The following is a 288,358-nucleotide window of genomic DNA, read 5'->3' on the forward strand; positions in this document are numbered from 1 at the left end:
GAGCATTCCCTTAGTGTAAATTTTGAACTAGTGATATTTCTACCTAATTGCCAAGTTATCTAGCCACTTCTTAACTAGCTTGCTAATGAGCCTATCAGTGAATACTGTTTCAACTGTTTGAACTCAAGATATATATATATACTATAATTGCAGCATCCCCCAATTCTGCTAAGAAACTTACCCAGGCAAAATATATTAATCTGAAAAGATTTGTTCTTGACCAACCCCATGCTGATTTCACATTGTTTTCAAATACTTACAGACTGATCTATTTATGACCTTCTCTAGAATCTTCCCAGGTACTAATGTCAGATGGACAATTCTCATCTCTGATGACAAGATGTTCCAGAGGGTAGAGGTCATAGCAGAAAAAGCTCTTCTCCTTGACCTCCACTTGACATTCCTTTGAAAATGAGGTCCATAGAAGGCCCTTTCTGCTGGTATGATATGAGTGGAGCAGACCAATCCCATTGGAGCTATTTCTTTTTGTTATTATTGTCTTTTGGCATTTAGTCTACTAAATAGTGTTTTCAATTTAAACACTACCAAAAGAAAAACTTTTATTATTCCTAGCATCCTTTCATAATCTAAGTTCATTATCAACATTTATTTTCTTGACATTAGCCCCACAATTCTGGGCTGCTTGTATTTTTCTTCTTTGTGACTTGTTCTTCTTCCCATTGCCTCTATATGTGTCCTTTTTTGTTTCAGATCTTCATTAATATTTTTTTTGTAGCTATACTGGTTTCTTTTGTTCCTCATTGCAATCATTTGCATTTGTGCTTTTAATACCTCTTTCCTTAGGAACTGTCACTCTTCTTTAACTTTTCACATTAGCTTCTTTTACAATAGGATCCTATGTCTAATTTTTCTGAGTTTATTAAAAATCCACTTTCCTATAGTCCAAGATAAATGTTTGACTATACACAGTTTTAATTTTTTCTTAAAATCTAAACATCCAGTATCAGATGGACAGTTTCTTTCATTGTTTCTGCTACTTCCACTTCCTTAAATAAATATTCACTATTAGGAAAGGCACCTGGTTCCCTAAACAGAGCACCAGCTTCCACCATTAGCTCTACTTCCAGTATGCTTTTCACTGCTTACTGATAATTGCAGGTGTATTTAACCATTATAAAAATGTTAAAATCAATAGAATTAGATAACTATAGTCACAATGTTCCCACAATCACATGATCACAATTACATCATTGCAGTGTCCTATGGACACATCAAGCAAAGTCAGCAGAAAAACCAGCAGTAGGTTGCAAATAGTGATGTGACATTGCACTTAACAATGGTATGCGATTCACTCAACAATGGCAACTGAAAGAAAAATGTGGAATTTCTGTTGCTAAATGGAGTGGTGACATGACATCTCATTCAACAACTACATCATTTACTGTTGGAAACTACATTCCCAATTACTGTCATTAAGTGAGAATTATCTTGTATAGCCTTTTTAAAGTATTATGAAACATTGTATTCCAACTTAATATTGGGAGCTGCAGTTTTAGTGTCCTTTCAGTTATCACCTTTTAAATCACCATACATGTGGAGCTGATATTTTCATAGATGCTCTCAGAAGACACAAGCTGGGAGCATCATATGGTTGTCTTGATTTTCTTTTGTTCCTTATTGCAATCATTTGCATTTGTGCTTTTAATACCTCTTTGGTATTTGGTAATACAAACCAAATACAAACTCTTTGGTAATACAAAACCTTGGTCAGTTTTCAACTCATTGTTCAGCAACTGATCAGAAACACGAAGCAAGGATTTTTTACCCCACCTATTAAGGTCCACTGGAGATATCCTTCTGAAGATCTTCACTGTTCTTTTTTTTCCATCCTGAACATTATAAGTTCTAGACAAACCTCAGTAATTCACTGCTCCCCTCTTATCTAATAAAGTGTCATTCCTGTCCACCATGAAGGCTAATTCACAAACATTATAGTCATACAATCCTATTCTCATAGATTACAGTACAGTATAGCATCTTTAGATTTTTTAGGCTGGTGCCTTAACCACAATACCAAACTGGCTCTCTTATAACTCCTCATATACAAAAACACTTCACTCCAGCTTCCCACGGCAGATTCTCTACTCTTATAGACATTGTAGGAAGAGAGCCGGCGTTCATTTATACTAGGAAAACATCAAAAGGAATCGGATAGTACCTTTTCCCTCCAACACATTTTATTCAAAGGCATCCATTCCCCCCCCCCCCAAAAAAGAAAAACCTTCATAAAATCTTTAGCCTTTGAATAAAATGTGCCAGTAGGAAAAAGAGCTATCGCTGTCCTGGTTTTTCTTCTTCTTCTATCCTTGTGCATCTCTGTTACTACGAATTGAATTTAAGAGCGAAAACTATTAGCCCAGGATTGCTGATGGAGCTCTCAATACCTATTTTTTATCTCTCTGCAACGGTCCGAATAGGAGAGAAGAAAGGTGTGTGTGTGTGTGATGTCTGTGTGTCTGTCTCCTTTTCTCTTCCCGTTTACAGAATTCAGGGTGATTAGCAGGAAGAAGGAAGAATAATAATATAACACTCTGCCCTAGTCCTAATACGAACGCTTTCTGACAGGAAACGAAGGGTGGAGCGGATTCCGTTTTATCTTTAAGCCTTGCTCCGCCCCTCTCCCCTCGGTTACCATGGCAATCCCCAAAGTGGAAAGGGAGGCGGAGAGTTGCGATCGCGGTTCTCCTTCTCGAGGCTCCGTCGCGGTGGTTTGGAACCCAGCTCCTTTCGGGTAGAGCGCGGTCCCTGCCTTCCCCCAAGGTCGGGTCCGTAATGACCACCTGCAGCTGGAAAGGGAGCTGCTTGGGTTTGTGTGCGGGAAAGAATAAGTCAGTTAAATGCAGTAGAGTATAGCCTTTATTATTGTCATTGTACATCATATATGTACAATCTGAGGACCCAGATTGTTGGGGGTAATATGCTGACTCTGTAAACTGCTTGAGAGGGCTGGAAAACACTGTGAAGTGGTATATAAGTGCTATTGCTAAATATATACAATGAAATTGGTTACCAGTACCTGGGCCAGGGGAGACCCATAGTAGGAATAGTGGATTAATGGAATAAGCCATGGTTTGAATAATCATGATTAAGCATGTAGTGAGAACTTAGCCCCAGTCGTCTTCTGAACCTGTTCCAATTCCAGTGTGTATTCCTTTAAGTTCATGGTCCTGAAATTCTAATTAAAGTCAGACTTCTGGGATAAATGGAATAAGGGCTCCATTAAAGCAGAATGAAACCACTTTTGTTTCTGCTCACCTTCATTGATTTTAATATCTCATCTATCTGCCTTGGATCAAAAAGGTAAATGCTATAACATTTCTTCTACAAAAACTCTGTAAGATCACTTAGGGAAAAAGATAGTGACCATCCCCGGGGCACTAAGTGAGTTTCCATGACTGGGTTATGTGATCAATTTTTGCAACCTTCTGACAAGCAAAGTCAATGGGGAAGCCAGGTTCACTTAATAACCATGTTACTAACTTAATAACTGCAGTGATTCACTTAACCAATATGGCAAGAAAGGTCGTAAAATGAGGCAGAACTCACTTAACAACTGTCTCATTTAGCAACATACATTTTAGGCTCAGTTGTCATAATTCAAGAATTCCCGTATTGCAGATCATAGTTTGCAGATCATAGTTTGATTTGGTGTGTTGTATGGACATAACTTTAGTCAAACAGGGAACCTAGAGCTCATGGGAAATTGCTCTTTAAGACTTTTAGCTATATGTAATAATTGAACTACCTTTCTATTCTATTTTAAAACTAAATTATAGGCCATGAGTTCCTTGTAATGGCTTCATTTTTCTCTCATTACCAAAATTAGTTGTGTGTGAGTCAATGTCTTTGGCTATTTCCAGTTCTGAAACCAGTTCCAACCAATTCTAGATTGTGCAGTTTACTAATGTTTAAATTCTTTTTATAGTTCCGTCTTTTTCCTGAAATAATCTTTTTCTGTTTTTGATCAGCTTTGTTTCAGCACTTCACTATGATCTTAGTTTTCAGCCCAGTTCTATACAATATTTTTTATTTCTGTTCTTTGGTGATACCCTTGCTTCTATGTTCAACTTTTAAATCTTTAAAAGCTATGTTTATTCAAAATGCTTTGTGACCTTTTTTAGGGCAGAAATAGGCAATATTTTTGGTTTCCAGGCTTATTTGGAAGTTTGAGAGTAAGTTATGATGTCTTATGGCTGCTGGGGATTCTTTTTTTCATAAACAATGAAAAGGGCAGTTACAAAACAACAGTTTGCTAGATGTTGTTTCCTGGTTTCTTTTTGTTTTTTTGATATTTTTTACATTTCCCACCCTCCCATTGGCAGTCAGGTTGGCACAATTTCAAACAAAGCAATAAACTGAAACTATTGATAGTTTTATTTCCTAAAACTACTTGTGGGACTTCTGTAAGAGTCAGAGGCATTGTTGTATAAATACTGTAAGGTTTGCTTTGCAGCATGCCAGCTTCTCATTTAGGAAATAATCGTATACAATAACTAAAGTAATGAACAGCAGCTTGATGGGATAATAGAAATGTCATAGGTATTACATTGATCGCTTGCATAAAGGTAACAACCATTTTTTTCCTCTGCAAGAGGAAGAAATGTATAATCTGTACTGTTTCTAAATATGTGAAATAAATTTATCTGCTTTTTGAGCCTGAGTTTTTGCATGAGCAAGTTATTGTTAGTTATTTATGAGTCTAAATAATTATTCTCTATTTTGCTGAAAAACTGTATGTATGTACGTATGTATGTATGTATGTATGTATGTATGTATGTATGTATGTATGAATGTATGTCTCTTTAGCCAGGTTCTACCTACGTAAACCAAGATATTATGCAGCCCTAGTTCAGTGAAATCACAATTCACTAGTTTCTGGGCTTTTTTTTCTTTTTCTGGCAGCCGGCAGACCCTTTGCTGCCCATTGGGAGACTAAGATAGATCTATTTCAGCCTTATAAGGCCTCATCAGTTAGCCACACCCTCATATCATGTATAGATCTATCTGTGGCTAACTGATGAGGCCTTATAAGGCCGAAATAGATCTATCTTAGTCTCCCAATGGGCAGCAAAGGGTCTGCTGGCTGCCAGAAAAAGAAAAAAAGCCCAGAAACTAGTGAATTGTGATTTCACTGAACTAGGGCTGCATAATATCTTGGTTTACATAGGTAGAACCTGGCTAAAGAGACATACACATAAAACCTGCGAAAAAGAAACACACGCGCACACACACACACACACACACACACATATATGAAAGACCATGAGTTCAGATCCATCCTTAGCTAAAAAAGTCAGCTGGGTGACTTTGGGCCAATCATACTCTTTCAGCCCAACCCATCTCACAGGGTTATGGGGAAAATAGGAGGAGGAGATATTAGATATGTCCACCACCTTGAGTTATTTGAAAAAATGATAAAGTTGGGATACAAATAAATAACAAAGAAAGAAATATGTAAATAAAATTAGCTAATCGCTTCCCAAGTTAGCATTGTAGTAGCTATTTCTCAAATCAGTTGAACAATGCATAAATTGAGCTATATTTATGAAAAGCATCCCTTGTTCCATTAGCTGTCCTTACAGATATATACATTTGTATATGTAGGGAATATTCACTAGCAACTTGTATCAGTAGAGCCTTGATAGTACAGTGGTCTAAGCACCCTGTTATTAACACAGCTGCCTGCAATTTACTGCTGGTTCGAATCTCTCCAAGGCTCAAAGTTGACTCAGCCTTCCATCCTTTCTAAGGTAGGTGAAATGAGGACCCAGTTTGTGTGGGCAATAAGCTGGCTTTGTATAAATATACAAAATATGAAGGGTATTGCTTAATGCATTGTAAGCCGCCCTGAGTCTCTGGAGAAGGGCAGCATATAAATCAAATTTAAAAAAAAATCAGTATTGATTTCCCCCTAAGATTAAAATATAGCTTGAGAGGTGAAATTTGAATCTGAACAGAATTGTGCAGTATAAACTCTCCCTAGCATGAAAGCTACAGACCAAATTGAGCCCTTTCTCATTTCAAAAACCTGCATTGCTTGTTAAAAAAAAAATCCACAAGGACTTTGGATATGCTTAAAATTTCCATCTATAAACCAGTATCCTTGTGGCTCCATATAAGTATATATTTTATCACTATATAAGTAGGATGATAAATTGAATCCTATGGGCTATATCTCTACTTTTTTAAATATTTTCCATAGCTTTTCTTTATGTAATGATCATAACTTTTACATTTTTAAAAGCCAGAATTTAATCATCTAAAAAGTACACCATTAAGAGTTATCACTAGTTTCTTGGAAGTACCACAACAACAGACTTACCAGTTTGCTTGAATCTAAGGATTTAGACTCAAGGCTTTGAGAAATGCATACGGATTAAACTGTTAAAACACTTTTAAGGAGAAAGAAAGAATGAAAGCTGACTGTGATTATATAAACATATTTTTCTTCATAAGCAAGGAAAGTTAACCTTTCCACACTTTCAAAAATTATTTACATATTTTTTAATAACCCAAATGCTCATTAGTGTTGTCGGTTGTTGGTTGAGATGATGAGATCTGTCTTTTTAAGAGTAATTATATGCCAGAATTCTGAGGCCAAATGAAATAATTATAGCTGCTCATTGCTTTTGAGATAAGAGGTCAAAAACAAAGTCAGCAATAAAAAAACGGGTGAGATGTTTGTTACTATCTATTGCAGGCATCATTTATAACTTAATTTGGAAAAACAGTGAGCCAGGTGAACATTAATGACAGCTATTGAGTTACTAAGCTGCATAAATACTGTTAGATATTGAAATATATTTCTATTAGCACCTAGAAATAAATGACTATTGATCCAGATTCCAGGTTGAAAATAACTGTCTGAATTGTGCTACTCAACATCTACTGGCTTTTGTTAAGAGTTAAAGCAAGATATAGGGCCCTGAGAGGGGCACACTCATAAGAGGTAAGAAGATCTCATCTCTGTCCCATCTGTCTCTTGGCTCCTGTAGGCCTGGTTTTTAGCACAGTTTTAGTAATATTTTAATCCTGGTTCATTTTAACCTTTTAATTATTTTTTACTTATTTCTATAATTTGTAAGCTGCCAGAATCACTTTGTAGGTGGCATAAAATTTAATAAATAAGTAAAATTAAAAATATGGCATTTCTAAAACAGCCTCTAATGTCTACACTGTAATCCAGTGTTTTACAACTTTGGTAACTCTTAAGATACATGGACTTCCAACTGCTAGCTGGGGAATTCTGGGAGTTGAGGTCCATGTATTTTAAAGTTGCCAAGTTGAGAAACACTGATCTAATCAAAAATTTGAAAAAATTCTGCCATGTTTTGATAATTAGTACTACATTACAAACACTAGACTTCAATTTTCTGTTTGGAAAGGCCAATGTTACTTTTAATATTTCTTGGATGAAGTTTCCAGATATTAATATAGTATCAATATGAACCAAATTGTGGAATCTTCTGAAAATTCTACAAAAAATATTTTAGTATTTGATGCCATAACCGCTTATTTATTAGTTCTGTTTATTTAATGCCAAATAGTTTATTACCTAAAAAGCCTTTCTTATGTAATACCCATCACCTTGGTTCACTTGTGGTTGGTTGCCTTCCAGGACCTCTGCAGGTTAGCACAACTAATTTGTATGGTCTTGTATGATCTTTAATTCCAGTACATGGGAAAAGCTTCAGAAAACAAATATTGACAAATATCTTTGTTCCCTTATTTAGAAAAGGCATTTGGATACTTTAAAGCAGGGGTGTCAGACTCATGTCATGGTGGCATCATATGATGTATCGGGATTCTAAATTTTTTTACTACCTGTTCTGTGGGCGTGGCTTATTTTGTGGGCGTGGTTTGATGGTCATGTGGCAATTCTTTAGGATTTAGCAGAGGTACTGGTCTACCAGGCTTTTAACTGCTTGCAGAGCTGTACCGGTCTACCCATTTGTTCTTGGAGTGTTCCGGTCTACACATTTGTTTTTGGAGGCACCGGTCTACCCATTTGTTTTTCGAGTGCACTGGTCTACCACCACACTGCCTTTTAATACTGATCAGCTGTAGGGTGGCCCTTTGAAGCCCCGCAGCAAGAGTTTAAACAGTTTTTTTCCTTCTAGCCGATCAGCTGGGACTCGGGAGGCAGCAAATAGATTGGGGGCGGGGCCAAATAAAAGGGAAGAATAACGTGGGGGAAGGGCTGGAGGGCCGAGCTCCCGAACAAAGAGAACCAGTTAGGTGACGTCATATCGTCACTGCTACCGGCTCGGCCAAACCGGGAGGAACCCACCACTGATCGGGACTTTTTTCCTCTTTGCTAAACCAGCCGTGGGCGTGGCAGCACGTGACACATAATAATTTTTATATTAGCTTCATGTTGTTTCCTTAAATCATACTGATTTTTATGTTTCTAAAATTTCTGACACAGAATCCCTCTTTTTCTCTATGTAGACAATGCAGCAGGCATCTTCCATACTCCCATTGGACTTAGAAGGGACATAAAGGAAAAGAAATAAGCTGACTCTAATTTACCAAAAATCTAAAATTTTTGTATTCACAAGAAAGCCAGAGCAATACAGATAGATAATAAATGAAATAAAAATGAACAGGTGTGTACTGTTAAATATTTGGGAGTGTACATTTTCATATACAGATTTGAAAAGGCTCCCAGGAATACATATCCCTAACAGATTCAAAATTATCAGTGTTTTTAAGAGATTCCTTTACATCAAAGTAAGAGAATTAATATTTCAGCATTAAAATTGAAGCTAAAACACTTGCTCAGAGTCTATTCAGAGCCCAGGTAAGGTCTACTGGCTGAAGATTGCATCCTCATGATATTAGAAATAGAGGATTTTGTTTGAGACTGTCTTTTATTTACCTTTCAAGTTCTGTAAAAAGGAAGCAATAATGCTAAAAAAAAAAAGCTAGATTGGACATATATTTAGTGCAGATCTAAGAACCCCCATGTAGACAATTCAGCATCTGTCAGGGGGTTCAGTCTTGGTAAGCATGTTTTATGGGGTAACTCTTGGAACCAGTGAAGTTTGAAATGCTATGCATTCTACTTCTTAATCCTTGGTGTGTCATGAAAATAACAAGACACATCTCCAAGCTTGTTTAAACCCTCTTCACAAATTCAGTTCATAAATTCACTTAAAATGATACCGTAATTTACTTTTCTAAATGCAGTTCATTTTGTGAATTTATATGATTCAAAGCATAGGAATTTGTGATTTAAATGTTACCAAAATAAAGCAACGTGAACGTAATATTCGAACAAACAATTATGGAACACAAAACATTTTGTTCCACAGGGAAAGGTCATCTTCTGGGCACATTACCAAGCAAATGACAGCTTTATCATTTCACACTAGTTGCAACGCTTTACAATTAAATAACTTCACTCTCTAAAAATGCATCAAGAAAATATGCTAAAACAATATGGCTTTTTCCCCCCTGGAAGTTTTATAAAAATTCAATATGCATTTAAGCAGAAACTGATGCCATAAGTATAGGCAGCTCTACCCATGAATTATAAGAGATTATAAAAAGTAACACACCATTAACATTTCTAACAATACTCTTAATTATTGTATGGTCAGTAATTACAATGGTTAAAGGAGGATAACTGTACTATTAACAAGAGAGCTTATTTATATTGGGAATGAATCTTATTTCTCCATGGCTCAGGGAGGGTAGATGGCCATTCAAGCAAGACATGAACATCACAAATGCCTATGAGGTTGGATTGGAATGGCTAGTATATTTTGTTCTTAAGTTATATCTGTTTTTAAAATATACACTGCTCTGAAAGTTAGTTTGATTGAAGAGATAATTAGCCTGGATGAATGTAAAATACTTAGGCAGTTGACTATATATTCACTGTTGGTTGTAGATTGTTTTTTTCTCTAAGTAAAGACCATAGAGCTTGATTTCTCAGTAATCATATTAAGGATCACATTGGTAAATATATCTACAAATATGAAATCAGAGGAAAAAAAATAAATTTGCTAGATTTTAGTATGAAACTCTTAAATACATTTATTGTAGAAATTGACTTCTCAATGTGAGTTCAATATTCTAGGCATCATTTCATTTGGTGCACAGCAAGCTCCAGACTTCAACTAATATTTTTAGATTCAATTTAAAGAGGCTTCTATATAAATGCTAACATATACCGGTTTATAACCTTATTAATAGCAACAGTACTTAGACTTGTATATCGCTCCATAGTGCTTTACATCACTCTCTTGAGCGGTGTAAGCATATTGCTCCTGACAATCTGGGTCCTTCTTTTAGTAACTTCAGATGGATGGAAGGGTGAGTCAACCTTGAGCTGTCAGGATCAAACTCCTGGCTGTGGGCAGAGTTAGCCTGCAATACTGCATTCTAACCACTGTGCTACAATCAGAACTCCAATCTTGAGTGCAATTTCAATATACTTTTCTTCCATATAATCCAAGCAGTGTGTTGAGCTTAGACTAATTTTGTTACAAATTGAGATCACATCTGAGATTTTGGAATGCTCTAATGAATAGCAGACTTATAATAGAAAAAATGTAGAGAACAGCATTAGATCTTGTCTACAAATGCTTGTAGTAAAGGCACAAAGGTTACTGTGACATGGAAATGTAGACAATATCTGGTACTGTTTAAACTTCAAGTCTTGGTTCTTAAGAGTTTCAGCTCCTAAATATATATAGACACACAACTAATTAACTAATATATATTCTCATATCAATTGATTTTAAATTATAATCTTGTCTGTTAGAAATAGCAAATTTTCTATTTTTTTATACTCCAGTATTTGGAAAAATTATTTAGAACATATTAAAACAATTTTAAGGCACAGGCCCATCTTTTATTTAATATTTGATAGTACATAAAACATCCATCTGTGCAATCAGTGCAATGACACAGGACAATATGATACTCCATTTATATTCCTCCCATGCTGCTAAAGAAATTCTTCTATCTAATTCAAAGAAACAAGGTGTAACACACATACACACACACACAAACCCATATACAAAATGTTTGCATTTCAAGGATATTTTAGATAACATACATTTTAAAATACTTGAGCTTAATTTTCTAGAATTTAAAAAAGGGAATCAAATTTCTAAAGTGTACAGGGATAGAAGAGATTGTAGGCTAAGTTAAACATTTAATTTTCATGGCAATACAGTTGTTGAACTATGATCTATAAGGATGTAGTTCCAGCCACAGAACAAATTGACTCCATGTATTAAAAGGCCACATATATTTCCTAAAATAACTGATAAATCTTATAGTATCCTGCTTTGAGAGGGAAAGGAGTTTTCCATTTTTTAAAATTTGAAATTAGTAACATAAAGCACTTTACATGAACACAAGTGTTCATGATTACAATGAAGATATAACCAGTGTCCTATTCGGAACAAGTCCAGAAGCACATAGATGGTGACTAGAGAAAGCAACATCTTACAAGAAGTACAGTGAAAATTAATCAGAAGGGTTTCTCTTTTTTTCGCAGAACAACTCAGAAGATTAAGGTTCTATCAAATGAAGTGAGTATATAAATAAATTTCCATCAAAATCATTAAAAATACTCATTTCTACAGCAAAATGGGTATTATGAGGTCAGCAGATAAAATCTTAAAACAAATTCGCACACAGAAGAGGACAAATGAAGAAAAAGGAATCAAATCTGGAATAGCATTTTGCATGAAAATTTTTAAGTGATATAAAAAAATATCCTCCCATTTCACAAAATAAAAGAACAATTTCATCTCATATAGTAATATCTAAATACATGTGACTGAATTGATTGAATGGTACTGAGAAATTTTAAAAAATGTAAGCCACTTGTTTCTCACAGGAACTTGGTCAGGAGGCAAGGCGAGGTAATTTTACAATGGACTATGAGGCAACTATCTTGACTTCCAAATCAATTATAAACATTTTTGTCAGAACCAGAGAACCACTTTTAATTCATTAGTACTTTAAGTGTCAAATATTATTAACAAGTATGTCAAATCTTAAAAAACAATAGCGTTATAATTAAGGTATTATTTAGAATGGGGAATGTAACAGACATTCAGTCTGTGTCCATATAAAACACATCTTTGGCACCTCTGCTATTTGTGCTCCCAGTGAGGAATCTATTAATATTATATTGTTAAATGTTTATGGTACATATAGTTATCTAAAAAACCAAAAAACCAAATCTCATGCCTAGAATACCCCGATTGCAATGTTAAGGCAATTCATTTTCTCTATGGCAATGTAACCGTGCTGGCTTTAGTTAGCAATCCAAAAATCTGAAAGTGCTAGGAAAAAGAAAACCACTCTACATATAGCATGAGCTGGAAATATGCAAGTCATCATATTTTTGAATTGCAGCCCCCAAAATCTTTCCCTTCCCTTCCTATCCCTAATTTAACTGAGTAGAATTTACATTACAGCAATGCCTGCCAAGATGAATATCAGATTAATACGATATATAACGAGTATTTCAGTAGTACATAGACTGAACTGCTACATCAGCCTTCTCTGATCTGATGACCTACAAATATTTAAGACTATATTCCCTCACATCCCCAGTTGATAGGGATGCTGAGAGTACTCCCAAAGATTCTAGTCTGTTGGTGAAGATTTCTCTATGATCTTTACAGCAGCCTTTCCACAAAAGGCATCTGTCAGGTATTTTGGAACTATAACGCTCAAGATATCCCAGCTACCATAATAATAATAAATAAATAAAGTTGGTAGAAATTCTGGGAACCAGTCTTAGCTCATAGGGATAATGCCAGGTTAATAATAGCCACTTGTAGAATTCATTTAGGTTTAAGCAACTATCAGAGTTTTAAGAAATTCAAACAAGGATAGAAAAATAATCTACATGGCCTTTATTCTTTGATTGAGGGCTGGTGCTACAAGATTTACAAACAGACAAGGTTCTAATTGTTTAATTGTGAATTATAAAATAGCCATGGAGTTTGAACTCTAGTTTCAGAATTGCAGACTAATCCACATTAACTAAATAAAGACTACTACTCCAGTTTTGAACAGATAATCTGAGAAAGCAGAAGAGAAAATCCTTAAATAGACATTTGAAAAAGTATGACTTTTAGATCTAGAAGTCTATATTCATAATACAAAAAATCGTGAACTCAATTCTATGAATCCAGTAGAACTTCAAACATTATTTTCTAACAGTAGGTCCAGTAAATCATGTGACATGACATATAGGTATTTAAAAAATCCACTTTGAATAGTTTCCATGTCAGATTGCAAAGTCTACAGGAGTAATAAAAGCAATTTCAAAAAACCTGTATAGTTTTGAATTCCAACCAATTGTTTATCTCAAGTACAAATCATTTTTCCAAAAGAAGGAAGAAAACCTGGTTTGCTTCAGATGTTCTGGACTTTAACTACTGTCACCCTCAACTAGCATGGTTAGTTCTGGAAGGCACCAGTTGGCCTACCCTTTTGAAAGAATTATAACAGGAGATTTTGGCACAGTCAAAAATGTCCTGTTACTTAGTAAGTATGTACACTTAAACTATTACAATAAGCATTCAAGGAAAGCTATTATTCGGTAATAAAAGCTTTTGGTATGATGCAGGATCAGACCAAATGGCAAAATTATATTGCAGGGCCTGGTCTTTTTAACATTGTTTTCTGACAAAAATGCAGGATTCATGAATGTCTTTTTAGTATCTAATGCTACAACCTGACATCATTTCACACTAGGAAAATAATTTCAAAATGTTTTTCTGTTCAGCATATTAAAGATTAATTATATAACAGTTTCATGGATCTCTAAATAAACCAGCACTTTTTAGCACCATATTGAAGAAGCATGTAGTTTCAAATCTTTTTTTTACAAATACTTCAGAATCCACTAATATAAAACCAGCTTTTGGAATTAAAAAGGGTTCCATTCTTCACAATTAAGCATTAAATTACTACATGATGGGAATTGTTTGAAAGCACATCATTGGATAGGTTAAATTGACAATTTTTCAAATTACAGTATTAACTGATGTTCTAATGATAATTCAAACATTACCTTTAACCAAGTGGAGGGGTAATAAAAAAATAATTTGCCTTCTAACCTAAAAAGGAATTGCAAGCACTTTAATAAGGTGTATAGGAAATTTAGAAAAAAAATTGCAAAATAAATCTAACTTTAATTCTAAAACTACATTTTATAAAATGAAAAAAGTTCCAAATAAAAGACAACTCTGGTTTATTAGATTCCCCCATGCTGCTCTATTAATATTGCAGCATTGTAATTAGAGGTCAGACTATAATAAAATATTCTATTTTCAAGATGATTGTATTAAATAAATGATTTTAAAATAATATTTTCATCATAAGTTTGTTTTGATGAACATATACTTAAAAAATATATTATTTTAACCAATGTCCTTTAGCCCAAATAGAGTTGTTCTATGGTCAGTGTAATGCAGAATTTCTATTTAAGGTGAGAAAGTCTTCAATTAAATCAGTGTCCTTTTTATCTGTGCTTTTCACAAAAATTTTGATCTTCTTTTCCGAGGTGATACGCCATCTTCAGATTTTATTGTTCCATTTATGAAGTTAGCTATAATATGAAAAAAAGAGAGATAAACAGTACATTAGGATTTGGGATGGGTGGCATTAATAGTTATACATGTAATAAACAATTTTTAATTTCAGAAGTATTTAGCAAATTGAACATATTTAACACCTACAACATATTTTACGTTAGGAATGCTAATACATTTTGTGAATTATATCAATGTTTTTGTAGAGAGAATTGCTTCTACTTCATCTTGCTTCTATAACCTACTGCACACAAGGAGTAAAGTGAAGTCAGTCTTTTTATGTAATATTGGATAAGGTGTGGGCAATAATTAACAGGATGCGGGCTACACATTTCTCTTACCTGAGATAACAGAAAACATAACTAATGGAAATGGAGATCATTTGCAGAACTGGGTTGTTTTGCAATGACAAAATAAGACCTTATAGTGGGAAAAGTTGTGTGGAGTTGGAGAGGCTCAATGATAGTCTTAGATGAGGGGTTAGGCAAGATTAGTAAATTAGTTTGTATTTTAAAAAGTTTATCTTTTTAAAACTGTGTGTTATGTGTTGAACTTAATTTCATTTTAGCACCTTTAGTAACATTTTTTTTAAAAATTCTGGAGTTAACCAATTTTTAAATTTTATTTTATTTATTTATTAAATTTATTCAATGTCAATCTTGCTATCATGCAATTCTGATGAGATGAGATCTTCTAGTTAATCCAGTAACCCCTCCAGGATGACCAATGGTCTTTTAGCACCTATTTCCACTTGGCTGAAATACTGACTCCCGAAGTTTTTGTTTGGCTTCACTTTCTGTATTTAGCCCGTAGTGAGATGAGGACTTCCTCTTCCATTCTCTAATGGTTTCCCAAAGGGCTAGTGCAGATTTGGGTGCTTGGCAGCTGGTGGGTGCTCATAAGTGTTGCAGCATTCCATGCTGCATGATCATCATTTGTGTGCTTTACAATCATCTTGTGACTAGCAGAGTCAATTGAGAAGGCAGCAGTAAAGTTGCAAGTCACAATTAGGTCTTGCTTAATGACCGCGGATGAGTAGCTTGACAAGTGTGGTGAAAGTGAGGTCATAAACCTGTTGCAGCCATATGATATCTTACTATTACATTACTTAGTAGCAGATCTGTCAGTCCCAAATGTGGTAGTTAAACAATGACTATCTGTAAATAAATGTTTTTTTTTGTATTATATAAAAATCATGTCAGCTTTTTGTCATTTAGAGGTAACAGTAACATTCTATGCCATAAGTCTCCATCCAATGTTAAACAAGAAAATCAAGTGGTGTTATTTAACTAGCAACTGTCACTCTAGTAATGTACATTTGTGGTTTTGATACTGGTATAAATGTGAGGGCTATACTTACATCTGCAGGACTCTTTTTTTGTAGACTTAATTTTTGTGTTTGTTTTTTTCTTAGGAATTTGATTCTGTGCATGTTCTCTCCATTTCTTTAACTGGAAATTGATGAATTTCCACATCATCCAAGCCTGAGTCAAACAAATTGCAGCCAGACAGCTAATTCTAATTAGTTTAATATAAAACAGAGTTTTGTAGTTAGAATAATAGTGTTATGATGATTTTTGAGATCCTCTCTAAAGATGGACCATTCAAAAAATAAAAGTTACACATACAATCCAAATGCTTTCTTATCAGTAGGCTAGCACATACCATATGTCTTTAAATAGTAGACATTCCTAAATAATATATGTTTAACATCATGACTATTAGATATAATAGTTGAAAACTGAATTTCTGCATCAATATTGTTCCAATTTGCATGTGCTGTATCCAGTAGCTGAAAATTTCTTTTCCAATAAGCATTTTGACAATTAGATTATTTTATTTATAAAACTCTATTGAACAGCTGGCATATGAATGGTATTTGAATGCATTTGAAAAACAATTTGGTCTAGAGATTAAAGTACCAGGTTAAAAACCAAGGAGGCTTTGAATTTTAATTCTGACTTAGGCATAAAGCCAGTTAGATGATTTTGAATCAGCCACTCTCTCTCAGCCTTAGGAGGAAGGCAATGGCAAACTACTTCTGAAAATGTTGCCAAGAAAACCGTAGAGACTGCAGTTAGACTGCTCTCAGGAATCAACACTGATTGGAAGGCATCCTTCCTGCCCTCAAAAATGGTATGTATTGGAAAAATAGAAGCTAGCTATTAACTTTACAGAGGTACCTTGCTTGTTATTAGGGCAGACAAAGGGTTGATGTTTCATATGTTACAAAGAATACAGTAATTTGTTTAATATGACTAACATTATAAGGATAGATTGCAGAAAAGTTTCTGAGTTAGGTTTACATGTTATCTACCAAAATAAATGGTAGTTTAAATAGTAATAAGAATAAAGAAAAACTATTTTTCCTAGCCATAATTTTCTATTTTTGGATCTGTGGACGTAAAGAATATTCTAAAATAGCGATTCCAGAAAAACATATACCTAATTGTGAGTATATTGAAGTTTCCTTCTGCTACAGAAAAGCCAGGATTTTCTGCTTTTGTGAGGCCAAATCCAAAGGTGAGAACTGACAAAGTCAGGGTCAAAAGACGAGCCATTACAAATAAAAGTGCCCAAAGGGTAAATCTGAAAAGAAAAATGATAATTATTTCACTATCAGTTGCTTTATGTCACTAAATATGAGCACAGCTGTCTCATGGGCTATGACCAATAAAAAAAAACTTAAGACTTTTGCTAGATATTGTAAGAGCATATCCATGACATCCTAGATCAGGATTCCTTGTGCACAGTCACTCATGCCCTCGTCACCTCTCGCCTGGACTACGGCAATGCTCTCTACATGGGGCTCCCCTTGAAGAGCACCTGGAGACTTCAGCTGGTCCAGAATGCGGCCGCGCAGGTAGTGACGGGAGCTGCATGGCGCTCCCACATAACACCTCTCCTGCGTGAGCTGCACTGGCTCCCAGTGGTCTTCCGGGTGCGCTTCAAGGTGTTGGTTATCGCTTTTAAAGCACTCCATGGCATAGGACCTGGATACCTTCGAGACCATCTGCTGCCACCACCGACCTCCCACAGACCAGTGCACTCCCACAGAGAGGGCGTCCTCAGGTAGCCATCGGCCAAGCAATGTAGACTGGTGGCCCCCAGGGGGAGGGCCTTCTCTGTGAGGGCACCTGCCCTCTAGAATCAACTGCCCCCAGAGATATGAAGAATTCAAGACCTCGGTGCCTTCCGCCGTGCCCTGAAGACCTTACTTTTTCAGCAAGCCGGGCTGGCTTAATGCTTCTTAAATGTTTTTGATATGTTTTGTTATTGTTTTTTAACTTGGGGCCAAACTTATATATATCTTTTTGAATTGTTTTTAATGTTTGTATTTATGTTTTTTACTCTGGCTGTACACCGCCCTGAGTCCTCTGGGAGAAGGGCGGGCTATAAATTTGATAATAAATAAATAAATAAAATCAGGCATTATAACGGAAAACATTACTTTTGAAAATAGTAACTATCTCATAGAATAAAAATCAAAGAGGAAAGAAAATCACTTTAAAGGCATAAGACAAATAGTGATTCAAATCTTAATTTTAATCGAACATGTTTTTAGCTAATGAGAAATCTAGGTCGGTGAAGAATTTCTGCAAAATCAGTATGCTTGTATGAAGTTTTCAGGAAGGCCAAGTGCTTTTTAAACAAAATTTTAAAAATCAAAAGGAAAAGGAAAATCTCTTCATTTTTGTTATTCTATGTTTTGAATTTTGGGATTGCGTATTATACTGGAAGCTACAACCTTTTTTTAAAAAAATCCCACTGGCATAGGAATATGCGCACTGAAAAGGTCTTACATTAGCAAAACAATGCTTATTAGTGAAATAATAAAAATGATTAAGTAGTTAATACATAATTGTTCAACAGGGAATTAAGCTAAGTTTGGAGAAAAAAACTAGAAATTCCACTGAAAGGGAAGTGTGGATGATAGGTAGAGATCAGTTTTAGTTATTTGTGGAAAGTCATGATCTTTCTTGGTGATATACGAAAAGCAAGACCTTTAAGATCAATGTTAAACAAGACAAGTTTTTCAAGTAACCTGATTCTAAAATGTTTTTCATTTTTGCAAAAATAGTAAAAGAAATAATAACGCACAGGCAGACAAGAACTAAGAAAACTGTAAAAAAGGAAACTAAATTAATTATCTGACAGTAACAGGAAAATTTAAAAAACAAGATTACCCTTTCTGTTTATTCTCATCACTGAAGTAGAAAAGACGTGAAGCGTGAAAAATGAGCTCTACAAGATAATGAGGTACCAGCAAAATTAGACCCAAGCGCTGAAGGCTGAAACGGTAAAAATAAATATTTCATTCTGAATATTATTCATTCATTAACAAAGTTCAACAACAATGAATTAGGTTTAATGTATCTTACATATCAGACAGAGGATTAGTTGTGTTATTAGGATGAGCATTCTATGGTTTTTAAAGCCATGATCAAATCTGATAGCAGATTAACTATGACACAAAAATATTAAATGTTTTTTCTTAATAGAATATAATATTGACAAATAGCTAGTTTTCAAGTTACGACCACAATTGAAACCAGAATTTTGGTTGCTAAGTAAGGTGATTGTTAAGTGAGTCACACCCAATTTTACAACCTTTTTTGCCATTGTTGTTAAGCAAATCTGATTGCCAATTGCCCAAATTTTGATCACATGATTGTGGGGTTGCTGTGACAGTCATAAGTGTGAGGAACAGTTATCAGTCACTGTTTTGAACATTGTTGTAACTCTGAATGTTCACTAAGCTAATGGTCATTAAGCTTATGGTTGTAAGTTGAGAACTACCGGTAATATATTGAACAGTATTTTGGACATTATAAAAGACAATCCTTGATGGAGGTCTAGAAACATGATAAATAATAAATAAATGCTTACTTCAAGATATAGGCACCAGATATATGGGCAGTATAAAGACAAATATAGTGCAACTGTCTTGGAATATCTTCCTAGAAATATGAAATGGAAAAGACATGTTACAAAAATAAAAGCAAACATTTTAATATGAATTGTGTTAGTTTTCCTTTTCTCTATGGTTTGCATTATAATAATTTGTTTTTCAAAAGCACTATTAACAAGGACATGCATAAATTGAAAGCCACAATAATTTATTGCATTACATTCCCTTCCCAACAATATTTTCCTGTATAGTATGAATCTCTTACCAAGTTGAGGGAAGTACTTTTCTCTCCATTATTATTTCTTCTCCTTATTTAGAATATCATCCTATATTGTTATAAATGAAAGTAAATAAAAGAAATATAATGCCTGAATTAAAGTTACAATTTATACCTTTCTAATCTTTTGGAAGTACAGTTCTGGAAGTGCATGGAGCCAATAGGCAATTTGGCAAATATAGAAGAATTTAACCTGAAAACTAAAAAGAAAAGTATATATATAAAAGATGTATACATAGCATTCAATAATTATCCTTGCCGTTCAAATCATGAGAATTAGAAGTCATGAACCCACTTTTGTTTAGGTAGGCCAAAATTGTTGGCTGTAGTTGAAACTTACACATAAATTTTAATACATAAATATACATGCCAAAGGGGCCTATGCTGGATATTATCAATGAAGATCTTGGTTTAAAGGAAGGCTGACTGAAAATTAAATCAAGTCAAGTATATGATTAATAATTTAATCAAATTTTAAATGAATACATATTACATTATTATATAAAACTATAATGAATCTAAATTCAGATAATCTTAAATGTTTTAAGATTAAAGCAAGGAATTCATATTAAAGGAAGTGAAACTAAAATAATTTAAATTATTGGAACCCTAAACCTTACCCTTTTGAAGAGTTGTCTAAACTGAAAGAAAATATGATTGAGGAAGATGACAATGAAAAGGCAAGATTAAATGGTAATGTAAGGAAGAAGTGGACGTTGGCTTACCTGAACGTCCTTTTTCGTTGCGCTGCGTGTCAATTCATGCGTGGGCTTTCGTCGTCTGCCTGCCAGGGACTAAGCGTAGTATCTCTTTAAATATGCTGAGACCATGCCTCCTCTGACCCTTGGGTCCTCAGTTGTTTCGCGAAGGCGTCATCTACCAACTTGTCCTGGGAAGGAAGCACAAAAAACCTCTCCCCTGACCCAAGTCCAGGCAGCCTGAAGGGCGGGATGAATTGACACGCAGCGCAACGAAAAAGAACGTTCAGGTAAGCCAACGTCCATTTTCCATTGCGCTGCTCAGTCAATTCATGCGTGGGATATACCCAAGCCAGAGATCTCAATGGGGGGGGAGGCTGACTGGGCCCACCACCGGAATCAGAATGGACCTTCTGCAAGACTCGATGCCCAAAGGACGCCTCTGCCGCGGCATAGCTGTCCAGCCTATAATGTCTGACAAACGGCATCAAAGAGGTCCAAGTAGCTGCCCTACATATGTCCAGCACCGATGCCTGGCTGGACCAGGCTGCCGATGTAGCCGCATTCCTTGTAGAGTGAGCCCACACTCTACCTGGAACTGTCTTGCCTTTGGAACTATAAATCAGAGATACATGCTTTAATCCAACAGGCCACCGTCCTAGAAGAGACCTTCTTACCCAGTGAAGAAGGGTGAAAAGAAACTAATAGCGCCTCCGTTTTATGGAATGAGGCCGTTCTTGCGATACACCTCCGGAGCGCTCTTACATCCAACATATGCCATTGAACCTCCAACCTATGCCTGGGGGAAGGACAAAAGTCCGGCAAAACTATCTCCTGGGCCCTATGGAAGCTGGAATTCACTTTTGGCATGAACGAAGGACAACCGTATTAGGCTTAAAGATACACAAGTCCTGTCTGATTGACAAAGCAGCCAGCTCTGACACCCTCCTGGCCGATGTAACCGCCAGGAGAAAGGCCACCTTAAGGGATAGAAGTCTGAGGCTGACTGACGCTAGAGGTTCAAACGGGGAAGTTGTAAGGGCCTGAAGGACCAACGACAAATTCCAAGTGGGATATCTATGGATAGTTGGTGGTCTGATATTAGTGCCCCCCCGCAAAAAACCCTTAATCCTCAGGTCGTGCGCTAAAGGGTGAGAAACTTCCTTGGTTAAAACAGTCGACAAGGCTGCAACCTGTCTTCGCAAAGTTGAAGGAGCTAATCCCTTGTCAAGGCCATCCTGCAGAAAGGTCAAAACGTCTGAAATGGAAGCTGACGTTGGGTCCACATGGTGGAGCGAGCACCAAATACAAAAGATCCTCCATGATGCCTCGTAAATTCTTGTAGTGGACAGCCGCCTGGCAGCCTGGATGGTGAGAATCACCTTCCCCGGAACATTATCTTTCCTCAGGAGGATCCTCTCAAGTGCCACATGGTTAATTGCAGCCATCGGGGGTCTGGATGTAATACGGCCCCCTGGCTGAGAGAGATCCAGTCCTGAGGAATCCTCCAGGGGTGTGACACACCCCTTGGAAGACACACCCATTCCTGATGGCCCCCGAGGTCCAACATCTGAGGGAAGCCCGTACCTTGTGCGGCAACATTACCATGGAATGCGACGTGATGCGGCCTGCCCATTGTGCCGCTAGAAGGAACCACTGGAGCTGGCGTGAATGTCTGCGTGCCCAGGGCACTATTGAGATACAGGAAATAAATTTGCCGAGCAGTTGCGACAAGTCGAGCAATGTTACCTGTCTCTGTGCTAAGACTCGGTGCACCAGAGCCCTGATGTCCTGCTGTCTCTCGTGTAACAGGAAGACTTGTCCCTTTACAGAATCGATCAACGCCCCGAGATGAGTAATGCACGTCGTTGGCTGCAGATGATTCTTTATCCGATTGATGGAGAAGCCATGAAGAGTGATGATGTTGCACACAGTCTGGAGCTCTTGCTGAGCCTGGTGATGAGACTGAGATAGGAGCAATATATTGTCTAGGTAACATAAAACCCTTATCGGAACTAGTCGAATCATGGCTGCCACCGCTGCAAGCAGCTTGGTGAAGGTCCGTGGGGCCGATGAGAGGACGAACAGCATGGCCCGATATTGATAATGCCTGCCAGCATAGGCAAACCTCAGGAATCTGCGGTGATCCGGGTGTATGGGCACATGTAAGTATGCCTCTTGCAGATCTAGTGACGTCATAACATTTCCCTTTCTCACACAACCTAAAATGGTCCTGAGGGACTGCATCTTGAACCTTTTGTATTGTATGTATTTGTTGACAAATTTGAGGTTCAAGATGCCCTCCAGCCCCCTGAGGATTTGGGTACTAGAAACAGTATTGAATAAACCTCTTCTGTCCTGCAGGAACAGGTTCTATTGCCCCTATATCCAACAAATGTTGTATCTCCCTGGACAACTGCTGACGTTTCTCTAACTGTCTGGATATTGGACAGGGAATGAAACAGTCAGGGGGTCTGGTCCTGAATTCTAAGGTGAGCCCCAGCCTCACCGTCCGAAGAATCCAATCCTCGGACATAGATGCCTCCCATTGCTGGACGAAGTGACTGAGACGTCTGCCAATGGGAGGCGGAGGAAGTGAGTCACTTGCCTCGCTTGACGGGTCTGGAACCTGCACCCCTATAAGGTCTCCTGGAAGAGGGTTGATATCTACCTCTGTCCCGAAATGGTTGTCTATCAGAGGGTCTGTCAAATCCGTGGGTGTAAGGCCTATTAAAGTAGGACCCACTGGGTCCTGAGTCCTGGCGAAAGGGCTGCCTCTGAGGGTATGGAGTGAACCTGCGGTCCGGTCTCCGATAAGTTCCAAAGGCAGGGCAGTTCCAGGTAGAGTGTGGGCTCACTCTATAAGGAGTGCGGCTACATCGACAGCCTGGTCCACCCAGGCATCGGTGCTGGACATATGTAGGGCAGCTACTTGGACCTGTCTTTCTAGGGCATTATGCCTTCTCTGGGCATCCCTGTCCTCAGTGGTAGGCCTGGGTGTAATAACCCCTGGCTCCTTTCTAGCTGAAGGTGCAGAGGTCTTAGACCTTGATTTCGAGGTCTTTTTAGCCCTGGGAGGGGTCTGAGGCTGGTCAATGTCTGAAGAAAATTCCTGGTCAGCCATAGTAGAGCAAATCAGAATTACAGAAATCCTCTGGCAATAGTCAGTGCACCAGTGGAACTAAGGTCCAGAAAAATTTTGGTGGCAAAACTAACGTCCAATAATGTCCTCAGAAGCATAAAAACTCCAGTTACAAAATCTCGCTCAGCCAGACACCCGCTCCAATACAAAGGGTCTCTGATCTTTGCCTTCCTCTGCAACCTTTAATAAGTGGCCAAGATTTGTAATCCCCTCATGCCGCTCTGTGCCTCAAACCTGCCGTTGAAAATGGCACGAAACCGATTCTCGGCTTTTCGCGCTCTTCTGCGGCTCCTCAAACGACAGCCGAAGTTCTTGCTCGTTACGGCCACTCCAATTGAGTTCAAAGGCTCTGGAGCCAAAGGCTCTCCTAGCACCGACAGGGAGGTAAGCAACTCCTCGGAGTTTGTCTCGGTATTCGAGCAGGGACTCCGGGGCCGCCTTGAACTAAATGGAGCCCAAAATGGCAGCCGCAGTTATTCCGGCGTACTGGTAACCAACGCACTCGTCGGCGGCCAAATAAGCGGCTCAAGGCCATCTGGAGCTGCCCAGCTGGGTCAGACTCCGATTACTGCAAAGATTAGAGGAGCGGGAGTAGTGTTCTGGGGCCCCAGTATCACTCACCCATCACTAGCAGTGAGGAACAGCTGCAGCCGCAGGCTGTTCCAACACGAATCTTCGGCTCCAACTAATAAATTTTCAAAAACCAAACAAAAATAAAAAAACCTGAAATCTAACTAATTTCACTCACTAACTGCTAGAGCAGTGAAAAACAAGTCCCTACAGTAAGACTGAGCGAAATAACTGAGGACCCAAGGGTCAGAGGAGGCATGGTCTCAGCATATTTAAAGATACTACACTCAGTCCCTGGCAGGCAGACGACGAAAGCCCACGCATGAATTGACTGAGCAGCGCAATGGAAAATACTACTAATTAACACTTTGTAGAATTCACTGTCTAAAAACATTCATATCCTAATATAAATGTTTTAAAAATAGTTCCTTGACAATGGGTTCATAGATCTGTCCATGTTCCATCTTTAATACTCAGATGCCTGGGAATTAATAACCTAAATATGTTTGTTAATTTGAACAAGGAAGCAAAATGCCTAGCACAAATAAAAGAACAAAATAAAAAAAAGCTTACAACATATGAGAATGAGGGTAATCCTTCCATAACAAAGTTGGATTTGTTGTAAATTCTTCCTAAGGAGAAAAATATAAGGTTAAAAGTTTTGATATATTTTAGGCAAATATTCATTTAAATTAATTTCCAAAAAGATAATTTGACTTACTTACTGCAGACAAAATACTTGCTCCCCACACAAACGAAAACAAGTAGAAAAAGGCTAGTTGTCCTGACTCATTGAATTTGCTATGTTTTGTTTTTGACAAGTGGAGACGTCTATTAATTTTCTAGGGAAGAAAATAACACCGGAAGTATTAATTTAATCATGTTCAATTTTTTTCTAGTGAATCTGTTAGCCTCCCCAAGAAGAATGTTAGATTATCTCTAGTCCAGCATCTATATTCCAATACTACAAAATGCTAACCTAGACTTTTCCCTTCATTTCTCTTATTAGATAAGTGAACATTAAAGTGTGACCCACATATTTTAATAGTTAACAGACCAGGTCTTTGATAGTTACTGCTTAAGTGTTAGAAAAACAATCTACGTATAAAGCAAATCACCATTCTTTGTGCCACACGGGCATTTGAGTTTCACAGTCCAATCTAGAACCCCAGACTATATTCAGTGACCCAAATGAATATGTCTTGGATCTTAACTGAGACATCTGTTTTGTATCTCTATACTATGCTTTCACATCATCTTTCTTAGTGGATCACATTTTGCATGCTGGAACACACCAGTCTCTGAAGCACAATCTGAAATTAGTTTTAATCTTAGTTTGTGTGTGTTCGTATAAGCATATTTTCTACTCCCGAATATTTTCAGCTGGGATGTGGCAAAGGAAGGGAAGGAGATGATAGTGCAAGTTTGGAATGCAATATTACTATATATCTGCATATCATAAATTGAGATATATATCTCTAAACCAAATCTACTGACCAATACAAAACAAATGTAAGGCAACTGTTGCTTTTGTTCTAGAGTAGAGGATAGAAAGACAAGACAGAAAGTGAAGTTTCTAAGGAGTCTTTCAGTGGTTTATTTATGACTAAGTTTCTGATTGTATACTGCAATGCAGCGTCACAGAATAAACACTGTAATTTTATCCTAGGTAGAAAGATATGAATCATGTCCAAATTTTAATATTAAACTCATTGCTTGAGGTTTTATTTTCCATAATTGGACAATGGCTGTTTTTCAGCCATGCCATGTTTTAATAACAATGATTAAATAACAAATACAATGTTAACACTTTAACATATAGGACTCACACTTTTTATATTTAAAATAACTTATTTTATACTTAAAATAAAAACAGCAACAAAAAAGAAAAAAGAAACAAAGCAGAGTTTAAGATTTTAAAATAATATTTAATAGAGAAATAATGATATTACATTTATCAACAGACTGCCAAGTTAAACTTAAATATTGACTTACTGAAGAAATAAAGAATCTATTCATTGATGGATATTATTTGTATTCATTTCACAAGAAATTCATAATGTGGTTTATAATTTTTTAATGAAGTTGTCACAGAAATCGTATTATTCCATAATCCAGTATAATTTGATTAGGGATTCAACATGTTGAAAGCTGCCCATCTTGCCCATATGTCCATTTTCAAAGAGGAACCACTTATTAAGTTCTGGTCCAAAATTTGGGAAAGGTTCAAATTCTCAATTACTATCCAAAATATAAACTGACATGGACTATGTGATATATTTAGACTACTGTGTTTTTTGGACTATAAGACGCACTGGTGTATAAGAAGCACCAAGATTTTGAAGTGGTAAGCAAAAAAATAAAGGTTTTTGCCCTCCCTGGCCCCCAGAAACACTCTGCAGGCCTCCCAAACCCTCTTCACACCCCATTTTTGTGAAAAAACGGGTCCATTTTTCGCAAAAATGAGACGAGCGGGGCAGGGCTTCAGGCAGCCAAAAATGGCTGTATTCGGTGTATAAGACGCACCAACATTTCCACCCTCTTTTAAGGCGGAAAAAAGTGTGTCTTATACTCCAAAAAATACGATAATTATAAAGCCATGATATTCAACGCTATAAATATAGTAAAAAACTGGCCAAATAAAATACCAGGTAACAATATTGTAATACGTGTAGCCCAGGGGTGAAATGTAAAATTGGTTACTACCGGTTCTGTGGGTGTGGCTTGGTGGTGGTGGGGTAATGTGATTGGGTGGACGTGGCCAACTTTTTTTTTAAAAAAAAAAACTTTTCAAAGCATTTTTTCTAATGCTTTGAAAAGCCTCTGCCGATCAGGCAACTCAGCTGGGATCGTCAGAGAGGCTTTTTAAAAAATGCTTTGAAAAGCCTCTGATGATCCCAGCTGAGCCGCGCGATCATCAGAGGCTTTTTTTTTTTTAAATCATTTTTTCGTTAGAAGTGGTTGTAGGAAAAATGCTTTTAAAAGTATATTAAAAAAAAAAGCCTCTGATGATCGTGCAGCTCAGCTGGGCATGGTGGGGAGGGGCACGCAGGGATTTTTGCTACTGGTTCTCCGAACCACCCGCCGCTATCGCTACCGGATCGAGTGATCCGGTTCGAACTGGAAGCATTTCACCCGATGTAGCCATAACAGATACAATTTCATTATGTTCAAAGGCATACCTCTTGGTTCTTGTATTTTCTTACTTTTTAAACATTTTAGGTTTTATTTTAAAAAATATAGGAAGCTAGCAGTATTTAAAGTAGAGAATCAAGATCATGTAGGTCTCTTAGCCACTATCAGCAAATAAAACGAGGAAAGTATGTCTATTGGTTCCAAAAAGCGAAAGTGGCATTCAAAATTTACCAGAAGACAAAAAAGTAGAGATGTTGCCCTTTATATTTACTTATTTACTTATTTACTTATTTACTTATTTATTTATTTATTCGATTTATATGCCGCCCTTTTCCGGAGACTCAGGGCAGCTTACAATGCGTTAAGCAATATTGCCTGCCATTAATACTATCTGTTCCCAAAACAAAAGCTAAAGTAATAATGGCAGGCAATATTCTTGATAGGTAAATATAAAGGGCAACATCTTTACTTTTTTACCTTCTGGTAAATTTTGAATGCCACTTTGTAAAAATTTACATAACATGCTTTCAAAATTCACACCAGCCATTTACTTTTATGAAAAAAAAAACATAATCCAGTCCAATTAATTAATAATCTGCAGGTAAACTGTTCATTCTAAAGAAATACTCTTCCGTAATGTAGATACATGGTTGATAATGAAAAAAACATGGGAGATGTTTATTAGATATTACTAAACTTCTACAAATATAAATTATGAAATTTATGTCCTACCTTTATTTTATATAATTCAAGGCACCGTTACATAATGCTCACACTTCTATTTTTTTCTACAACCATTACCTGTGTGCCGAGTTTAACTGAAGGTAAGGGATTTGTCCAAAGTTACTCAGCCAGCTTTCATGCCTAAGAGAGGACTAGATCTTATGATATCTCAATTTTCAGTCCAGTACTGTAACTACTGTACCAAAAGGAATCTTATATCTTTCATATCCAATAGTAGAGCATATTATTTAATAAATGTATCTTGAAGAACTTGGAATTGAATTGATTTCACATATTCCCATTTATCTAATAATTTAAAACTTACATCTAGTATATATTCCTGAATCACTGCGTGCAGAATAATGGCTATAAGCATGTAGAAGAAGATGGTGGCCATGTCTTTTGGACCATACTCATAGAAATGAACTGGGTCAGATCCATCATCTGAAATGCACAATATCTTACTATTAATAGCAGTAAAGGCTATATTTAGAATCTTATTATACATCAGGAGAACATGCAGAAAACAAATTTTCAACAGTGTTACTTACATCTTGCAATAAATTCTGCTTTAAAATCTATAAGGTCATCTTGTATGTCCTTTAATATGTTTTTATGATGTATTCATTATTTGGAAAAAAACAGCACAACAGAATTTTGTAATAATAATGCAGAGAATCAGGCTATACAGCATTTAGAAAAAAATATATAAGACTGCAACCCTACGGGTAACCTGGCACATCTACACATGCACATATGTACACATTTGGAGGTGAATAATCTAAGAGAGTATCTGAGTAAACATGTAGAAGACTGTATTGAAAAATATTTTTAAAAATGAAAACCATAGAACAAATTATATTTTATATTTACCTATGTTGTATGTAACATTGTATTGTACAGTTATAAACATGATGGCATATTTGGATGTAACCTAAAATTTAAAACAGAGAAAAATACGTTACCAAGTTCCATGCTGTACACTTTTTCTGAAGTTGCTATTAAAATTTATATTTATTATGATTGTTGCAACTATTTAATTTTCATTGTTGTAGAATTCCTCCCAGTAGTGACATTTTTATAGCCTAACAAAACTGCCAATTTAAGAACTGAGTAAGACTGGAGAGATGACCCTATTGACTACTGAAGTATCAGATCTGAGACACAGGTTTTGAAAACTTTGAAAAGTATAGTTATCAAGACTAATAATACAAATTGTTGCATTTTGTCCCTTGTTTATTGATTAATCAAGCAATCATACTGAATCACAATATAGTATTTATATAATAAAATATAATATAAAAGAAATAAGTATCAGGAAACACATACAACATATCAGGACACACAAAAGCTGTTCAGTAAAATATTCAAATAAGATAATCACCTTGACAATTAACTTCAAACTGATCTAGGTAAGAAGTTCTCTGATGAATGACTTTAGCTATAAATCTGGCAGTCTTTCTGACTGCCAATCCATGTGTATCTTGAAAGAAGTAAGGCAGCCTGTGGATGGGATCTGAGTAAGCTATCCTGTTGATTAGTGGTTCTAAATGCTGCCCCTTGGCTGAGGTATATAGCTGGCAATCAAATACAGTATGTGTGATATTTTAATATACTTAATGGAATTGCCTAGGTTTTACAATAGAATTCAGGAGCTCAAATCTCTTTGGTTGAGGCTGTTCTTTGGCCTTATGTCAGGAATACTTTTGGGTATTTGTCCAGTTGGAATGCCTTTTATTCTAGGCTAATCATTTTAAAGGATTTGATGTTAGAAGTGTCTCTATGTCAACCTAAGCACCATATACAAGACCTCTGTTTGAAAGTGTCCTTGGTTTGATGGCTGCCCATTTGTTCAGTGACCAAAGTTAGAACAGTGCTGAACAAAATGGTACTTATAGCGGGTCTTTGAAATTATGGCCATTGCAATGCCGCCCCTCTCTCTGCCCTTTTGCTGACCTGCACTCTGCCACCCTATACCCCTGCTGCACCCATCAACTTTCAACTTCTCCACTGAGCTTCACACACATTCTGATTTGGAATTAATGAGAAATATTTAAGTCTTTTGTTGAATTATCTGGAAGTCACTTATCCTTAATCTCGACTGTTTCATTTTAGAGCCTTATATCCAGTTAATTCACAGGTATCAAAAGGATCCCTTATTTCTTTTCAGAATAACATTTGGTGTGCCCATATGTACATGCAAATCAATCATGTAACACAATACTATTGGCTAATAAGTAGAAAAAAGAACTGAAAGATCAAACAACACATTGTGTGTATATACATAGAGTAAATAAAAATGCAAAGGTTGTGAGCCACCCAGAGTTCTGGTTCTAAGATGAGTTCTAAGATACATCCATCATCTTATAAATGAGTAAAATTAAAAATTAAAATATAAAACAAGATTTTCTCATTCCCAAATGGTAGTAATGGGAAAAAGAACCAATTAAGGCAGTTATTTGCAATCCTTCTACCTGAATGGTTTTTGCTACTATTGTTCACATTATTTTTCTGCACAGCTTGCAGAATGCTTTGAGGTATAGATCCTTCAGTGATATTTTGAAATAAATGGCCCAGAAGCATTAGTGGCAATAAAGTTTCAACCAGTCTTTGTGATATGCCGATTATTCTTTTAATTAAAATAATTTTTTGATCACCTAGAAGGGCCAAGGTGATCAATGAGCAACAAAGGCGATGTCAATTGATACACTGTACTAAGTTCCATTTTAGGTAACCTAATTTTTATTGTGATGGAAACCAATACAGCAGGTATTAGAAGGTAATCATAAAGTAACTTTGGGTCAATCATTCTCTTTACCCATGTTTATTATTGTGGGAATAAAGTAGTTCTCAAAATGTAGTCTTGAGAGTTCTGTAGATCTTCAGAGTCGAATAAATATTTTAAAATGCCTAACTCTTAATTCCCAGTAGCGTAAACATGAATAGATATCACACACATAAGCCAAAGCTCCTCAATAATTTTTAAGAACATAAAGGGTCCTGAAACCAAAATGTTTTAAGAACTGCTTATCTAGATCAACCTCTTGTCAAATGTAGGAATTTATACCTTAGTGTTTCCTAACATAAATAAATGCAGGTTAATTTCCTGAATTCCTCAGCCAACATAGCCACTGCTGAGAATTCTGGAAAGTTCATACAATTAATTAACTATGTCTGGATTGGGAAAGACTATTTTAGTTTCCGCTTATAAATGTCTAACAAAAGAAATTCTAACTAGCAAGCCAAGGCCACCTGTTTCACTGTTGGAAGAACTTAGGTCAGGAAATTCTTTCTAAAGTATATCATAATCCTTTTCTTTTTATCAGAATCTTGCTTTACCTTCTATGTACCAGCCAAGAGCCAGCATCTGAAAAGACTGCCAATCCCTGTGATAACTCTTCAAATATTTTACTAGGTTCTTCAATTGTATATTTATTTCGGTTCTTCCTAAACTAAGCTTAATTCCTTCAACAGAATGATCTCTGGATTTCTTAGCACCAATTTTACTTTAATACAGATACGGCCCAGTTTGCATTTTAAAGAAGAATATCAACAATATTACATAACTTAAAACCATGCAGTGAGTTTCAAATTTGTAGTGTAGGAAAGGGGAAACACGATTCAGGGAAAGCCTCAAAGAGACATGGTTACATATATAAACCAAATTTATTGTATATTTATCTTCCTGTTAAGTTTTCTACAAATCCTAGCATTGTTCAAGGTTTCACTTTTAATTAATCACTTATAACAGCCTTTTATTTAAAGAAACAAATTTATCACACTTGTGGCAGTCAGCCCATGTTTAATATTCAGACTTCTTCCGATTCCATTCTGTGGCTTGGTGACTCAGGAAGTGAATATCATTATGTAAATTTAGACACCCCTGAGACTTGACTGTTTATAAGCTTATTATCAGCAAGACAAGAGACTGGGATTGTCATAGGGGATGCAACTGGATAAGTACCCTGCATCTTGTATCTTGGTGTCAAAATTAGTCTCTGCCAATGAAATGCGTAAGCAAAAAATTCTTAATATCAGCATTAACTCTCCTATACACCGTTGGGTGTAAGAGATTTATCTTGTTCCAAATAAATATGGTCAAACCCACCAAACGCAAAAGCTCTCCTGTGGAATTATCTACTACTACAGGTAATATACTGGTAGCTATCAAAGCTACTAAGATCAGCAGTATGCCTAACGCTACTGTTTACTCATAAGGACCAAACCCCCAAAGCATCATCACTTAGTCCAGTAGGAGCAACATCACACTCTCTAGCCCGTTTTATGATACTTAACTTACAATCTACAAACTCCTCCTAAACCACCCACCCACCCCGTTTTGGGAAGTCATTCTTGCATCTTCTCCGGACGCTTCAATTTTTATATGAAATTCAGAATCGTACTCTCCAGGGTTGAAAATCAGTACCGGGACCGAATCTTAAACACCGTCACCAGTTCCAAAGGGCAAGAAGTAGCAAGAAGAGGAAAGGGGGTTGGGGTGGGGAGAGACCACTTGTACATCCCATTTCGTGTGATTTAGTACGCTATTAAAACGAGATCCACTTCCTTCTCTCTGGAATAATGAAAGACGTAACTTTTTTTTTTAATAGATCTCGCTAATTGGTCCACGATATGTTATCCCCCGCCCCCCCCCCCACTTTGAAAGCGACTTGGCTGGCTTGCACGAGTTCTCTCTTCTTCCGTGAGGAGCCTGCCACTTGAATTCCCCTGCCCTTCGGTGGCGGAGGAGCGAGAGAACCCAGCCAGGATGCCTAGTGGCTATAGCTTAAAGAGACGTCGAGCAACAAGCATCACAATATACGTTCGCTCCTGCCTAGGTACGTCAGCACGTAAGAGGGGAGCGCGACCGTGAGAATGAGCAGCCTAAGGGGGGAAAAGAGTTAACAGGAGAGGAGGAAGCGCCAGAGCTCGAGAGAAGGGCGGGGCCGCACTTGAACCGGTGAAGGGAGGGGGGAGGAAAGGGGGCGTGCCTCGAGCCCTCGCGCTGCCGCTTCCTCCCCGGGCCCTGTATAGTAAGGATACCTCGAACATGAGCCCCAACAGGAGGCCCATGGCCAGGCAGGATACAGCATCCGCGTGGTTCTGGATAACGAACTCATGGCTCAAGACTGGCGGACTCTTGTTTTTCTTCCGCAGTCCCATAGCGGCAGAGGTTTCCGAGAGTGGGAAACTCCAAGGACCCAAGTTGAGGGCGAAGTACGGATGAAGAGCTGCAACTCCTCTACTCTCTCAACAATCCCTCGCTCTTCACCTCACGCCCAGTAAACACCAACGACTCTTGTCCCTTCCCAACCCCCCGCCCCGCCCCGGCGGTCTTATCCGCCCTGTTTTCCCACTCTTGGCCAATCAACGCGCGGGATAAAAGTGAGTGATAGGTTCAGCAGCTAATCGCCAGCCTTAAACCGGAGGCAAGCTTTCTAAGGGGCGGAGTTCCAAAGAGACTCTGAGGCTGGTCAACGGTCGAAACGGCGGCGGGGGAGGGGGGGGAAGAGAGGGTGCGTGTGAGTGGCGTAGATGACGGCCATTCAGAAGCCCCTAGAGGTGGGACCTACCGGGTTCCCAGAGCTTGCAGTTAATTTCTCTATGGCTGTAGTGGAAACAAGATCGTGCAAGTTCTGCCCTGGAGGAGAAAGAGTATCTCAGGTATTGAATTTTTATTTTTTGGTGAGGGGACTCCGTAGGTTTCTCGGATGTGCTATGTTGGCGTTACAAGAGGGAGAACTTCTTTCAAGAAAGATTTCTGGCCCCACTGGTGGGGTTAAGAGATGCTTTCTCAAAAGAACACTTTAGTGGGTGTGTTTGCACGATATCCTGAACTCTAAACAAGTCAATCCCATTTTAGTCTGATATATCGGATTAATCCTGCCCGTGTGGTTCCTTTATGGTTCAGCAGCGTCTGAATCTAAATGAATGAGGCTATGTAAGAGGAGGTGAAGTTAAATGCGATTGAATGCGCCTCCTGGTTCGAAGCAAATGCGTGTCTGGGGGGAAACTCATTTATTTTTTGAAAAAATTCACCCGACTCCATTTAAAAAAGCGAATCCTTCACGTAAGTAGCAAAGCATGGCCTTTGCTCTTGGGAAGGGGAGAGAATAAGCATATCCAACGACAGAGAAAGGGAAAAAAATACACTCGCTGACAAGATTGGAAAGACAAACTTGCAACCTAAGGAAATCACTGCTAGTGGGAGCAAGCTTAAGGTCCTATGTATATTTAAGATCACATGCTATTTTTATTTAAGTCTGGATTTCCCCCCCCCCATACACTTATAATTTGAAATAAAGTTTCTAATTGCTTTATTCATAAACATCCAAGAAAATTGTTAGTCATTTATTGAAACTTTCAGCCAATCTGAAGCTATGACCTGTTTGAGGAAACTCCAGTGCAACCATTCTCAATTTCAGAAATCAATGGAAATTGTTGGTCAGCATTTGTAACTTATTTTAGTACTATTTACAAACAAACCATATCCCCAGGTTTAGAACACTGAACTACATTCTAAACAAAAGAGCACTAAAACCAAATTTCAGCTTTGGTTATACTAGGAGGGGCCATCTTAGAGTAGAATAGAACAGAATAGAATTCTTTATTGGCCAAGTGTGATTGGACACACAAGGAATTTGTCTTGGTGCATATGCTCTCGATGTACATAAAAGAAAAGATGCATTCATCAAGAATCATAAGGTACAACACTTAATGGTAGTCATAGGGAACAAATAAGCAATCAAATCACATTAGGAAACAGTCAATATAAATCTTAAGGATACCAGCAACAAGGTTACAGTCATATAGTCATAAGTGGGAAGAGATGGGTGATAGGAACGATGAGAAGATTAATAGTAATGCAGACTTAGTAATTAGTTTGATAGTGTGGAGGGAATTATTTGTTTAGCGGAATGATGGCATTAGGGAAAAAAAACTGTTCTTGTGTCTAGTTGTTCTTAGGCTGGCCTTCCAGACACATTTATGACAGTACCTACTTTTTTTGCAGTTAAAAATATTTCTGTTCTGGCCTGATGGCAGGTAGGGTAGCGGAAAACTTTGCTCCATCCCTTTTCTGTTTCTATAACAGTGGGGTTGGAGAAATTCCATTTTGTAGCAGCCCTAGCCTCCCATTTTCATATCTGAAGAATGGAAAAGGGTTTCAAAAGGTTCCCTAGGCTTCCAGCTCTCTCTAAACCCAGAAGAGAGCGCTATTTTGGAGGTAAATTACTTATACCTCCCTCCCTCGTGTCCTTTAGATTCTCCATCATAACTCCACAGTGTTTTGTGCCATTTCAGATGATATTTGTGGCTTTCATAATATTACCTTGCTTAGTCTTGTGCAGATATGACTTCTATAGTTAGTTTATGGCTCATTATTTAAAAGAAACTCAGCCAATTGGGTAAATTCTGTAAATCATGGCTGTCATAACCACAAAATCACAGTTAATGAGCTTGCAATTAAAAAATAAAATTTTATGTACAAGAAAGTCAAGAAAGCAATAAGGATACAATTGCCAGGAGTTGAGCCTTACTTGAGGCCCTTTTTAGAGGTTTACTACTGTACAGATTTTTTTTTAACCTGTAAAGATGGAAAATGACCATCAAAGTAGGATTAAATTACAGGATCTTCTCTTGGGTCAAATGGAGGGAAAGAGGGCAATATGTGGTTGTTGGAGAAATAGGAGGAGGAAGATGTGTTGGTTATACTTGCTGCCTTGAGGTATTTATAAAAAATAATAAAGGTGGGATACAAATAAATAAAAATAAATACGGAGCTAGTCTCTAATATCATCTTTGCTGCTTCTGTCTAGTAGCTCCTTCCAAGATTCCTTGGAGAAAATCCGAGGTTCAATTCTGTGGATATTAAAGCAAACAATGATCTAAGGTATTGATAAATAATACATTATACAGACTTGTGCTGAAGAGCTAGAGGTTTGTTGTCTCTTAGAATGGTAGGTAATATTTGGTTACTGTACAAAGTACAGGTAGTCCTCGACTTACAACAGTTCATTTAATGACCGTTCAAAGTTACAATAGCACTGAAAAAAAGTGACATGACCACATTTATTATCATTGCAGCATCCCCATGATCATGTGATTTACATTCAGATACTTGACAACTGGTTCATATTTATTATTACAGCATCCCTGGGTCATGTGATTTTGCAACCTTTTGATAAGCAAAGTCAATGGGGAAGCCAGATTCACTTAACAACCATGGTATTAACTGCAGTGGTTCACTTAACAAATGTGGTAAAAAAAGTCGTAAAATGGGGCATAACTCACTTAGCAAATTTATCACTTAGCAACATAAAGGTTGGGCTCAATTGTGATTATAAGTTGAGGACTACCTGTGCTCTAGAACATTCAACGTGCTTGAAAATAATATTATCTCAGCAATCTTTTGTAAGTAGAATATAATGTTAGATTATTCCAATAATTCATCTGAAGTAGCTTGTCAGATCCCTAAGGGTGAAAACTGAGGAGAAACATCAGTGACCTGGGAATTGACTACAGTATAGAATTGTGGTGTACAATGCAAATCTATATGAGTCTATGCAGAAATAAACTTTTTTGAGTTAATAGGATTCACCCCAAGGGAGTACAGTAAATACAATATGTAGCCTTTTGGGTTACCTATTTATTTGTTCCATGTTGATTTCATTATGTTCATGCTTGTTGAATCTTGTTCTTTTACATCCATTTCTATATATATGAGGTATATGGACTATTATCTCTTTCATTGAAAATAAAAAGCTGAGAGAAGGGGGCTGGGGCATACGATTTAACTCTTGGCAATGCTAGATTTTGGGTTCATTCTGCTTTGATTGACTTTACACATTATATAAGTATAAGTGCATTCTTTTGTATTTTCCAAAATGAATATAACCAAAGGAAAAGCATGGCAAGTAGAAGCAATTTAAGGATTACTAATTCATCAGTTAACCCATAAATAACATTGAAGGAGGATTAAACTGTGGCTTTTTATTGCTGTATCCCATCCAGAGTCACTATATGTGAATTGGGGGGCTATATAATTTGAATTATAAATAGGCATTTAATCAGATATTCTATTTTTAAAAAAAACCTGGACTATAGCCATCTTGCGAATTCATCTAAATGTGGGGGGAAAAAACATTGCAGCTTTTGGGCAAGCATTCAGCAGTATAAGTGGCATAAATATGTAAGATTCTTTACTCTTACATATTTATGCCACTTCTTTACTCTTTACTCTTGCTCACATACCTTTTTAAAATTAATTACAGTATAAACAAAAAGAAATGAATGAAATCTACAAAGGGACAGAAGAAATTATATGCCATTTACTTTGCTTTTATTGCAAAGGGACAATTGCTGTGATTATTTTCTGTTCTAAAGATAATATTTCATTGTATGTCTCTTTAGCAATAGTTTTACCTATGTAAATGTTACTACATAAGATCATACAATAAAGAAAATTAGCTGAGTTTTGTTGATTTTCCTTTTTCTGTATCTAGAATCTAAAAACATACTTATCCAAGCCACTTTCCAGACGAAAAGAAAATTTTAGAACTTGGTTGTCATGATGGGGTAAGTACCACCACCCTAAAATAGCCAAAACTAAGTTAAAGGATAAAAGTATATCTTATTGTATATTTGTATATATATATTTGTATATATATTAATACAAATATGTAATGTATACACACATATTAGTATAAAAATGGCTGAAACATTCACTTTCAAACACTGAATCTAGAAATTTATGTTAACTGCAAAATAGGTATAAATAAGGATAACAAGTTTGATACCCAAAATCAGAAGAATAGTTTACTAAACAGTTAAAGTGGCAATTGAAGGAAAAGATTGGCTTGTTTTTTACAATTTGCTCTTTGATTTACACGTAATGCTTTTCAATAGAATTACTGGATATGGACTATTAAAAAAAACAAGATGACTACTAAATAGCAGATTTTTTTTTTCTTCCTCTTGTTATCCTCTGGTGGTTATCTGGATTATTGCAAATCAAATCTGGTAGCTTTGTGACTGTTGTTTTGACCACAGTTTATATAGAGTGGCATCGAGGCAGTTCAAGGCCAGGTATTTAGCTCGATTTGCACCATATTTTACTTAATAATTTCTTAATTTGCCATAACTTCTTAACTAAGTCAATCTGAATTCTTATAGATTACATTGATCTATCCTTGTGTTTTCTTGACATCAGTATTCTTGACAGCAAAATAGATTACCACTGTCTACTGCCCAATCTAGTCAAAAGCCCCAGGATTTCCTGATAATCTCAAATGCAACTATCAACTATATCCAAATGCCCAGCTTTTCTATGATTTAGTTATTAGGGTCAGGTATTAGCTTGTGTTTCATTCAGGAGCTCAAGGTAACTTACAAAGTGATCCATATTCTTGTTTTTTCCTAAAAGAATGATCTTATGATGTAAGTTGGACTGAAAGGGAATCATAGGCCCTAAGTCATATTTGACGATGGAGTAGAATTTGGTTCTTCCCACTCTTAATGCAACACTACAACCAGTGTAGCACCTGTTAAAATCTTTTTGAAAAAGAGATTCTTCTGTTTTAAAGAATTACTTGATTTGGAGACTTAGTTAATTTCCAGCCAAAATAATACAAATAATATTACTGTACTGTTATTTAGTATCTTAGCTCTGAATTTTAACGAGGCAGTCTTGGAAAGGTAATTTCAGGATTATAGAGCTATCAGTTCCCAATTCTGATTTAAAAGCTTGGGTAAAGGTAAAGGTTTCCTCTGATCAGTTGTCTCTGACTCTAGGGATTAGTGCTTATCTCTGTTTCTTAACCAAGGGAGTGAACGTTGTCTAAAAAAACTTCTGTGATCATGTGGCCAGCATGACTATACACTGAGGCACACAGAACACTTATTTTCCCACCAAAGTGATACCTATTTATCTACTCGCAATTGCCTGCTTTCAAACTGCTAGATGGACAGGAGCTGGGTAGGGCAAATAATGGGAGATCACCCCATCATGTGGCACTTAGATGTTGAACCTGGGCTGACAGCTTTCCAACTGACAAGCTCAGCATCTTTAACCGCTGAGCCATCAGGCCCCAAATCTTGGGAGGTAAGGCCTTGGCTAAACAATGCCCATGATCATTGGTTAATATTTTCCCCTGGAGCTAATAATTGCTTGGCAATTGTAAATCCCTGAAGCCATAACTTCTTAACTAAGATGTAATTTTCTTGAAATCAGTAAACCATAATAAATTTGCATAACAAAATTTGTCACCAGTTGAACATCTTTGACAATTCTGAATCTGTGCATCGGCAGATTCATATGTTTTATGGGTTTTTATAATTCAATAGAGAAATAGTGATTTGAAGTAAGATTTGTACTTTTAACATTTAATAGCTATATTAGTTCATTTTTAAAAAGGCAGTTGTGCATATGGCTAATTTTTAAACTGTAAATCTTACAGTTTTCTAACATAATAAGATTTGTGAGGTCTTCAGCAAATCATATAATTAGATCAGTTTGTTACAAAGGCATCCTAAAAGCACTTTATTAGAAATCAGCTACATCAAGTTATGTTGGACTCCTTTGTCAGTAAAACGGCAGTGTTAAGATTGTATTCTTTCTCTTATTCTTATTAATCCTAACTTACCTTGAAAATGATCTGCATTACAGCAAATATTCCTGCTCTAAGTCAATGGCAACCATAGCATTTACTGTTTGTGTTTGTCATGATGTAATTATAAACCCAAAACTCAAGTTAAAAAAGCAGGGACTTAAATAAGATATGAAACTAATTACATTAGGCTTAAAATGAAGTAAAGGTATGCTCCCTCACACATTACCTGGACACTATATCTAATTATCTCGCAAGAAGAAACTGTCAGGAGGCATCGGGTGTATTTGTTTTTAGACTTACAGTAGTCAGATAAATTCAAACCAGGCTTTAAAAATGAGAGAGAAAACAGCAGCTCATGAAATGTAACACTCTCAGTGGGTTAATTTTCAACTTACACTAGTTCATAGAAAATTTTTTTTACTAAGGCTGAATTAGTGGGTCCTTGTTTGTTTCTTGACTCAATATTATACTTTCAAATTGTGTGATTAAAAATAGCTATGTAGTTTTAAGTTTTAAAGAATTGCAGTTGAAAACATTGTAACAAGCAGAGTAGACATAATATTTAGCAGTGAAGTCTTCCAAATAATTGTATTGCACTAGTTCTTTCTTACGTACAGTATACTGTATGCCTTAAGATTGACAACACAAGAGTTACAGGCTAATATAACTACTAGCCAGTACCAGTGACTGCACATTCTTTGTTTTCGTAAATTAATGGCAATATGTTGCCGTAGCAATTAAATATAAGTTTTCAGGATTACATTAATAATGTTTTAAACAGAAAACAAAAGAAAGCTATCAGGAAAGGAGACAGAACTTTCTCTTCCTGTCCTCCATGTTAAAAGAAAATGTCAGATTGAATTTGAGATAACTGGAATTTTACATGTTTTATGTAGGATAGACTTGGAAGTTTAAAAAATACCTTGGTGAAAAAAGCCCCCTAGAAACACTTCTATATGTTGTCAGGCAAACTACATGAATATATTTATGGAACTGCTAGAAGTCAAGATTGATATTAAGGAAATGTTATATTATGATAGGAGTATAATGAGGTAATTTGGATTTCTCCTTAGGGATCTGATACCGGACCAATACTTTTTTTGTCTTCTTATCATGTTTTAGCTATGTCTCTAGTTTTGCTGATTTTGAATGTTTGTGAATAAGTGCAAATATAGGAAATGTCAACACGTATTCAGTGCCTATTCTAAGTGGTACACTTCAAAATAGTTCACCCTTTCTAGAAGTAGGGTAAACTTTGCATAATTTGTATTAGGTTCATAGATGGCTTTCTCTTGAGGTATTCTCCACAGAACACAATTTTTAAAGTATTCTACAGAAGCCTGTTTCAAATGTTATTCCATTGCCTTTGCTCTTATTTAAACTTCCTTTGAATCCAAAGTGAAGAAACACTAGAGGGTGCTACATTTCTGTTAAAGGGAGGAAACCAAAGCAACTGCTAAAACTCTTTAATACTCTCCTCATCCTTGGAGTATCTTTATGCCTACTTAGCTCCATGGATGAAATACTGGTTATCAAAGAGCATAAAAACTGAGGGTGACACTTAAATAACAACTATCTAATGCCTTTATTTTGGTATATATGTCCGTATGATAAAAGTGAGTTAACCTAGAATTTAATTGAAATTTAAGTACTGCAACCTAAAGGCCCATATACCAAGAGTGAGCATACAGATTCATAGAAATAATATTTAATTGATCAGAGTAGTATTTACTCCCAAATAAAAGTTTTCAATATTGCTATTATTTATTTTCAGGACAAGTAAAAGGTAATTTGATTTTATTTGCAACATTAACACTCATTAAGTATTTGTGCAAGAGAGAAAAAGGTTAATAATCAAAATTATACCCCACCTCATCCAATAACTCTAGAAAGGTTTGAAAGAAATAGAAACATGGGTTTTGTTACTCTGTTTGTGATCACAAAAAAATTCTAAGTTCAGGGCTGAAATATTTCTGTCTATATAGTTAGAAATGTAAAAGACTATAAGGTGGCTTCATATAAAATGGCCTAGCTTGGAATGTTTTTATGTATGTGAAAGTTGAGTAAAAGATACCATGTTTCTCCAAAAAGAAGGCTGGGTCTTATTTTGACCCCTGAAAAAATGGCTAGGCCTTCTTTTTGGAGGATTCTAATTATTGACTCACCTCGCAGCAGTGGCACTGACAGCCCCACCCAGCAGGAACCTGCTGCTGGCCCACTTCTTCTGTATCCACTTGCCACCACTCACACGCTTGGCCCTGCCTCTGTTTTGTCTTCAGATGCCTGCTGAAAGGCAACTGCAGCCAATAACAGAACTCTGAATTGATCCGGAGCTCCGTTATCAGCTGCAGATGCCTTCTGGCAGGCATCTGAAGGTGAAACAGGCCTGGGCGATGCGTGCAAGTGGCCACAGAAGGCGAGGCAGGTGTCGGGGTGTGCAAGGCCTGGTAAGTAAGGCAGCTTCACCACCCACCCCCATTCCCACCCTAACTCATTTTTTACCTGTGTGCCTTGCCTCACCCTATGTACCCTGGGGTGGGTGGGGTCTTAATTAGGGCTAATTTTGTGAGGGGCTTAATTTGATCACATGCGCTCAAAAATGTGATAGGGCTTCTTTTCAAGGTGGGTCGTCTTTTTGGAGAAACACGGTACCATGATTTTCTTTTATTTCTTTAAAGGTCAATCAGTCAAAATTGCTTCTTCTGACAATGCTAATTTCTATGGAACAAGCATTAAAATACAATATTCCACCATAAGGAGCGCTGGGAATTTAAAGTAAATATCTACTTCACTGTCGGTTGTAGGACCAGAAAAGTACAAAACTTGAGAATATGGTTTTGCATTTAGTGCTTACAAAGAGACCAAAATCTGATTACAGCAACAAAGCTGTTTCAAGCAAAATACAGAGTATTTAAATGACTTTCCTTCCATAATACTTCAAAGGGTCTCCCAACCTTTTGCTGAGCAGGCTAAGGAGAGGAGGAAGAAATTGCTAAAAATGTCTCCCCCACTGTTGAATGGAGCAAAATCCCTGCTTGATGTAAAATACTTCCATCAGAGGAGGGACAACAACTGGATGTAATCCCAAAGTTTTACCATTAAATTTCCTTTTCACCTATAAAGAATCCCTCCATGAATTTATCTGGGGAGAGCTGAGTCTGCAAATAAGCTCTATAAGACATACACAGTCAAAACCAGTATGTGTGTTTACAAGGAATAAAGTATAAATCAAGTTAAGTTGGTTGCATTTATATAAGAGACCTGATAATAACTTAATGTGTTGATATGTGAGACAATTGATACAAAATTTCTTTTTGCTAATATAGGTTGATTGGTTTTAGAAGAGACAGCAGAAGTTTTCTATTAACAGAACAACTATGTCATATGGATATTGCAAACTGCAAACATGAGGATGATACAAGAATCTGTGATAGGGGTGACATATGAATTATAGGAAATAAACAGTTAAAAACTCAATGATATGTGCTTATAGCAAGCAGAAGATTGTTTTGAAAATAGAAAATTATTTTGTCAATATTAAAAATAAGTCTTTTTACTTTGAATCAAGGGCAAACCATATATGCAGAAGCAGCTGCAGATTAATGTCTTTGAAATTGATTGTGTCACCTTAAGAAGCAATGCTGTAATGTGGGCAATTTTTAAGTAGGCTATATAGAACATTTTTGCCTGCTGCTTTCCCTCACAACCTCTCCTGAAGAAAAGGAATTGGGAGGAAGAGATGGAGAAACAATAGAAGAGGAAAGGATTTGATGTTATAGTCTCAATTTGTAATCATTCCTTCTCATGCAGTCACTGTACAATCTCTTAATGTTGTCTACTTTTACAGCACAGGTTATTGTAACAGTTTGACATCCATTCACATAATATTAGATAATGCAAATAGTAAAACAGCTAGCTCTCATCACTGCTTATCCTCAAAGCAGCTTTCAATTGAATAAATATAATATAATCCTGAGAATGCTGATAAAACTTCTATAATTGCTTATGTATGCATGCCTTCATACTTCTTGTCCCATCTGTACTTTATATATATACTTTAATAATGAAATAATTTATATAATTTTCAATTACCAATCCTAGCAAGATCAAAAGTATATACCACCCATTCCTAATCTGAGATATTTAAATACATGGAAGCTAGGTTCTTGATTTTCAGCAACAGCTATACCAGATGAGTAATTGTGGGGTTATTAAGCCTGTAGAGCATCTGGATGTGCTTGTTAAAATTGCCAGTGTACAGTGCACCTGAAAAATCATGATTTATATTAAACATTTACATCAGAAAGAAAGTTTCTAAATTAACACTCTCCTTGAGGATGTATGTTTCTATGTGGGAATGCCATTAAAGAAGCTAATCCTAAGTAAAACTGGTATAGTACAATCACATGCGAATGCAACTTAATGTCACAATATATTATTAGATAATGCAAAAATAGGAAGGAAGGAAATACCCAGAGCACTCCTTTAGAAAAAGCATTAGGTTTATTGTCTCAGCAAAGTAGGATGCTTGAGGTTTAACTAGTGTCATAACAAAGGTTGATGAAATTCTGTGGCAAAGTACTGTGTGTTACTACAATTTATAGCATGACAGATAATGGTCCAGTAGGAATCTATGTATTATACCGTGTTTCCCCCAAAATAAGACCCTGTCTTATATTTTTTTGAACCCTGAAATAAGCGCTTGGCCTTATTGCCATGTGCTCAAAAGCCTGATTGGGCTTATTATCAGGGGATGTCTTATTTGGGGGGAAACACCAGAGCTCTAGACTAAACTTGAAAGTTAAAAACATAAAAAGAAATCTGGAAGCAGTGGCAAACCACTTCTTTACTGCAGCTAAGAAAACTTCCTGAATACAGTATGTTGATGAAGTCACCAAGAATCAAGCTCAATTTAAAGGAAGCTTTATATTTATATAACACACTGCCCACCAGACTTTACAGCAAAAATTTCACTATTGTGAAATAGTGTTGAATTAATACAGAAAATGTCAAATGTAAAAATAAAACTTTTTAAAAACTATTTTAAAAGTACATCTTTACTATAGATTGAGTGAAGTGCATTACATTAGTGTACTCATTTTTCTGGGTCAGCAGGCTTGTTGGTAAGCCTCAAGTATAAGATACTGGTAGTCCTCAACTTACAACCACAATTGAGGTTGTAATTTTTGTTGCTAAGTATGACATTTACTAAGTGAATTTTGCCCTATTTTACGATCTTCCTTGCCACAGCTGTTAAGTGAATCACTGCAATTGTTAAATGGTTGTTAAGTGACTCTGGCTTTCCCATTGATTTTGCTTGTCAGAAGGTTGCAAAAGGTGATCACATGATCCCCGGGACACTGCAAAGGTCATAAATGCGAGTCAGTTACTAAGTGTCTGAATTTTGATTACATAATCATGGGGATATTGCAACAGTTGTGTGAAAACAATCATAAGTCACTTTTTTCAGTGCTGTTGTAACTTCGAACCGTTAGTAAATGAACTGTTGTAAGTCAAGGATTACCTGTATAATGGTTATCACTACTGCATGTATAATATGCAAGATATCATGACATAGGGAGAGAGCTGTGTTGGTTTGTAGTGACAAAAAATTGAGTCTAGTAGCATCTTTTCCAACTATTGATATTTTTGAAGGCATAAGACTTTGCGATATAGCTCCCTTCATGAGATGCATGAGAAACGGGGGGAAACATATTTTACTGAGTGCCATACCTTAATCAACCCTTCGTTGTACAATTTCAGTTTCTACATTGATTATATTTTTATCAGCCATCGTCAAATGTGAAACTTGAGTCTTTTTTCAGAAATATTTTTAATGCTTTTTCTGTGCAAGATATAATTTTTTCTAATTGTATGTTTATATGGTTGGTCCTTATCAGTTTATAAGTGAAATATGGTAATTTAAAATTATATACTGGTAGTACCACAGTTTCTGTATATTTAGGTAAACATCTAAGATTCATTTAAATTTGTAAATTAAAAATCTGGAAGAAGTCTGCTTCACAACAAACAGATTCTTGGGAGTAAATGCATGCATGTATTTGTGTACGTATAATATGAAAGATGCCTTCTCCACGCTGGAGAAAAGCCTTAATATGGCTGACTTCATGTCACCATAGCTTATTCAACTAACCATTGTTTAAAAATCTTGACTTAGCAGGATACATATAGCATTGTTATCTTTCACACAGGAAAAGTTGATGCATCTGGTTCTGGTTAGCATAGCAGGCCAGAATTTGGGAGGATTTTTTTTTTCAATATGTCTTTTACCTTCATTCTCCAAAGCTGTTCCTTGTTTCCTGGCTCTTACTCCAGGTTGGATGATTAAAGATTTAAATAAGTGCTGCTCTTTAAGGGCAAGGGGTAGACAATTTGTAGGCCCTCAAAATTGTTGGCTTTAGCCACTGGATCCTATTTTGACCCAGTTTTCTCAGGCCTAAAATTTAACACAAGTTTAAAAAAAAAAGATTCCTATCCACCAAACTCGGAGAAAGAATAGAAAATTCTGGTCCTGTCCATACGTACAGAATTATCATTCCACATACTTTGTCTTTTGTTCCTCCAAAACTGCTAAGTAGCCTCCAGATTGCCAAAGGAAGATCCTCCTATCATGGCTAGTGAGAAAAATATGACATTTTGTGCAAATGTGATTTGTGTATCTTTATTCTTTTATTACAATATTGGAATATTAACTCAGATAATTGATCACCGGTCAAATGAGATAGCAGTTGTCCAGAGAAGGGACAACCTTCTCTGATGAAATATGTGTGGCAGTCTAAGCATACAAATGCCTAGACTTACATACTTGGGTGAAATATTAGGATTCAAGTACATAGTGATGGCATTTACATCTTGACATCATTGTAGATTGCTGCAGTTACTACTAAATTATGCGCATGGAAAAAATATCTTCATATTCAGTTGTGTAATTACCTTAATGCTTATGTTGAATTTGGACTACTAGAAGAATTCTGGGATATACTTATTTAAAATGTAGATAATAAAATATAAAATCATTATTATAAGGTTGTATTATAAGGTTGCCTCCCAAGAAGAAAATACTTTTTGTTCCTGCATAAGATCAAGAGAGAGCAAATTAAGAAACGTTGCTATACCTTTCCTTCCAAAAATGATACCCTATAACAGGGGTGTCAAACTCAAGGCCCAGGGGCTGGATCTGGCCCGCTGGGTGCTAAGATCTGGCCCATGGGGCCACCCTAGAAACAGCAAAGGACCGGCCCGCTTCGCTGGCAGAGGGCGGCAGGAGACACTTGCAGCTGAAAACGGAGCTCTGGAGACCGTTTTCACTGGCAGAGCACTTGGATCACCACAGACGCCCCCGACACGAGTGAGTCAGTCAAGCTGGCCACACCCACCCCAGCCCCCAAGGTCAAACACAATCCCGATGCGGCCCTCAATGAAATCGAGTTTGACAATCCTGCACTATAGTATCAGAATTTTGTAACTAAGAATTAGTGCCTGAGTTTGTTTTCTCCGTCTCCTTTGGCATGATTTTTTAAATAGTAAGTTTTTAAATTAAAAAAAAAAAAGAAGCTGCTGTGGGATTGAAAAAGTAGTATTCATTTAGTAGTAAACGAGTTATCCTTTTTACTGCTATGTACAAACAAGACTGATGTTATTTCTCAAGGTGATTGACTTATGTGAAAGCTTCTTGGAATTCTTACTTTGTTTATTCATTGTTGCTCTCTTGCTTTTGAGCTTGGATTGATATAGTATCCTTTATTATTTATTCTTTTATCATTTCAATTACATTCAATTTTGTATCCATGTCTTTGCTTAGAAATTTTACCGCAAAACATAACCTTTTAGAAACAAAAAAGACTGATAGTGTATATATTATCTTTTTGATTTCCCTGATACAAACCTTCAGAAAGTCACTGTAATGTCTGAGAATGTTACTTTTCAAGAAATACATCTTCCCACCTGCATGCTTTAAAATTACTGTTTTTTCATTGTGCAAATTAATTATGTCTTGAAGGTAACATATACCAATGTATAGTTTTTCCAGTCTTTCAGTATAACTTGATGTTTTTCTCTTACTGATTAGTTTTTGAAATACTGTTTTTTGTCTGTCAACATTGGATGCATATTGTGTTCCCTTCTTTCAGAAACATTCTTCATGTGTTCCATCTGGTGTAGTGAACCATCTGCAGCAATTTTCTTGCTATTCTGTAGAATACAAATTTGAACTGTCAAATTTTATGTAACCTTTTTTCCTCTTGATATTTTGTGTTCTGTTTATTGTGCAATTCTTTCGGTTCTGTCTCAGTGCAGCTTAGCCATTATGGTTCTGTCTTTTGAGCCAAGGTCACCATTTCTTTAATATTTATTTTTATGTGTCAGAGGGTAAATGTTATAGGAGGGGATTTCTGATTTGCAATGCTGGGTCTTAAATCACACTTAGATAATTGATGCTTGCTAACTCTAAATTCAGAAGAAAAAAAAAGACTATTTGCATATCCCTAAATTAAATTGCTGAAATGAAGAAAGCAGGACTGGTTCTTATATTAAGAAGACTATGAGCTGAATTAGACCTCGTAAACTGATCAAATTATTGAACCAATAAGTCGTAAGTGTGTATATTTTGTGTTAAACTGTGGGTTGGTGGAGCTCAGAATTTTAATATAGCAGGAATAGACTATGCCATTATAAAAAGCATGTGTTTTATAAATGTTATTCCATCTTAATATTATGTAGTAGGTGTTGTATTTGAAACTCTTCTTAAAGAGAACAATTGGAAAAGTTTCTAGTTTCTTTATAAGGTTGTGATTGGTATTGTCCTTTTTTTTTATATTCCCCCATACTTATCTTTCACTATTCTATTTCTTTAGACAGCTGCTGATTAACATCTCTTACTTTAGTCTATTTCTGCCTTCCGGTTCTCCCTATTTCATTGTTTTTCCTCTCCTTTTTACTCCTCTCCCCACCTAAACAACCACACCCCGGAAAAGCAATTGGCTCAGCCTGCAGTAGGCCATGCATTTTAATTGCCTTTTATTACAGGATAAGAGACTTCATTCACTGATTGCAGCAGGGGTTTCTTTCAGCTGCTTTAGTCTGTAGCTTGAACATTTGCTTGCTCTCAGCAACATAAATTTTTCCAATAAAATGGTACTTTCCTTTCCTTTTACTTTTCATTCTTTGAGGCATGCAAGATAATTCCAGATTAGGAAGATCAAGCTCCAAGATTCCTTTCAGCACTTTATTTTTATTAATACTTAAATAACATGTTTACCATAGCAAGATAATTTTCCTTACGTTCAAAACAATTCAGATTACCTAAGAGAAGCTCCAATTACTCTGTTTTGCCCATACTTTAGATCCTTTACTTTTAGTTCAATAAACCATTTTGTTGATTTAAAGAGCAGAACTCTGAGGCCTGATCTCTAGTTATTGCTGCTATTAAATTACTGTCTGATATATGACCAAATCCTCTCTCCAGGGACTGAGTGTGTCATTTTGGCTGAATGCCCAGTCACCATCAGTGCTGTTACAGTCCCAGAGCCAAGACATGTTTCCCACAGAGAATCAACTAGATTTTAGTTGTATTTGTTTGGGAGTGCTGTTCTTGATATGAACAGTATGGAAATAGAATCACTAGCACAATAAAATCCAGCTAGTTTCAACAATGGAATAATTTCAACAATGGAATAATTCAATAATTATTCACACATTCATGCTAAATCATGATTTGCTGTAGTTTTTTGATTAAGCCACATGGTCACTCAGGTTTCTGTATTAAACTTAGTTAAGCCATATTGTAGTTTGGATTACCATCAGACCCAGAACATAGAATAGAATAGAATTCTTTATTGGCCAAGTGTGATTGGACACACAAGAAATTTGTTTTAGATGTATATGCTCTCAGTATACATAAGGAGAATAAAATACATTCATCAAGAATAAAAAGATACAACACTTAGCGATAGTCAAGGTTACTAATAAGCTATCAAATTGTACTAGGAAACAAATAAAAACAATAGGAACTTGTGACTAAAGAGGGTTATTTTAAATGCAATTTCTACCCATGGTTTGTACAAAGTAACCATGGTTTGGTCACTCTTCTCATATAAATAACAGTTTAAGAAGGTGAAAGAATGACTGCAGACAGAACCACTTCTGCCACAGTGCCCCAGCTGCTCCTATTTTGCTTCTCCCCCCCCCTCATGGGCGAGCAGGAGTTTATTTTCGAAACAAAGGAAATGGTGAAAGGATTTCCTTCCCCCACTCTGAGTTTGGTGGCCCCCAATCCAATTGGGGCCCTGCAGGCTTTTATAGGTTGTTGTTGTTTTTTTTGAAAGAAAAAAAAAACTCAGCATTTCAATCAGAAAGGATACCCATTCACTGGAAGATATTTTGATAGTAATGTGAATGTTGGCAATTGTTGCTTGCAATTATCTCCATTCAATTACAAATTACATATTTACAGTATTCCATTATTTCCCCATAAGAATTAAATTATTATGGATATCATTTAAAAAAATTTAAGGATGCTTTCATTTTTGTAAATTTACTGGGTTTTTTAATATAAACAGAGAGAGGAGATGGATTATTTAACCAGTGATTAAATTTTATAAATTTGATTATAAGCTCCACCGTTATAGCTCTATGTGATTCTTCTAATCATGCAAGAGTAGAAACAACCAAATGAATTGTCTTCTACTTATCTGGGATAAGGCGCATCTCTTCATTACAGTGCAGGATTTTGTTAAAAGGTATCATTCTGCTCACATGCTCTGAGTCTTATACCTAGCTTTATATTTCTTTGCTTTGTGGAGTTGAAATTCTTTTATCTTTTTCATAAGCGTCATTTTTCAGAGTGCTCTGCCTTTTCATTTTTAGCTTTTTAAGCTAAAGTGTCATGTATTACCAGTACAAGTCCACCATGAAATAGTATTGGAGTATTTCTAAGCTGTACAATTTGTTTAATATACTGGAAAACTGAAACGCATTTCTTCACTCCTTCCTGTTACTCCCTGAGTTGGTGCAATAATGTATCATAGTTCTCTGTGCTCTCATCTCATTGCCCACCATTAAATTCTTTTTATAGTTGCCTATTTATAGGAATATTGTCTTAAATCTGTGTTTGCAGCCTCTCTTATAGGAATGGTTCAGTTATCCCTAAGCTTCCCCCAACAGACTAGTATACACATGCACTAAAAAGTAGTAATTTGAAAGGAAAGCAGCTCTGTGTGGCAAGTTGACAATGGAATAAGATGATACACATAAAGTTGTTTGGACCATGATTTACATGATTCCAGTCTACTTCATTGCCAGTAGACTCAGGAAGAGTGGATGGGTGGGGTTTCATTTCTTCATGCAGCAAACTACATGTTCAAACAGCCTGGGGAAAGGAAAAACTGGAGTTCTGCCATTTGGACTGGCAAGTAATCAATCTTGGGGGAGGGGGCCAGTAATATAATTTAATGATGAAATTCAGAGATCTGGATTCAAATTCCTTCTGAGGCATGAAAGCAAGTTAGTATCTATCTGTTTTGGAAAAAAACTTCTCTTAAAAATCAATATAAAATCATGAATAATTTCCTAAAGCCTTTTAATCATTTTTTTTCTACATCATGCTGGTAAAACGGGAACGAATCTTTTGATAACAAAAAATAAAGAGGGTTTTAATCTGTATTGTTATTTTAAGTACTGGATTAGCATGTGATTATTCTAAGATTACTTAGCATATATGGTGTCAGTATGTAGATGCCATTAGACATGGAAGAGACATGAAAGTGGACATATATTTCAAACATACTAGATTATTTCAATTTAAAATATGCAGTGTGTTAGAAGCTGTAATATATGAAGCTATTGGTGTTGATTTTAACTCTTAGAAACAAAATATCAGAATTTAGATCATGTGCTTTATTATTCAGCAGTTTGTGCCATTGAATAACATTTCATTGATAAACAGCATTACAGCTTGATTCCTCTGTTTTGCCTTTGGTGTTGCAATTGTAGCAGGTTTTTGTTTGTTTACTGAGATTAACTTTGTGACATTAACACAAGTAGTTTATTATTTGGGCCATTTCTATTATACTCATCAGACAATAGATGGGATTCCATGAATTTGCCTTCTGTTTTTCTCATGCTTTTGGTCTGTACCTACTCTGTTTTATTATGAACAACTTCCTGCTGCATTTCAAAAGGAGAACAAAAAGTGTGAAAATGCTAGTCTCTGACTGGAATTTGAAAAATGAAATTTCTTAGCAGAAAGTACAGCAAAATTTTGTATGAAATTAGCATTGGGTTTAATGTATGTATATTAGCTGAAAAACCGCTTTGACAGAGAACATCCAGCTTAATAGTATGAAAATTTATCTGCAAAGTCTGAAGATGATTGTGATTTCAGGGAATGAACACACACACACACACACACACACACACACACACACACACACACCTTTTATTATTTCTTTGCATTGGATTATGAAGACTATCTAAGGTTTGCTTCTATGTGTATGAACTTTCAGCATACCACTTGCTGTAGAAATTTACAGTAGACTAAATTTAGAGTAATTTATCTAGCTTTTATTGTTGTTATAAACAAGAATTTTAGAAAGGCATTAAGAACCTTATTTTGGTTGGTAATCTTACTGATTTCAAGGCCCAGTCTTAACTGGATCCTTCCCTCTGTTGTTATATATTACAGTTTAGTTTCATAAAAATACAGATGTGAGGAGGAAGAAGTGTTAGATATGTTTGAGTTATTTGTAAAAATAATAAAGGTGGGATATAAATAAATATCCATTTGGGACATTCACTCAGAACTTTACTTTTTCATACCGTTTGTGGCCAACTTTGCTTTCAGTCTGTTTCTTCATCTATATATTGCTGTTCGCATTTTGTTACCATGCATTTCTACGTACATTATAATTTTAATTGCCTTTATAGTTTTTCTTTACATGTATTTGTAAATATAACCAAAAGTCAACACAAATGTACATGTTTTTTCCCCCCTGAAGCTTAGCAGTGTATCCCATGGCCTGTGGTAAATAAGCTGAAATACGAGGTGCTTGAGAGAACTAAAATATCTCGATGTTTCTCTTTGCTTAAGAAATGGCCACAGTTCAAAATTACCTTCCTTCCTTCTTTTCTCTTATCTTCGTTTAACAACTAGATGAAATTTGCTAACTTTACATTATACTTCATTGTTCTTCCCTGTGTGAAAAGAGCTCTGGTATTTTTCCACACACTGAAAACCGGCTTTTCATAAGGCCTGTTCTTAAAAAGAGCTGAGTGTGATAGGGTTAATGGTTATAAAGCTGCAGCAGACTAAGAAGCAGGCGAGATTGTTGTTTAACTGGCAACTTCAGAAGACTAAAGGATAAGGGAAATTTGTGAAAACACCAGATACCATGTTACTGAAAAATGTAACTATTTTCTGCAAAATGTAGCTATTTCCTGCATCTATTCTGTTAGGAAGACAGCACTGCAAGTGATTAGGAAAAGAGTTCCCATTTCAATTCAGTGCATACGTGAGGGGGTTAAAATCCACAGTGTGAATTCTCACAGTTCACCAGTCTTATAAATGTATTTGGAAGAATCAAATGTGCATTTTGAGAAACAGATCTTAGATAACTATAGCACATAACTGCATGCATTGTGCTGCATATGTGTATTGTTTCAAAACATTTTTCACTTACTATCGGGAGATTCTTGTTTTCTTTCTGAATTGCTTCTAGAGGACAGCTTTTGTGACCTGAGAAATCCTGCAGGTTATTAAAGCTTCAAGCAAAAGCAACAGATGTGGTTTGAGAGAGTCGTTTAGTCAGCCACTTGATGTTCACTTTGTTCTGTCTGAAAATCTGTTTTCTGCAAGGAATTTGTGTACGGATGGCTTTCTTTTTAAGTTTCTTTTGCTAAAACAGGCCTAGTTTAGCCTGTGTCTTCTCTGTGCACAGGATGGCTCCTGCTTGCCAGAGCTGCACAAAGATAATCGCTCAGGAAGTGTTTCAGCCAATCCCCTGAAGCTTTACATTCAGATTTTCCAAAGTAGCCAATCCAGGATTAGCTTTTATTAGGGAGACAGATCATCAAGCTGAAGTGCCAAGCCCTTTCTGTCTGAGTACTGAGAGCCTGTCCTCCATGTTTTATAAGTATTGACATAACACTGTGTTAACAATGCATCCACAGAGGTAAGCTTTACTTTTTTACATTTTTTTCTCTGAAACCTATGAGTTGTGGCTTAACAGTGTGATTCTCTGTGATCTGTTGCGCAAAACTCACCCCACAGCACTTTATTAAGTTGAAAATGTTTAAAATTGCTTTCTTGGGTCACATGGTTTAGTAGCCATTAGCCATAGTTTTATTTTACAGACTGGCAAAACGTTTGCATACATATTCTTCACAAGGGGATGGTGGTTTTAGAGTTTTTCAAGGTACTGCTCTTCCAAAGCAGCTTTCTGTGTCTGAGCAGTTTGCCTGCACTATTGTCTGTTGTGTCACATGCCTGCTGAAGAGAAAATGGAAGCTAGGGAGCAGATGCATTTAACTGCCCTACAGGGAGACAAGCAGGGATAATGGCAGACAGCAGAACAGGCAAGTTTACCTTTTCAAACAGTAAAAATAAGAGCTAATCTAAGTTACCCTTGATAAAATATAGGATTTTTAGCCACTGAACCTGCAATAAATAGTGATAATGGCAGATTGCAGATACTGGGCCTAAGTAGTGGAGTGCTGTTGCATCATGTTTTTGTGCAGTTTTACATTAACTTAAAATGGATACTTTTTCTTACAGGAGGATTGTAGAAGCAGGGTGTGTGTATTTTTCTGGGAGAAGTATATTCCTTTAAAACTGTCTCTTTAAAAATGATTTTTCTTACTGTAGGTTTCAGAAATAGTTACCGTCTAGGTCTGAAACTATCAGACATAGCTATGCATCTGTTTCAGTTCCTTATCTGTTTAAACACATCACTTTTTTGAACTGTTATCTACCTTTTCTGTAATACAAAAAACCTAATGGACTTCTTAACTGCTTTTTTTTCTTTTGCAATGTAACAGGCTGAGTTCTCTGAGGTGGAGTGATAAAAAATCATGTGTGGTTCATGAGAGTATTACATGTTCATTTTTTTCTCTTCTTTTGGGGCTTTTCTGGTTTTTGGCATGATGCTACGTAATTATTTCAAAAATTTCCTTTTGGTCAATCCCAAATCTGCCAGCTTGTTGTATCTTATTTATTGGGGAAAATGAGATGATTGCTTGAATGTTTGGTAAGTAAACTTGTCTGCTATTCTCTGTTCAATTTAAGTAGTTTTTAATCTTTTGCTTTTAACAGAATAAATGTAATACATCCAGGGGATTTTTTTCTTTTGCTAATTAACTAAACTAAATGTTACTGGTTTTTTTTTTCAAAATTCTATTAAAAACTGTGTGCCAATTTGAATTTGAATTTTTTCATAATATTCTGTTATACTTGAAATATAAACTTCCTGTTTTCTTCTGAGAACAACATTCTGCTTATTCTTTGTTCACAGAGGCTCTTAATTAATGCATTTGCAGATTAAAGCCCAATTCATACTTCCTCTGGCTTTTGAGTGATGAATGTGCTAGTTTTCAGCAAAGTAATCTTATTACATTGTTATATGGTTATCCTTCAGTTACTCTATGCTTTTTTTATTACCTTATATAATCCAGCATGACATTTAGTTTTAGAATCACTTCAGTTACTGATGTTTAAATTCTAAAACTAAGGTATTTTATATGCATGTCTCATCTAACAGTTTTGCAGTAAACATTTTCTCACAACATTGCAGATTGTGCTGTATATTCAATTTGTGTACCATTTTGTAGCAATCCAGCTTGTGCTCTGGCACAAATAAGTCTTGAGAAATAATTCCTTGTAACAGCTTATTCAGGGGTATCATGGACTTGATAAACTATCCCTTTTGCTATTGTCTTTATCCCAGGTTTGTGGCTGGTTTTAAAGTGAATCCTTCAAATCATTAAAAATGCCTAATCACTGTATTTCCTCTCCCCTCCCCCTGCAATCTGTTTCTGGAGGAGTTACTTACCCAGTTTTTCTCTGTTATAGAACTGATTAGTATATATAAATGGTACCAAGATATAGCTAAGAAACACATTTTACTGCTTTGGTTGTCAAAACTGTGGCCAGACATACAGTATTTGCAGACGTGTATTACACATTAGCAGCTGGGTGTGGAATCTTAACATTAGAAAATACTGTCTTATGAAGAAACAGGAGAAAAGTGAGCTGAACTCAGAATGCTTGATTTAAAATGGCTCCCTTAGGTTTTGTTGAAGAAAGATGTGTCTCAAGATCTGCATCTCCAGAGCTATTGCTGACAAAGAAAAGCCTATTTGCATGGACTATCCTTGTGCACATAATGAAACACAGCATCATAAATTCCCCGAAGTTCACCCCTTTAAATTATTTGAATGCTAATTCTTTCTTAGTTCACAAAATATAAATGTCTGCATTGCAGCAAGATGTTTGAGGCAAGGAGAGACAGCAGTGTTGTTCCGGATCAGCCCAATCGTGTTGCTCTGTTGAAAGCCTGACCAATAAAAACAGAATAGGTTAAAGATTGACAGATATTATAGCAAGGCTGAGAAAGGCCTTCCAGAAATTTCTCCCATCTTTGTTCCATTTTAAGTACAGTACAGAAACTGAGCCAAGCTCAAATATTCCATAATTTGTATGCTTTTACCAAATGCCTTAATCACATTTGATTTCTTATGGTATGTGACATTTAAGAATGGTATGCAAAGAATCACACTCTGCTTTAAGCAACATGATGCAGGTTTCCTTTACCAAGAGTGACTATATAATTAGATGAACGCTTACTCTCCTGTCCTAACAGAATTGAACTAGAACATTTGAATATTGATTGTAATTTCACTGAATAACACAGCTGAAATAGGCTCCTTTGAAATAATTATTTTGGCACAATATTCCTTTTTATTTTTTTGGTCAGCATAAATTCAATTTACTGCTATGATTTAGCCCTCAGTCTCTTTTTAAATTAAATATTCCAATAACATAGCACAGATAGCAACATTTATACTCATTAAAACAAAAGTTGAGTTAAAATGCACATGCCTTTCAATCTGTGTGTAGATTATTTGAGAACCAAATAGAAATGGGTAAAATAACTTGCATTTCTAGAAAGTTTTTCACAGTATTTAGCCACTCTTGAAAAGGAAACAGTGCTGTGACCTTCAAAACAAATATCCTACTCTCTCCTTCCCTCCCTCCCTCTCTCATACGAGTGCTTGCGACACACACACACACACACACACACACACACACACACACACACACTTTGTTGATTTTGGAAGAACGTTTTAGAAGATTCTGACACATTTTCACTACAAATACTGTTTGTAAATTTAGCGTCATTTTGTATAATCTTCTTTTTACACATCAGTTCTCTCTTTAGTGTTAAGATAACCCAGGTTGCAGTGTTTGGTGTACACAGACACTTGTGTGTGTGTGTGTGTGTGTGTGTGTGTATGCATGCATGTTGTATTGTGTAGAAATAAAATCTTGTTAACACCTACCATTCAATATCATTTTTGTACCTCTTCAATAAAGGGACTACATTTGTTTTATACTTGGTAAGAAATTCAACTTATTGTAAAGCAGGTGCCACCTTGTAGGCATGTAAGTAAGTAGTAAATAGTCAGTGCCCTGGAGTATGTTGGGTGAAGAGTGGCAGATTACAATCCTACATAGCATCTCAGCATTATGGGACAATTTAGTAGTATCAATTATAATAGGTAATCAGATTGGCCATTGGGAGTGAGGGATTCAGAATTTTATCTCTTCTACAGGCTGTGCTACATACCACAGATTTTAATATCTTTTGCTACAGACTATGAACAATATTAAGAACCAACCCTAGGAATTACAGTATTTCATACATTTATTTAAAACATGAAGCTTTAAGGTAATATTTATGAATCTAGCTAAGAATTGGTTACAAAGCTAAAAGATTTGTTAAACAAGCTATATTTTGGTATTGTGCAATTCCTTTCTGTGAAAACATTTGATTTAAACACTCCACTTTCTCCAGGGATTGAAGTGTTGCTATTTTGTTAGCCAAGTGTTGATACATAATTGCCTGATGAATTCTAATGTTTCTGAACATTATTGTACATTTCATATATTTAAAAAACGGATGACTTAAATTTATCATATAGCATTTAGTTCCTTTTACTTTCACCAGATTAGTAGTTATTTTTAATCTTAAAATACATTAGGCTTTGCAGGGTAACTGGAAGAAGAATCAGTTCTTAGAATCTAAGGATTTCCTTAATAAATTAGTCTTGGGCATTTTAGTTTATTATTTGGGGATATTTTATCATCATGTAATGTTTTCTTTTTGCTATTTAACTGTTTTAAAAATCTTACTGCTTAAAAAAAGGTCATAGTTATTGAATAAATTGCTACCATTTTAGCCTCTGTATAGGAATGAGGCAATGCAGTGCTGTCAGACGCCATTTTAAGAATCCTGCATAAATAGCATAGCTACCGATGAGTAAGAGACTGTTATAGGTGAGTGCTTATACACAGATGCTCTTTATTCAGTTATGACAAGCAAAATAATATCGCAATTTTATGAAATGCAGTTTTAAACATTTTATTATATGCTTGCTACTTGTACTGTAGAAGCATCAGTTATTTTGAAGATAAAATTGAAGAGTAGGTCTTACAGTGTTGAGTGTTGTTTTTATTTAAAAAAGATTTTGCCCAAATGTATTTGTCTTTGATAATAAGTTATTTCATTACGGAGACTACATAATGGCCAGTATTGTCTGGTTGTTTTCTATCATTAGATTTCTTATCTAAATGTCAAGTGTGGCAGTTCATTTACAACTTTTCCTCTTTATAGATAGGTTATGTAAAAGCATAGGTGTTTCTTCATTTATCCATATGTTAAGTACTATAATGATGTTGTAGTAAAGAGTAGTCCTTAACATACAGTATTTTATTTGTGAAAAATGCATTGTTTTTTTAAAAAAGCAAACCACAATTCCTTACCAATAAATAATATTTTAGTTATGTAAAATATACACTAGAAACATTTTTGATAGTTGGATTCATTTGTATCATTCAGTACTTAGATGTCATCTGAAAAAAGGGTATGGCAAACTTTTATTTAGCAAAGCTCTAAAGTCTTTGTGCAAAAATTTGTTTCATTCTTAAGATATGAGGCTTTGGAGGTTTTTTTTTTTACTGTACTTGATAAATTCAGAGATAAGTTTGGGGGTGAATATAATTTCAAGTCACTTCATATTGTATTTGGCAAAGGTTTACTAATATAAACATTTATATCTGCCGTCTCAAGAAAATAATACAGTATCAGAAAACAAAGTAAATGTTCTTTGTTATAATATATGTATTATAGGTATTGTCTACCAGATTTAATAGCATATATGTACAATCCCAAACAATTACTTTCTTAACTGCATTTTAAAGGAAACCGTAAAAAGATTATTACAATGAATTGGAAGAAAAACTATTCAATGTAGGAGATATCAAGATGCTGCACTTTGATCCTTTAATCCTTTAATCCTTGTTGTCTTTTAATATTTACTTTTTGCTAAGTAAAGGTATTGCAAATAATATTAAAGTGCAGCTGTTTGGGAAATGTTTCTTTGCCTCATTATCTTTTAGGGACATTTAAACAGATTATAAATAAATTGTGGTGGGATGGAAAGCACACACCTGAAATCTAGTGAATCTAGAAATAAAAAGTTATCCTAAAATACTAATCTGCATGGATATCTTGAATATCCATCTTTCATTGCCATCAGCGAAAGTATTAAGCAGCTCAGTATATAGTTTGATAGTTTAGGCAGAAACAACAGTTTTATTGAATTTATGACATTCTTCAAAAATAAAATAACAGTTATATTTTTCCAATTTTTTCTGATATTTCAAAATATTTTCACATTGTTTCTAAATTTAAAATCTTTATATTTATTGAGTTTTCTAAGAAAATTATTTTGATCTATAAAATAAACCTTAATTACAGAATTTCCCATTGACAGCTTCATACAGGACACAGGAAAGCAGCTTTATATCCTTGTGGAACTCCTTTATTGCATATCAAAGCTCAACACAATGCTTTTAGGTTTGAACTTTGCTTTTCCTCAATCTCAGTTCCTGTACCAGATGCCTGAAAGTTTGAGGGTCTTCTGCAGTATCCTAGCACTGCACACTTCTGGAGAGAGAGAGCTTTGGATGTTGTTCCTAGAACCTGTTGGAGCCATTGTCCCAGCTTTGGAGTCATTTTGACCTTTACTTTCCACGTCCTTTCTAGTTCCTCCGTTAGGCCCTGATACTTCTCCAGCTTTTCATACTTTTTCTTCCTAATATTGCTGTTACTTGGCAGTTCTGCTGCTGCTTCTTTCTACCATGCTGTCTAGTTGATTGCCTGGTTCCTGCCTGGATCTGTCCATCTGGATTTGGAAGTCCCACAGGAACGTAGCCCTCTTATTCTCCACACCTTCTGTGGAATCTCCCATCTGACTTGGGAGTTCTAGTTCACACACTGTACATATGTTCCTGTATACAATGTCAGCTACTTGGTTATGCCATTTCAATATATGCTGTTCCTGCCTGTATCTTATAAACAATCTCTATGTGTTGGACTGTCTTTGAGGCTTCTCTGTACAGTCTACAGCTTTGATTCAGTTTTGTGTGGTAGATCTCTGCTTCGATGGATCTGGTGCTTATTGCCTGTTCTTGGGCTGCTATGATCAGTGCCTCAGCATCTTTCAGTCCAACCCAGTCCAGGGTTTCCTAATGTTGGCTACCTCAGCTACCTACCTCAGCTAATGTTGGCTACCTCAGCTACCTACATGCAATGCAGGGTCTTGTCTTGTCTTCCCATGGCACTTTTCTGCTTGATCTTCCTCCCATGTCTGCTGCTGTTGCAGACATTCTCTTAGCAACTCATCTTCTGGCTGATGTGCAATTTCTGGGAGGTGGAAACCTCCACACATTGTAGGAGGTTGTGAGTCTTCACATCAGCATCCATGTCTCCCTTTGACCAGCTCACTGTATAGGCAGGGTATCTGAAAGCTCGTAGGGCAATAGGGCATGCGTGTTGATGGTGTGGATCTTATTCTTCCCGTTGACTGACTCTTCAGGAATTGTTTATCCTTGTTGGTACTTGAATGTTGCTGTCTTCTTTGTGACTGTGGGATACCAAGGTACTTGAAGCTACCAGCAGGCTACATAATGTTTGCTATGTGGCCTGCTGATAGTTTCATCCCATCAGCCTTAATTCCATTGCCTCTTTTGTATACCATCTGGTTGCAATTCTTTAATCCAAATGACATCCCAGTGTCCCCACTGACACAGACGAGTTGATGTCTTATTCACTCTTAGCATACAGCAGGGGTGTCAGACTCCTGGCCTGCGGGCTGGATGTATCACACGCTGGCCATGGCCACACCCAGTTTAGCGAAGGGGAAAAGCCACAATGTCACGTGATACCGCTGTGATGATGCGAGTTTGACACCCCTGGCATACAGCTTGAAATCAACCTGCCAGGACCTTCCATGTTGTGAGGTAGGTTATTTGAATAGTAGTGTTTGCTACAAGGTTCTTTCATTAACAGCACTGTTTTTCTTTGTGTTTGCCAGTTTGGGTGGGAATCCTGCTGCTAGCAGGTGATTCATCTATGCTGCTAGGCATTCATGCAGTGCTGTTGCAGTTTCTTTAATAAGGGTGGATCATGTCCAGGCCAGGTACTATTCTACTCTTTGTTTTTGACTTGCTGTTGGATATCTGCCACTATGATGGTGATTGGTTCCTGTACTAGGAGAGTACTGTGGTCTGTCTCAGGTCTTCCAGCTACTTTGCACTGTTAATATGTGTCTTCTCTTTTTCCCATATATTCTTCTAATACTGTTCAGTTTCTCTTGGGTTGTTACTGTTTTGTAACACTGCAGTTGGGAGTTCAACTTGGAAGGTTCTTTGGAGAACAGGGCATTTATCTTCTTAACCTCTGGTTCTCTAGTGTGTCTCCTGCTGTGAGCCTTTGTTTAGCAATCTCTGGCTTCAGATAGGGTCAGGACCTTCTATTTTTTTCAGTAGCAAGGCTTGTCCTTAATCTTTACACCATTCTGTAGTAGTTCTACCAGCTGACTAACTTCTCTCCAAGTTGCCCTGATTTTAATCTTCAGTCTCATTTTCCAGGGGGATTATGCTCTGCTGTTCTTCTGGTTGTGTAACCAAACATCTCCCCAGGATTATAGCAACTCTAGCATATATCAGTTCATTGCATTGGTTTATAGTGGTAGTAAGGATTGTTGTGAGGGTTCTACTGGCATCTTCAGGCGTACTTTCTGATGGTACATTGCTGATGAGCCCAGGTAATTGGTCTTGAGTGTTGATTGTAGCTAGTTTATTCATTGTCTTATGCCATAATCAGCTGCTTTGCTCTGTAATTGAGGGAGTAGCAGTGATGTTCCAGCTTCAGCTTTTGGCTGCATATCCAGTTGTTCTTCCAGGTCTTCTTGAGTCTGGGATATAATGTGTAGTTTGCTTATCTCTAGTGGTGAGAGCAGCTTCCTGTTTAATAGAAGAGAATATTTGTAGCTCAGGGTTGAACTGTGAGTCCTTGGTGCTCTTTGATTGTTTTCTTACAGCTGTCTCATTACCAAACTAGGTAACATCAGTGCTAGTAGAGAGTGAGAGAGAGTTTGCTCTCATATTTATAGGTATCCTTGACTTACAACCATTTGTTTAGTGAACATTTGAAGTTACAATGGCACTGAAAAAAGTGACTTCTTACATGTTTGGTTGTTGCAGCATCCCGATGTGATTAAAATTCAGGCACTTGGCAACTAGCATGTATTTATGACAGTTGCACTGTCCTCGGGTCATGTGATCACGATTTGTGATCTTCCAGCAAGCAATTAGTCAAAAGGGAAGCCAAATTTGATAAATGACCACATGACTCATTTAACAACTGCAGTGATTTGCTTAACAATTGTGGCAAAAAAGGTCTTGAAATGGGTTACAACTCACTTAGCAGTGGAAATTTTGGTCTTAATTGTCATAAGTTGAGGACTGTCTAGTGGCTTGCCCTATCAGTGTTGGTGGAAGTGTTTTGGTAGTTCCTTAATTAGGCTGTTGTTTACTGTTAGCTTGTTTAGCAGTTCCTTGATTGGGGTATTGTTTGCTTCATGATTGTTGGTCTAATGTTAATTTTGGTGTTCATTTCTGCTCCTCTGGTGTTGATTGCTGGTAAGGAAGTGTTTTAGCCTTTTTTGTTTTCTTTTTTGTTTTTTTTATTGTCTTTTTTGAATGGTATGTTTGTTGTTTATCTCTATGTGCTTGTTGATGGCCAATTTGGCTGAGTGCCAGGTTTCTAGGAATTCTCTAGCATTTTTGGGACTTGGCTTGGTCTAGGTCTAGGATGCTCATAGTTTTCTAGTTAAAACTATATTTAAGTCTGTCCATGTGTTGTGACATTAAGGAGTTTTCATCATGTCTTCTGGCTGCTAGTTGGTGTTCCTGCATGTGTTATGCTAGTTTCTGCTTGTTTGTCCTACATAATGGCTGTTGCATTCCTTACACTGTATGTTGTAGATGATTTCCTTTTGTTCTGGGGCTGCTGAGACTTTTGGTTTACTTGGGATATTTTGGAGGGCTTTAATTGATTTGCATACTATGGTGATGCCATGTGGTTGTAATAGTCAGTTGGTGGTTTCTGAGTGGGTTTTAATATATGGCAGTGTTATCTTTTTCACAGCTTGCATTGGTTGTGCTATATTGAATTGATTGGTCAGGTACAATTTGATAAAAGTTAGGTGGTTATTTTCTCGGAAGACGTTGCGCAGATGATCTATTTTTTTTCCTGATGTTCAGGATTCCTGCAGTAGTGGAGCACCTGATTGATATGGCTAGTTTTACTATAGACTTGTGTTTCTAATTTGCCATCACTGACTCTGCTGATAAGGATATCCAGGAAGGGTAGTGTATTGTTGTTTTCATCTTCCTTTGTGAATTTCCATTCCTTTGAAGATGATGTTGATAGTTTTGTGTGTGTTCTCTAGTTGGTTCTTCTATTATGACAAAGATGTTATCTGCATACCAGATCCATACTTTAGGTTGTATGTATGGGAGTGCTATTGATTTCATGCATTGCATTATGGTCTTTGCTATTAGTCCTGAAAGTGGTGATCCCATGGATGTTTCTTTTATTTTTGGATATAGTTGTCCATCGAACTGAAAATACGTAGTTAGGCAAAGATTGATAAGATCCATGATTCTGGGTATTTAAATCTTGATATATTTGGTTAGGTCTGTTGTGTTGTGTAGTAGTGCTGTTATGGATTCTTTGGGTAATTCTGTGTCTATGGATGTAAAAAGTACTGTGACATCAAGTGAGACTCTGATTTCATCTTTATCTATTGTCACATATTTGATTCTTCGGAGACACGACATTGTTGATCATTTGCTTCCCTCTGTGAGGTATCCAGACTTTTTGGTTAATTCTTTGGTGATGTTGTAGGTTGGGGTCCATGATAATGATACATTTGGACGAAGAGATGCATCTGGCTTGTGCATTTTGGGGCATCCATGAAAGCATGGGAAGAGAGGTTCACTACTTTTCCTCTGCCGCTGGTCATTGGTGATTTTACCTTCCTTGGTGAGGTTGCTGAGAATTCTCTTAATCCAGTTCTCTATAGTTTTTGCATTGGATTTGTGTTCACTTGGATGTTTCTTTGTCTTCTACTAATCCTTTCATTTTTTGTATAAATTATGATCTGTCCATGATAACAATGTGTCAACCTTTGCTGCTGGTAGGATGAAGAATAGTTTTTTCAGTAGTTTGTTTTGTTCTCATCTTCTGGTCTGCGATATGATAATTCGTCTGATTCTTTCTTGGGTCTCTATGGAAAACCTATTAACACTGACAAGGCAAGCCACTAGAATATAAAATGACAGCAAATCCCATTCCTTATAGCACTAATGATGTTACCAAGTTTGGTAATAAAATATCTGCAAGAAAACAATGAAACTTAGAGAGCACCAAGGACCCCAAGGCTTCCTCTTCACTATGTTGAAGAGTTGAGTAACTAGCTGTTTCTGAGTTAGTATGGATATGAGTCTTCTGTTGATCCATAATTCCCTCATATATTTCAAATATCCCCTACAATTAGGTTTACTGTTGTAGTAGCATTTCATCACTTCTGAGTTTTTTTGTCTCTTTCATGTATGATTTGTTCCAGTAGCCCATTTATCGTTATTGTTCTAAGTTCTCCAGCATTTGATACAGAACTTGTTAATTTGGTCGATGTCTAATTGTGGTTCTTAGTCCATGTCACTCTCATATTCTCCATAGTGGTGGAGACAGCAGCCAGGAATGAACTCGTCTGTTCAGTTTAAAGGACTGAGTCTGTCAGAGTTGTTAAGTCCCGCCCTTGTTGCTAGGGGCTCCCAGCTTTGACTCAGTCCTTCAGATTGGACGGACATGTCGAGAGCTTTCTCCACCATTCCTGGATATTTTCTGCTGAATTAGTTCTCAACTTTACCTTTCTGATCTTCTACTGTGAGTTAGCATTTGACATCAGCATTGTCGGAATTTGAATTTCCCTGTCGGCTAGAGCTTCGCTCTGGCCATTGACAGGGGCCTGTCCACTGTCTGCAGAGGCTATAACTAAAACTCTGCTAGTGGACCCGTTGAACTGCAGGCATTCCGGGATTCCTGTGGTGGAGTCAAGCGCTCCCGAAGACAGCTGAGAGTCGGATAGTGGATAGTAGGCAGGTAAGCATTAGGGAACCTTTGCCAAAAGACCAGACAGGATTCAAAGGAGGTACACTATCCATACCTCCCCTCCAAAAAAACAAAACAAAACAAAACATATATTGGAGAGTCTGATAAGCCATTTGCACTTCCTTGGCTCTAGTCAACTTATTTACCAAATATAAGACAGATGTGAAACCAATTCTGGTCCTGCATTCATTTGGTTCTATTATGAAACGTTTGTTTTGATAGTTGAAAATGACATGTATTATCTCTTAAAAAGAGTTGAATGGCTCTTTTTGAAACATAAGAATTTCATAATTTTGAACATTGTAGGAGGTAAAAGGAACAGATTAAGGCAGAAATAAATTTTTCTATCTAATTATATCAGTCCCCCTCTCCAAAGCACACTTACTATTTTAAAGAAATATTTAGATATATCAGAAATTAATTTAGAACATATCACGCACTTCGTAAAAGAATGCTAGTAGATAGCTTCTGTACCCAAGAAGTTTGGAGGCCCGTACAAACTAGTAATCTGTTAAAAAGTAGATTATAGAAGGCAAAAAAAGTTTCTTTTTCCATGAATTTCTATTAGACTGATAGTGTTTATAATTTAACATACTCATGAACAACCTCATAATTGTTTAAAAATGCAAATAAAACTATGTTATGTGGGATGATAAAATGTGAAACAAACTGTACTTTGTAGAAGAATCCTGAGTGTTGCTTTGATTACAGAATACCAAGTGAGGTAATAATGAGTTCAGTTGTAAAATGGTATGCTCTAAGCCAGCAGTCCCCAACCTTTTTGGCATCACAGACTGGTTTCATGGAAGACGGGGGAAGGATGGTTTCAGTTTTGCTTGCTTGTCTGCTGCTCATCTCCACTTGTGTGGCTTGGTTCCTAACTGGCCATAGGGTTGGGGACCTCTGCTCTAAGCAAAGTAATTCTAATACAGTGTATAATACCATTCAGTCATTTTTATACTATTCGTAAAAAATTGGGGGCTATAATAGATAGTTTATTAGCAGTATTGGTTAAATATGTTATAACATTAAAATCATATTAGAAAGGGTAAGGAAAATAGAACCATATTTGTCCTTGGTGTTATATTGGGAGTTTGTTTGGAGTTTCAGAATTATGGTCCCCAGAATTATAGAAAGCGTCTCTTCTCTTAACCATTGTTTTATTTTTGTTCAGAACTAAGTTTTGTGTAAATGTCCTGGTTATGATAGCTTCTCCATTACATATGAAGGGGAAATGGAACATCTTAAAAGTGGGAAAATAATAATTTATGAAGCCATAGGCAGAGGAACAGCTTGACTTCGGAAGTTGTGGGAGCTTCATTACTGGAGGCTTTCAAGAAGAGGTTGGACTGCCATTTGTCAGAAATGGTGTAGGGCAGGGGTGTCAAACTTGATTTCATTGAGGGCTGCATCAGGGTTGTTAGACCTCAGAGGGCTGGGGTGGGTGTGGCTGCGGTGGGTGTGGGTGTGGCCAGCTTAATGTCACTTGGGGGTGCCTTTGGCAGCCCGAGTACTCTGCAAGCAAAAACGGGCTGCCGATCTCTGTTTCTGGCTGCGACGGCCTCCTGCAACCCTGTCAGCAAAAAGAGAGCCCAGAACGGCCGCACACAGCCCTCGTGAGCTCCGTTTTCAGCTGCGATGACCTCCTGCACCCTCTGCCAGGGAAAACGGAATTCGGGAGGGCTGCATGTGGGCCTCACAAGCTCTTTTCCCTGGCAGAGACACCGCGGGCCGATGCTTCGCTGTTTCCAGGGTGGCCTCATGGGCCAGATCTAAGCATCCCACAGGCCTGATTCAGCCCCCGGGCCTTGAGTTTGAAACCCCTGGTGTAGGGTCTTCTGCTTGGGTGGTGGATTGGACTAGATCAAGGGTCACCAACCTTTTGGACCTCAGGGACCACTAAATTCATAATTTTAAATCCCGCGGACCACGAATATGATCTGCCTAATGACCTGCTGTGGGGGCATGGCTAGGTGGTCATGTGACTGGATGGGCATGGCCAACTCCTCGCCTGCCTGCCCGGGCTTCTTAGGGCCCCAACAGGAAGCAGTTGTTCGAGCTAAGCAGCCACCACGAGAAAGAGTTGGCAAAACAGCTCCGTTCAAATTGGATCTGACCGAGAAGGAGGCTCAGCAGAAGTACCTCACTGAGGACAATGAGCATAGGCTTTCCAAGCAGAGGGAAGACCTGCAGTAGTGCAAGGCCAGGTGCCAGCGCCTGGAGGCTCAGCAGGCTGAGATGGTCAACCAGTTCCAGGCCATGATGCAGTCCCACTGGAACAAGGCCCTCCGGCTCTTTACCACCAGCGGTGCTTTCCTCCAGCCTTCACCCAAAGCCCCGCACCAGGAGGCCGAAGCAGACCCCAAGTTGGAATTTCTGCCCCTCTCTGACTCCCACAAAAAGATCTCGAAGGGGGAGACTCTCTGCAGCAACACAAACGTTCATTGCACATATCAGTTCCAGGGGCCATAGTTTGAGGACCCCTGATTTAATGCAATATTAAAAATGCAAATAATTTTTCTGTGGACCACCAAAATTTTCTTGCGGACCACCAGTGACCCACAGACCACTAGTTGGTGACCACTGGACTAGTTGACCTATAAGGTCCCTTCCAACTCTGTTAATCTGTTATTTGAGCTTCCAAGAAACATTCAGCTTATTGATCCTGAGTAGAGAATTCTAGTTTTTTTTTTATTAAATGCACAAATTAGTTTTTATGACATGATTTTTTCATATACCTGCTATGTGCAACTTCTGTGTTTTTAATCACTTTACTGTGTAAATGTTTCTGTTCATGACATTTAGACAGCTTTATCAGGCACATAGACATTTTCCAATTATGTTTTCTAATACTTGAGCTTCCCCAAAAATTCAATAACAATTAAGACTTGATATTTCTAGTAATTTCTTTTAAGTTTAAATCATCTGGAAAGCAAGTTGCTAAAGGTTAAATTTTCTTTTTTATTTGGTTTTCAACTTAAAATTTATAGATTTTTACACTATAAATAGTGTAGATGAATGGATGACACCAGATGACTGGAGGAGAGCAGAAGTTGTCTCTGTCTTCAAAAAAGAGGTAAAGGAAGATCTAGCAAGTATAACAAAGCTGTCAGTCTAGCATCGATACCTCACATCGATACCTGATGTGAAGCTTCAAAACATAAGAAATCAATCTGTAAGCATCATAAAAACTATTAGTTAATAACATGGAACCCAGCATGGGTTTGTCAAGAGAAATCTTGGCAATTCCAAAAATTCAGCAAAGTGTTTGAAAAAATATCTGATGACATACTGATTAGCAAGGTACTGTACTGAAGTGTGGACTGGATGGAATGAGCGGAAAAATAACTGGCTCTGAAACAATACTCAAAGAGTGCTTCTCAAAGGTCATCACCGAGAGATACTAATTGGCCTACTGCAAGGAACAGTTCTTGGTCCTCTGTTGTTAAATATTTTCATTAAGAGGCAGAGAGAATACTTTTCAGACTTGCAAAAGATCTAATTTGGGAAGAATAGCCAATACCCTAAACGATTTCAAAACCATCTTGATAATTTTGCAAGTAACAATGAAATTTAAGATATAGGTGCAAAATTTGCTTAAGGATGCAAAAATCAAATGCTCAGGTATAAGAAGGGGAAACCTGACAGGAAATAACTATTCTATTATGCTAGGTTTTTGTTAGTCCCTGTCTCAAATATTGTATCTTGTTATTTATATGAGATGTTAAAAAAGATTCAGAGAACTTGAAACAAGTTTACAAAAGGGCAGTGAAGATTATCAGGGGACTAGAAATTAAATGTGAAATGTGATTGAATGAGCTGAGTGTGTTTAGCCTTCAAAAAGATAGATGATTTGGGGAATAGGATAATCATCAAATAGCTGAAAGGATGTCACATAGAAAAAGGTTTTTTTCATTCCATAATGCACGACACACAGAATTTACAGAAATTACATAGAATTTTATAGAAGTTACAGGAAAATAGATTCTGGCTGACTATTAGGAAAAATTTTGTAGCAGTAATAATTTGATACTAGCTATGCAGCTAATACCCATACATTAAAACCTCTGCCTTTAATTTAGGATGGGATGTTTAATTTCAATTCTTGTACCAAGCAAGGGTTTGAATTTGTTGGCCTAAATGGTTCCTTCCAGTACTAGAATTCTATGATTCTAATGAAGGAAGGAAATTATATGTTTCTCAGAATAATGTTGCAGGATCCAATCTCAGTTGGTCACTGTGCCAAGGGGTTTAGTCGCTACGCTGGAGCCCATCCTCAGAGAACTCTCTATACCAAAATGTGTGCTTTGGGCTATTTTATGTGTTGCATTTATGTTGTGCCTGGTTGTGTGTGACTTTTTAGTTGTTGATTGAGTGTTGATGACTGACTATTAAGTCTTTGGCCATTGTTTCCCTGTGCTGCTGAGTCCTTGGCTCCTAAGGACCTGATAAGTGGGTTGTAAATATGATTCTAATTTTAAACATCTTTGGGCAGTACTTTTGTGTCAATTTAAACATTAAAAGCAGTGATCATAGAATTTCAATGTTGTCCTTGAATTATATAAAAAGTTATCTAGAGTTTGGACTGAATGTTTATTGATGTTCAAGATAGTAAAACTAAAAGTAGTGCAAAAAGCTCCAAAAGATATCTTCTGACTGGGTAAATGTGTTTCAGAATGGCATATTACACTTAATATGAGCAAGTGTAAAACAATGTAAGTTTGCACAAAATAGGCAAGCTTTAAGTATACATCAGTAGGATCTGAATTTACTTTCTGCCTCATATTTTATATAGCTCAACATGACATCATTATATATAATGCTTCTTCCTTCTATTTTCCCCACCATAATCCTATGAAGCAGTCTGGCTGAGATAGAATAACTATCCGAAAGTCACCCAGCCAGCTCTGGTATGGGCAATATTACCATTTCTCTGGAATCCTGCCCTTATAAATGAGCACATCTGATTTCAGCTTCAATGTACAACCTGTTATGCTATTTAATATTTACTTATTCAAAGTAGGTACAGACCATTTCCTGAAAATGTTATCAGCACAGTGATAGCATTGATCTTATCACCTTCCCTAGAGTAATGATAATGGTAGCCAATATGTATCTTTTAAAAAGGGAAATTAGACAAGTTTATCAAGCTATATGTTAAGTTTTTGGAAAATGTGTGTATTAATACTTTCATTGTTTTTCTGTCTCTAGTTAAGAATTAACCAGAGCTTTTCAGTGAGCTTTTCTTTTTAAGCATTTCTTTTTGCTTTACTGTGAAAAAAAAAAGTAAATTACAGGCTTGTCCTTTGAAGGAAAATGTTACTTCCACAATTATAAATTGTACGTCACTAAAAGCAACACAAGGAAAGCTGAATCATGATACAATATTTATTGTTTTGTCTTCTCCCAAAGATGCTTCTTCAAGAGGTAACTGGACTTTCTGGTTTTTTTTCTTTGAAGACGTTTTGCTTCTCTTCCAAGAAGCTTCTTCAGCTCTCACTGGATGGTGGGGAATGAAAGGCTTTAGACTCCTTGCAGACAGCTGGTCATTTGCATTCTTTTAGCGAGTTGTTAAGGCCACTGGAAGCTTTTCTGTGTCCTTTCCCCACCATCCAGTCAGAGCTGAAGAAGCTTCTTGGATGACAAGTGAAACGTCTTCAAAGAAAAAAACCAGAAAGTCCAGTTGCCTCTTGAAAAAGTATCTTTGGGACAACCATGACTTGGATGACTGAGAATCTCCATAGACATGTTTTGTCTTCTCTTTCATTTTAAAACTGTAGTGAATATAAATATGTGAACATCAAATGAATATAAATATGTAACAAATATAAATATGTGAACATCAAAATCTCTCTATTCTTACAGCTTGGCTGAAGAAGAAATAAAAGCAGAGCAGGACGTAGTGGAAGGGATGGATATCTCCACTCGATCCAAAGGTTTGTAAAAACATTCTAAGCATAAATTTCTAAGCATAAGAGTGCAGTAAAGCACTATGGAGTGGTATATAAGCCTAAGTGCTGTTGCTGTTGCTGTATTTTTAAAAGCTTTATTTTGCCTTTCCTTATTGATTTCCTGAAACACACTGTCCCTTAAGTCACATTTGAGTAGATACATACCATTAACTACGGTTCACAAACATACTAATTCACAATATTTTGTATATTATTTTCCATGGTGTACTTTTGGTCAGGTCGTATCTTCCTATAACTGCTTCAGTTCTCTTGTTATAATTCTTTTCCCCCTATCCCTAGAGTAGCTTAACCTATGCAAATCTGTTGCCTTCTTGTGTTTTGTATTATAACTCCCATTATGCTTACTAAGAATATTGGAGATTGTAGTCCAATACATCTGGAGATCACCAAAAACATATTGCCAGAAACATGTATTTCTCTATCTTCAAGTCATGCAGAAAAAATTCCTCACTTCTTTGTGATGTATGTTTTTAATGCAGAATCTTTAGAGTGTTCTAGAGCTGAATTGTATTTTGATGAACCTAGAAAATAGTATCTCACAGGTGTGTTCCTAGGACTTAACCATAATTCTCTTCAGTTCTTTTTTTATTGCTGTTGAAATAGCATTTAGGAATATTTTCTCTTCCTGAAGAAAACATGTTGCTAAATGTTATTATTAATTGTAGTTTTCTGGACAGGGGTTAAATTTCTGTTTGAACAGTTCTTGTTCAGTTATCCATCTCTGACGTGCACTTTGGCAATTTATGGCTATGAAGGCTGTTCTCCATAAGTAATGAAACTGTAGAAATAAGTTACCTTCATCAGATAACCACATATTTTGTTTTTGTGTCTGAGAGACATTTAATTGATTCATGTCTTCATTGCCAGAACTTTACAGAGTTAAGTGTGTCATAACAGATCTTTCAACTTAAGAACCCTAACAGCAGGCACTTTGTGTGTCTTATTCAGCAGCATTGGAACTAGCAAATGCCTCTGCAAATTGAGGGTTAATTTGCAATACCATTCATCAATAAGGACATTGTTTTAAATGCTTTCTGAGTCAATCACACTTACAGCACCATCCATTGCAATATCATCAACAGTAGTTTGGACTTTTGTAAATTCTTCTCTATTCATCCCTGTGACCAGGATTCTACTTAGGAACTATTTAAGGAAACCCAACACACTCTCAAAATTCTGGCTCCACCTTTAACAGGGAGAAAAAGAAGTTCATGAAGAGGAGAAAGTGCATCAGTTGACCGTTTTGGCTCCATCTGCTGGCAAATTGCTTTCTAACCATAGATAAATCTTTAATAGGATTTGGGGCACACATTATAGTAGTATCAGAGCTCCGCTTTGCTTTTTCGAAGACTTTGAATCTTTTGTCTAATACGGATCTATAAGTAGACCTTGACTCATGACCATTTTTTGAAGTTTGAAGATGGTTGGAAAAAGCCTGCCCTCAAAGTTACAACCATTGTACCACCCCCGTGGTCACATGATTACAATTCAGGTGTTTGGCAACTGGCTCACATTTATGATGGTTGCAGTAGCTTGTCATATGATCATAATTTGTGGTTTCCCAACCAAATTCACATAACAAATGTGTGATTTGCTTAACCACCATGTGATTTGCTCATTGACCATATAAAATGGTTGTAAAAATGGGGGTCCAGTCAAGTTGTAAGATGTGGACTATATGTATTTCCATTTTGAAGTTCTGATTGGATTAATCAGTTCATTAGCTTCATAATGCTTTGGTTATCCACTAATTTAATTTCTAACCTACATTGACCTAGAAAATGTATTGGCAGTTTCCAAATTCTCAGAATCAACTTTTCTTTACAAAAGGGTACTCTGTTTATCCATGCTTTTTTTTCTCTGTACTTTATAGTATGCCATCTCAATACAGTTCTGAGAGCTGAAGTTCTTATTGTTAAGAAAGTCTGAGCTTGGAATTCTTGTGAAGCAGAATGGCATATCTTCTCTAAATTTGTGCTCACTTGAACAATTTAATATCTCAAGATTCCTAGTTACTGACTTTCAATTAATATTGTCTATTTTCAAAGTTTATTTCTATATTCCCATTAAAAGTATTATTTTCAGTTACTGCAGTATAACATACAATAAATATCTGCCTTGAATTTACTTACATTCAGCTCTTGTTTCTTCTGTTTTTTTCTTCTGCCTTCTGTTTGGTTATAATACAGGTATAATACACTTAATGATACTAGTTGGGATCAGAAACTCTTGTTAACAGACATGATCATTAATCAAAAGAAAACATATTACTACAGTCCTGGTTCTAGTCAGTGAGGACTGTGTGGATCTTTATGGAAGAACCTCACATGACCAGAACTTGCAACTTTCCCATTGATGTTGCTTGTTAGAAGCTGGCACAGAAGGTTGCAAATCGCAACCATGATACTACATTAATAGATTTAATGCATATGGTTCATATCTATATTTGAAGAAGAGAAGACATCTCCCTCAGTTGTTCATAGTCATTGATGATCACCCTGTGTTAGTTTTCCTTCCTAGATTGAAGGTCAAAGCTTTACAGATAGCATTTGCAGAACATAATCCATATTATTAACTTACTTCCAGTCTTTTGGTGGTTCATTATATATTGTGAATAGAAAATTAGAAGACTTAAAAGAGTTAATTTCTGCTGTTTAGATAATGAAATATGCTTATTGTCATGCTGTATTTTTAAAAATGGGGAAAATGGCTGCTGTAACTGTTCCCTAAGGCAAACGATAAAGTTTTCACAATAACTGTAAGGTAGGCCATAATTATTATTGTGGGAAGGAGAGCTATTGCTAAGAACCAGTTGCATGGTTACAGCTATTTTCTAACTTCATATGCAGTTTTTTAAATCTCAGTGTTTGGTCAACCACATTCAGTTTCTAAATTACAGAATCAAAGAGCATAAATTAAAAACGAAAGAAATAAAAAAAATATAGTGTAGCCAAAAGAGAGAAGAAGGATGTAATAGGTATAAATGAATTGGTAGAGTTTGGGAGATTGATGTAATGAATACATAGACAGAAATGAAAGACAGAAATGTAAGAAAGCTAAGCTGTGGATGTCTGAATGTAGGAATCTCTGTTGGAGTGACTCTCCCAGTTTAGGAACCACAAGCGCTCCTACCATGACTAGGACCACTTAGGCCTTTACTTTCCACATCTTTTCTAGTTCCTCCTTCAGGCCCTGATTCTTCTCCAGTTTCTCATACTCTTTCTTCCTGATGTTGCTGTCACTTGACACTGTTACATCTATCACCACTGTTGTCTTCTGATTCTTGTCTACTACTATGATGTCTGTTGATGGATCAGTATCTGCCTGTCCATCTGGAAATGGAAACCTCACAGGATTGTTAACCCTTTTATTCTCCGTGACCTTCTCTGGAATCTCCCATCTGGACTTCGAGGGTCTAGTCCATACCCTGTGCTGATGTTTCTACATACAATGCTGGCTCCTAGATTTTGCCATTCAGTCTATATTGTTCCTGCTTGCATCTTACACCTTGCCACTATGTGATTAGATTCCTTTGAGTCCTCTCTGCATTATCTGCACCTCAAGTCCTGTCTCTTTTGGTTGAACCCTGTTTTATGGATCTGGTGCTTAGTGCCCAGTCTCGTGCTGCTATAAACAAGTGTTGTCTTTTTGTCCAGGGCTTTTCAGCTACTAGTAGACTTGTCAATGTTAACCACCTCAGTGACTTGCAAAGTTATGTCCTCTGAAGGATTTTGCCTTGCCATGGCACTTCCTCTTCTTGATATTCCTCCCATGTCTACTGCTGCCTCAGACATTCTCATTTTGGGTGCCATCTTACTGATATACTCCTGGATGCTTTGGATTTCATCCCAGTGGTTTTGACACTCACCAGACCCCTCATGCCCCCCTTTCTGGCTGGTGTCCATTCTTTGGGTGTTGGACTTGGGATGGAAGCCTCTGCACATTGTGAGGAACTTCTTAAAATAAGTAGGATTCCCCTCCTGCTTTTGGTCAGCTCAAGTTAAACCATTTTTATATCCACTTGTCTAACTACCATAGTGAGGAAAGATAAAATGATAATTCAGTCATCAGAATCATTAAAAATATACAGCATTATTTTTAGCTGTTTGTGGAGTCTTCAGGATGCATTTAAAAATGTAAAAAAGACTTTGCTGGTTAAGTTAGTAATCTTAGAATAGTATGTATGTATGTATGTATGTATGTATGTATGTATGTATGTATGTATGTATGTATTTACTCTCTATTCATGCTATTGTGCACATTTGATGTAAGCCATGACGCACTTTGCTGCAGGAGCATGCTTGAAATTAATTGGATTTTTTTTCTCTGTTTGCTGCAGTTTTTGTTTTGCACTTCAAATGTTAAGAGTTACTTTGCTGATCTTGGCTGTGTGTACAGCTCATGAATAATTTTTTGTTCTGTGCTATATACTGTGTACTGTAAATAATGTAAGGTAATTTCATTCAAAATGTCAGTGCTGAGAGCCAGGCAGAGAGGAGTGTTTTGGTATGTTTCCAAGATTTTTCTTTCCTTTTGCTAATTGATTCCTCTACACAAACAGAAAGAAACTGCTATTATTTTTCCTTTTTTTACTTGTTGGTAGAAACCAGCCATGGTGGAAGGAATGTAATCTGTAGTTGAATCTTTACACATGTAAAGAGATAATCCATGTTCTGACTGTCTGCAAGATTAGATGGACAACAAGCAAATTAGAAACTGAAGTTTTGTTTTAAAACATAGTTTTAAAGTAGCCCCTAGTACAGTGTTGGTGAACCTTTTTGGTACCATGTGCTGAAATGGAAGCACACGTGCTGGAAGCTGGAAGAGCAAATGATCTTCCAGTTTCCGGTGCGCGCATGCATATTGGCCACCTAGTCTTCCGGTTTCTGGCGTGCATGCCTGCATGAAGACCAGCTGTCCAGTGCGCATGCACTGGTTCCACCTGGCCTTTTGGGGATCCTCACATCTCCCTGCCCGCCCCCCTACCTGCCCCCTTGGTCCCCTTTGTGGTGGTGAGTCATCCTCACCGCAGCCCTGGACAGGGAGAGAAAGTTGGGCGGGGAATGCTGCCTCCCTCTGCTGGAAAGCTGGAGCCCCTTCCTGACCTTGGAGAGAAGGGGCATCAGCATTCCTGGGGCTCCGATTGGGGGGGGGGCAAGCAGGTGGGAGAACTTCACCCCAACTCTGATCAGGATGAAGCGCCCCTGCCAGCCCACCACCTAGAACAAGCCAGTGCAGCCTCCCCCTTCCCGGCCGCTTCCCGGCCGGCGAGCCTCTTACCCTTCGGCGGCGCCTTTCTGCTTTCTGGCCGGCACGCCTATTACTCCTCGGCGGCGTCTCCATACATGAGGAGCTGTGCTCTCCAGCTTGCCTCCCCAATGGCGGCTCCTCCTTTTCCTCCTGGCTGCTCCAGCATCCCGGCTGGAAGCGGCAGGGCGAGAACCACCACCGCCCCCTCGCCCCTCGCAGAGGCAGGAGCAGCGGGTGGGGCAGCCGGCCAACCAACCAGCAAACACTATCCCATGCACCTTAGCCGGCCAGGTGCTCCGGACTGCGAATGGTGTCGATGTTGTAGGCTGGAGGACTGGGGCCATGCAAGAAGCCCGCTTGGGTGGGGAGGGAGGGAAGCCCTGGCCCGCCCATCCTGGCTGGCAGCTCTGTTCCCCTTGCTCTTCTGGATTCTGATGCGCCGGCCACCTGGTCTTCATGTGTGCAGGAGTGCCGGAAACCAAAAGAGCAGCTGCCAAGTGCGCATGCATGCACCGAGAAGATGATCTTCTCGTTTCTGGTATGTGCATGTGCACCGGCCAGCTGGTCTTCATGCGCGCATGTGCAAACACCGGGTGGCTGCTCTTTCGGTTTCTGGTGCTCCCAGGTATGTGAAGACCAGCTGGCTGGTGCCCTGGAACCCAGAAGAGCAGGGCCCAGGTAGACTAACTGGAATTAATTTTGTATATTCTGCCATGGAAGAGGTGATTAATTGAACAGGTTGTGTCTTGTGTGCCAGATGAATGCAGTTTATGTGTCCTCATAATCCTTTCAATTAAGATACTATCCAGATCAAATTATTTTTTAGTTGAAAGAAAACTAATGGGAAGTCTACCACATCTGGACTCTTTAAAAATGGAATAATTGTTACATAGCAGCCACCAATTAGATTTTCTAATCTAACTTAACTGAATTAAGTTATTTTAGTCATGTGAACCTGCCCTTAGCTATTCAATTAAAATAGAAACTGATGTTCTATAACACATACACACACACACACACACACACACACACATATATATATATATATCATGTTTATAGTTAAACAAGGAATGTGCCTGTTTTTGCTTCTGACTCCTCCCCAATTGCTATAGCTTTTATAGTGCTACTGGGATGGTTCACATAAGGCATGGGTGTCAAACTCGCCGCATCATGTTGCCATCACATGTCATTTCATGACAGTTTTCCCATTTGCGGAGCTGGGGTTGGCATGGCCTGTGCATGGCGCAGCCGGCCCGTGAGCTGCCAGTTTGACACCCATCACATAAGGTTTTCTCTCTCATCCACACTCAGGAGGTACACCTTTCCTGATCTCAGTTAACCAATGAATGTAGCTTTAAACCAACTTATTTCACAGCATGTCTACGTTCTCTGCTTAATTTTGACTGTACATTTCATGTATCCTGAATTTAGGCTTTAAGTCAGTGCTGATCAGCTGGTTAGCCATATTACTTGGAGAAGCAGTCAGTAGATATAGATGGATATATTTTATGATTAACATAAACATAGAAATATACAATGTGAGTTGATGTGATAACTGACATAAATGCACACTACTGAAAAATTTGCATGTGAATATGAAAATTAAGATTTCTGGGCATGCTTTATATTGGCAGTAGAATGTCTCTAGAACACTTGCTTTTATATCAGTGGCAAAACTAAAATGCTTTTTAAAAAAAAGTTGTGCAAGTGTAATAATATCCTATGATTTTTCAGTGTTGTAATTCTTTAATCCTTTTTAAAAAGATCCTGGCTCTGCTGAACGTACAGCTCAAAAAAGGAAGTTTCCAAGTCCACCACACTCTTCTAATGGTCATTCCCCTGAAGATTCATCAACAAGCCCAATTAAAAAGAAAAAGAAACCTGGCTTATTGAACAGCAATAATAAAGAACAGGTAATAGAAGTCGTGGCTATGAAGCAATGTTGCATGTTGTAAATGAAATTGTGATAGTATCTAAATGCTCCAGTTTGTCTGATTATTTATTTATTTATTTTATTTTATTTTATTAAAGTTTTATACCGCCCTTCTCCTGCTGGACTCAGGGTGGTGAACAGCCAAGAATAAAAACGTCACATACAAAATTTAAAATTTTTAAAAGAATTAAACAAATTTTGGCCCAATAAATTTAAAACACCCCAACTAAAATCAATTTACAGTTAAAAATATCTAAAAAATATCTAAGAGGGGATTACGCCAGCCCAGCTTGATGAAATAAAAAAGTTTTAAGGGCATGGTGAAAAGCACGGAGATCTGGTATCCTACGTATCTCCGGCGGCAGGTCGTTCCAGAGGGCAGGTGCTGCCACAGAGAAGGCCTTCCCCCTGGGGGTCACCAGCCAACATTGTCGGGCCGACGGCACCCTGAAGAGTCCCTCTCTGTGGGAGCGTACTAGCCGGTGGGAGGCTAGCGGTGGCAGAAGGCAGTCCCGTAAGTACCCAGGCCCTAAGCCATGGAGCGCTTTAAAGGTGGTAACCAACACCTTGAAGCACACCAGGAAGACCACCGGAAGTCAATGCAGCTCACGCAGGAGGGGTGTCACATGGGAGCGCCCCATTGCTCCCATAATCCCCCGTGCGGCCGCATTCTGCACCAGTTGGAGCCTCCGGGTGCTCCTCAAGGGGAGCCCCATGTAGAGAGCGTTACAGTAGTCCAGGCGGGAAGTGACGAGTGCCTGAGTGACCATGCATAAGGAGTCCCGATCCAGAAAGGGACGCAACTGGCGAATCAGGCGAACCTGATAAAAAGCCCCCCTGGCCATGGCCGTCATATATTCTTCTAAAGAGAGCCGTGCGTCCAGGAGGACGCCCAAGTTGCGAGCCCTCTCCGTGGGGGCCAGTAACTCGCCCCCAATAGCCAGCGATGGCACCAGCTGGCTCTATTGGGACGCCGGAAGCCACAGCCACTCAGTCTTGGAAGGGTTGAGTCGGAGTCTGTTTCTCCCCATCCAGACCCGCACGGCCTCTGGGCACCGGGACATCACTTCACGGGCATTATTGGGATGGCCTGGGGTGGAGATGTACAGCTGAGTATCATCAGCGTACTGATGGAACTCCACCCCCAAACCACGGATGATCTCGCCCAGCGGCTTCACATAAATGTTGAACAGGAGAGGTGAGAGGACTGACCCCTGCAGCTCCTCACAAACAAGGCACCTCGGGGTCGACCTCTGCCCTCCTGACTGTGACCGGTCAGAGAGATAGGAGAGAACCACTGTAAAATGGTGCCCCTCCACCCCCAATCCCTCCAACCGGCGCAGCATGATACCATGGTCGATGGTATCAAAACCCGTTGAGAGATCTAAGAGTACTAGGATAGAAGAACAACCCCTATCCCGAGCCCTCCAGAGACCAGCCTGAAGCCGGACTGGAGCGGATCTAGATAGACAGCTTCATCCAGGTACTGCGGAAGCTGTAGCGCCACCACACTCTCAACAACCTTCGCCACAAAGCAAAGGTTGGAGACTGGACGGTAGTTAGCCAAAACAGCCGGATCCAGAGAGGGCTTCTTGAGGAGGGGCCTCACCACCACCTCTTTCAAGGCAGAAGGCAAGACACCCTCACTCAAAGAAGCATTAATAATCCCCTGGAGCCAGCCTCGCGTAACCTCCCGGGAGGCCAGCACCAACCAGGAGGGACACGGGTCCAATAAACATGTGGTCGAATTCAGCCGTCCCAGAATCCTGTCCACGTCCTCGGGAGCGACAGGGTCGAACTCCTCCCAAATGACATTCTCAAGACCTGCTTCCATCATCCCGCCTGTATCCACCCAGTCAGAGACCAAGCCTTCCCAAATCTGATTGATTTTATCAAATGTTTTATAGCAAATGTTCTTTGACAGTCATGTTTAAGAGGAAAATTGCTGCTTGATTTCTAACTTTTTGTTCAGCTAAGATTTTTTTTTTTTGGTAAAAATAAATAAATTATTGAAGAAGCAACTTCTGATAGTAAACAATACATATATATTTATACACATACATATACGTACAGACAGATAGATGGAATACACACAGGTGGCCTGTTTTTGGCCGGCAGAGCAGGGGTGAAATGCTCCCGGTTCAGACTGGCTCAGGCGAGTAGGTAGTGATGGCGGCGGGCAGTTCGGAGAACCGGTAGCAAAAATCCCTGCCCCCGACCCCATGCCCAGCTGAGCCGCGCGATCATCAGAGGCTTTTTTTCTTTTACATGCCTCTGACGATCCAAGCTCTGACGATCCCAGCTGAGTTGCCTGATTGGCAGAGGGTTTTTTAAAAACCCTTTGACGATCAGGCAACTCAGCTGGGATCGTCAGAGCTTTTTGAAAGCATTTTTTTACATGGTTTTACATGTAAAAAATGGTTTTAAAAGTAAAAAAAAAATTGGCCACACCCACCCAGTCACATTACCCCCCACCACCACCAAGCCATGCCCACAGAACCGGTAGTAACAAATTTTAGATTTCACCACTGCGGCAGAGTGCTGCTGGAGGCCGGGGAGGCCGAAAACGGGCCATGCGGGGGCCTCATTGGGCCTCCGTACGTTCTGTTTTTGGCCCACAGAGTGCTGCAGGAGGTCATAGAGGCTGAAAACACGGTGCTGCAGGAGCGTCTGTCCATCTCCTCCCTGCCCCCCCTCCCTCCGCCAGCCCCTGGAGAACTACAGTGCTGATCTGGCCCTCGAAAAAATCCAGTTTGACACACTGGTGTAAGTGCTATTGCTGCTATTTATTCTGAATATCACTTGCTTTGATGCATAAGAATAACATCCATTTTGGACTAGTAGCTGCACACAGGGTCTTTTCTGTCCCTCCAATTCCCATCCTAAGTCAGTAAACCAAAAACAATTCTAGTATATAGTAGAAAGCCAGATTCAAAAAATAGTAAAGCAAGCACTTTACTATGCTTTAGAGAAGCCCACATTACTATTTGTCTTTGTACCTGCTTTAATAATTATTTATTAATTTTTTATGCTACCCATTGCCCCTACAAAATAACTCTTAATTATTTTCAACTTAGAATTCTCAGAACTAATGGCCAGATTCCCACTATCAAAGCTTTCATGCCACATTCTAAGAGAGCAGTCACCATTAAGGATGCTCTACCAAGAAGCTTTTCTATGGCAGTATGATTTATGGCAAACATTGTGTGGAAGTAAAATCTAAAAATGTATAATGTAAAATCTGCCAACCACCACTTGAAGAAATATGTTAATCTAAAGAATAATTATATTTTGTTATTATCTGTAGTAATGTTCTACAGTGCTCTTTGAGTTACTACATTTTATATTTATAATAATCAGTGCATTCAGTATATAACACAGTTACTTTGTTAAGCTTAGCAAGGGGATTCAGTGAGATATAAGAATTGCTGATAATTGATAATTACTCAGCCAAATAGTTCCAGGCTAATCAGTCAACCTTGGACAGAGTTCTGCATTATCCTATTCTAAATTGTCAATTATTTAAGTTGAAAGAAAATATTAGAACAGAATTTTCAGAATAATGGAATGGAATTTCCATAGCAATAACTGTATTGCATTGATAAAAGTTGATTTATAAAGTTGATTTATAAAAATCAGGTTTATTAAGCAATGTTTGTGTATACAGTAATATATTCACCGCTGGTTTATATTTAATGGTTAATTATTAGAAGAGTTTGTGCTCTACCACTTTGATTGCTGTGTCATAAAACAAGGTTGGGGAATGTGGAGTCCTTTAAATCTTGATGAACTCCAGTTTTCATAAATCCTAGTCACTATAATCAATAGTAAGATATGAAGAGGTTTAGTCCAAAAACTTGTTATACATAAATTATGTATAAATTATTAGTATAAATGTCATATGAGTATTGTAATTGTTGTATATGGTTCATGATCTAGCCATGATGCTTGATAAAGCTTGCTAAAATGACAGACTTTCAGGCTGTCTCAATTGCCATAGAAACCCTAAGCAACAGACTGTAATGCAATAAAGGTTTATGTACAATGTGTACAATCACCATGGCACAATCCAACCACAATAAAAATAAATACATTAGAATTAAGCAGCAGTTAAAATTATATAAAAGGAAAAAAATTAGTATATACATGAAAAATATATAATCAAAATGAAAATACTGTACAATTATAAAATCTTAAAATCTATCTGCCATCTAGCTTTATTAATAAGATTTAAAAACAGCCCTACTGCCATTTTCAGCATCAGCTCTTGGCGACCACCACTAATCAGACTGCTTCATTGAATAAATTGGATTTTCAAATCCTCCTTAAAAGCATTAAAATTAAGTTAATAGAAATTAAAACAGTCTGGCAATAACAGTAAAAACATTATCCCACATTAGGGCTAATACAGTAGTTTTGCAGCTTATAAGACAAGTTGGCTAAAATCAGTATCAAAACTTGGGAGATTACAAATTACTCTGCCCCTGAATCTGCTGAAAAAGTCAGGTAGTTGTATTAAGATTTGATCTGTGAGGACTTTAGGAGGAATGCTATTGCATATGGTAGGTTTTTTTTATAAACTTATCACTCTAATGGCCCAGATAGTGTACAAAATAAAGTAATACAGAAGTTCAATAAGCTCAATAAGTTCAAAGTTCAATATACTTCAACACACATTAACCGTAACTATCAAGAATGTATGTGCAGTATTCATTCTGGTTAGCATTAAGGTCATTGCTGGAAAATGAAAATAATCAATGGTTTTGCAAAAATGCAAATATAGATTTTTAATTTAAACTCCACTCAAGATTTTTACATTTTTACAATCCGATTAACTAAGGATACTATTTTATTCTGAATTAGTTAATGAAGCCATTCTGAAGTTGTATACTTGTTATAGTAGAACTAATATTAAAAGAGATCTTTGGGCAAGACAACTGAACTAGTTGGGTGCCCTAGTAGAAAAAGTGAGCACCATTGTTGGACCATCTGTAATGTTTTTAAGGCTGTGGATCAACAAATAACTGTTATAGGACCAGATGGACTCATGAACTTCCATCTTAGAACTATACAGACACCTAGCTTAAGAGGTCAGAGTGTGTTTGATACATTATGTGTCACTTCTTGAGAACACCATAAAGCATCTGCAATTTTTCCAAGGTTTTGTGGCTGGCCTCCATAACTTAGCTTATCCTGGAAAATGTACATTTGGTTTAAGATATTTCCAACAGGTGGTACTTGCACTTTCATTCATGCACCAAAAGATATTTTGTTTTTCAAATCCAAATCTCTGCACAGGTCCACTTTATTTCTTTGATGTGTCCTCAGAAAATATCCCAATGCTGAGAAATGCAAAATGTTCCTTCCCCTGCCTGCTGTCATGCCCCGGATGGACTAGTGATGCTGTTTCTGCTCGGGAACAAGCATCAGTGTCTCCACCATGAAATCTAATGGTTACAATGATGCTCTGACCATATGATTTTGTATGTGGATCCATATATAGTGATGTATATCTTCCATGTAGAGCCAAAAGTATTAGTGCCCCTCAACTTTTCCCCAAAGTGCTTGCCATATGAACTAAAGATAGGTAGATGTCCAAATGTTTCAACTACTAAGTCTACACTCCTGTGCGCCATCATGTCCCTACTTACTTTTATTTCTCTTTCTAAGATAGCCTGGAACTTTGTAACCTTTTTGCATAAGATTTCTTTGGGTCTATAATTTTAGTTATATTTTTCATCAATTATAGCTTTACAGCTTTTTTGAGATCCAATAATTGCAACTCCTTACATGATACTATGTATGGCACCATACATTTGTAAAAAAAAAGTCTATTTGTCAGTTTTATTTATCTTCAGATTGAATTTTTCCCAGTTACAGAAAAGGTGCCTTCTCTTATTTTCATTAGATAAATTTAAGGGATTGGCAGGGCATAGAAGAGACTTTTTAAAAAAAGATTAAAAAAACAAGTTGGCCATGTTATAGGCATTAACAGTACTGATTTAATGCTTAAAGGTAATCAAGTTTACTATTTGAATTGCATCCTCAAGCATTTTTAAGCCAATATGACTCTTCATATGAGCAGATGATATGATCTCAATAAAATGTTTCAGTTAACTCTCTGGCTGCTGGATTTTGCATCAGCTGAAATTTCTGGACACTTTTCAGTGGTAATTTCTAGAGCATATAGAAAGGTAATTTAAGGCTATCAGTTACAATGTCCACATCTAATATATTTTCAGTGAAGATAACATCTGCATACTTCCAGAGGATAATAGTCATTTATTTTGAAATGAAATATAAAATAATAATGTTGAACAGATTTCCCAAGGTTCATTTTAAACTTAATCCAGTATAATTTTAGGTATTGGGATTGTAGCAATTTAAACAATCATGTTATTTATTACATGATTACATTGCGTTAAAAAGACTGGAAGTATGTAAGAGATGTTGGATACTGTTTCTATCTTGTTTTCTTACTTGAAAAACTGAATATGTCAAATCTCAGGTGTGATCTTTTTATTTTGCTGAAGATAATATGAATGAGGAACCCTCTAAAGACTAATTAGAAGTTTCTTCTAATTGGAGTTGTGGGACCATTTTATTTTACTGCTGCTTGATCAATGCTTCTATCAACATTTTATCAGTTTTCTATTCTACACTGCTAGTTATTTTGCAGTGCATTTTTACACGTTCTTCTACCATATTTTGGGATGCCATGTTATAAAAATAATAATAGTCTAAAGTCATAGATGTAAGATTATTTTTGTTAGGATTCTATTTTATTGTATTATATCCTAAAAGCTTTATTAATCTTAATGTGCACATTTTCTGCTTGTTTATAAGTCACTTATATAATCATTAAAAGGATTTCATGTGCTAATGAAATGAAATGATAGTGGGAGGTTGGAATATATCCTCACTCAAATTCAAATATCTTTATAAACTGGCCAGTCTTTAAGCAGCTTTTATGTTAAAAAAGAGAAATAGTTTAATACATCCATTTGTTATGTCGTGGGGGGAACAATGGGACAATAAAACAGCATATCAAATTAAAAGTTGTGTGCAATTCTGTGACTTAAGATATTTGGCCACCTGATATGTGAGTGTGAGCCTATTATCTTTTAAAAAGTAATTCTGGTAGTCCTCAACTTATGACCATAATGGAAGCTGCCCATTATGATCATAAATTGTGATGGTTGTAAAACAGGTCATCATGTGACTGATGCCCCTTTTTTGTGGCAGTTATTGAGCAAATGTCATTGTCATTAAGCAAGCCAGTTCACCATGGGGCTTCCCTCCTCCCCAGAAAAACCAATTTTTGGCAAAAATGTAAAGCACAGTCACATGACACCAGGATGGTGCAAGTGGCCATAAATGCTACTGAAAATGAGAGACTGAGTAACCAGTCAGCCATAAAGAAGTTATAGATTAAAGCCAGGACTTTGAAATGTAGCTGGAGTCTTATTGGATGCTAATGGAGGGCCTGCTATTTCTGAGATGCAGATAAAAAACCTGAGGTCCAGAATTTCAAATCTCTTGTCAACCTTTTGTGACTATGAATGCAAAGTTCCCATTGGCAATTAATAGGAGTTAGATTATCCAGGAGCTTATTTAGATTTATTACATATTAGCAAGATAAAAAGTATCTTTTTATAGCAAGATAAAAAAGTAACACCACATTTTCAAACAGTGAGCCAATTACGTCCCCTTTGATTCTGATACCTGTTATCTAGTTTAAAAATATGAGAGATATTTTTCCCAGCAAACTCTTCACAATTGATTTTCAAGCAGCTTCATGTTTTTTCTGCAACAAATTCATAATTATTTAAAGAAATCCTTTAAAGAAACATAAGTTACTATATATTGTGGATGGAACTTTATTTCCTTTATTGACAGAAAAAATATTGCTTGTAGTTAGAGTGGGGTTTTTTTTTTGTACTCTTACATTGCAGCCACTTAATTGCTGTTAACTGTTCAAATTATCATGGGCTGAAGCAATTTTTAAATTAAATTTTAGGTGTCTGATATAAACTGTACCATTAGTTAAGAACAGAATCTCAGTAACACTGCAGCAGAATAATTTAATATAATAATAAAATGTTCAATAAATGTGAGCAGAATATTTTGGCAAAGATTAGTCTCTTCATAAGTAATGGTTTGCCCTAATTACTTGATTGGATTATAAAATAATTGAAATTGAAGAGATTATTAGCCAGGTATTTGGGCTATGTCCATTAGTATATAGCATGTGCAAAAAAAGAAAGATATTTTTAAAAATGGTTTTAATACACTTGGAGGAGATTCTCTTACATAGTTGAAAGCACAAATAAGACACTGAAAAGAAAGGAATGACCAAAAGGAATGACCAAATGGGTATTGAAAAGTATAGATACATTGGAAGATTAGCTGATGCTTGAGAATAAACTGTTTTTGGTGAATGTAATCCTTTTCTATTCCCTCTTTCCTTTTTTCCCCTTTCCTGTTATTCTCTTGGCCTCATTTCTGCCCAATTCTATTCCCACTTTTCCTTTCCTTCTCAGGTGCAGATATCCTTTCCACCAACTCCTTATTCTGTATTAATTTTATGCCTTTAATTTGTTTTAATGTATTTTGGGAAGAAGAGAATTTGTGTCAGAAAAACATGAACAGAGCCCTCTCAGTTGCTAGTTCAGTCACTTATGTGTTGTCTCCTCCTGGCTAATTAAGTCCATGTGGGAAGGACATGTGGGTCTGGGCAGTAGTTATTTCCTCAAGAAAGGAAGTGATCCTATCAGCTCTTAAAGAGGCAGTGGGCCCCCTCCTCACTTGACCCAAATTGTTTGCACAGTTTTCGTCTGGTCTCCAATGTTCTCTTTCTAGGAAGGTGGTGGAGAGAGAGGTCACATAACATCTTCAGAGAACCCTGAATGAAACAGATTATCTAGACCCCTTTCAGTTGGGGTTCACAGCGGGACTTGGGACTGAGAAGGCATTGATTGAACTCATAGATGATCTCTGGCAGGAGCGAGATGGAGGTAGTGCATCCATCTCAGTGGTGTTCCATACCATTGATCATGATATCTTTCTGGGCTGGTTTCAGGAATTGGAAGGTGGATGGCACTGTATTGTGCTGGTTCTCCTCCTTCCTCAGGGTTCTGCCTCAGGGTACTGTTGTCTTTCCCCTTCTATTTAGATTTACATGAGGCTGCTGGTTGAGGTGATCCAATGGTTTGGGATGAGTTATCAATATGCTGATGATACCCAACTTTGTATCTCTACCCCAGGCCCTTTGAGTGATGCTGTGGATGTCCTATCCCAGTATCTGGAGGCTTTAGGGGACTGGATAGGTCATATGAACTCTACTCAACTCGGGCAAAATGGAGTGGCTGCGAATATTGGGACAAAGAGACAATATTCTTCCATGTTTAGTTCTGGATGGGATTACACTACCTGAGACTAACCCAGTGTGCAATATGGTGTCTTCCTGAACTCACGGGTCCTGCTCAAAGAGCAGGTGGCAGGCGTGGCTAGGAGAGCCTTTGCACACCCATATCTGGACCAGGAGGCCCTGCTCACAGTAATTTATGCCCTTGTAACCTCTCGTTTAGATTACTGTAATATACTCTACATGGGGCTGTTCCTGAAGAGCATTGGGAATCTTCATCTAGTGCAGAATATGGCTGCGTAGGTAGTAAATGGTGCCAGATGTACACCCCACGTAACACCATTTTTGCCTGAGCTGCATTGATTACTGATGTGATTCCAGGTGCAATTCAAAGTGGTGGTTGTCACGTTTAAAATCCTACATGGCTTGGGACTGGAGTACCTCTTTTTCCAAGGGTCTCTGTTCAACCCGATTTAGCAGAATGGGCATGCTGCAAATTCCGTCAACCAAAGGGTGTCAACTGGTGAGGAAAAGAAGACAAGCTATTTACGCAGTGGCCCCTGCTCTATGGAACATCCTTCCTTCAGCTATTGGTCCCAACCCTATTTGCCTTTTGTAAGGCTAGAAAAACCTGATCCAAAGTGTGTACATCTAGAGATTTAGACAATGGTTCAAGACACAGCTGCATACAATGTTCACACTTGGACTCCCAGACAGAGTAACTGTCAGAGTAGTTATGGAAGGGATTGTAAGTAAAATGTATATTTGAGAGGACAGTCTTACAAATTACGTTGGGCTATTAACTTGGCTGAATGTTAATTACCATAGATAGTTAATAGGAAGTAAGTGATATTGTAGCGATTCTTCCATTGTTTCTTAAAACAAATCAAACTTCTCAATACAGTAGTATTTAATATAATTATGTTCTCGTAACAGAACTAATTCAAAATATAGTTTGTGCCTTAAAAAGAAGCCAATGTATCATTATTACGTGCTTATGAGATATGTTAGCAATTTATCTAATTGTGCAATTCCTTTGGTACAAGAGTTTTAAGTATAAAACATGCTAGATAAATCACAGCTTCATTGATTTCTGTAATAGAGGTTGTTAGGTTTAAAACATTACATAATTATGCATACTATTTGGGAAAACAGTTGTATTTTCCCATCAATAAAATAGCAAAGATATCTATGTCACTTCCTTTGTATATCTTATTCACACACACACAAACCAAAAAATGCAGCCTGGACCTTATATATTTGTAAGATTGGGTTCACAGATAAGGAGGCTGGAGATGGTTGGGCAGACAGACAGCTGAAAGTTATTCCTGTTAACCTTGAAAAGAATCGCTTGCCAGTTCACAGGAAAGAAATTAGAAAGAATTAAGAAAGTCTCTTTCCTAATATATTATGGGATAAATCAGTTCTCAGAGGGAAATAGTTCAGTTTCAATATTCTTGTAATTAGCTTTAGTCTCAGTAAATATTTTAAAAGAAGATTCATTGTGAACCATGCTTTGAAATAATTATTTTCTGGATTGAGTCAGCTGTTAGAAAGCCCAACACCATTTTTTTCAGCTCTGTCTCAATCCATCTCACAACCCCTGACTCCACCTTTTTCCAGTGGCCGCTTTTCACATTGAGAAGAAATTTAATTATATGCATGTTTCAGTTATAGAAGTTTGTGATCCAGAACAATTCTATATAGCATAAAGAATAAAACCCTCGTCACCTATCCCTAAATAGTGATTGTTTTTTTTTAATGCCACATAATTACTAAGCAAATGAATAATGGTTTATGTAGTTTGCCTCTAGTTGAAGATCCAATGCATCTGATTTGGAAAAATTATATTTACTTTAGTAAATATAAGCTCTGTTTTCAAATGCTTGGTGTGCTGAATGAGAGATTGGAACAGCTTAAATATTAGGTGGGGGCTGGTTGGTCATATTTGCTTATTTTAATTTTAAAATACAAATTTGTTTTGAAACCAAACCTGTCTTTCTTGCCTACATTTCAGTCAGAACTAAGACATGGTCCGTTTTACTATATGAAGCAGCCACTCACCACAGACCCTGTTGATGTTGTACCGCAGGATGGACGGAATGATTTCTATTGCTGGGTTTGTCATCGGGAAGGCCAAGTCCTCTGCTGTGAACTCTGCCCTCGGGTTTATCATGCTAAGTGTCTGAAACTGACAGCGGAGCCAGAGGGGGATTGGTTTTGCCCAGAATGTGAGGTATGAGGCCCATATTTGTTTCCCTGCTCCTAATTTCTCACTTACTAGAAAATTGTTCTCTTGCATTGACTTTGACTGTGTAGTCATGTCTTGAAAAGATAGGTTAATGTAAATAATCATACAAATTAAGGCCTTTACCATATTTAGCAGTTGTATGTTTTGATACGATGTTGGTTTTTTATTTACAATTTATTTTGTAGGCTCATTGGATTTGCTTTGTCAGATATAATGGAGAAAGGCAAGATGTGAATGAGAAAACAGAGGATACTAAGATTACATGCTATCATGATAAAATGTTTTATTGTGGCATTTTCCTAATTTTATTTTGAAATTATTCATTTTGTGTATTAAGTATTCTTTGTATAGTGTGAAAACGTTTCAGAACAAAGCAGTTTCCAGAAATTTAAAATACCATTTAAAAGACAAGTTGAAATCATTGTGTCTGTAAGATTATTTGTATAAGGAAAGTGAATAGAGAATAACATAATAGATTTTTCTCAAAACATGCTAGATATGACTAATAATTTGCCTCATACAAAATCTGCTAATTGTTACCACGATCCTTAAAAAGAAATAGGATTATTTTAGAAAAAGTGTATTTATAGTTCGTATTCATAGACTGTTTGAATTTTTATGCTATGGGACCTGTGTCAAAGGATTGATATTGCTACTCAAGCTTTTATTTGTACTGTATATATAGGAAACTATGCTATCTTACTTTAAATTCTGTTTTATAACTATTGTATTTATTTTGTACTTCTACTTGCCAATGAAAAATTCTAGACCATGGGCATGCTTAAGAAAGAAAGCTAGATTGGGACAATAAGTTGATTAGATCCAGAGTTGGTCACTCTTAGAAAATTCATTGAAATTAGTGAGATTTAAGGAGGCAGTAGTTCCAGTGATTTCAACACAATCAAATCTAGATTCAGGCTATGTATTTCAGTATGTATAGTTCGTTGCCTTATGGGCCTTTAAAATCAATTAGGAAAATAAGTGAAACCTGCTTCCAGTCATGCTAGATTTGTAATGGATCATCCCTGTAGTTTTAGTGACAAGAATAAACAAGTAGCTTGCCACTGCTTGATTTCCCAGTCTGTTTTATAGCCCTAAGTTTTCCTAGTGGTTTGCCATCCAAATACTAACTTGATGGGACCCTACTTAGCTTTTTGATATTGGTCAGACGCATCCATGTACTCGGACAAAAACATCTACGCTCCTCCCTGGAGAAATAGCATGGTATTTTCATGAACATGGATATCTGTGGTATTCATAATTCCACGTAATGTAAAATAATTTCAGTGCTTGTTTTTGCATGTGAAAATTGTGAATTATTGAGAATTTTCAGTGTTTTTGATTTTTATTTTTAGAAAATTACTGTAGCAGAATGCATAGAAACACAAAGTAAAGCTATGACAATGCTCACTATTGAACAGCTATCCTACTTGCTCAAGTTTGCACTACAAAAAATGAAACAGCCAGGGGTAAGAAGATACGTGTTGATATTTGACTGTACTTATTGCTTGTTTGAAAATAAATTGTCTTTAGATTTCTAATTACACAGTATGTGTTAATATTGTACAGTGTCTGGTATGGGCAGACTGTGTGTGTGTGTGTGTGTGTGTGTGTGTGTGTGTGTGTGTGTGTGTGTGTGCTATCTATCTATCTATCTATCTATCTATCTATCTATCTATCTATCTATCTATCTATCTATCTATCTATCTATCTATCTTTTACTTTACTTTTACTTTTATTAGATTTCTATACTGCCCTTCTCCCGAAGGACTCAGGGCGGTGTACAGCCATATTAAAACACATAAAATTTACAAAATTTAAAAACCATTAAAATCAAATATACAAAAATTTGGCCCACAAATTAAAAACTAACATACACCCATTAAAATTCATATTCATGTTAGGCCAGCCCGGCTTGTTGAAACAAGAGGGTCTTCAGGGCGCGGCAAAAGGTGCGCAGGGCGCGGCAAAATATGCTCTTCCAAAGACAGCCGTGCATCCAGGAGAACACCCAAGTTGTGAGCCCTCTCTGAGGGGGCCAGGATCTCACCCCCAATAGTCAGCGATGGAACCAGCTGACTATACCGGGACACCGGGAACCACAGCCACTCGGTCTTGAAAGGGTTGAGTCTAAGCCTGTTCCTCTCCATCCAGGTCCGCATGGCCTCCAGGCACCAGGACATCACGTCAAGGGCATCATTGGGATGCTCCGGGGTGGAGATGTACAGCTGAGTGTCGTCAGCGTACTGATGGAGCTTCACCCCGAAACCACGGATGATCTCGCCCAGCGGCTTCACATAAATGTTGAACAGAAGGGGCGAGAGGACCGACCCTTGCGGCACCCCGCAAACAAGGTGCCTCGAGATCGACCTCTGTCCCCCTGCCAACACAAACTGCGTACGGTCGGAGAGGAATGAGAACCACCGCAACACGGTGCCCCCCACTCCCAACCCCTCCAATCGTCGCAGCATGATACCATGGTCGATGGTATCAAAAGCCGCTGAGAGGTCTAATAGGACCAGGACAGAGGAACAACCTCTGTCCCGAGCCCTCCAGAGATCATCAACCAATGCGACCAATGCCGTTTCCATGCTGTACCCTGGCTTGAAGCCCGACTGGAACAGGTCTAGATAGTCAGCTTCATCCAGGTACTGGGGAAGTTGTCGCGCCACCACACTCTCAACAACCTTCGCAACAAAGCGAAGGTTGGAGACTGGACGATAGTTCGCTAATATAGCCGGGTCCAGGGAAGGCTTCTTGAGGAGGGGCTTCACCACCGCCTCTTTCAAAGAGGAGGGGGGAAGAAACCCTCACTCAAAGAAGCATTAATAATCCCCTGGAGCCAGCCTCGTGTAACCGCCTGGGAGGCCAGCACCAACCAGGAGGGACACGGGTCCAATAAACATGTGGCAGCGCTAAGCCTACCCAGAATCCTGTCCACGTCCTCGGGAGTCACAGGGTCAAACCCCTCCCAGATAACATTCTCAAGATCCACCTCCGTCACCCCATCCGAATCTACCCAATCAGAGTCCAAGCCTTCCCGAATCTGAGTGATTTTGTCATGCAGGAATTGCACAAAATCCTCAGCCCTGCCCTGTAAGGGGTCTTCTCTCGCTCCCAGATGAAGGAGGGAGCGGGTCACCCTAAACAGAGCTGCTGGGCGGTTCTCTGCAGACCCAATAAGAGCGGAAAAATAATTAGATTTTGTCACTTTTATCGCCACTAGGTAGATCTTAATATGAGATCTCACCAGTGTTCGGTCAGATTCGGAGCGGCTGGCCCTCCAATCGCTCTCCAGGCGTCTTTTCCGGCGCTTCATCTCTCTCAGCTCCTCGGAGAACCAGGGAGCCAGCTGAGATCGGCACCGGGTCAGAGGCCGCAAAGGCACGACGCAGTCCAGAGTTCCAGTGGCCACCCTATCCCAGGCGGCCACCAATTCTTCAGTTGCGCCGTGAGCCAGTGCCTCAGGGAATAGCCCAAGCTCTGTCAGGAACCTGTCAGGGTCCATCAGGCGCCTGGGATGGAACCATCTAATCGGCTCCATCTCCCTGCAGCGAGGGGTAGCGGTTTGAATGTCCAGGCAAAGGAGAGAGTGATCAGACCATGACAAGGATTTGATGACTCCCCTATTTCCAGATCACTCTGCCACTGACCAGAGACAAAAATCAGATCCAGAGTGTGTCCCCCCATGTGAGTAGGGTCATGAACTGAGTCAGGTCCAAGGCCATCATGGAAGCCATGAACTCCCGAGCCGCCATAGACTGACTATCTATCTATCTATCTATCTATCTATCTATCTATCTATCTATCTATCTATCTATCTATCTATCTATCTATCTATCTTATCATCTATCTAATCTGGTTGCCCATCTCACCAAGGCAATTCTAGGCAGCTTACAGTTATTCAGTAAAAATATCATATAAAACCTTAAAAAATAAATAAATACCATAAATTTAAATTTCACTTTTGAAGAGGGAGAGCATTGTTAGATCTGCTGTGCGTTTTAATGTTTATTTTTATTTAATGTTTATTAATGTTTTAATAAAAAACACTTAAGTATAGGCTTGGGGGAGTCTCTAAATATGAATGTGTTAAAAGTTAAATTAACACATATACGTATGTTTGTTATACATATATGAACATATGACAATTATAGGGAGTCGTCAACCATAATTAGGACAGCAACATGGTCATGATCATGTGACTTTGAGATGCTGCAACAGTCATAAGTCTGAGGACTGGTCTTGAAAACTTAACTTTCAGCACTTTTGTAATTTTGAACTGGGCAATTGTAAAAAGAAATCTACCTGTACAGTATGTTGTTCTTTGACCATGAATGTGCAGTGAATGCCAATGATTATAATACATGAAGTCTGGTTTTCAAGCTTTTACAGGATCAAATTTAAACAATTGATTCTTGCTCAGTTTGATTGATTAACCAGATTGCAAACATAATCACCCTGGTTTTGACACACTATTTGTTTTTAATCATTATACTTGTTTTTAATAGGATTTGTATTGTAACTGTAATTTTTTGTGTTTATTGAAACAGACAGAGCCATTTCAAAAGCCAGTTTCACTGGATCAGCATCCAGATTATGCAGAATACATCTTTCATCCAATGGACCTTTGTACATTAGAAAAGGTTGGTAGACAGGAAGGAAATTATTTCGCTATATATTAGATCATTTTAATTTTTTTTCAATTGGTTGATGTGATAAATATCTCTCTTTCAAATGTATGAAGTTCATTAAGAAATCCATTAAGTGAAAATATACGGAGTTGGAAGGGATTTTATCTTACTGGTCATTTAATCCCACCCATCCATTTGGACATCTCTGACTAATAACCATCAAGCCTCTGATGAGGATCTCTTCCAAAGGGGACTCACCACTTCCTGTAACAACTTGTTCCATCGGTTGACAGATCATAGAGACAAAAAGATTCCTTTGACATCTAGCCTCAATCTCCTTTCTTATATTAATCCACTGGTTCTGGTCCTGCCCTCTGGAGCAATAGAGAATGTCCACCTCTTGCTGTATGTGACAGCCTTCTTAATTATTGTCACGTGTCCCCATAGTTGTCTCTTTTGCAGGACAAACGTTCCCAGAACTTTAACATAGAGCCAGTTAGTTGTTTAGTTTTAGTTACTTTTATCTAAGAGCCTTCTGCTTTTATTTCATTTCTGAGTTTTGGAAATAAGGGCATGCAAAGTTTCTGACAGAGTGGGAGAGGCAAAGAGTGAGATGTTAGTTCTCTAATTTAATTTAACTACAGAGGGCATTCAAATATCTGTTTTTTAGAATCAATTTTGAGGCTAGCTTCAAATGTGATTTTTTATTTTATTTTAAAGGACATAATTTAAAAATATAAAGTACCTGATTCTTTTTTTCAAGTGTATTATGGTGCTCTGTCCCATGATACAAAGTAGATTTTCATATATAAAAAAAAAGAAATGACAATAATAATACTTGTTTCAAAATTCCTATAATTTGGTCAAACTTCAGTAATTATATTTAATACGCTGTAATTATATTCAAATAAAGTTGGTAGCCAAAATGGCACCTAATTGATTATATTGAGGTTTATAATATCTAACATCTTTTTGATAACTCATTCCTGAATCTACTGTTTACTTCCAGTTGATGATTATTCTAATTTTAATCTTTCCATTCATTTATTTGGAATAAAAGTATTAAGAAAATATGATATAGTAGATAGCTTCTGGATTTAGATATTATTTCCTCATTTTAATACAATATTTATATTATCCTTTTCAGAATGTTAAAAAGAAGATGTATGGTTGCACTGAAGCCTTTCTGGCTGATGCCAAATGGATTTTGCACAATTGCATTATTTACAATGGGGGTACGTATATGCGTATTTCCTTGAAGTAAGGGAGATGTCACATCAACCTGATAAACTTGTCATTTTACTGCTGACTTCTTTGTTGATTCTGCTCATCAGAATTTGGCTGTGAAATCCACAAATATTAATTATGTAACCCTAGGGACGCTGTAAAGCCCATAAGTGCGAGGACCAATTGTAATGTTATTTATTCAGCACTGCTCTAACTTTGAATAGTCATTAAACAAGGCAGTCAATAAGCAAGGAAAACCTCTAATTAATTTTTATACAATAAATTGAAGTAAATGGCCCAAAGATTCCAAGTAGAAAGAACACAAACCTTTTCAAAAATGTATTAATGAAAGTGGTATGAGTTTTCCATTGTTCCTCTAATGTCGTTCACCCCCCTCCCCCCCCCCCCCCCGGGAAGGCGTTTGCGATGCAAATCTTTCCCAAATCGGTCTGTTTTTTCAACATCATAAAATCTGCTATCAATAGAAGGAAACACGTTGAATACAGCCCTAAATGACTCAAAGAGTAAATTTATCCTTTCTCCATAGTTGAGGGGAAGATTATCCAGGAATGGGTTGTAACTCTGCTTCTCTGTCTGAAGACCAAGTCATCTTTTTTGGCCACACCTCCTTTGACTGGTTCCTTCCCAGTTAGACTCGGTCTTCTGTCGAAATAGAGACTGAGAATTTGGAGTTCTAAACATCATTCTTGGATATTCTTCTAATTGTAAATGTAAGAATTTTTTTAGATAAGATGGGACCGTTAATATTTAATATTTTTAGCTGAGATTCTATAAACAGGTCTTTGAAAGTAGCTTTTTTCACATTGAGGTTTTATATTGAGATTAATTGTGTGTGTTATATATTAATGTATAAACTGTGAAATATTTTAGATCTCCTTTACAATAATGCTATAATTTGAAAATCTAAATAAATAATATCAGGTGTGATATATCTAAGATATGTTCATTTGTCTTTTAAATTGGGTCAAAAAGGTGCATTTAAATTGATTTCTCTGGGAATGTTACAAGGTAACACTAAAGAATTTTGCCTTTTGAAACATGCATGTCAAACTATATGTTTGCACCCTAGATTCATAATACAAATAATAAGTATGTTTTGTAACAGATTTAATTAGATTTACCTGTTTCCTCAGGAAATCACAAATTGACACAAACAGCAAAAGTCATAATTAAAATCTGTGAACATGAGGTATGTATTTCCAAGTTAGCATTTATTTTTATTATACCAATTTAACTAACAATTTTATGTAATGCTAGGAAAACTTAGAAATCATAGTTTTAGTATTTACATAATATAAAATGAAGTAGAATTTCAAAATTTCAGGAATTGAATAATCTATATTCCAGTTTTTAGATTGCAGTCCTCTTCTCATGTATCTGTACATAAAATATGTATTTCTGCATAGACATATATGGAATTCCTGTGCCTATTAAGCATATAGACTAATTGTTGTCATAAATATCAAGTTACAATTTCAGATTAAATATAAATCAGACTATAAATTATTTTCAGTAACTTGGCTATTTTATAGCATTATTCAAATATATTAAGTTTATAAAAAAATCTGTTTTGAAAAATATGGATCTAGATTTGGCATTGCCAAGTTGAAAACACCTTTGAAAGTATTAAGATAATAGATTAAGTCCAAAGTTAATTGACTTTTTCCATATGTAGTGGAAGTGCAGCTTTCTTCCTTCTTCACTCCTCCAAAATAATCCTAAACAGATTGTGTTGATAAATATTGTTCCATCAACAGATAAAGGCACATTGTATGCCATACAGAAACATAAAAAGTCTGAGGATCTTATAAAAACTCAACATGCCAACATCCTATAAATTTATTGCTTAAATTAAGTTTTTCTTATGCAAAACTATGACTGTTGCTATCAAGCACAATGTTTTCACACTTTCCATTTATTTATATATAGTCATTGTTTACTGTATAGTAAAAGACTGATGTTGAATCTTGTGAAGCAGCAAAAATTAGTATGCATACATTCCTGAATGCACAGCAGGACAAAATAATTATTTGGGGTAGAAAATTATAAATGACTGCCATGTTACTCTTGATTGCAGGATAGAATAGAATTGTAAATGCATTTAATCTCATGCTCCAACTCCATAATAGTTCATTTTTGTTTTTACAGATGAATGAAATTGAAGTATGTCCAGAATGTTATTTAGCTGCTTGCCAAAAACGAGAAAATTGGTTTTGTGAACCTTGTGTAAGTAAAAAAGGAAGGAGGGGGGGTTGTTAAATGATAAATAGCATATATAGAAGCACAGTGGATTTCATTTTTATACATATTGTTTTAAATGAAGGTTCTTCTGTTTGTGCTCAAAACCCACACACTGCCGCTGATAATTAATAGAAATTGAATAGTTAGTTTTTTTTTCATTCTAGTATCAAGAAAAAATATAAGTGATCTAGATTTGGCTAATATTTCCAAATCTTAAAATCAGTTGGCACTATTATTCCGGCTTACATACTAGAATCACAACTCAGCTCTGAGGCAAAGCTTTTTCCATTGTTTCATCCCTGCTTTGTCACCTGTAGTGAAATGACATTAAACCCTCAAAGCATTCAAATATAATTTTTTTGAAACTTTTGAAATCTACAAACAATCAGCTTTTTTTTTTTTTTTTTTTTAAATCAAATCTCAGAAGCCCTTACTTTTTTCTATAAAGTATTACATTTATGCTGTAAAGCCTGTCATTTATATGTTTTTAGCCTGCCTGGAGTTCTTGTGATTTGGAGAATATACAGCAAGTCCCTGTGTTAAGAACACTCCCGTTAAAGGACAAGCCATAGTTAAGAACAGAGCCCATTGGATCATACTCCAAGTTAAACATATAATGATTCAAGTTAAATGATTCATTACTCAGTACTACTTATACAGCATTATACAATAATACCATTCCAGCTTCTATTCAAATTTGATTTAAGAACAGGCGTTGGAAACAGAACCTTGTTCTTAAACTGGGGACTGCTTGTTTAGTAGTGGAACTGTTTGGGAATGATATGCATCATGATGTGACATATGCATATGTACACACATTTTAAGTAGCAATAGCAGAAGTTTTATTTCTTTTGTGCTTACAACTAGCACAGTATAGATGTGGAATTAAGAAAAACTGAAACAGTAACACATTACAGTTAATCCTCACATCATGATATAAAATATGGTGCCTTTAAACTCAAAAAATCCATAACAGATTTTGTTATTCTTATTTTATTGTTATAAACTATAAATTATATCTATGTGTGATAGACTACATTACATTCTATATGTTGCAAAATCCTAAATAACTTAAGTGTATACTTACGTTCATGTGATCCATTTAACCTCAAAATGACAGGAGGGAAGTTCAAAAGTAATATTAGAAAATATTACTTCACAGAAAGAGTAATGGAAGCTTGGAACCAACTTCCAGCCGAGGTAGTGGGTTAATCATTAGTAATTGAATTTGAACATGCTTGTGATAAACACATGTCCATTATCCAGCAAATTTAAAAATAAAATAAATTTAAAAATAATTTTAATAATTTTAATTAATTAATTAATTAAAACAAAAAGGCAGGCTTAGACCTTTTTCTGCTAAGTTTTCTATGTTTCTGTGAAAACAGAGAGCTATATAAAAGCATTATTTGCACCACCCAAATGTAAGCATTTTCCTGAGCATATTCCCCTGCAATAGTAATATTCTGATTTTTTAAATTAAAATTATGAATATTGTATTTTGAGGATGGAGTATCTCTACGGATTAGTTTAAATTGATTTGATATTTGAATTATTGTTTTGAAGTTATCTCTGAACATTCAGAATGAGGCACAAATTCACTGGCAACTTGTTGCTACAGAGAAAACAGGTTTTAAAAGAAGACAAAAATTGTTTTAATAAGATGGGAAAACTCTCAAAGCTATACAAAGAATGACTTCATTTAAAGTTGTAAATTTGAGACATTTTTACAATCTCAGTCATATAAAAACTATTGTCTTGCATGTCAGCAGTTAGAAAATAATGCATGGCTTAAAATAGTTTTCTCACCATGTGGTCACTATGCACTTTCCTCTAGAGCAATCCACACCCATTGGTTTGGGCTAAACTCAAGGGTTTCCCATTCTGGCCGGCTAAAGCACTGAGAGATAAAGATGGTCAAGTTGATGCTCGTTTCTTTGGTCAACATGACAGGTGGGAATTAATCAAAAGATGATGAAATAATTCAGATCATTCCTTTTTAGTGAATGATTAGGTGGTAGCTGCATATGTTAATATTCTGCAAATAGTGATTTTTTGTACAGAATATAAGAAGCACATTGGGATAACTCATTTTTAAAAAATCTAAAAAGATAACATAATTTTGTCCACTGAAGCGATACATTTAGTCAATTTTAGTAACCGATGTTTACATGTTACCAACCACGACAGAATTATGAATTAGAAGGTCCATTGTAGTTAGGATTTGTAAAAGGAATTTTTCTTCAGAAATGGTCATGGTGGACCATTAACTTGAGTGCTGTAAAAAGGAGGAATTTTCAGGGCTGGCTACATAAAAGCTCTAAACCTCAGTGTAAATCATGAGGGAAGGATTTATCCCACATGGTTTGAAAGATTTGATATTTGTTCAAGTGACAGAAAAAGCCTCTTTGTTCACTGCTATCATTTCTGTGATATAATTACAGGATTTCTAACTATTTCTAGTATTCTTTACTTAACAGGAAACTTTATGTATACATAGACTTCATGAAGAGAGCCAATTAAAATATGGGCTTTTATTTTTATGAAGAAAGTAATTATTTTTCTGGATTTTGACTAGTATCCTCAAATATGTAAAAATGTTTATATTTATTATAGGGGAGCCTTCTTTTACTGTTGGTCAGCATGAGACCACCAAATGTAACAGTAGAAAGAATTATTCATATATACTAATAGTATTTGGTTGATCAACTTAGACCTAGGAAATCATCACATATGTAGAATGCACTAAATGATAATTTAAACTAATTTGCTAAATGATTTACTGTGCAACAAGAGAGTAACTGAAGTTGACGGTTATTTCTTTGTTATTGTATCATGTTCAGTTTAAGAAATTTGAATTGTAATATATAGTCTTCTTTTGCATATCATCTGGTATTTTTAGGTTGGATTTTGAATTTCCTTAATTGATTTTTAATGAATTGTTTTCAAAGCTGTATTTCTAGAACTATTACTTTTTTCTGGGGACTGATTAAATAGACCTTTCAGTTTACAAGTAATTGCTAAAGTTTCTACCTTAAGCATATATCAAACATCCATTAAAAAGTGTAACAATTGCCTTTAACAGTGTTTAGAATGAAATAGAAATTAGATACCATACCATTTATATGGTTTCTTTTACTGTCTTATTTGCAGGGCCTGGGTTCCAGTAAATAATTGCTACCTCATGTCTAAAGAAATTCCTTTTTCCGTGAAAAAGACTAAAAGCATATTCAACAGTGCAATGCAAGAGATGGAGGTTTATGTGGAGAACATTCGTAGAAAGTTTGGTGTATTTAATTATGCACCTTTCCGGACACCATATACTCCCAACAATCAGTACCAAATGTTGATAGACCCTTCAAATCCTGGGGCTGGAACTGCTAAAACAGATAAACAAGAGAAAATCAAACTTAACTTTGATATGACAGCATCACCCAAGATTTTAATGAGCAAACCTATGCTAAGCAGCAGTACTGGACGAAGAATTTCCCTAACAGACATGCCACGTTCACCAATGAGTACAAATTCATCAGTACACACTGGATCTGATGTTGAACAGGATGGAGAGAAAAAAGCAACCTCTAGCCACTTTAGTGCAAGTGAAGAATCCATGGACTTTATTGATAAAAGTACAGGTAAGAGTACAGAAATAAAATTGCTTACATCAATTGGTGGTTGAACTTTAACATCAACCAGTGCATGGAATTTCATAAAACTGGAAGGAAAGTTTGTCTAATGCTTTATAGGATATATTACTACCGGTAGACTCAGGTGCAGCAGTATTCCTAAAACTTCTATCCAATGTTCTTGGGACCAATTATAAGAATAAGGTAGAGGAGTAAAGTTTGTCTTCCACACTAATAACGGTAAATTGTGGTAGATCAGTCGCCTGGGAAGAATTTAAATTATAATGTAGGGAAGAGCCATGGGTTATTGAACAAAAGGTATCACAGTAGAGGGGCTTCATGAAGGAAGAGGAGCATGATGTGGTTATTTGGTTCAAGCAAACTAGTACATAGAAAAATGCTTTATAGTCTTCAGGGTTAATTGGACTCTTACTCCCATTAGTATCCTTTGCACTCAACAATTTTTCAGCAAGGCGTCTGCTTAGTGCCCTGAAGATTTATATCATATTACATCATTGTGGATCACACCCCTAATTTAAAAGAATTTAGTAGTCTAAGATAAAAATTAATTTCTGGTTGTCCTCAGCTGCTAAATTATAATGAAACAGAATCAGAGTTCAGAGAATACTGAAATGATAAGTACATAATAATAGGGATTGGATTTCAAAATATTTCATGCCATTCTTACAGTTTTTTATACATTTTTCTTGGAGTATAGGAAAAAAGTACTTACCTTTCAGAAACAAGATTTGACTTACAGTCAAGGGCAAAAATATTAAGATAATAGAAAACAAGTTAATTTATTGTTTCAGGAATATTTATGTCAGCATCACTATATTTAACATTTTTTATGTTTTTGGAAATTTGGGCCACAGATAAATGAAATAATCTGATCTTGAAGAAACTCAGAATTTGCTTTCTTTTTTAAAACCGATGCTTGCCAAATGTTAGCATTAAGCAGAATAATCTATTATAAGCCAACTATAATTATTATAATCTATTTGGAAAGCTCAGCTATTCTATACCAAGCATTATCCTCAACATACTAATCTGCACCTAATTCCTTAGATGAATGACAAATAATATCAGAAGACTACCTACATGTTGATGTACGGCTATTTCTGATATAGAGCAAAGAAGTAAATGTTACTTCATTTGGATCCAGTCTGGATAACTTTGAATTTGATATTTTTCTTTAAATAATTGTTTTTGTTCTGCTATTTAGCAATTTACCTATGGAAAGTACATTTAAAACATTTTAGAGTAATTTTTAAAAAATTGTTATGCATTCTTGTTTTAATGACACTTTTTAAAATAGAACTGAACAAAATAAATTGTGCCTTATTTATTTGAACAATGACTTTGAGGTTCTAAATTGTACTTTACTAGATTTGTGATATTCCTGTTATATGTATATGTATATGTATATGTATATGTATACATACATACATACATACATACATACATACATACATACATACATACAAACTAGTCATCAAAATCTTAAGACGATTGAATATCTCACCTAATTTTGAACTTCTCTTCTCATTTCATTTATATTTCTTGGATATTTTATGGAAAGAAAATAAAAATATTAGAAATAAATGCAGTACTTATGTATATTCAAATATTCCTAGTTTAAGAGTTTGTAGTTTATGTTCTCTTGTGAAAAAAAATCGATCAGCCACTTCCCAAAAGCAGGATTTTTTGGGTCTGTCATTCTATACTTCATGGCTTTTGCTTATGGCTGCCTGGGCAGTTCTTATTAGCTTGTCTTTTCTCACCTATTGCCTTCAGATGGATTTTTCAAAGTATTATTGTTATTCTGTAGACCTGATCATTCTCCTGGTCTGTCAGAGTTCATTGCAAAAAACAAATCCAGAAGCACACACAGATAAATAGATGCAGCAGGATTCATTAACTTCTTTATATACACAATAATACAGGAAGTAAGTTTACAATACCAACAGCAGATTCACAGTTTCATTTCAGCTCAGATCAGCAGACAAGTTCACACACACGCGCGCACACACACACACTGGTTTCAGTTTCTCTTTATAGACTCAGAAGCTACAGACTAAGACACACCCTGGCTTGAGTCTCTCTCAGCTCCCAATTGGCTGATTTAGTTGCTATGTCTATTCATTGGCTGACCTTGTTACCATGTCTTCCCAGTCATGAATATTCTGACATGGTCTCTATTGATCACTTTTTCATTATTTCACATTGACCATTATTTAGCCACAAAGGTTTGTATTAACCACTTTAAGTTGCATTAGAAAAAATGATGTGAAAACAAAAGATTACTCATGGCTTTGCTTTTAAAGACTAAACAGCATATTGAAATGTATTTTATAACATAAATCTTATCCTAGGCTTCTTGCTTAGCTTGATACCAAAAGGGGAAGTTAGAATATGATTTATTTTTGCCAATCATTATATCTGAACTGTCTTAATTAATGAGTAATTAAGTGGCAGCATATAAATGTTCTTGGATGATCCCTCAAAAGCTAGACATAATCTGACCTTAAATGCCACTTGATGAATGAACATCAGGAAATACCAGGACTAGGTTAGATTGGATATTGAAAAATCCCTGAAGATAGCAGTGACAAACTACAACTACTTTGCTACCAAAGAAACTACATGAGCCATAGTGGCACAGTGGAGTACAGTACTGTAGGCTATTTCTGCTGAATGACAGCTGCCTGCATATTTGGCAGTTCAAATCTCACCAGGCTCAAGGTTGACTCAGCCTTCCATCCTTCCGAGGTGGGTAAAATGGGGACCCAAAATTGTTGGGGGCAATATGCTGACTCTGCAAACCACTTAGAGAGGGCTGTAAAGCACTGTAAAAGCCGTATATTAGTTTAGGTGCTATTGCTACATAGACATAGAACAGAAGTCATCCAGAATTGAACATACCTCAAGGGAGTCTTTTTGCTTTGAATGTTTTTTTCAGAAAAATTAACCATTAAATGTGGTTAATTATTAAATATGGTTCATATTTAATAAATAATTAAATGTGAAATTTACTACAAGAAAAATTTGAAATTTAAATAGCTATAAAAAAGAAAGAATTCTAAAATTGAATATTCCTGTTCTAAAATGCAAGAGTTAGCAAGTTCATATTTTACATAATTCTTGATTTATAAAAGCATTCCACCTATGTTCAGTTTCCCCTGAATATTGGTTAAATCAATTTTAAAAGGTGATAAGAGTTAGAGAGAGTGGTTAGAAATGCATGTTTCATTGGGAGTCTTGAGGAAATTTCTCACTACTTTTGTACCTTGCTTCTTATTTCTTTTCTGTATAGTGCCTCAGTGAGGACCTGTTGTTGCTGTGAGAAGACATTAGACCATTTAATTTTGACTCCATGGCCAACATACAAAAGAACTACATTTGCATGTTCCTTATCTATGTTTTTTTTATTGATTTTGCATATGTACCTTATTGATCATTTCCCACATGTGAGAAAGTGTTTGTTCTGTTTCAAAAGCAATTTGTGACACCGTGTAGGCAGGGTATTACTGTTCAAAAAGTAAGGGGAAACAGGAGTTACAAAGAGGGGTTTGACCTTTATCTCTGCCTAAATAACCTCAGCATATATTTGAAATTTACTTTATGTCAATTACATTCTTTTTCAGCTTCTCCAGCACCAACAAGGACAGGCCAAACAGGAAGCTTGTCGGGTAGTCCCAAACCTTTCTCTCCTCAACCATCAACTCCTACAGCTGCAAAGCAAGAAAGAACATCTACTCCAGGCAGCATTCTTAATCTTAATCTTGGTAAAATAACATTGTCCATAATGGATATGAGATTTACGTATGATAGTGGTGATTAGAGGGCGCACCTGCTTGCAACTGCTGATACTAAATTTTGGATTAATATTCTCTTGGTTTTCAGCCTAAATGCAATAGGTACAGCTGAAAAAATTGATCAGTTTTACTTAAATATGATGGATGATTTTATGTGAGAGCACTGATTGAAGATTGGACCGACTATATTATAACAGTATATGGAACTTTTGTATCAACTTAGCCAAGGATCGTTTGTATCCTTATTCAGGGTATTTATTCACTGGCATAAGGAATGTTCAGAGTGTTGACTAGGTACAATCTTATACATAATTAAATACATAATTCTTATCTTCTTCTGTCCTGTCCTAAAATAAGCTATTGTAAGTTTCTAATCGTACTTCCAATATTTGCAGTAGTAATCATTAATAATAGTTAATGAATGTAATTAAATTTGTTTGTGTTTGTTTAAAATTCAGTTACTTAATGGAAATATTTGTCACTTAATATTCTAGATCGTAGTAAAGCTGAAATGGATCTGAAAGAGTTGAGTGAATCAGTCCAGCAGCAATCTACTCCTGTGCCACTGATTTCACCAAAACGACAAATTCGCAGCAGATTCCAGCTGAATCTGGACAAAACAATAGAGAGTTGTAAAGCACAACTAGGTATGTGTGTGCATTTGATATGATTGATTGTATAGCCACTGAATACATTCTTTTTGTCAATACTTCATAAATATCATGTGATGATACAGTATTGGCTCTGTATCCAAAGAAACAAAGATTCAGAGCCCTTCGTGTTCTGATTTTTGAACAAGCAAATGCTACTTCCATACAGTATTAAAGAAGGATTTTCTTTCACAGGATTTTGTAAGATTTGAAATCGGTGGGCTGCTATTGCTTATTAGTATTATTTTGATTGATTATTATTTGATTGCTTATTAGTAATCTATGACTATCACTAAGTGTTGTATCTTATGATTCTTGATGAATGTTTTTTTTCCTTTTATGTACACTGAGAGCATATGCACCAAAGACAAATTCCTTGTGTGTCCAATCACACTTGGCCAATAAAGAATTCTATTTATTCTATGATTAGATATGTTATATGCATGTTCACTGATTCACATGACTTTATTTTTAAAGAATAAGCTATTGGAAATAAATGGGGGTAAAAAAATTGTTTCTTTTTTATGATTAGGAATCAATGAAATATCCGAAGATGTTGCAGTAGAGCATAGCGACTCAGAGGATTCTGAAAAGTCAGACTCCAGTGATAGTGAATATATCAGTGATGACGAACAGAAATCCAAAAATGATCTGGAAGAAGAAGAAAAAGAAGGCATAAGAAATGATAAAGAACCTTTAGTTGTTAAAAAAAAACTAAAGCCACCGACTCCAACAGAAGAAAAAGAGGAAATTAAAAGTACAAGCTCAGAAGTGGAGAAAATAAATAGCCCTGCCAAAGAGAAGGCAAATGTAGACTCTGATAAAGAGCTTTCAGAAAAGGGGAAAAGTTTGTCACATCCCACAAAGGAAAAACTGAAAACTAAAGAAGAGACAGACTCACCAACAGTGCATCTCGGTCTAGATTCTGATTCAGAAAATGAGCTGGTTATTGATTTAGGTGAAGACCAGTGTGGCCGTGAGGGACGAAAAAACAAAAAAGAAGCCAAGGAATCTCCTCCTAAACAAGAAGGTAGGATACTTCAACATTTTTTCTTGATCATGAAAATACTGAATACCACTTTCAGAGCTGTCCTGAAAGCCCTTAATGAAATATTTTTTTATATTTCTAAACTGATGAAAACAATTCATTTAAAAATGGAGCTATTACATTGTTCTACCTTTCTGCAACCAAAACTATATGACTTTTACATAAAAGAAACTTTTATATAGTAGGAAGGAGTTGGAAAACTCAAGATAATCCAAAGATGTCTTCAGGTGCAAAAATACTTGAGGAATATAAAAAAAAACTACTCCAGAAAATCAGTACAAGTAGTGCTGCTTTAAGGTCCATTTGTTCAGTGACTGTTCAAAGTTATGATGGTACTGAAAAAAATGGTCACCACGATGTAAAAAAGATGTGGAGACTCTAGAAAGAGTTCAGAGAAGAGCAACAAAGATGATTAGGGGACTGGATGCTAAAACATATGAAGAACGGTTGCAGAAACCAGGTACGTCTAGTTTAACAAAAAAGAAGGACTAGGGGAGACATGATAGCAGTGTTCTAATATCTCAGGAGCTGCCACAAAGAAGAGGGAGACAAGCTATTCTCGAAAGAACCTGAGGGTAGGACAAAAAGCAATGGGTGGAAACTAATCAAGGAGAGAAGCAACTTAGAACTAAGGAGAAATTTCCTGACAGTTAGAACAATTAGTCAGTGGAACAACTTGCCTCCAGAAGTTGTGAATGCTCCAACACTGGAATTTTTAAGAAGATGTTGGATAACCATTTGTCTGAAGTGGTGTAGGGTTTTCTGCCTAACCGGGGGTTGGACTAGAAGACCTCCAAGGTCCCTTCCAATTCTGTTATTCTATTCTATTCTAAAATGGACTTCCAGCCAATTGCCACCTTCATGGTCACATGATAAAAACTCAGGCCAGCCAGCCTACATTTATGGCTGCCCCTCATCACTTAGCTCTTCCTTGTCATCTTTGCCTGCCTTCCCTTCACTGGTCTAGCCATCCCAGTCATGCATGGGACTCTTGGGACTTGCCATACTGTGGCTCTGGGGTTACTTGCACCCTGACCCATTATTGCTACGTTTGTGCTGTGCCTCACACACCCAACCCCCTCATACTTTGGCGAACTGCACCCTCCTCTTTCTGGCAACAGCCATGCCCTGCCACATCTTGCCAGCCAACTCTATCCCAATCCCACAGTGCATGTGCCTTGCTGACCATTCACACATTTTCCTCTAGTCACTTTATGCTCACATGGTATGTTGTCTGCCACCCTTGCACCCATTGCTTCCTTCACCTAAGCAGCAGCCATCCCCACCCATGCCTTGCCAGCCACCTGCATACCTTACCTTAGTTCCACTGCACTCGCACTGCAGACTCTCCATCAGTACTGCTGTCCGTGCATTGCATCTTGCCAGCAACTTGTACACCCATCCATACCTCACCAGGCACCCATGCACCCTCCCTCACTGGGCTGCAGCCACTTAGCTGCCTACCCACCTCCTTATAAACCGTCTGGTACTTGCAACTTCTTGCCAGTTTCCCCATTGACTTTGCTTTTTGGAAGCTGGCAGGAAGTTACAAGGAGGTTCTCACTTAACAATATGTAATCCTCAATGTAAAAACAGCAGTGGGAACTTCCACGCTGTTGTTACAGAATTTGCTATCACTTATAAATGTGGTCATTATGTTGCACTTTGCAACTGCATAACTTAGCAATGTAAATTCCAATTCTAGTTACTGTAGTTAACTATGGACTATCTGTAGGAAAAGAAAAAGAAAAAAGCACGAGAGAAGAGAATAATGTGAAAATGGAAATAGTATAGGCCAGTGATGGCTAACCTTTTTGCCATCATGTGCCGGGGGGGCGCGGGCACCCATGCCCACACCCATAATTCTATGTGCATGCACGTGTGACCCCCCCAACATTCCCCTCGCTCCTGGCATGTGATGGCCCGGTAGGCCCGTTTTTCTCTCTCACCAGGCTCCAGAATCTTTCTAAGAGTCTGGGGAGGGCGAAAACGGCCTTCCCCACACACCTCCGGGGGCCAGAAACGGCTCCCAACTTCCAGTGGGACCGGAAGACCCATTTTTTGCTGTCCCCAGGTTACAGCGTCTTTCTAGGAGTCTGGGAGGGCGAAAACAGCCTCCCTCTCCCCCCACCCCCGAGTCCCTCCAGAGGGCGAAAATGGCCCGTTTGCCAACTTCCAGTCCCACGGGCCATTTTTGCCCTTCCCAGACTCTTAGAAAGGCTCTGGAGAAAAATGGGCCTTCCCAACCACTCCCTGAGGCAGGAAATAGCCTGTTTCCCTTCTTCTGGTGGACCCAGAAGGCCCAAAAGTGCACGCTGGAGCTGAGCTTGCGTGCCCACCGATATGGCTACATGTGCCACCTGTGGCACGCGTGCCATAGGTTCACCATCACGGGTATAGGCCAATTGGGTGAAGTGGTGTAAAAAATCTAATTGTACTGTCGTAGTCAACAAATGGATATGATTAACAAACTGTTCCTCCAGTGGCTTGTTTAGGGTGTTATTAAAATAAGTGACTCTGGCTCATTTTTTAGAATGAGTCAGGAAAAGAAGCTGGATTCATTAAACCAAATATATGGAGAGGGTAAAGGAAATAAGTTACATCAGTTGCACAATATTACAATACAGTAGTGAGATTAGGTCAATTTGGATTCCCAGTCAGAAAAAAAATCCCATACTTCTCAATTGACATTCTCATGGCTAAAAAATTACTTAGAAAACCAACAAACTGGAAAGGGTCCAAACAATCATTTTATGAATTCAGAGCTAGCAGGTTACAGCCAATTACTGGTCTCTTGCCCAGTAATGACAAGAGCAAGAACCACAAAGCTGCACAGATGTTACATAATAAAGTAATCAAGGATAGTTTGTGTGCACAGAAATCCTAAATGAAGAACTGCTTTATAACTAACCTTTACAGAAAACTGCCACAAGCACAGGGTATCTGTCATGATTTCAAAACATTTCAAACACATTCTTGGAAATATAACATAGCATTTCTTTGAAAAGTCTTTGAAATTGAGTTGAGGTTCTAATTGTTATTCTATCAAGCTGATCCTGCTTTTACAGTAGGAAGAGTTAAAGAAGTATGGCAATATATATCCTTGATTCTTGCCTCCTCTCAAGGCATGAACTCTGGTCAATTATCTCCTGACTGGCACAATACGTGAGAGGTACAGAAAAGTACACCTAAAGAAACATACAACAGTGCTATTCCTAAAATAAGTAACTATACATATTGATTCAAAGTTCTTATTCCAACCCACCACAGCCACAAATGTCAGTTCTGATTAAATCCACTTTTTAGTTCAGAAATATTTTTTAAAAGAATTGAAAGGAGAGGTTAGTGGAATAGGATCTTCTAAGCTTTTGATTCTCTTTAAACAAGATTGCAAGGAAGAAATCTATTTGCTTGGAGATTGGTAGGAGAGTCCATGGAGTCAATTCATGCAATTTGAACATGTAGAGTGTCAGGCCTAGAAGCCATTCTTTTCATTGGATCTTCAGGCCTGCCACATTTACTGTGGGAAATTGGGAGGGGGGATTATATGGAGCCTGGGTGATATATAGTCATAATAACATTCCTTTCTCAGAAAGTCAAGGACATCTTGCCCTGCACCTGGACGGCTGGAACTGGGAGACATCTCCAGTTGGCACAGTGTTGGCATTGGACCATGTAATGGACATCTGGGTGTTGGGCAGGGACTTGAACTTTCCTTTGGGTGGGGAAAACCTGGAAGCTTTCAGATTTGAGTTTTCCCAGATGTGCCAATATGACATCTAATAAAATGGGACTTTGAGGAAACTCAAGCCTCGGAGTTTTCTTTTGTTGGGGGTGTTACTTGGAACCCTGAGTTCAAACTAGCTACTTTATTATTCTGTATACCAATTTCACAAGAATCTTCCCAGTCTAGCAGATTTTCCTGGGAAAGACTAGATAAGGCTCAAAGGCATTCAGGGTGTGTATCTGTGTGTGTGAGTCAGACCTTGCCTCTTGTGTTTACATAAGGAATCCACACTTGTGATAGTGATTTGGCATATGCTAGCAGGGAATTCTGACTGTTCTATTCCAAATAATGTCAAGGAAGTATTGATTGTGTTTTATAAATTACCTACCATAAGTAGAGGAAAATAGAATTGGAAGATTGTTCATTATTACCCTTCAACTATGCTCATTTTTCTAAGACATTTTTGAAATTACGTTTTTCTCTTAAAATCTAAGCAGCATATTATAATTGGTGTAGTGGTTGGCCTAGAAACCAGAAGATTGTGAGTTCTAGTCCTGCCTTAAGCACGAAAAACTGGATGAGTGACTTTGGGCCAGTCATTCTCGCTCAGTCCAACCCATCTCATGAGATTATTATTGTAGGGAAAAGAAGGATGTTTGCCACCTTGAGTTAATTATAAAAAACTAATAAAGGTAGCTTAAAAAAATATTTTAAGAATTGCCCTTCCTTTTTATTCAGCCATATCACACTACTGATTTATACTCAGTTTGTGATTAAGTACCTATATTGTCTATTCTGCATTCAATTTCTTTTCCTAAGTAAAAAACCTCGAATTTATTTCGAGTTTAGCTCACACGTGTAACCTGTAACTTTTATGGTTATTTTAAAGTTCTGAAGATATTAGAAGATATTATCCGTGTTACCTTCCATAAGAATTTTCATCTGCAGAAAATATCCTAGCACTTATAGCTTAATTATTGTTTCAGAGGGAAATATTCAAAAGATCCAGGAGTCATTCCTTAGGAAAATTAAAAATTAAGAAAAGAATAGATATATGAACCTCTGCTCAGATACAAATGAAACAAAACTGATAGTATATATAGAATAGATATATGTGTCTTATGCAAAATATGAATGCTAATACAGCTAAGGGTTTAAAGAGTTCCCATATCGCTTGATGAATGTAGTTGGGACCAGCAACTTTGTTAGTAAGTGACACATTTGTTAAGTGAGACATATGACCATGACGGACTTGCAGCCTCATTTACGCCCTGGTCGTTAAGCAATTCACTCATACTTGTTAAGCGAGACATCACGTGATGCAACTTATGTTTTTACTGCCTACTTCATTGACTGCTTGTCAGAAGCTGACTGTGAAATTTGTAAACGATGACCACAAGACATGACAACTTTTGTAAATGCCCACCAATTGTAAAGCACCCAAATTTCAATTACATAACCTTGGGGACTCTGCAACAGTCATTGAGTGTGAGTTCCAGTTGTAAAGTTACTTTTGCAGTGCCATTGGAACTTCAAACAGTCACTAAACAGGGCAGTCATTAAGTCAGAATAATTTATACATATTATGCAAGGGTGATTCAGAAACATCTATTTCATGATTCTTTAATAAAAGATTAATAGATCTTATTAATTTGTGTGTTACCTGCTCCTAATGATCCTTTATTTGGGCTAAAGCAGCTATTGTTTCTTACCCATTTTTCCTTATTTAAATATTATCCAAAATTTGATATTTTTTCTTAGTTTATATGGGTACATTACACAGGCAATCCTCAACTTATTTATTTAATTTAGTGACCATTCAAAGTTACAACGGCACTGAAAAAAGTGTCATGGCCATTTTTCACATGACCAAAATGCAAGTGGTTCATATTTATGGCGGTTGCAGTGTTCTGGGGTCATGTAATCAGCTTTTGTAACCTTGCAACAAGCAGAGTCAATGGGAAATCCAGATTTACTTTACAACCATGTTACTAACTTAACAAACACAATGATTCACTTAGCTGGCAAGAAAAGTCATAAAATGGGGCAAACTCGTTTAACAAATGTTTTCACGTAGCATAAATTGTGGGCATCATAATTGTCATAACTCGAGGATACATAGTATATATTATAGGATACATATAAAAGATACATAGTATTATGTCAATTTGGACAAGAATCTTCGGAAGAGTAAAGAGTAAACCTCTGGTCTCCGTCACCGACCCAGATTGGATTTTGCTGTCAGGGTTCCAAATAATACACCCATAGAAAATAGAATTCTGAGGCAGGCAAATTCCTCAAAGAACAGTTTTATTGGATACATCATATTGGCAAGACTGGTGAAAGCCGACTATAAAAGTTCCCGTGGCTTTCACCTAATTAAAAGTAAACATTTCTCCTTTCCCCCAAGTCACTGGTCACGCTGTCCAATCCAGGAGCTGGCCGGTTGCTTGGTTACTTCACTCCTCTGGCCAGCCACCTGTGAGAATGTCCTTGGGTTCCCACAGGAAAGCTTTATTGTTTTGGCTACAAAACCCCATCTAACTATTTCCCCCCCCCCCCCCCACTCCCTCCCTCAGCTATGTTCACCTCAGAGTTGACACTTGCAGCAATATCCTGGGTCATATATATTTTGCCTTCATTCATAATATTTCTTCCCCTTGAGGGCCAATTCATTCTATGTAAACTGAATGATTGCAATTAAATCAAAATTATTGCATCTCAAGTGGATCATTGTCTTACATGCCATCCAGAAATCTTTAAATTTCTCTGAAAATCCTGCTTATCTGGATCTTGCTTAAAATAAGTGGACTCAGTGTTGTAAATGCCTTGATTTCAGTTTTACTGTTTCAAAATCTGAAGGAAGATTTCAGGCTCTGATACCATGGACGAATATAAATCCATGACAAAGGATATTACAAACAGGACATATGTATAATACAAAATGACAGGAGAGTACAAGAGTGAAATGCCAAAAGTTCAAAAAGTTTAAACTCTCTAACCAAATTATATACAGTATTTATTTTCATTTAATCATACTTGCAGGTGAAACTATTTTTGCAAACCCTTGTAAATTTCTTTCTAAATCTAAAACAATAGACTTTTCACTTGATAACAAAGAATCAAATGCTTGGTAATCTATGTTTTATCATATTCCCTTATAACACTGAATTTCCAATAAATCTTTGTTCTTGTTTTTTTTTTTAACCTGGTTAGCTACAGTTAAAACCCCAGTTCCTTCAAGTGTCAACAGTCAGCCTCCAGTTGAAACTCAGGTGCTTACTCGATCAGCATCCCAGACACCCCCAGCTGGTGTTACAGCTACAACAAGTGCTGCTTCTGCTGTCAACACTCCAGCGGCAGCTACTGGCAGTCCCGTAAAAAAACAGAGACCTCTCCTACCAAAGGAAACCGTCCCAGCAGTGCAGCGGGTAGTGTGGAATTCTTCAAACAAATTTCAGACTTCTTCCCAGAAATGGCATATGCAGAAGGTACAAAGGCAGCAGCAGCAACAGCAGCAGCAGCAGCAGCAGCAAAATCAGCAGCAGCAGCAGCAGCAGCCTCAGTCTTCCCAAGGAACAAGATACCAGACAAGACAGGCAGTGAAAGGTATTGCCCACCTTTCCTAATGTCTGCTCATTGCAATACGTTCACAGTAGTTGTGCTCAGACCTCAGATATGAATTGCACAAAAATGAGGAGATCATCAAACATTCCACTACTATATATAGTAAGAAACCTTTCAGTTGGAATATGAATTGTCCAGTCCTTTTATCGATGATTTAATTAACCAAGTGGATTTAATATAAAAATAATATAAGAACACAGGTTATTATGATAATAACACTGTAGTTAGTGATAAGTTGAATCTAAATCAGGGGTGTCAAACTCGTCAGGTGACGTACTGTGACTTTTCTTCCCTTTGCTAAACTCGGCATGACCAGCTTGTGATGCATCCGGCCCGCAGGCCACAAGTTTGACACCCCTGATCTAGATAGACCATCCTGTAAAAGGAAAACCTCCCCTCAAATATGAAAGTTTTTTGAAACCAGCAGATGCTTTCCTTATGCAGGATGAAGCGGTTATTTTTGCTGACCATCCTTTCTTCACAAGTGATTACTGAGCCCTTCACAGCTACATTGGGGGTGGAGGGAAATTGCAGGAGAAAGAAAAAATTGGATCTATCTCTCTCTTTTTTTTTAAATTTGATTTATATGCCACCCTTCTCCGGAGACTCAGGGCGGCTTACAGTGCCTTACAATCTTTGATTGTGGACTGAACTGTCTTTAAATAAACCTCTTGAGTTCATAACGTATATTAAGGAACAGTTATGATTATATTTATACCAGCAGTCTTTCAGATATTTTGAATATTTATGATATACTAGTATATATTATGACATATAGTATATAATAAAACAAATTGACTTAAATCTACTTAATATTGTCTGTATTTTGTTTTAAGAAATTTAAATATTGCAGTCTTTGGAACTACCACTTCTTTTTTTCCACTACCACTTTGGTTTTACACTCAAACCTTTTAAATGATTTTGTAATGTTCTAGTTCAGGGGTATCAAACTGGCGGCCCATGAGCTGCATGCGTCACGCGCAGGCCACACCCACCCCAGCTCCGTGAAGGGGAAAAACATCACGATACATCACATGATGGCAACATGATGCCGTGAGTTTGACACCCATGTTCTAGTTGTCCTAATAAGCATAATGCCTTATTAATTGGTGAATACCTACAGGGCATTTTACAGCTGATAAAATCAGCATGTGTACTCTTATGTTCCTGCCCTTATCTTAAGGCTGGTTTTACCTGTTAATAACATCATTCACAGATTAAATAGTATTATAGTTCTAGTAACGAGACTGAAAAACTACCAAATAATATTTATTTCAGAAGTGACCTCTTTTTAATTTTCTAAATGCCTTGAAATATATAGTAACTCATTTTCAGATTTGTTTTGTCTTCTAGCTGTACAGCAAAAAGAAATTACTCAGAGTACTTCAACGTCAACTATCACCCTGGTTACAAGCACTCAGCCTGTTTCTATAGTAACCAGTTCTGGATCAGCAAATACACTTTCATCTTCAGTTAATACAGACTTGCCAATAGCAACAGCTTCAGCAGATGTGGCTGCAGATATTGCTAAGTATACTAGTAAAGTAAGCTTTTTAAAAAAAAGTGTTATTTAATGCTTGATTTCAGTTAATGCAATTTTAACATGTACAGAGGGTTCATCATTCCTTTGTTATTTTCACCATTCTCATGGATAGGATTAACATTTGAGCTCACAGAAGAACGTAGCAGCAACATTTTAAGTTGTCTCCCTAATGCATAACCAGAAGATGTGTAATTTTTTTTTTACTTGTTCTGTGTTTTTTGGATAAGAATAGAAGGGGAATATTAGCCAAAATATTGTGGGTTGACACCAATACTTTTTTTTCTGCAAAACCTGGCCAACCTTCTTTAGGCTGAGAAACTAAACAGGGTTAGGTACAATTAGTACTTGGATTGGAGATAGCAGGGGTGTAGGCTATACGAAAAAATTACCAGACAAAAAAACAAGAAGGGATTCCATACTGTTGTTGAAAATAACTATATGGACACATCTGTAAAGTCACCAGGAGTCAAAGTTGTTTTGAATAAATCCTTATTCTCCCTATAAAATCTACCTCTGTGCTACATGTGTGTGTTTCTGTGTGTGTGTGTGACATTAGATAACAAAGATCGATATAACTACATAACAACAGTGGACAGGGCCAGTCATGGCAGGCCTGCTTCAATGGCTCATTTGCCTAGAGCAGACACAGATCCTTTCTATTCCCCCTCCATCTCATTTACTTAATATGCATGCACACACACACACATTCACTCATCTTAGCTCACCTTCTCTGCCAGCGCATACTTACCCCTCCGAGACAAATAATCTGTTATGGTGAGAATTTAAACTGGTCCCCATAGTGCTTAGTGGAACTATGTCAAATTTTCCTTGATTATGCCCTTCCTAGGAACATGCTAATTTGAATGTTCAAGGCTAGTTCTAAGTCTTACTGCAGAACTGATAAGTAGTCTTTCATAGAGTTTAGATTATAGCATTGAGGACAAAAGGTTTAGAATGCAAAGTGAACAATAACCCTCAAGTTATCTAGGTTCTTCACTTGAAGAGCAAGGCAAAGTCAAATAATGTTTTAGTCTTCCCTCTGATCTGGGTTATATATATATTGATATAAATGGCATGATACCCATATTTTAAAGCAAACAAAGAGATTATAGGGTCTGTTTTTGCCAAGTCTCCTCTATAGTTTTTTGAACCAAAGTTAAGGTGCAATGCCAGATGGTTTCCTATGGAATACATTGCTAGGTAGCTGCTGGAGATAGAGCTGCTGCTTTTGTTTGTCAAGTGAAAGCAATGGTAAGCTTGGAAGTGGGGAGGATCCTGTTTACATTAATACCATGTTTCCCTGAAAATAAGACCCTGTCTTATATTTTTTTGAACCCTGAATTAAGCGCTTGGCCTTATTGCCATGCACTCAAAAAGCTTGATTGGGTTTATTATCAGAGGATGTCTTATTTTGGGGGGAACAGGGTACTTGTGCTTTAAATTTGGGGATGGGAATACATTCATTGCTCTTCATCAGGCTCAGTTGCTTGGAAGTAACATTTAACTCTGGAATGGCAAATGAATGTTAAGTATGAAAACTACAACACTCATTTTATATTCCAGTATAATCCTTTTCATCATATCTGGTGTAAACAAAACTGAAGGAGCTCTTCCCAGTAAATAAATGTTTAATTCTGTATATTTTTTTTAAACAGATGATGGATGCTATAAAAGGAACAATGACTGAAATATATAATGACCTTTCAAAAAATACTACTGGAAGCACAATTGCTGAGGTTCGTATTCTTTACTGTCTGCCTAGGGCTGTCCTTGAAAGCCACCTAGAAGCTACAACTGATCAAGAAGGCAGTGGCTAGTGTGCCACTTACTATTCCTATGTGATACTCCTACTATCAGAACTACTATATTATTAGTTACTTTCCACATTAAGTTCAAAGTCCTGGATGTCACTTATAAAACCCTACATGACTTGTGACCTCAATGTCTTTGGAACCACTATTCCCAATGGTTTCTGCTCATCCAATTAGATCTGGACTCTCTTTGGGCACCTCTGAAAGGGTTGTCCCCTCTTCTTTAGAACAGCATTACCCATCCTCCTCCCTGACATTAGACTGGCTCTCTCCCTGTTAGCTGTCTGGAAAGCTGTTAAAATCTGGTTATAGTGTGGAATTGTGATAAATGGCAGTATACCCTGCTATGGTATGTGTTTGGAGTTTCATATTCCCCTAGCATGAAGTGTGTGGTAATTCTTATGCTTTTGTTGCTTATTTTATTCTCTTACTCGATCGGGTTTTCCAAGCTGCTCTTTGGAGCTGCATTTAAGCTATAGTTAAAAATCTTACCTTTAAAATATAATATTTGTGTTAAATCAGGAGTATATACCTATTGCTTGAGGACCATTGACAGTTCCTAAAAGTCTTGATTATAATCTCTAGACACTCTTCAAAAATTAGTATCAATACAATGTTAATGTGACAGAAAGGGAGATATTTAAATATATGGGGAGCAGTCATATTAATTGAATAGTCCATGTGGGTACTTGACTTGGCTTCCTCCACTTTGGAATGCAGGCTTGGCACATAACTAGTTATTTTATCTGATTTTACAGAGAACTGTCCTTAATCATTCACAAAATTCAGTTCAAAATGCTACAGCCTAGCTAGTAAGTTCAGCCTAGTTTGTGCATATAAAACCTCTGCTGCAGGAACTACACTGGCCTCCTGCTGCAATTGAATCTGTTGGTAGCAAACTTTAAAGCACTTTGTAGCTTAAGGAAACTCCCTACTTCAAATAGAATGCATCCATCCAATGAAATCCAAAAAGAAGGCCTTGCTGAGCAGTTGCTACTCTGACTGTGACTGTTATTCCTTCTTGGGGAAGTCTCCCCCACCCCCCCAAATAAATTACCCTCAGAGTTATAGCCTGTCCTGTCTTACTAACATTTTGGAGAGCCATGAAGACCTGGAATGGAAGGTTTATAACTGCTCCTGAAAAAAATGGTGTTATATATGTTTTCAGGAATATTGCAGATTATATGTTCTTTTGTTTTTTTCACCTTAAATATTGAAATCTTGTAAACCATTCAGAGTAATCTAGGCTGGGGCCCTGAAAGATTGAGGAATAACATAACAGCCAAGTATGAAATTAATGAAAGTTGTACAACCCTATTTCAAATCTTCTGTTTCTGTCTCTGCTCTTATGTCAACTCTTGAAATTATTAATCGGATGCTGTGTGCCTGAGAGAGCACAGTAAAATGAAGAATTTATGTCATACGGCTGAGACTTTCTATGCTAAAAGTAACAATATAATAACATTACTTCATGATAGATACAGCAAACTCAGTTTTTAAAGATTTTTCTAGTACCTCTACCAGAAAAAGTAGTAAAGCCTAGCCTATTGCACAAATTATCCAAGATCCAGTTAACATTTGGAAATACTTAATTCACCATATCATTATATCGGATTGTGTGTACTGAATACAATACAATACAACTTTGTGTTGTGAGGGATAGTATTTACTATAAGGCAGGAGAAACAAGTATATGTCTTTGGGAAGAGCTTTATTTACTCATGCACATTTGCCCTCCTTTCTCTCTATTCCACTAGGAGAAAGAATAGGTGCCATTATTTATTTTGCCCAATTCATAGAAAGCATGTTTATTCTGATCTTATTAACAACACCGAGATATTTTTCCATGAAAGTGATTAGTTTCTAAATAAAGATTGTCATCCATGCAATTGGATTTCCTTTCATGGCCTCTCTCCCTCCCTCTTCCCTATGCACCCAGATCTGATTTAAAGAGTCCCCCCTCAGAAACAAATGTGGGGATAGAGGAGAAAGAAAGCTTTTATTCTATTTTGACTGACACTCCTGTTGTTATTGTTTTTTAATATTTCAGATTCGTCGTCTGAGAATTGAAATTGAAAAGCTTCAGTGGTTACATCAGCAAGAGCTCTCAGAAATGAAACATAATCTGGGTATAAAAACAACATTATTTTTGTTAAATATTTTCGTGATTCATGGCCCGGCATATAAAGAAACATCTGTGCTGATCTGTTTTTCATATAGATAATCAATTATAGAAGTCTAGCTCAGTTGTCACAGTATGTCATCATGATAGTTAATAAACCTTCTAAATTGATTGGTAATTATTTCTTGAATGTCTTAAGATCTTATACAATAAGATTACATACATAAGTATACACATTATCAGAGGTGGTATTCAGCAGGTTCTGACCAGTTCTGGAGAACTGGTAGTGGAAATTTTGAGTAGTTCGGAGAACCGGTAAATACCACCTCTGACTGGCCCCGCCCCCATCTATTCTCTGCCTCCCGAGTCCCAGCTGATCAGGAGGAAATGGGGGATTTTGCAGTAACTTTCCCCTGGAGTGGAGAGAAAATGGAGATTTTATAGTATCTTTCCCCTGCCACGCCCACCAAGCCACATCCACAGAACCGGTAGTAAAAAAAAAAATTATCCCACCACTGCACATTATAATGTAAATTTGTCTGCCTTTATTGTAATAAATCAGTATGTTTTGATTTCCCTTAAGGTAGCTTACCATTATTACTTAACAGACAGGCCATTTAAATTAGTTGTTAGATTACATGCTGTTCATCTGTTACCTAGAACTCACAATGGCTGAAATGCGACAAAGCTTAGAGCAAGAAAGAGATCGTTTAATTGCTGAAGTGAAGAAACAACTGGAATTGGAAAAGCAACAAGCTGTGGATGAGACCAAAAAGAAGCAGTGGTGTGCCAACTGCAAAAAAGAGGCCATCTTTTACTGTTGTTGGAATACCAGCTATTGTGACTATCCTTGTCAACAAGCTCATTGGCCAGAACATATGAAGTCTTGTACACAATCAGGTAATGGGCTAGTGTTTCTACAGTTACACTGTTTATCTTTCAATCTATTTGTGAATGAATCTCACCTCCATTTTTAAACTCCCTTGGTTTTTATTTTAGCTACTGCAACCCAGCAAGAGACAGAGAGTGAAGTTAGTTCAGAAACATTAAACAAAGCATCCCAACCTGGTTCCAGTGCACAGCCTGCACCTACAGAAGCAACCAGTGCTCCAAAAGAAAAAGAGGCAGCTGTGGAAAAAAGCAAGGAAAGTGTTACAGTAAGTATGTCCTTCCTTGGTGCTTTAAGGTTCCCTCGCTTTAAGGTTTATTTTTAAAAGCTGTACAAAGCAATAAAGGAGATTTTATTTTATTTTATTGAGGGCTGGTGAAATACCTTTGTCTTTATTTTCACCATTTCAGAGATAGCTCTTAAGGATCCAGGATGTATCTAATGTTGTATGTGCTACCTTTTTTTTTTTTTTTATCATGGCATTATGTTATAAATTCTCATGTGATTTTGCCCTGTTTCCACCCACTTGGGATGTAGTGATTGCTCAGGCTCATCACACATATCCCTCAGACTTCTCTTATTTTGAAATTCACACACACACACACACTCTCATACACACACGTGTTCTGTCAAATGCTGAAAGCTGAGTTTTGAAAACATTACCCACATCTTTATCTAATTCAGTATCCTTACTCTTCTGCAGAATAACAGATACTAGAATTGTTAATCATATATAGATAACTATTGTTGTTCTTTATCTTGTATCGGTCAAATATGGGTCCTGGCTTTCTTTTTAAAGCAACACTAGCAGTTACAATAACATTTTATTAACAAGTACATTTCTGATTTCTATCCATTCCTATATGTCCCTGTTAGTTTTTCTTAAAGCACAATAGTACATTCTGTTGAAAAAAATGAAACTCTTTTATCGTGACATTTTATATCAGCTCCACCTCAAGAAATCAGTATCTCTTACAAAACTATATAATTTAATTGCCTTGCTTTATTCTAAGGAAACGTGTCATAGGTCTTATGCATTCTAGAGACAAAGAAAGGATGGCCCAGTGCATATTTAGAATTAAAGACACTGAAAAATACTGTATTTCTTAACAAGAAATTGCTAAATAGTTACCTTACTTGTAATTGTACTGTGCTCTCTGTGATAAGTTTTTTATCATGAAATATTTTTCTTTGGAAATCTCAAATTGCATTCACATAATTGTTATATCTGTTTGAAACATCAAATTGTATGCATTGCTCACTTTCATATTTTAAATTTTGCTTTTATTTATAAAAATGTAACCTGTGAATTCATTAAAATGTAGGGTGTTTTTTTTAAGCCAAGCATTGACATATTTATGGGTTAAATCCAGAGTTTGGTTTCACAAATGGGGGATATTTTGTGAGCAAGTTTCACTAAGAACCAAAAGATGGATAGAAGGTAAATTTTAGCTGCTTCCCATCTATTACAATACCTAGCACTATGTCTCATGCTTCAGGAAGATTTATCAACTCTTCCTTGTCCCCCATAGCAGATTGATGGGGTTTTTGATACAGCAGAGAGGAGGAACCTGTAAAAATCATTTCCCCTCTTCCCCCAGCAGTCAGAGGCAGTCCTTCCATTTAGGAAAGGCAAGATCTAAATCCAAAACCATGTTAATAAATAGGTGGCATTGACATAAAAACTGAACCTTTCACTCTGGTTACCTGTGCTGTCTCTGCAGATAGCAACAGGTGTGACAAGCAGCCAGCCTATAAAGTTGGTCCAGGTACCGCAGACCACTACCTATATACCAACTACTCAACCCACAATTGTAAGTACTGTTTTTGACATTGAAACAGCTCATTTATTTTGGAGGGAGGATGGGTTTTCTCCTGTGTTACCACAATATGAATTCACTGGTCTTAATTCAATTTGCTGTGCAAAATGCTTTATTTTGCTATACATTGCCATTTCTTTTACATCGTACATTGTCATCTAGGACAATCAAAGATTCAAGTTTTATTTATTGATTTAAAATTCTATATTGCTATTATAGTTTCTGAAGCAGTTTAGGGAAAGCTATGCTATTCTTCAGCTGTTGTGTTTTTGCTTTTTTTATTTCAAAATTGCATTAAATTTAGGAATTGTCATGTGCTCTAATTAATTGGTTGACTAAGAAGCATCAGGGACCAGTAGTGAGTAATGGACATGGTGGTAAGGGTTTTGTCAAGAGGGCTAGTATTTTGATGGTGGTAGAGAATAAGAAGGTAGAAGTCAATATGTCACTAGATAGAAAGTGAAATTAGCAGTTAGTTTCTTTTGCTAGCTAATCCAATAACTTAGTTTTCCCAGTGAATTGTTTCAGTTCCACATAGAATTCACCCTTGCTTCTTTTCTGTGGCACATAAATAAACAACAGAATTGGAAACATTTCATGATTTGATCATAGATGAGAGCTGACCTGGCTTGTATAACAAACCTAGTTGGATGAGGCAAGAGGATCTGTTTCAGTAATTAAGCAGGCTAGAGGAAGTTAGACGGAGAGGAAATATGGCTGTGTGTAACAACCAGCTCATTAAGTAATTCACTGATTTATTTATATACTTTCTCAATTAAGTAAGTCTAGGTGGCTTATAGGATTCTAGGTTCTAGGAGACTTCCACATCTATTTCAGCCTGGACTGTCTGGTATGACTCAGGAATTCATAGCAGCTGTGACATTTATGACATTGGATCTTAGAGGCAAAGATCTGCTGGCTTACTCACTTGGTCTTTTATTCTGGCTGAAAGAATGATTCATGGGTGAATTCCCATTGTCATGAATGGACCACTGCCTGGTTAAGGTAGGACTTGCAATCACTCTCCGTCTGTGCAGGGGTGGAGAACAAATTCAGCTTGCTTTTCCAAACAGTTTCTTGAATCTGCTGGTTTTTCCAGGAGTCATAACACTGTTTTAGAATAGATTCTGCAGGCAATTCAGACAATGCTTCATTGAGTTCTAGAATTGGGAATTTACTAGAGTGGTAGACACAACTGCATAAATACCACCTTCCTTGTTTTAAAATCTTCCTCATGGTATGTAGTCCATGGAAGAGCACTGTGGAATGAAGGAGAAAGTAAGATGGGTAGAACACTAATGACAGACAGTTCATTATAACACCAATAAGGCACAGCATGGAGGTCATTTGAGAGTCTGTGCTATGGCAATTTATACAGAAGGAAGTGATACTTTGTTTCATGACCATATCTAAATATTCTTCTATAGTTGTTTAAACTTGTGGGACAATTAACATTCATTAACTAATGAATGTTAATTTTAATTAATACTAATTAATTAACCCTCAGTCTCTGAATTTGGAATTGGAACTTTCCATAGCTTTCTGTGATACATTGGATGTCAGTTATTTTCTAGGTATAGTACAAAGTGTTACGTATTATTTGAATGCCTTACATGGATTGATCCTAGGTCACATGAGAGAATACTTTCTCCTACAAGATTTTCACCATCTAAGATAACCAATGCTTCCCACTAGCCACTAAAATTGCGCATTGGATTTTACCATAGATTAATGTTTTAAATATTCTGGATATTTTAAATTGTTAATAGTTTTTTTTTATATATCCAAGAAATTTGGTCCCGTCAGTGGTTTAGAAAATAAACAGAGATAGAATAGAATATTTTGAAATTTCCTTATTGATATGGGCAGTGATGCTCTTAGTTTAAGATTAGGCTAGGTTTACAATTTGGTTTGTACTCCATCTAGTATCAGGGAAAGTGTTGGAAAGTGTCAAGAGTTTTATGATGTAGGCTGTTTTGCATTTCGAGGGCATTGATGGTAAGGACAAAACAAGTATTTTAAGACTTGGAAGCCTCCAGTCCTCCGGAAGTTAAAAATATTTTAGTCCTGTCAGAGAACAAATATGCTATTAGATTCCACATTCATCCTAGACCCATGTGTGCCACAGGTGGCACGTGGAGCCATATGTGCAGGCACACGAGCCGTTGCCCTAGCTTAGCGCATGCGCGCGCGGGCCAGTTGATTTCTCGGCTGGCCCCGCTCACACCATCCCTCCCCTCCCAGGAGACTCCACGTGGCCTGTTTTGGATGCCAGGTAAGAACAGGGCTCGCGTGTAGGCTCTGGGCGGGCATTTTCGGCCTCTGGTGGGTGGAGAAGGCCGTTTTCGCCCTCCCCAGGCTTCAAGAGAGCCTCGAACCTTGGGAGGGTAAAAACGGGCCTTCAGGCTCACTGGAAGTCGGGAAATGGGCTATTTCTGGCCTCCAGAGGGCCACCAGGGCAGGTGTGGAAGGCCGTTTTCTCCCTTCCCAGGCTCCAAGAAAGCCTCTGGAGCCTTGGGAGGTTGAAAAATGGGCCTACCGAGCCTACCAGAAGTCTGGAAATGGGCCGTTTTCGACCTCTGGAGGCTTTAGGGAGGCTTGCTACACCCCAAACTGGGCGCGGGGGAGGGATTTCGTGCATGCATGCATGGGGGGATTGAATTATGGATGTGGGCATGCCCACGCGCGACTCCCCCTGCTTTTGGTACATGACGGCCAAAAGGTTAGCCATCACTGTCCTAGAGGTTGCATATCATTGAATTGTGTCTTTGTTCCATGCCCATATTGGCAATAAGCATGAACCTCATTTAATTTTTTAAGCTGGTGCTTCTCTTCTCCCAAAATCTTTTAATCCTCATTAAAGGAATCCAGAGAGGTAATAAAATCTCTCAGGAACTATGGGGGTGGGAGTGGTGATGGCTGACAATTGGAAATATCCTGTGCTAAAAATTTTGTAATTTGACCTGCTTTATGCTACAATTGGAAAATGATAATATGCAGCATTCTTCAACTAAGGTCAGTGTTTGTACTATAGGTAGACCTAATTTACCAAACACAATTTCAACTGATTGCTAAGCCACACAGTCATTAAGTGTAATGTCCTGTGGCCATGCCAACTTATGGTCATTAAGTGTGATATCATGTAATTGTAACTTGCAGTTTCTTGGCGGCTTCTCCATTGACTTGCTTGTCGGAAGCTAAATGTGAAAGTTGTAATGGCAATCACATGACCACAGGATGCTGCAACCATCATAAATATACATTGGTTGTAAAGCATCCAAATTATGATCACATGAGCACAAGGATACTGCAGTGGCAGCAACTTCAAGGACTGGCTGTAACTCTCCTTTTTCAGTACTGATTGTCATAAGTTTGTTACTTACAATTAGTCAATAACTTACTATTGTTAGTAAGTGAGGACTACCTGTTCATGCTTACTTGTTTGTTTTCTTAACTCAGTGGTTGACCAGACTGACTGGGATACAGAATGCACTAATTCAGTCTAGCCAACTATATTTAGCCTACCATGTTATATAAACTCAGTTAAAATCATTTATTTAGCAGATGTGTTTTGCTGTGCATTGCTGGCCTTGTTTGACAACCAGGCCACCATTTTTCAATCATAAAATACTTATATTTAACAGTCAGGTCTGATTTTGGACTCTCCTTTACTTTGTGAATTGCAGTTTAGCTCATATGCTTGTGGTGCTGAAACTGCAGTATCCTTCTGTCATAGCGTATCACATTTTCCTCCCTCGCTGCTCAGATATTCCACCGATTGGGCTATGATCCACTGTCATTGGACTGACTGGGTGCCATTCAAACTTCCTCTACAGCCTGGTCACGCCCCTTTCTTCTGCGCATGTCCAGTCTTTTCACTCAGTCACAGGTGATTAGACTGGTGTGCTTTTGTTCTTGGCTTAAATTGTTGCAAATAGCAGAAATTTTGGTAATTTTTTTCTTCCGAGAGTTGTGGATTCAACGAGATACATTGTGTCGGTGCTGAGCAGCTTCGGCGTTTCCCGGCTGGGGCGCCAGCTGCTTTCAATTAAATTTGATACTATTTAGCGCTGCGCGGCTTTGGCGGTTTCCCAGCTGGGACGCCAGCCGCTTTGACAGTTATTGGGACAGCACGAGGGAGGAGGACCTGGCAACGGTCCTAAAGCAGCCGTTTGAGCCGCGAGCGAGAAGAGGGTTATTTGGCTAGCCGGTAAGACCGCCCTCGCTCTCGCAACTCTCTGCCTTAATTGTTTAGCTTCACAAGCGGCTTCGGAGTCCCTGCATTGTAAGCAAACTCCATATATTAACAAAGCATTTTTCAACGAAGTTAACAAAGGAGGCTGCATTTGAAGCCGAGTCGGCTTGAGGTTCCGATCTCGCGCTTCTATTTGATCTGATCTTTTAGCGCCTACCCGCCTATTGCTTAGAGCGGTCAAGGGCAGCTTTTCATCTAAGTCGTTGGTGGACTATTAACAGCAATTGTGAGGAGTCATTTACAGACGCTGTCTGGCATTGTGTGACCTCCTGAAAACTACTCTCAAAGGAAAGTATAAAATTTTTGGTTATTTTAATTATTTTAATTATTTTATAAACAATGGCAGAGGTAAATATTTCATCAGACTTAGATCAGGAGGATTCTCCTCCTAGGGTACCATCCCCTAAGCCTAATAAATCTAAGAAGGGCAGAGCCAGGACCAGGGGTATGTCTGAGCAATCTATGTCCAGGCAAGGGGACAAACCTTCCAGAGATGATTTACGCAGACATAATGCTCTTGAAAAACAGTTCAATAGAGCCAGAATGGCAGCTCAAGCTATACCTCAAAGAGAGGTTCAGGAGGTGATTTTACCTCAGACTACTGAAAAAATAATATATCCTGACATAGATGAGGAAGCAATGATTTGGCAACAGGCGGATTTGCCATCAGAAAATCAAAGTTTGTCTATGGCTGCTAAGCCTATGAATACAGAATCTCAAAACAGGGCCACAGTGGGGTCAGTTCAACAGACTTTTGTTCAGGCTAACCCTGAGGCCACATTCACTCCTATGGCCGCTGGCCTACGTGTTGGAGAAGGTCTATTACAGAGTCAGAATTTGGATTTCCAAGCTTTACTTTCACAAACATTTTCTCGCATTTTCCAAGCAGGATTGCAACAATCAGGCTTATTATCAGAACCTATACCATCAACATCTTACAATGTGTCTCAAAATACTATGCAACACTCTGTAGTTAATTGTAGTCAATTTGAGGAGGAAAATCCAGAATCAGACTATTTGAATGAATTTGACTTATCAGATGAGGAGGAGTCAACTTGCTGACTTCCCACAAGCAAAGTCAAAGAGGAAGTCAGCAGAAAGCCAGATGCTGCAGTCCTTGCTTAATGACCTGTGTGGTCTCAATGTCAGCAATTGTGATGACACATGACACGTGCTGTCATGCTTTACCACTGCATTTCTGAGCAACAGTATTCCAGTTCCCATTGCTGTCATAATCCGAAGACTGACTCTGTCCATATAAGAAAAGTTTTTGCTAGCATATCAGGGAAGCAGTTTGACAGCCTCCAGCTTTTGCTATCCTTTAGTGACCAAAGTTTCTTTAAGGAAGGAAAGGAAAGGAACAGGAGTGCAGGTGTGATTGATTATTGGTGAGAACTGTACTTTCTAAGAGCACCTCAACTGTAAATAAAATAATTTGGTAGAGGGACCTTGGCTGACATCAACATACATCTCACTGGTAGCTCCAAATGTGCAGCATATACATTTACTCTCATGTATGTCATCATAATATTGATATTCATATGCTCCATGGCATGCCCAAATTCATTAATTCTTTTTCTTTAAATACTAAAAATGTTTTATTGTATTAGTTTATTGTATGCTCCTAGAATAATGGAATGCATATTGAGTTTGCTAATGAACTTACTGGGTGGGCTCATCTACCATTGTACTTTTCAGAATGAAAAAAAATTATATATATAAAAGCCTGTTTCAAAGCCTGAATCTGAAATATTTACATATTTTACATATTTACATATCTCTACTGTACCCTATTCTTGCTGCTGGTAGAAATTTATATAAACTCTACTCTTCTAATCCAGTTCTACCAGCAGCAAAAATAGAGTACAATAGAGATATGTAAATATTTCAGATTCAGGCTTTGAAACAGGCCAATCCATTTTTAGTTAAAGTGAAACATTTTTGTGATGGTAAGAACAGTCCAACACCTTGTTTTAATTTCAAAACTTCAAGCTAGAAAAGTTTTGTTTTTGAAATATTTGGTACTTCTCTGAAAGACATCTTTGAGAGGTGACGAAGAATAAACAATAGTTCTAATAAGTGTGTGTGCATACATACACGTACACACACACACATATAGTGCATTCAGAAAGTATTCAGACCTCCTTCACTTTTGTCAATTTTGTTATGCTGCAGCCTGATTCTACAGTTGTTGAAAATCATTTTCCCCCTCATAACGACAAAATGAAAACAGAATTTTAGAAATGTCTATAAATTTATTAAAAAGAAAAAACTGAAATATCACATTGGCATAAGTACTCAGACTCTTCACTCAGTACTTTCTTGAAGCACCTTTGGCTTCAATTGCAGCCTCAAGTCTTTTTGGGTATGACATGACAAGCTTTGCATACCTGGTTTGGGGGATATACTGCCATTCTACCTTGCAAATCCTCTTAAGCTCAGTCAGATAGGATGGCAACTGTCGCAGGACAGCCATTTTCAGGTCCCTCCAGCGATGTTCAATAGGGTTCAAGTTGGGGCTCTGGCTTGGCCACTCTAGAACATTCACAGAGTTGTCCCTAAGCCCCTCCTGTGTTGTCTTGGCTGTGTGACTTCAGTCAGGTGTAAAAACATGTCAGCAATAATGTAGAGAAATGGGAGTCACCTGAGCTAAATTTCAAGTGTTGTTGCAAAGGGTCTGAATACTTATGCCATTTCAGTTTTTTCTTTTTAATAAATTTACGGACATTTCTGAAATTCTGTTTTCACTTTGTTATTATGGGGTACTGAATGTAATTACTGAGGTATTCATTGTTCTTCACTAAAAGTCAGCATATTGATATATTCAAAATGTTAAACATCTACTCTATTGTGTCATTTATTGTTAATGAATTACTTGCAAATATATTGAAAAATATGTATTTGCAGGCTTGAGAATGCATATTGTGGAACCAAACACTAGTGTAAAAAAAATACTCTGTCTTGTATCATTACAGAAGTAGTTTACAATGGTGGTGTGCAATGAAGTCTTTGATGATAGCCTATTTGAATTTTTTGCATGACACAGTTCTTCATTTCTGAGACGATGTATCTTTTTGTTTTAAATCTGCAGACCATTCCGGTAGTAGTAAGTCCTACAGCTGGGACCATGGCAATGAGAACAGGAGTTCAGTACGTTCAAACGACAATGCCTGTCCAAGTACGAAGAGTCTAACTGTTAACAAAGGAGACCAGGCAACTGTTGGAATAATAATAATCTCTTCATTAGAAATGTGAAAAAATGCCTACAGTTTTTTGGATTAACCTCAAAGGTTGAGACTTTTACCTTTGTACATGTGTACAAAGCAGTTAACTACACTACATTAATGTAAAGCATTAGTGTTGGCTTTAAAAAGCCGGAGGACTGGTAAAATTGATGGTAAATCTATACTGTTGTAAATTATGTACAATTTGTGGATGACGTTAAGAGTGCCATCCCTTTTTTATATTTGTACTGACTTTAGCACATGTTGGAAATTTGTGAAGGAACGACTAAATCAGGCTTGCCACAAATGTCATCAAGAGGAATGATCTTCTGGGAATGACAGTTGCACATAGAAACCATTCTTCCTCTTTAGAATTTAAAGAAGAAAAGAGCTGAAGTACTTGGCTTGTATTTGGAAAAGAAGACAATGCCTTGTGTATGCAACTGAAATTAGTGCTGGCGTTTAAAAAAATAATAATTTTCAATCTTTGGGTCTCAAGTACATTAAACAGCAAATTTTGTGTAGCGTATTTAATGTGAGAGAGAATGTTTACAAAAAATAAAGTTTTGTTAATACTAAGGAAAAGGAAGCAAGAACCTTAATAGCAGTTGGCAATACAGTAATCAAATATTTTGGACACAAGTGGATCTGGAAGATATCCTTCGTACTGGGTTTATACACACATACACATCCATACAAGATTTTTTGGAGGACTTTGGAAAAAGGGAACACAAGAACAAGAAATGGCCAGGTCACTTGGAAAAATGAGCAAAAGACATTGATGCTGGGCTAGAGCATGTATTATGGGATTTTTTTTTATGTTTTTATGTGAGCATGAAGCAGTACAGTATGAGAGAGAAAGTAATCCATGAAAACACTGTCTGTTACACTTATACTGTAGTATCATTTTGTATGTTGTGTAAACAAAGCATTGAACAAAGCAAGATGATGTATGTATATGAGCAAATTTAATTGTATGATATCATTCCAGTACATTTTGCTGTACATTTTAGTCATAATTGATTTCTCCCATTGTTTATAAAGAATGCAGTCTGTACAGTCTCCAGCTAGTATGCACATTAGAGGAAAGAAAACAAAATGAACAGGAAAAACAAATCAAGAGCAGACTATTTGTGAATTGCAGTTGTGTCAAAGATAGCCTAGCTGGCCTTATTTGTGAAGCATAATTGCTTTTAGCATATGGAAGTATTTTTTCACATTTTCTTTGTATAAAATTTGTATTAAACTAAATATCTTTTTTGCTTATTGTGTTTCTTTATGACTAAAACAGGTGGCACACACGAAACTACGGGGCTTCCATTTTTGTCTGGGTTATTTTTAAATCAAACATAATACTAGATTTCCATTTTGTTTGTGAAAGGCTGGAACACTTACATGTATCTTTCAAACCTCACTTTGTTGCATTTGTATTCCCATCTTAGCTTCTAAATTAACTATTCTCGGATGGTTAGTGCGAAGTACCCCCAAAGCACTATATCCTCCTCCTCATACCATATTAAATACAGGAACCTATTTGATTAAAGAAAATATTTAATTTTTGTTTGTTTGTTTGCAAATGCTGTAATATTTTTTTAAAAAAAACTACTCAGGAACAGTAATGATTGGTGCACTATTGGTATAGCTGAAGGTTAGGGACAGATCACAGAGAAAGTCTATGTGATTGCTAAGAGTCAGCACTGACTTAACATATAAATTAGTTAAGAAACAAAAGGTGAGAAATTTACTATATTTCAGCTGTTTCCAAATATTGTAGGGAGAAATAGAAGTTGGCATTTCACTAGAAGAGCTTCAGTTTCAAAATGGAAGTCACTAACTATACCCAATGAGATGAAATTTAAAGAAAACGATGTCAAAATGTCAAAGTGAAGCTCATTTAGTAATACAGGGGTATTACTGTTTCCTTAACTAACTACCTACATGAATGTTAATAGCAGTCTACTTTACCTTAAGCTCAGGTTTTATCATGTTTGTCATGTTTACCGTGTTATCATTCACACAGTGTGTATTCTGTGTGGCATTTTTACTTACACAAACCACCCGGAGGCAGTACATGACTAGTTTTATCCTATATTGGGACTCATCAAATTTTTGCTGCCAGATCTTCATCATGAAGTGTACTTGTGAATTCCTAATTCCCCATACTCTTTAATGTTTCCTAGAGTCACAACTGCAATTTTGATGATCTAGAAGTCAATTATATTAACCTCATGCTGAGCGACCTGGATTTTGCTTTTATTTCTTCTCACCCCATGGCAAAAGCCCCTCCTGTATAATTCCATTAACACAGTAGCACCATTGGTGGAAATTAAATTGCTCAATGTTATCAGTATGGGATAAATTTAGATCATGTTGTTTAGCATAACTGAGATGGAAGGGAAAATAATCTAAAAGTTATCCAACGGGGAAAAATGGGACAATTTTAGTTTTTCGCTCTTGGTGAATTGATAGTACCTAGTTTTCAAGAAGGAAGAACAGTTTTAGGAAAGCAAAAGACAAGGGATGCTTAGCCATGGCAAATACCAGCTGCAACACTTTCCTTGTTATGAACACAGAATTTATGACAAAATCCAAGTGTTTATTAAGGAGGTATTGAGTCACTAGTTTAGCTAGGTCAGTGATGATGAACCTAGGATACACACATCAGAGACAACAATCCATGTTTTGGTTGAGACAACAGTTCACTAATATCACTGTTCTTGCATGATTTTTGGAGGCTGCCAAGGCTATACAGTAATGGGATATGCTTCTCAGATGACCACCAGAGTTTTTAGAAATTGCTTGAGAAGGTTGTGCTCTATCATGGTCTCTGGAACCTCTGAAAATTGCATTAAAATGTGTTCTTTTACCTGGTTTTTGGAGGCTGCAGATGTTTCAGAAGAGCATTCTTCAAAGCCACTTCAAGGACAAAGGCTTGTGTGACCCAGAACAGCCTCAGATAGGCCCCAAGTTCCTGTCAGTAGAAAGACCGTATGTGGCAGATCTTGGGGATCATAAACATGATTGGACTATATTTTCTTAAAATGAATATAAAAGAATTGTTTTATCTTTTGTTTGCGGGGTACATGCCAGCAAAGACAAATTAGATTTTTTAAAAAATTTTTTGCTACCCTGAGCCCCAAAGGTTCACCATCACTGAGCTAGTTTGATTGCACTGATTTGATGTGAACCTGTAGGCATCCACATCCACAATCTCTTGTTGCTTTCATGAAAAGATGAAAGCAATGTTTCCTCCATTGTGCCTGGTTCTGCCCATTCCTACTCGAGTGAAACATCACAATGCATGCAGCAGGATGACACCGCTCCACTTTTATTCTTCTGTTCCCCCTTACAATATCCTGTGGGTGTGTGGAATTCTTTCTTCTTTAAATATTTAATAGTTTGGTTCCATTGATTTCACGTGGAAATGTCCCAGGAAAATCTTCCCCGCATACAACATTGTAAAGTTTGCATTTCTGGGTTTTGAGCAGAGAGATTTAATAGACCATTTTGTTTCCTCATGAGATGCTGAAGGCTGCATCAGGACAGGCCCAAACATCTTGAGACTTGAGCCTAACTGGCACCATGTAATTGCAATTACAAAGGCAGGGATGGGATTCTGCCAGTGAAATTTTAAATTATTCTAAATCAGTGTTTCTCAAGCTTAGCAACTTTAAAATATGTGGACTTCCATTCCCAGAATTCCCCAGCCAGCCTGCTTAGCAATTTTAAGATATGTCAGCATGGCTAGCTGGGGAATTATGGGAGTTGAAGTCCACATATCTTAAAGTTGCTAAGATTTGAGACACACTTTTCTAAACGGATAATCACATTAATCTGTCAATCCAAACAATGAACCTTGTGTCCCTTGGCAAGACCAAGCACATTTACAATAGTCTTTTTAACATTTATATTTTATTGTGGTTTTACTAATTTAGGTGAAATGTTAATATATATTAACAACAGCTGGGTCGTGAGGCTCTGGCTCATGACCTGGCTGAAGACCTGGTGGCCGCCTGGGATAGGGCGGCCATTGGAGCTTTGGACTGTGTCGTGCCTTTGCGGCCTCTGACCCGGCGCCGATCTCACTTAGCTCCCTGGTTCTCCAAGGAGCTGAGGGAGATAAAGCGCCGGAAAAGACGCCTGGAGAGCAGTTGGAGGGCTAGCCTTTCCAAATTCGACCAAACACTGGTAAGGTCTCATATTAAGACCTACCTAGTGGCGATAAAAACGGCAAAGTTTAATTATTTTTCCGTTCTTATCGTGTCTGCAGATAACCGCCCGGCTGCCCTGTTCAGGGTGACCCGCTCCCTGCTCCATCCGGGAGCGTGGGAGGACCCCTTGGAGGGCAGGGCTGAGGGTTTTGTGCAGTATCTGCATGACAAAGTCGCTCAAATTTGGGAAGGCCTGGACTCTGACTGAATAGATGCAGGCAGGGTGACGGAGACAGGTCTTGAGAGTGTTATCTGGGAGGGGTTTGACCCAGTGACCCCTGAAGACGTGGACAGGATTCTGGGTAGACTTAGCACGGCCACATGTTTATTGGACCCATGTCCCTCCTGGTTGGTGCTGGCTTTCCGGGAGGTTACACGAGGCTGGCTCCAAAAGGTTGTCAATGCTTCTTTGAGAGAGGGCTACTTTCCTGCTGCCTTGAAAGAGGCGGTGGTGAGGCCCCTCCTCAAGAAGCCCTCCTTGGACCCAGCTGTTTTAGCAAATTACCGTCCAGTCTCCAACCTCTGCTTTGTGGCGAAGGTTGTTGAGTGTGGTGGCGCGACAGTTCCCCCAGTACCTGGATGAAGCGGTCTATCTCGATCCGTTCCAGTCGGGCTTCAGACCTAGGCACAGCATGGAAACGGCATTGGTTGATGATCTCTGGACGGCTTGGGACAGGGGTTGCTCCTCTGTCCTGGTCCTGTTAGATCTCTCAGCGGCTTTTGATACCATCGACCATGGTATCATGCTGTGCCGGTTGGAGGGGTTAGGGGTGGGGGGCACCATGTTGTGGTGGTTCTCCTCCTTCCTCTCTGACCAGTCGCAGTTTGTGTTGATGGGGGGCCAGAGGTCGACCCTGAGGCGCCTTGTATGTGGGGTGCCTCAAGGGTTGGTATTCTCGCCCCTTTTGTTCAACATTTATGTGAAGCCGCTGGGTGAGATCATCCATGGTTTCGGGTTGAAGTACCATCAGTACGCTGATGACACTGAGCTGTACATCTCCACCCCGGACCACCCCAATGATGCCCTTGACGTGATGTCCCGGTGTCTGGAGGCCATACAGATCTGAATGGGGAGAAACAGACTGAGTGGCTGTGGCTTCCGGCGTCCCAATATAGTCAGCTGGTGCCATCTCTGACTATTGGGGACGAGTCGTTGGCCCCCACAGAGAGGGATCGCAACTTGGGTGTCCTGGATGCACAGCTGTCTTTAGAAGAACATGTGGCCAGGGGGGCTTTTTATCAGGTTTGCCTGATTCGCCAGTTGCATCCCTGTTTGGATCGGGACTCATTGCGCACGGTCACTCATGCCCTCGTCACTTCCCGCCTGAACTACTGTAATGCTCTCTAAATGGGGCTCCCCTTGAAGAGCACCCGGAGGCTCCAACTGGTCCAGAACGCGGCTGCGCGGGTGATTATGGAAGTGTCATGGCGCTCCCATGTAACACCTCTCCTGCGTGAGCTGCAATGGCTCCTGGTGGTCCTCCGGGTGCGATTCAAGGTGTTGGTGACCACCTTTAGAGTGCTCCATGGCTTAGGGCTTGGATATTTACGGGACCGCCTTCTGCCACCAAGAGCTTCCCACCAGCCAGTACGCTCCCACAGAGAGGGGCTCCTCTGGGTGCCGTCAGCCAAACAATGTCGACTGGCGGCCCCCAGGGGGAGAGCTTTCTCTGTGGGAGCACCTGCCCTCTGGAATGAGCTCCTCTGGGAGATATGGACAATTCCGGATTTACGTACTTTCCATCGGGCCCTCAAAACCTTTTTATTTCATCAAGCCGGGCTGGCCTAATCTCTCCAATTGTGTAATTTTAATTTGGATTTTTAAATGGGGGATTTTAACTGTCGGGCCAAATTGTTTAATATATTTTAAAATTGTTTTTAAATTTTGTATTTGATGTTTTTTACTTCTGGCTGTTCACCACCCTGAGTCCTTCGGGAGAAGGGCGGTATATAAATTTAAATATTAAATTAAATTAAATTAAATATTGCTAGTCCATGTATGATATGCCATAAGCTAAATAAATAAAATACTATGGTCTATATTTTGAGGAAAGGCAGTCTCCCGTATCAGAAGCAGGAAATCATGTTTTTGAAGAAAAATCATTTTCTGTATTGGCTGTATTCCAATTCGGTGGCTGTATTCCAATTGGGTAGATGGGGAAAACAGCCAGCTATGCCCTACTGCAAAATGAACAAAGCATATTGTAATGTAGACAAAGGTGAAGAATCCTGCTGGCTCAGAGTGAATTGTGAGAATTTGCTGCCCTCGTGTGTTCACATTTGGGAAGATTGGAAAGTTAGCATCGAGGGCATGTGCAAGGTGTGATCTTCTATATCAATGTTTCCCAATCCCTGGAGTAATAAAATGAACTTCCAGAATTCCTCAGCCAGTATGACTAATTTTCATGACTTTTTAAAATGAAGTAAATCTGCTTTGTGATGCTTTTGCAACGTTCCTCCACTCACAATAATTTGTCACTGGGAATGTGTTATTGAGAACAGAGGTTCTCAGCCTTTATTGAATGACAATAAAGTCACTCCAAGAGAGAGATGGGCAGTCTCTAAATTTGATATAAATAAATAAATAGTACTGCTTTTTATTCTTTGGCTAGTACCGTGTTTCCCTGAAAATAAGACTGGGTCTTATATTAATTTTTGCTCCAAAAGACACATTAGGGCTTATTTTCAGGAAAGTACAGTACTAAATGCAACTGTCTGGCTGACAATCTTAAATGGGCTTTTTTTTGGGATAGGCTTTGTATTACGAGCATCCTGAAAAATCATGCTAGGGCTTATTTTCCGGTTGAGTCTTATTTTCGGGAAAAGGTACATTTAGAGACCCAGTGTTTAGTGGCTCAGAATTATTTTCTGCACCCTGAGGAGGGCTTGTGCAGTTTAAGAATTTCTTCCCATCACCATTAGATAATATTAATTATGACTTGTTTCAATTCCCTTTTCTAAGCACAGGTGGTCCTTGACTTACTTCCATTCATTTAGCAATCATTCAACAGGACTGAAAAAATCCTCACATTAATGTGATCAAAATTCAGGCACTTTGCTTTAGTGTATTTGTATTTATGATAGTTTCAGCATCCTTATGAGATCACAATCTGCAACTTTCCTAGATGGCTTCTGACAAGCAAAGTCAATGTGGGAAGCTGGATTCGCTTAATGACCTTCTGATTTTTTTAACACCTTTGATTTAAAAAAGTCATAAAATTGGGTGTAACTCACTTAGCAACTGCCTTGGTTATCATCAGCAATTCTGGTCAAAGTTGTGTTCGTAAATTGAGGAGCATCTGTATGCCACTCAAAATTAAGTTGGAGCAATATGGACATAGAAACTTTGCAGTTTGTTCTCAGGCTAGGATTATGGCAGAAAACAGATTGGGCCCTGATGGCCTTTGAGTTTTCAGTAATAACCCAGTAATGTTCAGACTATTTTTTTTTTCAGATTAGAAATCCAAAATCACAAATCCAAAGAGGCAATGTCTTTGCTAGACTGATTGAAGTTTTATAGCATTTTGAGATCACAATTTTGAGATAATCTTTGAACTGATGACATTGTATCTGAAATATTTAATCTAAATTTTCAGCTTCTTCCTACTTTGTTTCATGATTTTTAATATCTTACCTGGAAAACATAAAAGCTGACTCTTTTATGACTCTTTTTGGTTAATATTAATAAAGGATCCATAAGAAACAAGCAGAGCTTTGATTGTACCATTGTGGTTATTGTCTTCTTGGCCAGATCTCACCTCTTGCTCCATTAAGAAATCCAGATTAAAGTATCCTCAACACATGGTTATCTGGTCCCATGATGGCAAACCTATGGCACGTATACTCAAAGTGGCACACGAAGGCATGTCACCCAGCACGTGTGTTGTCTTCTGGGTTTCTGGTGCAGATGCGTGCGTGACGATCAGCTGTCCTTCGTGTACGCAGCAGTGCTGAAAACTGGTGTGCACATGTGCACCGGCCAGCTGATCATTGGGGCGCATGCGTGCTAGAATCCAGAAGTTAGGCTTTTCCGGAGTGCGACCCCGATGAGCATGCACGCACATGCACACGCAACATTTCCGCATGACCTTTTTGGCACCTGGTACCAAAAAGTTTCACAATCACTGATCTAGTCTTTCCCAGAACACATCTGGCTAAATAGACCCCTCCACCTCAAAGTGACAGTTCATCCATTGAATTGTTCTCACTCTATGCATCTAACTTAACTATATGATTTAACAATTTTATCAAGACCACTGAAAATAGAGAGTAATGAACAGCTCTCTCCCAAATTATTCCCAATAAGTTTTCCCAATTCTTAATATTGCTCAAGGCAGCTTTCCTTGGTTTGTGCTCTACAGATAAAATAGGTAACCAGCTCCTTTTGTAATACTAGCTGGGAATCCTGAGCATTGAAATCCTAAACATCTGAGCTAAAGTTGCAGAAGGTAAAGAGACAGCAACAAAATCTCCAAGAGCTTTGGGAACATGTGAGAGATTCAAGGCATTGGAGAAGCACTTGTACTACTTTAGTTTGTAGTGTACAATGACCATTGTTTTCTTAGGAAAAACAACAACAAAGGATAAACCTGAAAAAGGGGCAAATCTGAAAGAGGCTCATAAGGATAAAAAAAGTTTTTGTTTATAGCTTTGCTTTATAAAGGAAAATTTAAGAGCAAAAGCAAGAAAATAGTTAAATTAAATCTCAAGAACAGCTCTCTGAAATAAAGGACTGCTTTTTATAATAATAGGACATACGGTCATTTTACTGTAAAGGTATATGGGAATGACCTGAAGTAAGAATTGAAGTCTACACAACAGTCTGATCAATGAAATCTGAGTCTGCGGAGGGATGGGGATGGAGAAAGCATCTCAAAAGGGACCTTCGCTAATTTTCAGGAGGGTAAAAGTAAGGGAAGAGAGTAAGGGAAGATTTGCAAGATTCTGTTACAGTATTGTAATGTTACAATAAAGTAATGTTAGGACTCCTGGTTACTGTTTCTTGCCTGGACTACTTCAAGGGGCTGACATACCCTGAAACTAGCATAGTTTACATTCTGCTAGTGAGAATGAAAAGTTTGCCTTAAAAAATCTAAATAGCCAGTTTGTTTTTTTTAAATAGTCCCTCCCTCTTCCCCAGCTTTTTTCCCCTATAAATTGACTCTGCCACTTTTTTTCCCTACTACATTAAATTTAATTTGAACATTCTTAACTGAGACAGGATCACATTCACGCTTGCACAAGACATCTGTCTGGTTTATGGCTGTTGCCTGTATCTTTTCTATCACAAAGGACAACTGCAAAGGGCACTCCCATGGAGCACAAGTACTGTGGGAAGCAAGGGAGAAAAGGGCTGGGGTAACAAAGCACTGTAGGAGCAGAAGGGGTAAAATGCTGAGAGTCCATTCCCTTGGAAACGGCTTGCCTTTCAGCATTGCAAGACGAATCTTGTCAAGAGCAATTTATTCCTTTTATAATTATAGCTTTCCCGGCTGCAGTCCCCTTGGCATCTGTGCTGCTAGGAAATGGGGAGAGAAGCAGATAGTCACACCTTTCCAGGAGATCAACATTCACATCCTTCTGCCACCAGCTGAATTACAGCTTCCAGGACAAAACACAAAAAAGCAAGCCTGGACTAGTTCTTATAATTTTCCCCACGAATCATGGTTTGGGAAATATGATCAGTGCACTTTAAAAACAAAGCAAAACAATATTAACTGCTGCATCATCCCTTAAGAATGTCTGGAGAATTGGAATTGCTATCCGAGACAAAGTCACAACAAACCAACTAGAGTTAGTGCAATTTATTTCACTGCCTAGTTTTTTGCTCGATATAAGCGTGTTATATGTTTGTATCAATTTTTTTTCTTCAATGCTACCTTTGTACGCATGACAAACACATATTTTGTTGTAGAGCACAAAGCTTTTGGACAAGTTGACTTCCTATTGAGGGACGTTGAATAGACAGAATTCCTCTTTTCTCTCCACCCCCCCAATAATTTCTTATATAACAGTGGTGAAATCCAATTTTTTTACTACCGGTTCTGTGGGCGTGGCTTGGTGGGCGTGGTGTGGCTTGTAGGTGTGGCTTGGTAGGCATGGCAGGGGAAGGATACCGCAAATTCTCCATTCCCATCCCACTCCAGGGGAAGGGTACTGCAAAATCCCCATTCCCTCCCCACTCTGGGGCCATCCAAAGGTGGCATTTGCTGGTTCTCCGAACTACTTAAAATTTCCACTACTGGTTCTCCAGAATCTGTCAGAACCTGCTGGATTTCACCCCTGTTATATAATCTTTTTAATGTAATGACAGACAGAATTGATTAAAAAAAATAGTTCTTTTATCATTTGGCTACCAGGTGTTTTTCTGTTTGCTGCAAAGACTCATTATTTCGGATAATAAGCATTATTTGAGGGAGATTGTTGAGTAAAGCAACAATCTCCCTCAAACGGTGGCTTTGGTCTTCTATAAAACTATGGGATTAATCCTAAATAGAGCAACAAACAGCAGTCAAAGGGGGTCTGCCTAATAAAGCCCAAGCAGAAGGTCCACTTGATCTCTTGCCATCCTCTCATTCCTGCATGAATTCTGAGCATCTTCTGAAACCCGAGCTCTTATTTTAACTAATATGCAACTAGTAGAAGGAAGATGTCTTTACTGATTTTAATTCAACTGTATGCAAGATAGGTAATTTGCCACATAATCTCAAACAATATCATGGGTTCCCCAGGAAGATCTTACGTTTCTTAATCATAATATAAAATTTAGGATCTGAGTGAGAAACCTGAAGCTCTGTAAATGTTACTGAATATCTGTTCCAAACATTTCTCATGATTAGCCAAGACTACATAGGATTGGTGGAAAGTGTAGCTGAGCATCTTAAAAGCAGGAAATTAAAGGCAGAACATAACTATATCCTCAAACTATTAAAGATTTTAGTAATTTGAGTACTTCTATAAAACTGATAAGATCTGAAGAAAAGTCCTAGCAGACTGCAATGCCCATCTTAGCCCAGCATATTCTTACTCATAGTGCTCAGTCACTGACTATGGTGTACTCACAAGCAGAGGATGGAGGTGCAACTGTCTCCTATCATTGTTCCCATACAACTGGTAGTTGGAAGATGGTTCTTCTCCAGCCCCCACCCCCATCATAGCAAAAAAAAGAAAAGAAAAAAAGAAAAAGAAAAAAGATCCAGGAGATAAAGTTACCATCTCCAATGGCCTTTGATAGACCCGTCACCCGTCCTCCATGAATTTATCCAGTACCATTTTGAAGTCATCCAAGTTAGTGACCATCACCATGTTCTGTAGTAATTGATTCCATAGATTCTGTTCTGTGCAAAGAATCCTTTTCATCTCTTCTTCCTATCAGCTTCATTGGATAACTCCTTGTCTTACTCTGAGACGAGGAAAAACATTTTCTTGTCCACTTCCTCCATATTACATTTGTTTTCTTTATACACCTTCATATTCCCCTCCCACAACATTGCCTTTTTTCCTCAAACTAGAGTTCCAAATATTCTAATCTTTTCTTGTAAAGAAGTATCTATATCTCTGAGATCATTTTCATTGTCCCAGAAGGTTTTCTTCTAATATGCAGATTCTTATCCAACTGTGTCAAGTGTTTTGAGTAACCCTGCTAAATTCAAGTCAGTGAGCAGGACACTTAAGAGATCTTCTATCATAATGATCACCCAGTGTCAGTATCTCCTGGAAAGATCTCCCAAATCTTTTTTTTTTCTAATAGCTCAGACAGATCCATCAGCAAATATGTCTTAGGAATGCTGGAAGTATTTTTTTTCTCATAATAAAATAATAATTTATTAAACTTGTATGCTGTCCGATTCATAAAATCAATTCTTTAATGTCACTGCTCCGTCTTCAATAAAACTGGATTCCCAAAGGTTTGTAATTCCCAAATAAGTGGCAAAGCTGGCTCCACTTGTTGATAACTGGAGTAACTCAGTTTTCTTTTTTTTACTTCTCCAACAGAAATAATTCTCAAATCTCTAGTCTGGTACAAAGGATTATCTAAGTTTTTCCATCATTCACTACAGTTTATTGCAGCATTCTGCAATCTGATTTGTGTTGAAATAGGGTTGAAATTTCAACACAAATTTATAGTAATAGTATAATATGGAAACACTAGTGAAATGAACTTTAACTGGATAAATATTCTCCAGATATGTTAACAATGCTCGCTGGAAATTTGCTGGAGTTACTATTTCAACACAAATCAGATTGCGGAATGTGGAAATAAACTATAGTGAATAATGGGAAAACTTAGATAATCCTTATTAAGAAGAAGAAAAAAATGTTTAATTTCTGATAGCAACAACTTTCTTGGTTGGGTTTCACAGAAACAGGCATGGCCCACTCAAATATAGGGAGTCAATGAACACCTTTACATATGGAGCTAACCGTGGTGTTGGCTCTCTTTTTCTAACCTGTCAGGATAGAAAATTCAGGTATCTCAAGAGGATCTCAGAGATGCTTCCCAGAATAATACTTTAATTTCCATCCTGGGAGCCTAGGTACATCTGGCTAACACTACGGAGTGCACAATTCATCTCTAGCCAATTAAGTACTGAAAACCCCAGTGCAATAGCAAGGCTAATAATGTATGGCACGAGCTGTGGCGGCAGAGTGGTTAGAATGCAGTACTGCAGGCTAACTTACTGCTCACTGCCAGGACTTCGATTCTAACCAGCTCAAGCTTGACTCAGCCTTCCATCCTTCCAAGTTCGGTAAAACGAGAACCCAGATTGCTGGGGGCAATATGCTGACTCTATAGAACCACTTACAGAAGGCTGTAAAGCACTGTGAAGCAGTATATAAGTCTAAGTGCTATTGCTATTTCTAATAGAACACTCCATGCATTTCTCCATTTATGACTTAGATTAACAGTTGATTAACTGAATCTAGGCTGGTGTAAGTTGCTGGTTGTTTTAATACAGTTTCAAAACAGAAATGCATGCATGGTCTGCTGTCACAAAGAAGCGATGGTCTCTCAAAGCATGTCTTGCTTGTGGCTTTTGAAGAGAAACCTGATTGGTTAATGAAGAAATAACACTTGGTTAAATAGACTTCGTTTGAATATTTTCGTAAAAGTAGGTGGTATGCTAGCATTTATTTTCCATCTAATATATAGCTTCCTCTGTCTCTAAAACTCACATGGAAGGGAAATGCTGACACTTTTTTCAGTTACTGCTGTTGTGTAGTGGAAAACCTTGGGCTGTGGCCCACTATTAGGCCATGAACTGTTCAGAACCGGGCTGCAGATGCGTTGGGGTGTGCATGCGCGTGCATCCCCACTTGCGCGAGCAGCGGGTGAACATGCCCGCTGCTGATGCAAATGGAGCTGTGTGGGCACATGCGCTTACTGGCCGCTCACGCAGAACCATCCACTCCAACCCCCACACACACACCCCGGCTGGTCTGCAAAGCTGGAAAGGTTGGGGAACTCTGCACTAAATTATTATATTTTTTTACAGAATTTTTGAAAGTATGGGAGTCCTCTCAAGATCTAGATGCTAGAGATTCTAAAACCCAAGCAACTCTAGACAACGTTTGGCTTTAAAAGTCACGTCATTGTTTAAACAATTATCAGGGAACTACTGGCTGTATTTAAGTAGACCTTTACAAGGACTTTTCCAGAGAAAAAAACTAGAAAGTCGGTAAGTAATCCATGTCAAAAACTCAACATTTAGCTCTATATTGTAAACATAGTTTTATTGCCATTCACTCACCACAAGGTAATTTCTCCTCTCAACCATGAGAAAATCAAGGTGGTAGCCTATGTAGGCATGTGTGAAGACTACATGCCACTGTTCTTTATAACTAGCTCTACTTCTTAGACTGACAGTCCCAAATGTGCTCATTTCAAATGGACGCTATTTATGATTGTCCCCCCAAAGTTCACCCTGGAGAAAAAAGATATTAAATTAGAAAGGGCTGAGTCCATCCAACCCAGTAGATACAAACACAAGTACTGAGCTTAACATTGGAGTAATAGTATTAGTTCATAAATTAAAAAATACAAAAAAACCCACATCTATTTCAATCTTTTTTTTTTCCTCTTCAGAAACTGATTCAGATTGATAACTGTCCAGCCTATATGCGTAGAAACTCCATGTCATGTCTTCCCAACTTTTATCCATTTATTAAAGAAAGAGAAAAAAAAAACACTATCAAATAAACCCACACCTGGTCTTCTGCATGCCTGGAAGATATGTACAAGGCAAAAGTTCCATTCAGTTTAAGCATCCAGTTTTTCAGTAATTTCAACGCTTTTCCTCCATTTTTCAAAAAAAAAAAAAAAAAAAAAAAAAGGAAGTGAATATTTTGAGCTTCTGATGCAGGTTCTTTCGTTGGAAGGTTCTCCACTCAGGAAATGGAGAGCAGAAAATGCCAATAAAATAGATGTCATCTTCAGGGATCAGAAAGCTGCTGCAGACACATCTGGATTTGCTACAAATATTCTAGCTCAAGCGCGTGCCGCAGAGCCTCGAGATCAGCATGGCAGGAGATCCTCCAGAAAGGCATGTTGTGCTAAAATGATGCATTTTTAAAAAGGAAAAAAAAAAAAAAGAAGTTCAGAAGATGTTTTTGAACTGGTAGTCTAATTGTTATCATCTTAGAAATACATTAATCAAACTTAAATCATTGTAGAATTGTAAAGCAATTTGAGAAATGGACAGAAAATAATAATGTACAGTGGTATGTGTGGAAGGAAACAAGACCAATTGTCACGATTAGAAAGAGTGCAGAGAAGAGTAACAAAGATGATTAGAGGACTGGAGGCTAAAACATATGAAGAAGGGTTGCAGGAACTGGGTATGTCTAGTTTAATGAAAAGAAGGACTAGGGGTGACATGATAGCAGTCTTCCAATATCTCAGGGGCTGCCACAAAGAAGAGGGAGTCAAGCTACTCTCCAAAGCATCTGAGGGTAGGACAAGAAGCAATGGGTGGAAACTAATCAAGGAGAGAACTAAGGAGAAATTTCCTGACAGTTAAACAATTAATCAGCAGAACAACTTGCCTCCAGAAGTTGTAAATGCTCGAACACTGGAAGTTTTTAAGATGTTGGATAACTATCTATCTATCTATCTATCTATCTATCTATCTATCTATCTATCTATCTATCTATCTATCTATCATCTATCTATCTATCTATTTATTTATTGGTTCGATTTATATTCCGCCCTTTTCCAGAGACTCAGGGCGGCTTACAATGCATTAAGCAATAGCCTTCATACTTTTTGTATATACCTGCTTAGTAGGGCTTTCGGCCCCCCCAAGCGGTGTTCTTTTTTATACAAAGTCAGTTTATTGCCCCCACAAACTGGGTCCTCATTTTACCTACCTCGAAAGGATGGAAGGCTGAGTCAACCTTGAGCCTAGTGAGATTTGAACTTGCAGTAATTGCAGGCAGCTGGTGTCACTTAACAGTACTTAACAGTGCTTTAGTCTGCTGCGCCACCAAGGCTCTTTTGTTTGTCTTTCTGTCTGTCTTTCTGTCTGTCTGTCTGACTGACTGACTAATGATTTATAAAAAGATAATGAAACTAGTTTCTCAGATCCCTTTCACACAGCATATCCCTCAGTGATTTCAAAAATGTTTCCTCTATTGTGGAGCTCCATATGAAACAGGTCATGTTGAAAAGGTTCTTACTACATGCATCAGAACTGCATGTAGACAAAAAAAGTAGAGAATTCTGATACCAAATTGCAAGTGGCTATCTTTTGGGGGAAAGGTAATTTATTGTAATTTGGCTTTAATTTCTTTTTTTTGTAGACATTTTGAGAAAGCCAAAGGCAGAAGGATCAAACTGTTTTTAACTTCAAAGAGAAAACTGTCCTAAATCTGTACACCAACATTTAGCAATAGCAATAGCACTTAAACTTATACACCGCTTCACAGTGCTTTTACAACCTTCTCTAAGCGGTTTACAGAGTCAGCATATTGCCCCCAACAATCTGGGTCCTCATTTTACCCACCTCGGAAGGATGGAAGGCTGAGTCAACCTTGAGCCTGGTGAGATTTGAACTGCCAAATTGCAGGCTGCCGACAGGCAGAAGTAGCCTGCAGAACTGCACTCTAACCACTGTGCCACCACAGTTCTTTGTTCCAATCTACCTAGAAAACACTTGTCCCTCTTCTACAATTTGAAAATAAGGTTCAGGAGATCAACTGGAGCCTATTATCAAAATAGAGAGCATTGGCAGTTAACTCATTCATTTTTGTTTTCAGCTTTCAGTTTTCCTAAACAAGTAGTGTGTATTGCATTTTGTTTCACCTCTACTGCTAGGTAGATAAATCACAAACCACTTAAGCAAGATTGCATGTGTAGATCTAAGTATATATTAGCTTTGTCCTGTTATATGCTTGTTGCATAGGGATAAACACCAGCCTTCCCTAACCTGATGTCTTCCAGAGGCACTGGGTTTACAGCATCCAGGGTTCATAATTGAATTTTGATAGTAACAGTCTTAATAATGTGTTTCAACAGCAAGTTGAAAAATACTGGTCTACGATTTCCAATTGTTGTATTCTGGTTGAGATGACTTCTGGCTCTTTATTATGCAAGTGCTATTTGATGCAGACTTCTATTATCCACATTTTAAAAGATGTAGGAATTTATTATCTCAGGACAATTCAAATCTGAATTTTGTGTCAATTTTAGCAATGCACCATTAAAGCAAGTCTAAATCCAAGTCTAAAGCAAGTCTAAATCCAGCCTACTCATGACTGAACCGCAGAATTTTGATGTCAATTAATCATTTTGTTCTTGTTCTTTGACCAGAGCTGCTACTGCATAACAATACATTAATTCATAAAAAGTGGGAAAGTAATTAATGAGACAGAAAGCAGAATGTTCTGCTTTCAGATTGAGGAAAATCAAATCTCTGCTCAGGTATGTGGATCTCTGATGTAGATGGTGAGAAGAAGAAATGAAATAATTTCATATAATCTGTTGGATGAAATTGATGGGTGATAGCACAAAATAAATGATTAGAAAACAGCTTTTGCTTAAAGGAAAGAGTGTCAGTCTCATCCATGCATTCATCTGCTGTTTCCATGTGGCTTAGTTGCCTTTTAAAATATCTATTTTAATTTCTCTAAAGAGAGGAGATGTTGGCAGTTCAGCCACACCTGCTACTTAGTTGCTATCAATTTATCATGTGGGCGACAGGTGAAGAGAAATGACTCACTCAGGCTGAGATACCATCAGTGCTGCTGGGGAGGCAGTGAAAGGTGCCCTCCTTCCCATGGGCTTATAAAGCTCAGGTGTGTAGCCACCCGTGCTAATGGTCACTATCAATCAAAGGCCCTGACAGATCCAGCGAAAAATGCTTTCCTGTTAATGGGGAGGAGGCTTAAAGCAGGCGACACCAGCCAAGGGGCCTCTTGGAGCAGACTTGCAAAAGGTATTGCTTAACTCTTCGGTTAAGGCCTGGTGGTCTTTGATGCAATCATGTGCACTGACCCAGTTGCTTTTTGAAGTCCACAGAAGCCCCGTCTGAGGCCTCACTCTTATCATCCCTTCACTTTTCATCTCTCCATTGTAGACCTTTTTAAACTCTTGGTGAACCACCATGTTTGCTTGAGAAAGGCCCAGCTTGTAAAATACAGTTATGTGGCTAAAGAAAGAAAATTGCTGAATACCGGAAAAGTGAAATCTACACCTCTGGTTTAGAGAAAACCAGAAATGGGAGAAAGGGGTCCGAAGAGTTTGGTGCAGAGTTTTGAAATGCTATAGAGCTGTGGATCATTAGACCACCAAAGACATGAGTTTTCCTCCTGAGCTCTTAGGGTGTCATAACAATACGGAGAAAGGCTGAAATTGGGGGAGGAGTAGAAAAAGTAATTGCTCTTCTCCTCTCCTCTATAACTTCCTTCTTCTCTTTACTTCCACTAGAAGTGAACTGAGTGAACTAAAGTCCAACAGTATCAATTTTCTTCTAATTTTCTACCCAATACTTTAAGGTAAAGGTTCCCCTCGTACATATGTGCTAATCATTCCTGACTCTAGGGGGTGGTGCTCATCTCCATTTGAAAGCCATAGAGCCAGCGCTGTCCGAAGACGTCTCCGTGGTCATGTGGCCGGCATGACTGAACGCCAAAGGCGCACAGAACCCTGTTACCTTCCCACCAAAGGTGGTCCCTATTTTTCTAATTGCATTTTTTACATGCTTTTGAACTGCTAGGTTGGCAGAAGCTGGGACAAGTAATGGGAGCTCACCCCATTACGCAGCACTAGGGATTCAAATCGCTGAACTGCCCACCTTTCGATCAACAAGCTCAGCATCTTAGCCACTGAGCCATCGCGTCTCTGCACACCCACTATTTTAGTAGTGGTCCAAATCTCCCTTTCTGTATTGTTTGCCTGTGAAAGTTATTTCACTTTCTAGCATTTAAAAACATTAGAAGACCAGATCTTGGACCATCATGTTGTTCAACTATGTCCTCCGCTGTTACCAGGGGTGAAATCCAGCAGGTTCTGAAAGGTTCTGGAGAACCGGTAGCGGAAATTTTGAGCAGTTCAGAGAACCGGTAAATATCACCTCTGGCTAGCCCCCGAGTGGGGTGGGAATGGAGATTTTGCAGTATTCTTCCCCTGCCATGCCCACCAAACAATGCCCACCAAGCCGCACCACACCCCCAAGCCACGCCCACAGAACCAGTAGTAAAAAAAAATTGGATTTCACCACTGGCTGATACTCTGACTCTAATCCAACATTATCTGTTTTATTTTTGTGAAAATTGCTGCCAACCATGGCTGGATATTTACATTTTTGTTATATAGCTTTTTTGTGCATGTATATGTGTGTGTATTGTTACACAAATCCAGTCTCATTTGTTATTTTTCAGTTGCTGCACAAGTTAAAAAAAGAAAGAAAATAATACATACTAGAGAAAACTAATGTCTTATGAAATTACTTTGCTAGCTTCCATTTCATGGTGCTGTATTTAATCCCACTTGCTTTTAGAAGTGTAATCTAAAGTAGAAAGTAGAAATGAGCAAGGACAGGTTATGATACAGATCTTGCTCCTTATTATGCATTCAACAATGGTGCTGTTAATCAAGAGTAGTATCTGTAACAAGTAAAAATTTGTTGGAAAGATTTCAATAACTGCCAAGGGAAATGAAAGCAGGCTATACAGTAGGAAATTGGTTAGAATGCTTTATTGGATTTTTAAACTTGAAAAATTGAATACTTCCAAATGCCTTAGAAAGGGAAGAGATTTTTGTCTTATTTCAGGTAAATTCTTTTTCATTTTTTCTTTAACTGGAATTCTAAATAGGAAACTATACCTTTTTGGCCCCCTGTTCCTCTTCAACACCATCTCCTATTACAATGTACACAGCTTTCCGCCCGAACCTCTGCATTATCCTTTCAAAACAGCTTTCTTTCCCTGTGTAGGAAAGGACAAGCATTAAATATCTTTGCAATAGAACTGTGAGCTAAAGCTAAGCCTTGATATTATTTCATTGATTCATTGATTCATTCACTCATTCATTCAATGTATATCAGATTTTTTACTCTGACAAAAAGTCTAGGAGTTAAGGCACCAGGCTAGAAATCAAAAGTCCATGAGTTCAAGTCCCCTCTAGCCATGAAAGCCAGCTGACTAATTTTGGGCCAGTCAGTTTCTCTCAGTCCAACTCGTTTCAAAGGATTGTTGTTGAAGGGAAAGAAGAAAGATGCAGGTGTGTTGGATATGTTTGCTGTCTTAAGTTATTTGTAAAAATAATAAAGGTGGGGTACAAATAAAATAAGTAAATAAATTTCTAAGGCAGCTGTTTGCTCTCTCCATTGGTTTTTAGGGATGGGTTCATCCACCTATTTATTTTCATTGCCCCAAGGGATCGGATCCCATATATTTCCATAATAAAATACAAATGGAAATGAAAGGAAGAAGAGACACTCTACGATAGATATTGCTTGTAAAAGATGATTAAAATAAAACCTTCAGTACACAGTCCTGCCAGTATCTCTATACATAAATTGGAACAACCTACAATTCAATTATTTGCTAACCAACTAAACAAACTGGTGATCCAAACTATTATTCTATGCATTTCCTGCCTTATTGTTACTCATATTCTCATCTAAAATAAGAGCAATTAGCCATACCACATTATGATTTACCTCCGGCTGATATAACTATTATCCATATAAACTGCTGCTTTTTTTACACTGTCTTAAGACTAAGCAAGTAATGGAATCAAAGGGCAGTCTCTACGAAGTGACAACTCGGAGTCTCACCATTATAAGCACCCTGCTAGAGCTATCTAAATTATATAATGATAATGATGTGTTCTGTAATAATTTTGAAAATCTGCACCTGCATTGGGGAACGATAACTAGAACAATAAATTCCCAAATCATTTGGGCAAAAGGAACCATCACTAATGCCAATTTCGTTCATCAACAAATTCTTATCTTCACTGTACTAGAAAGCATTCAAGAGATCAGAATCCAATATAAGTAGTCCTTGACTTACGACCACAACTGAGCCCAAAATTTCTGTTGAGACATTTGTTAACTGAGTTTTGCCCTATTTTCTTGCCACAGTTGTTAAGTGAATCACTGCAGTTCATAAATTAGTAAGCTAATTTAAGTGAATCTGGCTTCTCCATTGACTTTGCTTGTCAGAAAGTCATAAAAAGTGATCACACGATTCTGGGACAAAGCAAAGGTCATAAATATGAACCAGTTGCCAAGCATCCAAATTTTGATCACATGATCACGGGAATGCTGCAAAGGTCATAACTATGAAAAATGGTCACGTCACATTTTTCAGTGCTGTTGTAACTTTGAACTGTCACTAAACAAACTTTGTAAATCAAGGATTACCAATACTATTTTAAATAATTGGTTCCATTGATCTTTTTATTAGTTTTTCCCAATCATCCAGTGACTAGTAAAATGACTATTATTTTATATCTTGCATTTTGGAACAGTAGAGAACAGATTCTGGCTTTCTTTTACTCGGAGAACTATATCTCAAATGCATATATTGAGAGAGAGGGAAGAAGAGAGAGAGGGAGTGGGAGTATGTGAGCATATCTGTGTTTATATATCTATGTGCTATATCCTGGATTTTCTCCCAAACCTTGAGTAAAGCTCGTTGGACCTATGATGGAAATGTTTGGGGTTGTAGAGGCTGTTAGCAGGATTCACTATCCATTCTTGTTCTTTATTTCCTTTTTTATTCCTTTGTTAATGTACTCTATTTTTTTATTTTTTATTTTATTTGCTTTTATTATACAGTGCCCAGAATCAGTTCGGACGGTGCCTAAATTGAATCAAGTAAATTAAATCTCTGAACAATCAGCAGTATTCAAGGCTGAAACATATCCAGTTTTCTCGTAGGTTTTCAGATCCCTGATCATTCTCATTGCCCTTATTTGAACCTGTAATACCAGAACTGGATATAGTACTCGAGGTGGGATTTGAATTATGCAAAGGAGAATGGATGTTATCGTTCCTATCACTTTAAAATCAAATTACTGTTGACAGTCCAATGTTGAATATTAATAAAACAATCATTACAAACCTGCAGTTTTTCAAGGTTGTTCTTACCTGTCTTGGTTGCACTATAAATATTTTCAATGGGGAAGACCACACCTAGTCCATACAACAGAACTTTTGCAAGTGCTGGGATAAGCTGAGTTGTAGTCACCAAAACATTTACACAGTTAGGCCTACAGGACAGAAAGCAGCATCAAAAAGTAAGTTACAGTGGGCCTTTTACTTTCTGCAACAAGGATTTTTGTCTTCCTGCTTTATATTAATCTGGAAACAGTATGTAAGTTTTGCCAACAAGTCCCATGAAATCAGTGATTAACACAGCTAATAGTGACTAGATGTTTTTTCTTTCTGTGTAATTTGTTAGAACTAAAACTAGTCCGAATGTGAAATATGCCATAGTTAAGTACACAATAGGGATATAAATGGTGTAAAACTTCAATAGCATTGACCCTGTGTTCCTGTTGGGGTAGCCAGTTTCTGGAAAGGGGAAAGGAATGAGCTAGGAATGAGACCTTTGGAACTAGTTCCTCCACCCATGTCCATAAATTTGGATGAAGATGTCCTTGAAATTAATATGCCTTTGGAGAACACAGGAGAGAAGTAAAACTTTTGCAGCCTGGGAACAACTTGTTAAGTCACTCTTACCGGGAATGTATCAAATCCAACGCTTTCAAAGCATGTGTTAGCCAGAGATCAGTGAGTGCTTCCAGTTCTGCTCTTAACTGCAGCCAGCTTTCCCTCTTAGGAGCTCCTATTAAACCTACAAAGGAAGCAGCATGTGTAGTTAGTTCCATGGGAAGACTCAGTACATGGAATCACTTCTATGTGGCTTCTGCAAAGCCTGGAATCACAGGTTGAATAGAATAGAATGAGTTGGAAGGGACCTTGGGGGTCTTCTAGTCCAACCCCCTGCTTAGGCAGGAAACCCTACACCACTTCAGACAAATGGTTATCCAACATCTTCTTAAAAATTCCAGCGTTGGAGCATTCACAACTTGTTCCACTGACTAATTGTTCTAACTGTCAGGAAATTTCTCCTTAGTTCTAAGATGCTTCTCTCCTTGATTAGTTTCCATCCATTGCTTCTTGTCCTACCCTCAGGTGCTTTGGAGAATAGCTTGACTCCCTCTTCTTTGTGGCAGCCCCTGAAATATTGGAATGGTTGGGTATGGAATGAACCGGAAAACTTGAGCTCAAAAGGAAAGGGCCCAGTCATCCAATGTTAATAATGTTAAAATTAAAACATTAAAATTATTTCAAGAGTAGTACAGTAATAGAAATAAAAATTGATTAGAGGAAGAACATTCCTGTCTGCAACAACCTCTTTGTAGGTGAGTTGCTGAAGTCCCACCGTGGCACTCGTACAAGAGAGGAAGCAAGGATTACATCTATATATGTATACTCATGCTTGATAATGATCATACAATTTGAAGTGACCTTAGTCCAACCACTGGTTGAGTGCAGGATCCATTAGACTAGCTGACAGATGACCATCTAGCAAAGCAGGACTCACAATTAAATGTGGCAGTCTGTTTCACTGGATTGCACCTTGTACAGTCAGGAGATTCTTCCTCATGTTTAGGCTGAATCTCCTTTTTGTTGTTGTTGTTTAAGTCATTGGTGATTTTATTTTCCTGGGCTCCAAGATCACCGCAGATGGGGACTGCAGCCACGAAATTAAAAGGCGCTTGTTCCTGGGGAGGAAAGCTATGGCAAATCTAGACAGCATACTGAAAAGCAGAGACATCACCCTGCCAACAAAAGTGTGTATAGTCAAGGCTATGATTTTCCCAGTTGCAATGTATGACTGTGAAAGTTGGACCATAAGAAAGGCTGAGCGCCAAAGAATTGAGGCCTTTGAACTATGGTGCTGGAGAAGACTCCTGCAAGTCCCTTGGACTGCAAGGCAATCAAACCGGTCAGTCCTAGAGGAGATCAACCCTGACTGCTCAAATACTCAAATACTTTGGCCACCTAATGAGAAGGAAGGAAGGACTCACTGGAGAAGAGCCTAATGCTGGGAAAGATTGAGGGCAAAAGAAGAAGGGGACGACAGAGAACAGGATGGCTGGATGGAGTCACTGAAGCAGTCGGCGTGAGCTTAAATGGATGATAGAGGACAGGAAGGCCTGGAGGAACGTTGTCCATGGGGTTGCGATGGTCGGACACGACTTCGCAACTAATAACAACAACTCATTGATTATGGTCTGTTCTTTGGGGCAACAGAGAATAAGACCCTTCACTTTTCTATGTGACAAATCTTAAGACATGCTATCATATTTTGTCTCTGTTGTCTTTTCGGTAGACTAAACATTACCCAGATCATTTAACCATCTCATAGCACTTGCTTTCCAGATCCTTCACTTCCTCTGAAGTGGCTTCACTTTGTAACTGCCCATGGTGCCAGAACTGGCCACAGTATTGCAAGTGAGATCTCTCCAAGGCAGAACAAAATGGAATTACTTCCCTTGATAGACATTCTATGATATTGTTAATGTAACCCAAGATAGTGTTTGCCTAGAATCTGATTCATGAGAATTATTGTCACCAGAAGTGTTAGTATGAAATTGTTAACATGTTTCATTTAATATGTCGGTGGATAACTAAAAAGAGACAATTTAGTTTAACTGTTAATATAATATTTAACAATTTAAATTTAATATAATTTGAACTGTTCATTGCTGTTATCTTTTAAGATCGTAGCAGTTTACATTTTTTTACAAATAATATACATGAAAATAAAAAGATCTTCAAGGTCTTACACAGAGAGCTTTATCCATTTTTTTTTTTAAAAATGGGACTGTTAAGGACTAGTTCACATATTATGTTTAACCACGTTCAGTGAACTTATCCACTATATTGTTTTAACTAGCCCAAGCAGTGTGCTGGCCAATCAAAATTTCATAGTGTTTCTCAAGACACAAAATCCCTCCATTTTCAACTTATAATAAAAGGCAGAATAGAGAGTCATGAGCCTTTTGTTTCAATCACCCAATATTCAAACCGCAGAAAGCTCCATTGATTCTACTAGATGAACCACAGGAAAAGTAGAAATTCATAAAACATTTTCTCTCCTTTGATGTTTCCATCTCTTTCTAAATTACAGTGTTCTTTGATTTGCTCTAAAGAACAGAAAAGCAAGTTCTTAGGGAGATGAGAAGCTGACTTTCCTGATGGGTTGGGGAGACACTTACCACCAACATTGTTTTTGTAGGTGTTGTAGAGTTCTTTCACTCTCCGGTAGCGGAATGCTAATTTCCTCATCCAATCAACTCCCCCGTGAACTCCGGAGCCCAGACAAAGATTTGCTCCAGTATTTGAACTGTGAAAACCATCTGCTGAGAAATTATATGTGCTGTAGCAAAGGAAGGAAGAGAAGGAGAAGAAATGAAAATAATAACCTAATTTTCCATTAGGATTGAGAAACTAGCAAAGACAAATGAAGAGAAATTAAGACATGTTGTAGATTTCTGGCCAAGTTAAGGACAGGGGGGTAGGGAATCTCATGCTGTTTTCCCCTCCCCATTTCTCTCCTAACTGTGCTGTCTTTGCCAGTGATGTAGCTGTCATCTGATGTACCTTAATTCACTGTTGGTACAGGGAATCAAATCTTCAGTAAGCTTCCCAGACTTCCAGCGTTAACAAAAAGAAAGGATAAGACAGTGTTGGCGAACCTTTTCAACACTGAGTGTCAAAATGGGAGTATGCATGCACACAGGGGGAGCACCACAAACCGGAAGAGCAGCTCCCCGGTGTAGACACGTGGGAGTGCCAGAAACTGGAAGAGCAGTTCCCTGGTGCGCATGCGTGTGCTGGGAAACTGAGCTTCCAGTTTCTGGCATGTGCATGTGCAGCAGTCACCTGGACTTCCGGTTTCTGGCACACATGCACGTGTAAAGACCAGCTGGCCAGCGTGCATGCGCATGCTGGAAACCAGAAGCTCAGCTTCCCAGTACACACATGCGCACCAGGGAGCTGCTCTTCTGGTTTCCGGTACTCCTGCACGCGCGAAGACCAGCACCAGAACCCGAAAGAGCAACGGGCGACAGCTGGTGTGCCTTGAGAGATGGCTCTATGTGCCACTTCCGGCACACGTGCATAGGTTCACCATCATGGGGTTGAGACAATGATTCCAGTTTATTAGTAAGTTGTTTTGTGCAAGGCCACTGAAATAAGAGTTTTCAAAAACTCTTGTTCAGCTCTTGAGTTTTTAAAACAATGAAAGACTAATTGCACATCAGTCCCCATGCTGCCGCCTCTTCGGTCCTATTTTTTTTAAATACTCCCAATTATATGACTTGCACTGAAAGCAAGTAGTCAAAGTACTCAGGTGTGATAAAATACAGTTTCCTTCCAGTCTAGTTTGTAGTGCTGGCATTTCCTGATGGCCTCCTATCAGAACTAATCAGGTCTAATTCTGCTTAGCTTTTCAAAATCTAGAGGATTAATTGAGATATAAGGGATATATCTATTTCACTTCTGAACAAATTCACTTTTGACCGCCACTGAAAAACAATACAATGATTTTCCTATCACGATACAGAAATTCTAATATTCTAATATTCAAAAGCATAAAAGATTTCCCAACATGGATATGAATTTGTGCCATGGCTTTTCTTCCTGACAGCAATATGTATTATTGAGTCTAGCTATACTGGATTCTTCAAGATTGGGTTGTCTTACCTTAAATCTTGTCCATTGTCATCTGATGATACATCATCTATATGTATCTGGTCACAGTCCTGAAAATCATTTCAGAAACAGTCAGGAAACAAATACGGCATTATGAAAAACAACTTTGCTGAGAGAAGATTCCACAACAATTTCTGCTCAATTATGGTAATCAGATTTCAAGCAGCATTTCAGATTAAACATTTCTGTAACATTATATGATTATACTCGGTAATACTCATAGACAATAAGTTCACTCATAGAACTGTTTATTTACCTAAGGTTCCCTTGTTTTTTATTCATTCCAGGAAATAAAGGAACATAAAAATAAATAAAATAATTATAAATAGGAGTTCTATATAAATCATACCCTGTGTTTCCCTGAAAATAAGACCCTGTCATATATTTTTTTGAATCCTGAAATAAGCCTTATTGCCATGCGCTCAAAAGCCCGATTGGGCTTATTATCAGGGGATGTCTTATTTTGGGGTAAACAGGCTAGTTTTACAAGTCCAAGTGGGTGAGTTCACACATGCTAAAGAACTAGAATAGGGATAGAACAGAAGTTATGATGCCAGAATTCCAAATTAGCAGGCTATTGAGATGTGCCATTACAGGTAGTCCTTGCTGATCGGCCACTTGCTCAATGAATATTCAAAGTTACAACAGTGCTGAAAAGCATTATTTATGACCCGTCCTTGAACTTGCAGCTATCACAGTATCCCCACAGTCACATGATTGCAATTTGGGCACTTGGCAACAGATATGCATTTATGATGGTTGTGACCTTCACAGATGGCTTCTCACAAGCCAAGTCAATAGGGAAGATTTCAAAAAGTTGCAAGTCATGGTCAGGTGTCATCAGACATAACGACACTCAATGATTCACTTAACAGCCTCAGCCAGAACTGATGAATTGTAAGTCGGGCGCGATCATATGATTTCAGTTTATAATTGCATTGCTTAACAACAGAGTTGCCAGTTGTAATAGCGGTTGGTGAGTGAGGACTACATGCACTATATATGCATTTACATACAAATATAATTTCTGAAAAACCTTGTACTTTTACTGGTGTGCCTTCTTAGACTTTCTTAGAAACATTTTAAAACTTAGAACATTCTCTATCTTAAAAACTCAGCATTCACTTTAGCACTGCTGTAGACTTTAACAGATAAAAACATTTTTGCTGTGGGAAAATCTGACATAGCAATTCCATACTGATTGTTATATTTATAGTTCCTTCCTTCCTCAATCTTTTTCAGGCTGCATATTAAGTCAGGGCTGACTGTAAAAAACATGGCCTGACAAAATGGAATTAAAAGCACTTTTGAGACAATTAAAAGCACATTTCTATAATCATGCTCCCAGGCTTTCCAAAATGATAAAACCATTCACAACCATGCATGTGAATTTTGAAAGCCACACTGGAACAATATTGTCGCAGCCCACTCAACTTCAGTTGCTCTGAGCAGCACAGCTATGTCAGGGGAAAGGTATTTGAGGAAGATCTGCTTTCTTCATTTGTGAATGAACTGTTCGCTAAGCTAAACTTTGACAACAGTAGCGATCACATTTCTGACTCAATAAAGTACCATGACACTTGGTGAGACACTACCTCATAGTCCACTGCTGACTGACACTATCATGTTACTGGGCAAAACGCAGCAAAACTGGACAAGGCAAGAATGTAGATCATAGTTTTACTCCATTACTATGTTACCAGACTAATTTTTCATTCTTGCAGGTTCTCCTTTTGAGACTTGTTGAGGAAGGCAGGAAGAAGTGAACATCTGGGTGATTGAATGTAAAGCTCAAGTTTTTCTCAAATACAGAGTGGTAATGAGTTATTTCTAAGTGCAGGGTTCACATCTGTTAGCCTTAATTGATATGCTAAGATTTTATACTGTAGAGTTCTTTGATTAGTGGATATCATGCTGGCCACGTGGGCAGTTAAAATAAACATGGGCACGACTTTTGGTCTCCCAAATCACGTGTTATCATCGTGTTATCATATTTAGAACATTTCATTGGGTAATGAAAATAACTCTACAAAAGACAGCATATATTCGGATGAACCCTTGGATTTTATCCATAAGGAGTAATAGGATAACAAAATTCAAACGAACAATCAGGTCCCAAACATTTTGGAAAAAAAAGCCCCATAAAATTGCAGATTCAACTAAGAAGTATCACAATGACATCAACAGTATCAATTACAAATAGTAAATATTTTTATTTGCTAGATAAATAATTTATTAGACTTGATAAAACATTACCCATATATTCCATTATATAATCTGATGAGTTCTCTACTTAGGTTTCATTAATTTTATTTACTTAACGTTATTTCGAGGGTATTCCAATCCCAAAGGATTCGAATTCAGGTAAATTTATTGCAGTCATTAATCAGCAGAAATCCCAAAGTATTAAATTTGCAGAGGAAAAAAAAGTAAAAAACCCTAAAAATTACAGCAACAAAACAGTTCAATATGTTGCTGAATTTCTTTTGCAGAATTGTGGCATACCGGGGGGTGGGGGGGAAGGGGAGGGGCTACAAAGAATTAATGAGACAAGTCTCCAAACCTGATTTAAATTATTGTTTTTAACTAAAATACAGTTTATTCCAATGAGGCAAACTGAATTAACTAATGAAATAGTTAATATGTCAACTGGGATTTTAAAAAAATACAAAACCAAGTTGAGATTACACCTGAAGGAACTTCCTATGCAACTGAAATAACAAAAGGTTATGTTGCATCTGAGCAAAATCTAAAAACCTAATCTGATGCCTCATCCCTCATACAATTTCATACATACTAATATACAACTGTGCTTGTGGGATAAAATCAGTTGTGCATCCCTTCCTAAACCACTTGGTGGTGGTGTGGCATATTTCATGCTTAGTGTTCTCTTCTTTCTAGAATCTTTCCTGCTTTAGGTCAAACTCTGAGCATCTAATGTACTGTATTGTTTTTAAGATTGTAGTCCAGACACCAGGTCTACCAATCTAACAAACTCTCATCATTTCCTCTGATCAAAAGTTCCTGGAAGCATTTCTTCTTGCAGGTCCTAAATTTGTCCTAAAGGAGTAAAAGCAAGCTGATGGGGAAAGCACTTTTGCTCAGAAAAATGACCCTCAAAAAAAATGCCAAGCACCCTGCTCTCCTTCAGTTTTAGTCAATGTATTTCTGTCTACGCTGTCTCCTACATCTCATCCAGTTTGAATCCTGAGAGATCCACTCTAACCAGAATTTGGGCAACGGTTTCCATCAACTGTCACACAGTATTTCCTCCTGTAGAACCGCCAAACAGATGAATTGAGACTGTTGACTACTTCCCTGGCTCAAAATTTGGGGGACTTCAGTATGACTACAACAATTAGTTACCAGGAATTAAGGAATGAAGAGGCCAGTGATATTTTTAAGAGGTGAAAAATGAGATTTTTTGGGGGGGGGGATTTTACGTTCTTTTGACACAGACAAGAAAAGAAGATCAGATTCTAATCTGATCTGATCTTCACATTTAAACATATTTTTAATTAATGTTCATGTCTTTTTCTGCACAACAACCCTATGAGGTGGGGGAGAGAATGAGTAACCCAAAGTCACCCAGCTGGCTTTCATACCTAAGGCAGGACTAGAATTCAGAGTCTCTTGGTTTCTAGCCTGGTGCCTTAGCCACTAGATGTAACTGGCTCTTAGTTGAAATGGAAAAAAAACATTAATTTTTTAAAATCTTTTTTTTAAAAATTCTTTTGATATTTGCCATTAAAGAAAGGTAGATTGTCACTGATCAGAAGAAGTGTATTTGTCCCATTTCTAATGCCTCTGGTGTTTTAGTATCCAAAACCACAAGCCCTCAGCCAAATTATCTTTGATTTCAGCCTCTAAGTAGCAAAGAAATGAGGGCCAAATTGCATGATACATTTTTTATTAATTATAAACAGCAGTCACTAAGGGAAGTACAATTAGGAATGGAACTATAATTCAAAGAGAGGGGCTGAATATTCTATTCTCAATCTTGGCAGCTTTAAGATGTGTGGACTTCAATTCCCAGAATAACCCCTATATAATGAAAATCTTTCTTTTCTTTCCCTAAACAGGGGAAGTGAAGTTATATCAGGACCAATCACCTGTAAGACGTCTCTCTTACTTCCCATGATTTTTGTACTCCCCCACCCCGTGTGTGTGTGTGTGTGTGTGTGTGTGTGTGTGTGTGTAAGTGTGTGTGTGTGTGAGAGAGAGAGAGAGGGGAGGGAGGGACGGAGAGAGAGGGGGGGATATTTTCACTAGGATAATTGTTCTAAAGATTTTCAGTCTATATTTCGCATTTAGCGCCATTCTGATCAAGGGTCTCCATAGTTTCTATTTATAAGTTTTTTAAAATTAACGAATTAACAAAAAAACAAGTTTCGGGGAGATCTGCACATTCGTTTCCATCTTGAAATATCCCAGTTCCACTGAATTCACTCTATTATTATATTGTATACTATTATTATACTGTATAGTGTATACTATTATTATACTGTATTCACTGAAGTGAATGCTACCCTGTTTTCCCCAAAATAAGACATCCCCTGATAAAAAGCCCAATTGGGCTTTTGAGCACATGGCAATAAGGCCAAGCGCTTATTTCAGGGTTCGAAAAAATATAAGACAGGGTCTTATTTTCGGGGAAACACGGTAATAAAAATCATACACTGGGACTTTTGCAGGCATTTTACTTTGAAAATAGGTAAAATTTTGATTTAAAGTATTAGTAGGGAGAAATTACTATGAATAAGTAGAATCTAATAATAATTATAGGTGCAATCTAAATATTTATGAAAATAAATTGATGTTATAAAATTGTTTATTTTCTTTGGTAACCTATTAAAAGGAATGCTATGTTATCCATGGATATTTCAACCACAACACAACGCAAACTGCTCCATTCAGCTGGGTAAACTAAACTGAGTATAATTTTAGCTCTGTAACTTTATTTTGTGGTTGTGTATAGCACATTCATTTTAGTCAGAGGACCCAGTTTGCCACATGTGTCATTATACTGGAAATGCCCAGATTCTGAATACACAGCTCCCAGTTGTTAAATTTTGTGCTTAACATATTAAACGTTAGCTATTATTTAATCTAGTAAAGCACTGTAACAGTCTAAAGTATTTTAAAACTGTCTTTAGATTTGTGAATTCCAGATTGGTAAAAGAGAAAGAAAAAGAGAAAATGTTTAGCTGACAACACCTAACACTGCCTTCCATTGAGGACCTGTATACTGCACGAGTCAAAAAGAGGGCTGTGAAAATATTTACAAAACCCTCGCATCCGGAAGATAAATTGTTTCAACTCCTATCCTCAAAACAACGCTATAGAGCACGGCACACCAAGACAACTAGATACAAGAACAGTTTTTTCCCGAACACCATCACTCTGCTAAAAAAATAATTCCCTCAACACTGTCAAACTATTCACATTAGGCTGCATTACTATTGCTATTGGTCTTCTCATCGTTCCTGTCGCCCATCTCCTCTCACTTGTGACTGCATAACTTTAACTTTGTTGCTTGTATCCTTGCGATTTATATTTATATTGATTGTTTTCTAGTATGATTTGGTTGCTTATTGTAGCCTATGACTATCATTAAGTGTTGCACCTTATTATTCTTGATGAATGTATCTTGTCTTTTTATGTACACGGAGAGCATATGCACCAAAGACAAATTCCTTGTGTGTCCAATCACACTTGGCCAATGAAGAATTCTATTCTATTCTATTCTATTCTATTCTATTCTATTCTATTCTATTCTATTCTATTCTATTCTATTCTATTCTATTCTATTCTATTCTATTCTATTCTATTCTATTCTATTCCTTTTATCTCCATGCGTGGCCAAGATGAGGCAACTATTTCCATTTCATTATTATTAACTAACTTAGTGACTTCCATACTTCTTAGTAACTATCATACTTCCATAATACTGTATTATGAAACAGGAAAATTACTGAAGCAAACATGTATGCATATCTGCTTTAGTTTTCTTTTCCTAACTTTGATACATGGGACATCAACTAAGAATCATCTGCAACCTTTAAAGTAGTCCTCGGTGAAGAAGCCTCAGGCCGTGATTAAGCTGAGCCTTACTCAGAATTTTTTGCTTTGCTTGATAAAAGGAAGAAGGGGAGAAGAAACAAATGATGATTGTTCAAGCCAGCACCTCCAATCTAGTGCCCTCCAATTTTCATAATTCCCAGTTAGACGATAGAAGAAATAAAATGAAACAAAATCAGTACCTACCTCCAGGTCATTAAAGAACAGATGTGTATCTGCAAGATTGAAAATCATTTCTTCCATCATAAGGCCTATCCGAACTGACGTAGTAGTGTCCTATTGGGGAAAAATGAAAGCTATTTATGTTTTTCCATCTATCTGTTTGGACACTCAGAGTAAAAGTTCAAGAAAGTAAATATTATGGGCTTTAATTCTGAAAGGACATTTTCTACTGTAGAAGGACAATTTTGATGAATAGGCTGTAAGTGCTGTGATTGTGCTCACACTTCTAAAACATTCTAAAAGTTTTTCAAACCTTGTATACCCTTGTTTGTGATAAAAATCCCATCCTATATATCTGCTTTAGTTTTAGTCTAGCCTATAAGCTAGAACCTGTAAATAAGAAGTTGTGTTTTCTGGGTGCTACCAGTAATTACTATGGGTAATTACTAACAATTAGTGCAAAACTAATCAAGAAAAATGCTTGAACCCTGATCCAGGATTCAGGATCCTTGCTTCAAAAATAATTCCATGTAGTGTAAGAACATCACACAAATCACATCAAGTAGCAGCTTCACTTGCTTTGTGATGAGCTCATTTGAATAATTTTGTACGAATGTAGTACTTTCCATGTAGAATCTCCAGTACCATCTCTGCACTGCTCATTCTCATAGGAATCCTAATTCACATTCTTATTTTCCAAAGGAATAATTTTAATGATAGATGTTAAAGTCAGAGGAACAGATCACCATGAAATTGGGAAATCACATAGCCTTGGATAAGATACTACCACCATATTCTGGTTTAACCTTGAAGGTTGTTGTGATATTAAAAATGTGATTTTGATCTTATTAGAGGGTCACCATACAAATACAAACGCAATGGATTACATGGGCAGCTCAGCCTGGTTTTCTCTTTTAAAAACCTACGCTAGCTTTAAAAATGCAACATCCCCATGAAAGTCAAGTAGCACCGATGTCACACTTTGTGACTCAACACCGATCAGGATGGTTGTGGATAAGAAAGATTATTGTCAGAGATTTACACATGTGGTCCAACTTAGTTTATCCTCCACAATCTGTGCTTTGCTCTGTAATAAATATTCCAAGTTAAAGCTTTGAACAGAATAATCTGTTTGATGCCAGCTTGAAGGGGAACATTTATTAAGTTCCTGAAGCTCCTCTTACTGAAAAAAAGAAAAATTGTTCAACTCATTGCGAGACCATTGCACAGATTAAAGTGAATGTGAACTAAAGAATATGAGTGCATGAAAGGCCTATTTGCAACACTCTGTTGGAGTTCCTCATTTGTGTTTATTAGCATGACTATGAAACTTGCTGTCCCAAAATCACTTCAGGCTCTGAAACCTTGGCTCTTAGTTTTATTTTGAAAACAAACAACCAACAAACATTTGCTTAGATTTGTTTTAAAATGTACCTAGTGGTTTCTCTCTCCGTTTTTTAAATTGTCTGTATCAATTTGGCTGGACTTCTGCATGCAATTTTTCCCCAACTCCCCTTCCTCCATCATCACCAGTACAACCCCTGCTGACATTGTAACAGGAAGTTGGAGGCAAATTTATCTTTGGCAATCTCTCAAACGCAAGTCACTCTTTGTCTTTTCAGTTTGGGCTTCCAAATCATTCACAGTCAGGCTTAGGTTTTAAGTGGTAAACTGTTAGGACTTGTACGCTGCCATTCGTGAATGGCCAAAACTTGAATGCTCTTCCATCTTACCCAGGTGTCAATTCATCTGATATTCCAAATGTTTGTGTCATGAACTTCTACATCTCTTTCAAAAAAAACCAAAACAAGCCATACACACAAAAAGCTCCAAGCACCAGCGACTCTTGTATTGAAACAATCAGACTTTTCTACCTTCCTGCCAAGTACTTGCTGATGCCATGAACAAATAATGACTTTTCCACCAGGAAGAAAGCATTAATTAAGCGTATTTGTCAGATTTCCATTCTGCAGGGTGGAGGGGGGTTTATCTCTTGGAGGTGTCAGCCAAAGGTGAAAGGCAGATTACTGCACAATGCAAGGCCTTCCAAGTTAAATCTCATCTTTGTGGTTAGCTTTTAATAATAAAGTTGTCACCAAAGAGTTTAATGGTTTTAATTTGGTTTAATTACTTGGAAATGGAACCAGTTTGTTTGCTTGTATTAACTAGAAAGAAAGGAGATTGGGAGGGGGAGAAAAAAGAGCTTGCCACATGCCTGAGTGAGGATAGGCTACCTTTATTCTTTAGTTGTCGAGTGTTATGCCTTGATGAGACTATAAGAAAGCAATTATACCACTTAGTATTTAAGCAAGTTTGTTTGAGTTCCAGAACAAATTCTACCTCCCTCCACCAATGCCATTTATTCCTTTCTTCTCTAATTATTTATTTTAAATGTTGCTTAGGGGAATCATTTATGTTAATAAAAGAGTCAGACTGGGTCTCTTTTGACAACTGTTTTTTTATAAGCAGTCATGAATCTTTTCATAAAACAAATTCATATAATGGCAAATTAATGGTTGCCAGGAGGCACAGGCGCAAGCAGAATTAATATAAAATTCTTGTATACAGAGGAAGGAAAAATGCAGCATACTTTCAAATGCTTCACTGGCAGACAGCTGCAGGAGGCCGTCGCAGCTGGAAACGGAGCTTGGGAGCCCATTTTCGCTGGCAGAGCACTCAGGCCCCCGAAGCCGCCCCCCGACACGAGTGACATTAAGCTGGCCATGACCACCCTGGCCACGCCCCTCCCACCCCCCCAAGGTCAAACACAACCCTGATGTAGCCCTCAATGAAATCAAGTTTGACACCCCTGCTCATTCTATTCCAGCTATCTTGCGCTAAATGTGCTATCGTCACAGCCAATTCAAAATGTCTTGAAGCTGCCTGCATTCATTATATGCTTTTATTATTTAGCATTGAATACATGATTTAGCTTCCATCTGCTTAAAGCAAATATTTCCATCTTCCTACAAAAACCCTTCCCAAATTTCATTCATATTGAATTAATCCAGCCAATTTATGAATTAAAGCATATTTATTTTTATAATCTATTTGATAGAGTTCCAAAGAATTGTGCCTTTCTTTTGAAGGCTTGTTCTGCCCCTTTCCCTTCTAAGTTTCATTTTTCAGGAGGGGTGTCCCCTAATAGGCTCCAGTGGCTTTTAATATTCCAAGGTACCCAGCACACATGAGTAACAAAATGTAAATAAACACAGCTGAACCAGGAAGAAGAGTGAAGGTTTTCTCATTAAAGAAATAAAATAAACAGATGTTCTTAAGCACTTTGCCTCATGTTTGTCAAAGGAATGGAGGACTCTTTAGATGTCTGTACAGCTCTGATGGGGCCCATACTTATTAGGCCAATTCCCAAACAAAGCAAAGAATACATGCCACTCTGAATTGGCTAATAGAGGTCAAGGGAGAAGCAGACAAGTTGATCTGAACTCAAACATTGAGAACCTTTACAAACCAAACAAGTGGATTTGACCCCCTACAATTAACTTTTCAAGTGCCAGTTTTTACTTCTTCCTAGTACAGGAATAGTAAAAGTAAAGTCTTAGCTAGTAAAAGTTCAAACAACATTTCCACTGTTTTTCAGATAAGGTACTAATTTTAAGACAAAATTACTTTGGTAACGGCACATTAAATCTCAACTCTACTAATTTTTATGAGAACTTTTCATGAATGATCCAGTGACAAATTACACTCCATCCTGCTTTATATTTGGAGTTAAGTATATTATAGGGAGACAGGTATTTGAAAAGGGTGCTTAAGAAAGTGATTATTCAGAATATAACTCTATTCTTAACTCATAGGTAACAAAAAGATAACACTTTGTCAAGTTCGAATACCTGCTTGGTAAGAATGTCATGAAAAAGACCGTGTAGGGCAGGGGGTCTCAAACTTGATTTCATTGAGGGCCACATCAGGGTTGCATTTGACCTCGGGGGGTCGGTGTGGGTGTAGCCAGGGTGGGCGTGGCCAGCTTGACGTTACTCATGTCAGGGGTGCCTTTGGTGGCCCGAGTGCTCTGCCAAGCGAAAATGGGCTCCCAATCTCCGTTTTCGACTTGGATGGCCTCCTGTAACCCTCTACCAGTGAAAATGGAGCTCAGGAGGGCCAGCATGAGGCCCTGAGGGCCAGATCTAAGCACCCCATGGCCTGGATCCAGCCTGCGGGCCTTGAGTTTGACACCCTTGGTATAGGCACTATATACCCTTGGTATCCACTATACAGGTGGCAGACCTTCTCCTGGACTTTGGAACTTCTTTGTCTGTCTTTCCAATCTAGCCTGAAATTTTCTGCTGGTTTTCCAGCCAGTTATTAGAAGCCCAAGATTGCTTAGGTGCAGACAAGGTAGACTAAGTGCTGCCATTGCTGAGACACTTTCAGCATTTATAAAAAGAAGGGTAGGTACTGGTAGAAAATGTCCATCCCTTCATCTTTCCTTTCCCCTTTTCTTCAAGGGCCCCTACTCTTTCCAGTTTGCAAGCCATTCCTTTAAAAGGGGCTTGGTTGTGCATCGTTGAAGAAGAAGACCGAAAAGAGGGAAGAGTTGGAAAAAAGTCAAAAAAGAAGATAGAAGAAACTGAGAGCTGAAGTTTCAAAGAAGACACCAGGAATTCATAGGCAATTGAAGGGAATGTTGGTGACAGTGATGTCCTAAGCAAAGCCCAGAGCACTGGCATGGGTGATTAAATGCCCAGCATGCCTTTCCCATGAAATAGGACATAGAGTACCAGCACCAAATGGGCTGAAAAGCTGGCTAATGAAAGGCCAAGTGCTGGCAGCACTATATTCTAAATGTCCCATGGCACTGATGAGAATAGGAGCCTTAAAGCACTGTCAATCCCCTCAAAAGGGCCCAGACTGGAGAAACAATGTTCAATGTACACATATGCCATGTCTTAAAGAAACAAGCTAAAATCTATGCTTTGGGACATGTCCCATTTATTGCAAGATTTTGGAAAACCCATAAATTGCCTATTCTGATTGAAACCATACAATATGCCAACAAACAATAACCGAGTTATGATTTTAACACCACTTTATTATTATCCTACCTTCCTGCACTCTCAGCACACCACTGATATATGTGAAGTTAATGGCTCACCACACCCCATAAAATATCTGCCAGGTAAAACTTCAGAAATTTCTAGAACTTTCATGTAAAATGATTCTAGAACAAAAGGGCTCAGGATATGAACAAGAGATGAATTCCAACAATTAAACTTTCTTATGGGCACGAGAAGCTATTTTAAAAAACTAGGAGGTGATTTTTTTTTCCTCCCATGGAAAATCATTACTTCACTCTGATTGTGTTTCCTTTTCTGCGGCTTAGTACTAAAAACATTAGCATAATGTACTTTCCCATTTCTAGCCCACCTGCTGAGATCCAAAAATCAGAAAAGAGAAAAGACGACAACCTTAGAACAATGTCAAAACACACCAGGTGTTCACAAGTCTTGTGCTGACCTCAGTTGTCCAGAGATTTTGTTTTAATATATACTGGTTTTGCAACTGGGGAACTAATGCCTGTCATTGTGTAATTAATGATGGATTATATTGCAAGATCTGCATGGGAAACCTACTGAGTACAAAGAGTATGCGAACTAGCACAACTAATGTAAGTTCACCGTTGCCACAACTAGCAAAGGGAAGGTGAGCGCATGCACTCATTTGTATGCGGAAAAAAACACCTCCGCATAAGAAGTTTTTCAGTCTTTCTTGTTTTTTTCTCTTTGATTATACTCTAAGACCAATAGCTAATTATCTCCTGCAGAACATAGTACTTGATATATTCATTTTTTATCTTTGTATACTTTTTGCCTTAACTCTCTTTTCTCTATCATTATGTAAATCTTTTCCCTTGACTTTATTTTTTGTTGTATAGTAACAACCTGTCTGAAGAAATACTGCTTTTCAATAGAGTGATTAAAATGGATTGCATAATCTTTACCAAGTAATTTTGTGTGAGAACAATTTCCTAGTGCATTGCCTAACAAGTTCTAATGGAAAAGCTGAGCTTGACATGAGATTTGCCTATTGGGTCCCAAAGTGGGACTTTTCCTTAGCTCTTAAAAAAAATTTATCCAGCGAAACATCCATGTGTCACTTCCATGAAATGAGTTTTATTTTATGACTTATAATAATACATTTCTCCCTTTCTTCAAATGCACATTAACTATTACTTTTTAAAAAACATATATTGCTCAAGGCTGGTTCATACCTGTAAATAAGTGTTTTGTGATTGTAGCACGAAGCAGATTGAACCGAACTAAATTGAGGGGTTCTTTGATGCCATGGAAATGACAGTCCATTGACAAGGTGGCACTGTTCCTCTGAAGCCCCCCTTGTTTTTCACTAGTGCAATATGTATTGCCAATAGGGACCAAAAGGAGGACATTTCAGGCATGTGTTGTGGTAGCATAATATCAGGGGTGGGCTGCTGGGGGTTCACAGGGGTTCGGGAGAACCTGTAGCTAAGATTCTATGCAGTTTGGAGAATCCCCAAATCCGACTCCTGGCTGGCCCCACCCACTCCACCCCACCCCTCCCAGGAGTCCCCAAGCGGCCCGTTTTGGATGCAGGTAAGTGCAGGGCGTGCATGGAGGATTGGGGAGGGCAAAAAACGAGCCTACCAGAAGTTCAGGAAGACCAAACACGGGCCAGTTTCTGACCTCCAGAAGGCCTCCGGAGCCTGGGGAGGCTGTTTTCGCCCTCCCAGAGGCTCGAGGAAAGCCTTCGGAGCCCGGGGAGGGCAAACCCCCCCCCATGGTGCAGGAGGCCAACTAGGCCACGCCCACCCTGACCATGCCCACCCAGCAATCGAGCAGAGAACCCCTTGCTAAAATTTTTGAAGCTTACCCCTGCATAATATCCACAGGATTCAAAGTCTCTCTGACATATCTATGAAGTCCCCAAACAATGCTATCCTACCTAATCTTCCTGATCCTGGTGAGCTGGGTTGCAGGCACAGGCATCCTGGGTTTAGTAAGGCAGGGAGTAGGCTAAGGCTGCAACAGGTTTCCGCATCCCAGTTGGCCCTGTAGCCAACTGAGGTCATGTGGACCACAGCAGGTTTATGCATACCAGTGGGCCCAGTGGCTGGCCAAGGCCTCCCAGTTTCCACACTGGGCATTGTAGCCTGTGATGGGCCTTCCAGGGTCTCCCCCACTCTCCTGAGGTATCAACATACTCCTTATCTCAAATTTCATTGGCCTAAGACCCACAAGATCACATAACCATATCCGGGTGCCAGGATTGCAGTTGTTCAGAGAAGCGGTCATGTGACATCTTGCTTCATAACTGCTTCACTCAATGACTCAGATTTTTGATTGGGTTGCCTAGAATTGGTTAGAACAGTGGTCCTCAACCTTTCCAACTTTGAGGACCGGTGGTGAGGGGGAAGAGGGGAAGTCATGCACAGCTCCATTTGTGCAAGTGGCCGGCATGTGCGCCTGCCACTTGCACAAATAGAGTTGTGCACATGCGTGCTTTCCCACTCCTTACACAAGTGGAACAGTGCATGCACACAAGCATGCACACGCTCACCTGCTGCTTGTGCAAGTGGAGCTGTGGCCTGATATTAAATGGGGTGTGGCCCGGGGATCGGGGACTTCTGAATTAGAAGATGGGGGTCAACATAAATGTTTTAAATAAATAAATTCCAGTCCCAATTGTGGACATAAGTTAAGGAGTACCTGTACTGTGTTATGTTAAGCACAATGTATAATATATTTCATTTGTAGGAGCTGCTGGAGCATTTAAGGTTGAAGCAACTAAACTTTGAAACAAATGTGCTCTCTTTTCAGAGGGAAAGGGTAGAGTCCGTTAAAAGGGTTCAGAAGGTTTCTGTATCATCAACATTTTGAATTTTTTTACATGTGTTCATATCTTAAAGAGGGCAATAAATCTCAGCTTCAGTTTACTTATCCCAATTGTTATAGGTATAATAAAGCTACAGCAGCTGGTAGAACCATAAAATGATGTCAAATCGTATTTCTGCAGTCACTGCTGCAATAGTCAAGTCTATTTAAATAACTGCCAAGTAAATAATAAATAGCAAATAACCTTTTCCATACCACATGAAAGAAGGAACATAATGTAATATCAAAAGAGAATGAACTTATTGTCTCTTTATCAGTAAAAAAAGTGTTACACAAGTTAAGACCTGATTACTTCTGCTACTTTTTCTTCATACTTTGTGAAACTTGTAGATGTGTAAAAGCTGTGAATTATACACATTATAATTCAATTATACAATCGTAAATATAATTATACAAATTATAAATTTGCAGAGAAATCCTCCAGTTAAATGTTGTATGCTGGAAAACTGCAATTATTTTGTGGTGAAGTCAAATTTGCATCTGATATCTGGGAGCAAAGAATATGCCTGAAGTTACACCACATTGTCAACATCTGATTTCCAAAAACAAAAAATTGTGAAACAGGTTTTAGACACATTTGTAAATCTCTGCAGGAAGATTCTAATTACATCCTTTTGGTAAACAGCGACAAAAAGGTAATAATTTTAAACCTGAGTAATATTTTTAATAAGCCATCTCTGTAATGTTGGATTGGTCTAGGATGTTGTGAGTTTTTCTGTAAAATTGACAGGAATTTTATAGAGATCATACATTTAGAAATATGTCCAACCTCCTTAGGATAATACAAAGGATAATCTTAGGCATTGCAGAAAAGCGATGCAGAAGTACATTGCATGCAGGAATATCTGCAAGGAATGGTCAAATGAGTCAGGATGGCAGATGTTGACTTCAAGGAAGAAGGAGGGGCCTTGGGAAAGATGGCCGAAGCAAATAAAAATTTAACATACAAAATTTATAATCTTAACCTCCATACTAAAACTTGCTTCAAGCACAAGTCAACACTGAGGCAGCAAAGATAGAGCTGATTTGGTCAAATTCTATTGTCCACATGCTCTGATCGGCAGTAAGCTCCCCCCCCTCTTATTCAGTTGCAATCTCTTCTGGTCATTTAAATCTATTATTTTGCATTTTTAATCTAGTACAAGAGTACTCTGTAATCTTAATTTTTTTCTGTGTGACATATTTTTAGATATTTGAATAGTACTGTCATATTCTACCTGTGTCTTTTCTTCTGACAGTTTAGTGTTCCTAATTCCTTCAGGCTTTTCTAAAGCTCTTAAAGACCAAGGTAAGCGTATATGAGAGAATGCTGGCTTTTAAACCAGCAATGATTGGTGTCTAGCAATGAGCTTGAAGACAGGGTTGCAAACCTCTCTAAAACAACTCCAATCAATAATCTGGCATAGCATTGCAATCCAATTTTTCTATGGTAGCCCTCAGATTGTGGTAGAGAAGTCTAAACCAGAGATAAAGTAATTAAGATATGCAAACTTTAAACACATTGAAATTTTCTAGGCATGAGCCCACCACCCAGAGCCTCTTCCTGAGGGAGACGGGTGGTTAAGAAGTGTGAAACATGAATAAATAAATTAATAATTGTTCTGAGCCTAAACTTTGAAACTCATGCCCTTTGGGTATCTTTGAAGCCATCTCATCCCAATGAGGGATTAGCCTACCCCAGTGGTGAAATCCAATTTTTTTTACTACCGGTTCTGTGGGTGTGGCTTGGTGGACATGGCTTGGTGGGCGTGGGAGGGGAAGGATACTGCAAAATCTCCATTCCCACCCCACTCCAGGGGAAGGATACTGCAAAATCTCCATTCCCACCCCACTCTGGAGCCAATCAGAGGTGGTATTTGCTGGTTCTCCGAACTACTCAAAATTTCCACTACTGCTTCTCCGAACTGCTCAAAATTTCCACTACCGGTTCTCCAGAACCTGTCAGAACCTGCTGGATTTCACCCCTGGCCTGCCCCACTCATTCCAGCAGTAAGAGCCTACTCTGGATCTTGTCTGCCAAATAATTGTGGTTGGCAGAGTCTAGGAGAAGAACCTTTTCAGCTGTGGCCCCGCTTCTGGAATATTCTCCCGTTGGTACTGAGGTTCACCCCCACATTCCTGGCTTTCTGGAAGAGTCTGAAAATTTGGCTCTTCTGCTTTGCCTGGGACCCCGACAGGGCCTGCTATATTGGGGGTGGCTGACTGGGTAGAAAAGATGCCCGTTCCCAGACTACCTATCATTTTATATTTTAGCTTTTTTTATATAATTCCTTTATTTTAATTATCTGACTTATTTTTACTGTTTACCATATTATTAGCCGTCCAGAGTCACTATCAGTGAGATGGGGTAGGAGCATAAAATTAAATAAATAATAAAACAAATGTTCCTGCTCATTGCTGAAATCTAGCTGTCCTTGTTTAAAGATGAATCCAGTACTAAGTTCAAACTATGAGCTTGACTTTTCAAATACAACTCTATCCAAGTACAAGTATATATTTAAAGTAAGTCCTGTTGCCATAACTCAACTTTCAGACAACCTGGATGACAGAGAACCTTCATTGATATATCAGATGAGTAACAGTGTTTAGGATTCTGATTACTTTGCCCTTACAATTTTCATTGGACAAACAATAATGTTAGAAAATAACACAAGTGAACTCAACAGTACCTTCCCGTATCTGGAGGCAAAAGTTCCCGTGAGTAAGGAGTGAAAAATAATTATCGTCTCGTCCAAGTCCCATACAAACACACGCTGTCATAGAAAACAGAAGGGTGGAAAAATAGAGAAAAATACACCAATTACTGGCAGAAATACACTAATTTTGGATTACATAACTATGTAAAGAACAACCTCTTTGCTTCCTCTCAGTGATCTTGCTTGTGTGGGGCATTACCTCAGCTATTTGAAGATTTCCTGTTCCTAAAATATCTCACCCTTTTCTTCTTATACCTTCCTCTTGCTGTCAGAGTCCTAGAAGAATGCTTCCTTGAGATGCCACCCTTATTTATTTTAAACTGCTCCAAAAGACTAAGCCCAAACAAACAAAAACAACCTTTTTAAAAAAGTAATTAAAACAATTTCCTAGTCTCAATCTACTATTATAGAGCTGTGGTGGCGCAGTGATTAGAATGCAGTACTGCAGAGCTAACTCACTGCTCAATTCTGAGCGGCTCAAGGTTGACTCAGCCTTCCATCCTTCCGAGGTCGGTAAAATGAGGACCCAAATTGTTGGGGGCAATATGCTGACTCTGTAAACTGCTTAGAGGGGGCTGTAAAGCACTGTGAAGTGGTATATAGGTCTAAGTGCTATTGCTATTATAACTGCAATAATGCTTCTGAAATTTTCACCTTTTTTTCCTTGTCTATATTTTCCCTTCATCTTCCCTCTGATTTTTACTGTGACTATTTTAAAGCATTAGCCCCTTTGAATATTGAATGTCACATCAATAAATAATGTATCGCTTTTTAAAAAAATCACTTGAGGCTTAAATTAGATGCATTCCTTTCTCTTTCATTTAAAACAAAAAGGTGAAGACAAGGGCTGCTATCAAATATGTTTCGGATCCCAGTGCAATGCTCATGGTCTCCACCAAATTAATAAGCATCTCATTTGATGTTTGCCACCATCCTTCCCATAAATTTTAATGAATTCCTTTTCAATTGCAATATTAGCATGATATAAAGCAAAGCATGGCTCTCTAGTGCAAAGTCATCCTTAGAAATAAAAATACTACACTGAGAAAAGCTGTCCAGAACAAGAAAAACTGGCCTTTAGTCATATGAAGTTATTCATATATACTTTAGGTGTTTGAAGGCTGAAAATGATTTAAGCATCAAAGAAAGGGGGTAAGCAACCTTTATTACTCTTACCTCAATATCAGTGTCTCCTGCCGGGGATGGGTCACTGCTTCTTTTTGATCGTCCTCGTAGTTTTCCGTCAGTTCCCCTGTGCTGTCTGTCAGATTCTATGCCTTTTACCGGTGTTGTATATTCACCTATAACAGGAATCTGACTTAAAGCAACATCCTAAGTTATTATTCTTAGGCTGTTTCAACAGAGTGCCCAAAATATCAAAGCAACATTCATTCTAACAGCAGAAATTACAGACATAAGTTCGTAAAATAGTTCTGATTTTTTTTCTCTGTTGCAAAGGGATGAAAAAGTTGTATTTTTCTGCCAATTCTTTAGCTTTTCTTATTATTTCTCAGCATATAGATAACTATCAGTGAATGACCAAGTCTTTGTTTATACTTTGTGATGTTAGCCTGGTATCATCATTACCATAATACAGAGACCACTGTGTAGTTTGCAAATAATGCAGTGTTTCCCTGAAAATAAGACATGCCCTGAAAATAAGCCCTCCCTCTGAAAATAAGCCCTCCCCAAAAATAAGCCCTCCCCAAAAATAAGCCCTCCCCTGAAAATAAGCCCTCCCCTGAAAATAAGCCCTCCCTCTGAAAATAAGCCCTTCCCTGAAAAAAGCCCTCCCCTGAAAATAAGCCCTCCCCTGAAAATAAGCCCTCCCTGAAAATATTTAAACGCATCCGCAGCCGGTCCCCGCCATTTCTTCTGGTTAGGGTTAGGGAGACAGAGCTCGAAATCAGGTAAGATGGCAAGAGGAGCCCCATCTTGCTCCACGCACTCCAAAATAATAAGATCTCCCCGAAAATAAGGCCAAGCGCTTATTTCGGGGTTCAAAAAAATATAAGACAGGGTCTTATTTTCGGGGAAATGCAATATCATTATATATTTATAGGTACAGAAATGCATTTTTAAAAGAAATGCAATAATGATTATTTTAGGGAAAATCACAAAAGTAAATGAAAAGTAAATTTTCTTCTGGTTATTTTAAATCACAGAAAAATGTTACAAAAAAATATTTCACATATCGTTATTCTTAAATAGCAAAATTAAGTCCCACTTGCCACTAAAAATAGGATCTGCACCCAAGTCCTGGTTGAAATTAAGGTTTAAGAGATTGATATACAAATTCAATAATGAAAAATACATTTCTAGTTCGAAGCCCTTACCAGGAAGTGATTCAGTGCTCTGACTGCTAACGTTGTGTGATGACTCTTGGACAGAATAAGGTGACGTTGGGATGGTTGATGGGCTAATGTTATTTGCAGACATATATGATGAACTGTAGGAAGAGTTGTAATACTGTGAATACTGGCTTTGTGTGAAGCTGGGATATGAAGAATAGTCCTTTGAAAGAAGAGACATAATTCTAATTATTCTTTTTTTATCTTTATATATATATTTTGCACTAGTCATCTTTAAACATTTGATTAGATTATAGAATAAAATACAAAATTACAAAAGCAAATAGGGAGACACAGTATGGGGCAAAAGGGGAAAGAGAAGTGAAAGTGGGGAGGGAGAAAAGAAAAAAAACCCATTGACTTCTGTCTGTTGCAATAAAATAAAGCATTAACATCGAACCTCAACTTTTTACTTTTCCATAATAATATAAACTAGCCATTTCTATAAAAACAAATCAATCTAATCAGTAAAACCCAAAATCAAAGTTTCATTTTTTTTCCACCTCAAGCACAAAGTCCAGAAGTGGTCTCCATGTAGCAGCAAAAGTACTTATGTTCTTTTCTTTTATCGAAATGGTCAGTTTAGCCATTTCTGACAACTCCAACAGTTTCTGTAGCCATATAATTCTAATTATTCTATGCAAGCAAAACATCCTGTAGGCAGCTAATATAGAAAAGTTGTGCATTTATGGAATAGATTTCTGGGATTTTTATTCTGGTCATCTCTCATAGTTGAAGTACAAATTTAAAGATCTACAGACTCTCTATGTGTGTGGGGGGTGCAAAAATATATCTAGGGAAGTGGTGGGTTTCAAATTTTTTTACTACTGGTTCTGTGGGTGTGGCTTGGTGGGCATGGCTTGGCTTGGTGGACGTGGCAGGGAAAGGATACTGTAAAACCTCCATTCCCTCCCCACTCCAGGGGAAGGTTACTGCAAAATCTCCTCCCAGCTGGGACCCGGGAGGCAGAGAATAGATGGGGACAGGGCCAGTCAGAGGCGGCATTTACCGGTTCTCCGAACTACTCAAAATTTCCCCTACCGGTTCTCCAGAACTGTCAGAACCTGCTGAAACCCACCTCTGATCTAGAGGTTTTTATTCAGCCCATGGGCTGGTGATTGCTCACTCAGGTCTAGAGACAGAGGCAGAGGTTTTCTTCTTGAAATCCTTTTTAATTAGTCTGCCATGGACTAAATCTCACCCCCCCTCCTCCCGAGGAAGCTGCTGTCAAGGCTTATGGAAAAAGAATTTAGGAGTGTAATTCTCAAACATTTTATGTCCCACAGAACTTGAATTTAGCCTTGAATGTTCATTTCAGCATTTGTGTGAAGAAGAGGAAAAAAAGAGGAGTGATTTCATTCTTGGACTACTATATCAACTTAACCAGCAGCCTTCCTTATATAGCCTTTCTAAATATAATGTACTTACACCATTTATTTATAGACAAGAGTGAACATACACAAAAGGTAGTTTGTAAAAGGAAAACAAAATCAGGAAGATAATTTTCCCTCCCTCCCTGCTTCATACTCACAAAAGTTGCCATGTGATACATTAAAGCTTAAAAAACAAAGCAAAACGGAACCAACCGATGATTACCTAAACAGAATAGAATAGAATTCTTTATTGGCCAAGTGTGATTGGACACACAAGGAATTTGTCTTTGGTGCATGTGCTCTCAGTGTACATATATATATATATATTCATCAAGAATCATAAAGTACCACACTTAGTGATAGTCATAGGATACTAATAAGCAATCAAATCATATTAGGAAACAGTAAAACAATATAAATTGTAAAGATACGAGCAACATGGTTAAAGCCATAAGTGGGAGAAGATAGGTAATAGGAAGGATGAGAAGAATAATAGTAATACTTAGTAAATTATTTGACAATGTTGTGGGAATTAATTGTTGAGCAGAGTGATGGAGTTCGGGAAAAAATTGTCCTTGTGTCTAGTTGTTCTGGTGTGCAGTGCTCTATAGCGTCGTTTTGAGGGTAGGTGTTGAAACAATTTATGTTCAGGATGTGAGGGGTCTGTAGATATTTTCACAGCCCCCTTTTTGACTCGTGCAGTATACAGGTCCTCAATGGGAGGCAGGTTGGTAGCAATTGTTTTTTCTGCAGTTCTAATTATCCTCTGAAGTCTGTGTTTGTCTTGTTTGGTTGCAGAGTTGAAGTTTCCTCTGTAGAACTGAACCAGCAGTCCTTGGGTAGTTTGAGCTTTCTGAGTTGGCGCAGAAAGAACATTCTTTGTTGTGCTTTTTTGATGATGTTTTTGATGTTAGGTGTCCATTTTAAGTCCTCAGATATGATAGAACCTAGAAACCTGAAGGACTCTACTGTTGATACTGTGTTGTCTAGTATTGTAAGAGGTGGTAGTATAGGAGGCTTTCTCCTAAAATCTACCACCATTTCTACAGTTTTGAGTGTATTTAGTTCAAGATTGTTCTGGTTGCACCACAAGTTGGTCAACCTCCTGTCTGTATGCAGATTCATTGTTGTCTCAAATGAGACCAATCACTGTTGTATCACCTGCAAACTTCAGTACTTTAACAGAGGGATCTTTTGAGATGCAGTAATTGGTATATAGGAAGAGAACTAGAGAGAGCACACAACCCTGGGGGCTCCTGTGTTAATTGTACAGGTATCTGATGTGATTTTGCCTATCTTCACCTGCTGCTTCCTGTCTGTTAGGAAGCTTATGATCTATTTACAAGTGTGGTCAGGTACAACTAGCTGATTTAGTTTAGTTAGAAGAATATCTGGAATGATGGTACTGAATGCTAAGCTGAAGTCTACAAAGAGGACCCTTGCATTGGTCTTTGGAGATTCAAGATGTTGTAGGATGTAGTGAAGAGTCATATTAACAGCATCATCTGTCGATCTATTTGCTCGGTAGGCAAATTGCAAGGGGTCTAACAGCGGATCCGTGATGGTTTTCAGGTGAATTAGCACCAGCCTTTCAAAAGTCTTCATGACTACAGATGTTAGAAAAACCAGTCTGAAGTCATTCAGTTCCTTGATGAAGGGTTTCTTTGGCACTGGGATGCTAGTAGAGCATTTGAAGCAAGAAGGAAAATAGCACATCTCTAGAGATTTATTAAAGATGGGGGTGAAGTTGGGGGACAGTTGGTCAGCACAAGTTTTTAAGCAAGAAGGAGTTATCTTGCCTGGGTGTGGTGCTTTTCCTGGCTTTTGTCTGCGAAATAGACCTCATTATCTGTAATCACCAGAGGTGGTGGGCCCAATGGGATGGGGTAGCTTGTAGGAGGCTTGGCTGATGTTGGTGTGTCTGAGATGGGGATTGTGGAGATGGGTGGCAGTAGTTTTCTCTCAAACCTACAGTTGTTGATTTCCTTCAGCATGGGATGGAGGTTTGCTGTAACTGGTGATATTTTTAAGAGTTTTCCACATGTTTGCTGACTGAGAACTGATCCCTTAGCTTTTCAGAATAGCTTCTTTTTGCTGCTCTGATCTCCCTTGTTAATATGTTTCTGGCCTGATTGTACAGCATTCTATCGCTTTTTCTGTATGCTTCCTCTTTGGTACGATATAGCTGCTCAAGTTTAGCTGTGAACCAAGGTTTATTATTACTGTATATTCTTAGGTTTCTGGTCGGCCCACATAGGTCTTCACAAAAACTGACATATGATGTTATAGTATATGTGAGTTCATCCAAGTCTACAGCAGTATCTTTGAACACATTCCAATCAGTGCAGTCAAGGGAAGCCTGTAGCTTTAGCTTTGCCTCCTCAGTCCAAGTCTTCAATGATTTAATTGTTGGTTTCATGGTTTTAAGTCTTTGTCTGTAAGCAGGTAAAACCAAGCATGGCAAAGAAACAACTTTACATGATGATGGAAACTTCTAGTTCTTCTTTTTTTAAGCTGTTCATACAATACTGTGTGAAATGCTTTCATCATTGCATTCAGTAAGTGTTGACCAAGGACCAAGGCTGGCCAGAGCAGGAAGAGAAGGGTAAGGGAGAGAGGGAGGTAGAGGGAGGGAAAAGAGAAGGAAATAATTTTGAGAGCAGTTGTTGCTAGGTTTCCTGTCAAGCTATTGTGCTCTGTGGGTGTCCACATGCATGCTACTGTTTTGGTCTCCAAATATTAAGATATGATATGATATGATATATGATATATTATATATGTATGTATGTATGTATGTATGTATGTATGTATGTATGTAAGTTTTAATGTGTTGCTCTTTGTTTTTCTGCTGTTTTCACCATTTAATTTTGCTTGACTTTTCTCAGCTGAATATTCTGTTATTAATCTTGATTCTAAGATATTTTATCATTCATTTTCATAATGACTAGTTGATGGCAACTTAAGAGGCTGGAAAGGAAAGGTGACCTATATTTTCAATTTTCAAAGAATCATCCTTTCATACTTTAAAAAAATGAAGTTGTACCTGGTGCAACCCTGTGCTGAACCCTGCAGAACCCGTCAGGCTGTTAGGTCCCTGGTAAATCCCTGAGGTACCTATGCCAAAAAAAAAAAAAAAAAAAAGAGGAAAAGAAAGCAAAATAAATGAGAAGATTAATTATTAGGCTCAATTTAAATAGATTTGATGGACCATCTGACAAACAGAAAGAAAAATTTTAGATCAGGATTTGTGGCCAGGGGTTAAAGTTAAACCTTGGAAAGCCAGAGAATCCCTGGTGAATGAGATGTTTTTGTAAAATTGGTTTGGTTCATTGTTATTTTTTATTTGAAATTATGTTCAGCCTTTTTGTAGGGCTTATATTGTAATTTCCATGTATAACCTATCTCAAAAGAATAAAAAACTGTACATATAATTTTTGCAATACTGACCAGAAAGCAATTCCAATTTCCCAGAAAAGAGATTGAGAGATCCCTTTCAGCCCTAGGGTTATATGTCACTCACCTGTTTCTGATCTTAAGAATCTGCTGCTATAAACCTCATCATAAAAAGAGCAGACTGAGCCCTGGAGTGTCTACTCTAGCTAGCATTATTTTAGAATTCAGATCTTTCCCACTATCTAAAGGTAAAGGTAAAGGTTCCCCTTGCACGTATGTGCTAGTCCTTCCCGACTCTAGGGGTGGTGCTCATCTCCATTTCAAACCCGAAGAGCCAGCGCTGTCCGAAGATGTCTCCGTGTTCATGTGGCCGGCATGACTACACGCTAAAGGCGCATGGAACGCTGTTACTTTCTCACCAAAGGTGGTCCTTATTTTTCTACTTGCTTTTTTTATGTGCTTTCGAACTGCAAGGTTGGCAGAAACTGGGACAAGTAACGGGAGCTCACCCAGTTACGTGGCACTAGGGATTCAAACCATTGAACTGACGACCTTTCGATTGACAAGCTCAGCGTCTTAGTCACTGAGCCATCGCATCCCTCCTCCCACTATCTATTACCTTTAAAAAAGCAAGTGGAGAAGCTAGGGGTTTCAGGATATAATAAACATTTATTTGTCTCTTAGATATGGCTAACTCAATTACCTACAGATACAGTATGAGGCAAGGTGATCTCAAGACCCATCCAGAACTTCAGTCATTTGAATCTTAATTATTTGAAACTTATAGGAGGATTTCCTGCATCTCTACTACGTAGCTTCGAAACTCTTCATGAAAACAGTCGGCTGATCTCAGAAATAGCAATCATTTTTCAGATGGGGAGTGGCAAATTATGGGATGATTCTCAGAGGATATGCCTTTGTTGCTGCCTACAATATGAAGAATTTGATTTGTACGTAAGTAATGAAGGGGATGTTCTATATCCCCATGGCAGGTTTGTTTCTCTGCATGGTTATTCTAAAATTCAGCCACTTCAACATTTTGTCGGTGCCTCTTATTAAAAATGTATAGGAGTGAACAAAATTAGAACTCATAATTGTAATGTGTACAAGAAACACATTGATGACTTTTACACGTTATACTTTATTACTAAGGCAAGGCTTCCTACTGTTCCTGAATTTTGTTCTGGATCCCTGGCTGTGCACTGAGCATGAATTAGCTGTTGTTTCTGTTTTTATTTTGGGTAACTAGAACTCAAACAATCAATCCCCTGATGCAGTTTTCTTTTAATTGCAGAGACAGCCAGCTCTTTTAACCATAGGAGAGAATCAATGCATGGGACCAGTGAAGTATTCTCTTAGCTAAAGTGCAGGAACAAATACTTCTCGGTGTCTCCATGCTGGGTGATTTTTTTTTTGAATATCCGTTTGTTTGTTTTTATTTTAAGACCCCATATTAAGCAGGAGAATGGACAGCTGTACAAACTGCAGCTCACCAAATACAGACAGTCACAAAAGCACATGCAGGGAGAAATAAATCTCAGCCCTCCCCCCCCCAAATCAAACCACTCAAGGAAGAGAATCTGTTTCCAGAACTAATTTGCCATCACATCTGGCTTTTAAAAACTTTTTTTTTTGACAAGGGCATGGGGTGGATTAAAAGCAGAAGCTGGGTCAAGATCGTTCAATATGGAATCTGCCTTAGGGTGGAAGCCTAAGCCATTATCTCCTCCAAAAGAAGAAATTCTTGAATTTCTTATTCATGTCCAGGAGATTCTTATTCATGTCCAGGATATCTTATTCATGTTCAGGAGATTCTTATTCATGTCCAGGAGATAAATCATAGACATTATCTATCTGTGAACAACTTTGAATTTCCAAACCCTTCTGAAAACAAATAAGCAAGCAAGCAAGCAAACAAAATACTGTCTGAGCATGCTCAGCACCTGAAAGAAAATTCTTGTATATTCAGAGAGCTGGACTAGATGAACTAAAGACAATACAGTACAATACAATACAGTTGAGGCAGTATTTGGTTCCCCCAGAAAAAAAAATCAGGTAAAATCTTTCCCTATCAATGAAAAAGAGAATTTTTTTACAGCAGCTATCCTAGTTTTAGTTGAAGAACAAAGAATCCCTTTATCCAATGCAGAACTAAGTAATGTATAACAGTAGAGAGCAAGTTTAAGTAGAGTGGGCAATGGCTTCCAATCAGGGGTGAAATGCTCCCGGTTCGGACTGGATCTCTTGATCCGGTAGCAATGGCGGCGGGTGGTTTGGAGAACCGGTAGCAAAAATCCCTGCCCCGCCCACCCCCCATGCCCAGCTGACCTGCGCGATCATCAGAGGCTTTCTTTTACTTTTAAAAGCAATGCTTTTAAAAGTAAAAAAAAAGATTGCATGCCACAGCTGATCACCCCCCTCACGCGCTGTTCTACTTACCACATGCCTCCTTTTGGCGTGCACTACGCGTGCGCACCTCACATTGGGTGCATGGTGCACACTGTGCATGCGCAGCCAGCAAACCGGTAGTAAACCAATTCAGATTTCACCACTGCTTCCAATGAGATGGGAAAGAAACAGGAGGTGAGGGTCTATGGTGGATTAAATGTCTCTGCAAGTGTCTCCATAAGTGGGGATAGCACCACAGCAAAGATCAGTGGCCGGGTGGCAGGTTCTGGCTAACAAAATTCTTTCCAGAAAAGGAGAGTTAGGAAATTGCCCGCTTGTGCTCTGGATAGTTACTCCTCATGAGGAAACCACAGGAATTGAGTTTTTGTCTGTAGTTGGGAGGTGATTGGCTTGTGGGCTGAGATTAGGAGATTAAATTAGATCAAGGAGCCTGAATAGCTCAACAGGCAGAGCTCTGTAATTTAACACCAGCTGTCTGCAATTAAAGTAAGATCGAATCCCGCCAGGCTCAAGGTTGACTCAGCCTTCCATCCTTTCTAAGGTAGGTAAATTGAGGACCCAGTTTGTAGGGGCAATAAGCTGACTTTGTATAAATATACAAAAGTATGAGGGCTATTGCTTAACGCATTGTAAGCCGCTCTGAGTCTCCGGAGAAGGGTGGCATATAAATCAAATTAAATAAATAAATAAAAAATTATATCACACACTAAAACTCTGTCTAGCCTTATAGATATATAATTCATAAAGGCCTCACTTCCTTAAACATTTTTGGACACAATTCATTTACAAATTATGAGAGATCTTCCAAACAGCAGGAAAGAACAGAGGCACTTGATGATGAGAACTTGCACAACCATTGAACTATCAGGGCCAGAACTGAGGTGGCTCCTGAAATGCTTTCAGAGCTTGCCTTGACTAAATCCACATCCCTTGGATTTACAACAATGATTTACATACTAAAATACAGGAAGCGTGCTAGTACAAAGTCAGTACTGTCTGCATTCAAAATGTTTCCTATTTGTCTTTTAAAGCCTACACCAGACTTTATTTCCTATGGGAATTTTCAAAACTAATACAAATGATAAACAGGCAAAACAGACCAGCTGGAGAAAAGTACAACTTATTATTTTCTGTTGCTTTTATTATGGGTTGACCTAATATTGTTCTGATTTACTTATTTATCATATTGCATCTATTCAGCCCACCAAGGTGGAAAGGCAGGCCATGTTATGTGGGTCCCATAGATTAGGGACTGTTCCATCTGGTGGAACCACAAAAAATGGCCTTCTTGGTAGTGGCCTCTCCATTATGGAACATGATTCCCCCTCGAAGTATGGTTGGTTCTCTCCCCCCACCGCCTGCTGCTGCTTTTCTGAAAAGCCCCAAGAATATATATATTCTTTTGAGATCAGCCATCAGAATTATGTGTGTATAGGTATATACACACACCCATACACATACCCATACCCATACTACCCATACATATACATATGCTATAGATAGATAGATAGATAGATAGATATGATAAGATATAGATGATAGATAGACAAACAGACAAACAGACAGACAATGATCGATCGATCAATAGATACATAGATAGATGATAGATACAGATAGATAGATAGATAGATAGATAGATAGATAGATAGATAGATAGATATTATAATGGATTTTAAAACCTTTACAATGTTGTAAGATGCATAGAATCACTTGTGTGTGAGTTAGTGTGTGAGTTATATAAATTTGTTTAATGAATAAGTAATGAATAAACAGAAACACTTTTTCCAAATCACAGGAAGTAGTATTTCCTTCTCTTTTGCATTCATTAGACTGCACTTTCACCCTTGTGCCTAGTTCTGGCACTACATTTTGAAATATATTCAGGCAAACTGCAAAAGAAAGAAGAGCAATGATGGAAAACACAAGACCGGAAGAGAAATAGAAAAAAAAACCTGAGGTTTTTCTTTATTTTCTATCATCCCAGAATGTGGGAATCATGGACTTAAGTTACAGAAAGACAGATTTTGTTGTCAGAATGTTAAAAAAAAAAAACACCTTTCTAACTGCAGCAACATAGGAAACCATGTTTAAAACAAAGTATAGCTTAGCATGGTATCTGAATAACCTAAACGAAAATAGAAATATGTCTTTCCACTGCCAGTTTTTTTCTTTCCAGAAATTGCCCTTGATTGTTGCTTCTCCATCTTTTTGGCCCAGCTGTTCTTAATAATTATGCAAACTTCAGAACATTTATATTTTTCAGAGCAGTTCCTTAAATTATTGAAGGAATGCACATCCAGCTAAAGGAAGCTGACTTCCGGCTGGTGGCTCTTTTGGGAATGTCTGATGCGAAACCTGTACAGGGAAAAAAAATGTACACATTGCTTGTGTAAGTCTAATGCAAATTGATGCCTGTGTGGTAGCTCTCCATAAACAGCATGCCGACAAAGCTGCTCAGACTCTTTGCTAATTTTTAGAGCTTCTGACCTTTGCAACAGGAAGGGCAGATGGATAAATGATACATTTATTCACCTATTCTGGTGGTGGGTCTGAGACATTCGGCTTCCATTCAATCATATGTACTCCTTTAAAATGAGAACCGCACGCCAAGATCTTTCCCTTCTGGATCTTCTCCACATGGAGCATAGTTCACATCTGTGTTCAATCAAATCAGCTGCTAAAATGTCACAATGCCCTCATTCACAGGTAACACAGAGAACATTTAGCTGGTAATAAAACAACTTCGATATTAGAGGGGAACAGCTCTTTGGATATTCAGTACTGGAAGGTACTCGGTAGGAACACTCAAAATTGACCTTGCTCTATGGACTTCCCTAATGATGGATTGTGAAATAAGACATCTGAATGTATAAGAGCAATTTGCAAATGGAGAGAGACCATTAGTAAGCCTATGAATGAAATAATCTGCATCCTTTCATGAGAAACTGATTCCATTTGCAATTTCTTTCATGTTTTTTAAAATGTGTGCCCGTCATTGAACCACAATGGTTCAGCATAGTTTGAAGGCTCTTTTGACCATTCAATCTGTTAAAATACTGAAGAAAAACTCTGCCAATCCTATAAAATTAAACTGCCAGATATAAAATAAGCCTTCAATGCTATGTAAATATTTTTTTTTTGGCTTTAATTTATATGCCGCCCTTCTCCGGAGACTCAGGGCGGCTTAAAATGCGTTAAGCAATAGCCTTTATACTTTTGTATATTTATACAAAATCAGCTTATTGCCCCCACAATCTGGATCCTCATTTCACCTACCTTTGAAAGGATGGAAGGCTGAGTCAACCTTGAGTCTGGTGAGATTTGAACTTGCAGTAATTGTAAGCAGTAGATGTTAATAACAGTGCTTTAGTCCACTGTACTAGAGGCTCTTCCTATTTCAATCCTGGCATGTTACACTGTTTTCTTATGCATAATATATTTAGCCTATAAAAAGATGCCCTAAGCTAGAAAAGTTACTTTTTAAAAAATCAGCTAATATACATTCTTATAATCAGTTAATGAGGTACTTTAATCAAGATATAAAATATCTTCATCAATAAGCAATTTAATAATTATATTTGAAGGTACAGTTAATCAGTGATCATCAAGTTCCAGCTGTACTCAATATTGTACTGTAGCTCTACTTAAACGAACAAATAATTTTAAAAGTGGAACCAGATGGACGGCTACTTATCGTACTTTGAATCAAGTCTTTTTCAAAAGATGCCTCAACAGACATGCTATTTTATACTGCATAAAGTTGGAAAAGTCTTTCCTTCATTTGGGCTCTAATGTTATCATTTCTTTGATGTACTTGTGCCTGGTAGATGCCCTGCCCAAGTATTATACCTGTTTCCACTCATTCACTACGACTAACACTCTTTCTTCTGCTTCCTTAACATTTTTTTTACATGAATATTATAAAAAGTAGCAGCTTTTCTGGAGCTCTGATTTGGTTTTTCCCCCCCCTAATTGTCCCTAAAACTTAGTTTTTTGTTCAGGTTCTACAGATGCAACTAGATATTTTCTCCCTGTTTGAATTATACTAGATTTACAAGTTTGCAAATAATTTTAACATAACTGCCCTAATATAAAAGCCCTAGATCAGTGATGGCTAACCTTTCATGTCACCGTGTGCCGACCTGTGTGCCGGAAATGGCACGCAAAACCACCCCTCCTGGACCGCACGGCCTTGTTGACCTTCACGCGCTCGGGAGCGCCGAAACCTGGAAGGGCAGAGTTCCATCGAGCATGCACGTGCCAGCACCCAAACTTCCGGTTTCCAGTGCAGAGGCGCAACTGACGAACAGCTGGCCGTTGTGCATGCCCACGAAAGAAACCCGAAAGTTTGGGTGCCAGAGAGCGCATGCACGACGGAGCACTGCTCTTCTGGATTTCGGTGCTCCCGCGTGCGTGAAGGCCAGCTGACCGGAGCATGTGTGTGCACAGGAACGCAGAAGAGGAGCCAGCGAGGCCATGCATTCTGCATGGGATGGTTCTGCGTGCCGCTTCCGGCACACATTCCATAGGTTCACCAACACGGCCCTAGATCAAGAGTCAGCAACCTTTCACCAGAAATCAACTAACTGGTGACTCCCCCCCCAAAAAAACAGATTTACGCATCACACAAGAGAGAGGGAGAAAGCACTTGCTACCTCCTCAGACAGCCATGTTGGCACTGGCTTCATCAGTTATTTTGGTGCTGGGTAGAGCAACAAATTCTCTGGAAATGACAGAGGTAGCAATGGCCTCTGGCACATACAGAGAAGGTTGCTGAGCTGTCCTTCATTTTGTCACCCATTATTGACATGTATGCAGTGACCTGAAGGAGAGGTAATTGAAGCAGCATATGGATCAGCAGTGGGGCCACTCAAGTACCTGCTGTTACAGCTTTCTGCCAACTCAAGTACGAGTGTAGGACACTTCATCATAGCAGTAGAGAAAGGCACTCAATCCAACATGAGAGAATTGGGTTTTGGAAAAGTAAGTATGCCTAAGCAAGTTTCAACTTTAAATATTTTGATATGCTTTAAAAATGTTACAGCCGAGATATTGTCTATGCACGCATGCATGGGTACATGTCACTGAAATTTGAGCAATTGCCAGTAGTCTAATATTTTCCACTGGCCAATGCTGTTAGTTTGCTATTAGGAAAACGGCTATATTTACAATCTACAGAAGTTCCTCCAAAATCAATGCTTTTCTTTTCAGTATGAATTATATATTGAAATAAGCAAACACAACAAGATGTTTATTTTTATAACCTAAGTCTAACACAACTGATGCTTATTGTTCACTATAATCAGTATTTAAAATATCAAATAATTGCTTTTTAAAGACATTCATGTAAAATTCTTGTTTCATTGAGTTTCTGTGGAAAACTACTAATCTACGCCTGAGTGGCGTAGGAGGCTAATGCCTCCTACTAAGGCAGCATTTAACATCCAGCTGCCTGCAATTACTGCGAGTTCAATTCTCACCAGGCTCAAGGTCGACTCAGCCTTCCATCCTTTCTAAGGTGGGTAAAATGAGGACCCGGTAGCACGATCTGAATTCTTGTCTGGATTCTTATCCAGATTCTGGGCTTCCCATATGCATGTGGTTGTTCCTGTGGGCCATAATTTATAGTTTCAGATTGCCCTATGATATGTTTCCTAATTTAAAAACAGTTTGAAAAAGTTATGGCAAAGGGAAAGCTGTAATACAAGTTTTGAGGTGTCTGTTTCCTGGTATATTTAGGTTATTATGTCTCAGGATTCAGCTTATTGCAGTTGCCAGCTTGGAAGACATTCTGGGTAATTCAATTCTGCTAATGGAAATTGGTTCCTATTCCATAATGTATTGGTTCAGGGTTCTTGGTGTTTATAAAGATGAATTTCAGATGTGAGAAGTTTTACACATGTATCTTTCTTTTGGCTATAACTGCACTCCATTCTGGTATGAACAAGAGGCAGCTGCTCGCTTTAGACTAAATGCAGAATCTCTTTTCCATAAGATCCAAGAACTTCAGCTATTGCTTTGTGTTGTAGTCTGAATTTGATTTGAATTGGGAGTCTTAGAGAAATGAGAACTATTTTAAAAGTCTTTATCACATATTCATGAATTCTTCTTGCTAAGGATTAGCTCTCATTTATGAACAAGATATTTACCGTTTACATATACACTATCCCAGGAAACCACATTAAACACCAATACATAAGTTTTCTAGATGGGATTTCAGATTAAGATTTACTTAGGCCTTTACCTGAACTCAACAGAGCAGGAGTGGACAACTATGTTCCCTTTCTGACCTGTGGACTTCAACTCCCAGAATTCCTTCCAGATGGAAGACTTCAGTGGGACTACTTAGAAAGGGAAGCAAAAGGATAAATGAACATGGGAATAACAGTGGGACAAGATTACAAGCCAGTTATCTGTGGGTGTTAAATTCACATACAATTTTGAAAAAATAAAACAGCCCTTTCTTGTCCATATGTCCTTGGCATTTTGCTTTAAAAGTACTATTTAATAACAAATTGCACCATCTAAATGTTTAAGCATAATGACATTCAACTACAGTTAGTCCTTGCTCAACGATGGTAATTGGGACCAGAATTTCCGTTGCTGATGCAGCTGTTATTTGTTAACATCATGTAATTGTGATGCAGCTCTTCCTATTGCCACTGTTAATTGAATCCACAACGTCATATGGTCATCTTTTGTGACCTCCTGCTGGTTTTCCCATTGATTTTGCCTGTTGAAAGCCATCAGAAATGGTAGCAAATGCTGATGATATCGCCATGGATGACTACCCAAATGCCCAAATCATGATCACGTGACTGAGGGGATGCTGCGATGGCCACAACTACATGGGCCGTTCGTAAGTGCCATTCATTCAGTGTTGTTCTAACTTCAAATGGTTGCTTATTGGTCATTAAATGAGGACCACTACTCATTAGAGAACCTGCAATTTTAGCATTGGTCAAATGTTCCTTTGCAGTTAATGGTCAGACCTAGGTTCTTGGGTGGAAGCCATATGCAACAAGGACAGCATTGTCCCTAATAAATAATAGCTTACAAAAAAATTGTAAGCCTCTTGACTCTCAACAGCTCTGAGCATCTCACATCGATAAAAGAAATTGCAATAAAACAGAAAGAAAAAAAGATGGGAAGTGTGATGCAATAAGGGTCATCACTCTCACTTGCCAAAGGCCCAGGTGAAAAGCTAGATCTTTACGGTTCTTTTAAACAAGAACAGTGGAGGCCATCTGGATCTTGTTCCCAGGGGCAGGGGCTGCCACAGAAAAGGCAATGACAAACCTAGAGGTGTCTAAAACAGGCTTTTCCTCTAGACAGAACCACAGTATTCCTTTTCATTTCCTGGCTGGTGTATCTCCCATATTCTATCATATCACACTGGTTTTTAAATCATTGCACATTTGGCACAGGAAACTTCACGCTTGGTAGCTCTTGAAAAAACTACGACTACTTTGCTACTACTGCAAAGCTGTCCTGAGCAGAGGCCTCTCTTGCATTCATGGTGATGTGATGCATAACTTTGCCTCCACAGTCTTAGACTGAACCTAATACAAACCAGCTGTGAGAGAAGCTTGGGAGAAAAGAGACAACCACATTTCTATACAGGTTTTAGTCTTACGAAGCTGAAGCACTGCAGTGACAATTTGCCAAACACAGTCTCTCCATCTCCTGTATTTTCCACAATGCTAGATGTGGCTGAAATTTATAATGCAGAATAATTTACATTTCTTGAGGAAGTACTGAAAATTATATCGCAAAAGCAAAGTTTCAGAGGCTCCCCGAAGGAATATTGTAACAAATACCAAAGGCTGTTGTGTCAGTGAGACATCTCAATCACCACCACTAATGTGTACAATAAATACTGTCATAGATACTTTAACATGTAAAAGAAGATTTATGCTGAGTATCCAGTTGAAGCAATCTGTATTCTACAAGCCACAGAAGCTCATCAATGTGGGTTTGTTTTTGTATACTTGTGGTTACAAAAATCAACTGATAGCAATAGCAATTTTAATTGTAATTTTCTTAAATATTACAATTAAAAAGATAAAAACTAATGCAAACTAAGAAAAATAAAAGAATAACAGTAACAAAAATAAGTGCAAAAAATAAAAAAGAGAAAGAGAAAAGAAAGAGAAAATAATATTGTAGAGAAAAAGAACAGAAATATATAAATTTCTTCTCTCTTCATCACAAGAATAAACAATTTTAGTAATTTATCTCCTTTAGTATCTAAAAGAATAAATAATGTCTTCTTCCCATAAATCCAATCTCTTATTTACAATCAAATCCTTAAACCATTTTCATTTCAATCCTGATATCAGTAAAAATCCATTAAGGGTTATCATCAGAGATAACAACATATCTATTTTAAACACGATCATATAAACCAACATTATATTCCCTCCTTTTACTGCTAATAGTCTTTATTTTTAATTCCTTTTAATAATGTCTTAGCACTCAAATTCTTTTCATGATAAGAAGTCCCATCTTCTCATGTTTTTTAAAAAAATAATCAAAAACAACAACACTTTTTCATGGCAAGGACCCTTAAAACTGTCCCCCTCAGAATGGGCTCGCAATTTGGGTGTCCTCCTAGACTCACAGCTAAGATTAGAGCAACATCTGACAGCTGTAGCTAGGGGGACCTTTGCACAGGTTCGCCTGGTGCACCAATTGCGACCCTACTTGGATCAGGAGGCTCTCCTCACAGTCACTCATGCCCTTGTTACCTCACGGTTAGACTATTGCAACGCACTCTACATAGGGCTACCCTTGAAGAGTGTTAGGAGACTACAGTTGGTCCAGAATACAGCTGCACGAGCTGTTGTGGGTGCACCTAGATACATCCACATTACACCAATTCTCCATGAGCTGCACTGGCTCCCTATTGGTCTCCAGGCACAATTCAAGGTGTTGGTTATTACCTTTAAAGCCCTACATGGCTCAGGGCCAGGCTATCTTCGAGACCGCCTTCTACCACATAGCTCCCAGTGATTGGTAAGATCCCACAGAGTTGGTCTTCTCCGGGTCCTGTCAGCTAAACAATGCCGGCTGGCGGGCCCGCGGGGGAGGGCCTTCTCTGTGGCTGCTCCAGCTCTCTGGAACCAGTTACCTCCTGAGAGCCGGACTACCCCCACCCTATTGGCCTTCCAGAAAGCGGTGAAGACTTGGCTTTTCTGGCAGGCTTGGGGCCGTTGATCTCAATGTTGCAATCTTGCGAGATCCGGCCATGAATGGTGTGCATGGACTTTTAATGTTTTTAAAATGTTTTTATAATGTTTTTTAATAATTTTTCTATGTTCATTGTTCGCATTATTTTTGCTGTAAGCTGCCCAGAGTCCCTCGGGAGTTGGGTGGCATAGAAATGTGATAAATTAAATTAAATTAAATTAATTAATTTCAAAATCTTATTTCAAATCCATCTGGACTCTTGATATCTTTGAAACTTTCTAAAATCAAAATTTTAATCATTTTTTTCTGTTTATTCCAGATTTTTTTAAAAATCCTTAAACTTATCTATAAAGCTTCTTTGGGTAAGGGTTGAAGGAAACTTACCCAGTGCCACAAAATTTGTCATTCCAGAGGTTTTTAATAGCAAAAAAACAGTTAACAAGGAGTTTTCAAAAGTGATTAATAAAGTACTGGTAAGTATTTCAAACATGTGTCCATAAAGATTCTTACCACAGTTTGGGCCAAGACAGTGTTTCCTTGTCTCCCAGTGCTAAACCTATTATGAGTAGCGACTTCTGGAACACTTGTGGGCGATCCCAAGTCCTCTCCTTACCTGGAGAGGAATCTTGAAGAGCCAGTTCCATTCACCAGATCTTCATTCCGTTATTGTTGTCTGCTCTATTCTCAGTGGAACTGTCTTCAGTTCTCTATTTCTTAGGAGTAAAATCTTAACTGATCTTCTTTGACCTTCATCTTTTCCAAGCCTCCCCACCAAAAAATTTAGATCTGCCTTCCACAACATATTGCCTTCCAGATGTGTTGGACTGCAACTCCTCATTATCTCTCACCAGAAATAATTAGTGTTCAAAGGCACAAGGATGTGGAAAACTGATCTAGATACTCAGGAACAATGGCATCCTGCCAGTATGCTCTTACCTTGAGCCCCTCCAGATGACTCAGTATCAATGCCACACCTATGCCACATTCTTACAACCTTGCTTTCCTCGGGAAACTGAGCTGATTATCTTCTGGCTCATGTTTAAGTTGTAGAACAATTCAACTTGCAAAAGAGTTTGGGAGAATTTTTGACTCCTCCCCCTCTCCTTACTTGAACTTGGAAATCTCTAATAGATTTTATAAGCAACCTTATCAGATAAGCTAATCTTAATCCTTGTAGTCATTCAGTTTCTGCATTCTGAAGGAGGAAAAAAAATACACAGGCTTGATTTGCCCTCTGCATTTAATTCCTGAACTGCTTCCCAGCCTTTGAATTCAAACAAGCCATTACTTTCCTTTCCCCACCCAACACAACACACAGTCACTCTACACTGCAATCTACAGAGTTGCAGCTGCTCAGAAAAATCACTGGCTGCAAAACTTAGTGTTGTGCTATCATCACAGCTTTTAATGGGATTTATATGATGGAGGCACATAACTCTTTCTCATTGTACTAACAGTTGAGATGTTTTATAAATATACATAAAATATACATAACATTTGGGGGGGGTGATTTCATTTGCAGAAATTGCAGAAAGGGCAATTTCATTTTGCCCTTTCTGCATACAGTGAGAATATTTTTGTTACTTTAAAGGACCAAGAAACCAATATGATTATTTTTTGCAATCTCCCATTGACTAACTGGCAGGAATACTTCAGTATTCCCTGCCCATTAGCAGCAACCTGAGATGGACAGGAGTATAAACAATGATCATACAACGTAGCAGTATTTCCCAACCATGGCAAGTTCTATATGTATGGACTACAACTGCAACTTCAATGGGATTGGCCCATCCCACTCACTCTGGCGGAAGGGGCATGCCGCAGATTCCATTGGCCAAGGAATTGTGCCTGGGAGGTTCTAGAAAAAGGCTTTGCCTGCCACAGTTTTGTGTTTCTTGAGGTGAGATTCACTTCACCTCTTTGGAGTCAAAACCTGGTTCTGCCAATTGGCTCAGGATCCTGATGGCGGTGTTAGTAGACCGAGACGACTGCACCTCCACCCCGTTTGCATTTGGTTCCTAGGCTATTCAATTTGATTAATTTTAATGTTTTAAATATTTTAATGTTTTTATAGTTTTGTTATTGTGATGTCGCTCACAGTGAAATGGGTGGCATATACATTTACTAAATAGATGAATGAATAAAAACTCCCAGCATTCTCAGGAATGGCAATACTGAGCACATCAGATACGGCACATCTGAAATTGTCCAGATTAGAAAGTCCTTTGGAAAAATGAAGAAATGGAAAGCATGTGAGATAGAAGAGCCCTGTAATACCTTATTAAAAGTAATAAACAGACCAAAGAAGATCCCTAATGGATCAAAGGTTCTCCAAATCCAGTATTCTATTCCCACTGCAAATGACCAGCAGCTAACTAGAACATTTAAGGAAAACATAAATGTAGATCCATTTTCTTGCACAAGTTTCCTAGCAACTGATATTACCACACTGAAGGTATCTATCTATTGAGATTAGTAAACGAAAGAGATTTTCATGCCAGCATTAGTTAAATCCTTTGAGATTTGCTTGCTTAGGGCATGCAATGTGCACAGAAAAGTAGTTTGCTGATACGGTATTCATTTATCACTAAATAGTATCACAGTTACATAACACGTTGGCATATACTGTAACATACACTGCTAACTGCCTCCCCATATGTGGAAAGGGCGAGATCTGGTTTTGATATAATTCTTTTGTCCCCAGGAGTTATTAAAATATATTTAGGAGAAAAGAAAGTAAATCCCCTCTAATAAAATGAAATCTTATGCTTATCTTCTTATTTACATGAAGTTCTGTGCAAAAAGTATAAAATGCACAAATAGCTCTTACAGAAGACATTGTGCCAGTTATGCCATGTATTTTTTTTTTTTTAAATGCTTGAATCAAAATATAGGACATTCTGACTCATAGGAGGGTAGTTTTTAATCATACACAACCAAACTTTCTCTGAGAGGAGTGAAACTAAATCCAAAGATGATTTCCTGCTTATGCAACTGTTCCATAAGCATTAGTATGAAAATACTTATGTATTAGTATGAAAACTGCCACATGTTATTTTGCCCTATGAAATCTTATAGAAGAGCACCAGTAGCTGTTGTCCTTTTCTGTGACAATTTCTTAGATACAACTCAGAGTAGTGTATAGTAAAAAGACATTCAATTTTACCTCGCTCAAGACAAAGGACTAACCACTTCTCAGCTCCAGTACAGATCACTGTACGTTTATAATTCTTTATGCTGCAAGAATCTAAGGAGTCTGATAAACCACAAGGCCAAAACTGTTGTCTCCATGCACAATTTTGTGTACTTCCATCATACTAACTTCCCTCTAGGTCAGGGGTCAGCAACCTGTGGCTCTGGAGCCACATGTGGTTCTTTCATCCCACTGCTGCGGCTCCCTGTCACTCAAAATATGCGTCACAACCACCAATGTGCGACACCCACCGGCACATGATTTATTGAGTTTTTCAACCCCTGGTAGGCCAACCATGGATAAATCCAAGAAAAGAAAAGTTTCAGAACGTTTAATTCAACTACATATACTAGTTTCGTGGCCACTCAAGAAATAGTCAGGCACGGGAAGGGTTTTGTGGCTCCCGGTGTTTTCTTTTCTGCGGGAAACAGATCCAAATGGTTCTTTTGTGTGTTTAAGGTTGCAGACCCCTGTTCTAGGTTAAAGAACCTTAGATTCTATTACTGGGGATCCTCCATGTTCTAGGCCCCTATTAATTTGAGTGGCCCTTTCTGGCACAACTCCAGCATTTAAAAGATGCCAGTAGAACATGCATGTTCAGGCAACCAATGCAAGGAGACCAGATTACTCGCTATAAGGAATGTCAAAAGATCCAAGGGAATTCATCTCTTTCTTTGGTTGCAGGGTCAAGTGTAAGGAACACCTCAACTGGGTTTGAAAGGCAGAGTGGGGGCTGGACTGCATTTGCAGCTGTTCTGGTCTGTCAAATCAAGGGACTCTGCTGTATAGCCAACAAGATCATTAATGTAAGGCAATGGGGTCTTTCAAGATGCATTTGGGGGGGGGGAGTGCTTGTTTTCCTTTAAGAGGCTTGTGAAAGTTGGGGAATAGAGGGGAGGGAAACAAGAAGGGCAGCCTGCCTTCCCAGGTGTATGTAGTGTGGGAAAGCTCTAAAAGCACATACCTCAAAAGAAGGAAGGAAATGTTCTGAGCATCCCATGAAGAGCTTTCATCAGCACTTTGGAAAGGTAAATAATGTCCAGAGATAAAGAGCTTTTTAAAAGACATTTAAAAAAAACACCCATGGTTGGGGTGGACTCTTTCTTCTTTTAAACAGCTGAGATTAATTTATTTTTTGCTGGAAAAGAATTTGAGTCTCTGGGTAGTATTCCACCCTTAAAACTGCTTTGAGAATGTATATGCTCAATATACACACAGTTACCATCAGTGAAGTAACATTCGGTGACTCGGATCACCCAGTGCATTTACTTTGAATATTGAATTCACCAATATTTAGGGTTCATTCAATTAATCAGTCTGGATTCATAGAATAGGACTAATTAAACCAGGACTAGCAGCATGGAAAACTCATCTCCTGGTCTTCTATTATTTATTTTTATTTATTTATTTATTAGATTTTTATACCGCCCCCTCTCCCGAAGGACTCAGGGCGGTGAACAGCCAAAGTTAAAAACATACAATACAAACAATTAAAAATACGTTTAAAACAGAATTAAATCTAAAATGGCTCCCCAATTTAAAATGCCTTACCCATACCCCTATAAAAAGACGAATTTAAAATTTAAAAATTTAAAATTTCCACATTTAAAAAGGGGGAAGATTTAGGCCAGGCCAGCTTGATAAAATAGAAAGGTCTTAAGCGCGCGGCGGAAGGTGCGCAGATCCGGGATCCTACGTATCTCCGGGGGGAGCTCGTTCCAAATCGTAGGTGCCCCCACAGAGAAGGCTCTCCCCCTAGGGGCCGACAGCCGACATTGTTTGGCCGACGGCACCCGGAGGAGCCCCTCTCTATGGGAGCGTACTGGCCGGTGGGAGGCTATTGGTGGTAGCAGGCGGTCCCGTAAATAACCAGGTCCTAAGCCATGGAGCGCTTTGAAGGTGATAACCAGAACCTTGAAGCGCACTCGGAAGACCACCGGGAGCCAGTGCAGCTCGCGCAGGAGAGGTGTCACATGGGAACTCCATGTCGCTCCCATCACTACCCGCGCGGCCGCACTCTGCGCCAGTTGGAGCCTCCGAGTGCACCTCAAGGGGAGCCCCATGTAGAGAGCGTTGCAGTAATCCAGACGAGAAGTAACGAGGGCATGAGTGACTGTGTGTAGGGAGTCCCGATCTAGATAGGGACGCAACTGGCAGATCAGGCGAACCTGATGAAAAATCCTCCCGGACACGGCCGTCACATGCTCTTCTAACGACAGCCGTGAATCCAGGAGGACACCCAAGTTGCGAGCCCTATCCGTGGGGGCCAATGATTCGCCCCCAATAGTCAGCGATGGCATTAGCTGACTATATCGGGACGTCGGAAACCACAGCCACTCGGTCTTGGATGGGTTGAGCCTGAGCCTGTTCCTCCCCATCCAGATCCGTACGGCCTCCAGGCACTGGGACATCACTTCAAGGGCATCGTTGGGGTGGTCCGGGGTGGAGATGTACAGCTGGGTGTCATCCGCGTACTGATGGTGCTTCACCCCAAAACCACGGATGATCTCGCCCAGCGGCTTTACATAAATGTTGAACAAAAGGGGCGAGAGGATCGATCCCTGCGGCACCCCACATATGAGGGGCCTCGGGATCGACCTCTGCCCCCCTGTCAACACAGACTGCGACCGGTCGGAGAGAAAGGAGGAGAACCACCTTAGTACGGTGCCTCCCACCCCCAACTCTTCCAACCGGTGCAGCATGATACCATGGTCGATGGTATCAAAAGCCGCTGAGAGATCTAACAGGACTAGGACAGAGGAGCAGCCCCTGTCCCGAGCCCTCCAGAGATCATCGACCAACGCGACCAATGCCGTTTCCGTGCTGTATCCAGGCCTGAAACCCGACTGGAACGGATCCAGATACGATGCTTCATCCAGGTACTGGGGAAGCTGTCCCGCAACCACACTCTCAACAACCTTCGCCACAAAATGATTATCATCATTCATAGGAGACTACTATATTGTGAATTTATGGATTCCAATTTTCATAAGCACTCCTTCTAATATAGAAGGCGCCAATTCATATTTTGCTGATACACTTTAGCCCTGTTACTCATAATTAAATTTATTGGATATATTTATTGATCCAATGCCACAGGATCAGACCACTTATTCAACTTAACTATTAACCAACTATTACAACTTAAATCAGGCACATGACATATTTTTCTTTCATCAATTAATTTTCTTTATTTCTAACTGTAAGGTTAGGCAATGGTCAGTTTTGATACATCTTGGTGAATATGCCACAAGCAAAAGCACAGTCCAGTTCAACTGTTCATGCTATTCCTTACAAGCTACTTTCTCTAAGCCAAAGACTACTTTTAACTGAACATACTGCTGGCTGCATCCCATAAATTGGATCTATAGGCAGTATATATATATTCAGGGTGCAAAAATATTTAATATTTAATATCTATGAACAAAGAATTATCTACAAATGGGGATTTAAATATAATGACATAAATGCAATCTGTATTCTAAAAATGTTAAGCAAAGAAATATGGGAAATAATGTAATAGAGGCAGCAATTTACTCAGGAAACAACATGATATAAGATATGGCTATATATTTGTGTAGTCATGCAAAATGGCATATTTGTATGTGTGCATGTGTTTGTGTGTATAGTGTGTGTGTGTGTGTGTGTGTGTGTGTGTGTGAGAGAGAGAGAGAGAGAGAGAGAGAGAGAGAGAGAGAGAGAGAGAGAGAGAGAGAGAGAGAGAGAGAGAGAGAGAGAGAGAGAGGGTGAAATAACTAAAATCATTTGGGTATCCATGGAAAAAACATAATGATTTTATAACATTTTACCCATTTTGTGAAATTTAGACCTTTTACTTTTTTAAACAAATAATGCTTTAATTGAAGATAAGTGAGCACTGTTTATTACCCCCTGCAGTACAGGGTAGGTGGTTCTGTGCAGCACAAGGGTGCCTCAATGTCATTCTGAGTGCTGTTTGAGAAAATTGTTCCAATGGAACATATTGACCCTTTCTGTAAGTGTTCTTGGCTGAAACAGATTTTGCATACTAACCATGCATTTGGTAAGCATAAGGTGTCTGGCCTGATGTTGCTGTTGTGAAGCTGGATCCATAGCTAAGAAATCCACTCTGACCAGGTGAATGGCTCAGGCTATCTTCTGTTTTGATGGCTTAAGAGACAAAGCATATATATTACTGGGAAGCTGATATGAAGCACGCACAAATATTTAATGCACTAAGATTATTTTCAGTAGTGTTTGTCCCTACTGTACCCCCAATTCATCCAGCAGAAGATGGAACAATCTCCAAAATAAAGGGCAATATGGCATAGCATTTTTCAGATAAGAAAGGGAAGGGAAAATGTAATTGTTCAAAGGCAGGGAGGCAATTTGAATCCTAACTCTTATTCATATCTTAGAGAATAACGAAGTTTCTATTAATGGCCTTTCAGGAGAATTAGAAGTTTTTGTACAGCATTTAGCTTGCACTCGACATTAATTATGGGGGGGGGTCGCAGATATATACAAAACACCATATGAATCATATTTTACCTTTAAAATATAAGAGATCCCATTGCAAGCTGCGTGTCTGCCCAATAACCCTGATTTATGGTTGCCTCTTGCAACCATTTTAAAAAATGGAGCAAATTTCCTCAGGGGATAACAATGGCACACAACCTTGATATTTGCAAAGTCATTTCCTCGTGAGAATATCTGTCTGTTGTACTAGGTCTGGGCATTCTCTGCATCCTATCCCTTAAATGTTGCCACCTAGCAGGGCCTAGATAGCACACCTTCATGGTACATGACTCTACTCTTTGGAATACCCTCCCGATCTGGCACCCTATCCTCCTGGCCTTCTAAAAAGCTGTGAAGGCTGGCTTTCCCCACAAAGTTTTAGATAGTATGAATCTGGAGACCAGGGAAGCTCTAAATAGTGTTCTGAATATGTTGCATTTGGGCACCAGGAAATTTTTTGTTGGCTTTTATATTCTTTACTGTTTTTACTGCTTGATTATTGTTTGTGAGTTGCCATAAGGTTGGCAGCTATAGAAATCTTTTAAATAAACAAACTTCCCATGCCAAAAACAAGCCAATTTGTTTGGGCAACCATGAGTGATTATAAGTTACTACTGCCGACTCCATAATTGTTGGTATCTGAATTGGACTTTTGTGGGTATACGGTAGGAGAAATTGTTTTTGTTTCCCTGACATTTATATTCTGATTGCAATCGGCAACTTGCATGCAGAACACTCAACACATTATAGGCTTGGCCACAATTAATCTTCAGTGACAGATGCTTTCTGGAAGCCTGTTTCAGACAAAGAAATAACTTGGCACCAAATTAATTTCCACATAGTTCTCCGTTTTGTCTAGGAACTTGGGATAGTTTTACTTATGAGCCAAAAAAACAATAGTACTTCATTGTTCTTGGTTTTCTGCCAGGTGGGATTTTTCAGAATGTACAGAATTCCATGGTGGGTGTAATGAATAGGGAGGGGGGAAAAGAGGAGAGGTTATTGTTCAGAAGATGCAACTAGGTACCGTAAGAACTGCGGACACTTCAGAGATGCCCCCTAACCACATATCTTTGTGGATCAGCATAAGTCCTTTGGGATGGTGGCAATAAATAAATAGATGAATAAATAAATGTTTGAAAAATAATGGACCAGTTAGTCACCAAAGGACTAGTCTTCACCTGCTGTTAATAACAACTGTTCAGTGTTTTTCTTGGCTTTTATCCAGCTAATATAACCTTACATATATATAAGTATGATTCCAGGAAAAAAAATTCTCAAGCCATAACGATTAAAATTAGAATCATAAGGCCTGTCTTTCTACTATAGAGAGATGTTTATGAACTGATTTGAAATTCTCTTACTTATTTAGTCGATCAGGAACTCATTTAAATATTTAAATTTATGAATGTTTTAAAAGTCCATGTCAATTTATTATGTTTCAAAAATCATAATCCAGGATATACGATGAATCATGAAGAGTTCCTATACAGTAGTGGCCAAAATTGTGGAAACCTTTTGGGAAAAGGTTTTGTATTTTTGAGGTTTGATGGCTAATAACACCACTTTTTTTTTTGGAGTTTCAAGATAATTATATTCTACTGCTGGAATGGCCTGGGAATAGCCCAACTGAAAATCTATGGAGCTGACTCAAGAAACTTGTTAGTCAGAAGCAACCCAGCAATAAAACCCAGTTAATAGAAGCAAGCATTCAATCTTGGTTTCACATTATAACAGCTGCAGAACTAGAAGACATGGTTCACTCCATGGGAAGACGTTGTAAGGCCATAATTCATGCTAAAGGTTACCCAACTAAGTATTAACTGACGTGATAATCTTTGTATACATTTTTTCTATGGTGATAATTTTTGTATATCTCATTTTTTCTACGTGTTTCACTTTTCTTTTTTATACTATAACTGCTATTCTAATAGCAAATCCTTCATAAAAGTTATTGCATTACATTCTTGATTAAATTATCTTTCCGTTAATATATAATTTTATGGTACTACTCCAAAAAAAGGGGTGTTATAATACACTTTTCCCAAAAGATTTCCACAATTTTATCAACTACTGTAGAGTATATGTCTACTCATATGTAAGCTCCATGAGAAGGGAGTACAGAATTTCAAGTATAAGGGATTAAATCTGTCAAATGCTTCCAATAAAAAAGCCTCGGCAGATTACAAAATATTCTATGTTTGAACCTCTATCATGGCCAAATATTACATTTTATTTCATGCTTGATTATAAAAAGAATACAATGTCTCATGGGTCATAACATACATTTAATAATTAACTTTCTCTTAGGACTGTTCAGTTGTAATACCAGCTCCTTATTTCTATTCTTTTAAACTACGTATATATGAATACTGACCTAGAATGTGGAAGAACTGATTACGGGCAACTGCTGTGAAAAATTACAAAATCTTTAAAGGATGACTAAAAAAACCTAAATGTGTGTCTAATATTATTAATTAAGAAGCAATGCAATGGGTTAGAACATGTAGTAATCCATTTTGAATTTCTGGAATCTGATATTGCTACCTATAATTTACCACAAAACCTGTCATGCCAAAATAAACTGAAACTGAACTGGGCTGGCAATTTAAATTTAGATTCAGTATCAGGAAACTTTTTATGGTCTAGGTCTTGGAACAGTCGATAATATGAACATGCTGACTTATGCTGTGTGATTCATTTGGTCGGTATAAGCCTACAATCACTTTAGGTTGGTGAAGAAGAATAACATTTGCACAGTTACTTGCATATACATAGGAAATTGAGTGGATCAATGTATTTATTTGCACAGTCCAACCTTTGGGCCAGTTATTTTACTTTAAGTCACATATCGTGCTCTTTACGTTCTCGAGAAGTTTGCATGCCATGAACCAGAAGTTCTTCGAAAACTAACAAATAAAAAGATCTTTCCAACTTGAAAATATTACTTACTTGATGACTGTTTAATAAAAAGAATCATGGGCAATTTGGAATTGCTTAAAATATCAATCGATCTATCAATCAGACTAGAGCTGGAAAGGACTTTGGAGGCTCAAGCAGGAGACCCTATACCATTTCAGTTGAGTGGCTGTCCAGTCTTTTCTTAAAAATCTCCAGTGATGAAGCACCCACAACTTCTGAAGGCAAACTTAGGCAGAGGCGCTAAGCAGGTACCCATACTCTGCAAATTTGCCATAAGGGAAATAGGCAGATGTAAAATATAATAGAGCTTTGGGTGGGGCGTCAGAGCTGTTCCCAATTTTCTACTGGATTGGTACTAGTATTGGCAACAATATTGCATAAATAATATTTTAAGACAGATAAAATATGACCCTGGTGTCATGAATTGGTGAGCAGTTTAGCTGCTGAATCTTGCATCAACTAAAGCAGGATTTTTCAAACTGGGTTGTCTGGAATTCTAGGTCCATCAAATGAGGATTCGATGGAGATCCATAAGAAACGAAGGGAAAAATCAAATAACTCCAATATATAAATTAGCAGGCATAAATTACAACAATCACAAGTTTTGTTTTATTACCAATTTTATATCAGTCAATTAATTGTTCTGAGAACATTGTATGAAAAATCCTGAATTAAACTGTTCAGATACTCTTCTGAGACAGCCTTCTCAATAGCATACTGCAGTAATCTTTTGGTTTTCCAATTTAAGAGACATTGCTGCAGTTAGACTTACAGACTTGATGCAGTTCAACAATAGATAATTGTAAATCAAATTGAAAAGCAAACAATTAAGAAAGCCGAGTTTTTCTTATTAACCAGTGTACTACTTACAATAGGAAGGAATTCCATATGGTTGCCCAGGGGGTGGATACGCAGTATAAGCAGCAGTTTGCTGGATGCCTGCACTGTACTGAGTCTGCCCATAAGTAGCCATTGTTGCAAAGGATGGAACTGTTACTATATGGGGATAATGTCTAATCAAGAAAGAAAGAAAACTATTTACATCAGTTGATCACTTTCGGCAATGACTATGAGATGACATGAATAATTAAGGCGTTTATTGGAAAGGAAAAGTAGCTTTTCCTCCCTCAAATAATATATCTGTAAAATGGAAGCATTTATATTCTCTGTAAAAATAGCAATGGAGAGTTAAGAGGTTTCCCCCCCCCCTTTAATCTAATTTTCTGTTTGGGAAAGGGTGTTATTTTAAATTCATAGTCACCTTTCCTCTGGGTAAACATTTTATGTTTGGTATTATACCAGTAATTCTATTACAACCCTGAAATTGTCAGATCCATATTTTGCACTGTAGTTTTGGGCCAATCTCAGAGGCAGCCCTATTACAATCCATTGAAGTAATTCAGATTTCAAATTTTAGAAAGTATTGTGATTGGAACATTAATCAAAACTGTCCAAAAGGCACTGTGCCATAAAGGCCATATAATAGTAATGGTTATAGGATTACCACCAAGTATAAGCAATATTTTGATTTTGTCCCACAGTGCTTTGGTATAATAGTCATTACCACAGGTGAGTAATGCCCTTCATACTCTTAATGATTTCATGCAGCAATTCCTGATCAATTTTAAACAGAAGATGAAACTGATGTATGCTAAAGTCAAAGCACATGGAATTGCCTTCTAAAAACATCCAATTACAGAATGGAACTCCTACAGAGCAATTGTGTCATGACCTATCCAAAAAAGACAGCTGGTTCAATTATATCAAAGCTACTGAGAGGTCAAAGAAAATCAGCAAGATAACATTCCTTTACTTCTCTTGCAGAGCAGTCAACTCTGCCACAACCAGCTCTGATCTTGACCAAAATGGATTCAGAAAAATCAGTTTCTTTCAAAGAGCATAGATTTGGTCAGTCACTAAATGCTCAAAGCTTAACACTGACTTAGGTTTGTAAACGCAGATGTCCAAATCAGTAGTGATACTACTGCATCCTTTAAGAAAGTTTGGACCAACCCCTCTCATAAAAATGATTAGGAGCAACAACATTTGTGTGACTAATCTATGAAACCTTGAAATGAAACTTGGGTACATTTAATTCAATAATAGAATAAATTTGCTAAATAATCTGAATTGGTTTAAACCCATGATAGACGATATTATATTTTGTACTTACATACTCTTCTACAACTTAATGCCTATTACATATGCCAGACTTCAATTCCCCCTAATTTCCAGCATACATAATCAAACTGTAATGAGATTAAAAATTCTGGGGATTTTTAGCCCAACATATTGAACAATCAGCAGATAAAGGAAGACAGCCTGTCAATGAAGACAAAATGCTTCTTGTCTGATAATATTTGATGTGATATGTAGACATTACCAAAATAATAATTTGCTTTCACAATCTCTCTCTCTCTCTCTGTGTACGTGTGTATTTATCTATGCTCATACTGATTAGCATCAATTTATCATTTCTACTCAGAATTAATCTCAGAGAAATCAGAGGAAATGTGTTAAGAAAATGTACTTCAGATCACAGTGGAATATTTCTATAATTGGCTGTCAATCCCTAAAAACAAATGTTTTATTCTGACAGCAATCATTCAATATAGCTCTCTTACTTGGTAGTGTAAAGATGAAAAGAATGTCGAGGTGCAGATTTCTGGTTGCCTGTAAAACAAAATTCGCACAGTTAACGCCATCAACTGTATTAATGCCAATGAAATAATAATCTGTTCATTGCTTGCCAAGATCTTTGAATAATTGCAGTACAAGAATAATAATCACATTCATAATTGTTTGAAAGGTTATGGGTTATGTTAATATAATATATCTGGACCCAGCTAAAGAAAGTGTCAGTATTTAAATGAGAGACAATGGATAAGTGTGCTGTTCTTTGAAGGGGACATATTAATGGCAAACATTTAAGTCACTTTGATAAGTCTTTAGTAAAACGAAGAAACAAAGTCATCAGCATTCTCAAAGAGTTCTCAAAACATTGGAATTTACTTATCTCACAAGGGCTTGAAAGTATCCATCTACAGTCTACAAGAGTCTAGCAGGCCAAAATTCAGAGCCATCAGCAAATACACTGAACAATTCTTAAGAAATTATTCAACATCTTTTTTTTGGCATTTCTATCTTAACCATACAGGAAACCGAACAATTTGGATATATTAAAATGGATAAGATAAAATGGACAATAGGCCATTAGTCATTTGTTTACAGTTTTATGTTGTGGCCTGCCGGCGGCCAGTGAAGCTGACAGCGGAGTCAGACAGTGAGGAGGTTGGGGAGGAACTTGGGCCAGTCCTGGGGGCTGAGGAAAGCTTGGACGAGGGCTCTGCATTGGAGACAGAGAGGGGGCCAAGGCCATCTGAAAGTTATGTGCTGCCTCCGGAGTCTCCGGAGCCTGACATCAGAGAGGCAGAAGAACAGCGGGAGCCTGTTCCCAGTGTGTGCATGCGCAGAGTTGCCAGAAGAGAACAACAATTAAGAAAACAGGGGCGACCTGGGAGTAAAGCTTGGAGATGATTGGCCCTTCCCATAATATATAAAAGAGGAGCGAACAGGATGTGAGCTTTTGCAGGAAGCAATTAGTTCATCTGGTTGGTTCAAGCTTTGAAAAATTCTGTTTGACTCTGTGCCAAGTTTGGCCTTGCCCTGCGTTTGGCAATTAGTTCTCTGGCAGCATTCCAAGGGAGATAAGGTGGGTGTTTATAAACATTCCCCTGAAAGACAGTTTGTGAAGCTTTGCGGACTGTGAATGACAATAATTCACAGCCGTATAAATAAAAGAGGTTTTGCCAGGACTAAGATTGTGCTTTATACTTTCTCAGGAAGCCTAGGTCAGAACATTTTATTTCAAAAATTAGCTAGTTCAAATTCAATTTTTCAGTTCTAATTTGAAGAGACATTATGGCCACCATAGACAAAGCACTCATATTGTACCAACATATGGTCAAGACAGTATCAAGTGACCCTTTGCCTTACCCACAATGTACTTTGTATTGATACATAAAGAAGATTCGTCATGCATAAACCTACATTCATTTTCTGAGTACCATAGAAGAATTCACTCTTGTAGTATTACATATGAAGGCTCTTTTCTTAAATTGTCAGCAGCCAAATTAATTGCCAAAATCTAGCTGGAATGATCTAATTTCCAGCTCAGGCACAGATTGTTGTCATCTTTCTGTAAGTTCTATATATGTCATAAAGCAAGATGGGTCTCTCAGAAAGCTGTAAGTTGTTGGGAACAGCTTCAATATGTATTCACAATAGTTAAACACACTGTGTTTCAACCACTCTCAGGATAATCCCAAACATAAAAAATAGGGGGGTGGGGAATAAGCTGCCTTCCCCTCTCCTCTCTTGTGTTTCCCAAGTCCTCATGAGTGAAGATGTGTTGAAAATGTGTTGCTACAAATTTCTAATATGGCACAAAACAATAAGAAAACTATTTAGGCTTTTAAATCGTTGGAGGTAAGGCTTTAATATTCTCGGCCATCTCACTTCTCTATCAACAATTTTCTTTGCAAATAATTCAAATAACTGTAAATCTGTATCTAAAAAAATACAAAAATTCTGCTTTTGATTAAGGATGATGATGATGATTCCTGGTTTTCTTTTCTTTTCTTTTCTTTTTGCAAGGTCAACTAGCAATCTAAATCTCAAAACTATTTTCACTGGCAAAGCACAATGTATAATTTCCATTTGTCAGTCTGATTGTGGATATTCATTCTTGAAAAATCCCTCATTGATCAATTATATGTCTTGCAATGTAAAAACAATTCTCTCAGATTATTACATGGCTTTGCTTCACTTTTCTCATGTCTTGCTACCTTTCTTTTGAGGGCAGAGGATAGTTGAAATAAACTGGTGATTGTTTTGCCAAAGCAGCAAACAAAAGCGAAACATAAAGAGAACTGGATTCCTAGGTAACTTGTAACTCCACTACAGTACAGTCATGTTCTCAACTGGATTTTTAAATTGGACTGTTTACTTTCTTCAAAATGCTAATTAACTAACTAACTGATAATGGATATTCCATTTTCAGTAGCCTTCCATTTACAAGCTCCCTTTGTTTTGTGAATATTAAATTAATAAGAATGTGCTTAATATGGTAAATTAGCATTTTGACATATTTAACGCTGATATAAAGAATCTCATTAACATGGATGGTTTTCTACTTTCTCCAGATATTTCTTTTTAATTATTCCACCATTTAATATTTGTTTCTGGATCTCTGTTTTAACTATAACCAATCTCTTTCCTTCAATCCAACAGTTTTTTAAGTTTCCTTTTTGCTCTAAATTACCTTTCCCTCTCTGCCAACAAATACCTGATTTATAAGTACTGGGATGAAAGTTTGTATTCTCTCACTAGCTAATTTTGAACATATTGATATTTCCTTTTTTTAAAAAAAGGAAACAAAATAAAAATAATTGAAAAGTTCTTTGGAATTTCAGATTTCCAAATATTATTTTAAACCTACTAATTTTTTTAAAAAAGCCACTTGCAATAGGTGCTAATTTTAGCTTACTGTTTTTTCATTTCAATATTATCTCACTGATGGTACAAATATTTTTTCTCTAAGCCACCTTTCTTTTTGATGCCGTAACAAGGTAACTCTAACTTCTATTGCATTTATAAATCCAAGGGATTGAAATAGATTGAAAAATCAATCTGGAAGCTAGATGACTAGTTCATCTGGAAATATTTACTTCTCATTTGATCCAGTGAGATTTACTCATGCAAAGCAGCAATCCATGCCATGTTGCCAGTATTAAAAGTACATCAATCTATGATCCAGGATTTCCAATTAATGGCTGAGTGGTGCACAATTATGGAAATTGAATAAGGGTACAATTGTAGTCTCATCAGGTAAAATAGCTTTGGACTTTCTTTTTTGGGAAAGGACAGGACATATTGTTGTAGAAGTCATGACAGCAATTTACAAGACAATGTCTGCTCAAAATTATTCATATTTTCAAACCTACAAGTAAGATTGTAATCCAGGGTTTCTGTCAAATATATTATGATTGCAGGATTAGACATAATTGCATGCCAAGAGTTAATCATTCTACTTAATAAGCTAGGGCTTCTGTCATCTCCCTTTCAATAGGCAGATAGCTGGACTTTTAATTCCAGCAAACAATAGCTAGAACTGTACTAGCAAAAGCTAGTCCAGCCACATCATTTGCCAATAATTTAAAAAACAGATTTAACATTCCATCTTCTTTTCCTACCCCCATTATTTTTTCATACTGTCCAAGTGAAGAGAGAAAATGGGAACTCGGGTAAGTAAGGCAGATAAATTTCCATTGCCTGACCTCAAATGCCAAAAGAATGTGTCTTAATACCTGCCAAGCATGAAACTTCAGACCGCAGTTTGGAAGGAAGATTGCGTGTATGCATGTGTGTGTCTGTGAGTGTGAAAGAAAGAGAATGAAAAGTAATTATAACACTGTCAGCTTTGGATTCCTGATCTTTCAAAAAGCCACATTTGCAAGAGCAGCATCAGCACATCTTGCAATAGGCAGGAATGATTCAAAAGACCACTGTACCATCCTTTCCTCTGTCCATATCGCCTCTAAATTATGCACAACCAAAACCAGTGATATTGTATAAAATTTCATTTCCTAATGGGTTTCCATGAATGTGATGGAAGAACTGAAATCCAAACACATTCAATATTTTAGAATATTCACATTCGTGGGATATGCTGAAGCAAATTAACTGTATTTATGAATTTACCTGCAAATGTTTAACAGTCGAAGTTGATTATGTATACTCAAACGCTAAATGCAGAAACCTTCAGCAAGAGAACTGAAACTGGAGAAACTTGGAATAATGTTTAAGGCATCCTCTGAAGCTTCCCCAAATAAAAATTACGGACAATATTTAAAGCAGAGAAGACTGGAACTTAAAGTACCATTCTTTTTAGAGACTGCTGGAGCATACAAAGCCCAAGGCCAAATGCATTTTTAAAATCTGCTACTTTTCTAACATCAGATAATAACTAAAATAACCTTTGAGCTAATGTTGACATTAGAAATGCAAAGTAATACTACGAGAGGCTTTCAATTACTCATAGCAGGCATATTAAATCTCATTATTTGTACATTTAAATAAAAATCTTTCCTCAGACATTTTCTACTTTGTCCTTTAACTATCCTAAAATCAACAAGCAAACAAAAGACAAACTTGAACTCCTCTTTGATCTCAACCTAGTACTATCAATTCTGACCAGCTATATCTCTGCTTTATCTAGAGTTTCTTACCCAATGGTCTATAAATTAGAAAAGCTGAAATGCTTTTGGGGTGAGTAGGAGCTGGACTTAGAATAATGAAGATCTTCCATGCAATCAAAAAGTAGAGCATCTTCTATATACGTTCTTCATCCAGAAAAGAACCACAACTAGGAAAAATCCACAGAAATGGTAAATCTGGTTTTCTTCCCATTTCAAAGAAAAAGATTGATACAAACCTAGGCCATATGCTTGTTCATTTTGCTTTTTACAACTCTATCTACGGACTCACAGTTAGGCATCTGAAATTGAAGCAGAATTGTCAACTTACCTTCTATGTCATCTGGAACCGTAGCATAAGTGTTCGAAAGGTTAAGCTTCAGAATGTCAGGATATTCTTTATTTACAGTCAAGCTGGGTGGTGTCACTAGATCTAGCATTTCCTTATACCTGGAGGAAAGCAAAGGGGGTGGGGGGAACCCAGATAATTTATTCATTAATTATGCACGCTTGCTAATGACTCCACTTTTTTCCCTAGGAATACAAATATTAAAGCTGATTACTTAAACCCAGCCTTCATATAAATTCTACATAAACAACATTCACGAAAAAAAGTTTTCGTCAAAGGGAAAATGCTGAATTAAAAATCAAGCACTGACTTTCCTCGGAGATTACAACTATAGTTGATTAAATATTTTCCTGTACATCCTGAATTTTGCCATCAGATGATTACATTTATGTATTGCTTAAATGCCACAAGGAGCAAGGCACGAATTCTAGTATTACCATTACTTTCCAATGCATATGATTTTATCTAGAGAAGACTGCAAGTTACTACATGGTTTTAAAAAAGGAAAGCTCTTAACAGCATTGCTCTTATGGAAGATTTAAAGAGAGGACACCGTTAAATGGGAAAAATCCAGGTTAACATGCCCAGTCAATTTATTACTGAAATGAATATGATTTAAGCAGGCTTCATTTTTTGTAGAATTTGGTTTAAACAAATAGACCAGTGTTTCTCAACCCTGACAACTTTAGGATGGGTGGACTTTACTACTTGCTGGGGAATTCTAGACTTGAAGTCCACTCATCTTAAAGTTTCCAAGGTTGAGAAATATTGTACTAGACTCTCCCTTAAAAAAATCTTTCTGTGATCAGGATATTCAATGTCAAGCCAATTAGATACCATTTCTAATGTTACTTGGTTGGCTTTCATCATATTTTTCTCCAATAATTAGCAAATACACAACATGCAGCATTTTCAGAGATGGATCTGAACAAATTCCCATGCTAGCTAACACTGTAAGTAATTATGTTTTGCAAATTTGGAGACGCTGCTGAAATATTTAGTAACATCAAAGTATTCCTGGCTGATCGGAAAATAGCCAAAGCAGGTACAGAAGTCATTGAACTTCCTTAAAGGACATACCAATAAGTTACAAAATCTCCCAGGAAGTAACATTGGAAACCACTTTTACAATTTTATCAAGAAAGGTACAAGGAAGCCATGGCAATGTAATCACCAGTAGTCAAGCTTTTTACCCTTTACGAATCTACATTTGACAGTCATTTTAATTACTGAATTAGTCTATTCATCTATTGTTGCCTAGTTACTATCCAAGCTACTCTAATTGCAGTCAGTATTAGAGAAAGAGAAGGGTTCTTTAAATATAATCCATCAACTCCCCCCCACATCTTAACAAATTATGCCTCCTTATCATAACATTCATAATTTTCTTAAAAGGAGGACAAGCAGATTTTAAAGATTTTTTTTCTTCCATTGAATTGTGTCTAATTCTCAGAGAGTGCCTGAATAACTCCCTGCAGTTTTCTTAGCAAGGTTTTTTTTTTTTTTCAGAAGTGGCTTGCCATTGCCTCTTTCCTAGGACCGAGCGAAAGTGGCTGGCCCAAGGTCATTCAGATGGCTTTGTGCCTAAGGCAGAACTAGAACTCACACTTCGAATTTTCTAGTCTGATGCTTTAACCACTAGACCAAACTGGCTCTTAGCTCCTAAAAAATACATATTGATATTTACTGCTTGAGTTTTTCAAATATCTTAGGTTTTGCTGATTATTCAAGTTTTTTAAAACTCTGATACTGTAGTTCTAAAGCAGGACTGTCAAACTCACGGCCCACAGGCCAGATGCGTCACGTGCTGGCTACGCCCACACCCGTTTTAGCAAAGGGGAAAAAAGTCACGATACATCACGTGACGACAACGTGACAACGCGAGTTTGACACCCCTGTTCTAAAGGATGCGTAGTTCCTCAGAAATCTGATTAGCACCTCTGCAATTAAATAAGAAACAAAGGAATTACTGAGAACAACATGTTTCCAACAAAGTCATTTGAAAAAAAAATCAGCTCAGGTTTGAGCACTGAAGATGCTTATACAGTTGTAGAAAATCAGTATGCATTCCTCCCTTTTACCATCCACATAACTGAACATCAAGGAAGTCACTCATGCGAAGACCAAATTATACAGAACAAAATCTCTACAGACAACAGCATACTGCTAAAGTAATTAAGGTGTTAGCTGCATCCCACTCAGGTCTATCTCTGCAGAATAAAGGACCAATATGGCATAGCAGACAGAGAACAAGACGTTGGTCATATCATATGATAGGGACAAATGTGATGGTTTTTGCTCTCATCTTGCAGCATTACACTTCACACTGAAATTGCATTGGCCTTTTCTAGTATGAGAGACAAATTAATCATTTCTTACTTATCCAGTTTTATTCTCTTTATACTGCTGAGATAAATTTATGATGAAAAGGAAGGAGAGCTATATATATTACCATTAGTCTGAGAATCTTATTCTCTCCAGACTCTCAAATCTCAAAAAAAAAATTTACTGCATATTCTATTAACTACCTACTCAACCACAATGAAAAGCATCACTCTGCAGGTTCGAAGAGGTATTTTGTGTTTTTAAAAAGAGATCCAAAGTTCAACACAAGCGTACATGAGTAGCTTCAGATGAAGGAACTCTCTATTTCTTAACTAGACTCCTGCAGCAATTCTGCCCCAACACAAAATTAATGCATTTTTGGTGAATCTCTTTATTTTTGCATTGTTGGTTTCACAAGTCTTCACTGCAGTCATACAGAGACACCCAATTCGAGCAGTACAGAAAAATATGTATTCCCCCTCCCCTCCCGCCGTATCCCATCCCATCTAATGTTCTGTTTTACAGCTGTACAGAGCAGATTGCACCATTTGTTAGACCTGTCGTCACTCTAGATCCCCTGGGGCTGCAACATTAAGGCAAAAGCATGACTGTGCTTTTAGAAGAGTACTCCCCAGCAGTGCAAGGGAGCAGAACTTGGGAGCTGACAGCTGGGAAGTGGGAACGGGAGGAGAGCAACTTCAAAAGGATCCTACTGCTGCTAATGGATTAAAAGCATATGGAAGGTTCCAAGTAGGGCCTGAACCAGCTCACCTTTTGATTTACCCTTGTGGGCCTTTGTTCAGCTACCTAAGCTGCAGATGACTACCTAGGCTCTGAGATAAAGATACAGCATTCAACAGTCGAAAGGTAACAGATGGCATGGCAATGACCATAGGGAATGACGAGGGGGAGAGCAAGTTACTGAGGTTAAAGTCACTGATTTAAGGGATGCAGAATATGAGAGTGGCTCACCTAACCTATAGAAGGAAGCCTCTGCTTTCTAATATATGTAACAGGAGAAGTTGTTGTTTTTTCTGTAGCATATGGCTTCATCTGTAATGGACACAGTACGACAGTTTGCCCAGGGGTGGGTTCTATTTACCTTTACTACCTGTTCGCAACAGGAGCTCAATTCGCTCGTGCGCATGCGCTTCTGCGCATGCACAGATCACCCATGATGACATCATGGCGGGGGGGGCGGTTTTACTACCGGTTTTATAGAACTGGACCGAACCTGGAGCAGCCCACCACTGTGTTTGCCATGAAAGCAGGTTTAATATTCCCGCCTCAATAGATGCAGTCAGGAAACCAGCCTTGGAGACACTCTGCCAGCAAAGCTAATATTGAACTAGAACAGTGTTTCCCAAACTTGGCTATTTTAAGATGCATGGACTTCAATTCCCAGAATTCCCCAACCAGTATGCCTGATTGAGGAATTCTGGGAGTTGAAGTCCATACATCTTCAAAGGGTCAAGTTTGGGAAACACTGAACTAGAAGGATCGATGGTCTGGCTTGGTAAATGGCAACTCCCTAAGCTGTGATAATGTTAATTATGTCAGTACTTGTGAAAGCCCGCCATTAAGACATTTTCATTTAGTGGAAAACAAAGTTAACTTCTATGTCTGTTCTTGCATCTCATGCTTATGACTGGTCAAGTGTCTGTTTACAAGAAAAGAGGAGAACTGAATTTTGGATTGCAGGATGGAAAGCGCTCTTAATCCCACCCTTCCTCACTCTGCTGCCCTTCCCCTTCACAAAAGCTCCTGCTTATGTTCAGAAATATAGATTTTGAAGGTAATGGCCATGCTTCCAAGTTTTAAAAGAAGAATTTAACATAATCAACAATTCACCCTACATAAAAATAATCTCCAATGCATTCATCACCTGCAGCCTATAATTGTACAAAACTCCAAATGGATTACAGTTCTATCTGCATCCACTGAATCCACAGGCATATAATGTAATTAAAGTCACTAAGTAGCAATGTAATTCAAGAAAGGAGTATTAAAATGCCCCCAGAGTCTATCTCCAATTATGTTTTTTGATTGGTACTTAATCAGGCATGCTGTCATGTGTTGAGAGCACAACTGTCTATAAGTGCCCTGAAATCAGATTCTAATTTTTTTAAAAAAAAAAATTGATTTATATGCCGCCCTTCTCCGGAGACTCAGGGTGGCTTACAATGCATTAAGCAATAGCCTTCATACTTTTGTATATTTATACAAAGTCATCTTATTGCCCCCACAAACTTGGTCCTCAATTTACCTACTTTAGAAAGGATGGAAGGCTGAGTCAACCTTGAGCCTGGTTTAAAAAAAATTCAGTTTTAAAAATTTAAAACTGATAGATCTGGTATTACAATTTTCCCCAAAAATAATTCCCCAATTTTACTGGGAATTATGGGGACAGATGTCCAACATATATGCGAGGCACCAGAATAGAGAAAGTTGCATTAGCAGAACCTAACACAATAACAGTAAACACTGCAATGGAGTAAAGTGACTCAAAATATGAACCTTCATGATTTAAGTTGCTGTGAAAATTAACAATGAACAGTTACATAAAATGTAAAGTGGTAGATATGAGTATATCCCTTTGCGAACAATTATGTTTGTAGTTAATTGAATTCAGATGCACTCTGCTATCTAGTTTCATTTAGATTCATTAAGCTACATAATTTATATGCAAGTACAAAATAATTAGCCTTTGGCTTTAGAATACTGCCTAGAAATAACCTGTTCCCAGGTCACACAGAGTCAACAACGGAACTGGAAATTAAACTCCAAAGCCCCTAACTTTGTGTTTTCCCAAACATTATTTCTTTAGATACTACAAAACTTTGTGAGATTAGTAAATATATTGTACAACTTGTTAAAAAGGTACAGAAAGAAAACAGAAAGAATTTATACTGTATGTTAAAAATTGATCTCCGCTCAAAGATACTAATGAATGAACCAAAAGCATCTATTCAGGGTTAAGGGGAAGTCAGTGATGTAAGTAGCATCATAATATCATGACACAAGCCCTGCCTCTTTTCTATGTGTGTTGTAACATTATACACATTTCTAAAAGGGAGGACTTGCACATGTGCTGATAAAAACAGTGAGAGCCGGTAGATTGGGCAGGAATGAACTTTACAACACTAATAGACCCAGTGGTGGGTTTCAATTTTTTTTACTACCGGTTCTGTGGGTGTGGCTTGGTGGGCGTGGCATGGCTTGATGGGCATGGCTTGGTGGGCGTGGCAGGGGAAGGTTACTGCAAAATCCCCATTTCCTCCCGATCAGCTGGGACTTGGGAGGCAGAGAATAGATGGGGGCGGGGCCAGTCAGAATTTTTACTACTGGTTCTCCGAACTACTCAAAATTTCCACTACTGGTTCTCCAGAACGGGTCAGAACCTGCTGAAACCCACCTTTGTATAGACCGCATCACAATGAAATATTCTAGATTTTTTGTGCTATCTCCAGAGTTGGTGAAAGATGCAAGTGAATCAGTTGTCTTTGACGTAATAGTAATCAACAGGGAAGATTTAGCGACTAAAGTAAAAAGTACTGCAGCAAAAATATTGGGTGAAGTGACCTTATAATGTTATAGTTCTTAAGCAAAGTAAAACAGAACATAGTAAAAAAACACAAATTCAGAGTAATGATGGGTACGTTCCCAGAGCAGGAGAAGTTAATATAAAAAGTAGATCAAGATGGGCTCTCTTAAGAAAGAGATGTTAAAAGCAGTATTGAAAAATGAAGAACTATGAAAAACCTGGAAGAAGGACAGATGAAGGAAATGGGAAGAGGTCACAAAAGAAAAGTACAACTAGGTAACCCAGGAACGTTGAGATGGTACTGAGCATCCAAACTCAGAATAAGCTGAGGTTAACCAAATATACCAAGAGTAACAAAAAGGATAGATATGTTTAAAATGAAAGAACAATGAAAGCAGCAAAATATTAACAGGTAACAAAAGAGAAAAAATTTCTCAACTACTACTTTTGGTCGGTCTTTCCTAACAAAATCTTATGTGATCGTATGAATTGTATCTTAAGATACTGAAGAAATTAGTTGGTGGTCTGGCTGTATTACCCTTGAGAAATCCTGAAGAAGTACTTGATTACTGAAGGACAGCAAATATTGTCCATATCTTAAGAAAGAGGGGCCAAATTATAAACCATTTTGATATCAATATTCAGACAACCTACAGAATGATAAATATCTGGGATAATTCAAGGGAAAATCATAAAGATCTGTAAGCATCTTGAAAATAGTACACTAATTACCAGGTTAGCAATTTTTCAAGAACAAATCCTGCCAAGTAAGATATCTTTACTTTGGCAAAACATTTATCAAAGTAGCTCAAGGAATGCTGATTAGCAAATTAACTAAGCGTGGGCTTGATGGCATGACAATTAAAGAGATATATTATAACTGACTAAGAGGGCCATCTATGATTTATCATCAAATTGCAAAAAAACATCAATGATATGCCACAATGATCAGCCCTCAGTCTTCTATTAATGATTGGATGAAGAGGTGGAGAGAATTTGCAAATATCAGATTTGCAAATAGCATAATATTGCCGTTTTATAGGCAACACTTTAGAACAGGGGTGTCAAACTAGATTTCATTGAGGGTCACATCAGGGTTGTGTTCGACCTCAAGGGTCCAGGGTGGGTGTGGCCAGGGTGGGCATGGCCAGCTCGATGTCACTCATGTCGGGGGCGCCTGTGGTGTCCTGAGCGTTCTGCCAGAGAAAACAGACTCCTGAGCTACCTTTTCTGCTGCGATGGCCTCCTGCAATCTTCTGCCAGTGAAAAAAGAGCTCCGGAGGGCCACCAGCAGCCCTCACGAGCTACATTTTTGGCTGTGATGGCCTCCTGCAACCTTCTGCCAGAAAAAATGGAGCTTGGGAGGGCTCCATTTTCACTGGCAGAGGCACCGCGGGCCAATCCTTCACTGTTTCCAGGGCAGCTCCACAGGCCAGATCTAAGCATCCCGTGGGCCGGATCCAGCCTCCGGGCCTTGAGTTTGACACTCCTGCTCTAGAAGAACAAAAAAATATCTTGGTACTGTAGTCAGAAAAATGGGCTGAAAATAACAAAAGGAAATTTAACTGATACAAGTCTCAGATTCTTTATTTAAGAAACACAAATCAAACGCTGAGATATGCGATGAGGAATGCTTGGCTTGGTAAGAGCCTTTGCAAAAAAAAAATAATAATTCTTGGAATAGTAGTTGATTACAAACTGAATATGAGCCAGCAGAGAGATGTGGCTGCAAAAAAATAACATGAATTTTTAGGCTGTATCATAAGAAGTATAATTTCCAAAACATGGGAAATAAATTGGTTTGCTTGATTCTGCTTTGGTCAGATGCCACTTCAATTATTGTGTCCAATCCTGGGTGTCCCATTTTAAGGTTTCAGACAAATAGCAATAGCACTTAGACTTATATACTGCTTCACAGTGCTTTTACAGTTCTCTCTAAGTGGTTTACAGAATCAGCATATTTCCCCCAACAATCTGGGTCCTCATTTTATCCACCTTGGAAAGATGGAAGGCTGAGTCAACCTTGAGCCTGGTGAGATTCGATCTGCCAAATTGTAGTCAGCCGGCAGTCAGCAGAAGTAGCCTGCAGTACTGCACTCTAACCACTACGCCACCGTGGCTCATAGGAAAAGGTTCAGGATGGACAACTGAGACCTATGAAGAGAAACTGAAGAACCTGGGTATGTCTGGTTTTGTGAAGCACAGACTAAGGTAAAAATGATAGCATTCTTCAAATTCTTTAAAGGATGTTGCATTGAAGAAAGGAGGAACCCAGAATAATATATTTACGCAATTTTTTATTAGATATCAGAAAAACTTCCTAACAGAGAGAGCAGTTTGGCAGTAGAAACTATTTCCAGGGAGGTGATGCTCTCTTCTTTGGCTGTAGAAACTCAAAGCCATCTCTCTTAAAATCCTTACACTGAGTTGAACTTGATGGCATAAATGGTCTCTTCCAACTCTGTTTCTGTGATTTTTAGGAATTTCCGGTTGAGTACCACATATTTTAATCATGGGAGGGTACAGTCATGGAGAAAGGCTAACCCAAGTTTGCCTTCAATTCAGAAAATTCACAGAAAATTCTACTTCTCCCCAAAATCCCTCTGAAAGGCTCCAGCAAAAAGAACCTTCTAACTCCCTAATTATTTTTCCATCATTACAAAATGCTAAAGCTGCTAGCTTGATAAAACTACAGCTTGGTTCACAGATTACAATAAACCATAATGTGGTTTGTTTAGTTCTAGTTAGCATATTATATGAATTAACCTTGATAAATCATGGTTTGTATCTTAATGTGCTACATGATCTCTGATAATTGAAATTTATTCAGTAAATCATAGTTTAGTAGTATTGATTAATTATGTGCTATCGGGTCACTGTTGATTCTTAGCAACCACATATTAATATACAAAGTACAAATGGAACTACAGTATTCTACTTAATAACATTAGGGAACATTTTTAACTAACTTAGCAAAATAAATGTTAAACAACCAAACCTCACATATACACTCCTCTACACACTTTTCGTTTAAGCTTCTTCATAAAGGGCAAAGTAGCTACTTTGAAATAATAGAAAATACTTATAGCTTGGGTTTTAGATTTTGGCAGTGGTTTGGTCTCAATTTAGTTTCTGAACATTTTGTTACCAGACTAGGTAACATCAGTTACATATTTTAGCTAAAGTTAGCTACAGTTAGCTAACATCTTTTAGCTAAAGATGAATAGAACAAGAAAATTCTGCTGATAATGTTACCTAGTCTGGTAACGAAACGTTCAGAAACTAAATTGAAACAAGCTTGGAGAGCAAACCACTGCCAAAGTAGCTACTGCTAGAATAAAAATATGGAATATGCTCAGTCTTGCTTTTTAGAGAAAAAGAGGCCAAATTCAACATTTGAGTAGCTTCTGATTAAGTTTTGGATATCAAATATCCTATATACTATATTTCTTTGCCAAAATAGTTCAAGAGTTGTACTCCAAAATTCCAAATTTTAAGATTTCAGCCCCAAAATAATGGCTTGCATGTTATAGGCAACTTTCTCGCAGTCTACTGCACATCAGAAGGCCCAGAATGACCAAGAGTTTGAAGAAGCTGGTGAGATAGATCAATCAATCAATCAATCAATCAATCAATCAATCAATCCCACTGATTTCAATAGGACTTATTTCATATATGAATGATTGGGCAGTAGGTTTTCTATAACTAGATGACACACTAGTAATTTGATTGGTTCAGTATTTTTGTTTTAAAAAAATAGCGGTCTTGCCCTGTAACCCTAAATGTGGCCTGTTTCTAATCACTGATCTTATTAGTTATACCCTCTGTAATCCAAACAGGCTGAGTAGCGGGTAACTATTGCCTTTTGCTAAAATAATGTGGGTTCTAAACAATCATTTACCAGAACTGATTCAAATATATTTATTGGAGAATGTTATTTTAAATAGGCCACTAAGCAATTTAAAAGAGGAAAAGGGATAATCAATTTTGAAGCTTAAAATATATTTCTTATGCTTTCATCGAATTCTTTCACACACAAAAAATCCGAAAACAAAAATACAGTGGACAGAATAATTCTTACAAGTAAATAGCAACAGACCACAACAAACTGAACATGAGTCGGCAGTAAAATATATCAGTTTAAAAGGTTTATACAATTCTTGTTGTTGTTAGCGGCGAGTTGTGTCCGACCTATCGCAACCCCATGGACAATGTTCCTCCAGGCCTTCCTGTCCTCTACCATCCCCTGGAGTCAATTTAAGCTCACACCTACTGCTTCAGTGACTCCATCCAGCCACCTCGTTCTCTGATGTCCCCTTCTTCTTTTGCCCTCAATTGTTTCCAGCATTAGGGTGTTCTCCATGACTCCAGTAGCTTTCAAGGTTCTTGTCATGAGAATGAGAGGTAATCCCATCTATGCTATCTTAAATATATAATGGTATTAGTCTATCATTTTAAATTTTTTACAAGTAGTTTGTGGTACAGTACCAAAATATAAATAAAATCTTTTTTCAAGCTCTAAAATCTCACAAAATTTTGCACCCTTGCAAGAGTCTGGCTAATTAAAAATTAATTAAAATTAATTTTTAAATTAAAAGATTAAATTGTATTTTTAAAAATAATTAACTAGTGGTCCTGAGTGGGAACATTCATATTTATATTTGATTTCTGAGTGGTATAATTATGTTTTCTTTGCATATTGCTATACATTGACTAGAGTCCTCCAGAATAGGAATGTATTATGGAATAAACAAACAAACAAATAAATAAAATCTTAGGGTCATCTGGAATTACATTGCATTTAATGTAAATGTCATCTGGAAGAGTTATACATATCTGTGAATACTGCATTAATTACATCTGACTTATGCAGTATTCAACATTTTTTAATTGATAATATAATGCTCACCGTGAGGGAGAAGTGGCATTTAAGTTCATGAGAATAAGCTAATGCCCAAATCTAGATGCACTCTCTATACTCTTTTAACTAATAGAAACTAGGAAGCCAACTTCAAATTTTAATTTCAGGCTCCAGTTTATTTAGGGACTGACAAACGAGGAGCCTAAAATTTGAAGTTATCAAAAGTTAAATTAAGGCAGAAGATTGTATCTAGAACATAAGATGTCATGGTATGACTTTATTTGGCCCTGATGAAATCTTTAAAAAACTAATTTGGTTATTTCAGTTTAAGAAAGGTAGAACTGAACTTGAATATATCCAAAGATCTGCAAGAAATTTAACATGAGATCCACAGAACGAGGTACACAAGGAAAACCTAAAGGAACTGAAAGAATCTAATCTGAGGAAGAGACAATTGAGAAGATATAAGTGCATACTTATTAAAAACATCTCCAAATATCTGAATGTCTATCATAATTGATGGGAGTAGATTTGTTCTCTGATTCCAAGGCTGGACCCAAACTAACAGGATCAAATTACCAAATAAATAATATCTTTTTATTTAACAGGAATACTGTGATCATGAATTGTTCTCTGAAGATACCCTCTCTCACATTAGAGGTTTGAACTGCTCACCACCTAACGGGAATGCTGGAATTATGGAGTTCTTGCAAGAATGCAGATTGGAGTGCTTGAATTTTTAGGGCTTTAACTATCTTTATCATGGTATAAAAAGAAAATTATAATACAAATTTAAATAGTCCAAGATGGAATCTTCAATAGAAAAGTTCTACAGGAAATATCCCTTCAACTTCTCACTTTAATGTGAGATCTTCAAAGACTTCTTTTTTCTGGACAGAGATAGATGAATGATACATATACTTTGAAACCAAGGAAGCAACATTATACAAGGATCATTGCATATAGTACATTTTCTTTATTTTAACCATCAGGCTTGCATAATTTTAATTTTTAATTAGTATTTATCATGGAAAGTCCAGTTTTAATCTCCTACAACAGCCATAAAATGTTGGATAACCATTTGTCTGAAGTGGTGTAGGGTTTCCTGCCTGGGTAGGGGGTTGGACTAGAAGACCTCCAAGGTCCCTTCCAACTCTGTTATTCTATTCTATTCTATTTCTTGAGCTTAACCTAGCCTCACTAGGAGGACCAAATAATAGGAAAGCACACACGTTATTCATTCTACCTTGACTTCTTTGGATGAAAATAAAAAAAAAATAAACGCAAATCATTTTTAAACACATATATCAGGATATTTTATCATAGATGCCTATAGAAATGCACACAAAATGCACTCATAAATCTTGAGTACGGCAAATAAGAGATCTTGGGACTTTAAGGGCCAGGCCTGAATAGACCTTTGATGGGAGATTTCCAAAGAACAGCTGAGTTTTAGGCCAGACGACAAAGTTGAAAGAATGTTACCCCCAAAGGTAAACAACTCATAATGCTGCCAAGTAGACTACATGGATGTCTCATTAGCAGCTGAGCTTGATTTGAAGGTTGGGTGGGGACAGCTAACCTCAGCTTACCCCAAAAAATCCTTTGCCCTATATATACAAACAGAAGTAGCTGCAAATGAATAGTTTACGAATCTAGGTCCAGAACCATTTTATTAGTTTTCTTCTTTTCCTGTATTCCAGATACGATAATGCTATGGTAGATAGTGGCTGCTAGCAGTTCTCCAACATTTCACATAGAAGTCCTTCTCATCCTAATTTGGAGACAGTTACTGAATCTGGGATCTTACATTGAGCAGTGGACTGTCCCTATTTGTGTATGTAGCTCAGTGGTGGTATTCAGCCAGTTTTATCCGGTTCAGGCGAACCGGTAGCGATGGCAGTGGAAGGCTCCGCCCACCCGCCCAGATGTAATCACGTCCTGTTTTGATGCTCTGCGCATGCACAGAAGGCCCTGCGCATGTGCGGATGTGGCACATGCGCTAACATTTGCGAACCGGTAGCAAAGGTAAGTGATGTAGCTGCCATGTAAACATTGGCATGAAAAGGTTGACCAGATATGTTTTTACGGTGGTTTTTTTAAAAGCAAAAACAAGCTAAAATTGGAAATATGCTCCGTTTACAACAATGAAATATATATGTAATTGGAAAACTATTTTTGTCCCCAAGCCGTTTTCCCTGAGACCATGAGAATTAACAGTTCATTACTTATATGACCAAATCAGTTCTTTTAACATTTGAGGACTCCATTGTTAATGCCATGTTCAGACCTCAGAGGAGGAGAAGGAGGGGCTCACCACTTTTTCAGAATTTCTCAAGAATGCCGCAAGGGTATCATTTCAATGAATTTCCCCACATTAAATGAATGCGTACAAGAAATGAAAGGAGGGAAAGAACAAGACTGGAAAATAAAACCTTAACTTAATCCATAGCAAGCACTTGTATAAAAATTCAAATAAATATTCCATGCAGGATATAACTAAGCTACTTTGTGTATATTTTAACCATGGGCTAGAATATGAAGCTGGCTGAAAACCTCAGGCGTTATATGTTATGCTTCATCTAAAAATAAAATTATTCAAGAAAATTATATTTGGGGAGCAGAAAAGAAAGCGTCTATTAAACAGAACCTAAAATATGTGACAATCACATGGGTTGGGATGTGGACATGGGATATAGGTGCAAAGACCATCTTTTGGGATATCTCTGCTAACCCACCTCTAGATCACTGTTTTTCAAAATGTAGTACAAGGTCCCTCAAGACTCTCTCAGGGGTCTGCAATTTCAAAATTATTTTCCAGACCATAGTGAAAAATAATGCAATATTAAAATGTCAAACAATCATGAAATGTGGCAGTGGCAGTTGAATGCATAAATTTTATTTTTTGATAGAATAAATGTTGATGAATAAAGCCCATAGAACCAGAAGCTGCTTGGGTACTCCATACTTTTTAAAAGTGGGAAGGGATCCTGAAAGAAAAAAATGTTTAAGAAACACTGCCCAGCCAGGAAATAACTGTCACTGTCACAAAATGACAATTGCAGTGTGTATAATCAGAAAACACTAATTAATCAGAAGACAATCTGATGCAAATGATTCTCACCATCACCATTAGACTTTCAGGATGTTGCTTATTACTTCAGGTTACACTTTTGTGTGTGATTGTTTTTCTGGTCAGATACCTTGAAATAAAACACTTCCATAAGTAGGGACTAGAGTCATTTCTGAAAATAAAACTGATTTGTTTTCATTGTCTTTTGTATTACACCGGCTAAGTTGGGCAAAGCAAGGTCCTGGCAACCATAACAGATGTTCACATGTATTTTGCTATCTACTCCTTCCCTCTTCATTACCACTTATTCTTACAAATGGGCAAAAGAGCTCAATGCTCATTTATTTCTGTGGGACAATAAGGAAGACACTTCTTTATAAAGTAGAATATAACATGTTTTCAGATTTTTTTACAAATTTAGCCTCTTTCACTAACTTTTATGACTTAATATATTAATTGTATTTTTACCTTGATTTTTATAGTACATACATACATACATATCAGAGGTGGGTTTCAGCAGGTTCTGACCAGTTCTGGAGAACCAGTAGCAGAAATTTTGAGTAGTTCGGAGAACCGGTAAATACCACCTCTGACTGGCCCCGCCCCCATCTATTCTCTGCTTCCCAAGTCCCAGCTAATCAGGAGGAAATGGGGATTTTGCAGTAACCTTCCTCTGGAGTGGGGAGAGAATGGAGATTTTATAGTATCCTTCCCCTGGAGTGGGGTGGGAATGGAGATTTTACAATATCCTTCCCCTGCCACGCCCACCAAGCCATGCCATGCCCATCAAGCCACACCCACAGAACCAGTAGTAAAAATTTTTGAAACCCACCACTGATACATACATACATACTTGATTTTATTGCTTTTAACGTTATAAGTCATCCGGAGTTGCCTCGCAGGCAGATGGATGGCAAACAAATTTAATCATATTAAATTCATTTCTTATTAGATAAACGATTAGCTCTTAATGACATCCAAAGATGTAGATGTGGAACTTTCAGTCTTAAAGATAGGAGATGATTATAATTACTATTGGTTCTCAAATTACAGAAAATGTCTTTTCTGGTTCACGGGTTTTTGGGGAGCTGAATTACTCCTATTCTCACCCTTAAAATCCCCAAACACATTAAAAATGAGACCAAGAAGTCTGACCTCACACCTCCTAGTGTTGTTACCACATCACTGAAAGGCCTCTGGCCAGCTGGTTGGGAAGAAACATTACAGTGTCCAGGACAAAAAAATGTTGCCCACCCCTGGTTTTGGCTTATGTTCAAACAAACTTTATTGTGTTACAAGTCTTCCCTTGCTCTGCCCTATATCATTAATTGGAACCAGTATACCATTAGTGGTTACAATCTATCTATCTACCACTAATATTCATGTATATTTCTAACCACCTGTGGTGTACATCATACCAAAAATTTATAAGGGGCTTTCCAGAAAAATCCAAAACTCATTGGAACTATTGTTAAAACCATATTCTTAGTTTAATTTACTGTTAAAAGAACAAGTTGCAAATAGTTCTGAATGTATATGTATTCTTCCTTCTTCTTCCTCTTAGAAAGTGATCCCTGGGATTATTTTATTTATTTAGTTAATTTTTTTAGCTACCCAACTCTGGGACTCTGGGTGGTATTCAAAACTAGAAAAAAAGAAATAAAAACAGTTACAAGCATTAAATCAAACATAAATCCCAGACTAAAATGATCCAATAAACAACAAAATCAACAAAACAAAACAAACAAAACAAAAAAGAGGCCTTAGAAAAATCATAAACATTAACGCCAGACCTGGGATCAAAGCCAGATTTTCAAAGCTTTCCAGAGCCCTAAGAGAGAAGGCGCCCTCCTTATCTCTGGGGTGATGCTGTTCCAGGAATCTTGAAACTGGCTTTAGATTTGAGTATTACGTGTTTATTCTTAAATATGGGTAATAGGAAAAGGGCAGCTTTGTTGATCAGGCTTCAAATCATTTCACCATAATTAAACCATTATTCGCAACTTGGCACCTCCTGTTTCTTTGGCAGCCATGCCCAGTCCACAAAGAACAAGGGGAAGTGAGGACAGGAAGGTGACATAAAATGAAGTTGCCCTAGTCAGTGGTATGAAGAAAACAGTGTACTATGTATGCAGCACTAACTGCATCGTCATTTGTAAGAGGTGGTGACATCATTGTTTGTGCACAGGATTCCCTCTTAGGAGGCAAAACAGGAGAGGATGACTTCAGATTTTCCCTTCTCCAGGTTCTTACCAGCCTTGACAATTCACTTTTATAGCCCGACCATGGAAATAAGGCTTTTATTTCTACTGCTTCCAAACACCTGCCCTCATTTCCACCCAGCTGCTGCAACCAACAAACATCTAAAATGGCACCAATGCTCTGAGCAACTAATAGAATTCTTTCTCTTTTGGGTAAGAAACAATGGTTGGCATAAAATAAAAGCATCCATTCAAGAGGAGGGAGGAAATGCAAGCACACCTATAATCCTCTAGAGCTCATTGTAAGAACACTCAGCACTATCATACAACATTATCTTTGAACCAATCCACTGTGCCATGAATGAAGCATAGTCCTTTAAGAATAATGATAAATATCACTCTCTTCTGGCTACAAGGATTTAAAATTCAAATGCGTTAGCGATTATTAATCTGCTAAATTTCTGTGTTACGTCCCTCTGGGTTTCATCCAGATCAGGGAATACCAGTATATTCCAGCAAAACTAAGAACTTTATTGGTGCAATGATAATTCCTACCCTCCCTTTGCAAGTAATTTCTTCTGTTAGATAAGCAAGGTAAGAATGTGTACCTGCACCACAGTCATTGATAACTAATGCAAAGTCCTCATTGGTCAGGCTTCATACTGCATGTAAATCCACTGCTGAAGGAGCTACCCTTGTTACTGATAGATTTTCATAGATAACTCAAAGTGCTACCACCTATAATCTATACTGGGTTTAGAACCAGGGAATCTTCAAAGTAATTTGTGCACAGATTCTGCATGTCAAATCCAAGGGCATACTTAATATTGCCTGCTGAAGATCCTCACCTATTGAAAGGGATAACAGGAGTGGGCCTTTAAGAGTTATGGAGTGCTAAAATACATTCATTACTATATTGTAATTAATTGCAATTACAGCCACAACTATATGCTTTATTATTATGCTGTATTACATATTACTTTTATATTATTGTATTATATTATATTTTATGTATGATATACAGGGGTAGGCTGCTGGGGGTTCGCGGGGGTTCGGGAGAACCTCTATCTAAGATTCTGTGCAGTTTGGAGAACCCGCAAATCCCACTCCTGGTTGGCCCCGCCCACCCCATTCCTCCCCTCCCAGGAGTCCCCACGCAGCCTGTTTTGGATGCAGGTAAGTGCAGGGCGCATGGAGAGGCTCAGGGAGGGCAAAAATGTGCCACCCTGCTGTGGTGCAGGAGGCCGTCTAGGCCACGCCCACCATGGCCACGTCCACCCAGCAACCGGGCAGTTGCTAAAAGTTTTGAAGCCCACCCCTGATGATATATTATTATTTTATTGTTGCGTAGCTTTGGCTGTTGCCATGTCTGTTATTTTCACTTATGTAGTTTATACACTGTTTAATAAAATGTAAAAAAAAACCCAAAACCCAACAACCCTTAAATCAACAAAAAGGAAATAAAGTCTACCTCCCCATATTCTCCTGCACCAGCACTTCTGTAATCAGAAAAACCTGGCAGATAGGGAGGAATGTTGGCTTTGGAATCTGGCTTAGTACATTGTAGCTAATGTGTAAACAGGGTGGATAAGATGAAAATTAGATCGAAATTGAATTTTAGAAGAGTGAAATCCTGCAATGCTGTGGTACCAGTATGGTGAATTAATTCCATGGAGAGAGCAAGTGAAGACGAACAAAGTGTTTTGGAAAAAAAAATGACATCACTGGATCTTACTTTGAAAGGACTATCCTTCAGGAAGGAAGAAATTGCTGAATCTTTCAATAACGCCATAAATAGAATTATTTACTAATTACAATAAAGTTTTCTGGTTAGGCAAAGTTTACAGATTAAGCTATAATTCAGAGATTATATTAGAAATGGTTGGGGGGTGGGGGAAGCTAATGAAGCAATCTGAGGCTCCAACAAACCACTCATGTTACTTTATAGAAGTTACTGAATTACTACACAGCAAAATATTTTTAAAGTATTACTTGGAGTTGTTGTGATCAGCATAAAAAGTTCCTGCTACTCCTGAATAAAAAGGTAAAGGTTCCCCTCGCACATATGTGCTAGTCATACCCGACTCTAGGGGGTGGTGCTCATCTCCGTTTCAAAGCCGAAGAGCCAGTGCTGTCCAAAGACTTCTCCGTGGTCATGTGGCCGGCATGACTAAATGCCAAAGGCGCACAGAACCCTGTTACCTTCCCACCAAATCTGGTCCCTATTTTTCTACTTGCATTTTTTACGTGCTTTCGAACTGCTAGGTTGGCAGAAGCTGGGACAAGTAACGGGAGCTCACCCCGTTACGCGGCACTAGGGATTCAAACCGCTGAACTGCCGATCCTTCGATCGACAAGCTCAGTGTCTTAGCCACTGAGCCACCATGTCCCCTCCTGAATAGAAAAGCACAATTTAATTAATACAGGGTATCTGTTATATTCTGGATTTATTTTTTTATTAACGTATTAAACTGTACTTTGAATTAATATACAACTAAGGGGGAAAATAAAACCTCTTGGAAGTTTTAGAAGACTGCAGGTTGCAGACACAAACAACCAGAACCACTTGTAAATAGTCTCAAGCAGAAGCTTTACTGCTAGTTATTTATGTTACAAGAATCTCACAAGACTGACTGCATTCCTTTGGGAATAGTCAGATAATGCTTCAGGGTTTCTGGGGAAGGTCAGGTCTGTGCTGCTTTCTACAGTGCTTGTACAAGGATTCTAAACTTGGCCCTCTCTTAACACCTCCCTCCTATCTACCTGGAGGTTCCACCACCTCAGGAAATTGAAGGAATATTTCTGGTAATAAATAAGTGTAAATGGAATTAGAATAAATTATACTGCATCCTTTTCCAATATAATCTCTTTCCAGGTGAAGCATTCACTTCCAAAGTCAACCATCACTTTTCAATGTATTATTCTGTTATGGGAGCTGGAGAAGGCAAAAATGAGGGGAACCAAAGATTCCTTAAGGTTTTTCCATATGGGACTTTGCCCCCGTCTTTAGATCAGGATTATGGTACTATATTTTCATGCCGCTATCTTTGTTGAGTAGCTGAGCTGATTAGCTTCCTTATCAGTGACAATTTGGGAAAACATTATTTTAAAAATCATGAGCAGTTTTGAAGCTGAATCTTTGGAGACAGTAGCTTCCAATTGGCTTTGCTATGGCTGCTCTGCTGTTTTTCCTCCTGTCTCTCAAGGATATAGATCTAGAGACCATTTATAGGCTTACAGCAACCGGTTTTCCCAAATTGCCCAGGAAACAAGAGAACAGAGTAAGATGCACAATTGTCAGAATGGTGATTGTTGTAGTTCCCTATTCTTGGTATCTCAAGGGCAGTTGTAGTAAGGAGTGCTATCACTGGTGTGAAAGTACCATTAGAAGCAAAAGTGGAAAACAATAAATATCTCAGTAGACTGGGCCATTTGCTATGGGAAGAGAATTAAAAAGCAAAACACTGCTTTGGAGCATTTTCAGATTATTGATTGATTCTCCCAAGAGGAAGAAAGGTCTAGTTATGAGCAATGAGAGTCAGTTCTTCAGATGACTCACTTCAAGTTATTGTGGATTTGAATTTCAAGAGCTGCAGTTTAAAACCTGGCCAGGAAAAAACTAGTATAGTTAAATCAATGGTTGCAAGACCATTGAACCATCATTTGAGATAATTTGGGTAGAGCCTTCTTTGTATAATGCACCTCTTCCACGTAAGTTAACTGGAATTCCATTTCAAATATGTAGGTCTTCAGATGCCTTCTTGAGCATTGTGGAGAACAAGTTTTTTCTTGCAAAACATGTTCCCTAAAGGCGCTAGATACCTTTTAAGAACAGTCAATTCTTCTTAATTCTACTGCAAAAACCCATGAGAGTGGCTACAGTTTGCTTGTTAACTTACTCTTCTTAAGGCAGATAGTTATTTCATTTTGTTGTTCTTGTATATGTCACTACTGGGCTTTGCTTTGCTATTACATTGTCTGACAGAGCAACAGGAAACTTTTGTGAAAACATAAAAAGAGGCTATATGTGTTTTGAAATGAATTATTCTGACCCTAACTCTTAAATTATTAACAGGAAGGAATACATTAGAAGCAAAAAGCCAGATTTGCTTGTAGAAGATCCCAGTTTTCCTTATTGGGGCTGGGGAAAATTCTTACTCGAAACTCTGGAGATTTCACTGCCTCTCTGCATAAACCCGCTTTCTCTACACTAATGTCTTTCAAATGTGTTAGAGGCCAGCATAGACAACACTGAGCTAGATGAGACAACACCATGACCCAATTGTGGCATTCTTCCATGTTCTCAGGCTTTTCTCCTCTAAATAAGCAGCACTGTATAGCGATCTCACAGGAGTATGTGGTTGGGCAAAAAAGGCTCAACAGACTGGAGTTAATCCACAGACTTTATAACATTCACTGCTGATTTAATTCATACCCCAAATTGTAGGTCTGAAATCTTCATGTGAAAAAGTAAGGCACTTTAGCAGCCAACAAGAAGGGATTCTGGGAAGTCACAGTGGAAGAATAACCAAAATTGTACGTTCAAACAGTGAATAAGGCCATTTCACAATGGTAAACTCAAGTTTGATATCAATCATAAACACAACAAGCTGACCACAATTTCCTGAAATATATATAGTAGACAGAGTTAGTATCCCTAATGTGTATTTACTTATTTATTTAAAACATTTATATAGCTGCTCATCTTATACTAAACTCTGGGTGGCTCCCAATCAAGAATAAAACAGTATCAATAATAAAACAACATAAAACCATATTAAATTTATTAAAACTGTTATATATTAAAAACAAGGAACAAAAACTTGCACTTGCAACATGGAATCATCTCACCCTATCCCAGCATTTGAGGGACAAGTCAGGTCTTTAATGCTTTTCAGAAGGCTAGGAGAGTTGAGGCCTACCAAATTTCTGGGGTAAAAGTGTTCCATAAGGCAGGAGCTGCCACAGGAAAGCCACGTATACTAGGTCCCACAAGGTGGCAATGTTTAAGGCAGTGGTGAAATGTAAAATTTGTTACTACGGGTTCTGTGGGCGTGGCTTGGTGGGGGAGGAATGTGACTGGGTGGGCGTGGCCAACTTTTTTTTTTTTTTTACTTTTAAAACCATTTTTCTACAACCTCTTAGGCCGAAGAAGTTGTAAAAAAAATGCTTTTAAAAGCCTCTGATGATCCCAGCTGAGTTGCCTGATTGGCAGAGGCTTTTTTTCTTTTAAAAGCCTCTGACAATCCCAGCTGAGCCGCGCGATCATCAGAGGCTTTTTTAAAAAAACTTTTAAAAGCATTTTTTTGGCCGAAGAGGTTGTAGAAAAAATGCTTTTTTAAAAAAAAAGCCTCTGATGATTGTGCAGCTCAGCTGGGCATGGGGGGGGGACAGGGATTTTTGCTACCAGTTCTCCAAACCACCCGCCGCCCTCGCTACCAGATTGGACAATCTGATCTGAACCAGGAGCATTTCACCCCTGGTTTAAAGGAAGTGACTAGGAACAGACCTACTCTATCTAATCAGGTAGGATGGGAGATGTCTTTAGGAAAAGGCAGTCTGGCAGATAACCTGGCCCTGTGCCACAGGTTTAAGGTAATAACCAGCATTTAATAGCATTTGGAAGGAAACTGAAGAAGTGCAGCGTATGCCACAGAGATGTTACATGGGTAAACCTAAGAGCATCCATCACTATGCATACTGCCACATTTTGGATCATCTGCAGCTTCCAAGTGGTCTTCAAAGGTGGTCCCAACTTAAAAGCAACTGCGTCCTTTTTGCCGAGGATGTAAAATTATTTAATACTACAGATAATTCTATTGTTTTGCAAAGTGATCTTAACTATGTGTCTGAATGGTCATCCATTTGGCAACTTCAAATTTCGATTAATAAATACTCTGTCTTACATATTGGTAAACATAATCAGAATGTCAAGTATAAGCTAGGTGGCAATGATCTAGCAGATGACCCTCACTTTGTTAAGGACCTAGGTGTACTTATTATCTCTGACCATCTATGTTCCAAAGTTCACTGTAACAGTGTTGCTAAAAAAGCACTAAGAGTTGTAAACTTAATTCTACAAAGCTTCTTTTCTGGAAACATTGTATTGCTACCTAGAGCTTATAAAACTTACGCTAGATCAATCTTAGAGTACTGTTCAACTGTTCGGAATCCCCACCATATATCTGACATTAGTACAACCGAGCGAGTTCAGAACTATTTGATAAGAAAAGTTTTGCACTCTTCTGTACATAATAGAATTCCCTATGCTACTAGGATCGAAATTCTTGGTTTGGATAACTTGGAACTGCATCACTTGCGGTCAGACTTAGGTATTGCATACAAAATTGTACGTAGTAATGTTTTACCTGTAAATGATTTTTTTTCTGTTTTAATCGCAATAATACACACGCAAATAACCGCTTTAAACTCAATATAAATCATTCTAAACTTGACTGTAAAAATATGATTTTTGTAATAGAGTTGTCAAAGTCTGGAATGTTCTACGTGATTCAGTTGTCTCAGCTACAAATTTTCACAGTTTTAGTCACAAATTGACTTCCGTGGACCTCACTTCATACTTAAGAGGTCCATAGAAGGGACGTGCATAAGTGCACTAACGTGCCTATTGTCCCTGTCATTGTATTTTTATATTATTCTTGTTTTTGTTTTGTTTGACAAATTATAATAATAAAAAAATAAAAATAAAGTGTATTGCAGTAATCCGAATGAGAGGGGGCCAAGACATGGCTGCTACCTGCTCCTTCAGCATGAGCCATGAGTCAAGAAGGACCCCATCCAAACTGCATACCAATTCAGTCCAGGGGAGGGCCCCATCCAGAATCAAAGATCAAAGATAATCTGGACCGGGGGGAGGGGCAAAACCCACTTTGTATTGTCAGGGGACTGTGGGATAGGGACTCCATGTTCCTTTCTTGCAATCTAGCACTTGTTCTCATTTTTGCAGGCCAGATATGTAGCCCTGGTTAAGAATTTTGACAATGAAGACATTGAAGTTTATCCTAACTTGAACACATTATGCAAAGAACCAATTCTGTTGAGAAACTGTAATTCTGGAAAAGATGAATGAAAGCATAAGAGGAAGACCAGAAGCAAGGTGATGGGTTCAATTACAATGGTGATGGGTATATAACTGGAAGACCTGAAGGATCAGGTTAGATCATCATGGAGATAGAGACCATCTACCTGGTTCTAAATGCTGAAACTGATTTGATGGCACATAATAAAAAATTGCTGCTTATGCATTATAAAAAACACTGACTAATCAAATTTCCTTAAGCTGATCAAAACCAATGTAAATTTATTTTTATTGTAAACTGATTCCAGATTCCATAGGCCACAGGGCTCTACAATAGGAACAGTCAATGTTGCAGTCTGGATCTTTTCAAAACTTTTTTTGGGGAAGGTTGGAGAGAAAGCAACTTGGAAATATTTGGATGTGGCATTGACAAAATGATGTCATTGGATAGAATGGAACCACAATTTTCTCCTTTTTAAAAAAATCATTTCCATAGATTGTAAAATATAAAATACATGTCAAGTCAATTGGGTTAAAACATCTATTTTATTCGGGAGTTTTGCGTAAATGCAAGGACAGTTAATGAAGTAAGGTTTACTGCAATAGGTAGCATCTGAATAAGTATAAAAAGATGCCTCTGGCTGTTAAGACATTATGCTCAAAGCCACTATCTTGTATTTATTCAGCTTGAGTGTCTGAACTATATGCAATCATCCATCAAACCTTAATGTGAAAAGCCTGTAGGAGTCCACTGCAGCAGGGACCTCAAACTCCTGCGTCTCCTGATTACTCATTGCCTTCTATTAATAGTTTTGTCCTTACAGGATTTTCTTTCTTTGGATTTCTTTTAAAGCTCTGCTAAACGGAACACTTAGTTGCTATGCTTGCTGTTAACTGCCAATTGAACATATTTATGGTTGCAATGGAATTTCAGGCTGTTTCCATTGCCCGAAGATAGCACCACATGAAGAGTGACAGATTCTCCTTTGGGGACAAGTCTGTTCCATGTTTGGAAATAATTCATTCCTACCTCTTTAGTCAAGTTTGAGTCAACTGCATGTCCTCCATACTGGATTCTGTGAGCCTTTAAAATGCTTTTTTCATTTTCTGGCACAGAAAGATTTCTGAAAAGTAGGGCTTATTGTCCAGTTTAAAAAAACAATCTCAAGTCAATTTGTTATAACAAGTTGTAATTAACTGAACTATGACGGCATAGAAGAAAATAAAAAGTTCTTTGTTTTTAAAGTACACCTGTACTTGTCATAGCTCCATTTTTATAAGGTATGCTCTCTTTTGCAAGACCACAAGAGAGGTTGCTTCAAATGGATAATAAAAGAAATGTCTCCTGGCTTGCTTTCTAAATAAATCTGAACTTAAAAAAAGCAAGTATTTCACTAGGTATGAAGAAAAGATTCTGACACTTAGTTTCAGAGCTAAAATGGAATCAGATAACTATAGCTATCAAAAATTCCTTGAGGTTAAGAGAATCACAGCTTATATTGCTTGTTTGCTGGCACAGGACTCCAGTGAGAGTCAATGACCCATTTCAAGCATTGGAAATGTTCTGCCACACATGTGGAACTCATTCATATATGGCACAGCTTCCAATTAGAGTAATATTATTGGACTCTGAAAAGAGTAAACTGTAATGTGAGTTTCACTCCCAGGATAGCGTTCATTCCATGTAATTGAAGATAATATTTCATTTTCATTAAAACATACTTTTAAAATTATTGCTAGTTGTTTGGGGTATTTGGGCCATGTTACTAGTTCATGCTAGTCCATGCATACAGTATCCCCCATTTTTTTTTCTTTTCTCATATTGACCCAGCACACACAGGCTGGAATGATACTGTCACTCAATAGACCACTACATCATGATGATAAACCTGGATCTATGCCATGCCAAACCTAGGTGTAACTTGTCCAGTTTTTAATCCAAACTGGCCTCTATATGAAACTACTCTGTTCTTGCCTTTGCTCCATTTCTTTGCCCAGTAGGCGCATCTTCACACAACTTTTTGAGGACTGGGAAATGAGACTTTTTTTTACTTGTAAGCCGCTCAGAGTCACTTATATACAGGGGTGGGCTTCAAAAATTTTAGCAAGGGATTCTCTGCCTGGTCGCTGGATGGGCGTGGCCATGGTGGGGGTGGCCTAGCCTCCTGAACCATGGTGGGGGGGCATTTTTGCCCTCTACGGGCTCCGGAGTTTTTTGTTGAGCCTCCGGGAAGATGAAAATGGCCTCCCCAGGCTCCAGAGGACCTCTTCCCGAACGTCCAGTAGGCCCGTTTTTCGCCCTCCCCGAGCCTCCGTGCGTGCCCTGCACTTACCTGCATCCAAAATGGGCCACATGGGGACTCCTGGGAGGGGAGGGGTGGGCAGGGCGGGGCCAGCCAGGAGTGGAATTTGGGGGTTCTCCAAACTGCACAGAATCTTAGCTAGAGGTTCTTCAAACCCCTGCAAACCGCCAGCAGCCCACTCCTGCTTATATAATGAGAAGGACGGTGTATAAATTTGATCAATCAATCAAATACTAGAGGCCATCTCATTACAAATAATGGAATAAAATGACAGAAATTGACAAAACATTCATCAATTTTATATCTTTTCCTTCTCTCTGGACTACTGAGATGGAACAATAAAGCTGTCAATTATCCTTTTTGGACCTGGATCTCAAAAACAGATAGGTGAAAGAAGAGTTTCCCCAATAAGGAAACATCCACGTCCTCCCCTTTGCAACTAGCTTCAACAGTTTTAACAATACAGCAACTGAGACAGATATGCAACAGCACAACATTCATGCACTGCTTATGTTGTAGGAACCCCAAAATCAAGTGCTTCTTTCAAACTCTGCAGAAATTCTGCATGGAAATAGCCTCGTCCTCTTAACATACAGTCCCTTAATGATATTCTGAGGATGATTACATTTAGATTCAAGATATATTCTGCAAATGAGCTTGCTTCTGGCCTGTTTTTGAGCATGCTATAATCATAACCCCCTCAATAGGTATTTAAAATGATAAAACTGGTATATTTACATTATGAATTAATACCTCTGTTTATACAAACACACAACACTGAGATGTATTCAATTAGCCAATTTTGAGGACTCACCAACACAATGAAGGATAATCACACAGTTGAGTCAACTCAACTTTCTAGGAAAAAATGCAATCAACTAGTTTTGATTTACTGGATCATCCCAAATCAGCCAATTTATCATTATCATAGATTGGAGGGTTTTTCCCCCCCACAATACTTTATTTCTTCTTTACTTCCATTTTATATAACTTAAAATGTATACAATAGTGCAGAACTTTTCCTGAGCCAAAAAGAAACAAGAATCCTATTTTTGTTTAAATTAATATTATATATTATGAAGCATGACAAATCAGCTCTATCAAGATCTGTCCAGTGCTGGGTGAAACATTAGGTATAGAATTCACTGGCACTGACTAGTATATAGCTGAGAGAGAAGGTAGGGGGCTGGATATTAAAAATTAAATGGTTGGCTCAGAGTTCAGTGGATTTATGCAGAAATTTATATAGAGTTATCCAACTTCTTCCAGAACATAAAATGAATGCCGGATGTCTTAAAGCTAGAGCAGCATAGAGCAGCATCTGAAACTCTTTGGTTCTTTGTTTACTCTGGCTGTCAAACAATAAAATTTAATTTTTGAAAGAAGTTCAAGAACTCCTATATCAAGCTCTCTATTACAGGTGAGAGGTATAGAATGTGGCTAAGAGCGTGAATGTAAATCCAGTTCAAAGCTTGCCTCAGTTCAGACACTTTCCAGACGAGCCTGAATAAACTAACTTAATCCATCATAATTGTCCTAAAGGAATAACACTACCAATGAATATATAGAGTTGCAGAAGGACTGTAGAGATAATATATTACAGTATGGAACATTTATTTCTTCATTTAACCAGTCTTATAACCTGCCCAATTCGGGTAGGTTCGGGTCTTTTCCCGTGTAAGATTGAAAATATCTTGGCAACGTTTCGACGAGGTCCCACTCGTCATCTTCAGGCTGGTGTCTTCGGCTTTGTGCTTGTGCGAGGAAAACATGATCGGAGTTGCCGTCTCTCTATAAATACTGGTGGGAAGTTTGTGGGGTGCTGGCTTTGTTGCTGTGAGCAGGTTGGTTGCCTGTGTTATTACATCTTGATTAGTTGATGGAGTTGATGTTTGAAGATTAGTCAGCTGTTTGGTAACATCCTGTGTGGGTAAGGTCCTTGATGTGTGCCCATTAGTTTTTTGTGTTTTAACGACCTGGGTAATGGGCTGTGTGTTAACATCCTGAGTTCTAGTGTTGTGATATCCTGAGTTTTTTGATGTAATGTCCTGAGCAGATGGCTATGATGCCACATCCCAGGCTTTGGTTTGGCTCCGAGTTTCAGGTCTTGCCATATGTTCATGGCGTGTGTCAATTTGCTTTGTGTGGGGATCCGAGGGGGATGCAGCAGCTGGTGATGCCGCCATGGTCTGGCTTCTGGATGGTGGTTGTATTTTGTCTATGGGATGGGTTTGGATTTGAATCTGGTGAGGATTTTTGGTGGTGGTGTCATCTGTTATCTTGGGTCCGGTGTTAAACTTCGTGGCTGGGACTCTTCTGTTGACTAGGGCTAGTTTCCAGATGTCCGGTAGGTGGGAGGCATCGTCGCATTTATTCATGTTATGGGGGTGTTTCTCTATTTCAATACATTTTACTGTATCTATGGCGACTATTCTTTCTTGTTTTAGAGATCAATATATATTGAAGGCTTTACGATAACATTGTTGAACTACCCATACCATATAATCCTATGTCTTTTCAGCAGAAAGTGTTACTAAATTCAGCAGGGTATATCTAGCAGCAGAGGTAGGCAACCTGATAACTTGCAGACATTTTGGACTTCAAGTTCCATCAGCCTCAGTCAGTACCGCCAAAGGCAGAAGATTGTGGAAATTGTCCAAAACATCTAGAGAGTATCAGAATGGCTTCTTGGTATGTAAGACTACATACAGATTTTTTTCCCCTATATAAAATGGGATTGATACTGGGTTGTTATTTTTTTTTTTATTTGATTTATATGCCGCCCTTCTCCGAAGACTCAGGGCGGCTTACAATGTGCTCAGCATTATAAGGCTTTCTATAATATGCCTTAATTAATACAATTACACACAATTTGTATTTATGAATAATATTTTGAATTATGAGTCATTTTGAATTGAATGCTTTTATAGTATTGTTTGAATCATAATTCAAATAATACTATAAAGGCATTCATAAATCATTTTATGATTTATGATTTATTCACTCACGCCCTCGTCACCTCTCGCCTGGACTACTGTAACGCTCTCTACATGGGGCTCCCCTTGAAGAGCACCCGGAGGCTCCAACTGGTCCAGAATGCGGCCGCGCGGGTAGTTACGGGAGCTGCACGGCGCTCCCACATAACACCGCTCCTGCGTGAGCTGCACTGGCTCCCAGTGGTCTTCTGGGTGCACTTCAAGGTGTTGGTTACCACCTTTAAAGCGCTCCATGGCATAGGACCTAGTTACCTTCGAGACCGCCTGCTGCCACCGATGACCTCCCATCGACCCATGCGCTCCCACAGAGAGAGCCTCCTTGGGGTGCCATCAGCCAAACAATGTAGGCTGGTGACCCCCAGGGGGAGGGCCTTCTCTGTGGGGGCACTTACCCCTCTGGAATCAGCTGCCCCCAGAGATAAGGAGAATCCAAGACCTCGGTGCCTTCCGCTGCGCCCTTAAAACTTTCTTATTTCAGCAAGCCGGGCTGGCTTAACAAATTCTTTTAATAATTTTAATTGGTTTTGTCTTTTTAAATTTGGGGCCAAACAGAGATATTTCTTTTAATTGTTTTTAATGTTTGTATTATATGTTTTTATCTGGCTGTACACTGCCCTGAGTCCTCAGGGAGAAGGGCGGTATATAAATTTGAAATAAAAAAATTTTTTTTGTCTTGTTTCTCTATTTTTTGTGGACGAGTTTCAATAGCACAGAATGGGCAATGAACTATTTGACTTCCCTGGTTCCATGAAGTCATCTGGAATCAATTCAAAAGAAATTTTACCATTCATTCATTTTCAGTATCATTTATTTTCTCCTCTCCATTCTTATACTTGAAGTTTCCTTTTTCAACCTTTCCCTCTTTAACTCCATTCCTATTTTTTTCCCATAAAATTTTAATGAGTTTCACCTTCAAAGGAGTTTTCTAAATACAGTTACTGGCAGTTGTCCAGTAGCTGAGCTTGCTATATCACACAGCAGCATGCCGGAATCATCTGTACTGTACTGAAAATTGCTTTGTTTTAATCTTCACAGAATTTTAAGTTATACTCAATATGACCAGCTCAAGGTTGATTCAACCTTTCATCCTTCCAAGGGCAGTGAAATGAGGACCCAGACCATTGGGGGCAATATGCTAACTCTGTAAACCACTTAGAGAGAGCTGTAAAGCACTGTGAAGTGGTATATAAGTCTAAGTGCTAGTATTATAAATTGAAGTAGAAACCTTTATAAAATCTTCATCTTATATAAACTCAAATCTTTGCCTAGCTTTCAGCTTTTCATTAGTTTTAAATGATTTGTATCTGCTTTCTAGGTGGAAATTGTATGCAGTCATCACTGTAGCCATGATTAGCCTTATCCTAAAATGGTCTAGAATGATGCTTTTCACATTGTTTTGATAATTATGCAAATGACACAAATGCATGGACATCAAGTAGCATTTAACTCACTTTCAAACAACAAAAAAGTTGTTCTCCAAGTGGTCCAGTAAATAAGAGTTTTACTATTTAGTCAGGAGTGTGCAATAAAGTCTTTCCACAATGTTATGGTGTAGTAAGCTTCAGTTTAATAAACTGGATAATTCAGAAGTTGAATTAATATTTGTTAACTATGTCATTTATGAACTCATAGTGGCCCTTTTTGTTGAGCTGCATGAAATAAGCAATTTGTGATGCTTGTTATTTGTGAAGACACCAATAGCCCTAGGATTCACCCCAAGAAATAACAGGTAATACAGCACTTCTTAAAAGGCTCCAGATTTAAAGGAAAGTAAGACAGTTCAAATGCCACGTACAAGAAGTATCAATTTATCTAGAAGCATAAAAGACTCAGTTCTTCAGTCAAAAGATAACTATGGGGTTTTGTTTTTGGACTTGAAGGAACCTGCCTACCTATTCTCTCCTTAGGCTATATATTTAAAAGTCTAAAAGTTCATCTCTGTTAATAAAAAGCAAGCGTAAAAAGGAATGAACCAAAAAAATGAGACTGTGATGTACTTCTTGAACTGACTTATTTTTAACATATTTTCTTGGGGAAAAATCTATACTTTAAAAAAGAGTAATAAGAAGCCTAATCTTATGCATTTAAGCTTACTATAAGTTTATATTGGCTGTCATGGAACAGGTGAGAGACCAGTCTCTTCCAACCTGCACACTATAACCTGTTGGGCAGCAAGTAAATTTTAATATCAAGTGGGATAATTTTATTTGTAAAGAACGACAACCCAAAATTCAATTATTTCTACTATTTCATGGTGATGTGTCAAACTTAAAGTCCAAGTCAGCAGTAAAACTCAAATCTCCAGACATTTCATTCTGTATTCAAGAATTGTTGTAGCTGTGGCTCTCAGTAAAGATGCCTTACACCACCTAAGACAAGAGCCATAAATGAGCAGAAGATCTGTCTAATGCAGAACACAGGAATAGTGCTTCCAATGAGTATTTTATGCTGGGTTGACCTTTCAAGAATTAATTTTTTCAATCTGTCCTTTTTGCACATAGAGTTCAAAAGATGTTCCATCCTGAATTCTTCTACGTGCTAAGGCAGTGTTTCTTAACCTTGACAACTTTATGATGTATGGACTTCAATTCCCAGAATTCCTCAGCCAGCATGGGTGGCAGGGAAATTCTGGGAGTTGAAGTCCATATGTCTTAAGTTGCCACATTTGAGAAACACTATGCTAATGGACTGGGAGGGCGGTCAAGAGGAATTGAGGGAAATGCTGGTGTTTTCAATCTAAATGGAAGCTGTAGAAAGGGAGTCAGATCAGTCTAATTACAGACAATGATTTAATTAACATGGCATTCAGCATATCAGTTATGGAAAAGGGAAGAAAAACAAATCTGGTCTTAATAAAAATGAGAAGGTCCTCTAGGTGATGATGACCAGAAGAGTGACTGTAGGAGGTCTTAGCATAATCCTACTAAACTTTGAAAGGATGCTAAGAAGCTTAGTTCCTGGACAATATGGAGGAGGTCAGGAAGGATTTGGTAGTAGGAGCAGGTGGTACCTGTAGGTGGTGTGAAATAGTGATATCTGAGTAGAAGCATAGTAACTGAGATACTATAAGTGAATCCAACCACTGGTGAAAGATCTGGTCAATTTGTTAGTAATTTACATACCAATGAAATTATTGCTCTAATGTGACATTTTTCCTCCCGTTTCCTCCATCTGATTATCTGGCAGAGAACAGGTGGAGCTTTGGTTACAATAGGTGAAATAGAGCTTTCCAAAATATATGCCATGAATTTTATGGCACTGTCAGAAATGAGATTGGGCAGATTGTGACTTCAGAAAATTTGTGGAATAAATAAATGTGTTACTTTAGGAGTAGACAAGTGCAGGAAGAAGTCAGCTACAATTGTTATACATAATAGATCAGGTTATGGTTGTTTTTTTTAAAAAGTTCAAGTAAACCATGTGCAAATGGACCTGTGGAAAGCACAGATATAACAGTCTAGCCAGTTTGTTGGTGATGTTAAGGAGAAACATAAGCTTGGTACCTCCCCTTAATATGAGTTCAAAAATCTCAGAAAAGAAAGTGGATACTTTTAAATAATCCAAAATGTCTCAATGTAGCCATCATAATCACATACTACAGGCATTAAAATTTTGTCTGTTTGTCTACATGAATCCTCAAAGTAAACGACCAATTTACCCAAATATACAATAAAAGATGATCTACGAGCTCATGAAAAATATGATTCATAAGTTGCATGAAGGCATGATCTTATCTTTAGTTATGTGTTCAAATGTCTACTGAGAATAAAAAAATAGCTAAGTATTTTTCCCTTTTCAGCCAAATCAGATTGTAAGCCTTTCTGATATCATCCTGTATGCTTTGCTGTAGTCCTGTAGTCATTCCAATAATTCAGAAGACAGCATTTCTTAATAGTTATATGGTTCAAAAACTGGCCATCATCAACTACATTACATGCTGGTTCTTCTTGACCAAAAAAGTAGGAGAAATGGGATTGAGATGGAGCAGTGAGACAGATCAAGCCTTTCTAGAAGGTCTCATTAAAAGTCTTTTCTTTTAGGCAAACCAAGTCGGTCCCTGACATTAGGTAGTGATGCTTTGCAGGAATCCGACTGAAGAATGAGACCAAAGGTACCATCCCAGCAATGATCTCTAATACGTAGTACAGAAATCAAGCTTTATATGTAGTCTCAGAATTTCTCAACGTCCCAATAAAGAAGGAGATGTCCAAAGAATTCAATTGACAATTGCACGAATGGAACCAGTTCTTGCACTGCTTCGAAAACCTCCCCTAATTATGCAATTTGGAGCAGGTTTCTGAAGGATTGTAAGAATGGAGCCTGCATGGAGATTGGTACAAAGTGGCCTTGGTAGGAAGTCACCTCGTGTGGGCTGGATTGTCAGCAACTGAAGAAAATCCATGAAGGTAAGTGGAGTGCTTTGCATGTGCGGGTGGGCTGCCAAGGCCTCCCAGGGCACAGTAGGTTTCTGCACTGTGGTGGGCAGCTGAGTTTAAAAGAATAAAGGCGGGTGAAGGGAACTGCAGCACCCCTTCTGTCATAACCGTGGGTTGCCTGCCTGGTACCTTCATTTTCTTCATGTGTCCATGGGATGCTGCAATAAATCCGTTCATTCAGCACCGTTGTAATTTTGAACAGTCACTGAACAAATGGTTATAAGTAAAAGACTACCTGTATTTTGTTTTCTACCAGCAATTTGGCCAGGTTGAGATCTACTGCATTTTCAGCTTTGTCTGCTGATCCTTGAACTATCAGATATCTACAAAATAGTTTGTACAGTGCTTCCTTCTCCAAAGACTCCTTCTAGCATGCTAATTTTTAGCTATGATGCAGTGGTGGGTTCCTCCTGGTTCGGTCCAGTTTGGTAGAGCTGGTAGGTGACGATATGACATCACCGAACTGGTTCTCTTTGTTCGGGAGCTGGGCCCTCCTGCCCTCCCCCGTGTTATTCTTACCTTTTATTTGGCCCCGCCCCCAATCTATTCACTGCCTCTGAGTCCCAGCTGATCAGCTAGAAGGAAAAAAACTGTTTAAACTCTTGCCGTGGGGCTTCAAAGGGCCGCCCTACAACTGATCAGTTTTAAAAGACAGTGTGGTGATAGACCAGTGCGCTCGAAAAACAAATGGGTAGACCGGTGCCTCCAATAACAAATGGGTAGACCGGTACAACTCTGCAAGCAGTTAAAAGCCTGATAGACCAGTACCTCTGCTAAATCCTTAAGAATTGTCACATGACCATCAAACCATGCCCACAAAATAAGCCATGCCTACAGAACCGGTAGTAAAAAATTTTAGAACCCACCCCTGCTATGATGGCCCTTCTGATTAAAAATGTTATCAGGATTGCAATACTGAAGTTATTGGGGGTGGGGGAGTTTTGTTTCCCTGTCACAAATGCAACCAATAGTTGTGGCAGAGGAAAACATCCTATGTCTGGAATCCCAAAACTGTACGTAATTACTACGTAAAATCTGGAAGTCAATTACCATACAGGTCGTCCCCCGACTTACAACCATTCATTCAGTGACTATTTGAAATCACAATGGCATTGAAAAGGGACTTATAATCGTTTTTCACACTTATGACCATTGCAACATCCCCATGGTCACGTGATCAAAATTTGGACACTTGGCAATTGGCACATATTTATGATGGTTGCAGTGTCCAAGGGCATATGATCATCTTTTGCAACCGTCTGACAAGCAAAGTCAATGAGGAAGCAAATTCACTTAACCATGTTAGTATTTTAACAACTGCAGTGATTCATTTAACAGCGGTGACAAGAAAGGCCATAAAACAGGACAAAACTCAACAATGGGCTTAATTAGCCAATGGAAATTTTGGTCTCAATTGTCATAAATTGAGGATTTAGGATGCTTGTCACTAATACTGTATGTGTTATGATATCAGCTTGTTTATCAGAATTCAGATTTACAAGCTATTTTACCACTTGCTTTCCTAAAATTGTTAGAAACAGCCATCTTCTGGTTACTGCACTATTCTTGGTCAAGAAGAAAAGAAAACAACTCCCCTCTGCCAACATTTATACTATTTAAATAATTTTACTATTTAAACACACACACACACACACACACACACACACACACACACACACCCATAGAAAGTTTCTGAATTTTCTGTACTTACATTACCTAGTGAATACGGCTTGGAATGCTACCCTCATAACATATTTTAAAGTGAGTGCAAGAGATATTTAACACCTTAAAATGAAAATAATGAACAATGTAGTCTCTGTTTTCTTTCCAAACTCCATTCCTGCTATAGGGGTACAGTCCAACCTCTTTGAAATGAACTCCACTTGTAGTTGTTCAAAACAGCTACTTGCAGTACAGTACTTGACTTCATCCTCAGTAGGATTAGCAGAAACATTGTATTAGTGGAAATCAGTAGCTGAGCAGAAGTTAGTTCTTGCAGGATATCACAATTTTACACTTTCTTTGAAGCTGGAAGTTGGAAAGATGTATTTTGTAATTCTTTCTTTATAAAGTATGCTGGAGACTTGTAGTATTTTCTATAATAGGACAATTAGGTACCAAGGAAGAGGGGGGAAAAGGTAAACATTAAAAATCAGGTACCAAGGAGGAGGAGAAAAAAAGGTAAACATTAACAAATAACAATACTGATGAATGCTAAGTCATCAACAGGTTGATTTCCTGAAATTTTGAAGCTGGTGACAATGCATAGGTTCTATTTCAAGAGAGAGTGGTTTGTTTTAACATTCTTGTTTTTATTGATACAGCCAATTATTTTGAGACTTGAAGGCAAATCTGTCTCCTTTTGCACAGTACTAAGCAATATACCTACAGCAGATTAGGCATCAGTCATTGTCATTCATCACCAGATTAGACTCTTTTCATTAGCTATAGGTAGTCCTCGATTAGTGACTGCCTCATTTACCAACTGCAGTTACAATAGTGATAAAAAATTAACTTTATGACCAATTCTTGCATTTGCAACCTGGGCAGATCTGTAAAGCAAAGGAGAGCTGAAGACCATAAGCACCGTTGTGGTTTCATTTAGCAACTGCTTTGCTTAATGACTGAGTTGCACGTCCCATTTGTGAAGGCTAAACTAAGTCTACTTGAATACACAGAACTGTTTTAAATGGCAATCTAAAAGTTTCACTTCCAGAATATTTTGAAACTGCCTTTCCACTTAAAAACAACTTCTATTTGAATGCCTTTGTTCCTCTTCTGAGGTGTCTATTTGGTCTCATAGGTTTGTTTTTCAAGCTTTATTATAAAACAAAGACAGCTGTATTACAGTGAGCTTGATTATGTGCCATCATGTCAATCTCAATTTCTAGGAACCACAAAAATAGATTTCCTCCATGAAGATCTATTCCTACATTAGTCTTTCAGAACTTCCGTATTTGCCTCCATTGCAGCTTTAACTAGGTCCACCCACTTTGCTTGTGTTCAACCTCTTCTCTTATTTATTTATTTATTATTTATTTTATTAAATTTCTATACTGCCCTTCTTCTGAAGGACTCAGGGCGGTGAACAGCCACAAGATAAAACACATAAATACAAAAATTTAAAATAGATTAAAAACAAATTAAATAAATTGGCTGAATTTAAAATACCCCATAATTTAAAACAAATTAAAATTTATATTTAAAAGGGGAGAAGATTTAGGTCCTCTTTTCCCAGCATTACACCCCTTTTCAGAGGGTATTAGGTCTAGGTCTTTGTATAATGGGTCTGAAGTAGGGTAATTTTAGCTCGATCGGCTCTGTCCTGAGGGAGAATTGTGAGCTTGTGCAATTTTAAACATTATTTTTTAGCACATGCCTTTTCATCATTTTTGTACTACGTAGAGCAAGGGTGTCAAACTTGCGTCATCACGGCATCATCACGTGACGTATCGTGAGTTTTTTCCCCTTCGCTAAACTGGGCGTGGGTGTGGCCAGAGCATGATGCATCCGGAACGTGGGCCGCGGGTTTGACAGCCTTGACCTAGAGATATTTCAAATGTATATTTATATAATGTTTTATTTTTCTTCTATCCTGATTGCAACCAGCCTTATATAGTGTTTAAAGATATGAAGTATACAAATGATAGATACAAAAACATACACATACACTCACACCCATACATGTATCATACAACTCTCACATTTAATGTATTTCTTTAGACAGAAATATTGCAACTATAATCAGCCAATCAAATTATAATCAATGATTTGGAACTCCAAATTCTCTCTGTTTTCATGTTTCCCCACCACTACTCTTTCTTGTTCCCACATGTTGATTTGTGACTTTGTTAAACAAAAGCAAGTTCTGAGGACTCTGACCAGCACTGCTGTGTTTTGGGAAGGACTAACATCTGAGCCAAGTTGAAAAGGTCAAATAAGGGCAGAGTCCAAAGCAATTTTAAGTGGCTGAGCTAAGTAGTAAGGAGACTAATGGAAGCCGTTTTAATTTATTACAGTCTTCCCCGGTGAATATAAAGACAACATTTTTCTACAGCAGCTTGATTAAAAAGTCTGCAATTCCCATTGTGCATATAAAAAAGAAAACCACTGTGGATAATGCAGATCAAGCATCAGAAAAAAAGGGGCTCTTTCTACGCTAACTGTGAATAAATATTATCGGACAGATATTTATTTTTTACTCATGCCTGTTCAATTCATTTTCCTCTGTAGGTTTCTAGCCAGATTATATTTTACTCAGACACATCCTCACACTTCTTCCAGAGAGAGTTTGCAGCTCGCCTTTAATAATTCCTCCATTTAAAGGCATACCCTTCTTCTCAGGATATTTTTGGCAAGTCCTAAAAGGCTCAATTTTTCTTTTATGAATATACTGTATGTATTGACTTTTCCATTTTGTTGTCCATGGAGATATAGTCATACTCCTCTCAGCTGGCAGATTAATATATGGAGGTCACAGACCTTATCAGGAACAATTATGTAATGTGCTTAAAGGTAATTTTTTGCCACTGTGGCCTCCTGAAGAACTTCTGAATGCCTGTTCAGAAGTTAACACTGATTTTATCATAAAGTCTTTTTGTTTTGCTTTCTGCAAAACACATTGGCATCAATTCCTAATCCACGTAAGTTATTGGGGTAGACAAACTGGTGCCATCTAGATCTGTTGGACTTCAGCACCTATTACAGGGCCAATAAGAAGAAATATGGAAGCCATCAATCAAAATTTTTAGAAGATAGCAGGTAACCTGCTTGAGATGTAGAAGAAGCAAAATTGGAAGTTCCTACTAGAATTCCACTGAAACCCAACATTCAGGTTAAACACAGTCTTCAATTTGTTGGATGCCTAAACAGTATCAGGTTGAATGGAGCACTTTCAGACTATGAACAATATGTTAACACATACAAAGAAGGGAAATCATTTTAAGTAAGACCTCAACCCTACAATAACACACAGATGCTCCCCCACATTCAAATACAGTCAATAATACACACAAATAGATGTTCAATGACCTGAAAGACAGCTCAGAAATCCACTATAACAGAATGCTGGTGCAAGATATCATTTCTAAATTTCATCTGAATACCAGGGATGAAATCTACTTCATCCCTACTGGTTCGGAAGTGCACATGCCCGCGCAGACCTTCTGCGCATGCGCAGAGGGTAAAAAACAGGTTAGTTCCTGGTTAAAACCAGGAAGTAACAATGACCGGGGGTGGGAGGAGCCTCGTGCTGCCATCGTTACCAGTTCTCCAAACCACCCGCCATCATTACCGGTTCGGCGAAACCGATCCGACTTGGTAGCATTTCACCCTTGCTGAATACTCCTTGGATGTATTTTCTTTCTTTCTTTTTTTTCTTTTCTGTTCTTTTTTTCTTTTCTTTTTGAAGCAGACCATAGAATAAGGCTGAGTATATTCTTAGCACTGATGTGTAGGGAAAATTTTTTAACAGAGAAATCAGGGGAGACAGGAATCTATTATGAAGCACTGGGTACAACGATGTAGGGATTTATATAATACTGAAGTCTTCATGCAAATGATACAAATTGTGTAATAATTTATCTTATATGACATAAACCACAACAGAATTTGGTATCCTACATGGAAAGCTTGCATCATGGTTCTACAAAAGAAAGTTTACTGTGTAGGTTTATTACACACAGAATATTGGGAAACATTAAAATCCTTCACCTTCAATAAGAAATAAAACTTTCTACCATTAAATTCTTTATAATTATTTCTAAAAACAGTTTGGTCTCAGTACTATTTCAGCCTAAGACTGGCTCCATGTAAGTTGTTTCATTGTTTATGTAACCACTGTGATTGCTGAATAACATTGTTATTTCTGCGGAGAACAAATACAATGTGGATATCAAACACATATTCAGAATTCCCTGGGAAAGCGTAACAAAGATTCAATTCAGGGATACATGTTTCTAGAGCAGGGGTGTCAAACCAGCCAGAGGTGATATTTGCCGGTTCTCCAAACTACTCAAAATTTCCACTACCGGTTCTCCAGAACTTGTCAGAACCTGCTGGATTTCACCCCTGGTTTTACAGAAGATTGCACTGAAACTAGCGAAAAAACTAAGTGGATCCTGGTATCTTCAATGCACATCACCCAGAGAAGAAACCAATTAGTTTGGTTTATTTGTGCCAGGAATCCATTTTGCCACTCAACTTATTACATTTTGGCTAATTTTTAATTTGTTGACTTCATCTCACTGTTGTTTAGTTCATCTCCCTCTAATATGTTCTCATGCATTCTCCAAAGGCATACACTGATGCCTGCACTCTGGAGCTATTACTGCCTTTTTTATGACAGCAAAGAGAAGCCCCTGGGCTCTATTCTAATAACATTAATTAATAATATTGATAGTAATTACAATGTCCGCTTAGAACAAAAAAGAGGTGTAAAACCAATCATTTAGATGTCGTTCAGTTTACCTTTGATCTCACCTACAATCTCTCTCTCTCCCTCCCTCTCCCGTTCCCTCCCTCCTCCTCCCGCTCCCTCTCCCTCCCTCCCTCTCTCTCTCCTGACCTGCCAGGAAGGAATCCACAAAGGAAGCAAAAAAAAAAAAAGTTTGAGTTAATTTCATTTGCATTTGCATTTGTCAGTAACATTAAATGTAGTTAACATTATTGAAGTAATAGTTTCTTCAATAACAATACTTAACAATAGTTGTTAAGTGAATCTGGCTTCCCCATTCACTTTGCTTGTCAGAAGGTTGCAAAAGGTGATCACATGCCCTTGAGACACAGCAATGGTCATAAATATGAACCAGTTGCCAAGCATCTGAATTTTGATCACATGATTATGGGGATGCTGCAAAGGTCGTAAGTGTGAAAAATGGTCACAAATCACATTTTTCAATGCCATTTTAACTTTGAACCATCACTAAATGAACTGTTGTAAATTGAGGACTACCTCTATAGGATATAATGGATTGCATCATTCATTCTCATCGACGACTATTTGGGAGCATGTTCATTGACTTTACTACAAGGAAGAGTAAAGTCTGTTGTCCAATTAAGAGATTACATCAAATTAATACTTTATCAATAATAAGTCAGAAGGTAGGTTTTTTATTAGCTGCTACATTTAATATAAGCATGTAAGGTAGCAGACTTCCTTTAGCAAAAGACATATTTTGAATTTTTTTAATAGAATGAATTGCTTCTTTTATGATAAAGCCTTTTACAAGATAAAATACATAATTTAACAATAAATTTGAAAATGCATTTGTTCTCAGAATTAATTATTATATATTTATAATTATGTTAAAATACTTATATACAAACTTTATGCATGGAATTGCTACATTATAGATCCCAGAAGCAAATAAGTGTTATGTATACAGTATCAATATTAAACAGTTTGATGCTTGCCAGTATTTTGGAGTGCAATTTGAATAACCTCCGATTGCTAGCCATTTTTATCATAGTTTGTAAGTTTTATAGTCCATGATTGTTTATCACTGCTAGAAAACTATGGTAATTTGGACTTTTGTTTTCACTTCTTCATAACATGATATATCTTATATTTCTGCCAGATTTGGCTACATGATGGTCATATAAAGCTATCTTTGAGCAAAGCAGTTCTTCTCTCATTTTGAATTCTAAATGCGGCTTTATTTTCCATGCTCTTGCAAACTTTTATAAAATCATAAGTGAGTGTTATTAATCCAGATTTCACCAGGAAGTAAAAAAATGTTTATGCCAGGTAGCAGTATTTTAAAATAAACCATACAGATGACAACAGCCTCTGCACCTTGGTTAGAACAAGAATTTCCATCTTTCTTGCCAAAAAGTTTCATTTATTACAACTGTTCTATCTTTCTAAGGCAGGTGTTGACAGCAGTTTGGAAAATTAAACTGGGAGTATTATCAGATGCCAAAATATAATATGATTTTCATTACAGTGAAAGAGTCTCTTGCAGTTAGGTAATCTGTGGTTCATAAAGAAGAATAGAATGGAATGGAATGGAATGGAATAGAATAGAATAGAATAGAATAGAATAGAATAGAATAGAATAGAATAGAATAGAATAGAATAGAATAGAATAGAATAGAATAGAATAGAATAGAATCTACCAAATCATCTGTACATTGCATGAAGATGATCCCCTCTTCTCAATGGTTGCTTGTACATAATCAAGGAAGCATCATATCATTCAATTATAAGAGATAGATGAAGCATATATGCATGAAATAGGCAAGCATAATGAGCAATGAAAGATGAGGAAGAAGCAAAAAGAACTGTAACTAAGCATGTTAGAGCAGGCACACCCTATTTAGGAAATCTATGACCTATTAATCTCATTGAATTATCCTCATCAGTCCTCATTTTAGATTGGCACTTGACATGTAAATGAAACCCACCCATGGGGGATGTATACAGTGACCTCACACTTAAAGATTTTATTGTTTTTACCCTACTGTTTCTCCAAGGAGTTGAGCAGATGGCATATATGAGTTGCCAGCCTTTGCAAATGCAATTCTTCTATACCAAGTACCCACTATGTTGGTTTGCAAATGCTGCTGTTGAAAAATTTGGCACTCATTTAATACAATCCTGGCTGTTTCTTTCATATGCATCACATTAAAATCAAGTTACAAAGAGTTGCGCTTATAGCACTGTTACACTTATTTTATTTATTTTATTAAGAAAATGTATATGATCTCACAGTGACTCTTGGCAGCGTGTTTGATCTTGTAGAATAAAATGCTGAATTTCCAATGAATGAGGGATGCCACTGATCATGCCAGGGGACCTCAAATTATGTAAAAATCTAGGGGCGTATACAGCTGTTAAGATGCTAGGCTTCAGTACATGGAGACCAAGCATCAAAGCCACAAAGGAAACCCACTTGTAGACTTTCAGACAATCATTCTCTCTCAACCCAACTGTTGTAGGGGGCAAAACTGAAGGAAGGAATACTATATTCTGCCTTAAAAAGAAGTTCTATTCAGTGTCAAAACTTAAAATAAAGAAACTAAACAGCAAAAGTTACAAGGAGAGATAGCGCCTGATCCTCAAGCTATTCCTCAATTCTTGGCTTTTTTCAAAATGCAAATGGCAAGCCTTAAATAAATTAAATCTTTTGAGACTGTGGAAGGAGTTACAGTATTCAATCTTTCAGTCTTAGAGTTGCATCAAAGCTATTTTCTATTAACGCATATAATGCAAACTGCCCTCCTGCTATAATTCCAGGTTCAGCCTTAGAGTACCACATGGTTCTAAGGAGAAACTCCAGATGAAGAGATTGCTCAGGATAACCAATGCCTTCACATTGCCAGACATTTTTAAATGTTGCACTCACACTTATTTCTCTGACAGATGGAAAATTTCAGTTTAGATTAAAATGTAAAGTGGCAATTCTAACACTACTTAATTAGGGTGAAACATAATTTGATATTCTAACGAAGAGTTGGAAGTAAACTTGGGGGAACATCTAGTCCAACCTACTGCTACTGCAGGAATTCAGTACTACAATATTCCTGAGAATTGGCTATCAAGCATCTGTCTGAGCACTTACAGGAACTCATCATTCCTTGGTGATCTCAATGCAATTTGATTAGTTCTGAATTATAAAATTATAATAGAAGCAAAATGTCCTCTTCCTCTTTACAATCAGAGGAGAATTAGAGGAAGGATCCCACAAGTCATTCCTGAGATGTTATATCAGAGTTAATATTATATGGAGTTGTTCCATGGCTTTTTATCTACTTTAGTTGTCTGCTTAAGAGATAGTTATATTTCCCACCAGTTGAATGCAACTCATAGAGTTCCAGCAAGGGATAGCTGGTATCCCAAAACTGGGCTTTGGACCAATATTTGTAACTGGAGATGCCAGGCAAAATAAAGAAGAGCACATTTCTGTCATGAAGAAGCAGGTGTAAGATGTCAACCCAATGTGGGTGGAAGACCAATGAGGTGTGAATCTAATACTAGTTGAGACTGATCAGCTTATCACCAAATAGGGAATTGTTGCTGTTGTAAGGAAATCAGAGAAGCAATACAAGGAAGAACAATTTTGATATTTAAAAAAATCAAGTTGGTTTAATAGATCTGTGTTTATACTTTTTTTAAAAATATTTGCTCAGAGGCACGAGTCCATTTTTAGGCCAGATCATAGCTACAGTATCTATCTATAATGAGTCGTACCCTCTGACAGACGCACGTAGCTTACATGCTCGCAATTGAAATGGGAATGCCATTTTAATGAACATGACAGATGTCAATATACAACTGGAAGGCAAGATTACATGAGCATGCAATATCCTTCCTGATGAGGATGAAATAGCATTCTTTGGGTTTGAGAGATATTATTAGAAATAAAGAAAGGCAGTTGGATCCTGAGAAGGACAAGTGGGACCTTTACTTGGCCAAAGAGCCTTCCTTAGCTTCTCTCCCTACTGGGGGTTTAGGGTTTACAAATAGGATTACAGTGACAGATTTAGACTTAGAATAACTTTTTTGTCACTTTGAACGTACACTAATCAGCATACATTAAAATGAAAATTCGTTGCATACAGCTCTCAAAGGGTCTCCACCTCCAATATACACTACATAAATATTACAAAACAAACAAATAAGTACAAAATTATGCATATACCCACATATATTATCTGACATGGAGAAACAACACAGTCTAGTTCGGTCTAAGGAAGAAGTCAATTTTTAGTTATGAAAGTTTAGCTGATGATTCTGGGCCACTTTCTTTCAGTCCAAATTACAGGGTGAGCCCTGGTGGTGTAGTGGTTAAAATGCAAGCTATTGCAGGCCGAGTCTGCCCTCAGCCTGAGTTCCATCCTGACAGGGCTCAAGGTTGATTCAGCCTTCCATCTTTCTGAGATCAGTAAAATGAAGATCCAGATTGTTGGCAGCAATGTGCAAATAATGCTTCTACATTGTAAACCACCCACAGAATGCTGTAAAGTGCTATGGGGCAATATATAAGTCTAAATGCTATTGATGTCATGGGAGAAATTTGAAAAAAATGGAAATGATACTGCTCCATATCTCTTGTGGTCCGCCAGCAGCCTGCGGACCTGGCAGCGGAGTCGGACAGTGAGGAGGCCAGGGAGGTCAATGGGCCAGTCCTGGAGTCAGGGGAAGGCCCAGACGAGGGCTCTGCGTCGGAGGCAGAGATGGGGTAGGGCTATCTATGAGCAATGCGTGGACTACGGAGCCTCCAGAGGCGGACAGCAGAGAGGCAGAGGAACAGGAGGAGCCTGTTCCTAATGCACACATGCAAAGAGCTGCCAGAAGGCAAGAGCAGCTGAAGCAAAAAGGACAACTCGGGAGTAAGGCCAGAAGATGATTGGCCACTCCCATAAGGTTTAAAAGAGCAGCAACGAGCCGTTGGGTTCTTTGTAGAAAAGCAACGTTGATTCCAGTGCTTCTTGTCAGTGTTTCTTGAACTTTGTGGGTTTTTGTCAAGAAAAGCCTTTGGCAGGTTGCCAAAGACATCAAAGGTTGGTGATAAGGCCGACAGACTGGTTATGAAGAATTTTGTTTTGGACTAAGCTGAGAACGAATTAATTCTCAGCTGTTTTAATAAAATAAGTTTGTTGAGGACTGAATTGTGTTTGGTAATCCCTACTTGGGCCTTGGTCACAACAATATCATGGGGATCTGATACCGGAAAAAGGTCAAGATGGCAGACAATAAAAGCCCCATCATCTTTCTTATGTCTGTCATGCATGGTTTGATCATGTGGTCATGAGGTCATGTTAACCACCTTGATTTTTTGACTCACCCCCCCCACCAAAGGATGATCTTTGCTAGATATTTTGCCTTGACATCTTAAAGTAAGGCAGAATATAACTCTAACAAACAAATATATAGAATATATAGAATACAACTCTAGAATATAACTCTAACCAAAAAAAAAAAAAAAAAAGACAGAATATAACTCTAACAAATAAATAAAATCCACCCCCCCCAAAAGCTACTCCTGAAAGTTGGGACTTGCTAGGACAGGTTGTTTGAAAAACGAAGTACTGGAAGAAAATGTAGATGGGAGGTGCTGCATTAGTTTTTATGTTTTCTATTCACACAAGAGAGCTTCTTTTAACTTGCATCTCTCTTTATTTTTTAAAAAACTATTAAATACCTTTGGAGGGCAGAAAAGCACAATATAAATAGTAAAACATAGTTAGAAAGGTAGAATATAAATAGGAAACATAGCCAACAAAATTTTAAAAAGTAAAGCAGGACCCCATCATATAGCCAAAATGCCTAGAAGATCATCTTCCCACAGTCTGTAGATTTATATAAGCAAGACTAGGATATCAACAATCCAGAAACCAATTTAAGCCAATTCTGAGACACTGCCAAGAAAGTTATATGGACATGCCTATGTACAGTCACTGGGAAATGAGGCTTAGTCCAAAGAAATGTGAAAAAAGATATTGCTTTTTTCGAACCAAGCGATACATTGGGCAAGGTTCATTGAAGCACTTCTTCGAACAATTTTCAAATCCATACACCTCTGATATTTAACCTGTCCTTTGTGAACATTTTTTAAAATTTGGTCTAAATCATCCTGGAATATAAGCCAGGTTGACTATTATTGACTTTATTGTTTATTCTTTTTTTGTAAACCATACAGAGTCACATTGTTTGACTCTGAGATAGCTGAATACCACTCTGGTATAAGATAATAACCAGAATCTTGCATTTCTAATGCAATAAATATTCTGGAAAACAGATATGAAATATGAACATTATCCAAGCCTACTCAGTATTATTGATAGTGGTTAAAAATATGATAAGAGTTCCATTATTAGAAATGGCAGATTGTCAGATCCACCAGATAGACTATAACAAGAAATCCACTCCAAAGAAAGGCTAAAACGATTTTTATTGCGCCAACCAAGATACAAGAGAACATCATCTCCAAGTTAAAAACTGATAGAGATGTTGTGTGTGTGTGTGATCTGTGTGTGTGATCTATCTATCTATCATCTATCTATCATCTATCTATCTATCTATCTATCTATCTATCTATCTATCTATCTATCTATCTATCTATCATCTATCATTTATCTATATCTCTCTACCATCTCTCTATATCTATCTATCATTTATCTATCTATCATCTATCATCTATCTATCTATCTATCTATCTATCTATCTATCTATCTATCTATCTATCTATCTATCTATCTAAGATAGATCATCTGTCTATCTATCATCTAAGATAGTTTTGCCCTATTATACACATACCACCATCTTATCATCAAGCACAAAAAGTTTCCCACCCACTTACCAGTAAAAACCTTTATCTTAAACCCTAACCATTTACCAACCTGACTCCCTTTGATGCAACCCAGCTACCCCTCTGATCATACTTCTAATCAGTGGTAGGATTCAATTTTTTTTACTACTGGTTCTTTGGGCATGGCTTGGTGGGCATAGCATGGCTTGGTGGGCATGGCTTGGTGGGCGTGGCAGGGGAAGGATAGTGTAAAATCTCCATTCCCACCCCAGTCCAGGAGAAGGATAGTGTAAAATCTCCATTCCCACCCCACTCCAGGGGAAGGATACTGTAAAATCTCCATTCCCTCCTGATCAGCTGGGACTTGGGACGCAGGGAATAGATGGGGGCGGGGCTAGTCAGAGGTGGTATTTACCGGTTCTCTGAACCTCTCAAAATTTCTGCTACCGGTTCTCCAGAACTGGTCAGAACCTGCTGAATACCACCTCCGCTTCCAATGTCTTCTTGGATCCCATTAAAACAATCCTTGTGCATCAGAATGGAAAAAGCATTTGACTGTATCCATATCGAAGTAGGAGCTACTTTCACAGGGCATAATCTGAGTTACACTATGAATGTAAACAGAGTCCATATGCAAGGCATGGATGTTCTCATTAGGTCACAAAGGAAAGCAACCCACAAATGACAGGGACCCAGGTGCCTCGTTCTTCTCATGATGTGATTTGCAATGCATACACTTCCTGCAAATATGTGACACCACATCACCTCTATCAATCTCTAAGGTGTTGCTTTGTGCAGGATTTTTATTTTATCATTTTATGATTGTTTTACAGTTAATGGTTTTATTGTTGTAAGCTACCCAGAGTTGCTTAAGATGGGCAGAAATATGAATCTAATAAATAAACAAACAAACAGACAGACAAATAAATAAATCTGCTAATAAGTCAGGACTTTTTTATGGAATAAATGATGCTGGGGGGGGAACAGCTCTTTTATTTGTGGAGAATTTAAGAAGGTTTTATTGGATTATGACATGCATAATTTCTGACTGCTAGCTAGGGGTGAAATGCTCCCGGTTCAGACCGGATCGCCCAATCCGGTAGTGATGGTGGCGGGTGGTTCGGAGAACTGGTAGCAAAAATCCCTGCCCCCGCTCCCATGCCCAGCTGAGCCGCGCGATCATCAGAGGCTTTTTTAAAAAAAAAAAAAATTTCTACAACCTCTTTTAAAATGCTTTTAAAAGTAAAAAAAAAAGCTTCTGATGATTGCATGGCTCAGCTGAGATCATCAGAGGCTTTTAGAGGCTTTTAAAAGCCTCTGACGATCCCAGCTGAGTTTCCTGATCGTCAGAGGCTTTTAAAAGCATTTTTTTTTACAGCCAAAGAGGTTGTAGAAAAAATGACTTTAAAAGTAAAAAAAAATAAAAAAAGTTGGCCACGACCACTCAGTCACATTACTCCCCCACCAAGCCACACCCGCAGAACCGGTAGTAACAAATTTTACATTTCACCACTGCTGCTAGCTATGCTGGCCGTGATAATAAACTGCAATCCAACAATACTGGGAGAACCACAAGCCCCCGCCCCCCACCTCCACCCCTGGTTTTTTTTTATTTTACTTTTCTTTCCTTATTTATGATTTCTCTATCAGCCATCAGTTCATTTTGGTGTAACATCTGGAAACACAGAATAGAAATTAGGATAAAGAATGTCCATTTCACAAAAGCCAAGGTAACTGTATACACAACTGAAGCCTGTTTTCTTCCCAACCTTTTGTCAAGCTCTCTTATGCATATCTAAGTGTTTAAATTATATCATCATCCCAAAGATTTTGTACTATTTAATAACTTTCAGGCGCTCATTATTTATTTCTAGAAAAGACATAAAGCTTTCCATTTCAAATGTAATTATTAACACTGTTCTATTTTAACCAAGGACACCAATTAACAAAAGACAAGGCAATTTCATAAGGTAAAGGAGACTTTAACTTAAGGAAAGAAACTACTTCACTTTTGAATTATATCGATTAATTCATGTTCTTTGTTTGACTGAAATGGTTTTAATTAGGATTAAGTTTCTTAGACAAATAAGCAGTTCCTCATGATATATTTTTAAAAAACATGCAAGTTCAGCAAAGGATTCTTTGTTTTGTATGTACAGAATGAGCCTACTGCATATAATTATATTTAAGGTGTATCAAAAATTAGGCGATACAGACCAATCATATTATGTTTTATTAATTTTATTAACTAACTTTTTAAAGAGAAAATGTTATTGTACTTAAGAATGCTCAAAGATCATATAACCAACAAGGCAGTGTTGAAAAGAAAACAGCAAACAATTCTAAAATTTAATGTAATCTATAAAATAAATTGTGTATAATGCTTGACTTTTTGTACATTACATGTATAACTTGCTGTATTTGTTTGTTGTATACACCACCTCCAAAATTTTCAGCAACTTAAAAAAGAATGTCACAAACACATTGTAAAAGAACCAGTTCACATTTAAATTTAGCTTCCTCTAAAAAAGTATTTTACACTTTCATCCTTTGAAAAACTGTAAAGTGACTTCCAGCACATTTCAGCATCATGCATTTACACATTTATTTTAAAATAAGTATAAATCAAGCAATTGAGCCCACTTGCCAAGATCTGAGTCTACAAACATACTCTACAAAACATATTGTTAAATTAATTTTAAGATTAAATTTCAAGACCACGAGATAGGATTAGTTTTTGAAAAAATATGGATTTTAATCTTCAGGAACTGGTTTGTATGTATTCTAATAAAGTGATACGGACATTCGTATAGCCTGTAGGAATGGCAAAAGAATGAAAACAGATAAAATTACTTCCTATTGAAAGAGAAAAGAGAAAAAACATGAAATATATGTGAAACGAGATAGATATTTTAAAATGATTTAAACAGTTTTAATGGTTTTTTTTGTACTGACTTCTTTTTGAAATAGTTATGAAATTTTAAAAAATCCTGCACCTCTGTAGATTTTCCTCTCAAATCCACGTGTAAATTTTAAAAACATAAACATTCAATGGGGCAAAACTCATTTAACAATTATCTCACTTAGCAACGGAAATTTGGGGCTCAATTGTGGTCGTAAGTCGAGAACTACCTGCACTTTAAATGTTACGATAAAAGGACTTATATTATTCCATATTATTAGCTCATTGCTAATGAGCTTTGTATCTTTTCAAGAGAGTTATCAATAGCATAAAAAGAAGGATTCTGCATGTTCACCGTTCTCTTCAAGAGAACAACTCATTGGTGATTTTAATAAATATTATCCACTCTTACCCTCTTTACAGATCATTGTGTATCTATTCATATTGAATGAATTATCTGTGGGGTGTGAGTATATAGTTACATTTACCTTAACGTGTCCAATGCCAAGTGAAGCTTAGAAAATTCAGGGACTATTCAGTAGCTTTGTAAGATTGTTCAAAGCTCATTGGTCCAAATAATTATCTGCTATGTTTGTATTTTTAACATGTTTGATTTGTATTCTGGATTTGGAAGTTGTATTTTTGTTGTTTATTGTTATATGTACACTCCACCTCACCACACGCAATATCAAATTTGCTAATGCCAAAAGCAGTTCTGATACAAATAAGATACTTTCTATAAAAAGACAAAATCTATCTTTAGAGCAACATGTAAGTTTTTTTGGATCCAAATTGTAAAACCACAACTTTATATGGTATATTTCTGCTAGGAACTCTTTGTACACTTTTTTTTTTACTGAAATGAAGAGACACATGTCAAGACCATAGTAAGCAATTTCTGGTATATTCATAGGGGCACGTGCAGCAGCTGATGAAATGTTTTTGCAGCATGCATGGATGAATAGAAAAGAAAACTGGCGTAGCTGTTTAGAACAACAAATGTGTAAAGTTAATGGGCCAGCAGGGATAAGCAAAATATTTGTTTTAGCTTTGTTTTATATACTCTGAAAGAATGGAATTTTCCTAGATGTAATGTTCCCATGTACATTAGAACATGTACAAAATGAAACAGTAGCAATGTTGATTTTAATTAAATAGGCTTCAAGAATCATATATACTAGTAATGGTAATTTAATAAAAGGACCATATTCTTTGTTTGCAGAAAAATAAGAGATTATGTTTTTTGTATTAGTGTAGCTATTCTAGACTAATAGGTTTTAAAACTGTGTTGAGACTAGTACGTAAATTATAACCATTTTTTCTAGAGTAGAAGAGAACTGGGTAGAATTTAGCGAACTAATGGGTACATTAAAATCAAATTAATACAATGGGATTCAGATGCATATCATCCTGCTATGGCTGTAATATAATTTGTGTTTACAGTGGAAAGCTTTGCAAACATGCAGTCTACAGTACTGTTTACTTTTGTTAATTAAATGCCTGTTAATTCAGTTGTTATTAAAAACTCATTTCTTTCACTGGATTCTATCCATTTTCAAAAACTAAAGCACAAAGATGCAAACAGAATAGTAACTTGCTGTATAGGTCTTTTCTATAGTAGAAACTAAGCATTTACAATCCACTTGATTCAAAACTTTTGAATTATAGCATTAATTGCTCTCTTTATATAAAACTGCCTCTTTTTCTTCTTGTATGCTGTTTATAAGCGCATAGTAAAGAAGAATAAAGTACTGTACAGTAAATAATTGTTCAACAGAAACAAATGAAAACTATATACACTAGATGAATGGAGTGGAGATTGGCTTACCCAATTTTAAATACCTTTGAAGTTTAAATATGGTAACCAATGGAACTCTATCCAATTATGATAATTTTCAGTAGTTTTTCCTCTGCCATCTTTTATTGTTAACAATCTATTGAAATTAGCATAATTAGAAGTCTCTTTAGCATAAGTTCAGGGCACAATTATGGCAAAAGGTATATAATCAACAAAAGCTATAGAACCCATCTCATATATTCAAAGCAGAAGATGTTAGTAAGCATATATATTTGTAAATCTAGTTATAAATTCCTCTAGTTCACCTCCTCCAATATTTTCCATCTGTCCCCAATTAAATGTTACTGGACTATTATTTTTTTAAATTCTGCTTTGAAGTTATCAAAGTTATAAGTGGCATCATTCACACCTACTGCTGAACACAGAGCCTTTATTTACATCCATGCAATCGAGTTCAATTCAATTCTGTTTTGTAGAGCCAGCCATAACCTTTTAAACACATTTGTTCTTAAGAAAGAAACTACTTCTCAAAAGTTGTTTTTCTTCATTTCCTTGCAATAAGAAGTCTTTCCGAAGTCTTTCTGCAACTGGTAACTGCTTTAAGCCTCCGAGGCACAGTCATCACTTAATTATGGGATTTATCCACACCTCACTAAAACAGGGTGTTTGTTAAAGATCATTAGAAGCATTAAGATCTATAAATAAAGATTATATATAGCAGCATCTTCACAGTTTGATTAATGGAACTTTGAACTAATAATTGTAAACAAGGATCAAGCAGGCCTGGGAAGACTTCGTTTCAGAAAGAAAAAGGAAGAAAGGAAGAAGATGAAAGAGAAAAGAGCAGTTCTCTTCTTTGTGTTTTAATTTGTCTTAATTGCTTTGTTTGTTTAGTTCCAAATCTTATTCTTATTCAGTGGGCACTCTCTTTTCAACAAAAAAAGATAAGGAAAGAAAAGAAATGAGTATGAAATATAACAGAAACTATCTATACATTTTAGAAGATCATTCCTTGTCTGAATTCGTATTTATTTACAAGACACTTTCAGCTGTAAAATGAAAAGAAGCCGCAAAATCAGAAGTGAAACATTATGTGCTTGATAGGATATTTTTGATTTTATAGGGCAAAATATACTTATCATACAAATCAAGTATTTTTTAAAAGTGTAACCAATAAAACAATAAAATACAACCCCTATATATTTTCTATTATTCCATTTATCCACCCAAATTGGAAGATGACATTTTGAATTTCCTTTACAAAACTCCAAATTAAATCAACAATAAATCACTACTTATGTTTTTCCTCAAAATAAAACTGTTTTTTTTAAAAAAAATCTGCTTATATTTTATGCTTGTGTTTTTAAAACAGAGGGCATAAACTAACTGTACTGAATTTAATAGGAATGAGTCAAATGTATTCTTAACTATTTTGTTGAATTAAATAGGACATAAACTTATTTTATTTATGTTTATTTTCACTAAGTTTCACTTGTAGCATTAAGTTGAATAAGTTCATTTATAGTTACTTATGCAACATATTATAGGGATGGAAATATATTTCTATGGCTACAATTACATTCTTTAATTTCCATATATCTTTGAAACACCGTGTTCCTTCCAAATAAAATTCTGTCAACAAAATTCTTATTAAGATGCTTGTGAATTTACTGCAGAAGCAGATTATAGGAAAGATTAATCAACAATAATTTCAGGTTTCACCTATACCGCACAAAAAGTGTAGGAGAGGTTTTAATGGGAATTATAATCAGATCACAAAGTAATTAATTTGTGACTGTAAGTAGAGAGGCCAGATCTCAGATACTAATGTCTACCGCTATAAACTTTAATGCATTTAAGGGAACGTTTCTTGGCACAAGTGGATGAATCTGTCTCTCAAAAGTCTGATTATCCATTGGTCCCAGTTACAGGGTTTTTTCCATTACCTAAACCAATGGCCCTGTAGGGGGAATTTGGTGTGAGGAATGTAGTTAAGGAAGTTAGAAGGAGCACGTTCTTTTTTTATATAGGATACTGTTATCATTCCTATTAGAGCCTAGATAAGAAAAGGCTTTCTATTGAACCAGTGAACATTTAGAGCTCTAAGCAGTAAACTTTGTTTGTCTAAGCCTTGTTATATAAGCAACTGGATGATTTTTGTCAAGGAAGAATTAGCAGTGAGGAACAGAAGAGGATCCAAGAAAAATCAGTGTGAGAGAAGATGAAGTTGACTGTTAAACAATATGAGAAGTCTTTTTCAGATTTATCAATTCTGTGTTAGATTCCATCTCTGATAAATGCATGTGGATAGTAGGGATGTGGAATCCTACCAATGCATTTGGTGATGCATTGTTGCATCACCAAATCACTTTGTGGTTTGATATCCTTGGCGGTGTACAGATAATACACACGACCAGGTCAGTTAAAGATTCAATTTGCACAGCATAGTAGACTTGATCAACATTAATTCTTCTAGAATATTTCTCAATTATCACACCTAAATATAAATTGGCCAGTGCAGATTTTAAATATATTTTATTCAGAGGGCTTAAGCACAAATCTTTCAAGCATTTAGCAATTTCTGTTTATATTTACTTCAGATTAAATCCCACAGGACTGCAATGTTAATAGAGGTAACTAGACTAGAATGCTATCCTTCCACATATCAATTAATTTTAAGCATAAAAGTGTAATATGAATGTATATTACTTCTATTTGGCTAAAATGCTATTTACTATTGCCCCTTGCGACGATATAGTTAATACATTCGTGCTCACTTGTGAATACAGAATCATTCTAAGGCAGTTTTGCAGAAGTATGTAGATAATGAACATTCACATTAAAAAATACTTTGTTTTTTTCTCTCTACATCATTAAGAAAGCAATTCCAAGTTCGGCCTTATATGAAATGAAAAATTCCTTGAACTTTGGCGGAGAAGAAATTTTGGTATTCTGGTAAAGATTCCTACAGTCAACACCGTATTTTAGAAATTTAATAGCAAGAAGGGAAATATGGTAAAACTGAACAAGAAGCACAGCACTTTGAAACACAGCAGTTGTGCATAGCTGATTTATGACGCCTCTGAAGTTCAGTTGTGCAACACATTAAGTGTTCACAGCACATCCTGAACATATATTATTGCTTGTTAACAACTAAGATTTCAAGGTAACTATAAATGGATCATATGATACTTGGGTACAGAGACTTTTAAGAAGAAAAAAAACCAAATGTTTAAAACAAAACAAAAGTCAACAGAATTACAGATTTAAAAATAAGAAGGTGAAGAAAATAACATGTGCCAGTGATACAGCATAAGTTGAAGAAAATCAACCAACTAAGCACACATAGTAAAACTATCCAGAGAAACTAGATCTAGAATATACTACGGTATTTAACTATTATTAAGTTGAAACAAGATCAGCATACAAAAGCATACTAAACCCGGATAAACCCATTGTATTGAAGAAATAAATTCCAGAGAAAATATTAAATTCAATACAAAATTTTATGTCAAGAATCTAACCCAAATCTTTTAAGAGTGCTATAAAAAGCAGTGCTTCAGATTCTTCCATATTAATTTTGAGGCAAACAGGATATAACATTCAAATTTATTACTCTAAAAATATCTGTTAGCCAACAAAACCTGTAGATCACTATTTCTTACAGAAGCCTTTCTTGGGGCAGCAGTATTTAATATCACATTCAAAATGTATAACATTGTTCTGATTTTTCTGCTCCAGAAAACAAATCAACTTCTGATCTCTAATGAAATCTTCTTTTAGGCAGGTTTTTGTCACTCTTCTAAACATACTTGAATCCCAAATTGAATTTTATTTGGAATAGGATCCCACAAAACTCAATCTTCTTTTTATGCTTTGAGCAAAAATGATTTTAACACGAAAAACAGATTAAAATATCAGAGCCCAAGGTAAAATAAAATTCATCGTTTATACCACAAAAGGCATCTGTGTTTTGTTGATAACCGTATTACACGGGCAAGCTGCCATTCACTTCAATTTTACTTTCATATTTTAAAGAGAAATGTTCTTTTCCTGGGGTTCTTTGAAGTAAATACTAGAGTTCATACATTAAAAACTTCAAGCAGATGCCCAAGGACACATTTATAGCTTCAATAATATTCATTCTTTAAAATTAAAGTGCTGTTAAAATTACAAGGCCATTAGTGAACTCTCAATACTTAATGTACTCAAAACACTTCATCCAGAATATAAAAAGAGGAATATTACGAACATTGATCTGTCTAAAGATTGACAGAAAAATAAAGTCAGTTATTCACATGGCAAATACACGGAATATCTGTTTCATCAAAAGTGTGTACATTTCCTTAAATTGGCTATTTTCTCACACCTACATACAATCACATAGCTTTTGGTAAAGCATCCATCCCCAAGAAATCCATTAGCCCGAAAGAAAGAAATATGGACTAAGAGTCAATTTTCACCTCCTCAAGGTAACACAATAGGTTTATTATATCTTCTGCAAACCCATTCAAAATGCTGAGAAAACTTTCCACAGTGAAAACAAACAAACAAAAATCTACCCAGGGGAAGAAAAAAAAAAAAACATTCACTTTGGATTTTTTTTTTAAAAAAAAACATTTTGGAAAACATTGAAAAACAGCGACACAGAGTTAAGCCACTTTAGCAAACGACTCATAAAATTAATAAAAAAAACTTTCTGAAAAGTGTACAAGATTAGGGGAAAGGAAGAGTGGACATTCCTACCACCCCTTTGCTTGCCGATCTGGCAGCCCCCTTAAAAAAAAATCTTCCAACGCCACTTGGGACGCAACACTTGCTGAAAGTTTGGATGGGCATTTCGGTGAAGGCTGACCAAGGACAAGAAACGGCGGCACGAAGGAAAGAAGAGCCCCTTCTTCTCCAAAGACGGGACGGGAACCACACCGGACCCAAACTAATAAGCTCCCCAGCCACCCACCCCCGCCCACCTCCAAGTCAAAATACGCGCAAAATAATGTCCCAGCGGAGGATGGAGCGCGCATACCGTCACCAGGGCAGGAGAAGGCCCGCAGAGTGAAGACCCCCCCCGAGTCCTTCGGCCGGGAGCTTGACCGCATCGCCTCCAAACATCGCCTTTCCGACAAGTGCGCTCGCCAAAGTGCCCCAATGCGCGCAAAGCTCGCCGGTGCGCTCCCCGGAGGCGCTTCGCAAAACCCAGGACCTGCAGAAGAAAAAGCGGCACCGGGGGCGGGAAGGGAGGTGGGGGGAGGACACAAGACGGGGATGTTTGGAAGCGGGGAGCGGGGGGGGGGCTCCCGAGTCCCGTCCACTCACCTCGGTCTGCTGCTGAGCGTCTGGCACCGCCCGAGTTCCCTGACCCCGCCGGCGCTCGAGGAGAGAAGAGAGCGAAGGAGCCTCCCGGCGCTTAAAGGCAGCCGTCACCGCTCGGGCTTGAAAGTCCGCAGCCGGCAAAGGCGCGATTCGCTTTCCCTTCGAGGGAACGTGCCCTCCGAAGTCCTCACGAGGTCCCAGTGAGCATGTGCGCGCGAGCTCTGCACATGCCCACTTAGGACTGGGATGCTGCCGCCCTGCCCTTACCTTGCCCTTCGCTTAAAAGACCGGCGGGCTTTCGCGCGTAACCCGAAGGCGAGAGTGAGGCGCCGGCCGCTTGGAAAAGGGACCGGGTGGTGGGGTGTGTGGGTGTCTTGAGCGCGCGCCGGTGTGGGAAGCATAAAAGTAGATGGTGGGTGTGCAAGGGAGGAAGAGGAGGAGGAGGCAGAGGAAGGCAAAGAAAAGGAAAGAAAAGGAGACCCCGGTCAACGGGGGAAAGACGTCTTGCAATTAAAGATTTCGGGGCGGAGGGGACCTAAGGGGGGGGGCACAAAGGCTCCCCTGACGAGGTTGCTCACATGCGGAACCTCTCCAGTTACCTTTCGTTGCGTTGTTGTAACCCGAGGCGGCTTCTCTTCTGGCCGATTACATCGCGCAAGAAACACGAGAGTTAATGCGGAGGGTTAGGAGGACTAACGCTCCGCTGGACTCGCTCCGTGCGCGCCTCCAACTCTCAAATCCACTTCCTTTCAGAATTACTTTGGGGAGCCCAGTTCGTCGAGCGGGACCCATCCACATTGTGGCCCAATATTTGAAAGCTTGAGGAGAGTCGGTTCTTAAATTTGAAAGAGGCCAGCTCTGAAGACCGCAGTTCTAATACAGATAATATGGGAATAATAAACCCGGTTGAAATCAGTTGGATTTATTTCTGTAACCTATAGGTAGAGGATACAGGATATTATTACCGTAATGGGTTTGCTACTTTGCTTCCACCTTTCCATACATTAGGTATAATTGCATAATGTGTCCAAAGTATGATAATTGGAGCCTGGTCATTTATGCCTCAAATAAAAATTCTGGGTTGATTTGTTCAATGATCCGTTTGGTTTCTTGGCTGTCTTCAGTATTCTCAGGAGTCATCTTCAACACCTAAGTTCAAAAGCATTAATATTATTTCTGTCCTGTTCTTCAAAATCCAGAAAGTGGAGATGTTTAATTTTTTAAAATTGTAGAAAGGTGGATTCAGATTTTAATATATAAATATTCTAGATCTGTCAAAGTATTTAATGCTATTTAAAGTACTTTATATCAGTTTGTGGGGAAAGCACCACTCGTGTTATAGTCACCTGTGTTTAGCATATTTTCATTGCAGCAGAGATAATTACAGAGACTATGAAGTCCCACAATTCATGTGAAATACTGCAATCCTACATGTGGTCTATACAAATAAATATAATGAAATCCCTTTACATCGAAATAATGGCAGTAGTAGTTAATATTGTCTGTTGTGGTGTATAATTTATGTAGTGCACCTTCCTTTTCATCAGTGTTATTCAATCTCAGCAAGGTTTAAGATTTGTGGATTTCAATTCCCAGAATTCTCTAGCTGGCATGATAGTTGGGGTATTATGGGAATTGAAATCCATACATGTTGCTGAAATCCAGATAGGTTGCTGAGATTGAGAAACACTGCTTCATGTAACTAAATTCATGAAAACTGAAAAATTCATGAAAACTGTGATTATACTACCTGAGACTTCTCAGGAAACAACAACTGAATGAAAAACCGCTGGTGATCTTCTACTGCTGCACCATAGAGAGTATTTTAACTCACTGCACCTGTGTATGGTTTGCCAATTGCACAGTGGCAGATAGGACAGCACTCCAGAGGGTCAACTTCATTGCCCAGAAGATCATTGGTTGCCCCCTCCCCTCTTTGGAAGAGCTTTATAGTTCCCGCTACCTTAAAAAAGTTCAAAACATTACTGAAGATCCATGTCATCATGGGCAACCTTTTTTTGAACTATTACCATCTGGCAGACGGTACAGGACAATAAAAACAAGGACAAATAGGCTGAAAAAACAGCTTCTATCCCACAGCAGTAACTATATTGAATTCTAATGTATAGTGCAATATTAATGCAATATGAGAGGTTTTCAATTCAATTGTATAGAATGTGAAGGATGTGTGTTTTTGTTTTATTTTTTATATATAATGTACACTGAAGATGGCATTTAATTTCGTTGTACAAGGTGCAATGACAATAAAGTAAATTAAACTGGAGCTGTCATTAAGAGAAACTGAGGTGTTACCGGTATATGAGGTTACAGATTAAAAATAAGGAGAGTCAGATTTAGTTGATAAAACTGTGGAACAATGCCAGAAAATCTGAGGGCTGTTGCCTAGTCTGGGAAATTAAACTACTCTAGAAGAAGTGGTAGCCAACCATGTTTGTATTGTTGCCAAGAAAAATAGATGGATATTTGGACTGAACCCCTTAAATATGATATTTTTATTTTATTTTATTGTTTATTTCAACATTTCTACATTGCCTTCTCAGGATTCAAAGTAATTTAATGTTTCTGAATCACTGAATTGGATACATGGTAATGCTTCAATAAGTATCATATATTTATTCAAGCTTCATATGCCAATCATTTTTTTTTTGTTTATCTTTTTGAGAACAATGTTCATCCTTGCTGTACGCATTATTATTATGGATCATTGCACAGTCAGCCAATGTTCGGGATTTGGCATTTTTATCCACGTAACATATATTAAGATGTCTAGATCTGTTAGCGTTCTTAATGAGCAGACTCATGGAATATTAGGCTTTGTAAGAAATTATAATAGCAGTTCTTTAGTTGCAATCCTTTCAGCTTTGTGTACCAGAAATCATGATGCCTAAAAATATAAAGAAGTTATTGTTAAAAGAAGAAACAGCAGCAGCCGAACAGTTTCTCTCATAAAATATGGAAGGCTCTTTTTAGAAAAACAAAGTAACTGCAGAGAAGCATCTGAATTCAAAACCTTAAAATCAGCCCACTTCAAGATTTTGTTTCAGCCTCTGATAATGCAATGCAAATTAAGTTTTAACCAGGCAGCTGGTTTTGCTATAATTTGTTATCCCACATTTGAATCCCAAATGTGTCCAAAAAGAAACAAAGGCCTAGCATCATTCACTAAGACGTTGGCCAACATTTTGCCGTATATTTTGGCATAATCCTCACTTCTACATAAATTCTTGGAAGTTTCTTTTGCAAATGTGACTGTTTAACACATCGTGCTAAGCTTGAATTTATTTTTACCATAATTTGTAGAGAACAAACAATAGTGGCCTGAATCATACATAATGCAAAACCATAAACTATGCTTTCTTCACATAATTTCTGGTTTCACAAAACACACTAAGGCAAAACCAAAGCATATTATTGCTATATTTGTGTCAGGAGCACTGAAGTACTTCTGAGTTGAAAGGATTGAACTATGATATCACCATTGCCCAGGGGATGCCCAGTTGACTCCTTTCATGTCCCTGTTAAGTTGCCCCAAAGTGGTACTCACCTATCTACTCACAGTCGCCTACTTTCAAACTGCTGGGTCGGCAAGAGCTGGACCATGTGATGGGAGTTCACCCCGCCCAGTAGCAGCAGTAGGTCTCAAACACAAACCTGCTAATTGTCAGTCCAGCATCCTAATCGCATGAGCCATCGCACTCCATCATTATGGCATATTGTGATATGTGAATCTAACCACAGTGAGTCAAGAAATCCACAATTAAGTCCAATGTTCAATTCTTCTTAGAAGTAGTGTTTTTTATTACCAGAATCATATCTATGTTATGATCCCTGATCCATGAATCTGGATTCCAGTGGTAAAAGGGGACTGGGAATATTCATATGACACCTGTCAATTGAGCAGCTCCTTAAATCAGACAAATATTTTCTAGAAGATGCAACTTTTTAACCTAGTTTCTTGACAAGTGTAACATCAACACCAGTGGTGGGTTTCAATTTTTTTTTACTACCGGTTCTGTGGGCATGGCAGGGGAAGGATACTGTAAAATCTACATTTCCACTCCACTCAATGGGAAGGATACTGCAAAATCCCCATTTCCTCCCAATCAGCTGGGACTTGGTTGGCAGAGAATAGCTGATGGATGGGCCAGTCAGAATTTTTACTACTGGTTCTCCGAACTACTCAAAATTTCCACTTCCAGTTCTCCAGAACTGGTCAGAACCTACCTCTAGATCCAGGCCCATTCGAAACCATCCCTTCAGATCCAGATCATTGCAGAATCCTACTCTATAATATATAATGACAAGATTTACTTTTTTCTGAAATCCTGATTGTTTTTTAAATCAATCAAAATATGGGGATATGTATTGTTTGGAATTGCATTCTTAAAAATTCAACCTCCACCTGAACTTTGTTGAAAGTTTATTTTTGTGCATGAGCCTATATGTGAATGGACTCTAATATAACCATATCAGATGGTTATATATGCCCTGTTAAAAGCATAGAATAGAAACACAGCTTAATTCACATAAAATTATGTTGGTGCAGCCTTTTGTGTCTGAAGTCTGAAAAAAATGAGGTTTACTTTAATTAAAAGCAGAAAGATGCTGTGCTGGTACAAAGCAAAACAAATCTAACAGTTTTCAAATCATGCATCATCTTAATAATTACTATAATGTAAAAGGAACATCGAGGGCACGTTTTATGTAGTGGTTTAAGACATAGGCTAAAAACAGACAATCATGAGTTCTAGCACAAAGTTGGTGGGCCAATCACTTTCTCTCAGCCTTGGAAAGGATGCAATAAACCAGTGCTGAAAACTCTTGCCAAGAAATCTCCAGAGATTTCTTCAAGCAGTTACCAGAAGCCAAACTGACTTGAAGGCACACACACACACACACACACACACACACACACACACACAGAGAGAGAGAGAGTGGGGGAGGGAGGGAGGGAGGGAGAGATGAAGATTGTGAGCAGGTTAATTATGTACTTTATTCTGTTGAATAGATGGGATTGATGAACAACTTTGAGGCCTTTTATTTTTCCTTCTTATGGGTCTCCCAATTCTATTTTGATTAGACTCTCTTTTTAACAGAGCAGTTAGGAGCTCAGGAGGCCACTGGGAAGTGGTCTACAACACTCAGTAATGTGATCATTTCAAGAATTGAAGTCCACTTATTCAAGGGATACCCAGATTAGGAGAAACTGAAAAAACAGAATAACATAATAGGAAGGGACCTTGGAGGTCTTCTAGTCCACCCCCCCACCCCCCCACCCCCGCTCAGTCAAGAAACCCTATACCATTTCAGACTAATGGTTGTCCAATATCTTCTTAAAAACCTCCAGTGTTGGAAGTAAGTTCTTCCACTTATCAATTCCACTGTTCTGTCAGGAAATTCCTCCTTAGTTCTAGGTTGGATCTCTCCCTGATTAGTTTCCATCCATTGCTTGTTGTCCTGCCTTCAGGACCTTTGGAGAATAGGTTGACTGCCTCTTCTTTGTAGCAACACCTTAGATATTGGAACACTGTTATCATGTCCCCCCTAGTCCTTCTTTTCATTAAACTAGACATACCCAATTCAGTGGTGGGTTGCTCCCGGTTTGGCCCGTTCGGCCGAGCCGGTAGCGGTGACGCTATTGCGTCACTGAACCAGTTCTCTTTCTTTGGGAGGTGGGCCCTCCCGCCCGCCCCCGGGTTATTCCGACCTTATATTTCTTCTTTTTTCTGAGAGGTGCGGCAGAGCGGATTGCCACACCTCAGCTGGGCAGATTCGCAATGCGCTTGCGCAAAGCGCAAGTTTGGTGCGCATGCAAGCAAAGCGAGCATGTGCACAGCGATCGCACGCAAAGCGCGTGACCGAAGAGGCAATCGTGCACGAAGCACGTGCACAAAGAGAACTAGTAGTAAAGCTGGTTAGAACCGACCCCTGACCCAATTCCTGCAATCTTCTCCAAAGGTTTTAGCCTCCAGTTCCCTAATCATCTTTGTTGCTCTTCTCTTGTGCACTCTTTCTAGAGTCTCAACATCTTTATGTTGAATAAAGGATGCCTTTAAAAGAGGACTGTTCTCCAGCAAGGGAGATGCATTTCCATCACTTGATTCTACCAATAGTGTAGAATTTTTTTTTTTCCCCAGGTGCCCCTATTCTCATAATATAGGCATTCTGCTTCCAGTCACATAGCCTTTAAAATAGAATATCGGGTGCATGGCAAGTTATGAAGCTGTCACTTCTTGGAACACCATTCAGGGCCAATTGTACACAATTGCTTTTTGTGTACAATTAATTTGCAGGGTGTAAGATAGACAGGGAACTTTGTTGCAGGGCAAGAGCTAGTATACTATTCTGCCACCTCAAGGGCTGCTGGATAGCACTTTAACTCAGGCATGAGAAACAGCTGTGTGATGATCCTTAAACCTATACCTGAGAAAAATTGCTCATTATTTGCAGCTACTTTGGAAATTAGTCTAAAGGTCTTGTCAAACTGGTTGTGTAATAACCCTATAAGAATACCAGTTCCTTAACTTTCCTAGAAAAAAAAAAACTTTCTGGAACAGCGACTAATCTTTTTGCTGGATAAAATGCATTAACCCTGCTCTGCTCCATAATCTTATGCTAAGGAGGATCACAGAATTTAGGAGACAAATACAGAATTGCAAAGACAAGCCAGGATCCCTCAGGGATGGGGGTGGGAGCAGAAATACTATTTTCTATTACTGCCTATGGGTCTCATGATCTCCATTTGTGTAGCAATGGGTCTTTCTATGGAATTCAGACTCTCTACTGGGAATTGAATTCATGGACCATTGTATGTGACTGTGCATGTTTGATGAGTCCTGAACAGGTCAAAACTGGTTTTATGTGTGTGTGTGTGTGTGTGTGTGTTTGTTTTGTGCATGTATAATACCACACAGGATATTTATTTCTGTAAAAACGGGAATTCCCCCCCTCTCCTGACATATATAATGGGGCGTTGAAGTCTTATACTGTAAAACCTTCTACATGAAGTCATGTCCCATCTGTACCTCTCTGGTCTGAGAGTTTAAGAGGAAAGGTCTGTATATACCATTCTAAACATACACTTTAAATCTTCCCTCCTGTAACTTTACTGAGCACCAGGGCCTGGATAACTCCTAAAGCTATGGTAACACAATATATATCATCCCTTAAAATGCAATGGTTCATGAGTTCAATTCCTAGTACTATAGTAGGTTTGAACCTAATATAATATATAGAGATTTAAAATCCAGAAGAGTTTTTGTTGTTTCTTTTTTATATTTAGCACTAATCTATTCCTCCTTGAACTGACATCAGCTGGATTTCAGTCATCTGCTTCTACGTGCTCAGTCCAGGTTTTTAAAAACCCAGCTTTACTTTCAGGCAATAAGCCATTTTATTCCTTCAATTGTTTGAAATGAGTTAACATTGGCAGATTAGCAGTGACCAAAAGAAACATTGCAACTGTTCCAAGTCCTCATTTAGCATATTGGCACATCTAGCTTGCTCATCAGGGAGTTCAGCCTTCACATACAGGCCATTGGGCAAAAGATATTTAGCAAGGTTTAAGTGAACTGGCATGGGCAGAGAGCAGTTGCCTAGGGAGAAGCTAAAACTCAGACCAGGCTTTTATTCACAATGTTAGCCCTGTAGCTTTGCAATAGGCTTGGCTTAGACTTTGCAAATGGTAGTCCAGATGAGTATTCCTGAAACACATTTTCACCACAGGACACCCGGAAATAAGGTAAGCGTACCTACCTCTGGTATATTAGAATGCCAAAGATATATGCCAAGGACTCAGCCTTCCATCCTTCCGAGGCTGGTAAAATGGGGACCCAGATTGTTGGGGGCAGTACGCTGATTCTGTAAATCACTTAGAGAGGGCTGTAAAGCACTGTGAAGCGGTATATAAGTCTAAGTGCTATTGCTATGTAACAACATATTTTCTTGCACAACCTTTGTAAAATTCCTCCTTTATCAAACTTTCTCTCTTTGGCTTTTAAAAGTACTATTCCACCATGTTTATTCTTCCAGAGATTTTACTTAATTTCATCTAATTAATCAGTGGAGTGGCTTGCTTCCAGAAATTGTTAGTGCTCTCACAATTGCCAGAGGTTTTTAAGAAGAGATTGGTCAGCCATTTGCTTGGACTGTTGTAGGGTCTTCTGCTTGAAAAGGAGTTGGACTAGATGACCTCTAAGGTCCCTTCCAATTTGCACTCTGTTATCTGTAATCATCTCATTAGCTAATATTCCTGCAACCTCATTGCCCTGATTTCTACCATTGCTTTTACTGTGTATAATCAGCATTTTCAACTTACTTGATGATTTTATTGTATATAGATCTGAGTTGGAGCTCTCTTTAGGGCCAATAGAGTAGTGTTGCCTATGGAAGTGTGGATAACATTTCTATGTTTGAGGGTTTTTTTTCTAAATTATTTTTCTAGGATATCAAGTCAATACAAGAACTGTGGTGGCGCAGTGGTTAGAATGCAGTACTGCAAGCTACTTCTACTGACTGCCAGCTGCCAGTAGTTCGATTCTCACCAGCTCAAGGTTGACTCAGCCTTCCATCCTTCCAAGGTGGGTAAAATGAGGACCCAAATTGTTGGGGGGTAATATGCTGACTCTGTAAACTGCTTAGAGAGGGCTGTAAAGCACTATGAAGCGGTATATAAGTCTAAATGCTATTGCTGGTGCCACAAAAATGTTTGAAAAGTACATTCAGGGTAGGATCCAGCCATGTTAATTTTTTTCCCCTATATGATAAAGTGATGATACTGCTTATATTTGGTATTTATGATTTCCTAAGTATATTTTTCTATAAGTGCTATACTTTAATTTAAAAAGATAAAGAAAAAAAAAGTCCTTTGGAACCACATGGCTATTCCAGTGACAGGCAGTGGAAAGTTGTACAGGAAAAGAGAAAATGTGATGTCTCTGAAGGCTTCTTTCATCCAACAGGTTGCACTTTAAAGCACTGGATTAAAATAATTGTACAGTAATCCTTCATAACAGGCTGCTTATGTCTACAGTTGTTCACGCTGTAACTTTGCCTTTCTTCTTCAATTACATATCTGAAGTGGCAGCTCTTGGCAGGTATGTGCTGAGGATTTAAAAACAGGTTGGTACACCAATCCTTAACCACTTCTCAAAAAGGCTGCTAAGTGCAAGGAGAGGTAACTAATCCAGGCGAAGAGATCAGAAAGATATGGAAAGAGAGAGAGAGAGAGAGAGAGAGAGAGAGAGAGAGAGAGAGAGAGAGAGAGAGAGAGAGAGAGGGAGGGAGGGAGGGAGAGAGGGAGAGAGAGCACAGCAGCTTCCAGTTTCATTAATCGGTGCTGACTATCTTCCCTTGAATGCCTTTGTGGGACTTTGGGAGGCCATAAAATAGAACTGTGCTGTTGGGATTTCAAACAAAGGCACACCAGAGTTTTTCCAAAGATTATCAAGGAAATACCATCTTTGTTCTTGTATATTTCCCCATAAGAGTTGTTTATAGGGGTCTGTTGGAAGAAATATCCTTCTGGGTTCAGTTCCAAGTGGGGAAAAAGACACTGGATTCATGGAAGTTGCTTGGAAAGAAGGTTTATTGATTAACAGGATCACATGCCTTGGAGATCTTGGGCGAAAAAAGGGAAGAGATGCTGAGAGTCCCTGGGTTTTATACCCTCTCTGGCTTTGTACTTCCTGGGGCATAGGAAGAGTATCCTGATTGGTTGCTGTCAGAGGTCATGGCTAGCTTTGTAGGTTGTCTGTGTGCTAAGTTTGGTTGAATCTTGTTGGGTGATGCAATGAAGGGCAATTAAATGGCTCTGCCAGCAGGAAGTAGATCTTTGTTATGTAGAATGGACTGGCTCAGGTCTTAATGGCCCATTATCAAAGGTGTTTCTGCCTCCCTTTTAGGGGAAATATTCTGTCCTTTTAATATTTCCTAAAATATTTCAGCTTTCTAGGAGAGGGGTGGGTTTTAACTTCCTACAGATCCAAAGAAGCTGGTGATGGAAACAGTGTTGTGTTCACATGTTACAAACATTGCCCTTTTTGCACGTGTACAGTGATATCACATTTGCATGGGAAAAGGTCAGAACTTACATTGCAGTGATGGGGTTTTATTTTGTTATTTTGATGTAAGTGGTGGATCCTATGGACATGCCTGTACTCCATCTGTTAGTGAGAAACCTAAGTATTGTGGGAAGTTGGCATTGTGGGAAGTTGGCGCCCACCTCTCTCCTAGAGGAATGAAATATTTTAGGAAATATTAAAAAAGCAGAATATATTTCCCTGGATGAGAAATGGAGAAACATGTTTTAAAGACAAAGCAGCTCCCACCTTCCTGCCTCTCCCCACACCTTTGTCAATGGGCCAGAGGCAGAAACACAATTCTCCCCCACCTTTGTCAATGGACCATCATCTGCAACACAATAGGACCCATCTAGCAACAGAAACTCACCACATGGCACCTGGGAAGATTACAGCAGCCAGCAAGGCTAGCTAAGACTTCCACCCCCTGGGAGTCTGACAACCAATCAGGATACTCTTCCTGTGCCCCAGGAAGTTCAAAGCTCAGAGAGGGCATAAAACTAAGGCACGTTCAGCATCTCGTCCCTTTTCTGTTCAGGAACTCAAACCATGTGATCCTGTCCACCATTAAACCATCTTTCCAAGCAGTCACCATGTTTCCAGTGTCTTTTTCCCCACTTGGAACTGAACCCAGAAAGATATTTCTTCCAACAGTATAAAAAAAAAGTGAACAAGATATCAGCATAGGCTTTAAATTCCAGTGTGCTCATTTTCATAGACAACCCCCTGCCTCTCTTTAAATATCAGACGCAACTTGTGCATGAGGTGCACATGTGTGAAAATATTCAGTACAGTCTAAGATCTTTTCATTCATATTACAATATCCGGGATGAGTCATGTATCTGCCAATCTGGCTTGCTTTTTATTTTCTCCTGTAAAAAAGAAAAAAGAAAAAGAAAAACTAAACCCTGGTGACTGTTCTTCTCAAAAGAAAACTCTGTCTAAAGGACATTCTAGATGCTGGGGAGAGAAATACATATAGCCAAGCGTCACACAGGAAAAGGATTACACTCACAAACTCCCAACATACTCGTGAATTGGCCGGATGGTTCATGTATCATGTAGAAATGCCATCATTCATCACACATTTTCATGGGTAATATTTGTGGTACAAATTAGGTATGTGTGTGCACACACGAGAGAAAAAGACAAATAGATGTGGCTGGATTTTATTTTTTAAAGCTGTTAACAAAAATGTAAAACATCAGGGTTGGGATAAATTTTTATTGCTTTATTATAAGATGTATGGCTGTTTGGAAGAAATCATCTAGAAATTGATGCTAACTACCGGTAAGCGCAAAAATTATTGCTATCATTTAAACAGAAGCATGATATATTTCTTGGCAAAGGTGAAACTCACCAAATGTCCCGTGTTTCTGCTTAGTCTGCAGTCAAATTGTAGTTCGTGAATGGGAAATCTCAAGGTCGAAGTTCTATTGTGTTTTTACCTTTACACTGGCTTGGATTAAATAATTTACATCTTCATTACAAAACCACCCTCTGTAAACATTTGTGTCAGAAGCACCAAAGCGCTTCTGGTTGAAAGGATTAGCCAGTGACATTACCGTTGCCCTGGAGATGCCCAGGAAGGGCTCCTTTTATGTCCCCAGCAGGACCTGGAGAGAAGGACAAGAGCTCAACCCCGTCCCACACAGCTCTCAGGTCTCAAATGCGGGCTTGCCAACCTCCTCCCTAGCATCCCAACCACTCAAGCCACCTTGCTCCTCACCCAAGAAGGACACTATCGTTACTTCAATGTGTGCTGAACTCTTCCCTTTCACTTCTGAACTGATTCTCACGATGAATTTTATAAGGTTCTCATGCATGCTTGATTTCAGTATTATTACTTCTTACAAAATGGATCTAGTGATAAATATTATATAGCTTTCTACAACTTGGTGCCTTTAAGATGTGTTGCGACTACAGTTACCAGAATTCCCTGCCATATTATCCCTTGCTGGTTTCCTATTTGTATGAGTACAAATCGATCTGCCCTTGCTTAGCTTCTGATCCTCAAAACATTCAGCTAAGTACAGCCATTTGCAGGCCCAAAATATACAGAGACCACCACTTTGGAGAAGGTCGCATTAAACATACATAAACATTGAGTTGAGTTCAGTGAGTCAGTGAAGAGAAATGACTAAGCACTGCATTAGTTTGCTTTTTACTGTCATCAGGATCAGAACATTTGTAGCTCAAAAGCAAAATGCATGTTAGCTATTAAATCTCAGTATAATGAGGGAGTAAAAAAGTAATTTGAGAGGAAGATTCCATAGCTATTGATAACATTGATGCTTTCCTTCAGACTTGGGGAATCCCCCCCCCAGATTTTAACAGAATACCCAATAGAGCCCTGCATTTTTTCAAATCACCAAGTGATGAATATGCTCCCTTTTCCTTCATACAGCTTACAGATACCCTGTTTTCACCAAAATAAGACATCCCCTGATAATAAGCCCATCGGAGTTTTGAGTGCATGGCAATAAGGCCAAGCACTTATTTCAGAGTTGAAAACAATATAAGACAGGGTCTTATTTTTGGAGAAACACGGTAGGTTCGTAAAGCTAAAATATTGTTCTTGGACTCGCTTGAAAGAAAACCAATATAGAGCTAATTTCAGAACATGTACGCTTCATAAATATGCAGCTATCAGTGGTCAAATTGGTACTGTTGCTCTACAAAATCCTGAGAGAACATTGTTTCTGCTTAATGTTTGCCAAGAGTTTATAGAGCATACATATAATAAGCAAGTCCATACTGAGTCCTTTGCAGGTTGATAGATAAGGAAATGCGTCTTCCAGCTTGATCCTAATGTCCTTCAGAGTCACTACTTTTAAGGAGTTTAGTTCCCAACGTTTTGCCTTAGGCACCTCTCTTTGGGTTCACAAGACTCCTTCCTGTTCTACCTGATTTTATTTTTTCTTAAGGAAGAAAAAAAGAGATAAATAATTATGTTGCAACACATTGATAGCATCAAGTGCAATCTTTATTACCAACAATACTTCTGAGTCCTATCCTCCAGAAGCCAGTTCTGGATTTGATAGTTTATCAGGACTTGCCCAGTCTCCAACTTTTAAGGAACATTGTAGAGGAGATGGTAGGGTGTCAGCATCAGAGTGTTCTTGACGGAACATATTATCTAGATCAGTGGTGGGATTCATTTTCTTTTACTACCGGTTCTATGGGTGTTGCTTGGTGGAAGTGGCATGGCTTGGTGGCATGGCATGGCTTGGTGGGCGTGTCAGGGGAAGGATACTGTAAAATCTCCATTCCCACCCCACTCCAGGGGAAGGATATTGTAAAATCTCCGTTCCACCCCACTCCAGGGGAAGGTTACTGCAAAATCCCCATTTCCTCCCGATCAGCTGGGACTCAGGGGGCAGAGAATACATGGGACCTGGGCCAGTCAGAGGTGGTATTTACCGGTTCTCCAAACTATTCAAAATTTCCGCTACTGGTTCTCCAGAACTGGTCAGAACCTGCTGAATACCACCTCTGATCTAGAGCCATTCTGTCTAGCTACAGCCAATCAATAGAGATTATGGTGTTTCCCAGTCTGGCTGGGGAATGAGGTACCTACATCTGAAAGTTGCCAAAGTTGGGAAACATTGATCTAGACCAGGGGTGTCAACAGCAGCATCACATGACATATTGTGGCTTTTTCACCCTTTGCTAAACCAGGTATGGGCATGGCCAGTGTGTGATGCATCCAGCCCACAGGCCGCGAGTTTTGACAGCCCTGATCTAGACTAAAATTTATCAAAAAGCTCTTTCTGATGTGTTCTGTAATTTTTGGCGGGGTATGCAAGTAACTGCAGTCCTAAGACAACTGAAGAGAATCAAGCTGATCAATTATGTTTTAAAATGTTGATGCATGTTGCAAATAGTAAAATGGAAAGTCCTATAAATGTAACCTTGGCATTCAGTGGGGGTACCACTTTCAAACTTAAAGTTTAGTCTATAAACTAAATTATAATCAAGTACATATATATATTTTGTAAATGTATAAATTATAATTAAGTAATTTAAATACAATTAAAGTATGTCTCATCAGTAGCCATGCCAGATAGACTGATGGAAGTCTAGCAGCACTTAGAAAGCTACAAAATTCTCTATCACTGCTATCTTATGGAACTGAATTATTTAAATATAGCTCCACCCAAAGCTCAGCCTGTATATTCAAAAATAAATTCGAGTATTGCAAAATTTCAGAAGCCCTTAGAGACTTTCTTTGAAACAAAGCTGAAATGTGAGTCCCCTCTTCACTTAAAACCATTCAAAGAAATCACATGAGTGTTACAATATTGTTATGTAAAGAACTAGAGTGGACACACTCTGTTGAACCTCATCAACAGGGCATGCAATAGACGGTATTTTAAAAACATGTTTTAAAAATCTAGAGTGCAGCTTCTCAAAGAGGCCTGCAAAAGACATTACCAACTGTGCTTTTAAAAATAATTGCTTCAATTTAGCCATTAATTTCATTCTATTGGTTTCATAGTTGCCTTCCCCTCCCCCCTTCCCCAACAGGGCTACTTGCAGTGAGCCAGATTGTAAATATAATACAGGTCATGAAGTAGTGACTATATTACAAGTAGCAGGTTACACTTCAAAACGCTTGGTTCACAGAGCAGAAGGCCGTTCATCATTTTTATTATTCTAAAAAAACTGGAAACCCTTTAGAAACTTTGCCTAGGAAACAGTGTCGATTCTGAACAGCTGCACATAGTTTCTGCTTGCATTATCTTCGCTTTTAAAACAGAATGCCAAATTGCAGTAAATTGCCTGACAGTTGCAGAAGTTTGTTTGTTTTTTATGGGAAATCCATTTCTCACAAAACTTTTTTTTTTTTTAACAAAGACTTTGTAAATGATTCTTGGTGAACTCAGCATGATTGATTGGCACAAAGTGAGCAGCCTGAGGATTTAGAAGCATGAGACTTCAGCCCTACAGGGCATCTGGGAGGGGTGAGATGTGCCTCCCCCCCAAAAAAAGTCAAGAGAGCATCTCCATCTATGCAGTGAAAGTTTTCTAGTTCCCTGAATCTCTTTTTCCTCATTTCCTGGAACACGCAACTACAATTGCAGAAAAATCATGATTTCCCACCATTTCAAAACTAGAAATATAGATGCTATAGATGCTAAAATGGGCTTAACATCAATACAGATCTCTTGGCCCTGCCTATTTTATATTATTGTCTCACCCATTGCAGGACTAACATTCCCCAAACTTTTAAAATGATTCCTGATCTCCAAAACGTACTTCACCCTTGACTTAATATGTTGCCAACAGAGTGGTGGGTAAGTAATATCGCAAACTGAAAAATTGATTAATATGTGATGGAGTGGTTTTGTGACTGTCCTTGTTTGAGTTCTGATTTGTTCCTGAAGTGTGAGTTACCCCTCCTCTCAGCAACTGAGATCAGTTAAATTAATTATGCTCTTGTTCAACATTTACAAAACATAATTGTGAGATGAATGTTGCCCCAGTTAACCTAAATTCAAAACATGTGATTTGGTGGGGTGAATTGGTGCATACTGTATGTCATACTTACATAAGTTAATCTTTCTTTTTAGAAAGGTTGCTCACTGAAGCTATAGAAGAAAGTGTAACAACTCTTCAATCCATGTAAAACACTTGGGATGAGAGGTTCCCCATTCTTGCTCATTGAGATCTACCTCTGCCATCTTCATCCTTTTCTTTTAGGAGAATTAAGAGAGCAAAAACCTTGTATGTGGTTGTCAGCATGAACAACCAGACCCACAGGTGCAGAGGCCAAGCTAACTACTTTATTATGTTCTGCCTTTAATACAAGAATATCCCATCTAGCAGTCTACTCTTGGGAACAATTAGATAAGGCTACAAGGAACTTGGTGGGAAGGAGGTCAGTTCTAGTCCTTTTGGAGTTGTGTAGTGATTTCAGGCTAATTCTGTGCTTAATTCCTCCTCCCTGCCAGCCTGAGTAGAGTTGTCAAGCTGGCTGGAAGTTGTAGTCCCATCATATTTAGAATGGGAAGATCACTTTAGTACCTGAGAGTGCAATAATTCTTTCCTAGCTCTGCATAGCCATCAGTAGCTCATACAAGGTGCACTAGTGACTTGACCCAGAAGCTCTGAATGTAGATTCAGTTGACCTTATCAATACTCCATTTTACAACCCAATCCATATTTTTGTAATTTAAATACTTAGTTGCATAACATAAATATAAGAGGAGTTGTAATCCAGCTTTAGCCATCACTACATGGTTTTCAAGAATCCGTTCAAAATTAGACACATGTTTATAAATAAAATATTGGTTTCAGCTATAAGAAAACCAGAGAACACTCCATTCTCATTATTGGATATAGATCTTGAAAAATTCCATTAATGATCAAGGAATATCATTTGAGAAATGAGTCCAAACATGATAGGAGAAGGAACTGAGAAAGCACTATTAAAACAGATGGTTTGGGATATGTAGAAAATATGTACATAGAAGGCTGAGCTGTTTTAGAAAGGGGATCTGTTTGATTTTTTCCCCTTTCTTTTGGGTTCTTCACTTTGGATGCTTTTAATGAGCTCTCCCATCCTTCAAAATGCACACATTAATTTCAATTCACATAATTCAGCCCACACTCAACTCAATACAATTTACTGCTGAGTAAAAATCCATAGGAGCTGGGGGCACAGTACTTACTGCAAAAGTCACCAGTGAATTGACCAGAAAGTTTTGAGCTCAAATTCTAAGATACCCACAAAGTTCATACACAGGACAGAAACTGTCTTTTGGGACTGGGCTTACAATATGTTTTTGTTTGTTTTCTTGGAAATCCAGAGTGTTTGTCAATGCGATGGAAAAACCCCAAGTTTTCTGCAAAATCCTTTCCCCAAAGTCAACTCTGTTCTTGATCATTTTCCACCAAGGTGATGCAATTTCCCAGTCTGCTGTCCTCATGTTGCTCCTAAGATGAACTTTTCTCACATCTTGGTATTACTTGGTTTTGAAAAGCTTCCTCCAAGCCTATTAAAGAAAGGATTGTTTTTGTTCCCCTGCAGACTTATCCCTTGAAAGCACTGAAGCATGTTGAATACAGGCAAGTAATTTGTCTCCTCAGGCTGTCTGTGTCATTATTAAAATTTACAAGTTTGGAATCCTTAGCTGAGAGAGCAAATATCTTTCAAATAAGAGGTAGGAAGACAATGGATTGTAGCTAATCCCGTTCATTTGATGCTAATGATGGAGAATGTTTCTTGTTCTTTTCTTTCTCTTTCAGCCTCCTTGTCAGATTTCTGATTGTCAGTATAATTACATCTACATCAAGAACTTGATGTGTAATTTTATATCTCTTCTAGTTGGAGAAAAAAAGTACCGTATTTTTCAGAGTATAAGATGCACCTTCCCACCCCCTAAAAGAGGGTGAAAATTTGGGTGCATCTTATACACCGAATGTAGCCCCACCCAGCCTCTGAAACAGAGGTTTCAGAGGATGAAAAAAGCCTCTGAAACCTCAGTTTGAGAGGCTGAAAAAAAGCCTCTGAAACCTCCATTTGAGAGGCTAAAAAAAAAAGCCTCTGAAACCTCCATTTGAGAGGCTGGAAAAAAAGCAAAGCACAGAGCTCACAACCAACAAACCTGTTGCTAAAGTTCACCTCTGGGAACAGCTGATTGGGGGTATTCCTGGAGACTGATCCAACCCCAATCAGCATTTTTCTTATTTTCCTCCCCAAAAACTAAGGTGCATCTTATACTCTTATATATACTTTTATAGTCGGAAAAATACAGTATTTTTGTTCTGTCCCCGTCCCCACACACACACAAACAGCCAGCCGGGGGTTAAAGAAGTACTCGGCACACACAAGGTTCGTTATCAGGAACTTGGCAGCAATACGATAACCGTCTGCCAAGTGCTTTACTACAAGAAGAGGGAGTGTTCCTCCACCAGATAACACCAACTAATACACACAGTTTTCAGAACAGTCCAGCTCAAACATGAAACCTTCAGCAGATCAGGCGTTGTACAAAGTGACTAGCCAGAAGTTAGCTTTGTCCGTCACAGAGTCTAAATGGCCACCACACCCTCTTATATAGCCTGTGGGGTGTGGTCCAGTGACTCAGCTTAATCCCTGGCACGCCTCCTCATCTGCTGCAAATGTTTATCTCGCCTTCGTTGGCGTGGATCCAGGAACGACTTATCCCCCTCATCGCTGTCATTGGAGACACCTGGCTCCTGGTCAATCTCCTCTCCCTTGGCAGACACCTGAGGCATTGCCAGAGAGGAGGGGCCTGGAGAGGGAGGCCTGGCCGGCTCCTCTCCTTCATGTTCGGAGCCTTCTTCCTCCGATAAGATGGGCTCGGGGATCGGAGCCACAACAACTTTATTTGCTTTCTTGTGTGAGATTTTAAGGCAGTATTTGTCACCAATTGGACTGATCATGACTGGAATACCTTGAAAAGACAGAGGGAGAAAACTGATGTTTAAAATGCCGGCAGACTGCAATAATCCTGCCAGGATGAATACCAATTCACCCTTTCTTCCTTCAATCATATTTATATGTATCAACTCAATTGACAGGTTTTTGGTGGTGCACAGTACAAAACAAAATGGGAACTAATCTCCCTAATTCACATTAAAATGCCAAAGTTACTACAGTACCTTGTTATGATCAAAAATATATTGACAAAGAATGGTTCTAAAATTCCTTCTCAAACATCAGAAAAAGCAAGAGCCAAGTTTATGCAGAGATCCAAGACGATATCCTTAGAGAAATGACACAGAGACAATGGTTGTTTAAACATGCTTTAAGCCTAGGAAGCAAAGAAAACAGAAGAAACCAAGACTGACGCCTTCCTAATTGATTACAATATAAGGGGGTGGAGAAGGCACTCAGTCAGTCTTTCAAGATTCTGTTGCTCTAGTCAATGTCATTAGCGTTTCAGTCAGATGTATGGAATCTGTTTTCTGCCGCAGCTGCCTCAGAAATTTGGCAATATACTTCTGAAGGCAATGTATTCCATGATATAGAAGTAATTGTGGAAAAGGGTAGCCTTCTGTCCAATATTTCTCTCATTTCTTGTTGACTGGCATTTCTAGATGCACTGGATGGTGGTTTACTGGTGGTCCCTTTAAAGGTAAAGGTTCTCCTTGTACATATGTGCTAGTCATTCCCGACTCTAGGGGGCAGTGCTCATCTCTGTTTCACAGCCAAAGAGCCAGTGCTGTCTGAAGATGTCTCCATGGTCATGTGGCCAGCATGATTAAACGCCAAAGGCACATGAAACGCTATTACCTTCCCACCAAAGGTGGTCCCTATTTTTCTTTCTCTCTTTTTTTAAAAATAATTTTTATTAAACATTTTTTCAAAAAACAAAAAAGACTCTTTAAACAATAGTTTCTTTCCAAAAGTTTTGCAACGGTAAAACATTCCTTACTTATCCATCTTTTCTCCCTTATTTCAATGGTGGTCCCTATTTTTCTACTTGCATTTTTTGCATGCTTTCAAACTGCTAGGTTGGCAGAAACTGGGACAAGTAACAGGAGCTCACCCCATTACATGGCACTAGGGATTCAAACTGCTAAACTGCCAACCTGTCGATCAACAAGTTCAACGTCTTAGCCACTGAGCCACCGCATCCCTCTGGTGGTCCCTACCAGACTACAAAACTAGCAGTAGTAGCATTTGCAAATAGAAAGGGGAAAGTATTCTTCACTGATGCACTGATGCACATGAACTAGCTCTTCCATACAGAGTATTTGGCCCTTCTTTCCTGCAAGATGCTCATATGTTAGATCTATATAGATGGAAGAGTATGGTGTATAGTAGGAACTGGGAGACCTCAAGTCCTAGTTCCGCCTTAAACACAAAGCCAACTGGGTGCCTTGGGCCAGTCACACTCTCTCAGTCCAAGGGAGGAGGAAATGGCAAACCATTTCCAAAAATGTTGCCAAGAAAACTGCAGGGATTTGTCCAGTTGCCAGAAATCAAAACTGACATGAAGACACAATATAATAAAATAATCTGCAGTCCTCAGCAGGCAGTGAATTTGTTAATGGTTTGTTATTGGGCAACATTTCGTTTTTAGCCTTTTTTAAAATTATAAATCTCTAGCTCTTTGACTTGGAAAGCTTGGAAAGTAAAGAAAATGGATCAGTTTTATGGGTGTTTCTACAATGCAATTAATTGGGTGGAGTTAGTATAAAATGCTGTGTATGATTGGGAGTTTTTTTGGGTTAAATTTAATCCCTTTGGGGTTGGCTGACTATGTCAATTGACTCCTTTTGAGTGTTGTCTTAATACATTAAAGCAGGGGTCGGCTTCAAAACTTTTAGCAAGGGGTTCTTGTCCAGTTGTTGGGTGGGTGTGACCATGGTGGGTGTGGCCTAGTCGGCCTCCTGCACCATGGTGGAGGGGGCATTTTTGCCTCCCCAGGCTCTGGAGGTTTTCCTTGAGCCTCCAGGCGGGTGAAAACAGCCTCCCCAGGCTCCAGAGGCTCTAGAGGCCCTCTGGAGGCTGGAAGCCACCCATTTTTCACTCTCCCCGAGCCTCCATGCACACCCTGCACTTACCTGCATCCAAAATGGGCCATGTGGGAACTCCTGGGAGGGGCGGGGCAGGGTCGGAGGGGCCAGCCAGGAGTGGGGTTTGGGGGTTCTCCGAACTGTACAGAATCTTAGCTAGAGGTTCTCCCAAACCCCTGCGAACCTCCAGCAGCCCATCCCTGCATTAAAGTCTGCACTGACTCAGTTAAGCATGTTGTATGAGAAAAAGTCAAAGCATTAGTAGCTTGATTCATTAAGTAACTGCCTTTTCACCTCTTTTCCACCTACTTCAAGTTATATGTATCACACCATCTTTTGGCTGATAAGAGCCTTATTTTTGTTACTTTATTGTAACCTTATATCACTGCAGCTTCTGTTTCTGTTTGGAAAGCATTGAGTTCCTAGCTATTTTCATGAAGCTGTATTAAACATTTCAATAATAATGTGATATCTTGGAGAAAGTGATTTCTGGAACAAAATAATGCAATCTGCTTAGAAAATGCAGGATATCATGATTTATACTTCACAGAAAACACAACTAATTACTAGATACCAAAAGAAACAAGACAAGGTACTTGACTTGTCCCCTCTCCTGTTTATTTTAGTTATTTTAGTTTTTGAAATATTGAATACAGACATAAAACAGGACAAGAGGATTGGGGACATAAAGATTAAAGAGATATAAGTTAAGAGTGTTTCCAGATGACTTGGTGTTGGCCCTTGAAGATCCTTGAAGAGCCTTTAAAGGCAATTGAAATTAATGGGTAAATTAAAAGAATTTGGTGCACTAGATGTAGGTTGAGCCTGAGGAAGGGGTCAAACCTGTCATCAGTCATGAGTCCATGTGTGTCCACAAGAGATCTAAATCCAGCCCACCTTGAATTCCTTCTTAACTTCCACTTATTTCTTTTGACTGTTAGTAGGTCAGACTCTTATAGAGAGCTT

At 38.0% G+C, this 288,358-nt stretch overlaps 3 protein-coding genes across 19 annotated transcripts; 1 reads left to right on the forward strand and 2 right to left on the reverse strand.

The window, feature by feature from the left end:
- Positions 1-10,854: 10,854 nt before the first annotated feature.
- Positions 10,855-33,389, reverse strand: LOC117663588 (translocating chain-associated membrane protein 1-like 1). Of its 2 annotated transcripts, XM_034413845.2 has the most exons (11): positions 33,101-33,389; positions 28,931-28,991; positions 28,383-28,501; positions 24,925-25,041; positions 24,773-24,831; positions 19,905-19,989; positions 19,491-19,561; positions 18,788-18,892; positions 17,046-17,189; positions 15,961-16,118; positions 10,855-14,617 (listed from the first exon to the last, which is right to left on the reverse strand). In XM_034413845.2, the coding sequence occupies exons 1-11, from the start codon at positions 33,218-33,220 to the stop codon at positions 14,544-14,546; spliced, it is 1,113 nt and encodes a 370-aa protein (XP_034269736.1). In that variant the 5' UTR covers positions 33,221-33,389; the 3' UTR covers positions 10,855-14,543. The 2 variants fall into 2 exon arrangements, with proteins under 2 accessions (XP_034269736.1, XP_034269737.1); XM_034413846.3 differs by lacking the exons at positions 10,855-14,617; positions 15,961-16,118; positions 17,046-17,189; ... (1 more) ...; positions 19,491-19,561; positions 19,905-19,989 and adding an exon at positions 20,515-22,452 and having other exon boundaries at positions 24,921-25,041; positions 33,101-33,354.
- ZMYND8 (zinc finger MYND-type containing 8) lies at positions 32,923-131,787 on the forward strand. 12 transcript variants are annotated; one of them, XM_034413837.3, is made up of 23 exons: positions 32,923-33,721; positions 37,561-37,633; positions 71,346-71,416; positions 78,467-78,615; positions 90,020-90,238; positions 91,609-91,722; positions 94,807-94,899; positions 96,035-96,122; positions 97,269-97,324; positions 98,284-98,361; positions 100,214-100,329; positions 101,530-102,011; positions 105,650-105,790; positions 106,315-106,467; positions 107,003-107,500; positions 114,462-114,854; positions 116,226-116,416; positions 118,071-118,151; positions 120,277-120,355; positions 121,009-121,248; positions 121,348-121,505; positions 122,962-123,051; positions 130,404-131,787. In XM_034413837.3, the coding sequence occupies exons 2-23, from the start codon at positions 37,626-37,628 to the stop codon at positions 130,503-130,505; spliced, it is 3,600 nt and encodes a 1,199-aa protein (XP_034269728.2). In that variant the 5' UTR covers positions 32,923-33,721; positions 37,561-37,625; the 3' UTR covers positions 130,506-131,787. The 12 variants fall into 12 exon arrangements, with proteins under 12 accessions (XP_034269728.2, XP_087745265.1, XP_087745266.1 ...); XM_087889140.1 differs by having other exon boundaries at positions 33,382-33,721; positions 90,095-90,238; XM_034413836.2 differs by lacking the exon at positions 32,923-33,721 and adding an exon at positions 35,874-35,948.
- Positions 131,788-144,463: 12,676 nt separating this feature from the next.
- On the reverse strand, positions 144,464-267,646 carry EYA2 (EYA transcriptional coactivator and phosphatase 2). 5 transcript variants are annotated; one of them, XM_087889119.1, is made up of 17 exons: positions 267,063-267,307; positions 266,509-266,685; positions 210,734-210,852; positions 205,771-205,819; positions 204,017-204,159; positions 199,760-199,876; positions 180,584-180,654; positions 176,153-176,330; positions 174,993-175,117; positions 173,790-173,873; positions 163,256-163,345; positions 156,980-157,038; positions 155,491-155,651; positions 152,942-153,056; positions 152,348-152,469; positions 150,073-150,173; positions 144,464-145,301 (listed from the first exon to the last, which is right to left on the reverse strand). In XM_087889119.1, the coding sequence occupies exons 3-17, from the start codon at positions 210,840-210,842 to the stop codon at positions 145,221-145,223; spliced, it is 1,605 nt and encodes a 534-aa protein (XP_087745245.1). In that variant the 5' UTR covers positions 210,843-210,852; positions 266,509-266,685; positions 267,063-267,307; the 3' UTR covers positions 144,464-145,220. The 5 variants fall into 5 exon arrangements, with proteins under 5 accessions (XP_087745245.1, XP_034269741.1, XP_034269739.1 ...); XM_034413850.3 differs by lacking the exons at positions 266,509-266,685; positions 267,063-267,307 and adding an exon at positions 267,395-267,646; XM_034413848.3 differs by lacking the exon at positions 266,509-266,685 and having other exon boundaries at positions 266,799-267,347.
- Between the last annotated feature and the right edge of the window lie 20,712 nt (positions 267,647-288,358).

This window comes from Pantherophis guttatus, chromosome 3 (genome assembly GCF_059756535.1).
Source record: "Pantherophis guttatus breed Tessera chromosome 3, ASM5975653v1, whole genome shotgun sequence".
In the NCBI taxonomy this organism is placed as follows: Eukaryota; Metazoa; Chordata; class Lepidosauria; order Squamata; family Colubridae; genus Pantherophis; species Pantherophis guttatus.

What these genes read in the sequence shown, in the direction of transcription:
- LOC117663588 (XM_034413845.2), bottom strand. Translation starts at nt 33,220, where the DNA reads ATGGGACTGCGGAAGAAAAACAAGAGTCCGCCAGTCTTGAGCCATGAG. An exon ending in GAGCAAGTATTTTGTCTGCA is followed by an intron (nt 24,832 to 24,924) that starts GTAAGTAAGTCA and finishes TTTTCTCCTTAG; the next exon opens with GAAGAATTTACAACAAATCC. An exon ending in TTCAATATACTCACAATTAG is followed by an intron (nt 16,119 to 17,045) that starts GTATATGTTTTT and finishes TAAACTAATTAG; the next exon opens with AATTAGCTGTCTGGCTGCAA.
- ZMYND8 (XM_034413835.3), top strand. An exon ending in TTAAAATCTGTGAACATGAG is followed by an intron (nt 97,325 to 98,283) that starts GTATGTATTTCC and finishes TTGTTTTTACAG; the next exon opens with ATGAATGAAATTGAAGTATG. An exon ending in CTTTATTGATAAAAGTACAG is followed by an intron (nt 102,012 to 105,649) that starts GTAAGAGTACAG and finishes ATTCTTTTTCAG; the next exon opens with CTTCTCCAGCACCAACAAGG.
- EYA2 (XM_034413847.2), bottom strand. Translation starts at nt 267,196, where the DNA reads ATGCTTCCCACACCGGCGCGCGCTCAAGACACCCACACACCCCACCAC. An exon ending in TTGCCTCCAGATACGGGAAG is followed by an intron (nt 163,346 to 173,789) that starts GTACTGTTGAGT and finishes TTTCCCCAATAG; the next exon opens with GACACTACTACGTCAGTTCG. An exon ending in TTGGATTTGATACATTCCCG is followed by an intron (nt 152,470 to 152,941) that starts GTAAGAGTGACT and finishes TCTGTCCTGTAG; the next exon opens with GCCTAACTGTGTAAATGTTT.